This window comes from Anabas testudineus, chromosome 6 (genome assembly GCF_900324465.2).
Source record: "Anabas testudineus chromosome 6, fAnaTes1.2, whole genome shotgun sequence".
NCBI lineage: Eukaryota > Metazoa > Chordata > Actinopteri > Anabantiformes > Anabantidae > Anabas > Anabas testudineus.
Window position 1 is genome coordinate 16,964,309 of NC_046615.1, and position 219,891 is coordinate 17,184,199.

The following is a 219,891-nucleotide window of genomic DNA, read 5'->3' on the forward strand; positions in this document are numbered from 1 at the left end:
GGTTTTCCAGGATAACAAACCTGAAGTTCTCATGTGAACCAATGGCTGAGCGATCAAAGTCCTGACTGCATCATAAAGAGACCATTATCAAATGCACTGAAACGTCTGATTTTATTCTTGCAGATAAATATATGGTTACATATGAAGTGTTATCTCAGATTATGTTCAACAGAAACTGCACACATATTGTTTTCAACCCATACTGGATGATTTTGGTGAACATGCCTCAGTATTCACTTAGCTCCAAAGTTGAAATTTCACTTAAAGTAAGAATGTGTGCAGCACGAAAGGGGAGTGGTACTGTGAAATAGTAATAAAATAATAGAGGCAGGGTCAGGGTGAGAATTGTGTGGGAACTAACGCTGACTTACTGGCACAGACAGATTTGCAATGCACATGCCAAGTGCATAGTGACGCTGAATGTGACTCTACAACAAAAGCAGGAACAGTTGCTGTAACTAGAGTCAGGATTTATGACATAATAGGGTGGACCAATACAGAATGGGTACAACACATCCAAAAATAGATATTGAACTCTGATTTTATGCATGAAATAAGGGTGTTTCAATAGATGCCGAGTGTGTATGAGCTGGCTGCTTGGGACAGGAGGGTACAAATTCTTTGAAACTAGGGTGGGTGGGTGTGTTCTGTAAGTGTGAACGTGAAGTAGGTGCAGCGTGAAAAGGATGAAAAACGGACAGGAATACTGTTCTGTGTTGAGAGTGCAATTTAGTATGAATCAAAAGCAGCTTTCCTGGCTCCCATTCCATACGCTGCTGTCTGCCAGGAAATGGGATTTTTTTTCTTCATATTTTTTGCAGGTAAAGTTTTTGCAGAATGGAATCAAATGAGGTATTTTTTCCCTACAAAATGTTAAAGTGTTGGATGTTTAAGGCAGACACACTGGAAACAGAAGAAAGCTGAAATTTAGAGACAGCAGGGGGGTCTGCCATATATTTGTCCCAGTCCCAAGCCCCTTCTGGACCTCTTGTTGCATTGAATCATAACTGCTTTTAAAATATTGAGCCTTCTATTAAGTAATGTACCACCAACTGGTCTACAGCCTAGCCTGAAATGATTCTACTAATCATCACTACTCAGAAATAATTTAGGAGTTTTATTCATGAGGAGAAATAAAAGTTATTCTATCTCGTAAAACAGTGCAGTAGGTATAGTAACCATAGTAAATTATAGTTAAAATATGTTGCAGAATCACAGTACATTTTACCATCCATCCATTTTAACTTCAGTTTTATTCATGGAATAAAAAACTGTGAACATGTACTGGGTATTGTTCCAAATCAGTTTGTCCATATACCATTGCTGGGTTAAATTTAATTTCTTCATTATATTTGAATGACTTAAAGAAACTTTTTAGCCAAACTCAACAAAAGGTATGCAGGTAACCCATGGTAACAACCACGGTAGTAATCATAGCGGGCACAGGTAAACACAGCTCGTACCTCACAAGATGACGTGTCCTCCCACACGCAATACGACTTGATGCCATTTCACATTCTCTATTGAGCGAGGAACTGTTCAGATGAAACCGCCATTTAAGCCAGTGAAGCAAGTCACCGCAGCTCAACCTAAGCAGATACATTTACATTTAGGCAGACAATTTCATCCAAAGCAATTCACAAAGGAGGTACAATGGAAGCAACTAATATAATTTAGATACAAGGCTGATATAAGCCGCTAGGTATTTACTCTTTGCTTTTGTGTGTAGTAGCTAAAAGAAGCGTTATAACATAGCCCCATTAAAAAGTTGGGCTATGCCTGAATCCAATTGGACAGTTTTACCAAGAAGAAATTCCTCCAAAGAAGAATGGACAGCAAGAACTGAAAGAACATGGAGCCAGTGTGACCTTAACCTTTGACCATCAAAATCTAATTAGCTCATCATTATGTCCAAGTTGACAGTTGTGGGAAATTTGAAGAAATTCCCTGCAAGCATTCTTTAGATTCTGCATTTAGAAGAATTGGGCAGCTGTACGGATGGACGGACAACCCGAAAACATTATGCCTCCAGCTCATACAAACAATTGGTGCCTTTTTGTCTTCTTCTGTTTCTATTACCTACCGTACCTGTTTAGTTGGTAAAGTATAAATACCGTACTTTATTTTCATTAGGTCACAGTGTCAATTATAGTTCTTAGAAAGAAAAGGCCTGAATCAGCAGGTGAGATTATTAAATCTTTTTGATTTGGCCAAGAAAATTGTACTCCATAAAAAAACAACTACTCTGAAACATGTTAGTTGAAAATGGTTTCAGGTTTGACAGAGAGGACATTAGTAGTATGTACCAAGGCAGAATGTATATACAATATTTATATATGTTTATAAATGCATTTATATACATGCACTTACTCTATCAGCACAGGCTGTTGCATTGTTAAGTCTTACAACTTTATAGGTCATGACCCTGAAATAAATTGCGGGAACATTTCAGGAAAACTGAAAACTGAGAACACACTCAAAAATATTATTTTTTTAAAAGATTTTACATAATTACATTTTATGCTAATATAACTGAACAAACGCACATTTACACTGTAACTAACAGAATTGGTGGGAGTGGGATGGGATGATCAATCATTTTAGCCATGTGACATCAGCAAATGTTCGACCAATCAGTTGATTCACAATCTAATGCTAATCACAATGCCAATTTTTTCTTACATACAACGTATAGGGCTGCGTGAAATGCCTGAAATCATAATCATAATATCAACATATACAACAATATGCCAAATATGTGCCCAATCACAAATAAAGTCAAACAAGTAATTTGTAAAGCACTGGGCCATGCAGCTCTCTGTCAATGTGATAATAAAAATGCATGCATCTCCGACTACTGACTAAATGCACATATTTATTCAATTTTCAAATTCGAAACGTGGTTAGATGTTAGGTATTGGGTTTAATGCATAAACATACAGTACAGTTAACCTGAGACTGTTTACGGCTTCCTCAATGTAATGCTCTTCACTTTCCGTATTAGCTGAATATCAGAGATACCTCAGAGCCCACTGTAACCATTTGGTGGTCAGTTAGTTTGCTGAAGCAGAATGGAGGTGAACTGAATGGTCTGCAGTGAGAGGCTGTGGGTTGGGTTTCTCTGAGGTTATGGTCATTCTCCCCTGGGAAAGTGGTTAGGCCTGGCTGTTTACTTTGGAGCAACCCTGCCCCTCCCCTTATACTGAACACTCTCCGCTTGGTACCTCATGATTATTGGTGCACACCTGTTATTTCTGACCACTTTATATTGTTATTATTAGAAGATTTTACTTAGTTAACATATCTAAAATAAGTTGAAAGCGATTAAAATTTATTTCAAGCTCCTGGTTATTATACTCGTAATGTTAGTTTACATATTGCTTGGGCACCACCATCTTTTTACAGCAGGTGTGTCTGAACAGTTCAGGGGAGGGATAGAGGCAAGGGCTGGGAGGTTAGGGAGGGTGTTAGGACTGGACTTAATGGGTAGGGGCTAAGTTAGTGCCTGCATCTTCACCCAAAGAGAAGCTTGACTTTCTCTCTGTGCCTCACTCAGACGGACCCACACAGGCTCAGAGTGCTGGATTGAAAAACTCTCTCAGCTCTACTCTGGCTACCAGAGAAGATGCTTCGGCATTACATTTCATGAGATAACTGCGGGACTGTCTTTTAATTGGGACACTGGGGAGAAATAAATAGCTCAAGACACACTGTTGGAAGGCAAATGAATGGAGCAGACTCAGACTTGTTTCCCCAGGCTGCTTTTGCACCAATGGATCCGGACACAACTTTTTGAACTGGTTAAATTGGATTTAGCAGAAGAATTTTCTTACAATTTAGTGAATTAATCTTTTTTTGCAACAAATTCATCTCAAGAGCTTGCACTCACCTTTTTGGATTGTCACTGTAAAAACTCAACCCATGTAAGTTGAAGTTTATTTTTTACATTATTATTTTGTTTATTGGCACCAGGCACTTTCATTTTATCTTTTAAGACTCTTACTAACATTAACTAGTGAATAATAGATAAAACATTTAGTAAAAATTGATTTAACAAAGTTTTGCTAAATTAATTAAAGTGACTGATGTAATATTGCTTTTAGATCTTAGGTTTGAGGATGTGCTCTATAGTCATACTTCATCAATGGAGTCTGGCTGTGTTCTTGCTGTGCTCTCCAATGACTCTCGAAGGGAGACCAGTTGATGCACTTAGCAGCAGAACGTAAGTTATTTTTTACATTAATTTTAAAAAGTAAAAAATTATAATTAAATATTGTGCAATATGAAACTCAATAAATCAAAAATAATTAAAAGTCTGCTGTGTCCTGAATGTCAATGTAGAAATTCAAGTAGGGTTCAGGAGGTTTTCTCTGTGGCCTTTTTCAGGTCTTGAGCTCAGACTAGTGATAACTCTCAGAAACTTGTTTATGCTGCCACCTACTGTACTCAGCAGTCCAGGAGCCTGACCTTAAATTTCATCTACCGAATGTTCAAAAAGAGTTTCTAATTTTCAAATGATTTAAGAGAAATTACACAGATTTCTGTCAGCCCTGAGAAAGTTAAACCTTTTTGATGTACAATGCAGTTTTAGGATGTGAATACTTTCTGTTAGGTATTGGATTTAATGCATAAACATACATGCTGATCTGACTCTGTCCTTTGCTTTAAGGAGGAGGTCAGTGAGCCACGCTCAGCTGATGCATGACAAGGGTCGCTCATTGCAGGAGTTCAAGCGTCGTACGTGGCTGCAGGAGCTTCTGGAGGAGGTGCACACTGCTGATGAGCAAACACAATCTGTGCAGAGCAGAACCCAGAGTCAAACCTTCAGTGGGAATGCCCTGCACCAGAAGCCCCCAGGGGCCACCAAGAACCTCCCTGACAGGTACAGGTTGGACAGAGATGGCACTAACTTGCCTCAGGAGACCAACAAAGCTGTGGCCTATAAGGACCAGCCCCTAAAAGTGGCCACAAAGAGGAAAAAAAAGGTGAGGTTAGGTCGCCGCAGAGAGAATGACAAGAAGCGAAGGAGGACACGGTCAACAAAGGGGCCATGAAGGACTCTGGCTAAGAAACTCCTGAAAGCCCTTACATGGTACTGGCCTAAGACACTGACAAACGTTCAGCTAGACTGAGATCTGACAAACTCTTTTCATGGCTTATCCAGTCATTTTTTTGTCATATTTTCTGGAGTTTCATGAGAAAATCTTCTTAGGTCCATATTTATTTGGAAAATATTTGGTATCCCTGGTTTACTGCCACATGTTGTCATCTCTAATGGGTACAGAAGGAAATATTTATTGCCTGAATATGATGTAACATCTTGAAAATAGGATACTGAGAAGTCTACCTTTGTTTGGCATATGCGTTAACTATTGTGGAGTTACAGTTGCAAACTTCAACGAATACATCTGAACTTTTCCGGCATAATTTATTTCACACTGAAAGTGTATATTTATTTTGTGAACTGTGTGAATCACGGTGCTGCTGACTAAATTCCATAATGCACTTTAGTTATATCCTGTAAATGTTCTTTTGTGGTTGAGTTTTAATTTGATAGTTTTTTTTTTTTTTTTTGGTTGTTTTTTTTGATGGACCTGTTTTCCTTTCCCACCTCAGATCCCTCATGGACTTGTAACTTATTGGATGCTTCATCAAACCCACTCTCACCATTTTACATTATAGTTTATTTTTATAGAACAAGCCCAAGTCAGGGGTTATCAGACTCATTTAAAGTTCTTGACTTGCACTGAGCATACTGTAAATGTTCCCAGTTAATCACACATTAAAATGTAGCCATTAGAAACATTTCGATTCACCGTGTCTTTGTTTATCCTAAATTCCTTCTGATGATTGTTTGACAAAAACACCTCAAGTGGACGTAATCGTGTAATGGTCATCCCATTATTGCACACACTGGTGGTCCTTCAGCCTTCTGTGAGCAAAAAACAACTTGTTTTGTGGTGTTAACAGTTTCTCTGAAAGGCAGGAACCAGCAAAGATTTGGCATTTTTACTTAAACTGATTTAAATAATTATTACCAAGACACTTTAAGACGGTGCTTTTTCTGATGCTCAACTAATTATTGTAGCTTTATTAAAACATCATTAAAATTATATGCTACTATTGTTAGTCTGATTAATCAGCAACAATAGCCGATAGATAGACATGAACTTTAGCTTTGTTATAGGTGAGGTGGACTATTTTGCTCAGAGAAAATAAATAATGGGTCATAATTGGCTCTCAGTTTTCCTACAAGTGATGGGTCGAAAAAGAAAAACACGTTTTTGTGTTGTTTTTTTTTGTCATGGACAGAACACAATGAAGCTGTTAATGTCCCACTTAAGAATGTGGCATTTTTAAACAGTTGACACTGGTAATGGAGGGAATAGTAAACGCATCAACATCAGCTATATCCTGTGCTAAGAGCAGCAGTGTACACCATAGGCCATTAGCTGACACAGAGTCATAAATGTCGTGGAAAGCCTGATAAAGCTGCCGTCAGGAGCCAGCAGCTCATGCTGAAGAAATCAATCAAACAATGGAGAGATATATTAATATATCCAGAGAAGGGGAAGCACAAAGAACACAATCAATGGACTGGACTTTTTTTCCTTTGGACAGTGTGTGGTGATTAAGGGTTTCTGATTTATAAACATTATTACAGTAGGAACAAAATCCCAAATCTCCACAGTAAGGGGGGGTTTACACTGACTTCAACTGGTCAGGAAAGGTCAGTATAAGTTTCTAAAAACAGCAACAGAAAATAAAAATACAGACTAATAGATCAGATCACTAGCTCAACAAAAGGTCAAGTTGTTAAAAATGAACAACCTCAAGTCAAAGCGTTGTATGCAGCACAGACTGAAATTGTTAAGTACACACACAGACACGGAACATCACAGTTCTCAAGGCAGCTGGTTGGAGGCTGTTTCTCTTTAAAACTAGTCAACCAGAATCAATGTGATCTAGGTGATGTTTGTCTTTCTTCCCTCCATGTTCACCAATCATTTTGCAATAAGTCCTGAGAAGCGGCCACCTCTGTGTTCTTCAGTCCAGTTTAAAGACGATGGGCACCAGTAACAGAGAGTTCTCCGGTCTACATTATGAAAACAAGAGCTACAAAATACTACTTTGAAGAACAACGGTGAGTTTGTCAGAACGCTGGATGTGACACCATTTTAAAATGCTATAAGCCGCTACTGATGAAGTGAAAATATAGCTAAAAGAAGCCGCCAATTATATCTCAAAATATCAGTTAAGATTTATTCCTAGGTTGACAGGAATTTTTTTATTATTACATAAAATGTCATATATTTTAGTGACATTATATTTTAGATAAGTTTTGCTTATACAAACATAACTGTGTTCTTTACTAATGAGTCTATTATTTTATTAAATAACTGGTTATATTTATTTGTCTGAGCAAGAGTTTACAAAAGAAATGTATTAAGTTAACTACCATTTATGACAAGAAAAGCACCCAATTATCACATTTGAAAAGTTGAAAGTGGAAAAATCTGATCTGTAGTATCCAATAGATTATTAAATATTGCAGATTAATTTTCTGTTTCAGTTTTTCAAAATGTAAATGTTGAATCAACTGATTGATTGATGGGTGATTCTTTTATTTAGAAGGTGATGACGAATTGGTGATAATATGGCTGTTACCAATACCTACGGGCTGATCTTTGCCTGTACCTGTGGGGTGATCCTGGGCATCGGGCTCTGTGCCAACCTACTGGTCTTCTCTCTGTTTGCCAAATACAACACATTACGTAAAAACCGCCTTGACATTCTCCTGCTAAGCATGACTCTGGCTGACTTCCTCACCCTCCTGCTCATCCCCTTCACCGTGCACTCCGCTGTCAACCAAACCTGGCCTCTGGGAGACATTTCCTGCAAGGTCTATCAGTTTCTGTTGGCCTTTAGTCTGGCTGCCAGCACCTACTCGCTTTGCGCTGTGTCTGTGACCCGGGCCATGATTATCACAAACCCATACCAGCCGCCCACCATAGACCTGGTCATTTTCATGTTTGTCCTGGTCTGGGCCCTCAGCTTCTTTATCAGCCTGCCATTGCGAATGTTTGCTACAAAAGAAAGCATAGGCACAAGCCCGGCAAACACTTTATGCCTGCCAACTATCCATGAACACCACTATCAAGTGGTCCTAAGCCAGTTTGTACTTTATTACTTTGTTCCAATGATGGTCATTGCATTCAATTACGCTCGTCTGGCTGTTTTTCTCCACAAGAGCCCTGTAATGTCTGTGTCAAGTGCCAGGAACACCCGCAGAGCCTCTGTCATGGTGTTCTTGGCTGCTGCTACCTTTTCAGTGTGTTGGCTGCCTGGTTATGTTCTGGAGCTGTGTGTGTATCTGGGACTGTATCACCATGGACAGGCTTGGGAGTTGTTCTACTTTATCTGTACCGTGCTCCAGTACCTGCACCCCTGTGTCAACCCTGTGCTCTACGTGCTGTTGTCTAAGCGCTATCGCCACAGGAGGGCAGCCTGGCTCTTCAGCTGTAACAGGAACAGAGTGCAGCCACAGGTTATCAGCATCACCACCGACAGCTTTTAAATTCAAATAATTAATTTATGGATCAGGCAATATCTTTGACAGTCATGGACAACTTTCCTTCAAATACAAATCTGCCACGTTTTTCAACACTAAGATGGATTTAGTGGACATTACTTTCCCTTTTACAATCACAGTATAAATGTACAAATAAGATGAGAACTTTATTTTTCTTTCAAACACAACTACAATAAAACTTTCTCTTAGCTGAGGTCTCCTCAGTTATTGGAAGCATCCTTTTGTTTTGAAGCATTTTATGTGGTATATGTGTGGCTCTCTATATCCGTGTTGTCACAGGACCATTTCTTTATTTCCTACACTATCATTATAAAGTACTTTCTTGGAAAATATTTAAAATTTTAGATGATTGTAGCTTATTGTAGTATATTGTTTACTGAGGAACATCTATTGTTTTAATAAAATTATTAATTATAAAATAATTTAAAATAAATATCTAGATAGAATTTTTTTTTAAATGGACTAATGCAAGAAAACATTCTTGTTATAGAGAGATCTTTTTTGTTTTATTTATTTTCTTCACAATAGTGGGTATAAAATGCACTATTTTCCAAATGTTTGCCAATAGAGTGTGGAAGATACAGTAGCACTACTGGATTTAATACTAGATTCACTTCAAGTGTCACTGACACAAAACCCTGGACATTTACTTTAAAGGACAGGGTAGCAAGTCTATCTGATGGTGCAGTGTTAATTTGCTGTAATAAATAAATGTGCCTACTCCTGAGCAAGGCTGGTTAATTTCCTTCTCTTATTTCCTTTCCTTATTTTGTCACAGTATATTTGAAATATATTTATCTGCTAACACTACATAGAGCTGTGTTGCCTTGTTCTATCATACTTCAAAATCTAAACATGACAAACAGGGCAGTGGTTCTTCCAAGTAGCATCAAATCATTCAGTAAAGTTTTGAAACCTAGGTAGAGAATGGCTGTTGAATATGAGCTATATCATCCACTAGTATTACATGACTAATTAGTAATAAAAAACCCAGAGTGAGCTGCAACCTCTCATCTTTATGCAGTTAAACTGTGTGCTCCATTCATATCCCTTTCATTTATCCAGGAACACTAAAGTAGCCAAAATATGTCACTGGGCAGAATTAATTTAATGTCTGATCTCTGTTTCTGTGTATTATTGCAAGTTTGTTATATGATACTACAACCAAAAAGTGTGTCACATAAATATTCACATCCATTTCTTCCATGTGTCTTGTTGTACAGATTATAAAGCCCTCTGAGGTAAATTGGATTTGGTGAAAGTTTGGGTACAGTATATTGTTATTCCCTTAATTTGCACATATGCACAGTACTGTACTTTTGTAATTTGTTTTCTCATCTCTCTTGCAAAAACAAGATTTCCTGATTAAATAAAGCCTAACAATGTACTTGTTCTTTACTGTGCTTTTGTAAATGCAGGTGTTATTGCTTTCTTTTGTATATATTTTTTCTAACTGCAGTTAAAATTCTTTACAGCCAAATTTAATTTTTTTTTTTTTCTGCTATTACTAGACATTATTGCCAAACTGGTCTCAACCCCATCTGACCTAACAACATCCCGCCAGCTGCTGCAGTGAGTGTTAAGTATATGCTTGTTGCAAAACCAAGCATTCCCAACAGTAGATGTTTTACAGATGACGTATCCTTTAAAATTGAGTTGAATCACCCACGACCGGCTGGCTGCCTGCTGGATGGATCAACAGAAACACCACCAGCTTCATGCCATTCTTTTCTCACGCAAAGCACATAACACCAGATAATAGTGCACAAGTGTGTTCCCACTTTTTCAGACAGCTATAGTCTCTAATATGTCTGTAGATTTGGAGTGGGAGCAGAATTAGCAAAGCAGGTGTTGTAATTATAGAGAAAGCAAAGGGATTGCGAAAGGGAATAGAAAAGTCTGGCTGAAGTCTGGTGTGGGTTGCAGTAATAGGAGACAAGCTGCCCCTCCCTTGATCAGCTCGCCCCTTGACTTTTGGCCTTCTCTTTAGTGTACAGCAAGGGCAGCTGGCCAAACTCATACACACTGGTCATCTGCAGCCCATCAGCATGGCAGATATGGTGAAGCAATAAAGAACACATGCTCAGGCTCTCCTAAACTACTGAATGCACATCAGAATGTAGTGACTACTCTGCAACCTCTGAACAAGGGCAATGTTATCCATGAACAATGAAAGATGACAAAAATGATTAAGTTAATTTTTGTTTTGTTTTTCTTTATATATATCTTTATATAGATATATATATATATATATTTTTTTTTATACAATTTTTAGAAAATATTTATTTTATTTAAAACTACAACATGCACTATCATTAACTAACTAAGTTTAACAAATCAGCATCTGACTGAGTAGAGATTTATTACGTTCCAGAATATTTATGCTGGCGCTATAACTAGAACGTAATTCAATAAACCTGTCACTCAAAAGTCACTATGTATCTTCTACATGAAGCTGCATTACCTAGTAGTAGTAAACCATCAAACCACTCCAGTGATGAAAACATTGACCAACAAACAGTTGTTGTATATGTTAAAATAAATCACACGTGGCTCAAGATGTGAGAAGTAACTTCAAATTCCATATTTGCCCGGTTCTCTGCCAGGCCACATCTACCGTATAAATTGAGAGTATGTGGAAGGTAAGGCATTGGTGAAACTTCAGCTACTGATTGCAGGACCAACAGCTACTTGAGCAAAAGCAATACCTTTTATTTTATAATCACACATGCAAAATTAACATCATCAGTTGTCAATTCAGCCTTAGCAGTGCCGCTTATAGGTGTGTCCATTTTGCTATAGTACAGTATGTCCAATCAGGTTAATTCAATGTTAACCTGTAGATCCCTTATGGACTGGACTTTAACTATGTTTATGTTCAGTAAAGTTATGTGTATGTGTAGTCGCAATCCACATGATCATTTCAGATCTGACCTGCAAGCTGTACACCACCGAGACAACTGGGATCGGCTCCAGCTGTATGCATTATTCACTGTAGAACCTGTCACTCTAACTCTACTAAGTGGTTCATACAGTGTCTGTTCCTACTGAGCAAATACACTAATAAAAACTGAAGCCCGAATATGACTACAGTCACAATCAACAGCATCAACAGACGTAATCGCAGCTACTGCATGTCAAATAACAAAGTCTAATAACATAGTGTTGAGAGCTGGTTAGCTCCTTTAACTCACCGTATCCATGTCACTGACTTACAGCGGTGCTTGATGCTCAGCAGCCTCAGCTAAGGCCATGACCCTTAGGGGACTCTGCACAAAACAACAGAAATAAAAATAAAAGTTGGTAGTCAGCAGTTGCACAGTGATATTATGTTCATTTTAACCAGATACTATACAATCAGGAAAGTCTTGGATTGTGCAAAAGTGAAGGAGCTGGATTAGGTTTGTGTTGTTTGACTGACCTACTACAGTTTGGAGATGACCACAGGTAAGTTAAAACGTACAGCACCATCTGCTGTCACAGTGTTGTACCTGCAATTACCAATAATAAAACATGAATAAACCTTCTGTTAACACAACCCTGATCATCTCAGGGTGTTTAGACACCACGTTAACCACATTAACTTTCCCACTGACTTAAAGTTTCCTTACCGATGATTTTGACACTGTGGCAGTAATTTGGCCTTTTTCTTTTTTAAATCAGCCCCTTTCTGCACCAAGCTAGCATCATCGTTGCTAGCTTGACCTTGACGGTTAGCAACATTAAGCTAGTCCTAGACTTACAGACAGATGATGCTAAACTAAATGTTCCAAATGTTTCACTAAAAACAAGTTTAATTAATGTCAACCTGAAAAGTGAACCGTACCTTTTCGATATTTCTTCTTCCCAGCTTTGAATAAAACTGCTAATGTTAGCTAGCTAGCACGTTTTCAACAAAGTGAAGCTACTAGCTACCTCGTTAATGGATGCTAACCTCATCTGTCCTCCAGGTTGTAGACTTGAAATGACAAACACCTCTAAAGTATTGCTAAATTTCACATAAAACACTAGTCCATATATCGGTATACTTGAGTGTGTTTTTTCTTCAATGGCTTTTGTGTAATATTACTTTAAATGTTAGCCGGTGAGCTAGTTTAGCAATTAACGTTTTCTTGAAACAGGAAGTGCAACGTCCGGGATTCAGTGAGGAGCGTTATTTATACATATTATTTATAAGCGAATTGGTGCTAAATATTTTACATTTTAGGTTACTGTACTTAACAAGAGTAAATAATTACAACTCTGTAGGTTTCATATACAACTCTGGCTTCTTCTTTTTCAACATTTATTTAGTTATAACTTCTTTTTTTTGGTCCTTGGTTAAGTTCATTTAAGTTAAATACCTTAAAAGACAAGAAGTGGCTATGGACCCAAATATCTTCTGATGAGTTACAAAAAACCTCTATAGATAAATTATCTTTTTAAATACTTACTTAATGCTTATATTAAGTTATATTGTACTTGTACATTTATCTGCCACTTACATTTACCACAACCTAAAATAGGTGCTTTGCAAGTACAAATGTTAGTTTATGGATTTATTCTAAATATTTAGCATAGTCATAGGCTTTGAAAACATATGCATTAAACTGCATTATATATGCATAATCAATTAACCAGCAAAAAAAAAAAAAAAAAAGCAAAGTAAATGCATGTTAATTTGTTGTATAAGATGCATTTCCCTATTTCTCCTTCTTTAAGATCTCACCACCACTGCTGTAGCTTGAGTTATTGGTGCAGCAGTACTAATAACAGAACAGTAGCACCATCTTCACACCCTCACTGAGTCTAGGTACGTGTTCCCTTTACAGCAACACTATACATTAGCATTCATTAACAAATATATGTAAGGCCAACGCAGAGTACAGGCCGACTACATTTAGTGAATTCCTAAGAGACCACATTCTTGACACACTTCACAAGTTAAGCAACACACATAGCTGACAGAAAATAGTTGTGGCTACACACTGTAAGATCAGAGGGGTCTTGCCATGAGCTAATCATTCCATGTGCCATATAGGCAAGTGTTGAAGGAGTGCTGCCTGTTTATTTATAGGAGTCTCTAAGGTTCCACAGCAGAGGGTTGCTCTTTGAGCTGGATTCAATTACAGCTCTGGTGAAAGCTTAAGAAAAGCATATACTATATATGTATTTATATATAGATACAAACAGGATTGTAAAGTCTTAATATCGATGCATAGGCCAGTGAAATAGGGTTGTATTTACAGTGGTTGAAGCAAATGATGGAGCTGTTCCATCCAGAGAAATACAAGCTGCAAGTCCGATGTCAACACACATTTTAAATATTCTTATAAAGTAGGCTCCTTATTTATTTTCTTTTTATACTTGCTGAAATGTAAAGCACTTACAATACAATAGAAAATACAGTATCTGTTGCATGAAGAAATGTAATGTATGCATATTCTCCAACTCTAATGGTAACACAATCCTCCAAAATGAGTTCATCTCAGCATGTGCTGTCATCATCCCAAAAGTAGTTAACCCGTAGTTGCTTTAGGACCCCGCAGAGAGGGAAATCAGCCCCCCTTGAATTGACCTTGTTTGTAAACACAAGGAAGTAATTAAAGCTTAATTAAAAAGCAAGTGCAAGTCAGAGGATTTCAAGGAAGCTTTGAATTGAGCAATGCATTGATACACAAGGCAACAACTCACAGTCCAGATGGTCACTGGTCTCAGACTGACCTAATATCACAGTTACCACAGGTCTGTTTATATTGTAGACTCACTGTAACATGTAGAGACATGACAGGTGAGGTGACAAAAATAAATAAAAATGTTAATACTGAGTTAACAAGTGAGGTCTTGTAAATGATGGTGTAAATATGGTTCTTCTTATAATAAAATAAACAGAAAAAAATAAAATCTGCACTTACTTCAAATTATTTTTAATATTATTTTTACAGGCTGAATACTTTGTGATGATTTGGCTGTAGGAGCTTCAACATTTTGCTATGAATAGAAACCACTGAGGATGTAAGCATGTTCTATCAGCAGATCTATCAGCAAAACCAGAGCTACTGTGTGATAATACAGGTTAGCAGAAATCATAGTAATTAACCTCTGTAATTAACTTCTTCAGTTAAACTTATGCACAAAACTAGGTTGCTTTAGTATAGATTGGTTTGGTACAGATGGTTGCTGGTTAAAATTAAGGAACTGATTCCATGTACATGTAAAAATAACTGAGCCATGTACCAACACACAGAACAATACTTGATACAACAGCTGTAGATGAATTTGTAAGACCTCACTCGTGCTTAGACTGCTACCCTGTAGATTATGCTGAATCAATTGCAATAATTAATTCATCTACACCATGAACAGGCTATGTACTATGTGCAGGCTTTTAGGGTTGCTGTAGTCTAACCTCTACTCAAAAACGCCTACTCTGGACAGTCCCACTCAGGGTTCAGGAGACAGACACTCTCTCTACATTTAAGACTAAACTTAAAACTTTCCTTTTTTATAAAGCTTATAGATAGAGACCGATCAGGTGAATCTGGACCATCTCTTAGTTATACTGCTATAGATTAGTCTGCTGGGGGACTTCTACTGATACACTAAGATCCTCTTCTCTTCTCTCATATCCTGTCAATTGCATGGTATTAACTTTTCTCTCCCCCGTAGTTGTGCTTCTTTCTCTCTGTCTCCCTATCTCTGTATATTTCCACAGTGTAGTTACTGGCCCTACCAACCTGCCAAGTGTTTTTACTGCTTCTTGCTGTTGTTGTTTGTTACCTGGGGATCTTTTCTCTCTCCTCTTTCCACTCACCTCAACTGGTCGAGACAGATGGCCGCCAACCCCGACCCTCGTTCTGCTGGAGTTTTTTTGTGTTATACAAATACAATTTAATTGAATTGTTTTATGAACAGGTTTTTTTTTAGCCTGATAAGCAATCCAATTAGTGCATAGTTCATGTGATCACTGGTAATAACTACACTCCATGGTTTAGTCTTTAATATTTTAGCCTTACCAAATACTACCTTCAATACACTCTTTATGTTCACAGGCTAAACATCTTCACTTGGCCAAAGCCAAGTTACTATTGGCTGTTTTTCTGTTTACATAAATGATACAAAATGGAAAAGTAGAACTAAAACATTTCTGTAGCTATATTACTGAATTAACTAACTGGTTCAGCTCTGGTAGTGATGGTATAGACATACAGTATTAGTTTGTATTGTTATTGTTGTGTGAAGGTATTAAGGATGATTGAGAATAAGAACAGCTCACACACATAAACTGACACTAACAGAAGTCAACAGGAACCCAGTTAGCTCGGTGGAGGGCATGCAACCAGAGGCCAAGTGAGTAGAGTGTGAGAGTAGAATCACATAAACATAATGCTACCAATAAAAATTCAACTTTAAGGCCTTTGAAGTGATCCTTGATTAATATCCCATGTGTGGCTCTCCTGTGAGTTGATCCCTCTGCAGTTACCCCCAGCCCGGATTTTGGACGACACTCTCTACTAAAAAAGGGAAAGGCTTGATCAAGGAGTGAAATGATAATCCAGGGTAGGCGTGGAATGGGAGGTAATTCCAAGGAGCCCTGCCCTCCGGATCTGAAGTGTCCAGTTTCACATCTCACTCCATGCTCTGTTACCTATCAGCAAAAACATGAACTTCAACTTCAAATGACAGCAGCTAAAATTGGTGGCTATCAAAACCCCGGGACTGGCAAGGAGTGTGGCTGGGGTATCTGCTTTCTATAGTGGAAGCCCTGGGTTCAGAAACCTTGGAGTGAAGAGCCTGTGCTTGTAGAGTAGGTAATGAGAACAGCATAAACACAGCTTAGGCACTGCTAGGTAAAAACTTTCACACCATTAATTAGATGCAACTGCACACGCCTCTCGTATCTCAGCCATATAGTAGCTGAGATGCTGACTGTCTAATGAACTGAAATGTATGCTGCAGAAAGAAGAATCTATAAGTCTGGCTGAAGTTTGTTTTTACTCTACAGAAGCTGACATAATGTTCAATGTTAGCTTATTACAAATATTTTGATATCCTTAAATTTATTTATTTATTTAAGTGATGTCTGATTAGTAAGAAAATGCAGTACAGAAATAACCTTCAACAAACATATTTTCAAGCTAACACGATCTATGCTCCTTTAAAAAAACAAGAGGGCAAGGTTTTGTAAATTCAGTACAGGCCAGGATTTTGTGTTAAAATAACCATTGTTTTCTACATTTTATTTATAATACTTTAACATTAGGATCCACTATGCATTAAAACACGTAAACAGAACAGTATGTAACCTAGAACTAAAATCATCACAGGTATACTGATTAATTATTGATTGATTTATTGATGACAATTGATGACAAAAGATTAGCAACCAACATTGTGGAGGCTGATGTGGTTCCTAATAAATAAACAAATATTCCAGCCACTAGAAAGTGGTCAAATTTTGCTTGTTGGTAATTTTTTTTTGTCTATAGACTTAACGAAAAGTAGCTTAAATCAGCGGCTATGGTAACCTTACATCTAAAGACTCATTCCAGACTGTGAGACGCTGTCATCACCAGACCTACAGAACATACGTCAGAGTGGGTCAAACGCCCCCTATTTCATTTTGAGCAGAGTAGTTGGCACCAGAACGATGTGAACTGAAGGAGCTGTTGACTAGCACGGCTGACCTTCTAAAAACTCCTCTTTCAATTTATACCACGCTCTCACACACACAGACATGATATGCACATGTACAGTATTCATTCACCAATTGCACTAATAGCAATGGGGGGTACACACTTACAGAAATACACACACATGCGCACACACTTGGTAAATACTTGGCCTGGGGTTTGAGAGGAGGTGAAAGCCAAGGGGAGTCACAAGTTGTTACTGTGATTACCTCATGTCTGTAATGGCTCAGGAAGGAAATTCAGCTTGTCTATATTTAGAGAAATAACAAGCTGCTGTGGGTGAAGCGCAATTAATCAAAATGGTAATAAACATTGGCTGCTTCGAGAGAAATTCAGTTTTTGTGTTTCAGAATTTCAGATCAGTGTGAAAATTATTCACTATTAGAAAAATTTTATAATTAGCAAATATGTATACATAGATCTATATGAGATAGTTTATCTTTACATTTACCAGACTACTAGCATGATTAAATCTTGATCATTAATGTCAGTTGACATCACTGAGTTGCTAAAAGTGATTCTTCTGAAGACTGATGAGAAAGCACGTTGTCTTGGTCTGAGTGAATCCACAGTATCTTGTTACTGTACCAGTGGGGTCTCCTGCAGTCATAGGTCAAGCCATTAATAACAACGGGAGGTTCCTTGCTGCAGGTTTTATGGCATGTGTCTCCCAGGCTATGTAGTATACCGTACAGTCACTGGTAAATATGCACATACTATATATGCATATAGTATATCTACACACATCTCTAAATAATAGTGGAAACATGCACACACAACAGACTACATAACATTATATAAGTTAATAAGAATATTTTGCTCTAATGCTAGTGTGTATTGTTGCTGCTGTACGTCCTGACTGAAAATGACCAATATGTAAAAGTCTCAGTGTTCATTCCTCAGTGTGTTTGTTATTATTAGTCTCCTTGGATACAGTCAAGACAAGATGCTACGTGCTAACACATTAGCAGCAGCACTGACATTTGACACTGAAATCTAACTCTATGTCCAGTAACAGAAAGGACAAAAAAAAAAGACTGTCTAGGATGATTTCAGTAATGATTAACACCTCGGTTCTATTATTATTAGGCTGCCCTGTCTACAATTGCCGTGACTGATTGACACAGCCTTATGAAGGCAGTGAAAGTGGAAATAAACCCAGCTATAAATAGATCATAATGCTGCACATGTCACTTCACTCTGTATGCCAGGGAAGCCAAACTTTGTATTATTCAATCTCTCAGAGTAAAAAACTAATTCAACTGTGGTGTGTCCTTAAACACTGACTGTGGAGGATTAGCACAGTCTGATAAGGAACTAAGCAGAATGGACTTCAGTGACTCCCTGAGGCCAGATCACTTCTCTTCTGGGGGTCTCCCATGTTCCAACTTGTACAATTGAGCCTTTTAATTGCAATGAACGGTGAATGTTATGTTGGCTTCTTCCTCAAGCAGAATCTCTGGCTACTCAAATGTCAGTTAAGCCAGCAGTTTCCACTGGCTGCATCCAGAAGTGACCTGGTTATACGAGGCTCTGTGCTTCAAAGCATTCAGGCTATTTTGCCTTATTTATTTCAAGACACATTTAATATGTAACTGCAGGAAAAAAAAACACCCTAAGCACTATGTTTAACAAGCTCAATCTATTTGTCACATTCATCTGTACTACTCCCTTCTAAAACGGTGGGCTGTGACCCAAAGTAGACCTGGAGTGGGTGCTGGAGGTTCCCCTTGTAACAAGAACAGCCTCCAGGATAAATGAATGAGACACCTGCATGTTGAAATGCTCATAATGTAAGTTAATATTAGATCTGAAAGAATCACTGGACCCTAATGAAATAAGGCTGAATATTCTGATGTAGGATAAAAAACATGAACTTGAAATTGAAATGAAAAGAATTTACATTAGTGCAGTGCTACAGGAAAGCGATTGACTATGAAGAGGGGCAGCAACAAATGTCATCTACTCTTCCAGCTTGGGGAGGGCCCTTGAGTTTAAAATGGTGTGAATATGATATCCATCAGTATAGCTTATGCAAGTGGAGATCTGTCTGTAGCATTGAACGTTAACAGTCCAGAGGAACTAAATCGACTATTTTGGATATCAACACATAAAACATTTGGGACTTGGGAGCCAAAAAAAAAAAAAAACCTCTTTGCTTGAATCTCTCCTGGCTGCATGAGAAAGAGAACTAGGAGTACGTTCAGGCAAAAGGGCAAGAGGAAAGCACCGAGGAGGTGAGTGACGGATTTACCCTCGCAGGGGTAAAAAGATGACTGTGGTGTCGCAGGAGAACCACGACGAGACTGGAGCTGTTACTCCTTTGCTGCAAGATGCTGCTAACTTGGAACCAGCGGACCAGGAGTGCAGCGAGAGGGTGTTCATCAACATCTCAGGTCTGCGGTTTGAGACTCAGTTAAAGACGCTCTCCCGCTTCCCGACCACGCTTTTGGGAGATCCGCGTAAAAGGATGCGTTTCTTTGACCCACTGAGGAATGAGTACTTCTTTGACAGGAACAGGCCGAGCTTTGACGCCATCCTTTATTATTACCAGTCGGGTGGGCGGCTTAGGAGGCCCGTGAGTGTACCTGTGGATATTTTTATGGAAGAAATTAAATTTTATGAGCTTGAGGAAGAGGTTATAGAGCTTTTCAGAAACGATGAAGGCTTGACTAGAGAAGAGGACCGTCCGCTGCCTACTAACGACTTTCAGCGCCAGCTATGGCTCTTGTTTGAGTATCCAGAGAGTTCAGGACCCGCACGGATAATTGCCATCGTGTCCGTTATGGTCATTTTAATATCAATTGTTATATTCTGCTTGGAGACATTGCCCGAGTTCAGAGACGTCCCCGCAGTGCAGGACAACCACGTCAATGGAAGCGCGCACGGCAAAGAGCCCAACGCCTTCGCAGATCCGTTTTTCATGGTGGAGACACTTTGCATTGTTTGGTTCTCCTTTGAATTCTCCATGAGGTTTCTCTCGTGCCCCAGCAAAGCAGTTTTCTTCAAAAACATTATGAACTTGATCGATATTGTGGCCATAGCGCCCTATTTCATAACGCTGGGCCTTGATCTCGCAGAACATCAGGGCAGCAGTCAGCAGGCTGCCTCGCTGGCCATACTGAGGGTCATCCGTCTGGTCCGTGTTTTCAGGATTTTTAAACTCTCCAGACACTCCAAGGGTCTCCAGATTCTCGGCCAAACGCTTCACGCCAGCCTCAGAGAGTTGGGATTGCTCATATTCTTCCTGCTCATTGGAGTGGTTTTATTCTCCAGTTCGGTTTATTTTGCAGAAGCAGAAGATCCAGACTCTGTATTTTCTAGTATACCTGATGCCTTTTGGTGGGCTGTGGTGACAATGACCACAGTTGGTTATGGTGACATGTATCCTACCACAATTGGGGGAAAATTCGTTGGATCTTTGTGCGCCATAGCCGGAGTACTCACTATAGCGTTACCAGTTCCAGTGATCGTGTCCAACTTCAATTATTTCTACCACAGAGAGAACGAGGAGGAAGAAAATGTTACGTACGTACACGTGACTTGTGGGCAGCAGGAACAACCCTCCTTTGGTGAATGTGATGTAAACAAAAGCAACCAGTCGCTCTCCAAAACTGAGTCCTATCAGGAAAGCGACGACTTGGAAACACTGCCCGTTCCAAGCATAAACACACTGGAGACATACACAGGGAAACTAACAGATGTATGAAGAACACGGGGTTATTTGTGGTGAGTTGACTTCAGTGGACACGCAGTTTAGGTTTCTTCACACAGGATGCTGCTGCTGTTTTAAGCACACTGTCTACAGTATTATTATTGTAGGGGCATCACTACAATGAGTATTGGCACTAATTTCACTGTAATTAAATTTACACGAAGGAAGAAAGTAAAACACTAACTCCACTGGTAAAACTTCTATATTTTCCTAAATTTAAACCATTATTATATTAGTTAAAGTCAGTTTGCCATCACGTACAGCATTTGGGAACTTTTGCGGTTCGCCTAAACCGCCAGCATCTGGCAGCGTATCAATGATGACTTTTGTCATCAGCTGTAATTGAACCATGTCGTGACAAGACAAAAAATCTCAGTCGGGAAAAAACTGATATAGTCAAAGAAAATCTGACGATGTTTGCATTGTCTTTAATTTGTCATTTGTCCTTTAGGTAGTGTTTTACGCAACAAGCTCCAATTACGCACATGGCACAACTCGCGTTTTTTCTGTGACAAAAAAATTCTTCCAATTCTCTAATGTTGTAGCAATTAAGATGAGAAAACCTCTGATGGTCTTCCAGTGGTAATAATAAGTGTTCTCCCAGCGCCCCTCTGTGGATGAAAAATATTCCTGCACACGACGCATCTGTTCAGGAACATTTGCACTGTTGCAGTTGTATCGCAGGTGGCCTTGACTGATTTATTAACGCTCTTTACATCACGCTGTTTGACTCGGTATGTGCCTGTGAAGGTGAGCTATACACACCAGGTGCCTCTGCTTTCTCTCCCCTACTAATGTTAACATAGTGGATTTTGTTTTCTGCTTACTTGCAGGAGGCAGACGATTAAGTGCAGAGCTGCAACAAAATACAAGTGTGGCATTCTTTTCTTCTCCTAAACATTTTCTCACGGATTATTCTTGCATTGCCAGTGATGTAGCCTACAGAGACCTCAGGATGGAAACGCTTGGAAAAGGTTCAGTCAGCTGTAATGGACAGTGCGTGCATCATCAGTAGAAGGTTTTACAAATGACCACGCTTACTTTGTATAACACTGTGTATACACTGCATTTTTGTATATTTTCATTTTTTAATTCAGCTTTTATTGCAAATTTGGAATCTCACCTTACCTCTGTGTTTTTATAAACATTCAGATTGCTTTGCAGCTCCCTGTAAACAACATACCCAAAAGCAATGTCTGCATGACATTAAGTTATTGTGAAGTTTAAATGTAATAAAATATTTATTTTTCTAACTTACAACATAACTTGACGTTTTTATAAATAAATTGTGAAATAGGAAACACACCACTTGTGATTTTTCTTTCATTCTCAGCATAATACAGATTAAATTGGCAATGGATGGCAATTAGTTCAAAACATGTGACCAGTTTTGGTGCTGAATGATGTGAAAAAGGCACACCAGCAGACATTGGCTTGTCTTGCCATGGAACCAATTACCTTAATAAAATGCCACAGTGATAGAGGATGGGGGAGGGGGTTCTATGGCTGGAGGCAAATTTTAACAAATGAGATAAAAGTCTGATCAGCTGATTTTGTGTTGATTGTGTTTTTAGAGAGTCGGACGGCAGCTTTGACTCAGATCAGCTCTGCCCCTCCCTGTTTTAGGCCCTTATAACGAGTTGCACTTAAATACAGTTCAGCAATGCACCAATTCAGCTTCTTTCCTAATTATGACATTGCAACAACGACGAGTGGCCTCTCGTTGATTTTGGGATTTGTAGTTTTCTGCGCTGTCCAAGGTGCTGATGCTGAACCTCGGTCCTCTGCAGCGCGTCAGTGCGTTAAACACAAAGTTAGGCCAATTTTCGTGCCTCATATCTGCCTGTCTACTGGAACAAATATAGCAACTAATTGGCACCGAGGAGGTATTTAGTCAGTATAATCAAGTATCAAATCCTGAGAGTGGGACTTGCACAACCTGGTTCCAAGTGATGTCTATTTGAGGGCTGTGAACACCATCGTGTCGGTGTTAACCAGTTTATCTTTCTCGCTGCTCGTTAGTGAAATGATCCAAAGTTGGATTTGGTCCCAAGATGCTCCTTCATGTCAGCTTCAGTCGTGTGACCTCTAGATTCAGGAGTGACAAAATTAAAAACATATTTGAACCCTTTCACCAACCTATGATGTTTAGATTCTAAACGTAGTCTTTAAAGCGAGTATGTCGAGTCCAACACTTTGTGTGTTTGTTTTTTTTTTTTGTTACAAATTGTCCTTCTTTGCAGTTTAATTGCGCCAGTGCTGGCACACGACTGCTCTTGTTTTTGTGGTGTATGGAGAACTTCTGGCGGCGTGTTTTAGTGGAGCCCGTCTGCATTGCGTCGAAACCCTCCAACTCCTCCTCCTGCTGCTGCCCTCCCTCCCCTCTCCTCACCGATCCTCTCTTTTCCCCTCACCTCCCCTGCACTTCCATGTAAAATGCACAGTGAAACATGCTTGCTGGGAAAACATTTGGACGTCGCTGGTGCACTTGACTGTCCTACAACTCTCCGTTTGAATGTTTTCCTCTGCTCCCCGAGCCGCGCTGAAGCACGCCGTGCCCGTCATTTTGTCTACTCGCAAAAGGCAGCAGATTTCTGCTGATGCAGTGATGTCTGGAAATGTCAAGGGCTCGCTTATTGCCCCTTAATGTATCTCCCCCCCTGAATTGCAGCGCAAGATGTTCTCCTGCGGTATACTGTAAGCTGTTCACACCACCGTGCCGCCGGCCAAGCAACTCCTGACGCTGCAGCTTTGCAGTCTTCTCTTTTCGCTCCTTTTCCAGCCCAAGCTTTCTTCATCAGACCTGATTTCCAGCTCCTATCATTTCACCTGGCTTCACCGTTTAAAGGCGTTTAGACCTGATTGAGGACACTTTGATTGTGATGAGCACAGTAACGCTCTAGATTTTTTTTTTTTTCCTCAGTAGGTGCAATGTAAAGTTGCCACGACACCCACTGTTACCGCGCTGTTGGATGGTTTTACTCGAGGATAAGACGCATTCAAGACCTTTGAAGATCAACCCACGGTAAGCCTCGAAATTGCTGACTTATACAATAAATAACGATGAGGGTGTTTTTTTTTATATCAGCAGCTGCTGTTGATCTGAAGATATTACACTAGTATTGTATTATTTTGTCTCTTTAGAGGCATTTTACGGATTTTACCCTGCATTAGTCTACAGGATGTCTGCATGTAGAAACTTCAGTAGGTGTAATATCAGTATCAAATTTTATGCGTCACATCATAATTCAAGCTGGAAAGACTGACGTAGAATAAATCACTGCCATATTCCTTTAAGACACAGAAACACTGCAATTATATATGGCAGGAGTGTAACAGAAAAAAGGAAAAATAACTCTAGAAGTACTTTTAAGAGGCTGTAGAAAATTCAATGTAGTAATAAAATCATAAAACTCACTGCTTAGGACAAGAAAACGTTTATAAATACATATATTACAGAAATACTATATTATAAATTAGCGTTGTTCATTTGTACCTTTACTATCAAGTAACTACACTAATTACAGGCTGAGAGCAGTAAATAAATAAACCCCAGAATGTGCTGAGCCAGCAAATATCTTGGCTGTTTGATCCTATTATTTCCTCTCTCTCTCTCTCTCTCTCACTCTCTCTGGGAGACAGAGGCAGCAGTAACAACAGCAGCAGTTGCACTGAAGAGCAGCAATGGTCAAGTCAGCGAGAACCGCAGTGGAGCCGCACTGAGGCAAATCAGCCAGCCAGCCCCCTCATATCTGGGGACGTCTCCAACAATTTAAGGGGTGTGGGAAGCCGAGGAGTGGAAAATTTCCCCCGATCCTGAATGCCTGCTCAGTCAGACTAGCCAATATCCCAACACAACTCCTCCTTTGCCTACTCCCAAAATGACCGTAGTAGCAGGAGATAACATGGACGAGACCTCAGCTGTCCCAGGCCACCCTCAGGACACCTACCCCCCTGACCACAATGACCACGAATGTTGTGAGAGGGTAGTCATCAACATAGCTGGTCTCCGGTTTGAGACACAGTTGAAAACCCTCTCACAGTTTCCAGAGACATTACTTGGTAACCCCAAAAAGAGGATGCGTTACTTTGACCCTCTGAGAAACGAGTACTTCTTTGATAGAAACCGCCCCAGCTTTGATGCCATCCTTTATTACTACCAGTCTGGGGGTCGGCTGAGAAGACCAGTGAATGTCCCTTTGGATATGTTCTCGGAAGAAATCAAATTTTATGAGCTGGGAGTGGAAGCAATGGAAAAGTTTCGTGAGGATGAGGGTTTCATCAGGGAGGAAGAGCGACCTTTACCTGAGAAGGAGTTCCAGCGTCAGATTTGGCTTCTCTTCGAGCACCCAGAAAGCTCAGGCACCGCTAGAGGGATCGCCATAGTGTCTGTGATGGTGATTCTGATTTCAATAGTCATATTTTGTTTAGAGACTTTACCACAGCTGAAAGAGGATCCAATGGGTCGAATAGAGAGAGTGGGGAACATTACTACCTATTATAAGCCAAATATCCTCACTGACCCCTTCTTCCTCATTGAGACACTCTGCATAATCTGGTTCTCCTTTGAGTTGATAGTACGTTTTCTGGCGTGCCCAAGCAAACCGGCCTTCTTCAAGAACATGATGAACATGATCGACATAGTGGCTATCATCCCTTACTTCATTACACTCGGCACAGAGTTGGCTGAAGACCCAGAAAAGGGGGAGGGCGTGGGGGAGCAGGCAACATCTCTGGCCATACTCAGGGTAATCCGTCTGGTCAGGGTGTTTAGGATCTTCAAGCTGTCACGACACTCCAAAGGACTTCAGATTTTGGGGCAGACCCTCAAGGCCAGCATGCGAGAGCTAGGATTGCTGATCTTCTTTCTCTTCATTGGGGTTATCTTGTTCTCCAGCGCTGTCTACTTTGCTGAGGCAGAGGAGCAAGGATCCTACTTTGGTAGTATCCCGGATGCATTTTGGTGGGCTGTTGTGTCCATGACAACTGTGGGCTATGGGGACATGGTCCCTGTCACTATAGGAGGCAAGATTGTAGGATCTCTATGCGCCATCGCTGGAGTGTTGACAATTGCACTCCCAGTGCCTGTTATTGTGTCCAACTTCAACTACTTCTACCATAGGGAGACTGAGGGAGAAGAGCAGGCCCAGCTGCTCAATGTCAGCAATCCCAACATCCCTTCTGAAACCAACTCCAGCCGCCGTAGTTCATCCACTGTCAGCAAGTCAGAGTACATGGAGATTGACGGAGACATAAACAATAGCATCGACAACTTTAGGGAGGCAAACCTCAGAACTGGCAATTGCACTATAGCCAACCAAAACTGTGTAAATAAAAGCAAGCTGCTTACAGATGTTTAGACACTAGCTAGAAACTTTGGGATCTCTATGGGACTTTCATATGTGGAGTAGACCATCAGTTAGGAATGCTTAATTTATCTCCCCAAAGCACTCAATGGCATTAGGCCTACACATATGCTCAGCTACTTAGAAAGGAAACAGAAAAAACAAGGCTGTTAGAGTATATGACAGGTAGATAGAATAATTAATTCTTCTTATCCTACAAATCTATAGATATATCAAAAAGAAAACAGCGATTATTAGAACATTTACACGGCTCCCTGGAGGATGCAGAGCACACCCTGTCTAAACAATGGCGTGATAATTAAAATTGTATGCATGGAGTACCGATAACATTTCAGCAAGTTGCACAACACTCCAGAAAAGCCTGCAGAAACATGCAAGCATCTGCAGGCAAGTGGCAATCGCCAAGAAGTTAGGTGACCCCCCCCCCCTCCTCTCTCCTTTGTCCCTACAAACAATCTACTATTCAGCAAAGCACCTTAAAAGAGAAAAGACTGAGCTCTCGTGTGTGGATGTAATCAGATGGTGATCTACTCGCTTCATGGACATCCGCAATGCTGCTGTTTTCCAGCAGATGCTGTAATTGTGATATCACCAAGTGATTCATTGCCGTGCCCTTTAGATGCAACACAGCACAATGATAAAGTGAGCTTCACACGAGCATGATTAGAGACTGTCCATTTTGATATCGGCATGCATGAGACATATCGCACATAATGGAAAGGATGTTCTTTTGGATACCTGCCTCCATTCCCTCCTTCACATCTGTTTTCATACTGAGTGCACTGGATGAGTTTTTAATTTTAAATGCTGATCATTTAGAAGTATAGAAATTGAATGTTAAATTTAAGGAAACAGTACATAAAATGAGATCATAGCATGAAAAAAGTAATCTGCATTATGGTCTATTGACTAAGGTACTTTTTGTATCCTGGTATATTTAATGCATGACATGAGTATACAGCTTGTTGCAATTCAGGCACCTTACAGTGCCCTATTGTCAGGGAAACTAAGGAAATCAAATTCTGGATGTTTCTGAATTGTGATCAAATATATCCAAACCCACCTTGAGGATGCAGAGTTTCTCATTTAAAAGTAGACAAAGAAACTGAATAAATATTATCAAAATGCATATAATCATAATAAGCACCAAATACAGTATTACATCAATAGTGAAGTGCATGGACCTTCTTTGAACAAGAAAAGTTAACATATTATTAGTCATGCTTCCATCTCCATGTCAGATTTTAGTACATATTGGTTTGGAATCCCTTAAAAAGGATAGACACCCAATTTCACGTCATATTACAGAGGATTCTTCTGACATTAGTTGCTAGTGCCTTTATCTCTTTCACCAATAGGACCAGTGAAAGTGCCTCTGTGTACAATGGTATTTGTGAGGTTTAGCAGAGCTGGTTTACCTTCTGTTCTAGTGTCAATATAATGTTAGTTATGATGTTAACAATGCCAGATGATCACGGTTGAAATAGCAGGTGATTGTAGAAAAAAAAAAGAAGATGATCCACGGTTGTCATGCATAACCTAGTTTTCACACTGTCATGCACTTAATTATGCCCTTAAGCAGCAATGTAATGTACTCTGCATGTTTATCAATCCAATTCAAAAGGGAATATCCATCGTTTTTCAACATATATTATTTATATCTGTGATTTTGTTCTTGCTCCATGCTCTACCTCAGTGAGGTCATTGCAAACTTGCTGCAGAGCTGCAAGCTTCAATGCAGGGCTTCCTATACCATAATGCAAAATGGAATCTTAAGTGTAAACTGGAGTCATGCAATATTGAATGTGAGAGTTCCCAAAGCATAGCCTTTACACAAGCACTTAGGATACATAGAATACCACAACCCTGCTCCTTTTTTTCACTTAAAGCTTCGCACAATCAGAGCCTTCATTTGTAGAGAGTTTGTAGAGATTGCTTGACTCTCCTAAAAGAAAGAACTTGACTGTTTTATATGTTCGTTTCTAAAGTTACTGTTGTGTCACAGAAACCAACCTGAATGTGTTTCAGCACGTGTTTGTGTGTATGTGTGTGTTGATACGTCTGGCTAAAGTTTTTACTGCAGTCCTTGGGCATTATGATGCACACCAGAGTGCAGCCCGTGTTTTTGCACAATAATTTTGTTCTGTTGCTTGAGCCATTTTTGCTGTGCTTTCTCATAAGTAATGCAATTGTTTCACAGCATACTGTCCCAGACAGGCCAACTGCAGATAGACTGGGACAAATACTTGAAAATCTCCAGCTACTGTAAATCAATCTACACTCAGTATAGAGATGAATGCATCCACGTGATGGGAACATTTTGTACTGTATGCTTGTTTTTTTTTTTATTTAGCTGTCTTTTGACAAGCTCCTGCAAGAAGGCTACACTGCGGTGTTACTTGAATGTCATAGTTGTTTCTGTTGGTGCATTGGCTATCCTTTGTGGCGCTAGTACAGGGCTACTGTTGTTGTCTTGTTATCATCACATGTTATCTGATCCTGAAGCAAGCCTTCATAGTTATAATAGTAGTTTTACACAAGAGTTTTTCATCCCACAATTCTTGTTCTTAGCAGGTTTATCATCAGTGGCTGGTTGGTTAGTTAAGGGTACTGTTTGTTATTTTATTTGGAAAAGATCTTCGTACTGTACTACTGAAGAGCATCTGCCTCAGTTGAGGTAAACATTCAAGAGCCTTGCTAGATGTCAGTGACTTATCATGAGAGCAAAAAAGATTTTTAACTTGTATATGGTTTATCATAAAGAAAGACGCCAATAATACCCACTCCCACATATTTAATACAGTATGTAAAAATATTCCAAGGAAATTATTGTAATCTCATAAATGCAGCTGTCAGAAAATTGTTAGCTTTAAACACAAGTTTCTCAATTCACTAAAAGTAGTGAAAGTAGTCGTGTGTAACATGTTCTGCATGTAACAGTTCACATGAGGTGACAACAAAATACAAATATTACCCCTCACATTAGCAATTCTGTCGCCATTCTTGCTGTGAGGGCATGTGTGGATGGTGCTATGCATTCAGTTACCCAACAGAAACATGCATTCTTAACAGCAATAGAATAACAGATAACCAGTTTCTTATATGCTTTTTGTAACAACAACAACAAAAAATAAAAAAAAAGAAGAGAACAAATCTATTTTGAATGTCAGAAAAACTGCGATCATTTGACAGATGCTCACAACAGGGCTGTTTATGTACCAACCTCTTCTCATCTGTTCTGTGACTTTGTTAGGTCAGCGGGGTCAGATGTAGACACTGATGTTTTGTTGAGAAAAACCTGTGGAAAATTCAATTATAGGCTTAGTAGTGGCAGTCCCCACTAACCAAGAGAGGGTGGACTAGAGGAACAAAGGCTGCTACAGGGTTCAGTCAAATCTGTAACACAGCCTCAAAGGAACAACTTATAATACACAGAGTCAAGAAACTGATCAGCTGTGTGTGAGAAAGTCAGAGAAGGTGCCTAAATTGTTTTCACGCATTCATTTTTTTAACTGTGCGATGTAATGCTTCTGTAAACAAACATAGGTGAGAAGATCTAAAAATCGAAGACATTAATTTAATTAAAGAAAAAACATGAAATGTCAGGAGAACAAAATGCAGTTTAGATACAATAAGATAACAAGAATAATCACTATTTACTGGAGCTATGTATGAAAAACAATTCTAATGTGTGTTTTCTTTTTCTTTTTAGTAGCACTGTAACATGTTTTAGGAAGAACATGTCATATAGTGGAATATCAAAGACATTATATTCCCCTGGCAAGCCATGATAATAAAACCACTGTATTAAGGTCAGTTATTATACATTAAATGATATGGAGAAGAAGTGTACTATTACTTATATTATTATTATTATTATTATTATTATTAAAAACTAAACAACTTTGTCTTTTTGGTTTCAAGAGAAAAAAAACGACGATTAATTCAAACACCACGTTCACATTTTTCCACTCTCCACTGCTAAACCTGCTGCTATAATGTATCTCTCCAGAAAACTACTGATTGCAAAAAACTGCATGGTCGATGGAAGACTGCATGAGCTTTGCCTTTCAAACTGTGGATCAACTAAATAACAGTTGCATCAATTTTAAAAGAAGAAACCCTTGCTTTCATCTGCACTGAGACTTACTGTAAAAGGCCCTGTTCAGAAGTTGTTGTTGTGAAACGTGTCCTCTGCTGGATTTCTTCAAAGCACTTTAGCGCTAACCTCATCAACGTTAGTTATCTGAGCCAGCGTCTGTGCTTGATGTTCAGGTTGTACCTGCTAGGATCTGAATGTGAGCATGGACATTAAGGGCTAGTTTCTCAAACGTTATCCCTATTTAGTCTAGACTGTAGTGATACTGTGTTGGAAACATGCCTGCCATGCCCAAACAGGGCCTGTCCCGCACAGCCTCCTCTGCACCACACTGGTTTTGAGGCATTCATGTTTGTTAAAGCTCTTGATGCTGGACTGCTTTCCGCCTGCTGAGGAGGCACTGAACAGGAAACGTTAGGATAATTGTGTACCTCACTCTCCAAAGGTGACTGTCGATGCGAAAATCTTTTTTGTGTTAGACGTGTGATGGATATGAGTTTGTCTTTTCTGTCAAGAATGCACATTTAACTGCTAAAAGGGAAGTTTGGGAGCAAATCACAAAAAGGACTGTTGAACTGTTCTGCTCTTCTTTTCATCCACAAGCAAACCAAATTACTATTGTGTTAACTAATCCAGCTGTCATTGTCATGCTGTGTTTACCAAGAATTAATATACAATGTGTTCAGTTTGACAGAGGATAACAAAGGCATGGTCTGTGATCTATGCAAGGGTTATTTGTTTTTCTTTTACTTATATCATTATGATTTCATCTTACATTATCTTCAATAAATTTTTAAGGATCTGCTGGTGTATTCTCATTTCAGCCCGTGATGGGGAATTTAAACCACGTTGTACAATAAGTCGTCACAACTCTTTCTTCAGCAGGAGAATCTGCCGCAATGTGCAGTTTTACAGAACTGGATCTAAATGTTTCCTACTTCTGTACTACCCTCTCACTGAAGCCATTAGTAGTGATTCACGGGGCTAAAGTAATGGTTCTACACTAATCCTCATGTCCCAGGGGAGGCCTGCTTACCTCTGTCATTCCCCGTGAGCTGTTACGCTCCTCAGAGGCCTGAAGAGCTCTCATCACCTGTACTCACACGGCCACATGCGTAAAACCATGCGTGACTTTCATGTGAGTTATTAGGGTTGCAAATAATGATTATTTTGATCTATATAATGTCAGAAAATAATGAAACTTGCCCATTACCGTTTCTTAAAATCTTCAATTTATTTATTTTGTCCAAATGATCTAAAACCCAAACATACTGAGTTTATTATCATGTTTACAGAAAAAGTAAATAATTTTCTGTTGCTCAGCTAAAATCTCCTTTTCAGAGTAGGTTTGATATTCTGAATTTAATAGTTGCCATCTATTTACTTAATCTTTAATTAAACGTACGCTAAACCATCTTGTGCCTGAGTGTCACTTGTACACCATGTCAGATAAAACCTAATGAAGAGGACTTTTAATATTGAATCTCGCTGTCATGAGCATTAGTCTTAAATCAGCAAAAAACAAGCACATCCAATCATAGAGGAGTCAAAGGAAAACCAATTGGTGAGGCTGAAATAAGTGGGCACAGTTTTTGAAGTGTGAAAGTGATTCATTCCCACTTCTGTCCTCTACTGGTGTGAAGCTGAACATTGGACAGCAGAGGCACCGTCCTGAATGCTGCAGCTCGTCTCTCTCTCTCTTTATCCATCTGTCTCTCTGTGTCTCCGTCCCTTTCAGTTTCTATATCCACTGCAGGCTCTCTGTGTCTGCTGCACAGTGACCTTAACTGAAGTGAGCCTCTTTTTCCTTCCTCGTCCTCTGCATTGCCCTCAGGAAATGCAGCACTCCACACTCTGCAGGCAGCAGCAGTAAGGGTGGGGTGGGCTGGCGCCGGTCCCACTGTTCTGCACACGCACACTCAATCTCCGTCTGTCTTTGTCTCTCACTCTCTGCCTCTCCTGAGTGTTGTAAAGCCCCACTGGACCGTAAAAGCACAGAGCATCGCACAGGAGAGGAGCTCCATCATAGTAGAGGATGTCACACTTGCTTTTAGTAGTTTCGTCTTTGGTGTTGTTACTTATCTTTCCCTACATGTACATACAAGGAATCGAATATCCAACCATTGATAGCAGTTCATATGTTCATGTAGACTTTTCCTCCATGGTCACTTGTAGTAAGTGTTTGTCCCGATCACACTGGCACAGTTACACACATCCACAGCTGGAAGTTGCCCAGTTTAACTGCAGCCTTACCTGTGGCCTCTGAGCAGTTGGGATTAAGGGTCTTGCTCAAGGACACCCTGGTGCTGTTGATGAAGGAGGGATAAACCCTGCTTTTCACAGGTCCCAACCAGATTTAACCCTGCTGATTGTGTCACGTCACAAAGATGAAGCCACTGCTGACCCAGCACCATTTAAAAAGTATACAGCAAAATCTTTTACTTAACACAAGATCACCTGTGTGTTACTGCCAGGTTCTCCTATCTCTGCACTGGAATGATGTTCTGTTAAATTAACTGTTGGGTTCCTAAGGTTCTCTTTGTCCGGTCACTCACTTTACCAGAAGGCCAACTCTGAGAAGCGCTACAATGGTTTCAGTTCTAAACTTTCACAGTTTTCACCAGACCGTGTCACATTTCTTTCTGACATGTATTATGTCCACTTGATTCAATTTGGTGGACTCCAATCAGGTTCTAGACTTCTCCTACTTCTCAACAGGATACACCTGACCACAGCATTTATAGTGAGAGCCTAAATATTTTTATAAATGAGAAACTACAGTTTTTCATTTAAAGAAATAATTGAAACATCTTTTTCTCTTTTTTTTTCGGGCAACAGAACGTAGACTGAATGCAGAAGGAAATGATACTGAAATAAGCTCTGTCATCGCCACATAAACTGCAGAATTATGTAAACAGAGTTGTTGTTAAATACATTTTTTTTCACCATCTCAGTGAGTGACTTCCACATGCAAGTCACATACACACAGAAACATGTGATTGAAACTGTGGTTTAAGCCACGGTCCTGGTAATCCCTGATCTGCTTGCTGGACTAATCAAGGTGCTGTCGGTCAGTAGTCCAGTAGGCCTCCATCAATCTTAAAACCCCCCCGTCCTCCTCCTTCCCCTCCTCAGTCTATGTCACACATCCCCTGAAAATTGGAGAAGCATAGTTCTTATCAAGGAGTGAGATTCACACCCATGTCTGTGTGCGTGTGTATATTGTATTAAGACTGCACGTAGCTTTCTATCATTGGGTTACACACACACACACACACACACACACAGAGAGAGAGAGAGGTTAGCCAATTTGCCTGAGTCAGACTTCTGGCTCACTTGATATTCCCTGATCGATTTCTTTGAAGACACTCAACCCATATCGCTTGTAAAAAAAAAAAAGAAAAAAAAAAATCCTGTTGACGTCATCCAAAAAGTTTCTCAAGGGCCTTTTCATTGTGGCCCAATCAGCTGTGCACGCACAGTATCATATAAGTAATCTATATCAAATCACAAGTGTCCTCAGGTGTTGGTTTTATCACTGTGAAAAACCACATCACGGGAATGCCTGTGCATATTAGTCCACCTCTAAACAGCCTCGCGCTGATTCTGACTGTTAACAATGTGCAAAATAGCTTTGACAGCATTATTGGATCTCCCATGCTTGAGCCAAAGCCCTGGGGCCTAACAGCACCCCACCCCCAGGTCCAAGCCAAGCAGGTTCTCTCTTATCCCCCCCGAGTCCCAGAGGCTCTCTCTCTGGTCCACTTCCTCTTTGCATTACCTCCATCAGGCTGAGCTGCTGACACACTTGTTTAATAATTAAGGGCACATTCATAATTTTCTTGTCCTTGTGGAAGTCCACAAATGGTCTCCGTGAAACTCGGGCCCGTTAAATGTGCCTCTTTACCTCGGGCCACTGACAGCCGTTCGTCACTGTAGTGATACAGAGGAGATAATACAAACCAACAAAAGTGGTGGTGGCAGGATTGGAAGGAATGAGTTCATTCTGAATTACTCACTGGCCTTTTTATGTACCCGTTCATTCAATTTTCATTGATGTAGACACTCATCTTGTAGTGTAGTGTCTACCATTACACCCTATGCTAGGAATAATGCATGACAGAGTACATTGATCATAAGGAAACTATCAATACGTCTGATTGTCTGCCATCGCTCCACACACCCATAAAACAATCAGTCTATAAGACGATCGGTCCATCCGTGATAAGAAGAGCAGCAGAGTTATCTCACCTAAACATATGTTTAGTAATTATAAGATTTCTATACTGATGATCACTTGTTGATATAGACATTTTCCATTCCCTCCATTCATTGAAAGCTCTCTGTCTGAATATGTCCTTGTGATATGAGGTGATGTGGATCTCAGTTTACAGGCTCGTCCTGCCCACTGTGCAGCATCAGCGTGCCTGTCTGCAGGAGAAAATTCAAAACTTAACAATGAAAACTGGTGCTGTGACCTTCCCTCTTCAATTACTTGACCACGCAGCACTCGAGGAGGTTGGCAAAAACAAAACACAAAAGGTTGGTGCTGAGATACACATAACCTGAGCAGTGTTTGTGCACGCTGAATAGAGACTGAAACGCCATCAAAGGTCGCTGTGAAAATTCTGCAAAGGTGTTTAGTAGTTGATACCTGCAGGGAGGGAGAGTTTGACATTTGGAGAAATATGTCTTTTCACTTATTGATCAAGAGTTAGATGATTAAATTTAAACAGCTCATGTAGTTGCAGCTTGTTAGCTTAGCTTAGCACAAAGACTAGAAACAGAGGGAAACAGTTAGCCTAGCATACATTTACATTTGGACAGACAGACACTTTTGTCCAAAGCGACTTACAAGTTAGGAATGAGGCAAATACTATAATGAAAATTGTTTTTGTTGGGCCCCAATAGTAATTAAACTCAGATCCACCTTAACCAGCAGCATCAGATACTGTAAATGCTGCTTTTATATCGTGCATCATACATTATTCATAATAAATAATTATCTAATAGCATAATGTAGAAAGCATATTTCTACATCTGGTGACCTAGTTTGCTTTTACTTAAAGGATGTACAGTAAATACTTCCTCCACCACTGAAGGTTAATAGCCAGCAATTGAATTCATTATCAATACATCTCACCCCCATTTTCCTACCAATAATCAATCGATTGTTCAGCATTTAAAATGTAAAATAATTATTCCCTGAGCCCAGGTTTACGCATTCAATATTACGGAATAATTTAATGTCAAAGTTATCGGCACTAATCAACAAAACATTTCAGAGTACTGGTAGGTTTCTGGGGGCCAACAGCTATTTGACAAATTGGACATCTATTAACTGGACATCACTTCATAAATGTTTATGGGAAAACCTCTGATCTGATCTGATCTGATCTCAAACATATAGTTTAAGAAGTTTACTACTGAACATCTCTCATGAAAATAAAACATTCATGCGATGTGTGCGCTGACTTTGCACCAGAGGACACAGACACATGTTTTCCTGGTCAGGACACATTAACTCGACTGCTGGTGGAAATTACAGTAAAGGCTCGTGTTGGTCAGTTGAGAGTTGAGCACACTGCAAAAAATATCCATGTCATTCACAAATATGATACAAAACTATGTGTCAGTGAGGTGAAATCTTTTCTAAGCCTTTTTTCTTGTTTCGTAATGGTATCACACGTCTCAGGACAAAGAGCTGCGGAGAAGTGGACTCAGTCAACTTTCTGCAGTTTTCAGTGTTTTATCAGGATCGCAATTAACATTTCTTGATGAAAGATGCCCATCAGCCTTCAAATGTCTTGTTTCATCTAAAAAAAAAAAAAAAGATATAAAGATATTCAGTTATATGCAATATACTTTGGATAACTGTGGCAAATGATCACATTGTAAAAGCTTGAGTGCATTTCTAGCTTTTACCCTGCCAACCAACTAAATGATTAACTGACTAATCGCTCTAATAGCCTAATATGACAGTAAATAACTCAAATTTGTAATTTTTTGCAGTGTAGGCAGTTGCACTGATGAGAGAGCCTGTCAAAGGCTGACAAATGGAGAGAGTGCTTTCTGCTGAGAGCAGTCCCTGCAGCTTTTCCAAGCACAAGGGTCAGGAAATTACATACAGTACATTCACATGTACTGTATATATATCATTGACCATCATAATAATGTCTTATGTGAACCACATAGCCTCAAAATACAAGTTCAGAGTGTGCTCCTCAATCACAGTGTGCTAAACTAATAAATGTCTGTCATTACAGTATAGAGTATAGAGTAGATCTATCCTCTCAGTGTGGATACTGGACACAAGGTCCAGAACACAGGGCTAATGTTGGTCATTTGGTTGGTTTCATCAAGACAATCAAAAAATATCAACTATTGGAAGAATTGCAATGAAACTATCCAGCTAAAATATCTCAACATTTGCTGGATGAATTGATACAGATATTTATTGTTTCTGCAGGACGAACTCGGGTCATCGTCTCACTTCTCCTCTGGCAGCACAGTGAGGTTGACTTTTGTGGTTTAGAGATAAATGTCTTAACAACATGCACAGAGGCTCAGTTCCTGCCAAATGAATTAACTGATGAAATGAGAATGAGATCCATTCAGCTGCAGTTCAGTTTCTCTACAACCTGAAGGCTTCTTTTCATGCTGTAGTATGTTAGTATCACACAGTTTAGATTTGAAGCCAGCTTCTCTTCATTCTGAATTCTGGTTCACCTGCAAAATGTCTACAAACGAGGCAGTCTGGTGGACTTCCTGCTGTTACTGTGTTCTGTCTCATACTCGTCCATGCCTCGCAGGACAGGTAGCTTGCTGCAGCGATACTGTGCCCTCTCCACATGCCCTACTACTGTAGCTGCAGTCCTCGAGGAAAGCGAGATTTCAGCAGTTTAACAGACTGAACCCCTGCAGTGGTCCGCTCTGTGGAAGAGTGAAAAATAAGGGCTTTTTCTGCTTGTCCTGATATCACACCTGACCGTGGGCTGGGTTTTTCACTGAGTTTAGATATTTAGAGACTGTAACTCTTCTGCACTTTTAAATCAAATAAGACCCATTTATTCATCTCTATGATTTACTTGTAACCTCCTTGGCTTCATCATTCCCCCTCCTTGCCTAATCGTCCATCCCCTTTGTGATGATGAGCTTGAATTTGTAGTTTCAGCAAAGCAATAAACTAATAACAGAGCATTTAATAATTAGGTCCAAATCCTGCTGGTACATCGTGTCCACTACAGCAGAGTTTTCTATAGCAGCAGAACAGAAACAGATGCTATTCTTGAATGTGTCAGGCATGCATCATCACAAAGATACCTCCATTATGTTTCGTTGCAGTGTCTGCATGAGTGTGTGTTGGTCTGGGAAGGCTCTCAACAGCGCAACTCCCCCCTCCCATCATGTTGCTGCTGACTCACTGTTACACAGCCCCTGATTCTGCTGCCTGCCCGCATTATTCACACACTCACCTTCCTCTGTTGGCGCCTCCTCAGCACCTGAAGCCCGGAACGAGAGGAGGCAGCTCCAGACACCCCGGGGCTGAACCAGGAGGTGCTTGTTTCACCCACGTTTACAGATACACAGGGACTAGAGCTGTAAATATTATAAATGAATTGACTGATTAAAAAAATCATCATTAGAGGTACAGTGAACAGAGCATCATGATTTGAGGCTGCTTTGCTGCCTCTGAACCTGGACTGCCTCCCGATGTGATGGGTTTATCAAAGTATCCTATATGATATCGGGGGAGACACAAAATCTTCCTCTTGAGGAGGCCCAGTCAGAGCGCAGACCTCAGCCCCAGAGAAATCCTGTGTTATGACCTCAAGGGAGCCATTCACACAGAAATCCTCAGGATATGTCTGAGCTGAAGCAGTTCTGTAGAGAAGAAAGAAGAAAGTTCTCCCTGAACACTGTGCAGGTTTAATCCATAGCTACAGGAGACGCTTTGCTGCCAAAGGTGGTCCAACCTGTCACTCTGTATGTTTATTAAGTTTGTTCAATAAAGACTAGAAATGTTTGTGTTTTATCAGAAATTATTTTTCTTGCCTTCCTGTGTTTATTCTGTAAAGTTCTGAATCTGAAATGAAAACTGCGTCTTTTTGAGCTCTAACCAGGACCATGATATATTATTAATCACCTGTTACAGATGTTTAACTGTAGAAATAGTGAAGCCACTTTGAGTATTAATTGTGTTCCTTCCTGACACTGTCAGGACTCACATCACTAAAAAAAACTAAAACACACCCTCTCTGCTGCAGGTATCTACTGCTGCATTGGCCTAGAGAGTGCAGAGCTGCAAAGTGAAGGGCTGTGATACGCTCTACTCCTTTAGGACAACATCTAAAAACTGAGAATATATCACTATCTGTATCAATTCTGCATTTAATATCTATATGACATGTTGAATTCGTTCAGTTAGAGAAACAGTTTTATTCTGTGTAACCTTGTGTGCTCGACTGAAGTTTGACTGCAGAGCTTCATCACTGACAGAAAGTGATCTGCCTCCTAGTGGAAGACGCTGGAATAAGAGATGATTTAGTGACCTTCCTCTGATTTGAGTTATATACCGTATGGTGTTAAGTACTTTGCGTGCACATGTTTGAGGGGTGCTGAGACACAACAGCAGACAAAGACCATCTCTGAGTTTTCAGTTTTATTTAAGGTTCATTTTTTCAGACCTGCAGAGGGCAGTTCACTTCCTTTTAAGCGCCTCAATTTGCTTTTTTTTTCCTTGCAACATTATGTTAAAACCCATTGTATGACTCTGTGTTGGTTTCTCCTGGATGAGTTTGTTCATTTTTGTGAATACTGTTAAATAGGGAACAGCAGGAGGGGAAGAGGAGGGGTGGTAAGAGAGAGGGAAAGAGAGAGAGAGAGAGAGAGAGAGAGCGCGAACACAGATCAGAATTAAGACTTCAAAATGAAAAAAGGCGGTGGTCGGAGAGGTCGATCTCAAATCCTAAAGGACGAGTGCTCCTTAAATCACTACTACAGTACTTTGTGTTGTCTTGCAGCACCTTCATTTGTGACACACACACACTATTGCCGAAGTCCCATACAATATTGCAGAATTTTCAGCAATCATTGATGTTAAGACCCCCCTTTCCAATCACTCAAGCTCCTTTCTCTCATGTGTTCAGTTTAAGGCCTCAATTAAGCCCTCGTGGGTCAAACAAAGGGACCCGTTTACCCTTTTGCTACCCTCATTAGTATGTCTGACATTTCTTCATCCATCTAGTCATTGTCCCGTCTACTGTGGCTGTCCATGTTAGGGCTAGCTACTGTCGGTACCACACAGTGGCACTGTGAGTAAGAGTCTAACCCTAGTGCTCAGGATGTGTGCCACGATTTCCCAAAGCCCTGGCTCCCCGCGGTTAGGCAATGCTCTATCCTCTGATACAGAGGTTCAGCAAAATTTTCCCTCCAGCAGGACTGGGCCAATGGGAGCCCTCCACTAAAAGGGAATGGGGGCCAAGTGGCCTCTCAAGCAGGCCATTTGTGTCTCTACCTAACAGAGAGCCCACGCATAGCCTGTGCCCTCAAGTCCCCTGTGTCATCTGCATTCACTCTCTCCTATCCAAATCTCTGCTTCTTCTTTCCCCATTTTTTTAAAAACCACTCTGGAAAAAAAAGAAAAGCTTAGTGACACCCTTTCTCTCTCTCACCTCGTGCTATTCACAAATTAGCTGTGAGGGTTAACCGTTTCACAGTCTCCTGTTAAAGTGGGGAGGATCTGGGGCAAAGCTTGACGAGCAGATTCACAGCTTGCTTCATTCCATGAAAACTAATCGTGACTTCAACTTTCAAAAACACAAATGTTGTTCATGCTTTATCATTAGTTACTTTTTTAAAAAAGACCTCACTTCAGCTAATTTGTTTCTTTCACTGTTTGTGGAGCTAAGTCTTGTGTCACCACTGGGCGTTCGATGCTGTTCTGTTTCTTGTGCTCTCTGTTAACAGTAAGCTACACCATGAATCCCCCGTGTTACGCCGAGAAGTCAGTATAAGGAGTGGTGATGGTCGCAGACAAAGGGTACTGATAACTTGTGTGCCACAAACAAAAACAAAAACAAATAGGCCTTCAGAGTAGACGAAAACGAAGGAGGAAAGAGAAAAAGAAGAAAGCATGTTTGTTACTTTGTTAATAATTTTTCATACTCTGCAGATTGGTGTGTATTGCATTGGGGTGGGGGGGTGGGGTGGGGCAGCAGGATACAGGATGAGTGGGTATAATGTGGTAGTGGGGGGGGGATGGGTTTCTGCTGTAGTCTGTGTTCAGTGGCGGTCCACAGCGGCACTCTGTAGCAGCTCTGTAGCGGGCTGTCCTGGGGGTCTGAAGGCGGTCTGGAAACCTGGGGGAGGGGAGTGAAACTGGCTGGCGGGGTTGGCTGTGAGAGGGGGCAGGTAGGGAGCCCAGCCGCCGGCGGCTCTGTGGTGGAGGGGGAGATGGCCGTCGAGGAGGCTGCTGTGGAGGGGCTGGGGAGGGGGGACTGCTGAGCTGGCCGGACCGTCCATCTCTGTGAGCGTCTGCAAGGACTTGAGCCAGTGTGGTGGGTTGTCGTCCTGAAGACAGTCTAAACTGTTGCCTGCTGAGGCCGGGATGCCTGGGAGGGGAGGGCAACAGAACCGGTGAGTGATGAGAGAACACAGGGGGGAACCTTACAAGTGCTTTTGAACACAACAGCACTGCAGTAATTATAAATATTGTTATTGTTAATAAAACCTAAAAGATAAGTAGAGCTGAAACAACGATTCTGACAATTGATTAATTTGAGTCTTTTGGTCACGTTGCAGTATAATTCAGGTTGATGGTCAAACCAAAACTGTAAAATATTTTTTGACACTTTATAGACAAAGCAATTAACAAGAGAACATTTGGTGGATAGTTACTCACAGTCCAACATGACTTTGTACTTGTGACTGAAATTAGCTGCTGCTTGATTGAGATTTTTTGCAGTAACTGCAAAATTATGTAATACAGCAAGAGAGTCACAAATCATTTCAAGATGTTATTGATATTTTGTCCAGAACTGATAAAGCAGCCTCACTACCAGATTCATAATATCTTCATGAATAAATAACAAAAGGTTTATAAAGTAAATGATGCTGAAATTATATTAAATCAACTATATAAATAAAGTTTGTGAGGAAACAGTGGGGAAAAAAGACATAATCACAAATCTTTAACTTTATCTCTGAGTTAATTAACTGATAAATCTGACATATTGTTATATGATAACCTATTAAGTCAAAAGTGACAAACATTTCTTTTCCTCTTTGTCATATTATTACATTATAATTAATCATTGTACCTGTGATGATAGCAGGATCCATCCAGCTGGCTGTGCTGTCCCAGCTCAGGCTGTGTGAAATGCCTGCTGGCCCCGCCGGCCCACCGATGTGATTAACACTGTTGGAGGATGAGGAGGATGAAGAGGAAGAGGAGTTTGGGAGCCCCCCGAAATTAATATTGATGTTTGGCAGGAGAGCTCTCAGGCCATCCTGCCACTCTTTCACATTTAAGCCGTCTATAGAGCCACTGTTTTCTGCAGAAGAGAAGGAAACAGATCCTCAGGTTTTGATCACAGACTAGTGTTCACCTGCAGAACTGCATCCACAAGTGCTTTTGTTTCCTCTGTAAGACAATCAGTGCTACATGCTGAATAAATACATTACAACATTCAACAAAATTATAGGGTAACACGTCTGATCTCTGTTAACATGTACAGGTTACACAGGACAAGTGTGTGGTACCTGAGATGGGGATCCCTCCCAGCCCTGTGTTGTGCTGAGGGGGCAGATTCAGGTCCAGGAAATTACTGTGTGAGGCAGCACTGGCTGAGTGGTTCAAGTGTGTGAGGTTATTTCGTGTGGGGACGCCCATCCAGGGGTGTCTGGTGGCTGGCTGCTGCTGACTGGCCTGGCTGTTCTGACTGCCGGGGAAACTAAAGGAGCTGTAGATGGCTCTGTGGTGGAGCTGGGGGATGCGTGGCAGGCCACTGGGGAAGTGGTGAGAGGTGCTGGGGTTAGGGTTGAGGGGTGGCAGGTTGGGACCATGGCTGCTCCCCTGGGCTAGGGGCCCTGGGGATGAAGGGCTCTGATCCTGGACTGACAGCTCCTTCTCTATCAGGTCGGCCAAGGCTTTGCGAGTGACGTCGAAAGGATCGAAGCCCAGGTCGTCGTCCTGCTGTTTGGTAGACGAGCCGAAGCCGAAGGCCGCCTGCCAATCTGTGGAAGAAGACACTGGTATTGTGTCTATGAGGACAGAAGAAACACAAGTTACTCTTGCTGTAAAAATATGTTAATGGACATCCATCCATACGATTTCCTGGACTAACTGGTCCATTGATTGGCTGGAGTCAGATGGTCTTTTACAGGCTGCACACTGAACCACATTGCCCACTGAGACCAAACAGGCCACATTTGCGATGTCTCTTCAATTCCTCAAACTCTCTCCAAAATTCTGTCTAAGATAAATGCTGACACGCAGAAGCATCTTAAAAAAACTCAAGCTTATTAAAGACCAACACATACAGTATTTGTGACTGCAGGGAGAAAGACATGCGTCACACTGTAATGACTAATTGCTAATTTCCTATAAAAGACCATAAAAAATGATTCATTGACTAAACATTGATGAGGGCCCTAACAAACACTTGAGATAATTAGGGGGTGGAAGGACAGTCCTAATAATAGATTAGTCATTTACATTTTAGGAATTTTAGCTCATGTTATTATCCAGGGAAATTCTGCAACAGCAGAAGATACAAAAATAATAAAACCATGTTTACTGTTAATATAATGTTATGGCCACAGTATAATGAAAACAGAATCAAGCAACAAAATGGTGCTGTCAGTTTTTCCATTTAAAGCATAATAATCATTTAAATGTAACCCTCATAGTACCTGATGTGAAGAGGCTCTGTGGTTCAGGAGTCATAGGCCAGTCAGAGCTGCCGCGAGGAGAGCTGGGGAAAGGGGGGAGCCCAGCAGGGAGAGGGTTAGGATGTCTGAAGTTGCTGTTGTCTGAAAAGAGTGACTGCGACTCTGCTGCAGCACCCTCGAAAGGCGAACGTGCTGTAAGGTCTGACACGCTGATGGGCACCACCAAGCTGGGTTTAGTTAAACCCGGAGGAGGCGAAGGGGAGTCACTGGTGGGCATCTAAAAAAAGGAGAGAAACAAATTTATGATCTCAGATCGGATACACTGTGATTTAGATAGAACAGAACAGGCAGAAATAGGACCATTACCTGTTGTAAAGTCTCTCCATTCACCATACCGATCGACTCTGGAGGTTTGTCACTGGGACTAAAGACAAAAACAAATTTAGACACAAATACTAATATATATAAAACATACTAACAATAAAACTTAAAGCATATTCTTAAAAATGTGTTGCTGGTGATGAGAGGTCTGTAGTACCTGTTGCTGTCACAGTTGGAGGAGAATGGCGACAGGGCAGTGCGCTGGCCAGGATTCAGCTCTGTGTCTAGCCCATCTGAAGCAATAACTTCTTGGTCTAGATAGTCTAGCAGCGGAGGGGACTTACGATCCTCTGAAAGCCCATTGGCCAGTTTGTTATGCCCTGACAGTGCTGGCCACCCATCTTTACCATTGCTATTGTTGGTTCTATTACAGAACAGAAGACAATTTAGGCTTAGAACAATCGTCAACATTAGTAAGGGGAAAATGCTGAATAAAATAAAATAGAAAACAACCTCTGTGTGGAGTTGGATTTACTCTTTGACTTCTCTGTTCCACATGCTGGAGGTTGTAGAAAGCTAGGGTTAATTTTATAGAGGTCTTGGAGGAGTTTCTGCTCATACTCTTGATGTTTCCCCGCCTAAAAACAAACACAAAATGAGACGATAGAAGTTTATACAATCAACCTAAAGCAATGATTAATTCATGATGTACTAAGAAAAATAAAACTCTACCTGCATCTCCTCTTTAGTAAAGCTAGCTGCTTCATCCCCCAGCTCATGTAGATACATACATTCAGGTTTGGGACACTGCATACTTTTAAGGAAGTAACTGCAGTACTTTGTTGTGCCTAAAGAAGCCTGCACAAAAAAACAGAAAATAAAAGCTCTGAAGAAGGATACTAGAAAATGACACTACCCTTCATATAAGGATGCTCATTTCTTACAATTAGGAAGAGAAAATAAGATAAAGTGAAAAACTAATAAACAATGAACAAGAGTAACACTTGAAATATGAGTAAACCCGCTAGCTGTTAATATGGTTAATTTCTCACCTTGAGTGTTCTTCCATCAACAACCACATTGTTCACACACTGTATTGCTCTTAAAGCATCTTCAGAGCGGATGTAAGTGACATAGGCGCTGGCACTAGGCCCCTGAAAACCCAGAAAATTAAATTAAACATACAAGTCTAACAAATCCACTGTAGCTACACAGAATTCTCTATCTGGTTCCCTAGGCTACAATCAAGAAGAATTAATTACATGTTTAAAGGTGTGACTGTTTTGTAAATGAATTCATAAAAGCATTATTTATAAAGTACATAAAATACAAATATTAATAACTAAAAATAATATACACAAAAACATAGAAAATAATAAGCTTTCATTGCTGAAACCGATCAAACACAATGTTTTAAAGTCTTACTTAATGACTGATTCAACTCTGTTAATGCTTTAAAACATCAGCTGCAGAAACATCCTTTCAATTTGAGCCATGTCTCACCTGTGAACCTGCATAAGATGTGCTATTGTTGATGACCACTTTATGGATTTTTCCAAACCTCCCAAAATATTCTGGTCGTTTTAGGACCTGTGAGAATTAACAAAATTAAAAATTAACAACAGCACACGGTTATCACAAGGTTTTAGGTGCACTATTTACACCTTTATTGTGTCTATTGATGTTAAAGTTTAAAATCTGCCAGCTATAGTCTTCAATGTTTTACAGCCATGGTGTCACTCAGCATTTCCAACACTCCAGTGTCAAAAGTAAGTCAATAAGCTTGTTAGTAGCGACACTGTGCTCACCTCAGGGTCAGCGAGTCGCTGCGAAAGCCCCACCACAAAGACCAGATTTCTCTGGACCACTCTGACGCTCGCCAGATGCTTGCGATTTTCTGTCACCTTCTGCTTCTTCTCATTCTGTTTCTGCTTCTTTTCATTCTTTATCCTTTGGATCTCCTCTTGTGACAGAGGCTTGTACACAGCTGGGTCCTCTGGGTATGGCTATAAGAAAACCATAAACTAGAATTAGAATTTAGCTTCTAATGAGAAATTCATTGAAAAAAAGAACAAAAATAAAGATTCCAAAAGATAGAACTACTCTAAATTTCATGGATTCGCAGGAGGGAGGGAGAGCGGGTAACTGGGGCCTTTTGTTGTTGATGTGCAATAGGCATAACTAACCAAACTGCTGATGCTGTAGATTTAAACCGATGACGAACTGAGGCTTGAAAAGGTACTTCATTAAGCACCGGTGTATGCATTTGGAAAGTCAAAAACATTACTGCTTCCTTTCTAAACATATCACAATCACAGACAATTCACCTTTAAGTAGTAGTTTCTCTGCTATCACCCTTATCTCATAATTTCATCACCTTTCTGCAGGCGGGGCAGAGGCCGTTCTCATCTGTGCGGATACGATGCCAACAGAAGCGGCAGATCTGGTAGCCACAGGTGCAGGGGAAGAAGTTGACGTCATCAATCTCCAGCGGCTCCATGCACAGTGGGCACTCCATGGGGTCGTCCTTCATTTCAGGGCTGTGGGACATCCTATGGCACGGCGAAGGTGAGTGTTGAAGCTGATCACGCAGCACAGGGCTAAGAAAAGTATGAATCACATGACATGACTGAGAATAATGTTAACTGAACAAATTCTTTCTACTAACTGAATCTGGTGGTATGACCTTGGAAACTGAGTGTTTGACAGCCAAGTTTACAATATCTGACTGAGAAACAAATGTATTCATTTAAATGTCTTACAGAGTTTAACACTACAGTACAATCAGTTCAATAGGTACTTACAATTAAGACCACTGCAGTCTAATGCAAGAAATCATACTTTAATGACAGACACAGTTGATAATATTTTTAGAGAGGTGCTCATCTATTTTTCTTATGTAGTAATGGTGTAAATAGAAGAATGTTTCTTATATTTGATTAACATCCTTTATACCATAAAGTGTAGATTATATTAAAATTCTCAGTACATTCTGGAGCTCAAATGAATGTCAGAAAATCTGTGACTACTTATTTTCTGTATGAATAAATCTCCCAAGCCCTTTCACACTTAAAAACTTCCCATTTTCCAAGGTGATGTCTTACTTTGTTTGCTGCAAATTATCATAATTAACAAGTTAAAACTAGTGACTGTTTGGCAATTTATCTGTTTAAAAAAAGCACCACTAATGATTTGAGCTGCATCTGCAATTGATCAACTATTTTTAAAGATTGAAAAGTGTACACACTAGCTTTTTTAAATGTAAAAATGTGGTGGATTAGCAAGTCATCTGTAACTATATGCTAGCTCTTTGAGCTTTGGATTGCTGGTTTGACAACTAACTAAAGCAACGTGCAGCCCTCACCTTGGGCTTTGGGTAACTGTGATGATCACAAACTACAAAGATGACCAAGAAGTTGAATCAATGCCTCTAGAAGAGCTTCTACAAAATCGGAAATATAACCTACTGTACTGTATCATATAACCTCCATTGCAGTGCTGATGGGCTGTACTATCTCACAATTTGCTAAATGCACGTAATAAACTGGAAACTGAGTATTCATGTAAAAACAGCGGTCACCATGGTTAAGTTGGTTTCGTAGTTTGACATTAACTTACACCACGTCATCATGGGCGTTAAAAGGAAATACAACAAACTGCGTTTATTTACAAATGAATCGTCTATTATAAGCAGTTCAACGACAGCGTGGTGTCTGTGTGATAACACCGCTGCTACTAGGCGAAGTAAATGGCAAACGCTGACTGATTAAAGCCGACAGTGTAAAGTTGAATCACACGATAACAGGGAAATGCCAACATTTCTAATACTTAGCAGTATTGGGCTAGTAAATGGACACGCACAGGGGTATCACAGCATTTCTGCTATAACTCCCAGATATCAGCTGATTGGTAAAGTCCTGTTCGAAGCCACAATACCTTGTTAGCCTGGCTGGTAACTTTAGCTGGTCTGTCTTCTGGACCGTACATTATGACAGATGTTATTTAACTAACGTTTGGCTAAGCTAACACTAGCCGCGAATTGGCAAAAGAAGCCGGTCTGACTGTTAATGGATATGCATGAGGAATTGAAGGTTTGGGCACGAAGATGAAAATTAACTTGATGTTGACACTGGATGTTTCAAAAAACGTGTGACACAACCCTACGCTTTCTCCTACGTAATATCTGACAGCTTGTTTTATGCTAACCGCTAGCATAGGCGTAGCTAGCATGCTACATTATCATCAAAATGTACAGGGTTTTGGATCCAAGCTTACGACGCGGCCTAGTCAAGCTACCGCTGAACTGGAAGCAAGTTGTTGGCAGTATAAACAACTGACACTGCTCTCACGACATTAAGATTACCTGCACAATAGCCTAATCTGCTTGACAAAGCCCTTGGGTCAGTCCGTAAAATCCTAACAGGCACGAACGTTGTTTATTTAATGAGAGAAAACGGGAGCTAGCTAACCCAGCTAGCTGCTTGGCTATCGCTAACGTTACTTACCCTGTCCGTATTTAGCTTAGAATTCCACTCCAAGGGAGTCACACCAAATTGGGCGGGGACTGCAAGCCAATGTATCTGAAATGTCAAAATGTCTGTAAACGGCCTCTTAAAATAACCGTAGGTGTGTTGTTCTGTTGTAACTAAAAGGCTATAAAGATGTTTTGCGCCTTTCTTTTCTTGGTATTGTAGAGACAATTTACGCTCAAACCACCATCTTAGCTAGCATTAAAGTAGGGAGGAGGGAATGGGGGCAAGTATTATGTACCACTGAGCCTGCGCAGAAGGACAGACGCATTGTGGGAGATAGAGTTCTAGGTGGACATGAGTTATGACTATAGACGTATTGGCTCAGACGAGGGAAATATTTCCTATATACTTTTGGAATTTGGTCTTAAGTAATAAAAAAAAAAAATCTTTAGCATACTTTTAGAATTTCTGCAGGCTTAACTGAATTAAATTAAAGACATTTCCACAATGAAATTTGAATTGTAAATGCTATCAGGAAATGGAATTTAAATCTATATCATATCATTGACAAAAATGTAATGCTTTGTAATAGATTAAGCTACCTAACCAAATTAAAAATGGTTAAAATTAGTTTGATGCTGATAATGCTTCAGTATACTCTGGTCCAAAGGAATGTGTGAAATGCAAGACTTTTATTGTAAATCAGTTTTCCACTACAGTGAAATATTTTTTAAGAAATCTAAACATCAGACAAACTTATAATGTAGTATTTTACATCATGTATTTATATTGACTTATAATCATGAGCTCAAGTAAAGTTTAGATTACAAAGATAATTACAAAATGGTATTAAATATCAAATAGAACTATAGGACTGAAAGTCCTCAGTTACACTGGTTTCACAAAATGACAAATTATAAATCTTCTAGTTAAAAATTATAAAACACATTAATTATAAACAGAGTTCCCACACATCTATCTGTCAATATGTTCCACAAGTTTAAAATAGTTTTTATTCTATCCACATGAAGCTCGGTTTGGGCCAGTTCTGAGTCTGGACTTTGGTGGGATCCACAGACTCTATGGTGAGTGTTGGGGCAATGGGATGTGGTGAAGCCAGTGACAAGCGTGCAGCCAGGAGCCCCATTTGAACACAGCTGTCTGTGTCTCTCCCTTGGAGGATCCCAGCCATCATGGCACCGGCAAGACTGCAAATAGAGTGTGTTTGAATGTTTTTTCAACATTATTTTGCATGTCACAGAAAAGTGGCTATAACTGAAATATAAAAAAGGATTTTTTTTTGCACCTGTCTCCTGCCCCTGAGACATTCATTATCTCTTCTGCAGCCAAGGGCAGAGCTGGGTAATGTAGAGCACACAGCCGTCTTCTCTGCAAACATAAGTACAGCAAGAATGATCTTAGCTATCACTGTCACAGTGATTGTTTGCATTATTGGTTTTATTAAAGACACTCCTTACTCTTTTCTGTTTTCTTGGCTGCATGTTGATTGAGCCGGCATCATGCTCTCCACACACCAACACCCCATCAGCTCCCAGAGTCACCACCAGACAGTGGAGATGCTCCAGCAGGGGGCGGGAGAGAGTCACAGCTAGCCTTAACCGCTCCTCTAGTGAGCTCTGCAGTACTTCAACCCCGTAAGACAAAACCACATCCTCAGCAGCTATCACGTTATTTGCATTTTTCACAAGAAAACAACTGTAGCAACTGTGAGTGGTAAGATGTGAGCAAAGTTAATAAGACAAATGAGCCAACAGCTGAAAATTTTAAAGCTATTTTCTGCCTTTTGTTTATGTCTATTTACCTTCGGGTGTTGGGACACCCAGTGTTTTGTTCATGGTGCACAGCTCTGCCAGGTTCGGTGATGAATAGGACAGAGACTTCCAGGCGTCTGACAGGAAAGGTTTGCAGGCCTTATCTAAGTCCGTGGGCTCATACCACACTATGACACACATTTATTGACGTATTACATGAACATCTAAGAAGGGTACTGTTTCTAATCAATCTCTCTACTAATTGATCATAACTCTCTCCCACTTGCTCTCTGTACCATTGATATTGTGCTTTTTGGCAAGAGAACAAACGTAGTCGATGGTGGAGACAGGGATGTTTCCGTCGAGACACACTAGAGAGGCTGATGAAAGCTGCTTCTCAAACTGTGACACCTATAAAAGACATATTCAGAGACAGAGAGAAAACAATAATTTAGTGTATACAAATATTTCTGTAATTATTTAACCAGAGGTACTTTACAGGTGCACATCAAGAACAATATGAACTTCAGGGAATCAAATCAAAGACATCAGAACAAATTAAGGCTTCTTTAATGATTAGCTTCATTACTGCCTCATTATAATCTACCTGAAATAATTTTCACTATTTAAAGTAAAAATTTTAAATAACTTGGCTTATAAACCTTGTGCTAATCTAACTAAAAATGAACACCTTTGTCAGCTGAACTTACATAGTGCTGTGTAATTTGCTGATGAATGTCCATGTCACCCAATCCAAGACTCAGTTCTCCGCTCCCAGTTATAACAACACAGTATGTAGCCGTGCTCTGCTCCTCTATCCTCGCCACAGCACTTGTGTTCTTACAGAAATTGTTTTTTTTTTTGAAAAAGCTAAAATTTTGCATTTACACATTTTAGGGTAAAGTAAAATTGTTTTAGTAGATTCAGTTGTTGAGGGTTACATACTATATGTTTACAGTAGTTTAACACTGCGTCACTGTGTGAATCTGCTCCAGTAGCAGAGATGAGCAGGGGTTTGTGGCCTAGACGACTCAGAGAGTCTTGGAGGAAAACATGAAAGTATGAGACAGATACAGAGAACTGCTGATGAAAATATGTGCATGAACATGATCAGATAAAAACTCACCAGCAATATTCCGTCCCACACCACCAAATGACTGACAGACACTTCCTGGGTTAGTCTGCCCAAACTATGAGAAACAACGAGTCTTCTCATTATAACCATCAGCACATAACATGCTCTTACAGATTATTAATTAGTGTTCATAGATAGGTGTTGTAAATTAAACCTACTTGAAGTGTTTTCGTTTTTCCTTTAGCAATAAAATCCACATTTATTCCTCCTATGACAACCTGTAAAAGAACAGCTTTTAAAGAACAGAAGATTTGACTAAACACTGATGATGTATGATGTTTACTATAAAAGTTTATACTTACAATATCTGATTTGGAGTCTGATACAGGTTTTTTCTGATGCTGGGTTTTGCTTCTTAACTTTGTCTCACTCATCTGTTTTGACAGGGCGCAGGCTATCTGACTTCCAACTCTAGCATTGTTATGAATGAGAGCAATGTCTAAGAACATAACAGGTTAAAGAAAAGTCGTCAACAGGCCACTTTCAGGTACATTAAGTAAATCATGTACCCATTTTGTACCGACAGACAGACAGTTTGATGTAATAATATCTGTATAAGGGCTCAGTGATTCAGATTTTCTGAAGGATACTGGCCTGAAGGGACTTTCCTTTAGTCAGTTCATTAACCCTCTGAAGAATAAAGGGTGTCACATCTCTTCCTGTGATCCCTTTAGCACTGAGTGAATAAGAAAATGTCTGTTTCAATCATTTTGCCACAAAAATCCAGCACTAAACCACTGATCTATGATTATCGAGAGTGAACACCTCCCCAACATGCAAACCTACCTCGCCTCTGTTAATGCAGCCTGGATGGCGTCTTCTACCTGTTGGCCTGCTGCTGCGTGCTCCTCTGGGATAGGCACCGCTAACAGGACACCACTCTGAAGACCCAGCGACAGAGTACTTGCTGAAACACACAACACAAAAAAGATAAACCGTCAAATAATGACGAACCAAGTGTATAATAGATAGATAGATACTGATTCAAGGCATTAGGATATAAAATGTTGATATACCAATGAGGGTGGCAGCCTCATCAGGGTTGTCGACTTGATATGGGGAGGTGAAACCGCTTTCTGGAGAAAAGAAGGCTGGGAAATGTTTTGATGATCCATAAGTGGCTACACACACGCCCTGTGTCTCCTGGTTAAAGATACATAGCAGAAGATAAAATAAAATTGTTCTTACTTACTCTTCAACCATTACGATACAAAAAACATAAATAGCACATGTTTTTTATGGTTGGCTGAAACCCCTGCTATATTAAAATGTGAAACACAGCTTAAGTCTTTGATAATTATCTCAATATTCTTACAAGGAATTCAAGAGTGCGACCAATGTCCAGAATCGACTTGACCCCAGCGGAGACCACAGCGATGGGAGTCCTGCCCAGCTCCGTCAGATCTGCACTGATGTCCAGACCTGGAGGAATAATCATTTATGCTATGAATGTTAACCCTGTCAATAACTTTGAATAAAGTTTTTATTTTTCAGAAAGTGGTTTTCTTACACACAAAGACCTTGCGGAGTGAACCACCCCAACGCAGGATAGTCTGGTCTTATGTGTGACTCCATAAAGTATACATTATTATTATTATTATTATTATTATTATAATAACACTCTGTTCATGTTTGTCATCAGCTCCAGACTGACTAGCTGGTAAATATTTGTATATATAGTTTAAGGACATTAGTGTGTCTGAAGGGCAGATGTGCTGACTTACTATTCTCTCCATCTCTGTGAACGCCTCCAATGCCTCCTGTAACAAACACAGGGATTCCAGCTTGATGCGCTGCGATCATAGTGGCTGACACTGTTGTTCCTCCAGTGAGTGCCTGAGAAAATAAACGCTTACACTGAAGACAACCTAACCAACCTGACTAATGCCATTAAAGTAAATGTTTCCCTGCTATCACACCAGCCTTCATGTGTTTTAGACAGAGGTGATTTCAGATCAGCATCTCAAATGAGTGCAATTTGTTCTCACTTTGCTGATGACATATGGGAGATCACGGCGGGACACTTTCAGGGAGCTCTTGCTGCGGGCGAGGTGATCAAGCTCCTCTGAAGACAGACCAACATGGACTTTACCCTCAATCACTCCCACTGTGGCTGGAATGGCCCCTTCAGCACGTACAATACCCTCCACCTCCTTTGCTGTGCTGGATGAATACATTAATTAATGTCATCATCAGTGATTAAAACAAATATTAACCGTTAGAATCAGAGTTTGTTGACACTTGAGTGTTGTTCAGGGCACCTCAGGTTGTGTGGATAGGGCATGCCATGTGTGATAATAGTGCTCTCAAGCGCAACCACTGGTTTGTTTTCTACCAACGCCTGTGAGACAGATGGATGAACTCTGAAGAGGCTGTCTGTGAGAAAAAGTCAGGGTGAATTCATAAATCATCCCAGTTATTGTCATTATACAATGAGCTGCATATACAATACACTTTTCAATGAGAAGACACATTTACCCTTTTTCCACCATGTGCTCTGATATGTTCCTTTTCTCAGGATGAGTGTGGAGGCTCTCTTCAGTATCCTCATTCTGTTCAGATTCTGAGGGGAACCCTGAAAACATTTTAAATTTGTTGTTTGTTTGTGAAAAAGCACTGTCAGGTGACCTTCCTCTTCCTATCACCTTGAGTAAATCAACAATCTTTTACTGTTTCAGCCGAACACTGTGATTGATCTAGTGGGTATAGTTAGGGTTAGGGTTCATATTCATTCTTCTCATTCAAGCACTCATAGTTATTTGGATAAAAATATGACGTATAACGTCTAAAGAATAAGGCTAAAGGGGAGTAGAAATTCTGATGCATTTCCTTTCTGACTGTTTGAATAAGGTTTCACACTAAACAGAAAAAAAAACATCCTGAACATGGCAGTAAATAATTGTTGTAAAGTTGAATCACACGATAACAGGGAAATGCCAACATTTCTAATACTTAGCAGTATTGGGCTAGTAAATGGACACCCACAGGGGTATCACAGCATTTCTGCTATAACTCCCAGATATCAGCTGATTGGTAAAGTCCTGTTCGAAGCCACAATACCTTGTTAGCCTGGCTGGTAACTTTAGCTGGTCTGTCTTCTGGACCGTACATTATGACAGATGTTATTTAACTAACGTTTGGCTAAGCTAACACTAGCCGCGAATTGGCAAAAGAAGCCGGTCTGACTGTTGATGGATATGCATGAGGAATTGAAGGTTTGGGCACGAAGATGAAAATTAACTTGATGTTGACACTGGATGTTTCAAAAAACGTGTGACACAACCCTACGCTTTCTCCTACGTAATATCTGACAGCTTGTTTTATGCTAACCGCTAGCATAGGCGTAGCTAGCATGCTACATTATCATCAAAATGTACAGGGTTTTGGATCCAAGCTTACGACGCGGCCTAGTCAAGCTACCGCTGAACTGGAAGCAAGTTGTTGGCAGTATAAACAACTGACACTGCTCTCGCGACATTAAGATTACCTGCACAATAGCCTAATCTGCTTGACAAAGCCCTTGGGTCAGTCCGTAAAATCCTAACAGGCACGAACGTTGTTTATTTAATGAGAGAAAACGGGAGCTAGCTAACCCAGCTAGCTGCTTGGCTATCGCTAACGTTACTTACCCTGTCCGTATTTAGCTTAGAATTCCACTCCAAGGGAGTCACACCAAATTGGGCGGGGACTGCAAGCCAATGTATCTGAAATGTCAAAATGTCTGTAAACGGCCTCTTAAAATAACCGTAGGTGTGTTGTTCTGTTGTAACTAAAAGGCTGTAAAGATGTTTTGCGCCTTTCTTTTCTTGGTATTGTAGAGACAATTTACGCTCAAACCACCATCTTAGCTAGCATTAACCCTCGAGGCACCTTGGGGTACCAAACGTGTACATTCTGCTGATTTTGTTTTTTCATTTTTCAATATCTCAGTCAATTCAAAGGCTATCTGTATAAAATTTCCCCAGGATTTTTCTTTTATTCTAAATTTTAAAATTCCAATTCCCCTCTATTACAAGGTGTATAGAATAGGAGATATGCAAAATGCATACACTCTTTACCCTCGGGACCCGTTTTGGTCCCATTGACTTCCATTATAACGACATATTTTTGATATACTGTAATCCTGACCTATTATCATTCTTTTCCCATTAATACCAAATAAATCTAAGCCTCTACCTTCAAAATACAGGGAAAAAAGGTCTTACGGTTCATGACCCCCCCAAAACCACCAGGGTCAGTAGGGTTTTATCACATAAGGTTTCGATCGAGGACTGGTTCTCTTACGTTACCAAAATGCATGGCAATAAGAAATCTGAGCACCACAAAAATGGTCTTGGTGTGTAGGACTGATGTAAAAGAGTAGTGTGAATGTGGGTGAAAATGTATTTTTTATGTGTGTGAGTGTGTGTGAGTGTGTGTGTGAGAGAGAGTTAGTGTGTCCGCATGTGAAATTTCAGTCATCAAAGGCCCAATTGGCTCAGTTTATAAAACAGAGTGAAAGTGATTGAGAATACATTTTGTGTGTGTGTGTGTGTGTGTGTGTGTGTGTGTGTGTGTGTGTGTGTGTGTGTGTGTGTGTGAGTGTGTGTGTGTGTGTGTGTGAGTGTGTGTGTGTGTGTGTGTCATCAAAGGCCAATTGGGCTTATCAAGAGAGAGCCTCGTCTCTCCTTTTGGATGTGTAGTAAACACAGACATGCACCTGCATAAACATGCAGGGAGAATAGTTTGCAGCCTTGTCTGGCTGGTCATATGTCCTGAAGACAGCCATCAGGGGAAGAATGAAACTAGGCGAGGCCCCTGCTGCAGACTTGCAGTCCTCTGAGGAGAGTGAGGAGCAAGTTACCAGCAGTGAAAAGTCAACCGAGAGTCAGGTGGAACTCCTGCTAGGCAACTAGGGGACCTGCAACTCGGAGGAGGAGGAAGAGAAAGTGGTAATATCTCAATAGAGATCAAAAAATGGGGAAATCCTTTGGTCTGCCACACATGAAGAGCCCCTGACATTCTTTCCCCCTCCCATCTTGACCCCAGGATGGACTTATACTTTGCATTTGTCAGGATCAGCGGCCCTGAGACTGCATTTGAGAGTATGTGCCCTCCAAACCTGGAAATTATGGGTTGAAGAGGTTGTCTGAAGATATTATGGGCTGAAGATGTTGTCTGCCTGCATGCAGACCTCATATGCATGCAGGTTTCAAGTATATCTAGGAATATGACATGATGGACATGTCATGTTACAATGCCTATGTCCTGCTCACTTCTGTGGACCCACGCTGGAACAGCACGAAGTGCTGCAGCTGGCATCTCTTCTTAGAGTCGGTTGACAGAGCTCTCATTGCCCCAGCCATGGCAAAGAGGAGGCATTTGCACAGAGGACTGTCTGCAGACAGACTGGTCCGACAAGCCCAGGGCCAGGACCATGGTCATGTGGAGAAAGAAGAGGAGGAGGAGAAGCTACAGCCAGGGACCTCCAGAAAGCAGAAGCAGTGGGTGTTGTGCCCACAGTGTAGAAGGGTGTGGAACCAGTGCACCAAACGTGGAGTGCATGCATGCTAAATTCACCTCACAGGGATCTGTGGTTTATGCATCAACATGCATTGCAAACACACAGACACACATGACAAAACAAAACATCTTTTGACAGAAAATAACAAATTGGTAAATATTGCATAGGAGTTTTTCTCTCCTGTGCTTATGACAAAAAGGGGATAAAACACTAAAAAAACATATAAAACTGATAAAAACTTTATATATATGGATAGGTCTGAAGCTGTTGAAGAGATCTAATGTGGTAAAACTGAAAAAAAATATTTCTAAATAACACTTTTATTTCAGTTTTATGAGAGTGCCCATTTTGGACCCGGAGATAAAAGGTCTAAATTTTGTACATAAACTCTTACTGCTGCAAAAATAATAATACATCAAAATCAAAGTTGTTATCAAATATTGACATAGTCAAGGCTCTAGTACCCTCATCCTGAATATTTCACTTTGCATCTTATTTTTGGTAAATACTGCATGTTTTGTGTTTTTGCCTGTTGAAAAATCGGGGGTTCTCATGACAAAAAGGGCATAAAAACCTAAAAAACATATAAAAATAATAAAAAACCTTATATATATGGATAGGTCTGAAGCTGTTGAAGAGATCTGATGTGGTGAAAGTGAAAAAAAATATTGATATATCACATTTTTATTTCACTTTTATGAGAGGGCCCGTTTGGGGTCCCGAAGTTAAAAGGTGTAAGTTTTTTGAATAAACTCATATTGCTCCAAAAATAATAATGCATCAAAATCAAAGTTGTTATCAAATATTCACTTAGTCAAGGCTCTAATACCCTCATTTGGAATATTTCACTTTGTATCTTATTTTTGGTAAATACTGCATGTTTTGCGTTTTTGCCTGTTGAAAAATCGGGGGTTCTCATGACAAAAAGGGCATAAAAACCTAAAAAACATATAAAAATCATAAAAACTTTATATATATGGATAGGTCTGAAGTTGTTGAAGAGATCTGATGTGGTGAAAGTGAAAAAAAATATTGATATATCACATTTTTATTTCACTTTTATGAGAGGGCCCGTTTGGGGTCCCGAAGTTAAAAGGTGTAAGTTTTTTGAATAAACTCATATTGCTCCAAAAATAATAATGCATCAAAATCAAAGTTGTTATTAAATATTCACTTAGTCAAGGCTCTAATACCCTCATTTGGAATATTTCACTTTGTATCTTATTTTTGGTAAATACTGCATGTTTTGCGTTTTTGCCTGTTGAAAAATCGGGGGTTCTCATGATAAAAAGGGCATAAAAACCTAAAAAACATATAAAAATAATAAAAACCTTTATATATATGGATAGGTCTGAAGTTGTTGAAGAGATCTGATGTGGTGAAAGTGAAAAAAAATATTGATATATCACATTTTTATTTCACTTTTATGAGAGGGCCCGTTTGGGGTCCCGAAGTTAAAAGGTGTAAGTTTTTTGAATAAACTCATATTGCTCCAAAAATAATAATGCATCAAAATCAAAGTTGTTATTAAATATTCACTTAGTCAAGGCTCTAATACCCTCATTTGGAATATTTCACTTTGTATCTTATTTTTGGTAAATACTGCATGTTTTGCGTTTTTGCCTGTTGAAAAATCGGGGGTTCTCATGACAAAAAGGGCATAAAAACCTAAAAAACATATAAAAATAATAAAAACCTTTATATATATGGATAGGTCTGAAGCTGTTGAAGAGATCTGATGTGGTGAAAGTGAAAAAAAATATTGATATATCGCATTTTTATTTCACTTTTATGAGAGGGCCCGTTTGGGGTCCCGAAGGTAAAAAGTGTATGGTAATTTTAAAGGTGCCTCGAGGGTTAAAGTAGGGAGGAGGGAATGGGGGCAAGTATTATGTACCACTGAGCCTGCGCAGAAGGACAGACGCATTGTGGGAGATAGAGTTCTAGGTGGTCATGAGTTATGACTATAGACGTATTGGCTCAGACAAGGGAAATATTTCCTATATACTTTTGGAATTTGGTCTTAAGTAATAAAAAAAAAATCTTTAGCATACTTTTAGAATTTCTGCAGGCTATAAAACACATTAATTATAAACAGAGTTCCCCCACATCTCTCTGTCAATATGTTCCACAAGTTTAAAATAGTTTTTATTCTATCCACATGAAGCTCGGTTTGGGCCAGTTCTGAGTCTGGACTTTGGTGGGATCCACAGACTCTATGGTGAGTGTTGGGGCAATAGGATGTGGTGAAGCCAGTGACAAGCGTGCAGCCAGGAGCCCCATTTGAACACAGCTGTCTGTGTCTCTCCCTTGGAGGATCCCAGCCATCATGGCACCGGCAAGACTGCAAATAGAGTGTGTTTGAATGTTTTTTCAACATTATTTTGCATGTCACAGAAAAGTGGCTATAACTGAAATATAAAAAAAGGATTTTTTTGCACCTGTCTCCTGCCCCTGAGACATTCATTATCTCTTCTGCAGCCAAGGGCAGAGCTGGGTAATGTAGAGCACAAAGCCGTCTTCTCTGCAAACATTAGTACAGCAAGAATGATCTTAGCTATCACTGTCACAGTGATTGTTTCCATTAATGGTTTTATTAAAGACACTCCTTACTCTTTTCTGTTTTCTTGGCTGCATGTTGATTGAGCCGGCATCATGCTCTCCACACACCAACACCCCATCAGCTCCCAGAGTCACCACCAGACAGTGGAGATGCTCCAGCAGGGGGCGGGAGAGAGTCACAGCTACCCTTAACCGCTCCTCTAGTGAGCTCTGCAGTACTTCAACCCCGTAAGACAAAACCACATCCTCAGCAGCTATCACGTTATTTGCATTTTTCACAAGAAAACAACTGTAGCAACTGTGAGTGGAAAGATGTGAGCAAAGTTAATAAGACAAATGAGCCAACAGCTGAAAATTTTAAAGCTATTTTCTGCCTTTTGTTTATGTCTATTTACCTTCGGGTGTTGGGACACCCAGTGTTTTGTTCATGGTGCACAGCTCTGCCAGGTTCGGTGATGAATAGGACAGAGACTTCCAGGCGTCTGACAGGAAAGGTTTGCAGGCCTTATCTAAGTCCGTGGGCTCATACCACACTATGACACACATTTATTGACGTATTACATGAACATCTAAGAAGGGTACTATTTCTAATCAATCTCTCTACTAATTGATCATAACTCTCTCCCACTTGCTCTCTGTACCATTGATATTGTGCTTTTTGGCAAGAGAACAAACATAGTCGATGGTGGAGACAGGGATGTTTCCGTCGAGACACACTAGAGAGGCTGAGGAAAGCTGCTTCTCAAACTGTGACACCTATAAAAGACATATTCAGAGACAGAGAGAAAACAATAATTTAGTGTATACAAATATTTCTGTAATTATTTAACCAGAGGTACTTTACAGGTGCACATCAAGAACAATATGAACTTCAGGGAATCAAATCAAAGACATCAGAACAAATTAAGGCTTCTTTAATGATTAGCTTCATTACTGCCTCATTATAATCTACCTGAAATAATTTTCACTATTTAAAGTAAAAATTTTAAATAACTTGGCTTATAAACCTTGTGCTAATCTAACTAAAAATGAACACCTTTGTCAGCTGAACTTACATAGTGCTGTGTAATTTGCTGATGAATGTCCATGTCACCCAATCCAAGACTCAGTTCTCCGCTCCCAGTTATAACAACACAGTATGTAGCCGTGCTCTGCTCCTCTATCCTCGCCACAGCACTTGTGTTCTTACAGAAATTGTTTTTTTTTGAAAAAGCAAAAATTTTGCATTTACACATTTTAGGGTAAAGTAAAATTGTTTTAGTAGATTCAGTTGTTGAGGGTTACATACTATATGTTTACAGTAGTTTAACACTGCGTCACTGTGTGAATCTGCTCCAGTAGCAGAGATGAGCAGGGGTTTGTGGCCTAGACGACTCAGAGAGTCTTGGAGGAAAACATGAAAGTATGAGACAGATACAGAGAACTGCTGATGAAAATATGTGCATGAACATGATCAGATAAAAACTCACCAGCAATATTCCGTCCCACACCACCAAATGACTGACAGACACTTCCTGGGTTAGTCTGCCCAAACTATGAGAAACAATGAGTCTTCTCATTATAACCATCAGCACATAACATGCTCTTACAGATTATTAATTAGTGTTCATAGATAGGTGTTGTAAATTAAACCTACTTGAAGTGTTTTCGTTTTTCCTTTAGCAATAAAATCCACATTTATTCCTCCTATGACAACCTGTAAAAGAACAGCTTTTAAAGAACAGAAGATTTGACTAAACACTGATGATGTATGATGTTTACTATAAAAGTTTATACTTACAATATCTGATTTGGAGTCTGATACAGGTTTTTTCTGATGCTGGGTTTTGCTTCTTAACTTTGTCTCACTCATCTGTTTTGACAGGGCGCAGGCTATCTGACTTCCAACTCTAGCATTGTTATGAATGAGAGCAATGTCTAAGAACATAACAGGTTAAAGAAAAGTCGTCAACAGGCCACTTTCAGGTACATTAAGTAAATCATGTACCCATTTTGTACCGACAGACAGACAGTTTGATGTAATAATATCTGGGCTCAGTGATTCAGATTTTCTGAAGGATACTGGCCTGAAGGGACTTTCCTTTAGTCAGTTCATTAACCCTCTGAAGAATAAAGGGTGTCACATCTCTTCCTGTGATCCCTTTAGCACTGAGTGAATAAGAAAATGTCTGTTTCAATCATTTTGCCACAAAAATCCAGCACCAAACCACTGATCTATGATTATCGAGAGTGAACACCTCCCCAACATGCAAACCTACCTCGCCTCTGTTAATGCAGCCTGGATGGCGTCTTCTACCTGTTGGCCTGCTGCTGCGTGCTCCTCTGGGATAGGCACTGCTAACAGGACACCACTCTGAAGACCCAGCGACAGAGTACTTGCTGAAACACACAACACAAAAACATATAACTGTCAAATAATGACGAACCAAGTGTATAATAGATAGATAGATACTGATTCAAGGCATTAGGATATAAAATGTTGATATACCAATGAGGGTGGCAGCCTCATCAGGGTTGTCGACTTGATATGGGGAGGTGAAACCGCTTTCTGGAGAAAAGAAGGCTGGGAAATGTTTTGATGATCCATAAGTGGCTACACACACGCCCTGTGTCTCCTGGTTAAAGATACATAGCAGAAGATAAAAAAAAATTGTTCTTACTTACTCTTCAACCATTACGATACAAAAAACATAAATAGCACATGTTTTTTATGGTTGGCTGAAACCCCCGCTATATTAAAATGTGAAACACAGCTTAAGTCTTTGATAATTATCTCAATATTCTTACAAGGAATTCAAGAGTGCGACCAATGTCCAGAATCGACTTGACCCCAGCGGAGACCACAGCGATGGGAGTCCTGCCCAGCTCCGTCAGATCTGCACTGATGTCCAGACCTGGAGGAATAATAATTTATGCTATGAATGTTAACCCTGTCAATAACTTTGAATAAAGTTTTTATTTTTCAGAAAGTGGTTTTCTCACACACAAAGACCTTGCGGAGTGAACCACCCCAACGCAGGATAGTCTGGTCTTATGTGTGACTCCATAAAGTATACATTATTATTATTATTATTATTATTATTATAACACTCTGTTCATGTTTGTCATCAGCTCCAGACTGACTAGCTGGTAAATACTTGTATATATAGTTTAAGGACATTAGTGTGTCTGAAGGTCAGATGTGCTGACTTACTATTCTCTCCATCTCTGTGAACGCCTCCAATGCCTCCTGTAACAAACACAGGGATTCCAGCTTGATGCGCTGCGATCATAGTGGCTGACACTGTTGTTCCTCCAGTGAGTGCCTGAGAAAATAAACGCTTACACTGAAGACAACCTAACCAACCTGACTAATGCCATTAAAGTAAATGTTTCCCTGCTATCACACCAGCCTTCATGTGTTTTAGACAGAGGTGATTTCAGATCAGCATCTCAAATGAGTGCAATTTGTTCTCACTTTGCTGATGACATATGGGAGATCACGGCGGGACACTTTCAGGGAGCTCTTGCTGCGGGCGAGGTGATCAAGCTCCTCTGAAGACAGACCAACATGGACTTTACCCTCAATCACTCCCACTGTGGCTGGAATGGCCCCTTCAGCACGTACAATACCCTCCACCTCCTTTGCTGTGCTGGATGAATACATTAATTAATGTCATCATCAGTGATTAAAACAAATATTAACCGTTAGAATCAGAGTTTGTTGACACTTGAGTGTTGTTCAGGGCACCTCAGGTTGTGTGGATAGGGCATGCCATGTGTGATAATAGTGCTCTCAAGCGCAACCACTGGTTTGTTTTCTACCAACGCCTGTGAGACAGATGGATGAACTCTGAAGAGGCTGTCTGTGAGAAAAAGTCAGGGTGAATTCATAAATCATCCCAGTTATTGTCATTATACAATGAGCTGCATATACAATACACTTTTCAATGAGAAGACACATTTACCCTTTTTCCACCATGTGCTCTGATATGTTCCTTTTCTCAGGATGAGTGTGGAGGCTCTCTTCAGTATCCTCATTCTGTTCAGATTCTGAGGGGAACCCTGAAAACATTTTAAATTTGTTGTTTGTTTGTGAAAAAGCACTGTCAGGTGACCTTCCTCTTCCTATCACCTTGAGTAAATCAACAATCTTTTACTGTTTCAGCCGAACACTGTCATTGATCTAGTGGGTATAGTTAGGGTTAGGGTTCATATTCATTCTTCTCATTCAAGCACTCATAGTTATTTGGATAAAAATATGACGTATAACGTCTAAAGAATAAGGCTAAAGGGGAGTAGAAATTCTGATGCATTTCCTTTCTGACTGTTTGAATAAGGTTTCACACTAAACAGAAAAATAAACACTGAGCAGATAACAGCTTTCACTTCTGCAGTTTTTTTTTCCAACATAACAACACCACAGCACAAATTAAACAGTCACAATAACTGCAAACATTGGCTATGGGACTCGTGTTATCCTGCAGAATCCACACATTTGTTTGTTTGAAGATATGTGAAAAAAGTGTCCAACTACAGTGGTCGAACAGGATGTCAAAATCTAAACAACGAACAACATTACCTCAGCTTCTTGAAGGAACAATCAAATAGGCTCTACCAGTGGCATCACATCATAGAGTCTGTTTTCTGACACTGCAAAGTACTGTTCAGCCAGTATGAGGATTTTGTTTGCTCCATTTAGCTCACACCACCCTCCCCCTTTGGGCCCATTCTCAAAAACTGACACTCAATTTCCAGAGCTTGAATCTGTATTGGTAACTTTTCTGCTAATTCACTGCATATATGCATTAAATATTGCAAGCTGAAATATTAAACAGTTGCAAACAAAAACAAAAAAAAACAAAAGCTAAAATGTTTAATTAACAAATTTTTTCCACCAATGTTCTCAGTTGAATATCTCATCAGTGACACTGACAACATTAAAGACAAACATACACACAGTCGACATTGAAATCATAATCATGTCATATAAAAGAGAAAGAAATAACAGCGTTCAGTGCTTACCTTCTCCAGTGTCACTAAAATAGAAACTTTGCCCAGAAAGTTGAACTTTGACCTGAGCAATGTTTACACAGCCCAAAGGCATCAACCACAGATCTCACAAATCGCAAGCACATTGTGGTACACTATTTATAACTTATCAAAAGTTTCTAAAACAAATATTCTTTATAAAGGTTGTGATCTGTCTCCATTTGACGCAAAAAACGAATCTCCTGTTTTTACATTTTATGGTTAGTTCAGATGATGCAGATGTCATTTCCTATTATGTTAAATTGTGTCTCTGAATTAATCTTGTCAAACTAACAATCTCTTCATCAACATCTCATGACCCCAGTTGAATCAAGCCAAAGGGCTGAATTCCGCATAGGCTCTCATCCGTTGCTGCTCTGTGTCGAGTCCAGTATTGAAGTTTGCTGAAAATCCCTTTCTTGTGTCTTCACAATGCTGATGAGTAGAGTCAGGTGCAAAATACGTGATCAGGTTTGTGGTTGTTGTTGCATTCTCATAGATTTCCTCTGAGATCTCCTCAACCTCCAATTCTGCACCCTTCAGTAATTCATCTTCAAACCACTGTGGATGCTCCAGCTGGTATACCTGGAAAGCCTCTATAGCATCACGCAGGGCTCTACCAGAGGGGCACTGATGATAGTCGTCCGCTGAAAGCCCTTCGATGTGATTCACTCGCCCTGGTTGATGCTTTTCTGTATCCAGGATTCTGAAAAAGAGCTCCTCAAACTGTTTCATTATCTTGTACCTCACCGTGATGTTGAAAGGAGAAGGAACATCATCTTCAGAACAAACATCATCAAAATAAGCCACAATGTACTTATCAAAAGATGCTGATCGAATAAAATGAGGGACCATGAGGCTGAGGGCTGGAGTGAGCATGTCACCAACAGGTGAGCGGGCGTCCTCTCGCAGATAAACCTGTTTGTCGCCGCACATGGCTTTCCATTTGGCTTGTACCCCTGGTGAGCACAGGATCAGTATCTTATCTGAGGAGCTTTCTATTTGCTCTCGGTGCCAGTCCAGCCACTGGATACTTCCCAACACTCCCAGTCTAGTAGAATCCAGCAGATCCAGTACCACCTCTGTACCACATTTGGTCGCCAGGAAGGCGCAAAGCTTGAGGACAACAGTCCTGTATAAGGGGTGGTCAAGGGAGTAGATGATGAGGACTCGTTTTCTTTCCTGCAACTGAAAACCTTCGAACTGTTCTTTGTCAGCAGACAATGATGTGTTCACACGAGCTGTAAGAATGATGCAGTGCATTAGTTACCCCTGTTTCCTGGTTGTACTGTTCATTCAATTCGGTGTATTTATAAGAAAGAGAACCTTTATGAAGTGCTCTCCACAGTAAATAAACAAGAAAACCGAAGATGAGCAGTCCCACTGTTGCCTTTATAATTAAAGTCCTCTGTGGATAATCTAAAAACAACCATAAGAAATTTTACATAATTATTAAAACAAATGTTTACAAATATAAAAATTGAAATAAACTATATACTGTTAATTAAAGCTGTACTTACAATGGCAGTAATTTATTATTTTCTCTTTGCTCCAACAGTCATTTTGGCATCGTACAAAAAATGGCTGAATCTTTGACACAAACAGAGTGAGGTGATGTTGGTTGATGTTGAAGTACGGCTACATATCTATATATTACATATCTATATATTATAATGTTACAAATGAGACATTAAATTAAAGTTGAACTCACCATCAACAACAATTCACATTGTGAGAGTTCCCACAAACCAAACTCTAATGTCACATTCAGTGATGTTTTGTTTTCCTGTTATATAAAGAATGAACAGAATATATATCTAAAACATATCGTGCTAAACAAGCAGTAAAAAATTTCCCAGTATTGTTAATGACCTGTGAATATAACTACCTTTGAGACAATCTCTGAATGGTAGAAATTATGACTCTTGAGGGAAACTTGATATCTCTCTGAATACCTTGCTGTCTCAAAACCCACAACAAGAGCCAACATCCCATGTTTTCTATCAACAGACACATCAGTGCTTATGTGAGGGTCCCACAGACTACCTGAAATGACAAAACATGCAGAGTGCAGCATTTAGATTGTCTTAGATCTCTTTCAGTCCTCCATTAAAACTGTGAGGGAATTGTAAGATGTAAAGATGGGAACATTTACCGTTTTCCTGACACAGCTTGGCCATTCGGATTCTACTGTCACCACATCCTGAACATGGCAGTAAATAATTTCAAACAACTTAGTGCACAAATTAGTGAACACAACAGAATCAGTGCAAAGTATGATCATCTTTCAACAGCAAATATGGGAAATGTTAATTTATTAGTCAGTTGTCACCTGATTCATGTCAAAAGCTAACCATATTCTTTTTGCACTATGAAGGTCACTCACCTGGGATTGTAATCTGCTTTCTGATTCTGTCTGTATCTCCACTCTCAGGTTCTGGCAAATTAAAAACTGACACCACATATGTATGTCCAGGCTCCACCTCAACTTCGTCCAAGGTCAATGTCCACTAATGAAATATAATCGTGCATTAATGCTGGGTAAGAATATGTGGGTTTCCGTAACCGAATATTTAAATATGCTCACACCTTACCTTGCTTTGGTTTGGAGTCAGTTGTCGGTAGATACGGAACAAATACTGCACACATATACTTTGATTTGTACTTTCATCCACAATATTTATCTCTGATCCAGAAAGGCGAAATAAACTTGCTGTAAACCGAAGAGATTTGCTTATGTCTTATTTTGGGTTCACCTCCGATGAAAGACTTGCTGGTTGTCATCTTTTATTTAAAGCATTTTAAAAGTTGATCTTAAAACAAACTACACACTTTCAGCTTACAGTATAAAGTAAGGCAGATTTTAAAAGTACTTACCATCTGATTTAAGTTTCCATATCACATGCAAAACAGGAACGTGCCCATGTTTGTCCACTCCAACTTCCAAATGCTCATTCTCACCCCACTCTGGGCCGGTCGGAGAACAGTCATTCGGCACAACCATGCGTTTGTCTGAGCAGTTACCTGGAATTTAGTGAATGATGTGTATATCATGACATATTTATAATAGCACAGATGTGGATGTGAAGTAGTGGAAGGTACTTATTTTGGAGTGTTTTCATCTAATACTCCACAATGGTTTCAAGGGAGTTGTTGTGCATTTATCTGTATTATGCTTTCCTAGTTCCTAGTTACTTTGCTGCTTCCAATAATAATAGAAAATATAATTTAAAACTATTCTGATGTGCTACGTTTACTGCAGAAAGATCGAAGTATGTCTTCCACCAATGTTTATGTGCGTGGACAGGTAAATCATGCACAGCTTGCAGCATGCTGAGAATAACACCAAATCTCAAATAATATTCCGCAACAAAACACAATACAATACTGATCTTTTGCAGAAAATACTGCTGCTTTCAACATAGTGGTTAAATTCTTTTTTCTATATACAGTAAGTATTTAAACTTAATGACTTGATAAATAAGATACTCACTGATTTTGCAGTGGTCAAGACCCTGCATCTGAAAAATCACAATGGAAAACAAATACAGTAACTTCATGAAGCTAAGACCACACAACATATGAGTTAGTTTTTATAAACTTCCTTGTATATCAGTTAAGTCCAACAGATTAAATCCTCACCGGCTGACTGCAGTTCAGACGTCTGTTGAGAATCCTAAGAGAAGACGACATTACAAGTTCAGCAGTCAAACAAAAACAGAAAAAAGGAACATGACTCATTTTATAAACAGCTGGTGTTGCGCTACAGTAAAGACAAAAAACAATGTTAAAGAAGAAAGAAAGAAACAATCAACTCTATTTGAGAAGATTTTGTTTGAACAAACACAGATCACAAGTTCACTGTGATGCAATTCAACCAGTGTGAAATGCTCAAAAGTTGTCAGGCACTGACATCTGAAACACAGGAAGGATGTCTTTATCAAATGTGGTTTACTGTTTTTTACCATTAACTGAAACTAGTGCTTTGTTAACCTACACTTCTCTACACAATTATGTGAGATATACAAGTCTGTTTTCCCCTATTGCCATATGTGTGTAAAGAATCAGCTCATGTTGGCTGCAAACCAATTTGTCAAAGCATCAAATCATCACTAGGTGACAGCAGTGACCAAATGTAGCAGTGAACGTCCTGTTTAAACAGTTTAAATCACACTTTGGAAGCTGGAAACAGGTTTAAACATAAATGTATCAAAGAAACGTGTCACAATATAAAAAAAAAAGTTTACTTTAATTTACTGTCCTTATTGGAGAACAACGTTTGAACCTTTAGAAACTGGACAGGACTCGAGTGGAGACAGAGACAGCCAGCCAGTCCCCCACCATTGGAGGCGTGAGTCTGGGATCTTGTCTTTAATCTTCACAACCTCTTAAGCCACATTTTAACATTCAGCCTTACCTCATGTGACCCCAACGTCCACTATCAAACAACAGAACGTGAACAGGTCAGAGGATCAACAACAAAGCCCACAGACAGCCAACACTTTTGACCACTGAAACCCCAGCTATTCACTGCTCAGCTACCAGGATTAGGACAAAAACATGACAGTAGCTCTGTGTTACCTCCCGTTGCATTGTGCCAGTGTTACTGTGTCTCCTGGTGGACACTTAGATCAACTGTATCAGTTTACAGAACAGAGACAGACAGACAGACGTGGGTCTGATATCTGACTAGAATAGAGTGAAGGTAGTGTTTAAGTGGCGAATAGGTCAATGAGGAGTTGTGGTGAAAATTAGATTCAAACATAGAAATACACTTTTATTTAGTTATATGTGTTGTTTGAGGCAGTTTATGCACAGCTAATAACTATGTCTGAAATGTCTTAAGACTGAATTGACTCCTTTAAAGCTCTTTGAAGCATCCACATCTGGTGTACGTGCTTGAATCTGTCCATTCTGCAGTTGTTTCACTTGTTTTCTTTTTATTTTATGCTGCAAACTCTTATTTGTACTTTGACACTAACCTAAGATAGTGAGATTTGTAAACATTACAGCACCTGATTAACATGTTAACTTGATGATTTTAGGGTTTAGCTCAAAGCAACATAAGCTCTTACATGTTAAACTGTAATTATACATTCAGTTGTATAACATTATAAAACTATTTAAAGGCCTTAAACTGTTAAATTCATCTTAAGAAACTTTAAAACCGTTAAAACAAATGGCTGGTACCTTCTGCCAGTACCAACATTTCAAAAAAACATGCTCAGGGCACCTGATATCTGCAGAGAGGATAACTCCGCTGTCAGTTAAGTGTGGGACGTGTAAGATATGCCCCTGTGCAATGCAATCACATGAAATAAATGGGTCACGGGTTGAGGGCAGATCAAAAAGGCATTGTGCATTGTCATGTAGCATTTGTCAGGTGGACAAAAGGTGGACAGGGGGTGCATTTCAGTGAGCCATTCACATGAGCCTCTGACTGCATAAATCTTTCACTTTAAAGTGCTTTTTCTTTTCCTGACTCACCACTGTTGCTGCCCTCTCTGATTTCCTCATACATCCAAGGTAAGTTTCATACCAAACATTCAACTAATGATATTAATCTCAAAGTAAAATTCAAACAGATTGATTATAGGCATTGAAGGAGGCTCTCGAACTTGACATTTCAAAGTAAGAGATCTATTTAAGTACTTGTCTCTACTACTCTTTTTAAAGTATGGAGTAGTAAAGACTGCGTATGAGCACATAGATACTGCAGTTGGTATTCATGTGGAGGAATCCCTGCTATGCTGCTACTTTTGTCAAGGTCTTAGAGCAACTTTTTCGATTACGACTCTCCAGTTTTGACTTCGACAAGCTTTTTGATGATCTCTTGATCTTATAAGTGAGGAAATGTAACCTGAGGCTTAAACTGTCTGTCAAATGTTGGCTGGTAACAGCACACTTGACCCGTCACTGTGGCTGAAAAGCTGGTGTGATAAGTGATGATGTCTTGCTCGTATGGAGTGTCAGCCTCCTGAATAGAGGGCAAGGCTGCAGGCTTATTGAAATCGTCTGCTGCTTTGCTTGTTTGCCTTGACTTTCACACCCAGTCAGACTGGCTTACTTTAAATCAGATATATTACTGTGTTAGAAGTGTTTACATGCTTTTGTTCTGCTGTGACGCCTCCATCTGTTTATTAATGCCTCAGTTTAATTCTTAGCTAATGATACAAAAAGAAGGTCAGAGTAACAGAAACAGGAAAGGAGATACGGTGTCTGATTTAATGTAGCTAATTGACTCAAAGTCCTGTTGATGTATGAGACCAGGTAAATGCATTTACCAAGTTTTTAAGAATGAAAATGAACTTTTTTTTTTTTAACTCTCCCAGTTATCATAGGTTTGATGTTGTTGATCTGTTGGCTGCCAAACCTTTGTGCAGCTTGGCTTCCTCTCGCATCATCAAGGCCACAGCAGCTGCTAGGAAATGCCAAAGCATAGGGGCAATGTGTCCAAATATAGCTGTGCAGCGTGCTCCTCATCAGCCCTTTAGAACAATGTGAAGGATTATCTGGTCCTGGATGAATACTGCAATGTATCTGAAACCCCCTGGGGACAATTAGACTAAATAAATATCAATGTATAAAGTATCTGGATCCAACTGTCACAGAAATACTGCTAAAAACTACTGTGAGACTTTGATTAATGCTGATAGACCTTATGGTCATGCTCACTAAGTGTAGTGTGTAAAAGTCTGTGTTAAAAATTCATACAATAATCTTTGCTTCTGCTCCAAAGGTGCTATAAGCTGCAGCTATGTCTGAGGGGTGAGTGTTGGCCTCTGAGCAAACACAAATATGTACATTACAGAAAAAATAACCACCACATTCAGACTGTTGAGTAAATTTAACTTGACTTCCCCATTTAATAGATTAATTAATTTTAGTAGCAGTAGCAGTAGTACCAGTATTTATCATCACTGACCTGTTGTAAAAGACTTTTTTTAGTGTTCCAGTAGATTTCTAAATAATTAAAACTGTATTTTTTTGTTTTTTGTTTTTTTATGTCACATAATGATGATGTAATGAAGACCGGTGAGTCAAAATCATTAATTGTCATTCATCATTAATAATTAATCAGTATAGATTCAGAGCTTTTGTGCATGTCATACTTATAATGACATTTGAAACCTACAGTACATTAATAATTTATCTGATGAAGTTTCCTAAATCTTTGTCACAGAGAAAATCCAAAAAAGAAAAGCCAAAATATTCAGCAACACGTCGACTGCTATTGAAGGTCGGTCTTTTACACCTACAGGCCAAATGTGAACAGTATTTCTGCAACAGCATGCTGCTCAATCCTAAACTGTACTCAGTAATAAAGGCCTTGTTATTTTACAGTCCAAACTGCTGAAGAAGGCAGCTTCTATGCTGGTGGCTGAAAGCGAGGCAAAGAAACACGAGAAAGAAAGAGCTGTGAACGAGAGCTTCCCTCCACTGCAGCTCTCAGGTTTGTCAGTCCAGGAGCTCCAGGTACTGGCGCAGCGAATACAGTTGATTAAAACGTTATTTCACATATCTTGATGATTCTTTATTTTTTAAATTTGCAGGAGCTTTGTAAAGAACTGCATCGTAAGATTGATGTTGTAGATGAAGCTCGTTATGACATGGAGGTCAAGGTGGCAAAAAATGAGCAAGAGGTACGGTGAAATCAAATGAATAGAATTACTGACCTTTGGATGATGTACTTGGATGGTTTCTGGAACCTCTGTACCTGTGTCTGTTTTGTGCACAGATTCAGTCACTGAATCAGAAGATTGTTGAGCTAAAGGGGGTAAAGAGGCCCAATCTGAAGCGGGTGAAGAAAACAGCTGACGACATGTTGGGCGCATACACTGACACCTCCAAACTCATGAAGGCTGATTTCAAGGTCAATCTTAAGACAGTGAAGAAAGAGGAGGAAAAGGTAAAGATGTTGGCAGAGACTTTCATTTATTCTGTAGTGTATGAGAAACAGTTAACATAAAAAAGGAGTTTAAATCTACTTTATATTCATTTTACAGAGAGAAGAAGTGACTGACTGGCGTAAGAACGTGGAGGCCATGTCTGGTATGGAGGGCAGGAAGAAGCTTTTTGATGCTGGACAATAAGAAGACAGCAACACATCAAGTCATAAATCCCCTTTGTTAATTTTTATTTTAGAAACAATTAAGATGATAGAAAACTGTTCGTGTGAAGAGCAAAGGTTTATTAAAAATAATGGCGTTATATTTTATTAAAAAATAAGTTTTAATATTTGTTTTTATGCAAATAAATACTACTGCACGTATATCATATAATTCTAATAATATCAACTCTACAGAACACTGCATATTGGCATTGTGCTAAAAAAAAGGCTGATCAGCTTAATGAGTTTATCTTTTAAAATGCAGTACTCGTATTACGCAGACGATGGCGCTGTCTCTCTACCTGTAATATGTGTGATGTTGATTAAACAATCTTGACCACTGGTTGGTGTATTTGATTTTCTCACATATTCATATTTAATAACTTTCACTAACAGCTGAAAATAATGTAATAATAATAATTAAGGCTGCTGTAAATTCCTGCACTCAGTGCTGAGCAATGGCACCATACTATAGTGATAAACCCGGTGCTGGTAGAAGTATTGCATTATACAGGACACTGGCTGACAGGACAGGGGAGGCTATTTTAGTTGGCCACTCACAGAAGGCATCTGCAGCAATTAAATTTGTCTGCAGTTTTCTTCTTGTCATTTAAAGACAACGACCACTCACCTCAACTGGTTTTCTGCAGAGATAAAAAGCGGTACGTTGTTTTTCTGTAAGAATAATGACAGTAATGGTTAAGGATATTTTGTAGAAGTAGTGGCAGGTGCCTTATTAAAGACATGCAGGGCTACTAATGCAAACAACAATGCTCCTGACGTCTGCATTTGATTGACTTTAGTTTGCATAATTTTTTTCTTTACAGATCAAAGGCAGCCATGGCTGAGGCGTAAGTTTTTCTTATCATGTTAATCTGTATTTGTAATTCTTTCGATATTCATAATGTCAGCACTAAGTGTCTTATTTATTTTCCTCTTTCACGTCATAATGTTCACTACAGACCAGTAAGTTGTTTATATTGTTAGTGTAGCTTACGTAAAAATATCTTTATTTATAACTATAGAAAATAATTAATTAAACTTTCTGTTTACTCCTTGTTTGTAGAGAAAATCAAAGATCACTGCATCACGCAGGTTGGCTCTTAAGGTATCGGCCTGTTTCTCTTTGCTAAGTGTTAATAATTCACTGGTAATGAAACTTTACGATGCATTACAACAGTGAGCTGTGCCAGAAAATCTGTCATGTTTACTTCTAAGTTCTATCTGAGTTTAGACAAAGCTGCTGAAAACGGCAGGTATGATGCTGGAAAGGGAGAAGGAGGAAAAGAAGCTGGAGAGAGAAACTACTTTGAATAAGACACTTCCTCCGCTCCAGATGTCTGGTCTGTCCATGGAGGACCTTCAGGTATGTTCGGGTGACTTCATGTCTCCCCTCGCACTGCAATTAGACATGATTCAAATGCTCCACATACAAGCATCTGTCTGCAGATGTCAGCAGTTATTATTTAGAGCACGTCATGAATAAGTCAAACTATTAGAATAATTATTTATGTGTATATCAAATGCATGGAAAATAAAAACTAATATTGAGTGTAACCACACACACACACACACACACACACACAGTGGACTGCAGCTTTCTCACAATGTTATTCAGTCATTTTTTGATGTGATTTTCTTTGTGTCTACAGGCTCTGTGCAAAGAACTGCATCATAAAATCGATGTAGTAGATGAAGAGCGCTATGACCTAGAAGTCAAAGTGGTCAAAAATAACAAGGAGGTCTCTGTTCATTCATATTCACTCGCTTTAATTACGTCATTATCGATATGTATGTTGTTTTTATAGTGATTAACCAGTGTTAATCATTCCTGGCATTGTAGTCAATAGTTGCATTTCATCATTTTATTTATTTATTTATACACTTAGGGTTAAAAGCCTCACTGTGTGTCTTTCAATGCTTTTTGGAATGTAATGTCATTATGATCTGCTGGTATTAGTTTAATGCACCTGTTTCACTTATAATTACTTTCTGCAGATTGAAAATCTGTCTCAGAAGATCTTTGACCTGAAGGGTAAGATGAAGCGACCTGCGCTCAAGAGGGTAAAAATCTCAGCTGATGCCATGCTGAAAGCTCTGCTGGGCTCCAAGGTCAAAGAGTCCGTGGACTTCAAAGCCAACCTCAAGACTGTAAAGAAAGAGGAGGAGAAAGTAAGAGATGCTGATTAAATTAAATAGTGTTAATGACACATTTTAAAGACTTTGTCTCCTTGGTTTAAAAGTCATATTATGGCATGAAGTTGTGTGTTCATGCCATAAGTGTGAACTGTTCTGTGAAAATGACTAAACGCTATTTTCTTTTTCAAACAGAAAGAGGAGGTGACTGATTGGCGCAAGAACGTGGAGGCGATGGCTGGTATGGAGGGCAGGAAGAAGCTATTTGATGCCGGACAGTAGACCTGTATTTTTGGAGTTTTACAATAGAGAAAAGAAATATCACGGCCCAGCACACAATAAATAAACCCGTGTTTGTTCGAGTGTGAGTGACTGTAAAGACTTGATGTTTGCAGTGAAAAAAAGATTCTGGATGGATTTTTGTAAAAGCCTCTATATTTTTTGCACATAAAGGAGTTGAACTCTGTTATGGTTTTATGATGTGGCGCTTGGTAAACCTTGGTAAACTGTCTGTGATCAATAAAAGTGTGAAATGCTCAGGCAGGACTGGCTTATGTCATCAATAGAAGAAAGAGATGCTGCTGAGTCTTTAATCCTCAGACTGAAGAAACTACTTGGATGAGTAGTGAAGCGTTTCGACCTAACTAGAAGATGCCATCTTTCAAGTGGTTCTTCACAGACGATTGGGGTCATGAAATAAGCCGTATGGTTCAACAACTGAAAATGAAATTGTTGAGTCATCTTTGTTTTCATATTAAAAACCATGAACTTTCAACGATAGGGCTGTAATTAATCTCTAGGTGTATGAATGTGCAACACTAAATCGCACAAATACTCCAAGCAAATGAAAAATTGTACTTGTAAACTCAGCATTACCCGACTGTTCTTTTCAGTCTTTCGCTATATCTACCTTAACGTGAGGGCATGAGTCACAGCTCTGTGAGTGACTGAACATTTGTTTTCCTGTTACAAGAATGACGCAGATTGACTGGATCAGTTTACAAATCATCAAGTCCTGACCAGCACCTGTGCTTGTTCCTCTACACCCCCAAATAAAATCTGACTAGCCTTTGGCATTTACCTCCAAAGTGTTCCTGTAATGAATTATCAGGCTACAATAGTCAGTCATTACATGCACTTGAAGTAAAGCATATGCTGTATATGAGGTGGACATTTTAACATATTTTGTGATAACGTGGTGAGAGAAACACATGCAGTGCAGCTTATTTTGTATGGACGCAGTGAGATAAAACTAAAGGTGCAGAACTAGATCAAACAATGTAGAATTTACATTTTGAAGATTTACAGCTGAACTGAATTAAAAACATTGATATGGAAATGGTTATTAGCACAGCTTCAGTCTGTGGCAACACTTTTGAATGTCTATACATGGGTATCTTGAGATCCACCTGATTCATACTTAGACTGTGCTATTTGTTCTATAAATAAAGGTGCAAACAAGAGATTACAGTTAGATATCTTTCTTCTATTTGACTCCTTAGAAACTTGGCCAAACCCCCAACTTGTTGGTCTTGCTAGTCAAATGTGACTGCGTGACACTGACCCCAGCGCGAGTATGGTCGGCTCGTTAAATGCTCACAATCAGTTCCACCAACAGGTGCTGCTGAATTGACGCAAAATACACAAAGGTTTGAGCCCTTAAATATAAGATTTTATTGCCCCCTTTCCTGTCTTAATCTTATGGCGATGGTATGTGCAACAGTAGATGTTACTGTTGGTGCACAGACATTAGCAGGAGTCTATTTTAGTGAGCCATTCACATTTACAGCCTCTATAAATCAAAATTTTCTCCATCGTCTCTCAGAAAGTTGATCCCTCCTCCATCACACACACTTGTCTTCTGGTTTTAGCTACATCTCAAGGAACTGTCTTCTTTCAGTAAGGTACAGAATTACTAATATTCCAATACTAGATTGTAATAAATTCATGGATTAGTGGTAATTCAGAGTAGCGTCTTGTGGTTAGCATTAACAGCAAGGTGAACATTGTCATGTTACATGCTTATGGATTATCTGACCATTCACTTCTTTCTCACCTATGCAGAGACTTTCCTCAGTTATGTTTACACATTCAGTGACACAGCACACTGAAACTTTGCCTATGACACAGTACGCGTGTTTTTTTTAGTAAATCCAGCATTTAGTATTTTTATTAATAAGAAATATCTTGAAATGAAACTACACGGCTGTAATGCATGCAAAATAACATAAACGTCTTGACTTGTATTTTCATTTAGCACAGTTTCTGTGACAAGGTTTTTTGGAAAGGGCAATCACAGTGAATGTATAACTTTAAGGCTCCTCTACTCTGCACCAGTGGAGACTAAACTTTTTTAGTGAACAGCTCAGTCGAACTGGTGTTAAATGTGATTACAAAATTGCTATTGCTATTTTGTAATCATTGTACGATGTTTAATATTTCTAATGAGTCTGCCTCACACACTGTACTGATTTTCTTGGTCCACTGTGGCAAATGAAGACAAACAGTATCACCACTTTTGAATTATCTGTAATTGACCATAAGTCACGTAAACTGGATTTCTTTCTTGTTGGATGAGTAGTGATACTGTACGTTTTAACCTGCTAGTTAAAAAGTCCACTTGCCTTGACTTAAATTCCAGGTAACTTCACCTGGATGACTGAGAATCTTCACAGACACTGTTGAAATAGTTTTATTTACATACTGTAAAACTATGTATTGAAATTAATTACATCAAGAGAGTCTCTATTGCCTAGCTCCACAATATATCGTGTTCATTATTCATTACTGTGAAGTTTATTTATAAAAATACAAAATGTATAAATTAAATTAAAGATCTTTGAGTTTTTCTTTACTTGAGATGAATCCTTGAATGAATTCCATGAATACTTGCTAGGAAGAGATCAGTCAGTGTGGTAGATTTTGGGGGGTTGATTAAATTATGCTTATTCTGTAATTAAAGGTGAGATTCCTGTGTGAATAATTTTATTTATTTAAAATTAATTTAAGATTCTGCAAGTGGAGACAGCAGAAGTTGACAGAGAAGCTCTGCTCTCTTGTTTTCTCTTTGCAAGAGCTGTCCTTCAAAACAGAATATCTTTACTCTTACTAACCACAATTTTTTTGAGTTCATGAACATTGTGTATGTAATACACTAAGACCAGTAGAGGGGGTCCTTTACCTTTGTGTAGGATCTACTGTCTGCTGAGACCTGCACAGTGATTGATCTTGATCTTGTTTGTTAGAAACTGTAGGATCAAGGTGCGCAAAGATAACATGGCAGTGTCATAAAATGATGTATGTGGAAATATTTGCTTAAATGTACTGCTCCCAATTACTTTACTACACAAAGAAGGTCACAACATACAGTATATGAGATGTACAAACACAACCTTCAAGTGGCATCACAAACAGTCAGATGATAAACAGTTTACCCGAACATTTTGGAAATTCACAGTTCACAGCTGTGTTATACACAACAAACTGGACATTTAGAAGTAAATTATGGAAACTAATATACTGTATTATTACACTGATGGAATAAAACATAAAATATAAAACCCCAGACAATTATTGTACATTAGTGTTAGACCAATGATTTGTAAACTGGGAAAAAAATGGCTTTATATCAAGAATGTGTGTTGTGCAATGATTGTGGCTCACTGACTTTATAACAGATGTTCATTTGTAACCACAAGCAAATAAATGAAAAGTAGCAATTAAATTTGTTTCTCTGCATATTTTATTTACTTGTCTCTGTTAATTGGACCAGCTTAAATGAGTTTTACTTTTAGAGAAATTTGATTACTTCAATGCATGTGTACAGTTGTTACATACACATAATTAAAACAAACTACAGTGCACCATACACAGCTTAACTTAATGTCCGCTTACTAGAGCTTTTTCCAGAGCTTTGTGTCCTGTGTTATCTCTGTTATCATATAACAACAACAGCGCAATCCTTTCTTTCCCATGACCAGATTGAAAACATGAATCTAAGATCATAAGATTCAGAGCAGATCTCAGCTGAAATGACGCCGAGCATCTTGTTAAGCACAAGGAATTTCAAGGCCAAGCCCAAACCAAAAAAAGAAGGAAGAGGAAACAGTAAGTTGCTTTGGGGTTAATAATGTAAGTTATGTTGAGACAAATCATCTGTTTTTATCTTGGCTGTTTGTCTCACAGGAGGAGTGAGGTGACTGGCCTAGGTATACTGTATAGAAGCCATGTCTGCCATTGACTGAACAAAGCTGTTTGATGCCACTGGTAAAGAAACAATAGTTTTAAGTGATTTGAGTCCTAAGTACTCACTCCTTTAAGTGATTTATGAACATCGTATCATCATAGATTGTTCTGTGTGCAGAATACTGACTTCATTACACACCTCTTTAACAGTTTTTGTCATAGGATTTTGTTATTTATTGTCCATGTTATATCTGCAGCCTTGAGATGGCAGTATAACTCCTTCACAGTCTTTGGACCTACAGTAAAGTATGTTAACTCTGGTTAAATCTTGTTTGTGCTTCATAAATTAACAACTACTAGTGAGTTATCCATTGTGGTAAATTCCATCTGGTTTGTCAGACATTCAGTGTTATATTTCTAAATACTTCAGTGTAGCTGTAGATATCAGTGTTTGTCTTCATGTTCGGTTTTGCACTTGTACACAAAGTTGGAACAACCAGTGTCACTCTGGATTGTATGTGGGTTCAACCTTTTTCAAACACAGAACATTAGATTGAAACTAATTCAATCTTCCACTTCTTCTCCTCAGTAAGAAGACAGCAAAGGCACTTAAAAAGCATCACAGTTGGACAGTCCCAGTAAGAACTTTCACACCTCATACATATGATGCAGGAGACACAGAGCAAGAATGGTGAGGACAGAGGGTCTATTTTAGTGAGCCACTCACACGAGCACTAGAATCTATATATCTACCCTCTTTCTGCCCTTCTCATCTCAGAAAAAGAAGGCTGTGAGTATTTGTTGCCTACTGTATAAGGTAAGGATTTTTATTTTAAAATATTACAGAGCAACAGAGACTAAATCAATTAAAGGCTTTATTTTAACAAAAACTTTGCTAAAATGTTTTATAAAGGACATTGATTAATGACAGTTTTAAACTTTAAATACAACTGGGGTTCACTTTCTCACTGAATAAAAGACATCTCATCTTAAAAGGGTGTAGTGATTCAGAGAACATTTTAGTCAGATATGAGATCAGCTGATGTTCTCTGAGTTTAAATAACATATCATCGTGGGAATTTGATTTATGTGTTTTACTTTGGAACCCACTGCCATTGTGAATAATTCTGCTAATTTCAGTGTGATGATCTTGAAATAAATCTTTTTATTCTTCTTATAAAAATCTATGAAAATGGTTGATGAGTTCTGTCTTTGTGTATATTTTTACACTGGTCAGTTGTTGACCTTTAAGCAATGTCATACTGTACACTGTCAGTATGCCATGCTGTGGCTGTACAATCAATGATGTATGTGTTTCTAACTTACAACTGAAGGCTGAGCTGTCAGTTCTGACTTTATGTGTGCATCTGTGTGTATTCTTCTATAAAACAATGTTTGTTTGTTTTTTTACACTTTCAGACTGACAAGGGGAGGCACACAAAACTACAGTGATGTCTGAAGCGTACGTTCCTACATAATTTTAATAATGTTTTTACAACATAACTCACAGGTGGCAGGTGAGTTAAGGTGAAAATGATAATACCAACAATAATGAAATATTTTCTCTGTCTCTACATGAATTACGGACACACCCTTCTGAACCATTTCAGGCCTTCGGTGAGTTGATGTTATATTTATTTTGTAATTAATTAAATTACAGTACTTAAAGTCCTAAAACTGGACAAAGGAACCCCAATTAAACATTGAGACAAAACTTTACTCTTTAATTTATTGACTGTGGAAAATGATCCAATCTTATTTACGTATATCAAAATTGAGAATTTTTATGAGAACGTCAGAATCGAAGAGTAGTTTATGCTCGCCAGACTGGAAAGGGTTACAGAAGAATTTCTTAAAGAATTTGGAAGTTGACTATCAGGCTGATTGTCTACAAATGGAGAACCTTCAATTCCATCATTACCCTCCCCAGGAGTGGTTGACCAACAAGGGTCACAGGAAGAGGTGTGTAATCACAGGAGGTCATAGAGAACTCGGTAATGTCTTGAAAACTTTCTTGCAACATCACTGCTTGTCCCCAGTTTGTTCATGTGGGAAAGCCATATAGCTACTGGAAGAGGCTTCTGTGGACTGATGAGACCAAAGTAGAAGTTTCTAGGTTGAATTAGAAGTGTTTTGTTTGGCAACAACCAAAAACTTTATACTTCCAGTATAAGAACCTTATTCCATCTGTGAAATATAGTGGTGGCAGTATTATGGTATGGGCCTGCTTTGTTGCCTCTGGGCCAAGATGGCTTGCAATGATCAATGAGCTTTTGAAGTTATTGCTGCAAAATGGGGTCACACCAGTTACTTAAGATGTATTTTTGCCACAAACAAATTTTTAAGGACTTTAGGGACTTCTAAGGGGTTCACAAAACTTCAAATGCCATTATAAACAGTCAATCAGAACCAGGCTGACATACAACTTCATGCAGAAAAAAAAGCACTTACTGGAAGACACTGTGTATGGTTCTGCATTTTAAATAAATTATTTTTCCAGAAACTGAATAAGATGTATACATCTTTTTTCCAGAAACCAAAGCCAAAAATCTCTGCATCACGCAGACTGTTCTTGAAGGTATTTTCTTTGTATTAGTCTTTGACAGTAATGTCATAAACATTTTCTAAAAATTTACATTCTTTAAGAACTGTAAACCATACATTGTCTGGGGTGTAATTTTATATGTTCTCCACACCAGACTAAACTGCTAAAGAAAGCCATGGCCATGCTGGAGAGTGAAACGCAAGCCAGAAAAGATGAACGAGTGCGAACCCTTGCTGAGAAAGTCCCAGAACTCCAACTGTCAGGCCTGTCTGTACAAGACCTCCAGGTACATTTATCACTGAAGCATGCAAAGCTTCACATCAGGTGTTTTTTTTCTGGTTGTGGCTCCAAAGAAAGTCAAGCATTGAATCAAATAACTGTCTAAACGTAAGTTAAAGAGTCAGGTCACCCATTTCACTCCTGCCCTCCCACCCCCCATGATGCCTAGCCTCAGGTAATTAGTTTTAGTTTTATTCGCAGAGATTGTGAGAGATCTTCTGCCAAGACATTTGTAGCCACCCAACTATAACTCAAGTAATTCTCTTGTTTGAGGGGTTGCTACGTCCAAGATCCTAACAGCAATGCCTTTTGGACTAATTAGTGAGAATATTACACAGAACTAAAAGTCAATAGTTTTAATTGGGACCAATGGAAAGTAGTTGCTATAGAAACTCTGCACAGAGTTTATAGACTCAAGCTGCAGATCATCATCAGTTATACAAAACTCAGCCTGTGTTTTATGAACAAGTCTAGTCCCATTCACATCTCACTGTCTCTGTGCATTGTTCTTTACAGTGTCAACATTTCCATGAATTATCCTGATCAATTCTTTAAAACAAATTCCTTTACTTGGCACTTTAAATGTGACTAATACATTTAAGGTTTCTGTCCACAGAATCTTTGCAAAGAGCTGCATCAGAAAATTGATGTGGTTGATGAAGAGCGGTATGACATTTATGCTAAAGTGAAGATTAATGATGTCAAGGTAAGTAATGTAAAAGTAAAATTTCTGTCTTTTTACACATGAAAAAGAAACCATCACAGTTGGACAGTCCCAGTAAAAAGCTTTTTTCCATATTTAAGACAACATGTAACCAATATTCATCTGACTTTATGGTAATCTTGAGTCTGGTTTTCTCATTTGTGCTGATCACAGATACAGGATCTGTCTCAGAAGATCTTTGAGCTGAAGGGGAAGATGAAGAGACCAAACCTGAGGAGGGTCAGGGTGTCTGCTGACGCCATGCTGGGAGCTCTGCTGGGCTCTAAGGTCAAAGAGTCTGTGGACTTCAAGGCCAACCTCAAGACAGTCAAGAAGGAAGAGGAGAAGGTGAGGGCTGCTGGTTTTAATTATTGAAAAAATATGTGGTGCCAGTCCAGGTGATGTGATTCAAAGTCACTGACATGATTGCCTGGGAGTCTTGGTTGCAGCTATTTAGCACAGCACATGAATGGCAACACATATCCAAGATCAAATAATGATGTTTTCAGTAGGGAAATTCATGCCATAGTTGAAATCAGTGGTGTAGGTATCATTTTAACTTTAAGGGCCACATAGCGTGGATAAAATCAAATTGCTGACACTGTGAATCTGTGAACCCTGGATTTTAATGGTAATGCTAAATATCCACATGTGTGGATGGCAAATGTTGTGATGGCAAGCTCATAAAAAGCAGATTTAAATGATGCTATAAATTAAATCCTAAGCTAAAACCCAGACTGCTAAAATGCCTTCAAATAGGCTAAATTGTACTTACTGTAAACAACCTGAGAAGGGTGTCAATAGGTGTAAGGAAGTAAGCATGCTGTCCTACAGTATGTGCAGTAATAGAACAAGCACGTGTACTTATCTGACTTAACACGTGCATATTGATGGTTTACAAAGTGCTTACAAGTGACTAGGCTTGACTGAAATGAACTGATAATCATTTTACATTGTTATTCCACAGAAAGAGGAGGTGACTGATTGGCGTAAGAACGTGGATGCCATGTCTGGCATGGAGGGCAGAAAGAAGCTGTTTGATGCAGGACAATAAAATTGTCCTCTTCATAACAGGTGGAACCAGTAGTTGTCAGAGTTGTTCTCTCTTCATTATGACAGTGAAAATGAAAACCAGATTAGCAAGACGGTTCTGACACACGTCATGTAACAACATGTGAAAATGGTAATTATGAACTAGCTTAACTCGCATGCGTATAGTTTTTTGCATAATGTAAAATATAGCCTATTTCAAAAAAGTGTGTTTAATGCATTGGTATGTATTCTGATTCTGTAATGTTTACTTTCTGTATGAATTTAGGAGGAGAATACTACAGTTGACTATATCTAGTACAGTAAAAACATAACTGACATTGCCCAGAGAAGAGACCTTATTGGCCTATTTGATATTTAAATAAATATATTTATATTTGACTACTGTTAAATATGTTAGCTTGACATTTACCGTGTATTATTGTGGGCAAAAATAAAAAAAAAATTACAATTGCATGTTTTCTTTTCTTTTTGTAGAAACAATATACTGAAGCAGACATTGATGATTCTGCAAAAAGCACAACCAGACACATCTCAGCAATTGCCAGATGATTCAATGTATACATGCATAATTAAAACATCTACACACACACACACACACACGCAATATTCATATTTGATTAGCTAAAACCACAGCATGTTGACATAGTTTCTTTAAAAAATGTACTCTTATGGTTTGTCAGTTCCACTTGCATAAGTTTTGGGCAGGTACACAAGCTTACTGTGCATAAGCATCTCCACTCCCTCTCCCTGTAAACAACCTTCTTTTAAACTGATGTCCTTCTCCTAAAAACAACAGTGTAAATTACAAACCCCTTACTATAAAGCATCCTCACACTGTCAGCTGATGCAGCCCTCCATGACAGTCAGCTGTTACTCCCCTTCTTCTTCTTCCTCCTCCACGGTGACCGTGCCCCTCAGTTACTACAACTCCTAATATGGGCATATCATCTGCTGGAAGTACCGCCCACATGCCATATCTGCACATACGATTGGACGATCCGACTGTCAATCATCAACACGGACGCTGTTGGACGTGATCTGCTGTCAACACAAACGACTGGAGCAGCTGCATTTAGGCAGGATTTAAGACCCACACAGGGTAAGCCGACATTTTCACAATATTTTCATTTTGGGATGAGGTTGCCACATGCCTGTGCCTTGCTTTTTATACATTATTTCCTGTCTTTACCGCCGTCTTTGCGGCCATATTACAAATGCGGTGCTAACGGTAAATTTTCATACCAACACAACCATTTATCAAGCTAACTAGCTAAAAAGCTTTGCTGCAGCATGCAATAGAATAGTCCATGTAGTGTTTAGATGACGTTATTTCCTATTGCATTGCGTCCAGTATTTAATTCATGCTGTTTAATCAGGATGTAGCTATCAGCCTTTAGCCTGTAACCTTATTAAGATAACCTTTAACCTTTTGCCGGTGTTCCTAATCCTGCAGTCAGATCAGCTAGCTAACGCTGCACTACAGCTAGCTATGCACTGTAAACTGGAAGTGAATGGCATTGTATTTAAATTTGCATATTAAATGTTACTGCATTTACATATGCATATTGATGTTATTTTTATTTCTGAAATGACTAACTGCATAACTTGTTTATCCTGAATGTGTGCAGGTGTCTGCTACTGGTGCCTCATATGTCTAAGTACAAACTCTTTCTGCTGAGGCATGGCGAGGGCGCCTGGAACAAAGAGAACCGTTTCTGCAGCTGGGTTGACCAGAAGCTGAGCGAGGATGGGGTAAAGGAGGCCCAGGACTGTGGCAGGCTCTTGAGGGAGCAGGGCTACAAGTTCGACATAGTATTCACCTCCATACTTAGTCGCTCCATCCAGACAGCCTGGCTGGTGCTGGAGGCTATGGGCCAGGAGTGGGTTCCTGTTGTCAAGTCCTGGAGACTTAATGAGCGCCACTATGGCTCCCTGATTGGCTTGAACCGAGCAGAGATGGCTCTTCAACACGGAGAGGAAAAGGTGAAGTTGTGGAGAAGGAGCTATGACATGACACCGCCTCCAATTGATGAGTCGCACCCTTACTTTCTGGAAATTTACAATGACCGCAGATACACCACTTGTGATGTGCCAATAGAGAACCTTCCCCGAGCAGAGAGCCTAAAAGAGGTGTTGGACAGGCTGCTGCCATACTGGGACAGCACTGTGGTTCCAGAAATAAAAAAAGGCAGGACTGTGCTAATTTCTGCTCATGGAAACAGCTGCAGGGCCCTGCTGAAACATCTGGAAGGTATACTATTGAACTGCAACCTATGATGAACAGTGCTCTCTCAGCATTTGTTATTTTGTAGGGTGAATGCATTCAGTTGAATTCAACAATGCCTGAACTCCTGTTAAGGGTCTTACAAGCTGCTTTTTCACTGTAATTAGAGTCATTGAATTGAGAAGGACATATTTCAGGTCCAGAAATGGAAGGTTGAACTTCTAGAAAAAGGCCACAGAGTTAATATTACATTTGACTGCGGTCATGAAGTCCATGCTGACCTTTCATTACACTTGTAAGCTTTGGGTGCCATAGACCACCCACTAACCTAACACATATTGACTGAATGTAGCACAGGTTATATACCAACAGAATCTGCACTAGTATCATAAATTTGGCAGTAATCTAACATTACAGTCAGTACATTTCTTCCGGGAAATATTTTCATTGTAATACACTAATACAAAATGAAAAACTGCAAATTGCCATAAAATGTTTGTGAATTGTTTGTCTAGCATGATTTTTAATCATGACTGTCTTCATTTCAATAGGTATTTCGGACGAGGACATAGCCAGCGTGACGTTGCCTACAGGGATACCCGTGCTGCTTGAGCTGGATGAAAACCTCAGTCCTGTAAAGCCTCGGCAGCTGTTGGGAGATCAAGCAAAGATTCAGGCTGCCATCAAAAAGGTGGAGGATCAGGGAAAAGCCAAACCATCAATCTGAATGCACTAAACTGGCTATAAGACTTGAAATAGTTCAGTTTTTATTTTATTGTGCACTTTTAATTTAGCACAGGGAAAGCCAAACTCTCCAAAAGACTCAAATAACTTATAACAATAGACAGTAATAGTAACAATATTATTATATTATTAGCTTACTGTGTGTGTAATACTGGCCTGACCTGGGCACAGAATGCACATAGTCAGACTGGTGGAAAAAGTTCTGAGATGTACTGTACTGTTTTAGCACTGTTTTGAATTGTGTTTTGTGTGCATACTGGGGAAGTGTGTGTGTTTTGTTGCTAATATTTCACACAGTTGTGTCTTCTTAAGCCCTAAGATGGTTATTTATTTATTTATTTACTCACTGGCTCAACCTTACAGATTAGTAGTAATGTGGTGATGCAGAAAAGCAATAAAAAATGATATATTCAGAAAGAAGGAATTATTGCTCCTACTGTACCTAAAGAATGCTTTTCTGTTACATTTATAAGCTTTATCTTGGATTTTAAATGTGCCTTCCGTGTTAACATATTTTCAAATTCTCTTTTTGAAAGCTTATTTCAACCAGAATATTAAACCGATCTTGTAGTGATTTTTATTTGAGAAAAGAAGCACTTGTCTAACAAATCTTACCTCATTGAAATTGAAAGGCAAACTGTTCATTCCAGGAATGGGGTAATTGTGAGCTGCAGAAGTGCTGTAAATGTGCAAAACCACTGAAAACCTCTACTGATTTCTCAGTTTCAACACTGTGTCTAACAGCCATGGCTGTTTGATATGAAAACCTCGTTCATGCTTAACACTTTCGGTGGGATTTTATGCAGATTTGTGTGTCTATTTCTTATTTAACGCATCATGTAAGTGATAAATACCATTATTAAGAACAAGCACTTGGTTTTCATGAAAAATTCTAAATTATTATTAGACATGTGCCATTTGATGTTTGTTAACCGTTGATAACATGATTGAAAATGATGAAGCCACTCTTGAGTCTGCACATTATGTATTGTAACAGTCATATTTGTCATGTTATGTTATTACTAGGTGTGGCACAGGTTATGTCATTGTTTGTTGTATTGCTTTTTCAGGATAGATGTACAGTACTTTGCCTCACTTGTGTTTTGCTGTTTCCCACTTTGTGTGTTATGTTTCTTTACTGCTGTTATTTAGTACACTGGTTTTTTAGGTCAACAGGGGAGGAGGGAATTTAAATGCATGTGCAGCAAAAAGAATACAGTAATATATTTGTAATTCTATGTAAGATCATTTAATGTATTTTTTGCTGCTTTCTCTCCTCACAATATGTGCTGAAAGATGAAATATGAAATAAAACTGAATAACATTTTCCAAAGACATATTTTTATTGTTATTTCTGTGCTATGGTAAATTTTAAGCTTCATTTTATCCGAAAGTTCATCATTTCACAATAGGAAGGAGTTCCAGATGTCACAATGATATAAAGCTAACTGTAAATTTATTACTAAACTAATTAGAAAGCAAACAACAATGCTGTTTGGGAAGTACAAATATGTCTGCAATTTGGATCCTGGTTGCCTTGAGCCCACTGGAAACATAAACAACTGAGTCTGCTTGGCTACCACAGATGGATCTAGAGGAGTGTCTCGTCATTTCTCAACCATTTCTGTAATTTGGCCAAACCACTTGGGCTGAACGAGGAAGAAACCCTCTAATTGGAAAAGCTCTTAAATGAACATGATCATGATTTTGGTTCTGTGTGGTAGCAATGATACTGTGTATTTTGGTGGACTTCACACCGTATAGACCACAGCCTTCACATGTAGCCTACATCCCACCATGGTCATTTTCCATTTCTTCCTAAACCAGTAATGAAAAGAATGTAAGACTAATTTATTTATAAGCTATATTATTTGAGCTCAACAGATTTGATAACATACTGATCAGCAATGCAATGTGGAAAATCTTGTAGAAAAGAAAACCTCACACAAAGTAAACACAAAGTTTATCATATTCATTTGTATTATATATTGCTTGTTGTCTCTCTTAAAGACCATTTCATAATCAATATGACTAGGAGTTTTTATTTGAAAACTAAGGAAACAGTGGCAAATGCATGACAAAATTTAAACTGTACATGTACACAGGCACACATCAGCCCAGTTGCTCTCAGTTGCAGCTTGAGCAGGCGGGGCTGTTCATGCTGTGCTTATAAACCTCTGGTGACTCTCTCTCTCTGCTGATTTCCAACAGGAACATCACTTTGGTCTGCAGGCCTGGTAAGTTTTTATGATGTTAACTCAGAAAGTAGCTCATGTGAAAAATCTCCAGTTGTTTTTGTGTTCATTTTTCTATGCAGAGTGACTGAAGGATCATAGATTTAAGCAGAGAATTACAGACACTGATGAAGTTATGCGTATTCCCACATATTAACTTCATGGTTTAGATTAGGAACAACTGCTGTAAACTAAAAACTGTACCTTACTTAGATATAGATGCCTCACTTCTCTACTCCTTGGAAAAAATATTTTACAGCTGATTTAATTTTCATGTGTCAAAGCAGACCTATTTTAATTAAAAGTAAATCATTCATAAATGATTAATGAAAAGAAACTTAAGACCTTACTCAATGTGGAAATGTGTCTCACTAATTCAAATGTGTGGAACAGCTGGACAGCTGGAATTACATGTGTTGGAAAATGTTTTTTAGTCTCTGAACAAATGTTAAAGTATAAATACTAATGCAAAATGTACTCAAAGTACTGCCCATTTCAATTGTGGATCATCCAGTTCATTCCTTAAGAGACTTTTGTAAAGCTGAACATTTAAAGGTCATAGAGTTTAGCATATTTCTTTGGAAGACATCTTTTTATCTAAGACACATACATGAATGATATTGATAAGGCAGGATCTACATGTAGCTATAAAACAGAAAGACAGAGAAATGTTACATTTCTTATTTATATATATCATAAAATACTTACTAAACAGTGGGTTGGTTCAAACTCCCGCATTCCTGTTTATTTTCTTTTGCTTGAGGCATTGTATCTGCTCTGTCCAATTTAGACTAGACGTGAATACTATTATTTGACTTTAGTTTCTGTTACTCATACATTGAGCAGACATCTGGCCGTGCAAAAGCTGTTTGCTGTGGTGGACATGCCAAGAAAGACTCCTATTCCTTAGATGGTATTGAAGATAAAGGCTACGACCACATGGGGCTGGAGTGTGTGAGTTTATGACCACAGGCTCATCTCCCCAGGGACTGGAAATGTGTTTGGATTTACAGACCATCTTGCTTCTCTGTAAGAGAAATCAGAATAATTTTGCGACACAAGAGTCAAAACAGCTGTGTATTCACATTAAAACGTTTGTGCACACTGTGGATTAATTGCAAAAATGAGTTATGAGACATTTGATTTCAGACTCATTAATTTTCAGCAAGCGTGAATGCATACTCACAGTTTTATAACAAAAAGACAGACAAAGAGGACTCAACAACGAGGAAGAGTTCACAAATGTGTATTTAATGACATATGGATGACGTATGTTCCCCATAAAACAAACATCATCAATTAAGATTACAAGGCCCAAATGGCGAGTCAGAGTTTAAAAGTTGTCATTAAAAAGAAATTGTGAATTTGCCAAATGATGATTTGGTACAGACTAATGTTTTAATCTGAGCACAAATGAGTCTTTGTTGCTATAAAGAAAAAAACAGGGCTGTCTACTGGGTGATTGTACAGGTGGGAGGAAATGGTTTTCCACAGGAGCAAATTACAGGAGGGCTAGAGGTGAGCGTTGGTGTCTCAGACATTAAGTCATCAGCCACCAGTCTCCCATCCAGTCTGCTTACTGTACATGCAAGGAAAAATAGCTTTCCTTACATCACAACGTGAATGATTTAGAAGTTGGATTTGTTTAAGTGTCCAGCTGTTCCTACTCCACGGTTTGAGACTTCCATTATTATGAAGTATTTTTATCAACAGTAACGATGACAAACAGCCTTTCAGTTATGTTTCCTAGCTCCCAGCAGAATTATGGAAAGTTGATTCACAGCATTCACAATGGAAATTGGTTATTCTTGGATTGCCACTTCGTATAGCAGCAGGTATTTCCTAGAGTAAACCACGCTCTCTGTTCACGGCCGTGCACCTTGCCAAAGCGGGGACACTACAACTAACACAGCCTGTGTACTTCCTTAAAAGGAGGCTGCAGTCTCCACCATCCCAGCAGATGGGATGCGGAACAGGGAGTGTACATAGCTGCATCGATTTCCACTGAGCCCTTGGTGAGGAGGGAACTTTAACTCAGCTTTGAATGTAAATTAATAAAGAATCTTGCATCGCATCACATTTCTTGTTGCAGCTTCTCTTGTCACTTAGTAAAAGTAAAGATTCAGATTTGTATCAGCAAGCGGAGAACCTTTTCCCCTTTGTTAGGGTTAACCTGTCGCCTGATGATGGGCTCTGCGTGTCCTCTTGCTAATTAAAACTAAGATGAGCTGCAGAACACTGTGTGAAACGCTGAAAAGCTTGAATGAATGTCCTGTTGACCTCATTACTCTGTGTATACAAGCTAGGTTCACAAAACAACACACACTCCATGCCGTGCACATTTCAGTGAGCTGCAGTAAAGGTCAACACGACAGTATTTTGTGGCTTGTAAATTGTGTGGAATTTGTGTCCTGGTCAGGGACATTTTCATATGTGACCATGTTTGGTCATGTGGACTATGCAGCTGTGGCTTCTTGATTGATTGTAAACGCCTCGCAGGCAATTGTTTATCTATTTGCGTGTTGAAAGACTTTTTTATATTTTGACAAGAAATCCTGTATGATTCAAATGATGTAAGCACCTTCAGTGCATGTGCTACATGTTGTATATTTAGCTGATTGTATTACAAAGAACAATGACAGCAACAAAATGGCCTCATTAAATCCCTCATTCATCAACCTTACTGTACCACCAGCTAGAATACTGTAATGACAAATGTGAAAGGATTTACAGCATTAGATGAAACAGTACCTCTGCCCTTACCGTATATGTAAGTGCGCAGCTATGCAACAAGCTAAACACATTCCAGTGAAGGTTGAGGACAGCAGAGTCCTCACTGGATTCATGGTATGATCATGATCTCCTTTAGGGTTTTTGAAACCTAAAAATATTTTTATAGTTTTAATAGTTTTAATTTTCACTTTTTGCTTAAACCCATAAATTCTACTGAGAGCTGTACAGTTACTCCAGCTGCCTGCATGTCTTTCCTGTTTGAAGACGTGAGGTCTACTACAACTTGCCAAACCAAATGTAAATCAGCCATTAGAAACAGTGTTTAACAGAACATGCCTGCCTCCGCCTCCTTTTGATGTCTGATTAATACACTGGGACACGCTCTAGACGCCATCATTACAAAATCATACACAAACAGCACGTGGTGTGTACACAATGTTAAGATAAATAGAAGCACTAAGGAAGTTATACAAACAATGTTAGTGAAGGGCTTTTACATTTTGTATTGCATGCCATGTCTTATAAGACTTATTTTAATCTTCCGTGGACCACTTGAGGATTTTTTTTTAGAAATCAACTAATTACAATTAATCGCAATATGTCACAAGTTAGTAACCAACATTAGTACAATTCAAAAATCAGTGCTTCCCATATTAGTCATTCCTTAACTATTTAATTATTTTAAATGATTGAGATCACATCGTCATATTATTGTATTACCAAATCACATATTCACTTATTTGCTGCAGCGTCTCTCTAAATGTGCCACAAACCTGTGCAGTTTTAGTTGATTCACTTTTTTCCTCCTGCTGTGCACTAGATTTTGCTTTTGCAGTCTGAATGCAAAGTGAAAAAATACTAATTGAAATGACAATAGTTTGTAAACCACACACAGGAGACACATGTCAGATTTAGAAAATGTGTTTCTCTAAGCCTAAGTGATTGTTTTCTGTATTGAACAACGGGGGTACAACGTGTTACTAATAAGTCTATTTATTAAGGCAGTGGAAGGCTTTATGTTTTCTCCTGCTTCCAGACTTGCTAAGCTAGGTTAATAGCTAGGTTAATTGTCTCCTAGTGCTAGCTTATATGCTCATTATATTCTTATTTATACACTACTTATAGACGTGAGAGTTGTCTTGGTTTTCTCATCTGACTCAGAAAGACAGGTGACAAAATGTTGCAGTATTCCTTTAAAAGCTGTTCGTGTACTTGTGCATCTAAAATCTGTAAGTTACTAAGTTCTTTAATGTAAAAGTTGTGTATTTTGTGTTTTTGACAGATGCATCAGATTATTTTTTGCCAGTCTAAAGTAAAGTCATGGCAGACAATTGCATTTAGAGACTGTCGTTAGGAAACCTACCATGTCTGAACTTTCTTTGTCTTCTTCAGACCGGAACTAACTCAGAATAGGATCCTTGTCATTGCTGTTTTCCTCAATTGACTGGTTGCAAACATTTGAATAAATATTCATGAGCAGTGTCTGGAGAGTGTTAGCGGCAGAAGCCAGCCAATAACAAGGTGCCGTTTGCATAAAAGCAGACAGACCAAGATCAGAGGAAGATGTCCTGCACCAGCTTGTGATCTGAGTCAGTGTAGGCCACAGGGCCACAGAAGGGAAAGGATGTCCAGATGAGACAAATGAGTTGCAGATGTACCAGTTAGAAACTGTCATGGCCACCCGTCATGTGGGAATGATTTATGGACCTGATTCCACCTCATGACAGAAAACGGTTAAACCCTGGAAGCCTACAACCTGCTGACCGTGTATAACTGAGGGGATCACAAGAATCTCTGACAGTTTATGTGTACGATGTGTTTGAGAGGCTGTTTCCATGTCAGGGTTAGGTCCAGGTAGACATTTCTGTCTAGATTAAAACGTCATTTGAACAATGCTTGTTTCTGAGGAGGAGCTGCTGCATTTCAGAGCAGGAATAATCAGTTTCTGTAACATGTCTCTGCTCAGACAAATCACTTGTCTGGTGACGGATGGGACAGCTGTTATGGGAACTCTCAAAGTGAGTATCTTTAATCAGAGTCTATGTCTCATTTGTGTGCAAAGTGGGGGGTAGAAGGCAATCAACTCTCGCTACCTAAGTGGTGAGTTTTTAAACTTTAGAAATGCACAGCTCAGACAGCTTTGCTGGACTCGGGCCAACACAAACAGAGTTCACTCATGATTGTGTCTGAGCTGTTACCCTGCAGGTCAGTCAGTCTTTGACTGCTGTTCCATGGAGTCTACAGTGCTCCAGCTCCTGGCTGTGAAACACAGAGCAGCCTTTGTCAGCACCAGACCTCAACTGTGAGGGAGTGATGGACAGGGAGAGGAACTGTGTCAGCAAAGCTTTGAGATGATGCACCGCTGTAGATTATGAATGCAGAACTTGTGAGAGAATGATCAGAAATGTAGATGATGACGAACAAATAAGAAGAGACTGATGCCAAAAAATAACAAAAGACCAGCAAAATCAACTGTTGTGGTCATTATGATTACATACACATGTGTTTTTTATGTAAACACAAGGAGACACAAAGAGCTCTTGACATGATAGTTGACAGATGTTGGCTCACTGTTGCACATGCAGTACTGTACAGCACACCACAGATCACACAGCTGGAATACATCCTATGACAGTGACGTGCAGAGGAGGGATGAGGGTTATCTTGGGTGCTTGGATCTGGCAGTGATGATGCAGATAATCGGATCACTTTTAATTCAGGAACTCCTATCTGCTATATGTTACACAGAAAGTTGTTATATTCTGGTTATTGATAGAAGAGTCCTGCACAGATAATTAACAAACAGCATCAATTTGATTTTAGTAAGTCTTTAAAACTGTATACATCACTTGACATGCATTATTTCCTACTGCTTTTCTTAGCAACAATCATGTCTCCAAACATCATCACAGTTTGTCCGAAATTAAAATATGTGTGTCACATTAAATCACTCTTTTTTTCTGGGAAGGTAAAGTGTCAGTCCTTCACAAGAACTATCTGTGAGTGTGTTAGAAAAAGCCCGCTTTTGGCCCAATGTGTTTATAAGCCTTTGTGACTGTATATGGTAAGAGCCATTGTGAAAACTAAACAGTTAGATGCTTGTGTCCCGTTATGGCCCACTACTCACTGTTGGTGGGCTTCAGATCTGAAGATAGACATACAAAAATGAAAGGATGAAAATGAAGTATAAGCTTATATGACAGAGGAAGACATTAAGCATGTATGTTAAAGGTAAGTTTCATGGGTTCTTTGCTAATGATTAAAATTTGCAACTTTAAACAGTAAATGACAAAAATATTGATTAGTTAGACCAACTATTTATCTCTGCCAATGTAATAGTAACTTTATGTTTTGTTAGCTACAATCCAAACTGATATAAAATCTCAAACTCTAGTCATTTCTGGTGTTCAATCTTAAACAGGAACTCGTGAATGTAGAAAATGAATACTTTTGATTTATTCTCATCAGATCTACTGGACTACAATGTCTGGAAGTTATTGTTGGTTTAGTTTCCTGCCTCCTGTGACTGGGAAACCTGTCTGAAGTTCCTCTGTACTTTCACGCTGCAGTGTACTGTATCTGTTGGCGCAGGTTGCTGGCAGACCCTCTTACTGACAAAAACAAGGTGGTTTATGGCAGCTGCTGTGTAGCTGGTCACCGTTTCAAGCAAGTAGAAAAAGATCATTTGATAAAAGGTTTTTACTGGCAGTGGTTTGAAAAGGACAAAAGCTGTTGGGCCATTATAAATAAATTAACTTCCTTATTCGTCAACCCAATAAATATCTTTGGCATCAAAGTCTATACACCCAACTTTTTCATGGATTAGATCTCTGAGACACTTAAAGTTGTGCATGTAACTTCTAACTTGGCAGACAGAGAGTGTTTTGCTGTTGGTGACTGGCACAAGATGTGATGGTCTTACTGTGTTATGTACGTAACTTAAGGAAAGTCCCCTTAGCCCAGTATACATATTTATTATTATCTCATTAGAGGCTCTTTATTATTTTTAGCTGGCCTAAAACAGACATGAGTGGAGGATGTTTGTTGCTTCCCTACGTGCCACTGGCGTAATGGACAATAACTAACTAACTCCTTAGAGGCTTTGGCTACTGGATTAATTGCTCTAAATAGAAACTCGATTGGAGATTATATATCATGGCACATTTACTTCACGATAGTTTAATCCAATGTACAGAATCTATTAAGAAGCATTGATCAATATGATAAATGAGAGGTGCTTCACTCAGAGATATCATGTCTGTCTGATCTATACCACTCACATTAGGATGTCTTGTATTTTGGGTTGCCCAGTGGGTTTGCATCATGGGGCTCCATTTGTATTTAAAAAATAATTTTCAGTGGTTTGTTGATTCCTATTGCTTCAATAGACTGTTCTGTCTATTCTGTAAATCCAGAAGAGCTACATGGGAAGAATACGACTACTGTCATGTCTGTACAGTAAAAATGAGGCTGCAAACATCAGGCACTACAGATGTTTAATGGGTGTGTCCACTAAGTAAAGGCTGCGTGTTGACAGGCTGCTTCAATGGTTTATCAGCTGATTTAAGAGATGGTTTTCTCAGCTCGATGACTGTACTGTACATCAGCTCTGTAAACAAAGTGGCCTTAAAGGGAACCACTACTGTGGTAGTTTTAGAGGTGTGGGTAACTATGGAGGAGAGAAAACTTTAATAAATCAGAACGTGTAAACAAAGCAGGATGAGACAAACCAAGAGAAATCATTTGAGAGAGTCTGAAGTCAGAAATCAGGGAGGGGAAAGTGAAGCACTTGGAGAGAGCAGGAGTCAGGCTGAGGAGGAGGAGGGAGGCTGAGAGAGAAAGAGAGGGGAGCAGAGAGGCAGGCTTTGCCTTTTCTGGTAGTTAAAGTTGCTGAAAGAACAAGAAGGAATTCTTTGTGCTGCAGAAGGGCTGAGATATAAACCAGACTGTAGAAGCTGATACATGCAGAGAAGGGAATCACTGCTGCTCATGGACTAAACTTCAGCCACTGTTAAGGTATCGTAAACCAGCAGGCACTGTAATATATTATTAATTTTTACTCTTGTCATAAAGCTGCCCCAGGTGGTCCCCTGACATGTTTCAGCTCATTTGGATTTATTTTATGAGCTGCTTCTCACTAAATGTACACGTTCCCAGGAACACACTACTGGTACTTATTACTGTTACCGTTCAACATCCCAAAGGTGTGCAGTTGTCACGATGATGAAATGGGATTCATGCAGTGAATGGGTGAACTGATAATGGATTATATTTTGGATGCCTGATCTGTTACCACATTTGTGTCTTGCAGTGAGAAAGCAAGAAGAAACTTTTGGGCATCATGGATGATGACTTTGACCGCCGCATGGAGCTGAGGAGGCAGAGGAGAGAGCAGATGCGTCTCGAGGCTGATAAGTGAGTGAATGAGGACACTGTTTGAGGTGTGAAATACAGGACATTCATTACAACAACAACCTAAATTATGGTAGTAATTTTATCTGTGGTTGATTTTCTGACTCACCATTCACGGAACAAACCTGATCAACTCTAACTAACCTATAATAAATTAATAAATCACATGTTCAGGTGCCAAACCTATTAACCACTGTCTACAGTAGGGCACTTTACTCAGTTTGAGCCATACAGATTTTAGAGATGTTCAGTTCAACTACTGAAAATGCTTTAATTTTTCTTTTGATTCATTTTATCTTCTAATTACCCATTAAACAGGTAAAGTCTTGATGTTCAGTGATCAAGGCCAACTGTGTGTATTTTTGTATGAGGGAGTTGTAAATGTTTCAGGGACAGAATTTGAATGGTTTACAGCGATGGCTTAAAGGACACACTCCCTCTTTCTTTGTGATCAAATATATATTTACAGTGCTGTCATAAAGGGAAAGGTGCATTTTTAAATCTTTGGATAACTTACAGTGATATAAATTCAATGGGAGCAGAAGAAAACTACCAAAAACTCAAATGTCTGAAAATTTCTACACGAGAAGTACAAGCACAGGCAGTGTAGGAGCCAAGACCTGGGAAACAATCTGAACCTAACAAACCAAACTCTACAGTACTGTGAATCCAGTGGACCTCATGTGATGTCCTGACCCCTGATAATGTAAAAACAAGTATGGAGTAATTGGTGCAGATGTTGACACTGTTAGCAAAACCTGTAGATAAGTTTGAAATTTAAGTCTGAAGCTTTAATAAGATTCAGAACCTGGCAGCTGTCATGACTCTGTGACTTCAGCAAAAACAAAACAAAACAAAAACAAAATTAAAAATACACAGTTTAAATATGCTGATACTGTACAAAAGATTGGGCTTAGTGATTTGTGACATGTCAGTGAGCTGAGAACAACCAACAGACTTTTTGAGAGGACTGACAGGATTCACTTAAAACAAAGAATATCATCATATTTATCAATAAAGGAGTCATTTTTGGCCATGTCGTCAATAGATGACATGCTCAGCACATAACTTTCTTCTAGTTCACATCAGATGTCCTTTTGTAGTCTCTGTGAAAAAGACGTTCCACACAATTTTCTCACAGTTTTGCAGCCATGCCCGTCTTCTCTCTGCAGCCTGAGGAAATGCTGCAGACGCTGGAATGTTTTCACTGCCATTTTTTATTTCAGCACAATGCAGTTTTCTCTGAATGCTTCAGACTCTGACAGTTTGAGCAGAGCTTTTTTTTGTCTCTTTACATTGCCTCACTTTATTGCCAAGTACCTTTCAACACACTTCCTCTGACTTGCTTTGGTTCATGACCCTCAGGTTGCTTGTCTTGAAATGTAGCTGCAACATTTTGACAGCTCACGGCACGTCTCTAGCTTTGATTGGAGTAATATCTAACTGAATTACTTCCTCAATCATTTTTTGGGGCAATCAGCCCCATTTGGAGGAATCTATGCCTCAGGATTTGTTAGATTTCCGCCTTGTTTGGGTGTTTGTGTCTGTGTTAAAGACAGAAGAGATTCCTGCGGTTCCCATCCACCTCTCACAACATCTGTAAATCATTGTGCTGTGGATTCAGGAAGAGCAGAGGGAAATAATACCAGTATGCTATCAATGGGCCATTTCAAGCTCTCTCCCTGCCTCATAAAGCCTGGTAACACTTGGAAAGATACAGCCTGGCATGCTCAAACATCTAACTGTGCATGTACTCACAGCTGGATGGTCAGTGACAGGATGTGAGAGGGATGTGGAAGCAAAGACTGGAGGGTTTTTTTCTCTGGCATATTGTACTGTTTGTAGTTATTTCCTATTTCTCATTCTCTTTTTTAAACCCCTTAATTGAAATAAGTCTCAAATGGGTCAGTCTTTTGGAAGACTCTGAATGTCTTCATTATGAAACTCAGACACATGTATAAAACGTGTTTCGTATTATTTCTCAGCCTGCTTCCCCTCTGTTGTGGCCAGCTTGAGAGGGGTTGCTTTTATCCATGGTTCACAACCTGGGGGTCAGGATTCCTCCAGGGGGGTCCCAACATAAATTTGATAAATCATCACAAAACAAAAAAGCACTGGATGTTTGTGTCTTTTATTTGTTTTGTTGCCCTACAAATGCTTCAAATAAAACAATTGTTCAACATTTAATCAGCACACTGTACCTACCCTGTAATTTGTTGTAATAAGAAGACTTTATTTTAAGAGGCCACAAGCTGAAAGGGTTAAGACCAATTTGAAACAGGATATTGGAATGCAGCCCTGGCTATTCATGTGAAGACATCGAAAAGGTAGCACCGGTTTAAAAATAGGTGGGTGTAATTAAAATGTCTTATGAATCAATTACTACAAAGCTCCTTTTGCTTCATATAATTCAGAAAAAAACATTCCTCAAATTCCTTAATCAATATTAAATAAAATAATAAAGAAATGCTGCCACTAACCTTTATACATTCTGTACATTACAATTTGAATCTGAGATAGGCAGATATAAAGATATAATATTTCTATAACTAACACATTGAAATATATCATAATGGTGCATTTATCTTCTCCGTGTTATGTTTGAGGCCGGGTTACTCCAACGATGATGAGGAGGAAGAAGCACGCGAGCGAAGGAGGCGTGCAAGGGAGGAGAGGAAGAAGATGAGGGAAGTTGAGGAGTCTGGTACCACGGATGGGATCAACGCTAACAGGTACAGCATAGTCGAAGTCCATTGGTAAAAAGAAAATCAGTCTGTTGCAGTTAACTTAGGCTTCACCAGGCCCCCAACTTCCTGATTTGAGTTTATTGAAACAGTCATGATGAGTAACCTAACTTGCACAAATGCACAATAGTGAAGACAGTTAAACATCTGGGGAAATAAAAGCTTTTGTTTTTAAATCTAATTTAATCAAACACATTTTGGAGTTCATTCACAGAGAGATACCTCAAAAAAACATCATTCACAAAAACACAAGAACCCATTCTTAAACTCTTGGTATTTATAATCACCTCCAGCCTCAACATTTGGAGCTGCTTCCAGTGATTGTGTGGTTCTTTGACAGATATTTCCTCTGGTTAGCCACAGTTGAGCAATCCAGTCAAAGACTCAGATGTGGGTTTATCACACTGTAATGCTCAAGTGATCTAATTGTAATTGAGATTTGAAGATTTGACCTTATTAGATTTGAATTGCACAATGTAAACAAGCTGATTTTGTTGTATTTCAGCATGATGGAGACCACGTCCTCCGAAATCACCGGAGGAGCTGATGATGACCAGGCTCTGCTGGAGCGCCTGGCCAAGAGGGAGGAGCGCAGGCAGAAGAGAATGAAGGAGGCCATGGAGAGACAGAAGGAGTTAGACCCTACTATTGGCACCACCAACGGCACAGACAGCTCGCTGGAGCAGCAGTCCTTCAGCAGCAGCAGACAGCAAAATACAGAGGAGATAGAAGAGGGGGACAAGAAGGAGGAGAAACATGCCGAGGAGGAGGTTGCAGAGACTGATACAAACTCCTGGATGAAAGGGGAAGAAGACAAGAAGGAAGAAGAGCAGGTAAAGATAAGTTTTTAACTTTTTCTCAAACACATGTACATAAGAGACACAAATGGTTTTATATTCTGGACGTTTTTACTCTTGGTAGGAATCTGTTGAGGAATCAAGAACACAAATGGCAACAAATGAGGTTTGGTTCCTCCTCACTCTCTTTTGTTGATATACACAGAAAATTATAGAAGATGAATCTTATTAATCTTATTTCCTATCTTACAGGAGGAGGTTGAGGCTGCAGCAATACAAGTGACAGAAGCAGAGGTAGACCTAGGGAAGAAGGAAGCTGATGAGGACGCTGCTCCAGGTGTAGATGAGGATGAAGAAGATAGAAAGAGGAAAGAGGAAGAGGAAAGACAGCAAAAAGAAATGGAAGAAAAGCTGAGGATAGAAGAAGAGCTGAAGCTAAAAAGAGAAATGGAGGAAAAACTGCAGAAGGAGGAAGAAGAAAGGCAGGAGGAGGAAAAGAAGAGGAGAGAAGAAGAGGAAAAACAACAAGCGGAAAGGGAAGAGAGGCTGAGAAAGGAGGAAGAAGAAAAAGAAAGACAGAAAATAGAAATGGAGGAGAAACAGAAGAAAGAGGAGGAGGAGAAAAGACAAAAGGAAATGGAGGAGCAGCTGAAAAGAGAGGAGGAGGAAAAACGCATAAAGGAGGCAGAGGTAAAGAAGAAGAGAGAAGAGGAAGAGAAACGCAAGAAAGAAATGGAAGAGAAGAAGAAAAAGGAGGAGGAAGAGAAGCAAAAGAAGAAAGAGCTGGAGGAGAAGAAGAAGAAAGACGAGGAGGAGAGGCGGAAAAAGGAGATGGAGGAGAAGAAGAAGAAAGAAGAGGAGGACAAGCGGAAAAAAGAGGTGGAAGAGAAGAAGAAAAAGGAGGAAGAGGAGAAGCGTAAGAAGAGAGAGATAGAAGAAAAGAAGAAGAAAGAGGAGGTAATTAGAACGACTAAAACTAAAAATAAAAGTCTCTGTATTAATGCCCCCCCATTGGTAAAGTAACAGAATACATACATTTCGATATGGACGCCACAACCAAACCACATTAGATTCATCCAGGCTCTGTTCTCACTTTGCAGATATTTGCTGTATGATACAGTTTTGTGGTGAAGTCACAGATCACACAGAGCAGTCACAGTGTTATGTTTGGATAAAAGAGGTGGTGGTGGTACAATACTGAGGCTCCTCTTCACATCTGTCTTGCATTCGCCGCCAGGCTTTTAATATTTAATGTTTTTCTTGTGGGTTTTTTGACATTGTGTGTTTCCACTGAGCCTGCTGTTTTCATTATTTCATTAATCTTGTTTCTTTTGTCTTTTATGTAAAGGAGGAGAAGCCGAAGAGATTTGGCTTTAAGGAGAAGGTAACTGTCACTCAGGTTTACCCAGTACATTCTTCTTTAATTTGAAACAAGAGACACAGTTTTGATGTCTACTTTTTTCCTACTTTTTTCAAGAATGAACCAGCCAAACAGAACGGTGCTTTCACTGAGAATAAACTTAAGAAAACAGAGAAGACATCAAGGTACAGTAAATTATTTTTTCAAAAAAAGAAAATACATAGATATGTGTAAGAGAAGGAAGAGAAAAATGGAAATGGAGATGGTAAAGTAAAAAAAATCAAATCAATCAAGCCAGATAAAAGCATAATAACGTACAGAATGAGGAACTGAAAAGATGAATAGCAGAGACCTTCTATACACTTGCATTGTTCATTAAGTAACAGTGTGTTCTGTTTTGTTTTTTTTGTTTGTTTTTTGAACAGGGACAACCCTCCCTCCACTAAAGCAGACGATGTAGAGCGGCAGGAAGCAGAGCGTAAGCTGCAGGAGCTGAAGCGTCGACGAAACAATGCAGAAAGCGAAGAGTTTGAGAAGATAAAGCAGAAGCAGCAGGGCGCCGAGGCCGAGCTCGAGGAGCTGAAGAGGAAGAGAGAGGAGAGGAAGAAGATCCTGGAGGAGGAGGAGAGACAGAGGAAACAGGAGATAGAGGACAAGAAGGCCAAAGAACAGGTGAGGATGGACTTAGCAGTCAGGAACGTTATCCATCACATACTGCAGCTTAATTTGATTTAATTATGTTGATTTATCATGGAACACAAACCAATGACAAAGGTGTGACATCAAATTGTGGCTTCTGGGAACAGGAGGAGAGGAAGAGGATGAGGGAGGAGATAGAAAAGAGGAGAGCAGAGGCTGCAGAGAAGAAGAAACAGAAGGAGGAAGAGTCCACAAAACCTTCTTTTACCATCAGTCCCAAAGGCTCCTCAAAGGTGAGTTTAGACGTCTTGAAGACATTTTAAAGAGCAACTAAACTTCACTCGTTATTTTAATAACATGAAAGACTTAAATGGCCTCAATCTAACAGTGGATAGACTTATTCTGTACGCCCCTGGTTCTGTACAATAATGCATTTTTTAAATGATTGTCACAGAATAGAAAGCGACATGTTGGATTTGTCGGGTATTTGTAAAGTATAGTACAAATGTTTTAAAAGCAATAGTTGGACATTTTGGAAAATAAAGGTTGATACTACTTGTAGAACTGAAGGGTAGAAATAAAATCTGAAAATGGGAGAAACATCTTCCCTAGCTTTGACCTTCAATAACTAAAATCCTTCATGTAAACAAAACTCAGCAAACAGATTGGTCATCGCTTCCTATGTACTTTACAGATCTTATTCCCTCAATGGTCAAACATATTTTGTTGCCTTATGTGTTCATTTCTGTTTCTTTTTCTATTTCTGTTTCCAATTCCTTTGATATCAGCCATATATTGTTAGTTGACGCAAATAAAACAAAAAGAAAAAAAGGCTGCTCTGGCATCTGAGCTGTTCTCAAATAAGGCTGCAGTTGAACAAGACCATGACTGGGTAATTTTCTTGCTGGAGTATTTTTGGAGGAATGTTGAGAATAGTGTGTGTGTGTGTGTGTGTGTGTGTATTAAACTTTGTGCGTACATGGAAAGTACAATTCATTTTAAACAGCATTTCTCAGACCAGGCTATGTGTGTGTGTTTGTGTGTGTGTTTGAGCTGTGTGTACGTGTGTGTATGTGTGTATCCTGGCTCGCTGACAACCAAACTCTCCAGTTCAATCGCTCAGGCACCAACCAACACAAGTACAGAGAGACCTTCCCAGGGACGCATTGGCCTGCCTCTCAGTGAGGTCATTTTAGAGACACGAGAGAAGCCAGGGCAGCTCGACCATGTCTGAATTTTTTTGTGCATGTCGATGACAGACTGGTTTATAACGTTAAACATGCTGTTTTATACAGATTGGGGAAAAAGCTGAATTCCTGAGCAAGTCAGCCCAGAAAAGGTGAGCCATAAAAGGTATTTTTACAGGATAATACAAATAAATGAATAAACCATATCGTCTTACAGTATGTTCATGAGCCACACTTAATGTGTTTCCCACGTGTTGTTCGTCCTTACAGCACTGCAGCCAGAGTGACACACACTCCAATTGTCTCCAAAATAGGCAACAGAATGGAACAATACACTTCTGCCATCCAGGTCAGACTGAAAAACAGTATCCATCCTGATATAGAAGAGCGCTGTTGTACCCCCCTGTCTCTGTAAAGTTCTGCCCTTTGCAGTCCATGTCTCTATGTCAAAGTGAAAACAGGTTTCTACAAAGTAATGGCAATTAAATAAAAATATGTAAGGTGAAATTAGTGTTTGCATTGATATTCAATCCCTTCAGTATTTAGTAGATGCACCCTTAGCTACAATCACAGCATGGAGTCTTTGCGGATAGGTCTCAATAAGACTTGCACATCTATACACTAGAATTTTATGCCATTTTTCTTTGCAAAACTGCTCAAACTCTGTCAGGTTGCGTGGGTATCGGGTGTGAACAGCCCTTTTCAAGTCCAGGTCTGCGCTTTGACTCGGCCAGTCCAGAGTCTTCCTGGAAAACAAATCTGCTCAAAGGCCAAAGTTGTCTTGCTGACTGAATAAGATTGTTCTCCAGGGTTGTCCTATATTTTGCCACATTCATCCTACCCTCTGCCATAACAAGCCTTCCTGGGCTGACTACTAAGAAGCATCCCCACAGCATGATGCTGCCACCACCGTGTTTCACAGTGGGGATGGTGTGTTTGTGGTGATGTGCAGTGTTAAGTGTGTGCGTTTTGTCTGATGGACAAAAAGCCCCATGTTGGTCTCATCACACCAAAGAACCCTTTTCCACTGGACCATGGAGTCTTTCACATGCCTATTGATGAACTCAAGTCATGATTTAACATGAGTTTTCTTCAACAGTGGTTTTCCACTTGCCACTCTCCCATAAAGCTTTGGCTGATGAAGAAACTGGGCAAAAGTTGTTGTATGTACAGTCTCTTCTATCTCAGTTAGTCATCGATGTGTTAGTGACTCTCTCCTCTTGCACTTTCACTCAGTTTGTGCAGTGGACCTGTTCTAGGCAGATTTAGACATGTGCCATATTCCTCTCATTTCTTGATGATGGATTTTACTGAACTCCGGGGGATATTCAGTGCCTTGGAGATTTTTTGCATCCATCCCCTGACTTATGCTTTTCAATGACCTGTTCTCTGAGTTGCTGTTATTTTGTCTTCGTGGTGTAATGGTAGCCAGGAATACTGAATAACCAGTCACTCAAGTGTCTTAAGACAGATTCACTACACTCAGGTGATCCCCATTTCACTGATTGTGACTACTAGCACCAAACATCTTGACTTTTGTTGGATTATTCATTTTAAAGGGGGTGAATATTAATGCAGTTAATGTAATGTCAGTAATTGACATCACTTTGTAGAAACTATAGACATTATATACTTATTATAGGCACTGTAGTTGTACATTAAACCACTAGTGATCTACCTTCTCCCTCAGTCTAATTCTTTTCTAGATCCTTTACAGAACAGCAACATGTACTGATAGCTTTAGAAAAAACGTTAAACTCCAGATGTGAATAGAATGAATAATCTTGGTTGAGTTTGTAGTTTGAGAAGTTTAGAGTCACTTTCAGGTAGTTTGTGTAGGTGTTATTCTGTTTACGTTAAGCTAATTTCCATTTTCACACTTGAATAGCACAAATATCTAAATCCATTTTCTGTCTTTACAGGGAAACAAAGAATCCCCCAAAACTCCAAAGTCTCCAGTGGCAGATATTCCCACAGGAGGCACGCGCAGCATCAAAAGCATGTGGGAGAAAGGCAACGTCGGCAGCTCCCCTGAGAGCCCAGCCCCTGCCAACAAGGTGAAGAGAGACAGAGAAAGAGAACTGTAGACATCCCTACTGACATGTGATTGAGCATTTGAGATATCTCTTTTCTCAGGACGTGGTTAGTATCAAAGGAGGTGTGGCCGGACGTGTTAACAGCTGGATGGCAAAACCTGCAGAGGCTGAAAAGACAACACCTGCACCTGCAGCAGCTGCTGCAGCATCACCAGCAGCTGCTGCAAAGCCAGCAGTAAGGCCTGATAAATCCTTGTCTTGATAACACACACACTATTGTAAATGAGACACCAGTGTTACTTCAACAGAGTAATCCTTTGCTATTCTGTACACGCTAATGTGCTCATTTGCACATCAGCATGCCAGGCTTTTGTTGGCTGCAGCCTTTGTATCTGTCTGACAATGTCGCTGTCTGGAGTGTAGTGACACCACATGGACGGTTTAGTCAACAGCATCTCCTGATGAAGCGCCCCAAAAGCTTCTGTGTGGTATTTTTTGCAGTACATGAAATATGCAAACACAGTATTGATGCATAAATGAGTGGGAAATCATTCTATAGAAAGGAAATTTTATTTTTTACTGTTGCTTACAAAGCTCTAAGCTGCAGCTTTCTAGGTTACTGAGTGCCAACGTGGCTGCATGAGTAGCCGTTCTTCCTCTGATGCAAAATAATATCTAGTAGTCAATATTTGACTAACTATACTAACTATATCTTATAGTCTTGCTGTGATTCATTCTGACAATGTAAAAATGAAAAATACCTAACTCTCTACTTGTGTAACGCACAGAAACATTCTTATCCTATCTTTACCTCTCTGAACAAAACTATCAATAAGTACCCAGATTTAGTTTCTCTATTATAATATGGAGCAGTTCAGTGAAAAGGGATCACTTTTCGCTGTGGACTTGGTGGACACTGTGTCCTTTTCTTAAAGTAGGACTGTAGGTGCTAATCCTACCAGGTCTTCTGGAGACATTACACCATGTCCACATGCAGTGGTATTGCTGGATGACGTGTGACATTGTTCTAACGTGAAATTTACGAGCGAGATATCTTTAGTGTCAAACGTCTTGGCAAGAGGAGTCCTTATAACCTTGTCCTTACTTTTGTGTCAACACTTCCCCCTGAAGGGACGAGGCTGTACAACAGTCGAGTGTAGAATTCTCCTCTGTATGTTTAGCTCAGAGCACTTGTTTTCTTCTTCTGGTCTTTACCTGGCTTTCATCACGCTACACTACCAGTACCACTTTGCAAACGTTTCACCATTACTACAAATAATAACCTGAAAATGTACCAACTTTGCATGAAAATCACTACAAATCCAACCAGTGGTGAAAAGCAGCCTTTTAAAAGTTGTCCTTTATGCTATATAACTGAGACCCAAAGAAGTTAAATGATTTGATATTTCACATTAAGAACATAGTATTTAGTACCATACTCATAGAACAACTGGAGTGAAACACCTATGCAGTATACTATAGAAAGCAATTAAAACCAGTAACGTGACAGAAACCATTTAAATGTAGAACGTTCATTTGTACTGAAACATTTTAATTCAATTAGAGAATCTGAATTTGTCGTTCCACTACTGTGTAAGACTTTAAAAAATCATGGCTGGTCTTATTTGTGGCAGGATGTGAAACCAGGTGACGTTGGTAACAAGCGTGGTTTGTGGGAAGCGAAGAAGAGCTCTACACCTGCCAAGGTAACACACACACACCTCATAACTCTAATAATGTCAGCATGTCAAAGGTTTGAAAGTGACATAATCTTGTTTCTTTGTGTCATTCAGTCTACCTGATAAGTGAAAGAGGTAATTGAGGATCTGTTAAAACAACGGCGCCTGTTGGGTGGCAGCCGGTTACAGCAGCTCCTTGTCTTATCTATCACTCAGTGCACGTTTCACCAGGCATGATGGGATGGGTTTTGTTGTGTTTAACACTATTTTGAGTTTTGTATCTCTCAGTTCAGTCGATTAAAAACATAAAATACACACGATTTTTCAGGGACTGTGTGCAAATTGTTGGGGTAGCTGAATTTTAAGCCTCTGTGTGGCTGAAACAGAGGACTTTTTTCTCATCCCAGATTTATGAGATTTAATATTAAAAATATAAAAAAAAAAGTTTCCCATAGGACTAATGACCTCTGCTATGTCCCCATTGAGTTGTACATGCAGGATGACATATGTGCATTCAGCATCCAAAACAAGTTCATATGTTCATTCTCCCACCAGGTTATTATGACCCCACGCATATTTTTAGGTCTAATTTCCTGCATTTGTGAGAGCTTCTAAAACATGTATGCACTTTGTATTGGATCTAAAAAAATACCAAAATCTATGTTGGGAGAAGATTGGGATGGATGAATGCTGTGGTATTTTTATCCATGGCCATAATCTCAGCCCACACCCTAATAATTTCATACGGCCCCTACTCATAAATCTGTATACAGTGAACATTTTTACTAAATGTTTAATGTCCTGCTGAGTTGCCTGAACTGAAGTAGACAGACTGATTTGTGATCTGATGTGATGTGAAAATATTTGCTCTCTGTGTTCCTCTCACACTATACTGTACTATTTACTGCGTACAGTATATGCTGTCATTCCCAGACGTTGAGGATTTTTAGGATTTAAACCGTTCCCCTTGACTCCTGATGTGGTTGTTAATTTTATAACTTGGATTAGTTTCATACTTATGTGTGATCTATAAGCTGTTACAGGATGTTTTGGCTGCTCTGTGCATAGCTTCATTGAAAGTGGTTGTTTCATTGCAGTGTTGATCTTAAGTTTACGTGCATGTGGTTATGTTTGAATGCTTGTATGAGTATGACTATTTTAAAAGGAACTTTTTGATGTAGGATTTCACTCCTTTTTTTAATGTGAGAGACATGAAAAAAATTAGATTTCTCTGGGACTGTAGAATACTGTACATAATATTAGATTATGAGAACATTTTCTTGGCCTGTTGTATATAATATAGTTTACTTTTATTTCTACACCTATTTTGATTTAATTTACTTCAATACAAAAGCAATAAGCATTGTTGAAGCAGAAACTATTTTAGGGAGCACACCCTAAAGTCAAATAATTATCCTTGAAGAAGATAAGAAATATTCCAAAACATTTTTTTTGTATTTCACTGAGCAACACAAAAAATGGTGGTTTACATGTTTTTCCCAGATTTTGTGATTTTAATTCTTCCTTATTGTTTCTCCCCCTTTTTCTTGATCCTTTCATGTTTCCAGGTGCCACTTGGCGGCAAGAGCAAGTTCGTCACAAATGGTAAGTTTCTGAAGTTTCTAGTTTGTGTTTCTTGACACTTCTACGTAACTTTATATTTATGGTATTTATCTGACAGCTACAGTTATTTTGCAGATTGATGAGCTTATTAAATAGTATTGTTATACGTTGCCCCTATGAAAAATAATGTATCTAGCTGAAATACTTCCATAAAACGGTCGGACACTGCAAGTTTTTACATACTACACGTTAAACAGTGTTTGTCTTGATTAGTCCTTGGGGAAGCAGAGTTTAGTTGAGTCGTCTCTGTCCTTCAGCCATTTTCTGGATGAGGAGCACATGCTCCCACTGATTTGTGCCAGAGTAGCTGCTCACTGTAAATCAAATCTCCTGCTGGAGATTTTTGGGCAGGGGCTCAGCTTTGTGGCGCTGTGGTCTATATTTAAAAAGAAACCTCACCCTGACCTTCCAGGCTCCTGGGATGGCTGTCGAGTCTTTGCGGTTCACTCTTCACCCAGTGCAACCTGGGCAGCCCAGTGTCGGCGAGCTGTCAGGCATACCACAGTGCAGCTGCTTGATTGTCACATTACAACTGGCTGCTGGGGAGGATTACTAACCGTTTAAGAAGAAAATCTGGCTCAATCGCAGGGCTTATTCACTCAGTGCTAATGATAAAGACCTAACATATATCCCCACAGCCTGGAAGAACAGTAACTCTGCACTAACTGTGAAAAAACAACATTTAACATTACTGAATGTTGCCTCATTGAAACTTTATTTCTTCAATTATGTTGAAAAGTCACATTTTCTCCGACACCGAGGCTGCAGTGCTTTGGCCAGAGTGTGAACAATAGGAGTGGAGAAGTGTTTGTCGAGTGTCAGCTTCAACCCTGAATAGTGCTACTCCCCGCTTCTTCATCAGAAATAGATCACTGGGGAATGAAGTAAAGGGCAAATGACAAAGTAACAGCTGTCAATCAGATAAAGAAGTGTTGTGGCTTCCATGTGTCTGCAGCAGAAGCACCGTGTGTGAAGCACAGACACATAAACACAGATTCACAGTGACAGAGATTAATCCCTAGATCCTATATGCCTTTAATGTCTTTTTTCTTTTGTTAGCAGGCGTAAGACCATAACCACTGACATCCCAATTTGAACCAAGACTCACCCGACCAAACACATGGCTCTGCTGCTGTACCTGCATCCATTTCCATTCAAAGTACCTGTATTTTTCAAGAGGCTCACATCAAGGCTGAGGAAAAGTTGAGGGACTGCGACAAGTGACATTAAAGGATTCCAGATTCAAGGTCTCCCAGCTACATTTCTCTGAGTAACTTTTGCACTGTCCACATGTTACATGCTTAACAGTTGATGGGTTGTGTTGTATCTGTCTTCTAAAACAATGGTAGTCTTTAATATAGTGCTGTGTAGTGTAAAGCTTTAGATTTCAGAGGGCTGTCAAGCCACACTGGGCTTTGGTATTATTGTTTTATAGTTCACATAGGGATTAGTGCTTTATTGTCATGCACACTCACTGCTTTTTGGGTTGGCCTTAATCATTTTAACTTTATAAAAAAGTTGGATGTTTCGGAGAATAGAATATATATGTTTCATCAGTTTCATCAGCTGGTTCTACTTTCTAACAAGGGACTCTTTAAAGACACTTTATGAAAAGCAAGTGATGACTGTAGTGTCGCTTTGAACAAATTACTACTGATTTAGAGATTAGGATGAATTGTGAAGATTTCAGTGATCCCCTGACTTTTCATCTAGCGCCACCAGCAGGTTGTTTGATCACTTACTTCCTCTACAGGAAACTAATTCAGTTCATGAACACATAAACATCAGCGTTATCATTGTGATTATGTTCACATTAGCATTTAGCTCAAAGCATCGCTACAGCTTCACAGAGAAACCATGGTCTCTACACACGTTAGCTCTTTAATTTTGCAGACTACATGGATTAAATTATGTTAAAGTGAGAGCGATGACCAGTTATTACCAACATTTAGAAATGCTAGTGACTCTGTGAAAGGGACTAAAAACAGCCAACATTTCAGTCTTTCTGGGTTTGTAATCTTTATGACATACGGCAGTTAAAATCACACTGTTGTTTAACAAACTGTAGACACAGACAAACTTAACATGTGTGTAAGCAAGTATCCACTATAGCAACTATTCAGTGACCAAATGCAGTATTCTTTAACAAGCAGGGTTAGGGTTAGATGTTATATCTGTTATACCATCAGTTTACATGACACATTTTTGCATTGCGACAGTGAAGGGATGTTTTGCAAGACAAATGCAGTATACACAATGTTTTAAAAATGCCTGTAATTAACATTAAATGTAGCCTGTTCTGTCAGTCAGCAGTGCACGTTCAGTTGAATCCTGCCAAAATGCATCGAGTCTTACATGATTGTTGTGGATTGCATTGTTTGAATGTTTTATTGTTTGTACTCGCTTCTGCAATTAAAAATGTAAAAAAAAATAGTTATAGTATGGTTGCTTTATTTTTACACATTGGGAGGAAATGTTGCTTCACCTCCTTCTTAACCATGTGTGAAATAATGTGTCGAAATTTGAGAGGCTGGTGAAAGCTTGACTGGAGATATGAATGCACCTGCAGAGACTGTGTGTGTGTGTGTGTGTGTGTGTGTGTGTGTGTGAGTGTGTGAGACAGAGAGAGAGACAGAGAGAGAGACAGAGCTTTCTAACAATAGACTGACCAACCACAGGGTACTGCAGTCACATGCATAACAAGGGTTGGACTATGAATCGTTGATGCTCAACCTGTTTGTGAAGTTTATCGCTCGCCTCTGAGCTCCCTGTGTCTGGCTCACAGGTAAGAACGCTCTCGTGTGAACCGTTACTTCTTAAGGCTAGTTTAGTCATAAATCTATGAAATGAATAAACTATTTCCTCGTTCCTGATTTGGAAATTCTACATTGTTTAATTGTTCACTAACTTTTCAAAGCCACGTTCAACATGCAACAGAAACTTCTTCATGTGTCTGTTTATGATCCTTCTTCTGAAGTGAGCTGAGAAACTTGGATGAATACCAACTCTTATTATTATAATCTCTGTGCATGGTGCCATCTCATGCTCTGCTATGTTGTTTAATGATCAGACATGTTTGCCAGTTTAAAAATAGTCTAATGTGGATCCATTTTGCAGAGCTCATCTATAACAAAATGTCTGACACAGAAGATGTTGTGGAGTACGTAACAATTTTTATATTTATATACTTTATATATTTGTTCACTATATATTTTATGATGGAAAATATGAATTCACTGATAATATTGTTTGTAGCATTGATAAAATTAATTAAATTATTTTTCCTTTCTCAATACTGCTTTCTTCTGAAGGGAGGGAGAAGGTAAGTAAGTTGCCTCTGCTCATGTTTTTATATATTTGATTTGATTTTGAAACACTTATATAATAATTTTACTAAGTAATTTACTTTATTCTGATACTTGTACAATTATTCATAGTGAATACTATTTTCTTTTCCTTAAACTAGATGAATCAAAGCCCAAACCCAAGTAAGTTTCTCAGCTCTTTAGGCAGTTAAAACACCACATAGCACAGATTATACAATAATAAACTGTTTACATTTGCAGGTTTATGACAAATATTACTGCCCCAAAGATTCCTGAAGGAGAAAAAGTGGACTTTGATGTAAGTTCGTCTTAGCAAGTGTTTCCTTCTTGATGGAAAAACAAGTATTTGGATCAAGTTTGACACATTTTTAATGACGTCTGATCCTGATTTGATGACAGGACATCCACAGGAAGCGTCAGGAGAAAGATCTGTCTGAGTTGCAATCTCTGATTGAAGCTCACTTCGTCCAGAGGAAGAAAGAGGAAGAGGAGCTCATCGCCCTCGTGAACAGAATTGTGAGTGTGTCTGTGAAAGTGGAGTCACTGTGTTTCTGTTTTGTTCAAAACCACCATGGCTGCATGCATTTCTGTCACAGGAGAAGCGTCGAGCTGAGAGAGCAGAGCAGCACAGGATCCGAGCAGAGAGAGAGAAGGAGAGGCAGGCCAGGCTGGCGGTACGATCCCAGGGTTCTGACTCATATCCTCACCGTACAGTTAATCATACAATAAATTTACAAACTATAACTGTAACGATTCTGATGAACAGGAGGAGAAGGAGCGTAAGGAGCAGGAAGAGCAGCGTAAGAAGCAGGATGAGGACGCCAAGAAGAAGAAGGCTCTCTCAAACATGAGCCATCAGTACAGTGCTGGGCAAAAGGTCAATCAAATTCTTAAGGTTTATAGTATTTAACTGTGAAACATAATGTCCGAGGTTGATAAAAATAGTCACACATCCCACTCACGTAAAGGAATCAATGCTTGACTAAGTAAATGCTGTTTACTTCTATGGCGATTTCATCAATTTATTAGCAAACAATGATATAAAGTAACTATTACATTTACTGATCACGTCCTGTATGCTATTTAAGTACCGTTTTGAGGAGGATTACCTAATATAACCTAAATATTTCCATTTTCTACTACTTCACACCTTGACCTCACCACATTTCAGAGGAAAATGTTACTTTACAGTCTTTTTTTTTTTGTCTCTTTCATTTTACAGTAATTTGCATCTATCTTTGGTTGTTTTTGGCCTTTTTTGTCTCTTTGGGCTAATTTTCTCTATTTTTGGTCATTAAATGTCTCTTCCCCCGACCTCTCAGGTCCCTGGGGGTATGTCCACTAAGCCTGTCTGGTAATCCATTTGGGTTTTTAAAGGATCTAAATGCTTCCTCAACCACTCTATTTTCAGAGGTTCCACTACTTTCATTGAATTTATTTGATGTAGAATTGTAAGAAGCTGTTTCTACTTTATTGTTGCATTTAGGTTCACCTCTGTATTTTATTATTTTAACAACACAGAGTGACACCAGAAAAGGTAAGAAACAAACCGAGAGGGAGAAGAAGAAGAAGATTCTGGCTGAACGCAGGAAGCCTCTGAACGTTGATCATCTGAGTGAGGATAAACTCAAGTAAGAAAACAACTGTACAAACTTTCAAATATATCTAAACATTGTCTCAAGGCTGGTTTGGGTTCATAGAGATAAAAAATGTTTTGCTCTGTGTTTAGGGAGAAGGCCAAAGAACTGTGGCAGTCTCTCATGAGCCTGGAGTCAGAGAAGTTTGATTTCAGTGAGAAACTGAAAAGACAGAAGTATGATGTAAGTTGATGGACGCACAGCTAGGACTTAACTTTTGAATCAACTCTATATAATATATAATAATGAGAAGCTTAGTGACAAGACAAGAGGAAGTTCTCACTCTTATCCAACAGAGCACTAGGAAGACACTACTAAGGAGATATTCTAGAGACAATAGTCTTCTACAATTAGGGTCCCTTATTCCTGATTGTTATGTAGTTTGTCTCATGTAAGTGAACTGTATAATACTTTATAACATATATCAACATTAGAAATAAAGTCAAAATTAAGTGCAAGTTACTGAAAAAGCTGCATTTTCTGTGGCTTTCCCAGTTTCCAACCTAGCATTAGCAACCTCTGCTGCACACGTCCCATCTGTTTTAAACATGCTTAGCCAGACTTATGTGTCCTTGCAGATAAACCAGCTTCTTGCCAGAGTCCAGGATCACCAGAAGTAAGTCCAGAAACCCCTGATTAACATTACTAGACTGGATGCTGTCTCTATTTTGATTTCTTTCTTACTTCATTCTGATCTTCTCTATTCTGAATAGCAAATTCTACTTCTTTTGCACATGCTCTACTTCACATTTGAATATTGTTGCAGCTATATAATAATAAAATCATTTGATTATATAGTTTGGTAGCTGAAACACAGATGTTAATCATGTAGAGTAGCCATAACCCTGTCAGTAGTTCTCCACATGAACTTGTAATTAAAAGAAGCAGCTCCAGGCAAATTGCAGATTTATTGATGATGTATTTAAAGTGAGAGAAAAATGCCTTTTATTTGTAATGAAATTCTGAGTAAATCTCTGTACCATAATGTCAAAGGCAGCCCAAGATTTTCCCAGTGAGATCTTAGCAGTTCAAATCTTAACCTGCAGAAACAGTTTTCTTATTTCCACATATTAACAGACTAACATACAAATAGACTTCATTTAAATGCTGCAACTGAATGACCATCACTTGTCCTGAACTCACAGTTGTCTGTGCTTTTCCTGCACCCTTTCAGTGCTAAAGGTCGTGGCAAAGGCAAGATGGGCGGTCGGCTGAGGTAAAGGGGCTACCAGACAGCAGCAAGATAGCAGTGACACCAGTGATTAGCGCATGTGTCTGTTGTGTTGGGATTACAAGTCAATTGTCATGATATGAAAACAATAAAACATTATTACACACTCTCTGCTGCGCCTCTCCAAACTATGTAGACTTCTGTTGCTGTGTAATTCGGTCTCTCATATTGTACAATAACACAATCATACAAAATCGTTTGACAGCTCAATGAAGGAACTGGAATCAACACAAACGCCTAGATCACCTCTATGTGGAACAAATACTGGTTTGATGTAGTTGTCTACATAAAAATAATACTGTCTTTTACCAGAAACACAGCAATATGTAAAATTGTAGGGACATTTTTACATTTAAATATCTAATATATAGTAAGTGCATTTCTTTTGCAAAATTATGAGCAGACATTATCTAATGAAAGAACTGACCTGATGAAGAAAGCATCCACATGTTGTAGCATTGGTTTCTCATTTCTAGCTTTAATTCAAATCTATATTAAGAGCAGACATTCCTCAGCAAGACTCCACATAGTGGTGATGCAGTGCATAACATTATCTATACGTTACATGAATCTATATTATTTTAATTACAAGAAAAACATAATAATCCAGGGCAGGAGTAGCTGATGGTGACTGATAGACACTGCCCATCATTAAATCCAAGTCTTTACTGTACATTAAAACTATGTTTCCATATACACATATCCACACCAGTGCATTTGGAGGTGGTTTGTCTCTGCAGTTTGAGATGCTGGGAGACTCAGCAGGGGGTTGGATGGCCTATGACGATGAGGGCAGGGGATGAACAGAGCTTGCTGAAGAGAGGCCGTCCTCACCACATGTGGGTTTCTCTGATCTCTGCTATCACCTGGCTAGCTTTCTGCAACGCCTACACACAGGAATGAAAAAAGTAGCAAAATGCTTAAATTAAAAACAACTTATTTTTACACCTTAAACACGGTTATGTGCAGAATGTTTACACTTCCAACCAATTTTCACATACACACTGGCTCCATGGTAAAATCTGTTACCTTGAGCATGTCAGCAGCCTCGTTGCGCCTCTGAGCCATGTCCTCGGACTCTGTCAGCAGGTCGCTGAGCAAAGCTGTCTTGTATAACTGACCCACCAGCTCACTCTGCAGGCTTTCCTTCACATGGTTCACCAGGAAGTGCATCACTGCCTTTGGTACACTGAGGGAAGATAAAGGACAGAACATAAGAGTGGACCAATTACGGCAATATTTCAAAAACTGTAAAAGTGTGGAAGACAAAAATAAACAAGGCTAGTAACATGTTTACCTGTCTTGGATGTTTTTCCGTACGATAAGAAAGTAGGACTTGATGAGTCTCTCGATGACCTCACAGTCCCTCTGTTCCCGAGAGGACAACTTCCTGGACACGGGAACAGGCTGTCAATGAAAATTGGCTTGTTAGTGCACCAAGTGGGATGTAATGGTGAAGTCTAACCATAAACACTGGTAGGATAATGGCTCTGTAGCCTGTAGGCAACAGCATAGGCTCAAATTAAATTCTATTTTGAGTGAGTTTGTTACCTACCACATCTAGCAGGTTGACAGCATGGCCCTTCTGTGGACTTGCAGTAAGTGGATTCTGGGGCACGGCCCTGTCACTGACTGCACTCTCCTCCCCCTTCTTCAACATGCCTCTCCAGGTTCCCGTCCCACTGTCCATCTGTTCGCTGACAGGGCCGCTCTGAGAGCCGCCAGCTGCTGCCTACAGGGAAGGAGAGACAGAGGAGTGAGGATGTGTGAGGTATGATGCTTACAGATACAAGCTAAGAGAATAAATGACATGCATTTAAAGTCAGGAAATAGGTTAAATCAACAAGATTTAAAAAAGTTAATAGAGACAAAAAGTGCAACACTTTCCATTAGTAGCACACCACAGGCCTTATTTGAATTCACCCCAAATAAGTTCATCCTTAAAAAATTCAGTAGTATTGTTGGACAGGCACTACGCATGACAATATCAGGTGGAATTCATTGTGCTGTATTAAACAGATCCTGAATGTGATATGTGATGGTATTACCTTTATCAGATCAAACAAAAACAGACATCACCTTTTAATATTTCAAACTGTGGTGAAAAAACATTGATTGAAAAAATAATCAATGTTTTTTTTTTTATTTATCACAATTTGCAATATCAAAGGGGTATTAAAAGGTTGTCACTATCACTGACTCCTTCCAAGGCATTAAAACTTTTATTAGTTTCATTATTTTTCAATAACATAGTTAAAGCCATTCGAGCCTGGAGTCATCATGTTTCTTCTGTCAGGACCACTAGCATGTAGGAGAGAAAGGATTAAATGTACAATACACAGTCAAAGATCAGACACCTGTATACCCATACAATATAAATGCAACAGGAGACGGGTGAATGTAGAGTCTTACAGGACTTTCAAATGGAAGATCAGACTGGCTTAACTTGAGAAACACAGTAAGGGTTTAGGGGTGAGCAAAGGTCAGAAGTGCACAGGCAGGCAGTGAAGGAGACACACCTTAGCAACCTCGCCCTGGAGGGCAGGAGGCTCAGTGGGAGAGGGAGACTGCCCACCTGGGCCTTTAAGGGACTAAAGAAAGACAACGTCAGGAAGAAAAGAGTGGACCGGAAACTGACAGGAGCTACAAGCAGAGTATGCAGAACTTTCCCCTGTTAGAATAATTGTGTTAGATTCAATATAGAAGAAGCCCATGGTATGGTATGATAGTTCATTCTTCAGTGAGAGCAGACTGAATGCATTTACTGTGTGCACCATATGAGTGGCACAGAGTCTGTGTTTAGCCTTTTACAAAAAAACCTGATGGATCCTAGCAAATACCTTGTCTCTGGGGACAGCAGAGGGCAGGTCTCGCATTCTGTTGCGTCTCTGCTCCTGAAAAAATAATAAAGGCAAATCTATCAAAGTTTGAAAGAAGATATATCAACGTTTCAACAATCAACTTCATTACTTTTAACTTATGATTCTTCTGAGGATAGAATGTGCTGAGATTAGAAAAAGTGGCAAGAAAAAGTATGTGAACCTTTCTGTACACATACTTTCCTTGCTACTGTGTGCTGTATCTTTACAATTAACATAAAAGTATGACAATAATGATATTTACATACATGTATTTTAAAGTATAACATCTCTCAGATTAGAAGCATTTCTCTTACCTCAATATTATTGTTCATGAGGCCACAGGCATCAGCAAAGTCAGGGTGCTTTGTGTTGATATAGGCTAGCTCAATGGCAACCAGGTTATGAACCTGAAAAAAGGGAACATCAAAAAATCAGACTGTGAATAAACTTCTATTAAAATAGACTGTTGTAATAGTGGTGAGCAGATCCTGACCATGTCATTGGTGACAGGGAGTCTCTTTCTGAGCAATGAAGTGACCACTTCTACTATGGCATCATGAAGCTTTGGAAACCTCAACAACTCCTGCAGAGATAAATAATCGGCTGCATTAGCATTATGGATTGCAGTTTAGTGTATCTGCAGCATACAACTGTGCTTTAGCTTTAGTGGCATGTAGGAGTGTGCTTCTCACCTGTGTGCTGTAGTTGCTGCAGTGTTGGATGATCCTCTGCATCTCCTCATGAACCAGCTCCACGCAGCGCAGACTGGGTTCCTCCAGTCGCTTGACCTGTCGTTTCACTAGCAACTCAAACGAAACCTCAGGCACAAATAAAGCAGGCCTCGGGCCCTGTCAAAGCCAACAATTTATAAGTCATGAAAAAGTCTTAAAAACAAAGGTGAAAAAGTGAAGGAGCTAGCATAAACTAACCGTTGCGTTTCTGATGGCTGTGAGCACATCGATGGTCGTCAGGCCACCCAGAGGGTCTACTGACTCCAATGTGCGACCAAACGTCTCATGAAATATATAACAGATTCTTGCTCCACCACACCTGAAAAAATGAAAGAAGAAACAAGTAGGGTATAAGCAGAATTTGTTTTCAGGTGATTATTTAGTGAGTGCTGATACTAGCACCACTTTGTGGTGTATGAAGGTACATGCAGTTCACAGAGTGTAACTCACAGTTCAGCTGTTTCTATGTACTTGGCCGTGCCCTCTATGGTGTTGCAGTACTCTGTAGCAAACTTGGTAATGAGCTGCAGCAACGTGGAGCTCTTGTCCTCGACAGGTTCACCATAACTGCTGAGTAAAGACTGGTACTGCGCTGCGAGGACATTAATCCTCGTCTTCAGCTCAGGAAGACAGTCTCTAATATGGTGCATTAATAACCTATGGCAAGATTCAAAAATGTACACATTACACTTTGACTGGAAAAGTAGAGGAGTACATGATACAGAAGACAACATGTTCTCTAGGATTTAGTGTTTCTGCCGGGTCCCACAACAGCTCAGCAACAAGAAGAAGACAAATCTTTGGCTACTTCCTATGCACTTAAAAGAAACAACAACAACAAAATTCTTTCTCCATTATCTGGCCCTTGTGTCTCATGAAAGATTTTCTTCTCAAAGCAACTTATTTTAAAATTCCTCTTCCTGATTCACATTTGTTGTTTGCTTTGTAGCTCACATGTAAGATGAGCTGTCATGAATACCATGTTCAATGCAGCTTGAGAATAGAATAAACCATTTATTTCCCATAAAAACAAAACAAAAAAAAGAAATCATAATCAGATTATTTTGAGCTCACTAAGCCTTACACTTACTCTCCTCACTCTTCTGTTGTGTGGAAGAAAGATTAGTTTGTCCACATTCTCTGGCAAAAACAAACTTCTCGTCTTGTTCACAATGCTGTCTGACTGATGACAATGGTATTTTATGTTCACTGTGGTGAGTGGGAGGGATGTCAGGCGCCCAAGCTGAGATACAACCATGTATTCCCACATTTTAATAGTGCAATTAAAATGAAAGTGAATCAGTGTTTAAACAGTAAATAAGTACATATTTTTTCAAAAGGTCAAATCAGTGCATGAGTTCATACCTGTTTAGTGTTTTGGCCAAGTATTTGGTTCCATTTCTGTTGGCGAGGGAGGGGTACCTCTTTTGTAGGAAGGCACATTCATCACGAATAGAATCTGCCACCAACTTCTTCTGATTGATATCGAGCTGACTCCTAAGAACAAACAAAAAAAAGGCCTTTTGTTACCGTTCTGTAACTGCGTGCGAGGATGTGTGCGAGGATGTGTGCTGGCACAATGGCGCAGTGCTACCTGTTGACTACTCCAATAATGCCCAGTTTAACAGGAATGACTCTGCCCATCAACACGTCCATGGCGTCTGTACCAGCATCCATCAGATCCAGCTTGGTCACCACCGCTAGCGTCCTCCTACCTAAATACAGACATATTCCGTTTTAGTCCCATTTATAAAATTAAACAAAACCTTTTCATGGAAATGACCATAACCATTTATTTGCTTCCAAAAGAACAAAAAAAACCTCCACTAAGCTAAGATATTTCACTGATACTGATACAGGGCCACTCCAGGACCTTGACTTTAGTGTCTTTTTAATGTTTACGACCGACTAGGAACTTATTGTCTTGCTGGAAGACCCAGAAGCAGCCTAAAGCTAAACTGGCTGAAGATTTCTTTGGATTAACCTTCAAAATGTCCACATAATATCTTCTTGCGCGCATACATCCGAACAAGGTTCCATGTGCTTGAAACAGCAATGGAGTGAGTAATCGAGTTTTTAGGACTAGTCCCTTTCAATAAAGTGTTCAAGTGCCAGTAGTCCTGTTCGGTGTTCAATAATTTTGTTTTTGACTGTACATTAAGCTACAAAAACACTGATGTGGTAAGGAAGGCAAAGAATACCTAAATACTATAAATAATAATAAAATATACAAATAGAAAACATTTAAAAAGCACTAAAATCCCAAACTAAAAAAAGAACAAATGATGAAGCCATTTACCATCTGGATCAACCTCACGGGCCACTTTAAGGGACTCTGATGTTGCCATGTCTGTGTTGGCAGCGGTCACAGCCAGGATGATGGAGTTGGGGTTTGAGATGTATTTCAGGATTAGTTCTCTGATCTGGATCTCTATGTCTCTGGGCTGGTCTCCCACAGGTACCTGTTTTACAAAATATACACTGACTTCAGACCATTACAGTTTCTGTAGAGTTAAATCAATAAAGACGATCTGGACCAGGTGGATTAACCAGTAACATTCTGAGATAATGGGCTTCCGAGATACAAATAATACATAACAACCTAGCATAAAATAATTAGACAGCCTACTCCTACGTGCACTGTTGCACAGGGTTCAATAGAAGTTTATAGGCCAGTTGTAAAACTTAGAAACAGTGCTATTCAGCCTATTGAAGGGTAGAAATAAATATTACAGTTCATGGTTCAACACAGGTTTGGACACAGGTAAGCAACAAAATCTTACCTTTGTAATGCCAGGAAGATCCACCAGGGTGAGGTTCACAACATGTGGCGAGAAGATTTTCAGGTGAATAGGTTCATCACTAATACCCTAGAAAGAAAAATCCATTACTTTTACAAACTGGAAATTTAAGATGATCCACTTTCCCCTTTAATATGATTTTTTTGTTAAGTAACTTTTGACACTGCCTCTTAATTGGCGCAATTAGCATACCTTATTATTGCCCGACATTCTTTCGGTTTCTGCTTCAATTTCTTGCCTGATCTCTTCAAAGTCTGTGTAGATCTGAAAAGGAAAATAACCAACAAAGATAACGACTCCTATATGGGAACAAGTTGCAGTTTTTAATATTCTAACAATAATAATAATAATAATTATAATAGGGCATGACTGTAATAATGTAGAGAAGAAGCAAGAAACAGTTCATGAGAAATCATAGAAGCGACTTTGTTCGGTGGAGAACTACATGCAGCTTCAGACACACTTTTACCGTTTACCCTAAAGCCATAAGGTTCTTTTAGCTGCTGAGAGCGTGTGTGCCTGATCTTATTACAGATGACAGACATTGATGTTGAAAACATCCACCAAACAACTGTATCAAAGTTACAAATGTCAGTGAATCAATAGAGGATTTATAATCAACCCCAGTTATCAAATATTCAGATGTTTCTATATACGGCACAGCTCTGTTGGAAGACTCCACAGAAAGCATTTTTTCTGGCTCTACCTTGTTTTTGGTGTGCAGGAATTTTCCCCATTCTTCTCCATCGATGCCTGCAGAAATACAAAGTTGAGGAAAGATGTTTGAGTAACTGATGTGATAGATGTGGAAGATCAGTTTTACTATTTTTGCTGGGGGGGTGATTTCTCTAGTGGCATAGATGGAATGGAAAAACTCTCTGGTCTAAGCACCAGAGAGTGCAAAGCTTTTAAACGAAAATAAATGAAGTAACAGTAGAACAACGGTTGTTTCATAGAAGAAGCAAATTATAGCTTAAAGCAAAAAGGGCGTTTTGGGAAAGCAGACACCTAGGGGTGTAAAAGTATTTCAAAAACAAAAAATGCAATAATAAATGATAAAAGCAAGGAAACAAACTGACATGGATGGAGTCTGTTAGTTACAGAGGAAGCAGGAATCCGTGAACTAATGACTTTAAACTGATAAGAAAAAATCTAAATTTCCTTTGTCTAACTTCAACTGACAGAGACCAGCCTATATGGAGAGAAGGGCATGAGCTGAATAAAGTGAAGCCATGTGGTTTGGCAGCTTTGGAAAAAGCTAAACAAAAACACACTTTGATTGGGTAAACCGGGCAAAAGAAAAGAGGGGAGGGGTCGTGTCATATACAACACATTAAGAAATAGAACAAGGAAAAGGAGACCTCTGTAAAGGCGTCCGTTTTTCTTGGATTCTGTGGTTAAAAAAGAGACAACAGGAGACAATAGGGTTAATCTCCCTATCTGCACAATGCAGTCACGCTGAGGCCATTCCAAGAGGACAGCATTCACTAAACGCTGGATCCTGCCATATTATAGTCTCCTGCTCTTTTCACTAAGAAGTGAACAATATCAGCTCTGATTTTGAGTTACAGTAAAATGATATTTCTTTCATAAAAGAACAGCATTCCACAGTTTATTATTACAGCAATGAAAAAAAAACTGATAAGTCTCCTAAGTAAAGCAAACCGTGGTGGAAGGAAAATTAGGACTGTACTGAAATACTGTGACAGTTTTAAGATCTTATACTTCAGTTATTACTTCATATTTGTATTCTTGTACATTTGAGAGACAAATATGATATATATCTTACTCCATTACATTTATATTATACGACATACATGTATTAGGGTGACTGGCGATATTTAAAGTACATAGGTAAAAAATCAGCTCCACCTTCACCAGTTGCATTGTTTAAGTCAAGCTTGCACATGAATGTGTCTGTAATTACAATTAATGTAATATAAAGACATTGATCATTTGACGTAATAATACTAACACTGCTCAGTACCTTTACATTTGGTACTATTTTTATATTGCTTAATTTGATAAAATTACTTTTAATACATGACTTCAGATCTACAGATCTTCTTTAGATTTAGATTTTGATCCTTCATACTGGATCATGCTCTAACATCTACATGCATTCATTCCCTTTACTAGAGTTGTTGTAGATGTTACATGTTAGGGCCCCACTGAAAACACCTGGCAATGCAATAAGTATTTTAAAATGCATGTACAGCACTACATACTTCTAAACTGACTGTCACATTGCTTAGTTTGTTGGAGAAGTTAGTACAAGACAACTGTGACAAAGAAGAAGGTAGAGAAGATTTAGAGGTCAAAGGGATGTTACCATTCTCTTCATTGGTTTTCCTCCGATCCTCTTGATCAATGTGGACTAGCTGCAGGATGAGGGGCCGGCGAGTGACGATGCCAGTGCCACGTGGCAGGATGTCTCTGCCAACCAGGCTCTCTAAGACAGAACTCTTCCCACTGCTCTGTGGACAATAACAACAACACCGTAAACAAAATCAAAACAAAAAATAGAAATATGCATGACTGACTGAGCGACGAGGTGGCGACACAGTGAAACCACACGGTAATTACTGTACATGTATTTAATAGTTTCTGGGGCGTTATGTTGTTTATGGTGCCTCAGGAACTGTTTAATAGACTCAGGAACTTATTAAACTGGAGGAACTAGAAATTCAAATTTAGTTCTTCAGTATTTGTTCTAGGTCTAATAAACTTCACAGATAAGGCAGTAGTACTTTTGGATGACCCAAACATTCTGGCTACTACAACTAGTTTACGGTCTTCATTTATACAAGCATATAAATGAAGACCGTATTAGTACTGGGTGTCATGAGATCTGGTGAACTAAAAAACAACACCTAATTTTCTGAAATAGCTTCAAGGGAATGATCCCTTTTTCATCAGTAGCAGATGAGGGCTAAAAAGGATTACTTCCTATGTATATGTAAATCTAATGGTATTGTGTTGAATTCTAGACTTGCGGGTCTTTGTAGAGCCACAGCAAGAACAAACATGAACAGATCAGGCATAAAAACATCCTTTGGCTTGCCTTGTCTTTAACGTCTGTAATGCCCTTAGATGCCTGCCAAAAGGTCTGAGACGCACACATCCTATTAGTCGGCCAGTGAAAGTAAACATATAAGACAAACCCTGACACTTTAAATCAATCAGGTTCTAATGCGTGAACTAGGCAGTTAGATGTCCAGGGTAAAACTTGATTCAAAAAGAGAGGTGTTGATTCAACTTTATGTTAGTATTTTGTGTTAGACGAAAGATTTCAAGATTCAAATCACTTTTCTAATTACAGAGGGAAATTGTTTAATGCTACCAATATATTAAAACTTTAATCCTGAATATTACAGGGCTTTTAAGTTATTTTACGTAGATATATGGCTACAGCTAATAGTTTGTCTCATCATGACTCGTCTGATTATGTTCTGAATAAATAAGTATAAATTTTTATATAAAGAATATGAGAAACCTGAGAAAACCTCACACAGCCTAAATATCAGTCAACAACACTAAAATATAGATTTTTCTTTTACTTTATTAACATAATAAGAAAAGCAGCAAATTTGGCTGTTAAAGAAATACTTTTATTTTTAAAATGTAAAATATATTAGCTAGGTTCATATGCACTTCTCTTCCCCATCTGCCAACCAAAACGTTGCTACAGTGGGTTTGTGAGTGAGCTCACATGTAACTTAGCTAATGCTAACTTTGCTGCTAAGTTAGTTAACGTAGATGCGTATAAAACAAACTAAACTTGATTTAAAGTCACTCCACACATATATAGCTACTGCACCTGCAAAAAACAGAAAGCAAAACTGAGAAACGAAAAACAGAAGTAGACAAAACAATAAGTTGACGCAGGCTAACTTGCTAGTCTTCAAGCAGAGTGACGTTTCTCACCTGAGTTCCCACAACAACTATCTGCGGCAGTTGAATTATGTCTGCGCCGACTGTGTTGAATACATCCTGCAGTTTATTAATGACAGGTATTAGGGCCTCCATTAGCTCCGATACTAATCCCGACCTGTCAGATGTTAGACAGCTTTCTTTATTCTGCCGCACACGGGTACAAAATCATTCAATGTCCTTCGGCTAAGCTACTGGCGTCTCTTTGGATCTGGCAACAACTGCGCACGGGCTTGCTCACAGTTGCATCATGGGTGTGTGAGTCCACTAAAGTCTCGTTCAACTGCCAATTGTTCGCCCTTTGACTTTTCCAAACTACATTTCCTATGTGTGACGTCAAACTGGCGATGCACCAATGAAAGGAAAGAAAACTATTTTCCTCTACGCAGCGGTAACCATAGTGAGTGACCAAATATTTATGTGGGACACTCATAAATACACTTAAAAATAAATTTAAAAAAATTATATAAATTATATAAATTATCTACTTTAGACTGTATTATGACTTCCTTGCTCAAGTGTTTTATAGTTTAGTTAAACAAAACAAAACAAAAATATTCACCCTCTCATGTCGAAGCAGAGGAGAGAGTGGAAATTTAATGTCTGATGAGGTGTATGTGACACACTCAGGAATGCTATTGGGAAATGGGAAATTAAAATGCAGCTGTAATAATCATTATGCAGCTATTTAAGAGTTAAAGGCTCTGACACTTAAAAGTTACAACCAAGAATTCAGGTGGAGCAGAGTGTGAAAAAATGCAAGCACTCCTGAAATACTGAATGAGTAATGTAATATTACTGGTGATGGTTATGTGGCTATGTGCACGTATACAAGTATGTGTACACACAGCCTGCTTGTATTTGGCAAATGATGGATGATATATACATCATTACAAAATGTATTATTATATACTTTATAGAGGATTCATTAGTGTTACTGTTCTTGGTCTCTTCCACTTGACACATAAATAATGAAACAAAAGGCACATTAGTTTTATCTCTACATTTTATTTTTCTAAACACAGTATTTAAAACAAACCCATATCTGGAAAAGTATACAAATTTAAAGTGCTATTAGGAAATAAATATTGCACAGCACAATGTAAAGGAATTGTAACTAGTTTATAGGAATGAGGTAACAGATGATATGTTATGAAGAATGTCTTATCTTCTACAGTATGTACTGAGGTTTCATTAACAACACAACAGTAGGTAGCCACCAAAGAATCACACAACTAGTGTAGGGACCAAAGTGTACATAGAGTTATTATTCAGCTTTGTCAAGTCAGGGTGGTTTGTAGTGAAAACAGTCTGGAAATAAACATTTTGGTGGGAACTTTTAAGAATAAAACAAGACAACAAAGCTTTAGGCCAAATTATAGATGATAAACCTGTCAGAAAGTTCTTTGAAAATAATGAGTTAATGTGTTGAACAATGACGCAGTTTAACATAGTCCCATAATAATAGTGCTGCAATATTTGCATTGCACTGGCTGTTTTTAGAAACTGTGTTTGTGTGTCATATTTTAAGGTATGCTTTATATTTTGTGAATATAATCCAGTTCAACAACAAAGTGTGGCCTTTAAAGTCTACATTTCAGATTAATTAAAGAACTCTCTGAAACCAATTTAGCAAAATAGAACTTTATAAGGTGTTTACAGGTATAACTAGGCCATTTCCAATAAAACCTGTTATAAATTTCTTATTATTATTTTTTAACATTTAAGGGTATTTACAATTTTTGTATAATTACTGCTGGTTAAAATTTAACCACAATCATTACAATAAATGTTGAAATTTTTAACTGGAAGTGTAGAGGACAATGTAGTACCCAAAAACACGTTAAACACTGCAACATATGCAGGGTCCTGGGATTTTGTTGACTTTGCTCCCCATTTCACAACCATAAGCAAAACTCCTCTGGCAGCCATAGTTTCTGGCTTTAGTTGTGAATTGAGACTTACAATGGCAAAAACCAAACAAAAGAAGCTTAAAAGCTGGACAAAAAGTGACAGGTTATCTACTAGTAAACCTAGATGGACATAAAAGGAGTTTTATTTTTCACAACAGCAAAATGAACCATGTTTTCAAATTAGACTTTGAAATGAAGGTGCCTCAAAAATACTGAGAAATACTACTACAATCACTTACAAATCCATGAGCTGACAGGAAACTGTCTACCAACTGGCTTCCTGACACCTACTCAACACAACAGTATTTTATCCCCTTAAGGCAATTTTAGGTGAGGAGATATTTTAATTTGCATCCTAAGATGCAATGCAGTCTGTGTATGTGGTTACCATATTTCCTCTGCGCTGGGTCACCGTTCTACAGTGTTGTTTTGACGCACCGTGAAACCCGTTTTCAGTTTGTTTGGTGTGTCTGTCAAATGTAGTCATTCTCTCTATGTCGCCAAACACGTCATCAAAGATGCCTGCTCCAAAACCTCCTTGAAAGTGTCTTTTATGTCTGCTATGGGACTCCTTGTGGGATCTAGAGTGTTCCTCAAAGTGTCTTCTGTGACGGGCATGTCTGTTCTGGCTGTAGATGTCAAAGTCCTTGAATATGTCATCTATGTTGAAGTTGAAAGGTTGCTGGTCATATTCTCTCCTTCTGGTGTCATCTGATAAAGTTTCATAAGCTGAACATGACAAAGACAGACATAATTCAGTATTAAAAGGTATAGCTAGAGACAGTTCTATTCTGTCTAAGGCATGGTAAGAGTAACAAATAGTGAAATGTAACCTCATATATGTACATGCCTAAATGATGCTATGTCTCAACAGTGAAATACATGTGATTGAATGTAACCTTTCTGTTTGCTTTGAATGGGAAAACCCTTTTGATTCAACATAATGATAGTTACACACACAGTCACAAGTAATCAACCATACCTTCAGCAATTTCCCTGAATCTCACTTCAGAATCTGGGCTCTTGTTCTTATCAGGGTGATATTTCATTGCAAGCTTGTGAAAAGCCTTTTTTATCTGTCGCTCAGTGGCATCTTTTGGCACTCCTAGTATATCATAGTAGTCCTTCTTGGCAAGTATCAGCTCTGTTATCATGAAGATGCACACTGCAAACGTTACAGCAGACAGAGCAGTCGCCATAACTGTGTTCTGCCCTGTTTTCAAAATAGAAAATGATCAGTTTGTTAGAGAATAAAAATTTAAAGCATGCCTAAAAAACAAAACAGTGTTAATTAGTATTAATATATATGGAGAACAATAAGGCATGGTTAGAAAACGGCTGGAGGAAATTACATATATTCATCAGCCTATACTGGACAGGACTGATATACACTTAAGCATTACTATTTTTATGTTTTTATAAATATAACAAAGGTTTCACAAAACTGACATTGTACTAATGTTAAAAAGAATCTTACAAAATCTGAGACTTTGTTTTAAACCATCTGTAGCTTCTTAGTCCAAATTTCACAAGTCTGTGTAAAGTGGATATTGATCCAGCTAGCTTTCACAAATCTGATAATGACTTTAGAGTTCAGGCTTCACCCTTTTACAACCTTTCAAGTGGATCGAAACATTTGAATAACTGCTTATCATCCTTTAAGCTTAATCTACATTTAATAAATAAATAAACAGATAAACTATTTAGGAAGGCTGGTTCTGTCCTGGGTGTGTAGCTGGACCCTCTACATGTTGTAGCTGAGAGGAAGATGCTGTTCAAACTCCTCTCAATCCTGAAATAGTATTAGTATCACAATTCTAAGCTAATGCTAACTTTGTTAAGTAAAGCTACGAGATGTGGCCGAGCATGTGTAACCGAACATGGAGAGGAGAACCTGTGGACATGCTTCACTGTCTGTCCCGTTAACCGCTAATTTTGACTGAACGGAAGAAATTACACTGATTACACGACCAACATAATTAATATTTTTGGTAAACCACGCTAAGCAGGGCTATCTAAAAGGTTATATTAAACTCTTAAATATATATAAACCACTGGATCATCACTGACGTCAACCGTTACTTGTCATGGTTAACGTTAGCTCCTAGCGTTAGCTGACGGTGGCTAACACAGCTCCATACATTCTCATATCTTTTAGGCGCACATCACCTACCTTTTTGGCGGATACGAGTGCGGGTTGTGTTGCACACGCAGTACTTAACAAGTATTCAGCTAACACTAAACATGACAGTGTTGAATTATCATCACTGTCAAGTAACAGTTATTAGCCACAGCATCGTTTGCAGTTCTTCTTCTTCTTCGGTTTTATCGGCGGTTGACAAACCAGCTCGGAGACTCATTGTTGACACCTACTGGACTAAAGAGTCAGTTTATAAGACAATTAAACTTAGCGTTAGTTTTCAAAGGAAAAACGGAAAAGAGACATATTTTGTTGCTGTTTGCTGTTGTTATTGGTAAAAAAAAAAAGGGTTACATCAGAACAAGCTGAAAAGGTTTTGGTTTCTGTGGATAAAAGTGCAGAAGAATGTGTATTTTCTCAATCTGCAGCAAAGCCGTTTGCAGCAGTGGGCAAAAGTAAGTGGCTTTTATCAGGCAGCTGCTTTTATGAGGTATGTGGGATTCTGGTGACAAGAACAAAATCAGGACCCTCTTCAACTGTGATAATGAGTGGACCAAGAAAATTATGTGTATAAATTAGTGTAATAGAAACACATAAAACATCAAAACTTTCCCTGGCCTTGTTAATCACATCATTTTGATTTTCTTTAGAATTGAATTAAGATTAGCTGGGATGTTAAGTTATGCAGGGTTCTTGGTGTCAACCCAAACAAAAGTAGTGACTGGCATTAATCTATTGTTTAGAAGAGTAGAATGTAGAAGAAGCGTGTGGCAGCATGGAAGTATGAGAAATAGAAGATATTATCTTTCTCTTCTAAATTTTTTTTCTATTTTGCTTTAGGAATACTTTGATACACTGTACATACAACATGCATGTATAAATAAAAATGAAACACTATTGAATGAGTGAATGTTTTCATCCTGTGGGGGGCAGCAACACGTTCCCAAAAGGCTACAGGTGGTAAAACCATAAAAGAAGAAAAAGAAGAAGCCAATCACAGAGCACAGAGAGGGCCATGTGACCATTGTTTTCCTTTGGACTGACGTCATTTTGGATATAAAGTAGCAGGTTGACCCTGTTATTTTCATACAATCGTTTGCTTTTAATGTAACTTTGAGGAGGGATGACGACTCAAAGAGGGGATTAATTGTGTCTTGGTTTTAATGTTACGACGCCATAAAAGGACAGGTATGGTTTATTTGGTTTTGCTTGTCCTATATTAAAGCTAGCAAGTTAGCTGGTTAGTTGTACTATTCTATATGAGCGGAGCTAGTTTAGCTGACGGTGAGTAACGTTAGCAGTTAGCTAGTCAGTTTCTTTCCTTTTGCTTTGGATGTTTTACCAATTGCAGTTTTTCTTGTGAGGGAAATATAACAACGCTGTGTATTTTTACATTTCACATTTTCATCTTTCTGTTTTCCTTCGTTTATGCAAACATCACCTTTTTGTTATTCATCACCAGGTTATAGACCAAATATTTATTTGGATGGCATGAACTCGTGTGACCTGAAGGAATGAGTAATAGATGGGCCTCAAATATCTGGGTGAAGCTAAGAGCAATTATTTTGTGGCAAACGCATGTTCGCAAGTCAGCAGCTTCACCTGCACTGTCTGGTACCTCTCACTGTAGGTTTCATGTTCAACAGCCTGTTTGCTCCACCGTTGCCTGTCTCAGCTGGAAGCACATCCACCACACGAGGATCAGAGGTCGTAAAGGGTGGCTATTTAAAGCCAATCAGGTTAGACAAAGACTTGGACTCCACACCAGCACTATTTATTTGAAAACCTCAGCTTCACGTTGGTCTGCTGGTCTGAGCCAACACATGTCACGCGTCAGAAACACTTTAGACACAGTTTCTAAAGCTGTGAGTGGGACACACACAGAACTTCTCTCCAAAATCGCCAGACTCAAACCTAATGCTTTAAAAGGTGGAAAAAGTGCTGAGCATGTGGTTGAGTCTAAGCCAGAAGCTGTGGAGAGTACAGTCACCAGTAATGCTGTGCCTGCTTCAACATCAACTCTGTCCAACACATCTGCTGCTAGTCCTGCGATTCCTACTTCTAGTGCTACATGCGATACAAGTGCCACAACCCACACTCGTCCACAGAGTGCTAACCAAGCGACTGTCACGACTACAGTTCTAACTGTGTGTGAACCTAAGGATAAAAAGCAGAGGAGTGTTGTTCCTGCTGTCAAAGCCAGTTGTGCCAAGAAGCAAGAGGAGTTTAAATCTCCACTGAGTGATACTGAGGACAGGAGCATATCATCTGTACAACCCACAGCACTTTTCCATCCCAGCACCTTTTCTGTCAACCTGGACGAAACATACAACAATTTATCCAAACACATAAACTCTTACTTTGGCACCAGTGCAACAACTCAGGATAAAAAAGTGGACAATGTTGACAGATTATCTTCTTCCTCTCAGGGTCAACAAACTAGTGACCTTGTGTCAGTGTCTGGGAAAACAGACTCCGCTGCTACAGTTAACCCACCTGCCTCCAAAAAGGGTTTAGGACACTACCTATCCTACTCTGCTCCAACTGTACAGGCTTTTGTGGGAAACTACATTGCTCCCCTTGTTCCCAAATTCAGGACAGGAGACTCCAAAAGTGCTACTGCACAGGAGAAGAAGTCTGAGGATGTATCAATAAAACCAGTAGAGACCACAGTTAATAAAGAGCAGAAGGCTGCAGAGGAAAAAGCCAAGAAGCTTCTACTTCAAAGGGAAAAGGTATGTGTAAAAACAGCGATTCATGTGTAACTTTGACTGTACAGTGTAAGAAAATCAGTTTTGCTAGTAACTATGTAATAGAGTAGTCTTTGTACTGTGAACTTATAACTGTTATCTTACTAAAGGTTCTCTTTCATGTTAGGGTTTTTTGGGTGCTACTTTCTACAGTATTATAATAATTTCCCATTACTCTTAGCATAACTTTAATGAAACAATTTCCCTCTGTGGATTAATAAAGTTTATCTTCTCTTGTCTTGTTTAGATGCTAAATATTGGCAACCTTGGTGCGTGCTCTGCACATATTGGAGCATTACCATTAGACATTCTATATGTCTAATGGTAATATAGTCTACTGACATACTGCCTAATTTTAGCGTATCAGTTTTTAAAAATAACCTACATGTGAAGTTGAGGGCAACAGGAGGTGTATGGTATATAGGTCAAAGTAGTTGTTTATGTTGCGGAGAAATACATGTACACATCAGTTTACAGCAAGTCTGGACTGAACTAATAATGTGTCTGTCAGCAAATGGCAGAAATACTGCATGACCTATGGCCTTTCATCAATGACATATAGTAGTCCGTGGCGTAGGGGGGTTATAGTCCAGTTTTGTTGTTACATTTAGTCAAAAGGGACAGGAAATGTGGGCAATCAAACAAAACAATAACTTAAAGGCACTGAAAATGTATATTGCTGCTGACAATATTTAGGTCACAAGCGCAAATGATTAACCAGTAATGACAACATTTACTTGTCATTTTGTTTATGGAAATTACTTTTTGAGACATATACCATGTCAGATTTTAACTAGGCAGTCAGTTAACATTTAACAGTAAGCTCTAACTGGATTGCATGTTATTTTCGCATCACAGATCATTGCCAGGGTTAGTGTGGACAATCGAACTCGGGCTCTCGTCCAGGCTCTCCATAGGGCATCAGATGTAAGGGTCTACATCAACAGAGTGGAAGACCTCAGCTACCATCTGCTGGAATTTCCTGAGACTCGTGGTGTTGCAGTAAAGGTGAGAAGTCTAAACAGGCTAAAAAGTCTGTGAAGTACATGTAGACTGTGACTTACTGTGTGTCTCAGGCTCATCTGTATTGACAGATCATTCATTGCTACTCTATTTACTCTATTTTAACCAAGGCCAGCTTTACTATTGAGAATACAGTTTATCTATGAAAAATGTACTTTCTGATACCACGTTTAAAAGTGTTTGCAGACTGAAAACATCCTACATACTATTTTCATCCAGAACCCCCCAAAATGTAGCATTTTACTTGTCAACTTGAGGTAAACCAGAGTTGGACAGCTGAGAGCTAGTTTGCATCATTTTATTTGCCACCTTCCTGCATTACATAAGTAAAATATGCCAGACTGCACCATGGGGGTCTGACAGTGTTTATCATTTCACATCTAACTGACATGTTTATGTGATCTTCAGGAGAAAGTTATTCCTTGCCTACTGCGCCTGAAGCAGGCCAGTGATCCAGCCCTGAGGGCAGCAGTTAGAGAAGCCCTGGCTCTGGTGGGATACCATAAACCTGTTAAAGGCCAGGGCATACGGATCCTTTCTATAGACGGAGGAGGCTTGAGGTACACGTTCAGTTCTTTCTTTGTTTCCTTCACTATAAGAAAACAGTAAAGGGTGGAAACAAATGGCATCTATAGCCGAGGAAATGTCAGAATATTTTGAGAAGCAATTCTGCTTCTAATAAATGTTTCAAGAACCATTCAGTTAAATAAATATTTATTTCCTCTGTCTTTTGTTCTAGATTAAAAAAAATAAAAAATCTGTCAGTCTTTGTAACCACTATATGAGTTATAGTTGTCATGTTATTAATTTGTATCTATTTGTCTATGCATATTTCTGAATTTTTGCTTTCAGGGGACTTCTTGCACTTCAGACATTACAGAGGCTTGAAACCCTGACTGGCACACCCATTTACAAGCTGTTTGACTATATTTGTGGTGTAAGCACAGGTAGGTTGTCCTCTTGCCCTATTTCTGTGTGTTCATTTGTTATTAGAGTAGACTGGCAGCACTAGATCACACACTGACCTATTTGTTGCTCTGCTCTTCTTTTGACCTAAATTTTACCCATCATTACCACTCTAATGCCAGTCCCCTACTGCTAAGCTGTTTAAAAAAACATTTAAATTCGTGGCACATTGTTCAACTCTTAGATAATTTATAAAATTGCAATATTATAAGTCATCATATTTAGTTTCAGTAACCATCGGTAGATAGTTTAGTTTATTTTCCATCTATGCCAAATTTCCACAAGAGGGAGCTGTGGCCTGTTCAACTGTCTTCATCTGTCAGTTTGCTGTAAAAACAGTTTTGTTTGACAAGGACACTGGAGTTCAATCAGAAGTGTCTGTTTGTCACTAGTCTCTATCTGTGCCCTCAGTCTTAATCTCCACCAGTTGGGGGTACTTCATTTTCAGATTTAGTGAATGTTTTCAAATTATGATGCAATCACCCTGCTAGATCAAGCAATGTTCACACATTTAAAACCCACATTGTTCAGGTACATCCCATGTCTGCCTTCACCACTCTATTGTGCAGTGTTAATCCTGTTGGCCACTTTTAATCAAAAGAAAGTTGTTTAGAAGAATTTGTCTTGAGTGTATTAATCATGTTGATTCAATAACTTGCTTAAATGGATCATTCAGGGGTAATGTTCTACTCCCAACTGATAATCCAATTAGCCTCATATCACCTCTATGCCTTGAGAGCAAGCTGTACATCCCCTGTTTACTTGTTCATTACCATGATTACCTCTTTGAATCTATGTGTGTGTGTTTTTCAGGTGCTATTCTAGGGTTCATGCTAGGGGTATTCCAGACCCCTTTGAAAGAATGTGACGATCTTTACCGGAAACTGGGCTCCGATGTTTTCAAGCAGAATGTCATTGTTGGCACTGTGAAGATGGGCTGGAGTCATGCTTTCTATGACAGTGCAGCTTGGGAGAACATCCTCAAGTTAGTTCCACAGTTTTTGTTAATAAATCTGGCATAGATCAAGATCAGTACTGTATAACGTTAAAATGCTGTAATATGTGATAGATTTTTTTATGCCCCTGTGATTTTTTTTTTTTTTTTTTTACAAACAGCATAGTTGATGAAAATGTAAAAGATATTTTGTGACATGAATGAAGTGAGTGGAAAGTAATGGTAGGAGCAATATTGCAGAAAACAAAAAACACCACTGCATGCTGAGAGAAAGGTCACTGGTTAAATGAGGTTTACATTCGTTGTTGTGAGGGGGGGGGAGCACAAACAGTGGCTTTGTAAAATTAGTGCTGATGGCAAAACAATTTCCATTAACTCAAATGCAGAATGACTCCTGAAGCTTGCAGAAAGATTTCTATATTAAGTTGCAATGTTATCCAAAATTCACTAAGCCAAAAAATAGCATCATCCTTTTTTCTTTTCTTTTTCCCTCCGCAGAGAGAAAATGGGCTCTCACCTTCTGGTGGAGACTTCAAGAAACCGTGAATGCCCCAAGGTAAGCTTTAGTAGACTATTTCTTCCTTCTGGGAAGAAAGAAAAAGTCCTTAATAGAGATATTACAAACACAGCTCCTTTCTATATCTCAGTCTTGCATTTTTCTACAAGACATGTAGTATGAAAATATACTCTAAAGCCCTATAAGACAGTGTGGATAAAGAAATACACACGATTTCATATGTGAGCAGCCTCCTCTGAGGCTCAGAGAACAGACATTATATTCAGTTCATCTGTCTGAATGTTGGTTCAGATATTATCTTCCTGATGTCAGATTTGATTGCTGTTTCTCAGCTCGTCTATTCATAAACCTACAAAACCTGTGTTTCGAATTTAATTTCCATCTCATACAAAATCAGAGCATTACACGCGCCGTCATTTCTCTTACCTATAGGTGGCAGCTGTGAGCACTGTTGTGAACCGTGGCACCCCTCTGAAGGCCTATGTATTCAGGAACTACAACCTGCTGCCTGGCATGCGCTCACACTACCTGGGGGGCTGCCAGCATCAGCTCTGGGAGGCCATCCGAGCCACATCAGCAGCCCCTGGGTATTTCCAGGAGTTCATCCTGGGGAATGATGTCCACCAGGTCAGTCCCACTCACAGAAGTAACAGGGTACCGATTGTTGTGTTGTATGTTCCTCGCGTTGGAACTTCTCAGAACTGAAGGTTTTTTGTTTTTTTTTCTGAATAAAAAACAGATATCACATTATAAAATGTCAGTTTAAGAAACAATCAAAAAACACAACAAAAACCTATTCATTGCTACATAATTTCCAATTTAACTCTTTTATGGCTCTTTGATGTTTCAGGAAGCTTATGTTTTTTCCAAACAAAGCTTCATTTTTTTAATGTTGAGTGAACATGTACATTTGTATTTTTAGACACCTCTGGCCTTCATTTCATATTTTGTCAAATACACATTATTTTGCTTCTTCTTACAAAGTTGATGCCTAAGTTGATGTTTTTATTCAAAGCAAGGTAATATGGCAGGGTAAGCGTAAGGAGGTCTTGCCTAAATATTCTATACTTTAATTAGTTAAACTAGGTTAAGTGAAGTATCTTCGTTTCCGTGAAAAACACATTTCTTCTCTTCTGTTCTTGTCATCACCCTGCAATGTATAGTAACATTTCAATAAATGAAATTGTGAGGTTACTTTGCACAAAAGTCCAGATAAGTCCTCTGTCTAGCCCTGTGTGTGCAGTGTTTGAAAACCTTTGCTTGGTCACTGAAATTCCAACCTGATATTTCATTTTTATCTATCCTTTTGAAGGGTTATTTTCACTCATTCTCACTTTCGTAAAATATACTTACACACCCTGTCACAGTTTAACTGCAGCTGCAGTCCTCTGCTACACTAATATGAGGCTTGTTATCAGTGTGCTGGATTTGAAAGCTGTGCGGTCGGAGCTGACTGTGGAGAGTTTGAAATATTTTGAGAAGCCTAATGAGAAAAATCGTCTGCACAGCAAGCAGGAAGGATGAATTCCATTTCCTTCCTGTCAGTGTTTATTTCCAGTCAGTTACATTTTGACAGGAGACTGAGGGCTAGAGTCGCAGTGAGACACACTTAAATCCATCTTCACTAAACAGGTATGCATTAGCCATCAGTAACATAACACACTGACAGTCCACTCTACCTTTTTACTGATCAATATGCATAGCTACTCAGTTTGCCTCATCTTTTAAGTAAGGGCTTAGACAGAAAGCAGATAAGAAATTACAAAACCACAACAGTAAGAGACACTGTTGAATCTTAAAACATTTTTTACAACTATATATATTTACAGTAGCTGCAGTGTTCTTTTAAAAAAAGAAATGAAGTGCACAGAATAACTTGAATGCAAACACAACAAGTCATTATGTTCTCCTACTGTTTGTGAATTCAGCTGATGTAGCCTGTCACCTGCAACATCTACAGTGGCAAGGAAAAGTATTTGAAATTATTTCATAGTTTTCCACATTAATTTCACATAAAATGTGATCTGATCTTCATCCAAGTCCAATCCAGAGGTTTGCATACTTGCCACTGTATATGTCAACGGCTCTTTGAATTACAACAACAAACATAGACATAAAATACAGGATAGACCCAGCATGGCACACACATGCACGTGAATAAGCATGTGTTTGCATCAAAGGAAATATCCCATGTCGGCGCTCTCCCACACTCTTAATTGGAAACTATGTTTGTTGTGTAGGTGAATGGGGATGTGCAGGAGGACAGAATGAAAGAGACTGGTTGATGAAAACCCATCTGTGTTGGGAGATTTGCCCAGCCTGACGTCTAGCACATCTCACCCTACTACGAGATGAATAAATTAGCCCATCGCAGCTCTTTCCTCAGTCTCACACAACTGTGTAACCGCTACATCTGCCTTGTTAGAAGGAAAAGACAGACAGTCTAATTATGGAGGTGCTGTTCCAAACGCTGTTAGTTAGCTGCCGGCAGGAAACCTCATAGTGTGAGAAGATGTGGCACCATCACAGTTTCATATATTTATTAGATTTGACATGAAGTCGGTTACAAGTGTTTTATTTTCATTACATACCCATCAAAAGAAATTCTGCTTGTTTTCCTTTCAGGAAATCTTATAGGTTGTGTTTTAGCATTGATTTGCAATTAATGTGTAACATGAGCATTTGAAACTTTTTACCTTTATACCTTTATTTACCACGTCTGATGGTTTACTGCCATCACTAAATGACTAACTGTTGAAGCAGAAGGCTATAAGCACTTTAAGTTTGCTGTTTCAAGGATTTGAATACCACAAAAGGTCTCACACACTCAGGAGACGGGAGCACCTTAGTTGTGTTTCCTCTGTATAAGTCGAGAGCTGGTTTAATGATGTCTCTGGCATTTGTTTCTGCCAGATGTAACTTAAAAATACTCAAAGAGTTCATGATTTAAGACGTTCTTCAGATCAATGGGATACTATATAAATGTTAATGTAATTCAAGAGTTGAGTCAGCTTCAACAAACATATTCTCTTAAACTAGGAGGAAAACGCTTAAGCTAAATTCATTGGGTAATGTTTTCTAAGATAAGGTCAAAGAACAGCTTTTATAATGAATGCCTTTTTAATATAACTTTATAAAAAGCCTTTAAGCTCTGGCCACATTTAGAATCCACCCAGACTGGTGACTTTATGTACTAACCACTTGAAACTGGTCGTGAGCATAAAATGCCATCTGTGTGATGTAAGGATTCTCTAGAGAGAGTCATCTTGCTGTTTTCCACAAACGCCCACAGAGTTTTCCACTTAACTGAAGCCTCACACAATCGCCCTTTTGTATAGTGAGCGCAAGAGAGTAGCCATGCCATGTGCTGAACGAATGCTGGAATTCTCGAGCAGTGCTTCAAGAAAGTTGTGATTGTCCATTGATGTTTCTGTGATTCTGCTGGAACAGAAATCTGACGGAGCCAGAAGTTTAGAGTCAGACTGGTTACGTTGGGGAAATTGTAACTTGGAGCAAGACCTTTGAAGGAGAGCAGCCATGGTATTATCAAAGCCTCACACTTGCTACCGTAGCCTTGGAGAAAGGATGCCTTAGTAAGGGGGAACAAAAGAGAAATGGTGGGAAAAAAAAATAGAGGAGATGAAGGGAGGAAGGAGGCGCATGTTCCCCATTAAAGCTCCCTCAGTTATCTCTGCTTTAAAGTATACAGAAGTTGAGGACTTCAGATGTTTCACAATGAATGTCAGGGCCTGTGTGGAATGGTGAAGAGGGCCCAGGTTTTTTTTTTTTTTTTTTTTTCCAGTTTAGTTGCTGTGGCGATGGGGAGGAATGGGAGCATGTTTTGTGCCAGTCTCTGCCACTATTTGATGGGAGTCATGGGATCACTGGGCCACCACCCACAGTGCAAGCTCTTCAGGGCTCCAAGAGGGCACCGCTCTTCACACAGCCAGAAGGAGTAGGTCACATGTGCATTGCCATATGTTTTGTCACTAATGAATGGCAGTCATATATGAGACTAGGAAGTCGTTAAATGTGGCAGCTTTGATTAACACTGTTTGATTATGTGTGGGAGAGCAAGACGCAGGGTCTCGTTTAATTATTGTGTCATTCCAAAAGTGCTGTTGAGGAAATTGTGACTTTTCAGGTCATCCTTTTCTCTGTACTTTTATATCATAAAGGCAAGTAGAGGTTAAGTTGCTGGTCATAAATTACACACTCATCACTGCAACAGAGAGGAGAGAGATGGGAAATAGGGGAAGCAATAGACAGAATAAATCTGAGCTTTTAGCCACTTTCTGTGTTAAGCCCTGGGAGCTCAGCCCAGGGGCTGTCAGAGGATGGAGCCCTGCTGCAGACAGCTTCCTCTTCCTAGCCAGACTCAGGATCTTTCTCCCTTGAGTATAAACACACACAAACACAAGGATTCTCTCATTGTCACATTTTCTGTTTCCTCAATTGACTACTCTTTTTGTTCTGGTGGACACATTTTCACACATGCACAAACACTTGATTGCACTGGCACACTTGTTTGGGGATTAGGTCGGTCCACTGATTATGTTGACTGACTGCTGTGCGAAAGCTTTCGCAGATCTCCTTCTATCTCTAACCGCTTTGCCTTGTCATAGTGCACCACACTTAGCAGGCTTCACATTGCCCTGGCACCAGAAGGGATTTCTTGGACTAAATCACATCTCTACACCTTGAATTACTGTGTTTTGGTATGCAAGTGCATGTTCGGTCGTCTCTCCTGCTGCACAGCAGGGAAATTAACTTTAAATTGTCCAGCAGATGAGTTTATTGTGATGGATAGGAAAATTATGCTTTCTAATATGAAGTTGTCAAATATCTACATAAAGCCTCAAGGGAGTGTGTAGACCAAGTAAATATGAATGAGGGGTTTCTGTGCTCGTTTATATAACTGTGCGCATTGTCACAGTGTAATCTGACTGGCTACAGCTGGCAGGGATGATTCATTATTTCAATACTATGTGTAGATGTGTGGTCATGTATTCACCAAATGTGTGGGAAAAGGTAACTGTGTGCGGTAGATCTCAATTGCTTTGCCTGCCTGGGGCAAAGTTGGCACCCCCACAGATGGGTCCCTCCTCTATTGACAGTCTGGGAAGATGACTTGAACCTCAATGTGACCTTTGGGGCTTATAAATCAAAAAAAGGCGAAGTGGAGAACAAGTCTGCGTAATAACATAAAATGGCATGAAGACCTCTGCCTTGACCTGGTTGCCACTTAAGAGTGACACTCACTGCAGTAAGATCATTGTCCTTCTCATCCTCGCTGATGAGAACGGTGGCATTTATATTGATTGCATGCTATTTAGGCAGTTCCTTTTTCTAAATAAGTTATTTTTCTAATTACATAGCCAGTTTTATGTGCAAACTGCATGATTTAATTTAGATTTTTACAGTGTTAAGTGTTTTTTTATTATTATCCATTTAACCAATTAAACAACTATATTAGGAAAACAGACTGGTTATTGTGACAGGCAAAATCAAATGTCTGTATCTTGTGTAACGCTTCCCTGATTAATCGGAGAGGAGGATGGAAGCATCATAATAAATCATGGCAGAGTTTAGTGCCTCTCTGTCCAGACTTGTCAAAGAAGAGATCTTAATGACGACAGCTGCTCATTAGTACTGTGATGTGAATGCCAAATCCTCACCTTATATAAGCAAGCACCCTGTTCTTTGCTGTGTTGCAGCCAATCATAGTGACCCTCACACAGGTCTTCCCTTGGGTTAGAGAATGAGAGACACACAGAGGCACACAGACTGAATGAAGAGGATGAAGTTTGCTATCCCAGCTAATGTGAGGTGACATACACTCGAGCGTGAAATGACTTTTACTGATCCTGAAGATAGCACCTCTTTCCTATTCAAATCAACACTCCCCCTCTGAGACGGCTTCAACTGGCACAACGAAGATAGGCTCCCAAAAGTTAATGACAGTTGAGACAATGCAAGGAAGCTATAATTTGCGCATGTCTTAATTTTGTTTATGACGGTATCCTTTAAGAACAGTTTGATTTTAAAGCCACATTTCAGTTTAATTGGCTGAAGAAGTGAAACATGTTCCCATAAGTGTTTGGAGACCTAATTAGTTGAAATCCTGCTTTTTTTCACATGTAGGCAAACAAGGCCGATTTGTGACTCAGACCCTGAAGGGCAAAAGCGAGGCCAGACGAGCTGTGATCCTCTAGAGTATCAACAAGCTGGCTCTATTAGAATCAAAGAAGGCTGTCTAAGGAAATCATTAAGACTTTCAGGAAGCCAGTCCTCAAACATGGCATTTCAAAATTCAGTTTCCTCTCACTCTCTGGGGTTAGACAATCCAGTAGATGGTCAAGATTGACCAGGGGTATACCCTCTGAGGACATTTATTTGTTGGCACATGGCATGTTTTTCACTCTTAGATTGAGTCATTGTAATTACAGGCAGCATTACAGCTTGAAATCCTTACAAATAGAAGTGACCTTTGCCTTGAATCATGCTGTTTGTTTGACAGACAGCTTTGGTTTGACTGTTTTTGTATGAAAAGCTCATTTGTAATTTGTCCTGAGTAGATCATTGTTTCTAACTTAACTCCTCATCCAGAATACGCCAGCCCTAGGACACCTTTGTTTGAGAATGTGGCTTTGGGCCAAGAATGGCTATCTCACTGAGCGGTTTTAGAGAATCCAGGCTTGACTATTCCTGCTTCAGCATCTGCCAAAGTGTCTTCGCTGTAGTTTGAGCTTGATACTTTCTCCATCAAGGATGACTCTTTGGTTTTGACAGCTGTGGATGAAGATGCCAAGTGCAAATGAACCTATAAATAATTTATTCTTTGGGTATTTCTGAACACTGTGCACAAGAAGCTGCTAGTATTCCTGTGGCACCACAAATCTTCTCCACTGCCAAATACCAGGCTTTCCTTAAAGGCCTCGACTATGTCCACCAGCTCTGAATTGCTCAAGCAGGTGCACTGAAACGGAGACAAGTTATAGCATTCAACTCTCAGCTCACAGGAGCATTGTGCAGTTGGCTTCTAATGTTACATGCCTTGGCTCTATGTGCAAGGCTGGCCACTGTGCCTGAGAAACTTGCCTCCAGCTATCAGCACAAAGAACCCATAACTGGACCCAGACTGTTGCCGCAATTGCCACTGAGTTCAGAAAATGGAGCCTCTAACAGTGGCGTGAGTGATAAGAAAACTGCTTAGTTGTTTTGTTTCCAGCTGGGTTCGTGTGGTGCTCACTGCAGGGCAAGTCTCCTCTAAGTCTCCATTAGGAGCAGCTCCAATCCAGGCATTATCTTCCTCTTCTGTGATTCATTTCTTGGTCTGCCAGACACCTTACTGGTGCATAATGACATGCTTTGGACAAATGACTACCTCAGCAGTTCTTACATGCTGAGTGAAACCCATTTTTTGACTCTCCCATCTCACCCAGTGAGATGGGCGCTCCAAGAGGCTCCAGCTCTCACAGGAGATTCTTTTAATAACTAACCTTAGAGTAAGGTTTTAAATTATTCATCCAGTGCATTATTGTAACATATTACTTCTTACAAATCAAAGAACATTCAGTTTGTCTCAGAGGAGACATTTGCTTTTGTAGTTTTTCATTTTTCATTTTTCACTTTCACTTCATTTTTAGTTATTCTAAAAATTAGTCATGGATTGTCCGGTCTGTCAGCTGATTTACTACCCGAGCCCAGACTGAAATATCACAACTACTAGTCAGCCTGCTGTGAACTTTTATGCAGACATTCATTCAGACGACTTTAGTGATCATCTGCCCTTTTGAAAGAGGTTCTCATTAATTGAGATTTTTACTACATCACATCATTTAGTACAGTCTTGTCCCTCTCAGGATCAGTTGTAGCAACTTTTCTGATGTTTCTTTAAGTTTTCATTTAGTTGTGGCATAATCAGGTCAACATTTGAATGTGTCCAATAGCAGCAACTTTTTTTTATCGGTTCATTCGTCATCATTTTCGCAATTGATTTTGGATTTTGAGATAAAATATAAGAATTTAAATTATTCATACAGTAATAACTGTGTCCAGTATAAGGTTTTAAATTATTAATTGTATGGTTACAGTACTTGGCTATTGTTGAAGCTTTCTGTCAGCCACAGTGTCTTGTGTTGAATGTTAACAGACTAGATGTTGTTAGATGTTCAACATGATACCTGCTAAACATAAGCATGTTAATGTGCTGACTATAACATTTAGCCTAAACCACTATGCCAGAGTCAGTCCTAACAGCACTGCAAGCGTTTTTGTTGATATTGATTACTTAATTTCCTCTATTATAACAATGGCATAGCTAACTACTTAAGAACTGCTATCTTACAAGTCACAGCGCCTGCTGTCATTGATATATAATATGTTATTATTTGATGCAGTGCCCCCAGTCTAACTACAATAGCCGACTGCCTTTGTAATTTGACTTTCCTGTTCTTTGGATTGATGATATAATTTCTCAGTCCAGCTCCCCAGATGATTAGCACACCTTGGCCTTTTGTAGGCAGCTCTCATATTCTCCATCACACTGTGTGCTGTCACAGTTTAGTACAGAATTGCTATTAGGCTGCTAGACTGCACTGGAAATAAGGGATGTCCCCTCCCCTCTCTTACTCAGATGTGTTTTGTGTAGCAATGTGACATATGCTTTCAAAAACATGTACCCACATAGGCATGAGCTTTCAATCAAACATGCACATACAAATAGTCAGATAAACAAGCACTCTTCCCCTTTGAGTGTCCCTAGACACTTTGGACCCTGCGGCTCCCACCCACCAGCCTGGCCTCTTTAATGAGGACTGGCCCCGGTGTGTTTGATCCTGCTGCCAGCCTGCGGCCCCTCAGCCTCATGCCTATTCAACAGTCCCCACAGCCTCTCCAGTTACTTCCCCCTTGCTTTGGGTAGAAGAAGCACTCCTGGGCAGTTGTTCAATATCAAAGGAAATCTGACTGATACTGTGAGGGAAGGAAGAAAGAAACAGCAATTTAGGTCTTTGCTTTGCAGCCGTGGAACTGCACATTGATCTGTTCTCTGCTTCAGTGTTCAGAAAAATTCATCCATTGACTGTTAAAATCCGTGAAAGGTTTTTAAGTTCCAAATGCCAATTAACTGTTTTCACTGACTGTGGTCTTGACATTCACAGCTTCCAATTGAAGTCTTTATAACATGGCACTTGTTCTGTTCTTCACAGGATGGAGGCCTGCTGATTAACAACCCCACAGCACTGGCTATCCATGAGTCGAAGTGTTTGTGGCCTAACACGCCCTTGGAGTGTGTGGTCTCACTCGGTACCGGCCGCTTTGAAAGCCCGGGCAAGAGTAGCACCACCTACACAAGTCTCAAAACGAAACTCACAAATGTAATCAGCAGCGCTACAGACACTGAGGGTAAGTGAGATTCACTGCAAAATCCCAATGATGTATTATATAATTTAATGAGGTTGAGTTTAATTGTCCACCTGTGTTACAAAATCATGTTTTGGAGTTTAAACAGCTGTTGGTTGACTCCTCTTCCTTATTAAAAGTGAGGATATCTCAACTCTTCTGCTTCAATTGTGACCGCTTCATTTACAGTCTGGCTGATTTGATTACCTATATGAGATGGAGGGATGGTATATAAAATGGCTTAATGTGACCTAACATGACCAGTGTTTAGTGTGAATTTAGCTATATTTATAGAATATTATAAGTTACATTAGTACACACATAATGTAAATGGAGTTGGATTTGTTTTCCTTCACGTTTCTTTATCAGTCTGTAAAATTCCGCACTGCAGGCTGACTTTGTGCTGGATATGCCCCGTTGTGGCCCTCTGTAGTGGCAAAATCTTTCGTCTCCTTATCACCTCTGGACATGGGCACCTCTGCTGTGCCTAAATTTGGCTCGCTCCCATCCCTGTTGCTGGTGCTCTGGTGCAGTGTGTGACCTAGATGCTTCTCTGCACTTGTTCGTCCTGTATTTGGGATTAAACACTCCCCAGCTCTCCAATGGGCTTTGTCATTTAGAAACAGCAGATTAGCAAGTGTTTATCACAGATTTTCTCTTTCCCAAAAGCTTCCATCCTGTTCTCATGTCGCCTGCTTTGTCTTAGCTGTATCAGTAGAGCTTATTTATTATTATTTTTTAATATTACTATCTAATGGAGTTTTAGATGTAAACAATATCATATGGAACTAGCTTGTAACTCCATCACAAGTGTAGGCAATATTTCATGATAAATTATTCAAATGTCAGAATTATTTCTAAAAATGGCTCAGAGCTGATTTGTAACCAGCAGGGTAATTCACTGTACATTGAAGAGCAACTTAACAGTACATTAAATTCTTTTTTTTTGCCAACTTCCAGTGATTTAATTTTGAAAAAAGTTGCTGCTTTTACGTGCAGGTGTACTCCAGGTCCCTCTGATGCCACTATTGTTTGTGGTTACGGGTGTAACTGAAGACACTTTAGAGGTGAAACCAGAAACTTTTTACCAGAACAGACAGTGAAATATTATCTGGTGATAAGTTACTCTGTCAAAGTCCTACTTTGAAGATCTAATCCTGGTTCATAAGTGATCCAGTCGCATCTCAATTGAACTCCAGTGAAACAGCCATACATTCCCAACCTCTTATAAAGTCAGCGTTTTATTTTAGAAGCACCCTTGGATGCTAAGAGTGTTGAGTAACAGAATAAATGCTGTGCTGTTGCCCGAGTTCATTTCCATCTGTATCCATCCATGCCTGTATTGCTGCAGCTAAGACATTTGGGAGAGATTAATACACATTGCAAATTCAGCTCTGTGTGATACAATAATTTGCCCTGAACCACATTAATTCCCGAAAATGATCACGTTTTATTTGGTACCTTAAAGGCAGCTAGTTTTAATATAATCTGCATTCTGACTCCTGAACTGCTGAAATACTGTGGGAACATAATCGCTGTCAACTTTTTGGCTCCTTCAGGCATATTTACTCTGTTATTTTTACCCTCTGCTTGTTTGTATGTTTTCATATGCTGTTGACTCTCAGCCTCTCAGACAGAGCAGTTGTAAACCTGATATTTTCACTTTGTATTACACGGAGAACTTACTTGCTAACACGTGTAATACTGTCACAGGGTTGACAGACAGGCCTTGACTTTTGCATGCCCTTTCTCACTCTTATCACTGTATTTCAGTGCACATCTCGGGACTATTACAAAGTTAATAATGTGTTTATAATTGGACTTAATGTAAAATGTCATGTTTGTTTTTTTAAACTCTCTCACCTCTTTCTCACTGCAGAGGTTCACACCATGCTGGACGCCTTTCTGCCTTCCGACACATATTATCGTTTTAACCCCTACATTAGTGAGGATATTTCCATGGATGACAACCGACAAGAGAAGCTCAACATGCTGCAGACTGAGGGTGTGCGTTACCTGGAGAAGAACGAGGAGAAGCTGAAGAAGGTCGCCCGCATCCTCACCCGAGAGAAAGGCTCCGTCCAGAGGATGGCAGAGTGGCTCAGGTTTAAGGCTGACATGTATAATGGACTGTCTCTTTACTCTTCCAAGTTCTAGATCCAACATTTACCTCTAATGCAAACTTTTCCCTTATTTTAAATTAACTGGTTTGATTAGCATGTCATACCTGTTGACTTATTGACCTGTAGCTTTAAAGAATATTGTGTAAAAGTAAAAATGCCAAACACTACGTTCCTCCTCAGTCATACGCCAGACTTGCTAGTGATTTTAGTGTTAATGTGTTACAGTTTAGGCAGTGAAATTATATTTTCCATTGGTTGGTTACCTTGACTTGTACTCACTTGTTTCTAATGCTATATGGTTTTGGGAACTTCCTCATGTGGGATGCACTGCTGCCTTTGACAGCAAATGTAAAGAATAAGTTGAACATTTTAGGAAATTGGCCTTTTCGCAAAAAGAGTATCAACTGCAGGCTCGTTTGTATGCAGCTACAGCCCGCAACCTGCTATCTTATCTTAGCATCGACACTGGAAACAGCAGCTAACAGTTGGTTTGGTTAAGTCTAAAGGTAACAAACTCTGCCAAGAAGTGTGTCCTCACATCCAGTTTTTATTCTAAGCTAACATAACTAACTGCTTGCTCTAGCTACATATTCAATTATGTGCCACTTTTGTTATATAACCTGTAACAAGACAACAAAAAGAGCATATTTTCTAAAATGTTGACCTGTTCCTTTTAAAAGGTCAAATACTGCAGTGTTTAACAGTTGTAGCTGATCGTTCATCCGGAATGTTTTTTTACCAAGAGAGCACTTTTAAAACATTTTGTCCTTTTACAGAGCAATTGCTGTGTCAACCAGTATGTCCTCACAAACCTGCGTTTGTACTTTAACAGAAAAATGTTTCATGGACCTGTTTAGCTAGGCTGCCGACATGTAACACTGTGAAACAGGACTGCAAAGAAATGACTGAACAAAAAAAAAAATGGCATTGCATGTTTGTAAATAGTCTAAGATAATTCTAAAATTTGCACATTTAACAAAGCAGCTACTGGTCAAGTGTGGATATATGTGCTGTGCTGTGTAATTGTACATTGATTATAGTACCATTATTACATGAGGGCCCACTTCAAGCATTACAGTATGTATTAAGTAAATTAGTGCTATATATAAGACTTTACACACGAACTACTCTAGAAAGAAACCTGCTCTATAAGAAGTACAAGTTGAAAGCTTTACTCCAATATTCAGCTCTACTATACCTATAATGAATAATAATGATTCACTATCAATAGCATATATATAATTCTCCAAATGGAGCCTCAGTGTCATAATGATATAACTTATGTATTATTTTAGCCTCAGACTACTATTGTTTGTTTGGCGCTTTTATCGTTGTGTGCATGATTGTTTGTTTGGTTTTATGGATTCCCCACAGGCTATGCACATTTTCTTCTCTGTCTTCAATGTGCCCTCTTTCCCTTTGATGCCTCTTCTCCAGAACCTCTTTCACTGTCACTACTGCGTTTCAGTCCCTCTCAGCATTTCTCTAACCTTTATTGAAGTGATGCAGGTTTGAACTGCAGCACCAACGTAAAACGGATGGTGCTCATTGATTTGTCATGGCTGAAAATGATCCTGTGTTGCTTTGTCTTTGGCACTGTAAACATTTATTTCTACGCCTAACCTGGTCAAGAACTGTATAGCTCATGCAACAATGTGTTGTTCACACCCAGCGGACCTGTGGTAAAAGGACACAGATATTAGGTAGATTAATATGATTCCACTGTTCTCTAGTTGGTCCTGTGTAAAGACTGTTTGACTGTGTGCGTGTAATTAAAACCCACCACTGAACCTGGCTGCATCTTGTCTCCTAATTATATGAACATTGGCTGATTATGATCGGAGGAAAGCTGCTGTGGATCATCTCAGGAACAGGGGAACGTGCGGATATTAAGTTGGTAATTTGTACTCACAACAGCTTAATTATTCCAACAGAGATCTGGACTGATACACAGCCTCATCACATTTTCCAAGGTGCTTGGCTTGATTAGCACCCAATTCAGATTTATGAAAGTAAGACTACAGGCACATCCAGAACTGTTAGTAGAGGTTTTTTCTTCTAAGTCAAATATACTTTATATTTTTCAAGGGAAGGTAATGTAAAAGCCCTGTGTCCCTGAGCTCCCTGTCATAAAAGAGCGGAAGGTGAGATGAGATGACTGTGCAAGGCTGGCTCAGACACCTGGGTAACGGCCCTGGCCAGTGATGGCTCACATTTCCCTCCAGCATAAACACCACGCACTGACACAGCTATCGACCAACTGCTTACACGCATGAAAACACAGCGATGGCAGCAGAAGGCAGAGGACACAACAAACAACATCAGTAGTCAAGAAGGACATAGTACAGCATGTATGCTGTTCACATATTTTCTTTTATCTATGTTCTTTAATTTAACAGCATCACAGGGGAAGTGAAAGAACTAAGTTTGCACTGACTAAAGAGTAAAAAGGGCTTTTTAATTATGTGTCAATATGCACAGAAACATTTGGTAGATGCAAGTACTGAACTTTGCAGAGAACAGTTTGTTTAAATGAAGAGATCTTGGCTCTTTCAGATATTTGGATTTACTGCGAGGACAACCAGATAACTGAGAATAACACTGACCCGAACCTTGATCTTAACTTAAACCAGATTACTAAGATCAAGTCCTTTGAGAAGATGCCAAGCAAAAATTATGAAACATACAGTACTCTGAAAAGAGATGCTCCTGTTCATCAGTAAACTCTTACGCAAGTTTAAAATAAGACATCAAATTACAAATGAATTTGAGTACTATACTAATTAGATCAGATCCAGAGTCATTACTGGTGCAGTTGTTGGTTGTTGAGTAGAGAGTAGAATAAAATAGAAGTACATCTGTAATTGTACGGTACTTAGTTACTTTCTTCCACTGCTGCTAACTTATGTGACCATTAATCAGTTCTGTCTTATATAGGTAGAAAATGTGACACGAGATTTCAAGATCGCTGTGCAGACTCACATTATTTCTGTCCAGTTGGCAAAAATGTGTAAATCTTCACCTAGTTCCCTGGAGTCTGGTCTGTGGGGAGACCTGCAGCTCTCCTGCTCGCCCGCAGTGTAGAGTCACATTAATCTAAATGAGTTAAGAGAAGGACTGTCTTGAGGAAAAAGAGGATTGCACATATTCAAGAGGACTGTACCTTATTGCTCCTGAACCTCCTTAGTTTTTAATGACATGCAGCTTCTCCTATAGCTATTTACACTTTCTCTGACAATATAAATGAGAAGACCTGTTTGTACATATACAGCCTGTCACACATTATCAAGGAGTCACTCTTTTTAAAACTTTATTAACTCTAACTCATAAGACAGGTTTTCTTAAATCCTTAAACAATCCTTTACACTAAGGATACCATGCACCTGACTTTCTTTTTCAGCAGTAGCCATTAAAACAGGCCTTAGATGTCTTCTCTTCAATAATTTGGTCCAGTAGTTTCTTGCACAGCAAATTCACTTCTCTGAGACAGAAGTGAGGATTAATTAAATCCTAAGAAGTGGTTATGAAGAATAATTCAAAGGGTTAAAAAGGCATCTGTGACTTATTAAAAATTAACTGCAAATATACTTAATATTGTAGAAAACGAAATGCATCTGTAAATATCTTGCTGTAGCTGGAAAAGATATACACAAAACATGATTTATAAAATGTTTACATAGGATTCACATAAATCTCTGTATATACATCGTTCAGCTGTTTGAAACAGGTGATGTATTTGCTGTCACTGTGGTATATTCAGTGGATTCATGTCATGCTTCTGCCCCCTGCACGTTAATGCAGTTAGGCCGCCAGTAAAGGGTGCTCCCACTCAATATACAGAAGTCGTAATGTAATAATACAGCAGGCTGAGAGAGGAGATGCATCCTCCCCTGATGGAAACAGATCTGACTCGTGAACTTGTCCCTCGGCAGTAATCACATCAGTAATTTCATTTATTTTGTACCTTTGGCCAAACCTCTACACTCTGAATATAAACAGCAACCTTCCAGTCTATGCTGGGAATAAATCCTGGGGAGGTTTTGATAGTGTTCTCTGATGTTTGCCGTTATGTGGTGTGTGTTTATTCTCAGGGTGGCTGCTACTCAATTACACCTCACATTTAGCTGCAGCAAATAAACCCAGCTCATTAGCACTTAATTAGTTTTGGAGCAGCCGGGTGATATCGAGATAAGATATGAAGTATATGAGTTTAATTCAAAAATGGGATTTTTTTTTTTCATTTAAAAACGATGACAGAAACACAGGAAACAGATTTAATTGATAAATAATATGACTTCCTTTCCTCAAAGTCAGTTACATTAACTTTCACATAACAGTTAAATAACATAAATACTGAGCTCTTTTGTTTGTTTCGTCATAATTAACACACTGTCACAACCCTCTGGCTCATTTATAATATGGCACCATTCGAACGTACCATGGCTGTGATGTTGTTTTCAACTGCTGTGTTTTGATGTAAGTTCTGACTGGGAGCCTGCTGATCTGTGTTGAATCTGTGTTAGTTAATCATCACCTCTAAGGGGAGCTAGGTCATTTCATGGTTGGGTTGCTGCTGCTGCATCTGTTAACCAGTTTGTTCTGACAAATAAAAAGAAATAACACTGAATCAGTGGGAAAAGAAAATAAACAGGCCAAGAGATGAGTCTGTTTCTCCTTCACAATAACCATGGCATGTGTGAAGTTTTGCATCTCAGTGAGCAGAGGACTTCAAGGATTCACTGCAGGAATATGCACGATAATTGGAGTTACCAGAAAGGCAGAAAAAGTTTTCTCTGTGGGTTCTTGCATTTCAACACAAAGATTCCTGACAAGATTCACTTTGCAACTTGCAGCAGGCTGCTACACTTTGTCTCTGTGGTGCTGTATCCTTGAACTTATGAAGATCCCTCGGAGTATTTCACAGATAATATGCATGGGGGAAATTAAGAGAATATTTTAATGAGATTCAAGAGGTATGGAGACATAACTGGAGGCGGTTTGAAATGAGAAGCAAGGACAATTACAATACGTCTCAGTGTTTCACTATAGGCAGATATGGGTGAGAATTCTCTGGTGGTCCCTCCAGTCATTGATAAGAGAAAGTGCTGCTATTGACACTGGAGGATTACGTCCAACAAATGACCTTGGATGCATGTCAGCTCCACTTTCTCTCAAGTTTCAGTCAATTTTTAAAACATACTGTTTAGTTGAGCAAAGATATAAAGAAACACAAGGCACTAAATAATGTGAAACTGTTGGGGGATTTGTGGGTATTACCTTTTTAAAAGCGTAGTTCTATGCATTTCTTGTGATAAACTGCACTTTTTGACCATAAAACAGATTTTCATCTTGCTTCAGATCTGTGCCACAGTCTAATTTTAGCTAATCTCTGTTGAACAGATTCTGGATAGCAACTCAAACCAGAAACTCTATAATTCCTGCCAAACCAGGCTTATGTTAGCAAAAACAGCATCACTCGCTCTCAGTGTTGGTTGGTGTATGGATGCAGACGGCTACTACTGCTAAGCCCGAGATAATGCATGTGTATAACATGCACTGAGAGTGGAGAGCATGGCTGGCTGGCAGCTGATTGAACTAAAAGGAAAATGTGGCTTCAAAGTCACAGGATCCCGGCAGAGCTTTGGCTGATATCAGTGCATTTCTGCTCTCAGGTCAAAATTGGACAGTGGGTTTTATCAGGACATGCAAATGTAGCATTCAAAAGCTTTAAGGTTGTGAACAGCTGCAGTGAAGTCTAAAAGATGAACAGAGTCAATTATGACTAATTGCTGTCTGTGGATTTCATGTTTTCAGTTTTGTTTTCATTTCGCTTTTCATTTTCATTTCACTTTTTTAATTGTGAGTGATTAATGAAAATGTACAGGATTATGAAGCCTTTAAGGCTTTGGGATTTTCTCAGTGTTGAACATTATTAGTGCTTTTAGCGTTTTCATGATGATTTAATGTAACAATAATAATACTGCAGAAATGTTTGAAAGCTGCTCCCTGCTGTTAAATATCAGAAAAGGACATTGCGGCGCTTTAAAGGGCAACTTTTGGCTTGTTTTAGCCTAAACTCGTCCAGCTGTTGCCCATCTGGGGTTTGGGGCCTGCAGGGAGCTAAAGCACTATTAGCGTGTCTTTTCGGATAACAATTTGCTAGAATGGTTCAGTGCCTGGAGGCCACCATCCAACAGGAGCGGCGCTGCAGTGCGCGCAATAGGCGTGCGCACGCCCTGGAGTGCCGCTGCGCGCCCCCGCCTGTGTGTGTGCGTAACAGCGAACTGGTGCGAGACGAGAGGACCAGTGACTGTGAGGCAGCGGAGGCAAGTGCAAGAGGCTCGGGGCTCCACGGGACTCCACGTAAATAAACACAGCAGACGGGATCGCTGTGTCGCGCCGGACTGGAGACACAGAGCAGGCTTCGCGTTCCGCACGTCCGACGGAGGCGAAAAGGTGAGTGAAATTATTACTATTCACGATAAACACGTGTCGTGCAGCTTGCGTCTCACTGTGAGGAGTTTGTGGGGTCAGAAGCAGCCTGTCACCCTGAGTTGGATGCTGTAAAATCACTGTCCTGCTTCCAGCCTTTTCCTCAATAACGCCAAAACGCGAGGGTTTGTTTCCAAAGCTGGATCTCTAATAACACTCCAACTAACGTGTTAGCCTATGGCAGCTGGCATCAGAGAGAGCAAGTGCATGTGTGCATGTTCGGTGCACGACTGTTTACCCAAGGTTTGACACAGAGTGTGCTGCTTAAATCATACTGAGAACAGTCACTGTCACTTATCCTCCAAACGGAACCTTTCATAATATCTCCGTGTTGCTGCTTTGATGCTCACGCTCCTGCCTGTAAAAGGTAGATAGATAGATAGATAGATGGATTGATTGATATGTGGATCCTGTGTTTGACAGTTGTTTTTTGTCCTGCGTTGATGAATTTTATGCCCTTGTACACAAAATCCCTCTTGTCCTAAGCTGATTTGCTCCCCACATGCTTAATTCCTGTCATATTCATATCACAACTGTGTTGTTTTCATTGACCACTGACTTTGTTTTCGTCTCATCAGACTCAGTCTGATTATTATAGACCCAGTGAGATTCACCAGTTTACATCTCAAGCCATTTTATTCAGAAAACCCAGCAATAATTTTACTGGAAATAAAAAAAAACAACACATTCCCACCCAATCCCTTCTCTACTTCCCTCCTCCTCTGCGTCCCTCTGTCTCCTTTTGGTCAAAGCTTCTGTAAAGGGGGAACTCACCATCACGCAACAACAAGCCCCCCCCCTCTCTTCTTCTGCTCATCCCCAGACCCTCTTCCACCCAGACACACATGCCTTCGCTGCACACTTTCTCTGCCTGCTCCCATAGCTAAATTAATACAATGCTAATGACCCCTGCTCTCTGAAAGGGCTGACACACTTTCTAGTAATGTTTATTCACTCCAGGCAGACTATTGTTAATCTGTTTAAGAAGATAACAATATCCCTCTATCTCCACCTTATGTCTAGTTTGCATTAATTCAGAAACAGGCGGCAAAATGTGTGATACCACTTTATGTATGAATGTCCCTTAATGTCCGTCTTTTGGTAGTCCATCCAGTCGTACTTTGACCATGATAAAAAAGGATGTTGCTTAAGCCCAGAAAACCACTCCTCTGCTACAGCTGGACCTCTTCCGACAGGACATTTCAGGCTCATTTTACCAGAGTGAAGAAATCAGGACAAGATAGTGACCTATATTATGCTGCTGTCTTTACTTTTACCGTCAGAACGAACGACACTAGGCGGAGAGATTTGCATAACTAAGAGATTATCATGACACGTTGGCTGGAGTTATTGTGAGACCACCAGCCAGTCACACTGATGACCTAAAACCGGTGGCGGGCAACTCGGGTCCGGGGGCTATGGGAAAAGCTTGGGTGTTGTAGGGAAAATGTCACTAATTTCACTCTGTGGGCTGGAGAACCATGAAGACTATTCTGTGTTATGTGATCAACGCTTCTACTGTGAGCGACCGTCTGTGGCATTGTGAACTCCGCCAACCACAGGACAGGACAAAGTGTCTCTTAAACAGAAAGAGTTGTTCTATGTCACTTGTGGTAATAATGATGACATCATTTTTTTTTTTTTTTTAGAGGAACTGATGTGAACTTGAGAGGCTTTTACTTGGTGATTCACTTCACCAAGGAGGAAGTTCCTTTATGTAGGAGAAATGACTCTTTCATTTATGGTATTGGATGGAATAAGTAGCAGTGGCAGTCAGCAGGAGACCTTTAAACTCTGTAGTCTGTTGTGTAATGGACATTTAAAAAGAAGAAACTCGGTGTCCTCTCCATTGCGTGGCACTGAAAGACCCAGCATTCTGTTGAATTTGAACTCAGGTCTTACCTTTTAGTTTTGACCATCAACTTGCTGTATCACAGCTTTACCAAAGCCGTTGATCTAAGAATGGTGACAAGTCAAACAAGGCCAGAAATGAGGCATCGAACTAGAGCTGAACTGATCAGGTGATTGACATAAAATAAATATGCCATTGTTGTCATTAAGTAACATGTGGCAATAATTCTGTTTTTATGTAAAATGCACAGGCATATTTCTAGAATATGCCATCGCAGGTCACTCCGGCAGACTGACTGAATGATTGAGGTACCCTGGAGACACACGTACTTGTGCCCTTAGTGGCAGCCGTTGTGAATAAAAGTGGTGTGCTGCTCAGCTGTGATGAGGCTAAATCTCTGGGGACTGATAGAGGCCCTTGCCTATCCATTAGTGTCATCATGCTCTGGATGTTTCTTCCCAGTGGGCCAGTCACACACAGTAGCACAGCACACTGACATTGCGTGGACCTCTTGTCACAAGCATGTTTGACTTATCCTGGGACTGATGAGCACCTCATTAGAGGATCACCAAGGGATTGGGACCCCTCGCTTTACGGCTGCTTGAACACTTGCGTTGGTTGTAATTTGGACAAACTCATGCAGACGTGGTTTGAGTACATGCAGAGAAGGACATACATGTTTGTTACGCACACACACACACGTTTCACGTTGTCCCTCTCTGCGAGTGGAGCATGTATGGTCGCAAGCTGGTGGGTGCAATTAGAGTTTCACACTCAGTTAGGCAGCAGCTGTAATGGGGATTGACACGTTCCTGCGATTCCACTCCACACAGCTGCAACTGTTGATGTTTACATCCTAGACCAGTTTTGCATTATCACGAAAGGATGGTGACAAATGACTGAGAAAAAGATATTTAATGATTTATGTGTTGCTTTAAGCAAGACCGGGCATGCTGCCTGAGTTATTAGATACATAGATGTGCAGTTGCTTTTTTGCTATTTTGTCTTTAATGACAACATTTCTGTGATTTATGCTGAGTCTGAGGGGATTGGTTGTGTTGTAGGTTGGTTTTGAAACATCACCTTGGGATTTTGGGCAGGTGATGGACAATTTTCACTTCTTTTGAAGTTTGAAACACTGATTGATTAATTAACTATTATTCATTTTCTGTGATAGTAAATTGAAAACAAGCAATGTGAATCTGTCAAAAGAATAATCAATGAAATAATCAGCAGATCAGCCATTAATGCAAGTGGTTTGTTACTGCCTTAATCCCTCAATGTATTGATCACAGATGCTGTCTTCTAAGAAATAGGGTCCTGTACTGTTACATGAGGTTGTGTTTTATGACCAGACGTGGTTGTGTAGTGGTCAGTGAGGATGTCCCTGGACAGCTCATTGTCACCAGACATTTGCACCATGGCAGTCGTCAAGCCCAATCACTCTTGGTTTCCCGGGGAGCATTATTATCACAATTATCAGCCATGTCAGATTATTACACCCCTTAGTGAGAACAAAGAAAATAGTGATGCTCTTTTCTGTGCAAACCAACTGTCAGGGAGTGACGGCAATAGAGAGCCCTTTTGAAGTGGGATAATGGTATGTAATGTTTGTGGGTTTTATGTTTCCTCGCTACCCCCAGTAAAGTGCCTGACTTGTTAACTAGCTCCGCACAACATTGGATCTGACTCCCAGTGAACTTTGAGTTCAGTGACTTGAAATGAACAAATCAATGTGAGACTTGAGATGTGAACTAAGAGTATATCTTCTGAAATCTCTTAAGATGCTCAGCTTCGTTGCCTCCCACTAGAAGAAAGGAAAAGTGGGAGTGTTTTGAAGCTTTCAGGGTCGCAGGAGGGAGGAGGGGTGGATCATGTACCTCAGTTGATGCTTGGAAGGGGCAGGCAAAACAAAGGGGATCTGTTTTCTCTGTCTGTACTGGCGGGACGGCTGCTCTAGTTGCTTTCTTGCAGGGTAAGGGGGGCGATGCAGGGTTATGCCCAAGGACATCCACAATAGGATCTTGGGTGTTGGAGCTACTGTTTGAACTGACGTTCCTGCGGAAGAAGACTGGAAAGGCATTTCTTGCTACTGAAAGCCTCGGGCCTCTTGAAGCTCTGGCCAACTTTGAATGGGCAGCAGATGTTGGAGTGGTAGTTGGTGGCTCAGTGGTAGCCTGTAACAAGGACCAGTACTTCCCTTTCCTGTCCTGTCCTGAAAACAACAGGAGGTGGGCATGGCACCACCGGCAGGGTGTGCATTCGCCAAAATTACAGAGAATTCAGGAAGAGTGTTTACTTGAACGCTTTCTGTTCTCAAGCCTCCATCTTCCTCCTATTTGCATAGAGCTTAAGAAAAACTCGGCAGCACATCCCACTCTCTGTTGGCACAGTGATGCAGCCCACTTGTGTTGTCTAATAGCTCAGCAAATACACAACCACAGCTCTTACTCTGCTTATAATGTTGGAGATTTAAAGAAAGAATCCTGCCAAGAAATCCTACATGAACATCCATATTCTTACCAGCCTGTTCTTGAACATTTCATCTTATAAACTTGGAGATTTGGGGGGCTGAAGTGGTAAGCAGAGCGAAGGTGTAGATTTTCTTTTTTGCCCTAGCACATGATGCAACAGTGATTGAATCAGCAGGACAGAAGCAGACACTTAGCTGTCAGCTCATGAATAAAGTTGACATGGAAACACAAAATGGCTTTGCTATGGTTCAGGAGGATCGCTGACCTCAAGGTCTTACTTAGACCAGACCTTCTCGTGCTCTTACCCCCTGCTCCACCCTCTACCCCCTCCCACACCCTTGCTGAGGGTAAGACACCATGTTAGCAGCTCAGCAGCCACCAGTGAAGGGTCCTTAATCCAAGTGGGATGACAGCTTGGCTCTGGATGCTGTTTCTGTGGCGCTGAGACCAATGGGCCTTTCTTTCCCTCTTTTTCATCCTTTAAATCCCCAAAACACTGCCATAGGAATCCTGGGAAAAAAAATCTCCAGAGGGAGACAAAGGAATGGGATGGTAAACAAATCCAAGTGTAGATCTGTGATTCCTCCATTCAGGAGAAGATAAATGCACGTCCTTTTCAGATATCAAACACATAAAGCACAATGCACACTGGCTGCTTTGTTTTTGTTATTTCCTTCTTATTTGTCCTCGTGCCATGAGTTGTATGTAAAACATAATCTATACACAGATAATCTTTGTCCACGCATCAAACTGACTGAGAAAGATTGAGGTCAGAAAACCATTAGAATCATAAAATGTTGGATTGCTGTCAAACCAAATCCCTTTTCCTTCCTTTTCACCAATGAGCTGAACCACCCTGAAATTAAATGTGTGAAGAGGTTCAGACATCTAGTAGTTAACAACTACACAATAGTATGCATCAGACATGTTTGCTACTCGACTCAGTCTCTCTGCCAAGAAGCTATGGCAAATTTTTCATTTTCAGTGTGTTGCCATTTCTGATGGGTACTGATTCGTGAATATATGTGCTGTGTTAAATTGATGTTTCTTACCCTACGATTACAGGACAGAGAATGTTTTGCATTCCCTTTATGTTAGAGACATACATTTTCAACCACCATGAGAGGAAGATTGTCTTTAAATTAGATTTATTAACAAAAGCCCAAGGACATCCGGCATGGAGCTGACTGTGCTTAGGCCTTTTGCCAAAGCAATTTAAGATCAAATGTGAGTGATGAAGTAGCAATCAGTATAATCTCCTTGTGGTCAGTCATTTCTGGTTTCTCAGAACTGGGCATGGAGGAATGTATTTGTCACTAAGATAATTCCTTGCTGTGGGCGAACTGGTGAAGATGAACAAATGGCAACTTTATTTTTTAAGGATCTCCTCTGAGATTGGCCAGCCAATCAGATGTCTAGTGTGGCTGAGAGCTGTCTGGGCCAACACTGGGCTTTTTTTCAGCCTTGAGTTTGTTTGTCAGTCTATGTGGGAGATATCAGTGAGTCTTTGTTGGGCGACCATGGTTTATAGCCAAAGCCATGTGGTGTTAATGCAGAGTCTCTCAAGGAGACAATGACATTAATCATCTTTAGGTGTATGGGCATTTGCAGCAGTAGAAGTCGTCTTTTCCATGTGCTCCATTTTCTCAATATTTTAACACACAGTTCCACCATTGTGTATATGGATATTGGCGTTGAATGACTTTCCTTATATTGGTTTTAGTTGGTATTGTGCTGGCAGAGGTTGAAAAGACTTTGGTCTGAAGCAGGCCTAATGCTGGGGTCTTCAAGGTTGGCTGGTTTCGGGCCTCTCAGGGCTCAAGGCACAATGACCACATCTCTCCATGAGCAGAGCTTTGGTGGATATGTTACTCAGAGGGGTTACTGCATGACAGAGGGCACACCTCCACACATCCTGTGAGAGAAAAATAGGACACTTTCACTCATTGGTCATTTGTAATGTGTCACTGAGGTGGAATTCATATAGTTCCTGGTTTTGAAGTCAGTATCTTGATGGTATTTGACATTTCTGAGTAAGTAGAGGACTTGGCTTAGTGTCAAGGGGCACTCTTTAGATGTTCAGCACTACTTTTCACTGCATGTGCTTGGTGTGGAACAATAGAGATAATTGTTAACGAGAGGCTGGATGTGATGCTCTGCTTACTGCTGGTTGGCGTGACTTGTCTGAGCTATATAAACTGTATGTAGAAAAGATTTAATTTCCCTGCTTGACTGATAAAGACTAAAAGTGGAGTTTCATTTCCAAAGCTATGCTTTCATATCACGATATCTGCTGCACTTGGAATTATTAAAAGCTATTTTTTAATCTCAGCTTGTAGCCATGTGATTTAAATAAAGAGCAGCCGCTAGCCGGAGAGCAGATTGTGCACTGATTCCTCTCACTGTCTGTCTCTTACTCCATCTCTGTGTTCATGTGATTATTTCCATTTTCATTCACTCTCTGATTATATGTCATATCTACATCTGTTACCGTGTTTATGAAAAGTCAAACTTCTCAGTAACTTTTCATTCTGGTGATTTAAAATAACTACAATAAACAACAATTAAATCCAGCTAGTCAAGTATTCAGTTCTGGAAAAATCTGTAGCTTTGCCCAAAAAAATCCATTAACTGTATAAACAGTACATGTCTGTAGCATTAAGAGCTGTAGCATAAAAAAGTGTATTTCTTAGAAACTTTTAATGAGAAGTAATTATTATCATTATTAAAAAATTATTACAAGTACAATAAGTACATATTGCCAAACATATATAACACACCCATTTTAATGTACAAATACTTGAATTAAAGCGCACATTTCTTTTGACTGTTTTTGTAACGGCCATTTAAGTTGAAGACTCAATGTATTCTGACTCATTCATTAGTTTCCCTTGAGGTTACTCTAAAAGTCTCCCTAATGCCTACTATCATCTGGATGTATGTTGAGATGGTATCATTTTATGAGCTTACATGTTTACACTGCCATAACCAGGGGTAACGCTAAAGGCAAATATTCTTTATAACCTTGCAGAGTTGATGTTTCTAATGTAGGCGTTGTTCACTGCTATTGAGCCTAATCAGGCCAGAATAGGGGAACTACATGGAGGTCGGACTGATTGGATTCTCCACAGTCACCAGCAGTGGAAAAAAAATCTAATTAAGCCTTAGGCGACCCAAGTCAAACTCCCAAGGATTACCCTGGCCTTACACCCAAAACCCAACCCTGGGAGAGAGTGATAACTAGACTCCCATAATCTGAAGCTGGGGCTGACTGGAGGGGGGTTGATGATGAAATCTGTGCAAACTGAATCAATCAACCCAGCAGCAGTGATTACTGACATCACCGCAGGTTCAGTAGTATGTCAGTCATATCATCCTGGGAGAAGCGAAACATATCAGGCAAATTAAGTTTGAGTCAAACCTCAAAGCTTGCAACTTTCTCAAAGTCAGTCTGTGTTAATGTTTAACACCACAGCACGAAATAGTGCATATAGCTACAGTGTTGTCAGTGTGTTTTGGAGAGATAATCATAGAAAAACTGATTTCATGCAGAGTTTCATCCGTATCATTCACAATCCCCCACGCTTTGAAGTCAAATTAGAAGTGTATCTGTATGGGTGGAAACGACAGACAGATTAGAGAACAGAAAACATGCTTTGAAAGAGCATTTAACTCCCCTCCCCCTCATCCTTAAATCTGCCTTTGGAGACAAAATAAAACCCTGCAAAGTGTCTTCCCTTTTGTCCCAATTTAAGGATGTGGGATGGATGTATGCTCTGAATTTTAGGGTTTGCTTTACACTTGCTCTTTTGTTTGAGTGAAAGTACAAGTTTACTGTGGTCATTGCTTTTCAATAGTTCTTCAAACAGTTAGCCCGTGAGGAGAATAACTCACAATGGGAGACCGCCATTGATCAGGTGTTTGCCTATAAGAGTTTAGGAAGAAGTGAGGAGGGCGAGGGGTCAGGCTGGAGTGAGAGACATGGAAGAGACAGTGACCAGGACTTGCTCTCCTTCTCACCAGGATGCAGCCAAGTCTGAAATATGGCTCTCTTGTTTTGATCCTGGGAACAATGCACCTGCTGGAAGCCTAGTGAAAACCTCCTCTCACCATGTGTCCTTTCCTGTGTCTCTGAGGTATCACTGACTTGTACCCATGTGAATACAGCCTCTGATATTGTTGTATCATTATATGATATAACTTTCATTGGACAATAGCTTCTTTTGTGCTTCCCCAGTTAAAAGATGGCAAGAGCTTGTCATCTCTTCTTGCCTTATCACAGGATTATATTATTTGTGAGTTGTATCTTCCAGTCTAGCATCAAAAATGCAGCTAAAAACGCTCTTTTGGCCTCAAAACAAAAGCCTCAGAGTTTGTTTCACTCAGCCTGTTTATCTAAGCTGTGAGTCAGCTGAAATGGGACTTTGGATATGAATTTCGAATGGAAACAGTGTTGGCAGCAGTGGCAGGGCCGCGTCCTTGACAGCCCTGTTGAATTAATTCCTTCCAAATGACTGGTTTAAAGAATGAAAAGAGGAGTGTGAATAAAACCTACTATTCTGTGCTTTGACGGAGGTCCATTTTTAAACATAATGTCTTGTGCATCCATCCTTTTTTATCCCTGTGACTCATATTGTGTTGAATTGAAGCATAATGGAATAGGTGGCCACAGAGAAACCACCGGGGCCAGCTCATCATAGCACTTCAGTTTGATTGACACCCCGCTTCTTTTTTCACATCAGACATGGTAAAAAGGTATAAAAGTGGCTTTTTTACATAACATTGGACAATTGCATGCCTAACCTCCTTCATTCACCACTGGGCCTCTGTGAATTCAAACTGGAGCAACCTCAACATATCTGTGTTTTGTAATGCTAAAATTAGCAGAATCTGAGGCATGTGCTTGATATGGTAATGGGGCAGGAAAATTGTGTTTGAGTTAATTTTCTGTTTTACCATGGGTATTTGCCAGAATCGACTTTTTAAATTTGACTAAAAATGTGTTAAATTCGGTTTGACATTTAGTATGAGAAATAAAAGTGAGCAATACTTATTTTATGTCATGTAGATATTGTGATATAGTACACTTTTTGTATATAAAAATTAGAAAGAAAATAAATCATACATCAGGGTCCACTCACTTTAAGTGACATTTTCCGACCTTGATCAAATGGAGTTTGCTCATGTGTAATCTAGATTATTTAGTTGTTGCCATGTAATGACACTTTCTTTACCATATAAGACCATCTGCCATCGTGTGACTGAAACTCCACCCTGACAGACCAGCAGCAATATCTGTTTGTGGCTAATCCAGTATATTAAACACCTCACAAAACACATTGATCACTATGATGAGCCTAACCACTCTGACATAGATATAGCAGTGCAAAGACTAACTATAGCACAAGAGACACCTTATTCATCCCCATGGGCTAATTATTCCCTCTGGCTTCTTTTACCTCATCTCCTAGTTTTTCTCTGAGCTTTCTTAGAGAAACAGAAAACACTGCAGCACTATTTCAGAATAGTGTATTGTGCAGGATGATTTATGATAGTGTTGGTAGATGTGGCATAAATGAACACTGTGTGACACTGAGAGATTTTCCTTCATGGACTCACACAGTAGCAGCTCTCAGCAGTGTGCTCAGTGCAGGAGTGTGTTGCACTAAATGTTTAATGGAGAGTTAAGGGATAAGGGGCATCTTCTGTCTCTGCCTGCATAGTGTCTCATTCCCACCTGGCCAAGCTCCAGTGCTCACTGCAGCGTTCTGACCCACTACACTGCTGCATTGAGACCAGATACAAAGCCTCATCAGAGACTTTGTAGTTCAGCTATTATAGTTATCAGCATACTGTATTGACTAGTTTGTGTAGCACAGGCCTCTGTTCTCAAATTTGGCCAGACTATAAAGTTCCTCAGTCACTTGACTCTTGTTCACCTATATTTCATTTACTTGGTTGACTTTCTACCACGTCAGTTTGGAGTAGTATGTAGGTCGTTTGACCACCACCCATCAGCCTGTGTCACGGTCAAAGCCTCAGCATTTCAGTGAAGCCCTGGCTGTCCTTCAATGGCTCTTTCACTGCCGCTTGGTGACAATGCATTTTTTCCATGCCATAAAGCAGATGCTGTATTATAGCAGCACAATACTGGGCCCATCTGAAACTGTTTACCATCTGAAAGGCGCACCAGGATCAGGATGCCTACCACTGAGTGGGGCTTTTTGACTTGACACTCTATAATGAGTACACACTGGAAGGAAAAGGAGCGGACAGCTTTAACTGGCATTGTGATCCCTGCATAGAGAGAGGAAATGCAGTATAAAGTGCCGATTCAGCCTATTCTTCTGATCTTTTATACTTACTAGAATACAGAGATTACTATGGTATCAAATGAGCTTGTCAGGAGTTACAGCTACTGCAAATACATATACAGGAAACTTGCAGCTTAAATATTCATCCACCTAAAAAACGATTTAATGCTATAAATATAATTTTGCTGATTTGTCGTGACAGCTGTCTTTTACTGAAAGTCAACAAATCAAGAAGTAAGGACAGAAGTGAGAACGGTTTGAGTTTAGAAAGTGAACTGGTGCAACTAAAAAGCCCTGCAGGTAAATAATTACCTTCCTCTGTGTGGCTCGAACCTGTCTTTTCTTGCTGTTTGTTTTCAGTTATTTGAAGAGGTTCGCCTTGTTCTGAGTTGTCTGCCCTCAAGGCTTGTTGTATGATGTAGTCCTCAACCTACCCATTATATAAAACAGCTAAAACAGTGTTGAACCAGCACTGCTGATGGAAAGGAGCCCTGTCAGCAAGGCTGTTAGTCACTAATTGAGCACTCAAGCAGAGTGGGACCTTGAAAGGCCAGAGGTACCCAACGAGACAGGCTGGTTGGTCAGTCACACTTCACAGTCAAAATCTTCCACACCCCAGGCTTGAGAAAGGACTTCTGGAGACAGGCACCACTCAGACCTTCTCTTGAAGCTGAGCTGTCCTTGCCCCCCCTCTGCTCCACTCAGAGGGCTTACCATCTCTGACAAGAACTATCCGAGGTCTCCAGCTGGTCATTAGTCATGCCGAGGACACACATCTATCACGTCAAGAGCTTGGACAAATAACAGCCGCACCACACACAAGAAAGCCCAGACAGGGACACATTTAAGTACATTAACCCAACTCTAGTTCCACTTCAGAAGAAGGATGTCACTACGGGAATAAGGAAGTAACTGTGGGTGTATAAACCAATTATATAACTTGATTCCTGCCTGTGTAGTAGGTTGAGAGCACTGCACTTGGAGAAATGTGTAACTGAGAAAACAGTGATCCTGGTTCTAGTTAATGTTGGAGTCAGGAGTTTGTTTCAGTTTGTTTATTGCAGTTTTTTTGATATAACTGCATATTGCTTTAGAAGTCTGTGTATGTGTTCATAAGCGAGTCATTCATGGCCACCATCAGGTCAAGGTTTGACTGAGTGTGTAATGTCTCAACATCCACTTAGTGTTCAGTAACAGTTGTACACAGTGCGATATCTTTCAAGTGACTGGCAGGAAGACTTGTGGGAATATAACTTTATTTTATTTTTTCCTTTTTTCTCTTTTATGCAGTATTTAAATTATTTTACAGCACAAACAGGGCACATCACAACACATCTCCACAACATTTGATTGCCTTCCAATTTGCTATTTTTCTCTCCTGTCTGTCTATAAAAACACCTGATTTTGATAAGTAAGAAGGGAAACACATTTAAGTGTGCTGTCAATACATTCAGGTTTCATCTAATCCTCCCCACAGCCATCTGCAAATTGAATTAAAAATAACAGTGATCTGTTCACCTTTAAAACACTCAGTCACTTTTCTTATTATGCTGCTGCCTATGCTGTCACTTATTTTAGCAGTGTGCATCTGTCCCATTTTGTCATATCATTTCCCTGAAGAGTACAAGGTGTTGTGTCATAACTGCAGCAGTGTTAGTTTTGCTTATCAAGACACAGACAGACCACAGAGACTAACACATACAGTGGAAGCTGTGTGGAATCCCTCTAGGATCTGAACAACTGAGCACAGACGCATATCGTCTATCTCTGAGAAAACTTAGGCCTGAATGGCTGTAAATGACAAGGCTATTGTCTCCAGTAAATCAAGAGAAGGTCTTTTCCTGCAGCTTCTTCTTATGCTCTGAGCCAGTTTCTCTGACATCGTGCATTCAGGCAGAACTTGTCTGTCAGCTTCGTTTTGTCACTAATTTATTCATTTAAGCAGTGGCAGCCACATTCAAAGACAATGGCGCACAAGCTCCGAGTTGAATTAACCTTAATAATTATGCAGATTTGAGGAAAGAAAAGCCCAATTGTTACACACTCCTCAAAATTCCTGCCCCCTCCTGTGCATGACATCCAAGTGAATAAATTACTAGGCACAAGAAAATACTCACTTTCCTCCTAAGAACCCACTTGTAACAACAGTATTTTACTTTATTTGAGTGAGAATGTTTAGACTGTGCCTTCTGAGGTCAAACCGTTGTTGTTTATGTTTACATTAGTGATGGACATAGTCCATAGCATAATGGACGCATGCATCCACTGGAAGTGCATTATCCAGTAGAGCAGGGATCCATTTTCTCAAAACATTTTAAAGGAATCGACTTTAAATGCTTCCAATAAATGCCTGGTTTAAAGTGCTAATGGGCTGTTTGATCAATAGATGAGCTTTTCCACTGTAAATACCAAAGGTAGTTGAACACAGTTATACAGAGAGCATTTGAATCCATTAAGTGTTCCCTTGAATCCAGGGGTCAGTTTGATGTTTTTGAGCCTGTGTGATATCACAGCATTCCTATAGTTAGTTTAAATTATGGGGGATGTAAAAACATTTCTCTGTAAAGGATAAAAAAAAATAACAAGATATGTTCCAGTAACACATATACAAAACCAAAAGTAAAACATCTATGTGTGAAACTTTAAGTAAACCCGCCAGTCAACTGAATATTAAGTAGCAGATATTTTGCTAATTGATGCCAAATATTTGCTTGTTCCACCTCTGTAAATGTTACAGTTCCTCTTTCTATATACTTTTGTTGTTTGGTTAACAATATGAGTCATAAAAATCATGGCCCTGAGGCCGGAGAATTTTCATAGTCCTTAGTTGTGCCTTAATATTCAAAGAGAACGCATCAAAACTTACTTTAAATGCAGCACAGATGCTTAGGACTGACATCTGGCCACTAATCACACAGTTGAGAAATAATAAGGTATTGGCTGACTCTGGGAAAACAACAATAACAGAAGCCCATTTGCATCCTGTACTCAGCTGCTAAAAACAAGGGCATCTGATATTCTGCCTAATGTACAACACAGTGGAGGAGATGAAAGCCTGTCTCCGACAGTGCGGCTGATACTCAGCCGGCTCCAAATGAAGTGGAATGACTGATCTAGAGGAATGGAAGCCCAGGTTTACTCAGGTGTTTCTAAGAATAGAATGGCTTGATTGCTAAAAAGTCTCCTGATTGTCTGTGTTTACAGAGCTCATGATTGGTTTAATAACTGAGGTCATTTATGTTGTAATGAGGCAGGATGAGCCGGGGTGGGACACGTGTTTCTGCAGTTTGTGGCCGCCGTGTCCCAGAAATGCATTCGGTCACTCAAAGGCAGCCTGTGCCGTTTGTTTGGGGATGTATGTGAGGGTGAATTATTGATGCAGCGTAAATCCAATCTGGCTCCTGGCAGGTGCGCCGCGTGGTGTTTGCTGTGTGCATGCGAATGTGTGTGTGTGTGTGTGTGGTGTTGTATGTGTGTGAGACACTGTCAGAGAGGAAGAAGGAGCAGTTCTGTAATTAAAAGGCAGCACAGTCTGCAGTCCTGCCCACACAGATGCAGCTATAGGCACACAGGCTATAGGCTCAGTGTTCAGTTCTTTGCATAACCACACGACCACCAGAGTTCACATACACTGTTGCTACATAGAAAACGTCTTTCTTCTCCTCTCTAGCTTTCCTCCCTTCTTCTTCCTTCTCAATATCCATCTGTTAAGCAGTACACTTTCTTTTTCCGTCCCACTGTCATCCACTTTTTCTCACCCTCTTCCTCCTTGTTTTCTTCTCTCTGTCTCTCTCACACAAATTTCACAATGTGCCACACTCGAGCTGCAGCACTCTGTTATTGTGCAGTATGCAGACAAGCTGCTTGGAGCCCACCAGTGATATCATCCCATTGTCCCTGTGCTGTCACCTGCACCAGAGAACATGGAGTCCGGGAAGAGTAACTCACTCACTAACTACACTTGTGATTGGTTCTGATTTGCTTTGAAACTACAACACTACATATACTGTCAATTCTTTGTGTGTTTGTGGCAGATATTCACATTCACATTTTTTTCCAGAATTTACAGAACACACACTCTCAGTCGGTTTGTGTTTTTGTGAAGTGCTCCGACGGCACACAGACAGGCAACCTCACACTTGCACACATACAAAAACAAACATTTACAGATTCATGTTGCAGGAGTGTACACACTCTTCTCTTTTCCCACAAACATTCACACACTATATAAATATGTATACTGTCCGGTACACACACACACACACACTCACACACACACACACACACACACAGCAACTAACCAGCCGACGTCTCTGCACCGTCATTGTTCTTTACACTTCTGCTTCTCTCATTTGCTCTTGCCTTTGGCATATCTTCCTTCTCTCCTATACTTCACATCACATCACTCTGTCTCCCTCCTTCTGCATTTTATCTCAGTGCTTGCAGCAACCTGATGTGTTTCTGTGTGTGTGTGTGTGTGTGTGTGCATCAGGCTGCTGTAGACAGGCTGATTAAACCCTTAAGCGCTGTCTCCTTCACCACTGGCTCAGGCGTACCTCAACATAATGCCACATCACTGACACTCAGCCCTTCTGTCTGTGGCCTGTTGACTTGTATCAAAGTTTTGTCTTTTTCTTTTTTCTTTTGTATAGGGATATCTGTTGTTTGAATATCTATTGTTTGTTTGTTTGGTTTTGGTGTTGACTTGTTGAGCACAATATGGATTTTACATCAAAGGAGGAGAAGGAGGGGAAAAATCTAATTGTCAGCTTTTGAACTCAGTAGAAAGCCCATATTGTCATATCTGTGCTTGGATTTGCTGTGATGGAGGTGGTTCAAGGTGTTCTGTGCACAACCATTCAGTAGAGGCACATAGCTGTGTGTTTAATCTACAATGTTTTTATGACCTTTCTCTATTCATTAAGGACACTGCAGGTTGGTGTATTGATTAAAAGCAAGGCCGCGAGAGCTGCATATTCAAAAACGTGTGTGCATACTATTTGTGCATGTATGCTCTTGGGAGGTTTAGGTTGTGTTAGGGAGACAGGTGGTGTGTGTGAGCTGGGCGCACAGCATGGGAGAGGATGAAGACGAAGAAGAAGGAGGGAAGAAGAAAAATCTCATTCCCCTCCTGCTGCCACAAACATGCACTTCAAAGATGGCGTCTGGAGGCACCCGGCTCCCTCAGCTGTTGTTGTGCTAATGAAACTAATGAAATCAGGAGCAACAGTCAAGGAGCAAACTCAAATTCAGATTGCGCAGTAGCTGCTCGTAAAGTAACGGGATAATGCTTTTGCTAAGTGTTAAACTGTTGTCCATCCGTCCATCCGGAGTGGGTGTGTAACGTGTCAGTGGGGCAGGTTGTTTGTGCTTATGGCTGCAGTGTTGCCAACAGTAATGAACAGCCTGGATGACTTGCCCTGTGCAGCATCGATCGCACGCTCTCACACAGACGACTGATGGAAATTGGTCCTGGTGGGGGAAGCGAAGGAGGTGCACACATGCCTGCACCTTCTGTGGACACATATGGACACAGAGATCAGCACACATGTACATACTGAGAGAGCGAGAGAGCGTATGTCTCTTCTCTCTCTGCATGTGTGTGTGTGTGTGTGTGTGTGTGTGTGTGTGTGTGTGTGTGTGTGTGTGTGTGTGTGTGTGTGTGTGTGTGTGTGTGTGTGTGGGTGGGTGGCAGTATGTGTCTATTGATGCCCATGGGTGCTCACTGCTCACTGGACCGAGGATGATCTTCTCATTGGTGACAGTATGGAGCATATAGATGAGGCGACCTGCTCAGTGGGCTTTTCTTTTTCCCGTGCTGCGGAAAACTCTTGGATCTTTTCCACCTCCCCTCATGTACTCAGCTTGTGCTCTCTGCAGTTGGAGGGAGGCCTCATACACACACTGTATGAAACCAGGCTGTTGTGCTCCCTCTCACTACTTCAATATCACGCAAATGATTGCCATATTTCAATATACTGTATGGCTATGACAGTTGGCAAGTCATTCAAAGCCATTGGTCTGTGCATGGTGAGCTAACAATAGCCAGGAAAGGAGGCTGCTTCACTTCTTGGATATTGTTAAATCAACATTTTAGTTCATTACAACCTCAGCTCTGTTTTTGTAGTTTGCAACATTATCACACTGCACTTACCAAACTAGGCGCTGAAACATGGCAAGAAAAAGCAATGATCAGACAGGTTTTCAATAGGCTAAACATTCAACTAGATAGTATAAAGCACTTGATGCTTAAAACTGAAAAGTGTTTTAAACCATACAGGAGGAACCTGTTTTATGGCTTCTTTATTTCTGCTTCTAGCACTGTGCTCACCAAAGTAATTACTGAGATCTGGAAGCATAACAACAGTGCTACAAATTGGGACAACAGGGCAACCAATGCAAGCATTCAGACAGTCATACAAGTTGTTAACAGACCAGGTTTATTAGGAAGAGAACATAAAGAAGGGCAGTAAATGTATCACCCAAACTGACTTACAAACACACTATTAACCTAAAGTACTTGCTGTTGTGAGCACTGGGTTTTCTTTAACATTTAGTTAAAATGGTGTAGAAAAAGTAATCACGTATTATCACTTATCTGAGTGTTAGAGATCCTACTGGATGTTTTTTGAGTGATTCCAGCATGTTTCATGTTCTGGTGCGTACAGTGCGGGTATAACCGATAGAATTGATTAGCCCAGTTTCAGACCCCTGAATCACATCCCACACAATGAGGCCACCACAACCGACCAGTCAGACCACAGTAAATTAGGTCTGAGGAAATTATACAACCTATAACGTATGTATTTGATCAATAAACAATACATTGACCATCAACTTTAAGTTTAACATGTCTGTCTCACTACTCAAACAAACAAACAAACTAAAGCTCAATGAATAAAGAGAAACTACTACTGATTTGTTGTCTCTTTCAAATATCATAATACTGGCTAACCTAAGGTTTGATTTATAACTTCTATAATTATAACTGTTAGCTTTTTGTGATGCATTTGCAGATTTAAGCACTTAACTTCGAGGCCGCAGTTACTGTTAATAATAGGAATTATGGCTCAAACTACAAAAAGAATAAGACCCAAATTGAAATAATACAGAATTATCCCTTAATAATATACTTCACAGTTCAGAGTAGATGCTGTAAACAGTGGGTGGAGGAACAAAGAAGAGACTAGTGCTGCTCTGGCTTCTGTTAAGTTGTGTGTGCGTGTTGAATTGTGTCAGAGTGTTTGAGCTACAAAGAAATACGATACACGCCACCACAGGTCCTTAACCTCAGAGATGGTCTGCTGCCTGTGTGTGGTAAATATCTCCTATTCTACACTCCTATTGTTTTTTTACTGCGCTCTCTGTGCCTCTTTCTCTCCCTCTGTCCTTTTCTTTTTTTTCTCCATCATCCTCTCTCTTGTCTGTGAGCATGTTAACACTCCAGCCCTGTCAGTGAGCCTCATGGCACCATGGAAACCAGTCACACCATTCTCCATCAGAGTGTCTTTGTGTGTGTGTTTGTAGCGGGGACTGCCTGTGTGTGTGTGTGTGTGTGTGTGTGTTGATGGGCGGGATTGGGATCTTGTTTAGTTCCAAAAAGCTGAAGAGAGGTCATGGCCGTGCCTATGGGCCTCTTGCTGTAATTCATGTAAATTCCCTTAAGACCTCGGCAGCTTTGTTTTCCTCACTGTCCCCTGAGCTGAATCTGATGCCCGCGTCATCGATGCTTGATGCAAAATGAGCATTTCTTTTTCTTGAAATGTTAAATTCCTTCACTTAGCTCCTTTGATAGTCAACTGGATACCTCATGGTATCGTTAAAGGCTTATTATGTGGTACCTCTGACATCAGACTCCTCTCTGTTATTGTGTTGTAATGAGTTCAGCCAGAGCTAACAAGGATAAAATTGATGCTGACATGGATGAAGACAAAGTGAAGTGATTGTCAAAGTACAGTGAGGTTATGTCTTCAAAAATCTCATTGTCACGGTTTGTTAGTCAATAGATAATCACATTTAAACAACTAGTAATTTGGTGTGAGCTGCAAATTTGACATAGAACAATACTGTTAGGAGGATCCCAACAAACAACTGTGGAAAATTACTTGCAAGAATGTGTCAGAAGCAAACTTAAGAGGTCTAAATCCTCCATCCATGTCCTTTCATTCTCTTGCTGACAGCAGTAAAGTATTTCACAAGTGTCCCCCCACCCTGGCTCGATAGCCTTGTGAACCCAGTGCATTATTCTCTGTTCGAGCCAATCATATTTCACTCCTATTCACATTTCTGAAAAGGAAACTCAAAAGGAGTCCTTGCCATGAACACCCACTGACAGGCAAATGCATGCACATACTCGCGCGCGCACACACACACACACACACACACACACATATACTCATGCAGACAGTGTGCAGTTCTAGTTTGGAGGGCTTGGTCTAGTTTGCAGCAGGAACTTTGTTCTGTTAAAAGTTGCTATTGAAATATTGTTCTTCTATTGGTGTCGTGACAAAGAGCAGGGAGGGCGCCGGCCCTCTCTCAGTGTGAGTCTGAGCGAGCAATGGGCCCGGCCGGGATCGCCCAGTGTCTCTGCTCAACAGAGTCAGTGTGCAGAAATAATGCCCATTAGACTTGGTCAATCACGCCCCTCGCCCAATGAAATATGGCCGTCTCACTCATTTCATACCATAATCCATACACCTCCCTGCTATCCATCATCTTTCTGAAAGACGTCTGCCACCATGAATGCTTTTATTTATGATGCATTTTTTAAATTAATGGCTTCTCATGGGGTGACGTTGCATGCTGAGAAAGCTTAGCGTGCTGAGTTATGTTTGCATAGAAAACAACCGAAGCTGTTCATTAGTGAATTAAGGTGGAATTCCAGTGCAGAGGTTTCATATCTCTTGACCACCAATGAAGCTCTGACGTCTATATGATGATGGTCTCATTGTTGTATGTGGATGGAAATCAAACACTCGCAGTAGCCTGCAACAATGGCCATGTTGTGAAGCCATTGAGCATGTCCCAGCGGTGCAGACAGAATTCATGTGGCTTTGTAGGATTCTTAAGTGGTTATTCCCCAAACAACAAGCTAAACCAGTGGAAATAATTAAGCTGTGATGAAAGAAGTGCAGATGTTATATGTAAATAAAGTAAAAGCTAAAACCTTTTTGTATAATTCTCTTATTTTCGCTTTTTTTTTATTTGGGGGAAATGTCTCTTTGGTGTAAATACTTAATCTAGACATCCCAAACATGACAGAGAGCCCAAATTACACACTGTAGCAAGAGGTCACCAGCCACGCAGGTTAAGAATTACTGCTTTAGTTGTTAACATTTCCTAATCTGAAAAATAAGCTGTAGCTTTATCTTTAAAATAAATGAACATTATTTCTAAATGTAACACACTGGAAGTATTTGTTATTTAAAATGGAAAAACTCAAGTGAACTGTCTCAAGTAAATACTACTACTTGAATTCCACCACTGCAATTGAGAAGAAAAAGTGTAAAATAGTGTGTTTTGTTTTTGTTTTTGTTTAGTTTTTTCGGATAATGGAGGTTTAATCATTGTTGAGTAGAATGGACAATGTTCTTTGAGATATATTGTGTTACATTTTCTGTGCTTTTGTAGTGAGCCGAGCATTATTTAGGACCGGGCTTGAGAATAGTGACTCTTTCAAAGGGACAGCTCCTACCATTGTTGCCCTCTGCAACCATAGCTAAAGGACACCAAAAGACCTTTTTTTCACATGTATTCTTTTAAAACGGGTCGCAATAATACCAGAGAAGAGTCGGCAATAAATAAGGCTTTCCCTCTCTGAGTCAAATAGATTAGATTGCATGGGGACATCTGCTGAGTGTAGGTGAGCACTTTCTCTGGCCTCTCACTTTATGGGAAAGGAAGTATTTAGGATGTGCCTTGAGGCTTTTTTCTTTTTATTTACATCATTGTGCTTCCTATACTCCACCTCCACCTTCTATTGAAGTTCCTGAGAACTGCGTTGACTCAACCACAATCACTGCAGCTCGTGGTTATTTTAGTGTACACTGGGTGCTGTTTGATTCACCATGTAATTACTTTGTGAATTTAGCTTTGCAAGATGTTACACTCTTGTCATCTCTCCGTCCCGCTGTCAGCGGCATCTGACACCAAACGGCTAACTTTGAATATTTAATGCTCTTGTACAAATGTGTCTAAAAAGCCACCCGGTAACTTTATGGATTGTGGTGGCTGTTCATGTGATACCAGGAAATGTTTAACCCCTATTGTAGAGAGACAAAAGGTTGTTTTAATCCCACTGTGAGACGGGAAGGGGGGGGGGAGAGGAGGAACGTGAGAGGAGGGGTTGTGGGTGTGTTAAAGCTGGGTGGTGGGTGATTTTGTGAGGGAATCAGCTCTTCTCTCTTTACTGTCAGTCAGTCACAGCAGCCACATCGAGGAATACGCAGCCACTGGGATTATGACATCTGAGCTTTGCTCTAAAGCAACGGATGCACACGCTGAGGGGATTTGTCCTTATTGACACATAGAGACACAAAGGTGATGTATTCTCTCTTTTCTTGTGAGTAGTGATCTTAGACCATATAAATCACCTGTTGTGAAAGAAAGAAATAAAGAAAAACCTGTGATATGAGCAACAGGTGATGCTTCTAGTCAGCTGAACGTTTGATGATTTGGCTGCAGAATGAGTTTTAATAACAGTTGTTATAAGTTAAAAGTTATTAGTGTGAAGATTTGTGAGAGTTTCCTTTTTTTATGTAATTGTAAATTAAATATGTTTGTTTTTGCACTGTAAACAGACACAGAAGTTACTTATTTTTGAAGATGTTCTGCTTTTCTTTGCCTTGTTAAATTATATCTTACACCTTTATAGGCTTGTAGTGGCCTAGTTGGTTGACCTAAAATTGTTAAGTAGGTTTTTCAGTTTTATTTTTTTATACGCCAAAAATAAACAACTTGAGAAAACAGCTTGCACATTAATAGCTAAACAATGTAAGGTATTACATTAGTTGTTTTTACAAGCTTTATCCTGTAAAGCATAGACAGGTGATGGTCTTAGGATGCTTCTTACAGTGTGCTGAAATTTCTAGAGCTGACTTTTTCAGCAGTGAGATGTCCATAAGAGTTTGTTTCAGCTGTGCTGTTAACATTTTCACGGGTAGTTTGCATTTTTTTAGCACACTCATCAGCTTTATTCTGTTGTTGATTCTGCTGAATCTCAGTTTGCCTTCAGTGTAATGGCAATAAAAGCATCCCTGTCTCTGCGAGCTGTGTCCCCTAATGTAAAAATTATCATAGGAAAAGAAAGTATGTTCCGGCTCTAATTATTTCTCCCCTCTTTGGCAGTAATGATGCTTCATTGGGAGAGTGGTATAGTCTGCAGCCACACTCTCCCTCATTAAGAAAGAGTCTAAACTAAAACCCACAGGCTGCTGCAGCCGGTGCTGTACCCTCTTCCCATGTCTGAGAACACAGACACACAAACACACATACCTACTGTAAACAACACAGTCTGGAGAAAACAAACAGATTCTCATTAAATGAACATGTGAAACCTCACTACCTGACATTGTCTGCACTAAACCATGCTGGATAAAATTCAGAACATTAGTTAGAATATGTCTATTAATTAATACTAAATACTAATATAAAGGTTTATGTTTTTACAGCTAAAATATAGAGAAGCTTTGTAGTGTAGCTGTATTTCTATATATTTGACCACTTGGAGGTGACACAGGTATCTGTAAACACAGCACTGACAAATGTCCTATGAAGTTAATATATCTAACGTGTTAGCAAACAGTGCACCATTTACACTGTGCAGACATCTATTTGAAAGAGGTTTAGTCTACTTAACAAGTTATGTTCAACACTGGCTGCTAACTGCTGTTTGGTGACTGTGATGTACTGTAGTTTTTTATTAATGAAAGTAATGACAGTGAACCAAAATGGTGACGTTGTGAGCTGTTAAAACAAATCAATGAGCTGAAATATGCTAACAGACTGTAGAAGTGAGGAAACAGAATCAGGGGATAGTTTATCTGTCATTTCATCCACTGGTAAAATGGAAAACATTGATTGGAGGAGCTTCAAGGATCAGGATGATTACGACACATTTTCTGTATTTGTTTGCTTTTACTTGCATTTACATTTAGTCATTTTGGCCGACGAAATGTTTTTGTACTTTTTATATCCGTTAAAGATTCAGCTGTCTGCACTCATGGCACGAGAGCACTCCCTGAGGTTTTGAAGGCAACATTGGTTTCTTGCTGTGAGATGTTTTGTAGTTCTGCTTACTGCCCACTGTCACCATCCCATCTCCGTCTATTTACAGTCTCAGCCCTCCGTCCCTCTGCTTATCACCATGGTAGCAGAGCTGGACTGAACTCATCCTGACTCTGTGGTTTCTAAGGGCAGAGGTGGGGTGGCGGGATGGCTGGCTCGATGTCTTGGTGGGAGGCTGCTTTTGATGGGATCAGCCTTCGGCTCATTCAAACAGGATGTGGAAAGGTCATTTACTTGTTGTATTTTATTCATAGATCTCAGCTGTTATCATCTGTTTTACTGCTATCTAGCAGCTGCAGAGTGAGGCAGAAATTAAAAGCTTGGTCCTGTAAAGTTGAACTGCGCGAGCTGAACAAGATGATAAGTGAACGGCAGGTCTGTGCTCAGGTATGGTGTCAGCAATAATACTGTGAGGGAATAGCATGCATGTCAGTGTTTTTTAAAATCTGGGTCAAGATCCTTTCAAATTCAGTCCTGTGGGAAGATCAGATTTTCTGGTGTGATACTTTGTAAGATGTAATATGTTATTAACAGTGTTCTGTGGTCTGTAAATTGTACAAAAGGTTGAAATAAATGTCGTAGATTTTCTAGGAACACTCCAAATGCTTTTAGGCTCATAGTATAGAGAACCTTGTAGAACCACATATTGGGTATTAAAACAAAATAGTGATCTTGGGAGAAAACAGCTGAAGAAAAAACATCTGTGACTGTGAGAGAGAATTAATGTAAACCTATGGAGAAGCGGTGCAGAAAGCAGTGTTCGTATTTACCCGAGTGGAAACGGCGGCGGCTCTCAATGGGGCTCCCAGACTTTTATTTAGAGCGGCAGACTGGCGTCGATAAGCCTTTGCTAGAAGTAAATTGGATTGACTTCTTCCATCATTTTGCTTATTGATTCTGGTTGGTGTGTCTCTGTTCACTGTGACAATGTTTGAGGAAAAGAGGGGGGAGGACAGAAAGGGGTGGAATAATACAGGTAGCAAAGAAAATAAAGTAAGGATATTGTTAGAGCCAGAAGAGAGAAGCAATGGACAGAGGACAGGGAAGGTTAAGACAGGACAGCTGACCCTTTTTTTGGCCTGTGACCAAATGGTAAGGTTCCACATTTTTGCTTCAAGCAGCTGTCAAGTCATGATATGTCATATAAAAAATGCTTTTTCATTTTAAAAAAACATTTGTTATGGAGAAACATAACTCATAAATAATTCAAAATATGTCCAGACACATGTTCCTCACCTACAAGGGTCTGAATGGGGGCTCCTGACAGTAAAGCCGAGGCTCAGTGAGTATGAAAGACATGACAGTGAGGCAGAAGGCAGGAGCTGGAGGAGAAAAGGTGAGGGGAGGATGTGATTTCAGAGTAAGAGGTAACATGAAAATTGTAGGATAGACCTGATCTGGACATCTGGACTATGACCCCACGGTTATGTCCCAAACTCTTGTCCCTCAAGTTCTCAAGTGAGAAAACTTTTATTTTCTATGTTTTTTTGCAGAAACCAAAACTTAGCTCTAAAAAAATCTTGGAAAAATGTAAAAAAAGACAAACATCTGTATATCTGTAACATCAGTCTCTGTAACATCAGTCTCTCAAACGTTCCGTATCTTTCAGCACATTTTACGGGTCTATGTGAGGTCCCGACCTAAAGGATGTTAAACTGCTGAGGCAGAAACAAGGAGGGGATGAAATGAGAGAAGAGGAGAAAAGAAAATTGGTTATGGCAGTTTAGAAAGCAGGAGATAACAGTATTGAACAGAGCAGAAAAGAAGACGAGATGATAAGAAAGGGGACATGAGTGAGGGTGACATTAGGTAGTAGTATAGAGAGAGTAGCATAGAGAATAAAGACAGAAGAGGGTAAGATAAGAGAAGGAAAGATCAAGAAAATGAGACAAGACAAGAGGAGAGGAGGAGATGTGTGTCTCCCCCAGCTCTCAGCCACAGGGTTTTGTGTCTATCAGTTTGGATTACACACTCCAGCCTCTGAAAATCCATGTCCACACTCTGGTTTACACAGCTTGGATGTTTGCTTTGCTTCTTCCACCACGAAAACCTGTCACAGTTGGAAGTGTTTTAAGTGTATTTCCAAAGAGTCAACACACTGAGCGATGATCATGATGAGAGGGAGAGATTTCATGCCGTAGCATCCTGATGTGTAATCTGTGGTGCGAGTGTGATAGGGCAAGAGACTTCCAATATGAAAAGGATTTAGCAGATTATAATAAAACCAAACACAGAGTACTAGGCCCCTTGTGAAGTCAAATTCATGACTGGTTGTCGATAAGACTGGATTTTCCTATCTGGTAGAAATCAAACTTATATGTCTGCATTTTTTATTTTGCTCAACCAGATTAAAGAAAACCACAGAGGAAGAAGAAGAAGAAGAAGACAAATCACCGGAGAGGAGGAGGAGTGAGGGGATTTGAGTTTCTCTGGTAAGTTGGAAACATTTGACTTCAGCTCTTCTCCACCAGCATCATCATTTTCCAAAACAGTATGAATGTCCGGTCTTTTAGGATCAAACATTCTTGTTTCTCTCAAAGCTATTTCCCCCTCTCGAAGGATGTGAGCACTCACAAATGTCAGCCTGTTTGCCATGCCTGGCAAATGTCTCTGGACCGAATATCTGCATCTATGATTCTGCCAATGTGTGAATGTATTAATATCCACACTCTCTGTACAGCTCACGAGCCCCTAACAACTACTCAACCTTTCCATGGCTACAACTCTTTCTCTTCCGCTCTCTGTTTTGATGTCTTTTGATTTTGAGGCCACCACTTGCTTGACTTGCATTTTTCCACTGGCAAAGTGTGTTTTTTTGTGTGTTGGCATCCATTTTTGGCAGGGAAAGAAAACAAAACACTGTTTTTTTTATGTCCGACTCTGTTCGGTGCATATGGTTGTCAAGGTAACACACCCTCTCATCCTCGCCCACTGCTTGGACAGTAGACTTCGATACACAAAATAGCTCTAAGAGCCTAAATTGTGCTTAGTGCCTCTCACATAATGTGTCATTATGGAGCGTGCAGAGGTAGAAAAGTTCCCTAATGGTTAATGTACAATAGAGAACTGAAGAGCTCTCTGAAGCACAAGGTCTCAGTGCATTAGCGCCCAGAGAGTTGACCGTCAGCTTCCACAGGGTTTGTGAAAGTGACCCACAATAACCTTTAGCTCATCCCCTTATTCTGCGGTGTTGAGAGTGTGTCTGTGATTCAGCGGGGAGTTGATCTAATGCACTTTGAGTTGATGTGACACAGCGTGATCTGTGTCCACCGCCCAGTGGAGTGTGAAGCAAGGATCCCACCACGGCCTTGCTGCATGCCGAGACAGGCAGGGAGGCAGCACACACAGCTGAGTGGAGAGTTAAGGGACTCTGACGGCTTGGAGCTCATCTGCCTCTGCCGCTGGTGCTACGCTTATTTTATTTTTGGCAACAGGGGTGTCCTCTCCCTCTCGCTCTCTCTCTCTCTCTCTCTCTCTCTCTCTCTCTCTCTCTCTCTCTGAGTTCATCCATTGTGTGCTTATTCCACTCTTTTGCATTGCCTCGGCCTATGTGTCAGTCTGTTTGTCTCTGAATCTCTCATTCTTTCTGTTTCTCTCTTGTCATTGCGCTGTGACAGTTGGTTGTTGTTGTGAATGTGTGCAGCAGGCCAGAGAGGCTGAGTCCACACTTTTCAATGGTAGAGTCATAGAGGGACACACTTAGGAGCTGCAGACTGAATTTGCAGTTTGAAACACACTCAGGCATGAAACGTCCATTGTGAACAGCTGCATTGAGGCCCACGGCTCTTCAATAGAAAGCCGCAGAGGTTTCTGTTTACCTTCATACTGTTGTCTTTCACTGGTTTCTGTCATGTGGCATTTAAGGAGTTTGGTATTGTTGTTTGTGTCTGTGTGTTTTGATGCCAAGTGGGGGAAGGATTGAAAACTTATCATGCGGTATTTTCCATTTATAGCAACACACTGGCTTTGAAATGGAAATGTGACTATGATAGTATACAGGTCAGACTTTTGGTTTTAAGGACATCATGTTCGCCCCACTATAGAGATACACATTGCAGGAACAGTAGGATGCTAAGCCATTTATAGAGCCCCAGTTTTAGCAGAGTGCAGAAAGACAACAAAGTCACCTGACTTCAGTCCAACGGATCATGAGTTTCATGTGCTGAAAACCAGATTGAAGGTGGCTGAAGCCCCTGAAACATGCAAGAAGTACAGATGGCTGCGGCACAGGCCTGGCAGAGCAGCAACTGTGAAGATGCCAACCATCCACTGATGTCTGTGTGTTGTAGGTTTTACCCAGCCACTGACGGCAAGGAATTTTTAACCAAATATTTGGTGTGTTTGGTTTTAAAAATGTAATGGCACCAGCCATGAACCCCAGTATTTCTGGATTAAAGTCCAACTTTCGATATTTAATACATGTGTATATATAAAAATACTTCAGTAAAATACTAATTAAAGTAAAAGTTTAAGCTGTTGATAATATTCTAATCAAAAAAATAAGTGCTGAGGTTTGGAATCGTGCTGTTATTGATAAAAGTTCAGTGTCTGTGTGACATCTTTTTTTACAACGATTCCATTTTACAAGGTTTAATTTAAATTCTTAGTACAATGTTTTGTGTACCTCTATAGGCTGTAGTTGGTTTTATATACCTGAGTTACCATGTCAAAACACTGCAAACTGGAGTGTGAGCCACACATTCCCACACAAAGTGCCTGATTTCATTTAATGTCAGTGCACCTGAACAGTGTCAGCATGTGGCTGGAAAGCAAGTAGTGATATTACGCAGCAGCAGTTCTGATATCAGACGTGCAGATGAGTAGCGGGGTTCTTACACACATAGAGGAGCCCTGGGCTGCTTCCAGCGCACGTCATTTCAGATGAATGCGCCAAGATATTTCTTGTGTGCCTCTTTGATACAAGCCCGACGATTCTCTGACGGCTCTCTGTGTCAACACTCCTGTCTGAGCATGTTATGTTTAAGAGCAAGTGAATGTGAGAAAGAGGCCACGGGTGGATGTGATAGAGTGGCTCTGTGTGTTTTTTAGAAAACTCTGTGGTTGTATGACAAGCAGAGACAGGGTGGTGCTGGGAGACGAGGCTAAAGTGTCAGACAGAGGGACATGAATAAACAAATAGATGAATAGATGGATACAAAGACAGTGAGGAAGTAAAAGAGGTTGGCGAGACTCCTCCTGAGGGATTGCTGCTCTCCTTCTCCATCTACTAGGGCTTCATGCACAACTGACTCACCAACTGTTCAGCAGACAGCCCGGAGAGTCTGAGGAGAAACTACTCTATATCTGGTGCTAAATCTTCATCTTTTTCCTGCTCATTTCTCCTTCTTTCACCTGCACAACCTTCCTCTAGGCCTCGCTCTACCTTCACTACTCGTCCTCTACAATTATCTGGTTCAGCCTTGTAGCCTACATTTTTTTCTCATTCACACTGCTGGATGCAGTTTTTCACCGCTTCATCTCTCTGTTGTCCATTTCCACAAGTCAGTTAATTGAATATCCTCTTAAAGTCTTACACTTATTTTTCATGGACAGGTCTATGCCAGCTGTAGCTTCATGTTTAGTGTACAGTTATCAAACTGGTATCTTCTCTACTGTCTACAGAGACCAGGTTTAGTGGACTATCCATGTAATGAACCTAAAGAATAATGTTCTGTTTTTCCAGCATGCCTTTATTGTCAATACCAAATGATCTTACTGAATGTATGTCGTTGCATTTCCTTCGTTTAACACTGTGGGTGTGTAGACAAGGTCTATTTTCTCTGAATCTCAGTATCAATGTGCCTTCAGGGCAGAGACGATTGTCCTCAAACAGTCATGAGCTGGTGGGATCTGTCTGTTTGATATGGCCTCTAAGAAACCAAATGATTTATGTGGCTGTTAGCTTTGGGTCCTGGTCCAAGGCCAAGTCTATCTGCTCATCAATATAAACAGCCTGCTGCCCGGGTGCTGTGGTGGAATACAAATGGCTGAATTTAGATGTAACCCCTGACTCGCCTGCATCTAAGCCAATTCTAATGAGAAATCTCTCTGTGTACCTGTTGAGAAAGGGAGGGAGAGTAAAGGAATGAGTAAATATGAAATGCGTGAGCTCACTGAAATAGTAGGCTATATACAGACTGTTGTCTGGGGATTTCTGCAGCCTGGTAAATTACAGGGAACCTCTTCTATTTCCAATGGCTTTTTTCTGTTCCGAGGTTTCATTTCCACGGATGCTGAATTTCAACACGATTGAAATGATGCATCTTTGTGCTTTTGTGATTACAGTTTGATTGCATTTTATAAAATGTCAGTCATGAATAAAATCCACATTTGATTAACACATTGAGAAGCTTGAGAAGATATAGCTTACTAACAACAGTCTCTACCCTCGTTACATAACCTTTGTGCACCTCCACAGATGTTTTCACTTATTGAGACCTTTTCTCAGAAATGAGTGGGTGTGTACCGACAGTACTTGGCTGAAATCTTCTTCACTTCTCTGTTACTATTGTAACCTTTATCGTTCTTAAATACTTTTATCACAAGACATGTCATAGCAAGAAAAACACATAAGACGTGGTTTACACTTTATTACTGTAACAGTTTCACATCCATTTTGCACCTCATGTCATTTGGAGTGATATAATATAAAAATAAACATATATACCTCATGTAAGCCAAAACTAATGAAGGTAATTAAACGTAAATCTAATTAAAGTGCTTGTAGTGTCAATGCACAGACCTGTTGACTGTCACGAGGCCAACTCTGCCACTATACAACCTTCTCTAGTTGATGTGAGATGAGTGTAAAACCTGCTGACTTCCTGTTTTGCCAACCAAGTCAAATACATTACAATATTCATACAAATGTGAAAAATGCAGTTTGGGCTACTGTTTGAGCAAATTGTAGTAATGTGCTTTGGCCAATAGAACAGTATTGATTCACAGCCTCAATGTGCTGATGGGTATCAGCTCTAATATCAGTGAAATTCAAACAATACCCACAAATAGAAACACCGTTTAATGTTTATGCCAAATGTAGGTGACCCTAAAATTCATTTATTCATTCTTCATGTGTAGATAAAGGAGGGTAAGGTGGTCCCTGTAGAGATACTGTACCATTATCTGTTATAGCCCTAATTTGTTCTTTTGTCATATTCGACCCCAGGGGCACAAACAAACTGAAGCCCTCTGTGTCCTTCCCCGGAAGCAAGTCATGCACACCTTGTCCAGTCGGGCTGCTTCGACCTCCCTGTCCTGACATTTACTGTACCTGCACCTGAGAGACACAGGCAGAGAAAAATCCATCACCTCCACCACATTAGCCAACACTCAGCAGACACTTCTCCTGCATTAGTGACCAGCCTCATCCCGTCAAACGTAGACACAGGACAGGGGCTGTTAGCGGGAGCTGGGCCGATTGTTAGTGTTAAATGGGAGCAATGTTTCCTCCGGAATCGCCGTCTGACAAATGAGGGCTGATGGAGCAGTTCTTGTCAGAGCCATTATTTCTGATGGGGCCAGACGATCTGTGGGGATGGAGCACTTTTACTGAGCTGTGACGCCCGCTGGGCAAAACACCAGACCCAGTGGAAACACACTCAAACGCTAAAAGTAACAGGAAAATCTCTAAACTTTAACACCACTAAACATTTTAGCTTTTTTTTTCTCTCTGTCTCTGGAGTGTTTTCACGTCACGTCTCCAGCTTAAGTTTCAAAGAGTTTTACAGCACATAAAGAGACTTCCTTTATGAGAAAGCTACGTCCTTTATTAGTGTCATTAATACTCATTAGCTAACATTTCATTCATCCAGACCCATGAGACAGATAGAAACATGTTCACACTAAGCCTTAGCGAAGTGCCAGCAGTCACCATCAGTCTGTCAGCACCATGGGCTTTCCGTTATGTTCTTTAATCTTCCAAATTTTCTGTGTTCGTCTCAAAAAACAGTGCTTCAAATAAAATGGGGTCACCCAATTACTCCCTAACAAAAATACTTCCTTTCACTTAAGGGAGGTTTTATCTCTTTCCCTGTCATTTCATTTTTGGTAAAATATCACAAGTTTCTCAGCGTCAGAATTTAATTAGATCAAATTCCATTAGAAGACTTTGGATGGGAAAGATTTGAAATGAAAATTCACGCTGCCATTCTTCGATTCAAATACAGTGAAAGGTATTTACTCAGGGCTATCTTTGATGAATTGTTCACTTTCCCCGAGTTGTTTGTTCAGTTTACCATATGAAAACCTGACTCATGAAATAGAGTGGCCATAGCTCAAGCCAGAGTAATCAAACCTCATTCAGACTTGGTTGAAAGAGTGTTTGGAAGAGTGCAGCTGGCACACACATTCATTTTATATTAAGCAACATTTCTGCAAGTGTTGTAGTGGATTTTGGTGGATTGTGCCTCTTAATTTAATTATGTTGTGTATGATTTAATTTTCATATGCTAAAAGGCAAAGAAATGTTTAATAGTGACATCAACTGTTTCTGCATGTATAAAGTGGATTGACAAGTGATGTTACTAAACCCAAACAAAAAGTGCAACTTGAAAGTAGTCTGAAATAATTGGTTAATAAATTGATTGTCAAATTATCTAATTATCAAGTAATGAAAATATCAACCTGCTACTTCCAACATGTGTTACTAAAATCCTTGTTTTTTGGTATCTTTTCACTTTAGTCAGGTTTTAAAAATGATGACGTGTCCAGTTTAAATTGATGGAAATATGCCATCTCTCCTATGTGTTTAATTTTTTGTTAAATTTGCGATGCAAAACTATAATTAAAACTATACTAAGAAAAACAACAACAAGCTAATAAAAAGTGATCCCTGAGAACAAAAAGTATTACAACATGCACAAGTTTTCATCAAGTAAAAACAAAATTAGGATAAACAAGTAGATCTATGAATTCATTACTGTTACATGTTTCTCCGCTTGACCTGTTGCACTGATACACGATTCAATAATGTTATCACTCACTTAATTAATAAAAAAAGAATATATAATGTAAATAATTTTTTTTAAAGCAGTGCATGTATAAACTCATAGATCTCAGTCTTCATGAGGGGAAAAATCAATTTTAAACCATTTTTCTGAACTGGTTTAGCATTTTGTAAGGTTTAACTTCTGATTGTGTCTTGTGTCATTAAAAAAGCACATGATTTGATTTTCTCACACTTTGAAAGGACTATTGTTTGTGTCCTTTATGTCTGAAATTGGATGGTGAGTCCTTTTGGGGAGCAGCGGAGGGGAAATGATTTGTATTCACCTGCCGTATCTGAATAGGAGTGAGGAGGGGCTGTGAGAGTGCAACTACATAGTGCTTCCTTTATGTGATAATGGATTGCTCTGACGGTCACACACATTGTGGTGCGGTGTGTCTATCAGTCAATACTCACTAACTCGTCGGGTGAAATTTTAAACAGATGCCATTAAATGACACAACAGGTGACACTAATGTATGATGTGTCACTTCTATGTCAAACCACCAAGGTGCTGCATCATTACATGCACCATACAGTAAGTGCCTTGTTGTCTTCCACTCTTGCAAATTAATCTCTTTTCTTATTTTGTTTCTTGCTTTTTTTTCTTCCTTTCCTTTTTTATATAACTGCACTCTCCTTTATAGGCCCACCTAGGCAACTGGATTCTTCTGTCAGCAGCACAAAAGAGACAAAGTGGAACTGGGGACGGGCAGTAATGAGCAACTCCTCTTACAGTGTTACATATAGACCGGCTGTGGTTTGGGGAAGCCTCCTGGAGACAATGGAGGGTTTTAGAGGTCTGAAGCCCTCTGAAGCCCCCCTTTGATTGGGTTTCCTGGCACTCAGCTCCAGTGCTGGGGCTGATTGTGGAGAGGGAGCCGTGGGTTCGGGAAGGGGGTGAGGACCCTCCTCTGTGTTGACCTTTCACAGACACAGGTGGGGTGGATTGGAAGGGGCTGGAGGAGGAGGCCTATTGTAGCGCTCTGTGAATATAGAGGTGGTACTTAATAACTCTAGACCTCACTGCCTCTGTCCACCTGCTGGGGATTTTCTCACCACTATTTTCTCAGTGACAAATTACATGTTCTAGTAACACAGTGGTTACAGATTGCTCTGGCTCAACGTCAGATGAACAACTATTGGACATAGTGGTCCCCTGACTTTTCCTGGGTCACTAATATGTCTGAATGTTCATGAAACTTGCTGAACACCTCCATGGCTTTTTGGGATGAATTTTAATCACTTTAATAGTCCTCTGACATCACCTGGTCGAATTTAAAATTGGAAAACCCACTGCACTGGTTCATGAACAAAATACACAACACATTCTCAGCAGTTTGAGCTGTACTGGGTGAATGTTACCACATCAGCATGCTAAACCAGCCTACCAAGTGTGGTATAAACATTTTATCTGCTAAACATCAGCATCTTGCAGACGTTAGCACTTCTTTCAAAGCTCAAAGCTCTCATCATTTGTCACACTGCAGATGACTTTGACAGAGCTGTTTAGTCTCATTATGAGTACCGACATAGCCGTAGGGAGGCACAGGATGGAGATTAGCCTCAAAATGACAAGACCTCGGTGCATCTATCCACCTGCTACTTTCTCACTGGCAAATTACATGTTCGGGTGGCACGCAGTGGTAACAGATTGTTCGACTGCACAGTCAGTGTTCACGCTTTGTTATCTGATGTTGTCGGCAGATTTTGCTAGACTGAATGCTACCATGCAAAGTGCACACACCCCTAAATGACCCCCCGCCTCCCTGCTTGCCTGTACTGTATCAGCACAATTCAAATTCAACCAGAAAAGTGTTTATTACACAGTAGCACTTTTCTAGAAAGGCCTAGCTGCATTAACTGTTGACTCGGAGCACACTGGTTCTCCATGTTTGCCCGGCTGACATGGCCCACAGGAATTCATTTGGTACAAAGCTTCACAGCTGCCAGTTTTTGTGTCCGTTGTGAACATTTCCTGCACTGACTGTCTCGCACAGACTCTTTTTGTTGCACCCTAAGCTTAAAGTAAACTCCACATATTGGCCCCATCTTGAGAGACCCTTCACATGTGTAGTAAGCCATCCGGTGCAGACATTGTAGCAAACTGAGATCCTAATCATACCTCTTTTGTTGAACTCTGAGGAGGTTGAGATGTGTTTTAAGGCCGAGCAGATGTTAAGCGTATAGTTTCTCGGCAAGGTTACTTATGAGATGACAAATGGGTCTGGACCTCTTTTTTTTGTCATATGTCTGTGTTTGATGAGAGGGTTGACATCTTTTTGTCGGCATGGAGATCTGAGAGCACCAGGGATTGCCATGGATACAGAGTGCCCTTTTAGAGTACGTTTTTGAGTGGCTTCGCGCTGCAGAAAAGCACATGGAGAGTCCCTATATTTAACTGTAAAACATTATGCTGCATTTTCTAAACTACCGGGGTGTATGGATTAAATTGTAGAACTATTGTAACTGTGTTTGTCTGTGACAGCATGTATGTATGTATGGATGATTCTCCCTGCTTTGTCAAAGCACTCTCTTGTCTTTCAACAGCAGATTGGTTTTATGTTGATTACATTCTCAAAGCTGTTGTGTTGTTGTAACTAAAGCATGTTTTTGAGAGAGCAGGATTTTGAGAGTCCTTTTAGCTGATTTGAAAGCTAGTCGGCATGCATTCCTCCCACTCTTCTGCATTTGCTGATGATAATGAACCTCTGCTCAGCATATGAATGGCCTCACCCATAACACACTCATGAAGCAGGGCAAGCGCACTCAAGCTCAGTGCTCAGTGTCTGACGTCCTACACTCACCTATCAACTCTGTGAACACACAAACAAGGAGGATGCATATGCAAATTGATTTAAGTGAGTATTAATTTACGCACATGCCTAAGCTGGACTGTTTGGGAATAGTGAAGCAGTAATTACAGTGTGAGCATCAGCTATTAAATGAAGGTCAAGTTCACATTCACAGTTGCTCCTTGAGCCTTGTGCTGCTTCCCCTTCTGATCTCATTTTAATGAATGCTTTTCAAAAGTGTCTCAGCTCACTTAATTCTCCAGTAATGAGCTACTGTACAAGTCAGGTGTTAGACAAGTGTACTAATGTACTTTGGGGACTCAATTTTTCTTAGCCTTGGTGCCATTCCTATTTTACTAACTAATGATCTATAGCTTTTGCTGGAGTGTGAGGCAGTGAAAAGATTGTGAAACCCATAAGTTTCCAACAGCAATTATCTTAAAGAGAGGATTTCATGTACCAGTTATGAGTAGCCTCTCAATGGGAGTGCTGGCATAATATAAGGACGTGACTCACCAACAATATGTTATATTTAGCCAGTCTGCGATGATAAGACAAAAACATAACAGTTCCATTTAGGTTGTCTAGGCAGGGTTTTCTCCTTAACACCACCTTTCTATCTCGCGGTGCTGCTTCTATCTGCATGCTAAAGAGGAAGCCCCTCTCAGAAGAGTAGGCGCCAGCAGTGACTAGCATTTGGACGAAGGGGACAGAGAGTGAGTCCCAGAGTGTCTTCGGCATGTAAGGGGATGAATGCCAGTGTGCGGTGCTCTGTGAAAAGAGGAGGTCCAAAGCAATTGCCAGACACGTTGCATTAGTCACAGATGCCCATTAGCATTAATAGTTGTTGTAGATTGATAGCTGGAGGCAAAATATTGGAAACAGAGCACATCTTTAAAGGGCTCCTCCAGAGATTTAATATTGCACTCCATAAAATCAGGAACTGGCCTGCAACAAATCTAAGAAACAGTGCTTAAAATTGACCCAGCAGTTGCTGAAATATTCTCACTCTCTCTCAAAGTCTCTTCACTAGAGTCTACATTTCCCACAAGCAGATCTGTCCCTAATGTTTTTGTGAGACCTTGCATGGTAAATGCTAATGTTTTTAAAACGTCACACTGCCATTTTAACACAGCCTTTCTCACTGACTTTGTCTCCAAGCCTGAACCAAAAAGCTTAGGTTGAATTGTCCCTTTAAATTGTCATAAATTAGGGTTGATTTTTAGTAAGATTATAAAGACAAATACTTATATATAATGTGACTCTGATCCAGTTTTAGTTTTAGTTTGGATCCAGAAGGATATAAACAACAACTTTACAGTGGAGGACACTTATATTGTCTAGTATTATACAGTGCAGATGAAAGGGTCACGCCATGTTTTTGAGCTGTTGGGTCTCCCCCAAATAACAGGACCCCAATTCATATGTTAAACACCCCAATTATTTGCATACGGTCCCCAATTATAAAGCTAATGAGAAGATTATGGGAAACACACGCTGAAGCCGCCCCATGGAATTTCCATTGTGCTGGCCTATGCGAGGTGTTAGTCAAAGACAGAAAATGTTGAACCTCCTATATCTTGGCTCTAATTTATATCACTGCTACGAACTGTCTACAACATTAGCTGTGAGTCCTTGAAGCGATTAAGAACATCTTTTGTTTAAAATGTCCTCACAGATTACTATTTACCTTTTTTAGTTGATTTTTTTTTTTAATAATTTACATTGACGTCCAGTTTGACTGTGACTTTTCAGTTTGGTTACCAAATGGAGGACTGTCTCATTATCTCCGACGGTCTTTGAAGCGACCTCCCACTCCCCCATAGATGTTTAATGGCACAGAGAAATGGGAATGCAGCCCTGGGCATGAATAGCATGCAGTGACATCCTGAGCTGCAGCGGGAGCAGCCAGCAGCCTCGGAAAAATAAACTCTTCCAACCGTATCCGTTTTCTCATCACCACCTTCCTGAGTGCAGAGCCATTCTCATCATTATATCCCTACATTCAGCATTCTGCAGGGGATCCCTGCTGCTCCATTAAGGCCATACCGAGGCTCACAAACTCCTGATTGCATGAGCCATCAATAGCACTGATTATGGGAGTTAATTACGGAGCTTGGCATGAGAAAAAGGCTTGTCTTTCATCAGAGGTGTTAAAACCATACAGTACTGATGCAACAGCAGTGGTACTGTCAGAGTTGCAGTATTGCATCACTACTGTATTGTTTGGCACAGACAATAGCAATATCTTTGGTAATAGTTAGCATAAAGCATATGCTTTAGTTTTATCTGTTGCTTTAAGGGAAATACATTGGAGCCCTTTTCAATGCGGTTTATTCATTTACACTGGTGTGTTTCAGCACCCACCCGTCCCGCCTGTGTGCTCACACATATTCTGACCCTCACGTTCTGCAGCCAGCAATTGTGATTGTGTCTTTACCTATGTGTGTGTCCATTGCTAAATGTTCTACATCTCTGATGTGCATAAAACCAATTAGTTTTGGGATGTTGAAGTAGCTTGCCATGGGAAAATGACCATAGAGTAATTGAAGAGGCTGGCTGAATGAGAGTCCTGACAACTCAATGCAGCTTTTACACAAGAGCTAAGTGTTTTTGCCACGGACAAAATGAACAGAAAGAAAAGCAAGCCCCGATTAAAAGTGGTTGTAGATAGTAATTAACATTACAGCTTTTCGCTCTGGTGACATAAATTTTTGCTGTAAAAACACGACTAGTTAAGTAGTAGTGGCATTTAAAAGACGTAACAGTAGTTTATCATGTTTTAGCCCATTTACCGCAAATCAATATATTAACATTCTGAAAATTATGCTGCTGGGTTTCAGGTTTGGATGTGTTTTTCCAGCCAATCACTTTGATGCATTAATATCTGAACAGTATAAAAAGTATAGAAATGCTCTTGTAAAAATAAAAACTTGTAACATGTATTTCAGTCTCTGGCCACAAATGCAGTGGACGTCATGTGGTGATGAACCCACAGAGAATTATCATCTGACTTTGCCTATGGAACATTTCAGCATCTTTCAGCTCATTGATTTGGTTAATGTGGTTTAACTACCGACATCTTAACCATCGCGGTTTAACTCATTTTCAGTGTTGTTATTCTGCAGGTAGAGATAATGTATTTCTTTTGGGACTTTGTAAAGACCAAAATAAATAAATACACTGCAGGTTGTCATTACCCAGTGCCTCAGAAGTGTCCTGTTGTGGCTCTTTATAAGAGACCATTTCCTGTTTGATTTTATCAGTTCTCTGACAGCTTTTGGCACAGCACTGGAAACAGTACTGTGGTTTTATCTCTGCCTCAGCAGTCTGATGTGAGCTTTATTGACTTTGGCTTCTCCGGTTCTGTCAGCACAAGATGCATAGCGAGGTTCAACAGTAGTGATGGGTATTTATACATTTAAAGAATAGAATTTTGAAATGTGGAATAAGCTAGTTTGTTTCATGAGCAATTTAAGCTTAATATGCCTCATATACGCTTTTACCACATACCACATGAGCACAATAGTCTATTAACAAGTAATGGTTTTAGAAATAGGAACACAGATATTGCACTACTTCACTTGAAGAGTGTAAAGTCGGACTATTTTTACATAATTTTCTGACTGAATGTGAGTAGTATCAAATCATGGTGGTAAGTTTGTCATCTTAAGAGCCCCACTCGAGTTTCCACAGTCCATCTTCTGTGGAGCGGACTGTGTGAGGGGTTGGCCCAGTATCACTGCAGGTCACAGGGATAATTACAGCACACACACAGGAAAATATTCCAGGCACAAATATACAACATGCACACAAACTGCACGCACACTAAGTGGCTGGAGTTGAGCTTCCACACTTCATTAAATAGGGAAATGACTCCTGGATAAAGCCCTGACTCCTTTCCAGATAAGAACCAGCCTTTTGGGTATTCACCGTAAAATTTATAATTAACACATTTATTCTCTTGCTGTCACGGGCTCCCCCCTCTTTTTTTACATGAAACCTGTGACTGTGCTTTGCCAAGTTCAGTCTGCATTTTATTTTATTTACATACCTCTTGGCATTAATAAGTGTTTGCATTTGTTAACTTGAATTTACAAAGTGAAATTATTACAATACCCTACTAATCATAAATGTTTCTGTATTTATTACATCTTATTTATAATTACATCTGATTATACATTTCCAGTTAGTTGCAAATAAATATGAAAGACAATAGTCCGATGCAGGTTTTCTGCTCAGTACAGGTGGCAGCCTGCAAATGGGCTTGAGGAAAATGCCCTCTCATTGGATCTTTGTATGTCCCAAGCTGAAGCTGCATGATGGTGCAGACAGCAGTGTGATTGGCTGCCCCAGGCCAATAATACACACCTCCCCTTGAGAAGTGTAGTGGTAGCTGGGGGCAGCAGACGTTGGCCTCGGTCCCTTCCCATGCTACCAGACACCAGCTCTGGGGCTGGTTCTGAATCATGACTGGAGGGCAGCACTAACAAATACATCAGTTCCCCAAGGAGGATCAGTCTGACTGCCTGGCTTTCTAGCCGCTGGTCCTAGACGCAGCTTCCACCACCTCATCTGCAGCTCTGACCTGCCCCACACCCAAAGGCAGGAGAGCAATACGCATATCTTCACCTTTAATGAGCTCTTTTTGATTCTTTCAAATAGTAACCAGCATTAATATCCCAAATTTGATAGTGTGCTTTTGTGATAACACCGCAAATTAGACTGCCTGAGCTCTAAATTAAGCCGTGACATTTTAATACTGTGCCGGTGGATGCCTTGGGTAAGACAGGCAGGAGAGCAAGATAAAAACAGGTCAGGCTGCAGTTATTAAAAGATAGAAAATGACTCTTCCCCAGCTCTGTTTCCTCTTTCTTTTTATCCATCATTTTCAAGCTGTGCTCACAGTCATATATAAATAATCAATTATACTGATCATTCTGTGGTGACAGTGCTGAATTATTCAGAGGAATCTGAGTAAAAACAGAATTAAATTTAGTTATTTTCACTCAGTGGTTATTATAATTCTCTGATGCTTGGTTCACATTCAGGTTTTAATGACCTTGACACTGATTATTTCAACACTGGCGTTTTGCTATAATGCTTGTTTAGCTTTGTTTATAAAAATAATTGCCTCTGGATGGAGGAAGTTGTGATACAGTAATACTGAGCTGCCAGCTCGCAAGAGAAATTCTGCTATGTTTAAGACATACTTCAATGCTTTGGTTTCCTATCCTATTCACAGTGCATCCACCATGCATCATTACTGCTATAATGGCAGGATAATTCGATCTTGTGCAACAAAAGAAAATTCTCACTTAATTAACACTTAGTCAGTGTCCAGTTAGCCTTTTACCAAATTGCTCAGCGCTGCAAACAAGTCACCTCACTTGAACTTGAACCCCCTGTTGAACTTTTACCAACTAGACACATCGAGCGGCGTCTACTAAGATGTCAGATTTAAGATCTGCTCACTCACACTTGACATTTCCCACTACAACAATTTCATAAAAGAATGATGGTTCCAAGTCTGAACTGTGTCCTCATTGCATATCAGTTTGCTGCAGGCTCAGCCAGTCAGTCAGTCAGCGAGTCAATCAAACAGATAAAGCTGGAGTGAAATGGAACGTAAAGTGAGCGTCCCCTTGTCTTGTCCCTTGGCTTGTCATCCGTCGGCTGATGTGATCGATATGGCAGAGAAGCTTAATGGCATCATGGCCACAGCAGTGATTAGCCGAGCAAAATGAGCCCATGTGGCCCACATCGGTCCCTATTGGAGTGCACTAGAGCAAAAGGATAGCTTCCAGCAAACTGCACCACATGGCAACTAACATCGATCTGTGGCTAGAGTTATATGTGCCGGTCTCGCTCATTCTCTCTTTCTCTCTCTCTCTCACCAGCTGTTGAACACAAACTAGAACAAACTCAGTATTATGATTGATAGCCTCAGTTACTGGATGTGCTATTCAACCCAGTAATCTCTGCTCCTATTTTATCCTCTTATCTCTGACGCGCTCTCGTTCTCTCCCTGTAGCTTTGAGTGCTCACGTGACCTACAGACAGTGTGACTGAACAGAGAGGCGGGGCATCACTGTGTTTGGGGGCAGACCTTCGCGTCACACACCGATGATGGAGAGGAGGAGGATGGATGCAGCATTGCTGGTGGTGTTTCTGGGACACCTCGCCACTGCGCTGGAGGTCCCACTAGACCGTAAGGCAACAAATCACACACACCACACAGTTCATTCAAAGACAGTGTAGATAGACTTTGCTGTTTTTCTTTGTCATACATGAAAAACTCAGTATGTTCAGTTTTTAGACTTTGATATGGACAGTTTGGCTGCAAACAGAGAATATTGTGTCATGTCTGTATGTGCAGCTGTTCAAGAAGTAGTCATGAACAGACACAACTTTAAAACTTATAATATAATAAAATAATAATAATTAGAAATAACTAATATTTAAGAGGTTGTGGTAAACATAGGTTGTTAGTCATAGACAATGGTGGGCTAAGTGTATCCAGTGTTTAAGCTAAGCTATCAGACTTCTTTGTTTTACGGTGCAGCAGATGTGATAGATAACTAAGTACTGTGTCGACTGTACACTTTTGAAGCACTTTTACTTTACTGAAATATTTGCATTTGATGTTACTTTCACTCCACTTTAATTCAGATGATTAATATTATCTTTAGCGACTACAAATGTTTTGCAGATGTTGGATAAAAAAATAATCTAACTAATAAAAATGTTTATGGTTTATTATTAAGGGAAGATTATGACCTCAAATTAAATACTGTTCTAAATACATTGTTTTCTTAGTGGAGTACTTGTACTTTTGTATTTTAACATTTTCGAGTATATTGAGGAAAGAAATCAAAGTGCTACTTCAACTTGTAGGTAAAGTGTATTTTTAGTTGTTGAGTTTGTTCTCTTAATACCGTAATCCTCTCATCCAACTCTTGGCAAGGAAGTAAATAAGTGTATTTTCCCAAATATTGAGGCATTTATTATGAATTAATCAATTACAATAGAAAGGAATCTGACTAATTTGTAATAGGAATTCACTGTGTGATGAACTATAATCTATCTATAATCAAAAAGAAACATACTTACTATCATATATGAAAAATTAAAGCACCAAACTGTTATATTTAAGAAGCTAGAAATTCCAAATTGGTCATTTATGTTGAAAAAAAATAAAAGAAATAATTTTTTAATTCTTTAATTGTTTTAATAATTCGATAATCTACTTTGTAGATAGGTCAGACTCTTGTTTTACTGTTTGTGTTTTATTCTTGGAGGTTACTGTTGTATTTGCTTTATTTTTATAAGGCAAATAGACAAAGTGTTCTGTGATTGATGTGGAAAAGAAAATAGTTTACCAGACTGACTTCCAGCCATGCAAGTCTTCCAGTGGCACTACTGTAGACCTTTTACACAGTGTTTGGTTGGAGCTGTTGACCACTGGAGGCTGGTATTCCTCATCTGGGGACTGGCCTTGTCCAAACATTGTTCTGAAGCATAAATAATGCAGGAAGAACGTTACTACTGCTAATGTCTGGTTCTCTTTACTGTCACAATTCTCCTTTCTTGTTTGCTGGTTCTTGGGGAAAACACAAAAGTTCTGGAAAAATGTAAGTCTCCCAGTAGCGTGAATTCTGCAGAGGATTGTTCCAGTTGAATGTTGTGTATTGAGGTTTATATTTGAAGATTTGTACTGTATTTTTGTATTTTATTTTATCTTTCCTTTGTTAGAAGATGCTGAGTTTGATTTGGAGTGGCCTTTAGTGTACTGCATGCATTGATTTCTTTGTGTTTGCTGTTTTTGTTCTCTGTGTCTCTGCAGTGATAAAGCCTTTCCCATAGAGTAATATTGCAAACAGCATGAGTTCTTGTATCATTTGTTTTGTCACAGCCCATTAGTTATCTCCCCAGTACTGAGAGGAATACATTAGGCACCGGATCATTACAATAAAGTGAAATGTACCTGAGCATTCTGCATGCCTTTTTGCTATTGCACACGTTATGAGAGCTTTTTGTCAGCAAACAGCCATCTGGTGTGGTAAGTCTGCATGCCTTTGGTAACGACTGCTTGTGTGGTCAAAACAGAAACAGAAAAAGGCTTAAATATGCAGTAAAGGTCGTGATTAAATAACGCCTTCTTTCCAATCATCTCCAGTGCCGCAGCCACCAACCATAACTAACCAATCCCCCCGGGATTACATCATCGACCCACGAGAGAATATTATAATCCACTGTGAGGCGAAGGGGAATCCTCATCCCAGGTAAGAATCTGTGATGTGTGAAAAAGCAAAGGAGAAAAGTCACTGTGCATGAGTGTGGATTCAATCTCAGTTAAAAAAAAACATCAGTTGATAACAAGTCTCCAGAAATTTTGACTGAAGTATAAAATTAAAGCTATATATTTTATTCTGCACAGACTACTGTTGCCAGAGGCAAGTTTTAACAAATCTCTTTGAATAGTTTGTTTCGAATTATACCGTCCTCCTTCCTCTGTTTATTTAAGTGTACCACCTAATTAATGTGCTGGCACCAACACTGAGTGCACTTCCATTTGCAGTCGTCTTCACTGTCAAAAGAAGTTTCTTAGCTCCTAACTTTCCCTGTACTCTAACATAAACATAACCATCAAACCAAGTCTAATGTAATTCTCAAATACGCTTTTGAAGAACTGAACCGTGCCAGGGGCAAAAGAGTTTGTGTACACAAATCTTTTGAAATGGTTGTTTAAAGCTCTTGAAACCATGGATTTCAATCTTAACCTCAACTCTTAAAGATTAAAATTAAAAAGAGTTTAAATGTTAAAGTAGAGGAAAAACATTGTTAGGTATTATTTGTTTGAAGTCATCAAGTGTGTGATCAGATTCCTTATTCTGCCACCACTACAATCAGATTATAATCTGATTAAAGGATATTAGCTACGCTTTTACAATTTTGTTCTGTTTTTGGATTAGCTTCTCTTGGACGAGAAATGGGACCCACTTTGACATTGATGAGGACTCCAACGTGAACATGAGGCCCCACTCTGGGACCCTGGTGGTGGACATCAGCAGAGAGAAGGCTGAACATTATGAGGGGTTGTACCAGTGCACAGCGAGAAACAAACATGGAACCGCGGTTTCCAACAACATATTCGTGCGACAGTCCAGTAAGCGCCGTGGTGTTTTTGGATTTTTTTCCATTGTCTTAATATCTAGTGTATCTCACATCCTACAAAACCAATGACTTTTTTCTTTTTCTAACAATTAAGTTGCGTTTTCCATGTTAAGAGAACTCCTGACAGGTAAAGGTTGCATGCATAAAGCAGCATGTTTGATTTTGGAGGGTTTAATAGTGGATAGAGCCGAACATCCCTTTGAAACTTTCCTCTAGCATATTATTATTCATCATCCCTCTCATCTTCTCCTCTCACCTGTGATATCATGTCAGCAACAGTTGATTAAAATGTATTTTTTATTTTAAATTATGAGACTCTTCATCCACTTGTGCACGTCCTTCTCCAGGATCCCCTTTGTGGTCAAAGGAGAAAATCAAGCCAATCGTTGTTCAGGAGGGCGTGTCCTTGGTGCTGCCATGTCGACCCCCTGTTGGCTTGCCCCCTCCCATCATATTCTGGATGGACAATAGTGAGTACAACAATGTTTTAACTGCACATCTAAACGTATTAAAAGACACAAATACCACACTGACAATCATCAAATTCAAATAGAGTAAATAGTAGTTTTTGTGGTAACGTTTCAAGAATAGCAGTTAAAGCTGCTACAGGATTTGTTTTGTTTATTTTAATCTGCTTTCTACAAATGATTTAAACATTTGTATTTATTTGTATACAGTAGGAATTTATTAGTTTGATTTCCATATGTTAAATTCATGTTCAAGTTTTATGAAAACTACTATGAAGTGCATTTGTACTGTAGAGTTTGTCTACATTTGTATTACAATGCCATGAGTTTATAATACTTAACTTACTATATAAATTTGAAAAATGTCTTCAATAATATGGAGAATTTAAGTTAGGAAGCCAGCATGTGCAAACATAAAGGTATTATGGTATTTTAAGGGCTGATATGTGGTATTTTACCATAAGCAAAGCAATGTCACCAATCTTTGGAAATCACTTTCGTACACATTAGTGGGATAGAGCTAGAGTTTATATGGAGGAGGTCACTAAAATGTAGAAACACTAATTCTGTGCCCATGCAAACATGGTAAAAGCTCCAGAACTCAATAGCAGTTCTCATCTGAAAATGTAGATGCTCAGTCATTTTTGTTTTTATAAGCAGTTTAAAGACTCTTCTACACTCTTTTGGTGTAGAAGAGTCTCTTAATCTCGAGATGAGATCTTAATCTCGAGAATATGAGCTCATTCTTTATCTCAAGTAAAAAGTAAAAGATTAACTGGTGCTTTAAAAAAGAAGAACATCACTTCAACTAACTTGTATTCAAATTTGATGCACGTTTCAGACTTCCAGAGGCTGCCTCAGAGCAGCAGGGTGTCCCAGTCCCTGAACGGAGACCTTTACTTCTCTAATGTACTCCGAGAGGATTCCAGGAATGACTACATCTGCTACGCTCGCTTCCCCCACACACAAACCATCCAGCAGAAACAGCCCATCACCGTCAAGGTCATCAACCGTAAGTCTGCCTCTGCGTTAGCAGGAGAAAGCGCTGCAGTGCACTGAGATGAGTAGCTTGTGACATGGTTTTTGTGTAATGTGTGTGCATGAGAGGCCGATCATTTCCAGTATTATGTGCTAGCATGGCTGTGTAGGAGGGAAACTGCATTTTCTATGTCTGATCCCATCCTCAGAGACGCCAGTGGTTGTCGTGCTACAAAAGACATATTGTCAGGGCCCTCGTGGCACCTTGCCCTGTCTGCCAGGCAGGCGTTTGTTTTATTACTTCTGTGAGACATTCTGCATATGCACTCTCCAACAACAGCTAAGACTGCTCCTATTTATTCTAACATGCAGTTGACTTGACAGCAGACTGTTCCCAACAGATGCTCATGTTGATTCTTACAATGATCGTTCTCCATTAAATAATTTCAGATTTCGTTCTGTCAGTTTTAATTTTTAAACCCATGTGTTTGTTTTTTGTTGCTTTTTCTTTTTGATGATTTGATGAACTTGTGGTGTGTTTGATTTTTCTGTTGTGTTGCAGTGGATGCGCTCAATGACACAATGGCAGCTTTTTACAATGACACAGATTTATTTAGTGGTGAGTTTCGGCACCCCCTACTGATCCCCCTCTTACCTAGAGCTCGAAACTCTAGCCTTTACCCACTAACACTAAACCCTTCACCCTGACAACCTCAAGGCTTTTTGCAATCACACGGTATGTTCCAGAGGTAAGATCTGGCACCCCCTAGTGTTAACTCTGAACACAGAACTTTAAACTTCACCTGTTATCCACTAACAGAAACCCTAAACCTAAGAATCCTGTTTAATTTTCTACCCCTCCTCCACTCCTGTTCTATCCAACCCAAGAAATTGTGAAAACCATTCACTTCCTCCTATTAATTGCTTAAATTAGCACTAGCACTAGTGTTGTTTAATACTAATTTAATTAGTATGATCTACTACTCTGATAAACCAAAAACAATGAATGCCATACATAAATCGTAACAGGCTGATAAATTATAGATGTGTTTTCTTTGTCTTGCCTCTGTCAAACAGCAAGCTTTATTCTCTCCTTACCCCTAAAATCACTCTTTACCTGCTGCCCTGCCTAATTTTAGTGCACACCTCAAGTTTTTTAATCTTTCTGTCGCAAATTATTTTCATCACTCATCATTTCTCATTTCTTATAATTGTTTGCCTCATTGTATAAAAACCTTACACCCTAGCTGGCCCAAAACATGCAAGCAGTTTAATTTTCATAAAATCCCACACATGTCATGTTTGTGTTTATCATCACTGCCATCATTGGTGACATTTACTTTTACTATTAGCAAATTAGTTATTTGCCAGCTGAGTAGGAGAAAGCATAGCTTCATTTGTCTTCCTTTCAATCTTATATGAGGACTTGATTATATACTGTGACACATTAATCTAAAGCTCTAGAGGGTAATTAATTGGCAGTAAACCCCCAAAGAAAACACACCAATAAAATGTGACATGGCAGTAAAATTTACATCTAGTCATAAAATACCAAAATGCTCTCTGCTGCAGAACCAAGATTAGTGAAGGGCCTGGTTTGTGCCTGTATCCTCACTAAGGTATAGACTGATGCAGAAGAGATGGTAATAGTCTGTGTGTGTGTATTTGTGTCTGTAAAACTACAGAAGACCCATTGGAAGAGAGAAAGCCAGCTTTCCTCATCCCATCTGGCCCCTCCAGCTCCAAGATGGTGTTGAGAGGACAGGTGCTGGAGATGGAGTGTATTGCAGATGGACTGTAAGTGAAAGAATCCTCCATTATTTCTGTCCTGAAAGCCTCAAGTGGCCACCTGCTCGAGTGTCATCGTCACAGTTTTCCCTCTCTCTTTTCCTCCTTAAATCCAGGCCCACCCCGGAAATCTCCTGGACTAAAGTGAGTCGTGATTTCCCTGCCAAGCGCACATCCTTCCTGCACTACCAGAAGACGCTGCGTATTGTGAATGTGTCAGAATCAGACGCAGGAGATTACCGCTGCACCGCCAGGAACCGGCTCGGTTCAGTGCACCACACCATCCACGTCTCTGTCAAAGGTTTGTCTGTGATGAAGTACAAAGTATCAGGCCAATCCTCCGTGTAACGGCACAGTCACTCCTTCTTTCTGTCACTTCATTTTCCCCTCTCCCTCCATCTCATAATTGATTTATGCACAGATGCCAACAGGGCAGTTCAGTGATGAATTCTCCAGCCTTCTGCTGCATTATGTTCTATTTTCAGCTGCTCCATATTGGCTCAGCGGTCCCCCGAGAAACCTTGTCCTCGCTCCAGGAGAAAACGGGGTGCTGACCTGCAGGGCCAGTGGCACTCCCAAGCCAACCATCACCTGGGCTATGAATGGCATCCCTATAGAGAGTGAGTGCAATCTGTTCTATTGACTGTAACTCTCTCTGCTACTTTTGTCACATTTTATATAAGCTGAGATTTGGATATACCATGCTACCCTGCAGCATTTTCTCCTCTTTTGGGTAGAGAGTGATTCGAATCCACACTACCTGTTATTTTATATATCTCAGTACCTCAGAATGAGGAGTAGAAAGTTGGTTTTCTATATAACTCCTTTTTTTTACTTTAGTAAGTTATTACAATCTTAATATTATCTATGAACAGATTCCCCAAAGGACCTGAGCAGAAAGGTGGAGGACGACACCATCATATTCACTGATGTGCAGACTGGTTCCAGCGCTGTCTACCAATGTAATGTCTCCAATGACTATGGTTACCTCCTGGCCAACGCCTTTGTCAATGTTCTCTGTAAGTGCATTAAACAACATCCATTTGTATTTGCTTTGCTTACATTGATGGCTGGAAAGTAATAACATGGCAATAATTGCTACTGCTTCACTCCAGCGGAGTCTCCCAGAGTGCTGACACCAGCCAACAAAGTCTACCAGGTCGTCAAAAACCACCAGGCCCTGATGGACTGTGCTTCTTTTGGGTCACCCATGCCTAGAATTACATGGTGAGTTAATGAACGTAACCGAGCAAAGCAAGCTGTTTCTTCAAAAGCTCAAAGTCTCAGGGTCAAACTTCTCTGCCTCAGGTTCAAAGAGAGTCGGTCCAGCACACTGGATGGAGACCCTTACATCCTGCACGACAACGGGACTTTAGAGATTCATGTCGCTCAGGGCCGACATAGTGGCAAATACACCTGTGTGGCCCAAAACTTCCTTGGTAACTATGAGAATCACATCTACCTGGAGGTCAAAGGTAAGTCTTTCTCAATAAATATCCTATAATAACTTAAGTGCTTATTATGTTTTTACTACAAAAATACTGATCCATCAACAATTAATAGAAAATTAAAACACAGCAATGTTGGTGCCAAATATTTCTTATTATAATGTATGTTCACAAAGATGCTGTAAAATAAAATGGAAGAAAAAGAAATAGTACTTTTGACATTATCTTTAATATTGTATCAGCTAAATGATGAATCGATTAATAAAAACTGAAATTGTCTTTATCAGTGAAAATAGTCTTAGCAGCACGGCTATTAACATTTAAAGTCGAGACGGATTCCAGACACATGGTGGTGTATACAGATTTTTGTGCACAGTGAGTCTGATCTTCATCCCCTCTCATCAGAGCCAACACGAATCCTGAAGCAGCCGGAGTACAAAGTGGTCCAGAGGGGCAGGTCTGTGGTGTTTGAGTGTAAGGTGAAACACGACCCATCACTCACCCCCATTATGACCTGGCTCAAAGACGATGGAGAGCTACCTGATGACGAAAGGTCAGACCTTTTGCTCACTATTGGAGACTTGTCTCTTTCTTGATCTTTAACCACGTGTTTACTATCAGATGTAAATGATCTAGTGACTATTTGTCTAGGCCCCTCACCTCGAATTTAATTTTACTATTATAAATTTGTGTATATTTAATCTTGTACTTTTATACTAATCTTTAGCTTGTTGGTCTTTGAAACAAGTTAAATAACTAATATGACTAAAATTTGATGCAGTCTGTCTGGTTGAATTGCTTTGTTTGCAGATTCATTGTGGACTTAGACAGCCTCACCATCACAGATGTGACAGAGAACGACGTGGGCGTGTACACCTGCATCATGAACACCACTCTGGACCATGATTCAGCTAGTGCTGAGCTCACTGTTGTCGGTATGTGTCACTATGCAGAAGCTCAATTTCACTGACTCATAAAACAAACTCAAACATTATCAAAAGGTATTGTCTCTCCAGATCTTCCCAGATTAGTGAATCTGGCCAATAATGTACAACAGATGGCTTTTTCAGAACTTCAAGGATATTTGACTTTAATAGAGTCAGAGTGGACTTAGTCAGCTATCATTTATATTTGATTGTCACCTTCTTAGCAGACCAGAAAATCTTCTTTGTTTTCTTATGGTTGACTGACGACTAAACTCCCTATTTCACTCCTGCCCTCGTACCTGGCAGAGGCCACACCAACACCAGCTGTTGTCTACGGTAAACCTGCAGAGCACATGAGCACTCGGATGTGCTCTGCTGAAATGGGCTTGTATTGTTGGATGTCTTCTGTTAAGTGAAGCATGTGGTTATTGCCTGAAGATACAGTTTGTTTTTTTTACAATCATAAAGCATTTAATTTGTCTTTCACTTTTTTCCTTTCATCACTTTGATCAGATTTGTTTGTCTTTGGTTTCTCTTTCATAATCTTTTAAAACTAATGTTACATTTGTTTCCGTATAAATGCATTAAACCACTGATGCTGATGCAAACATCTGAGGCAATTTCTACTCACACTTGAATGCAAAGATAATTTGTAAAGCATATTTTTAAATGCTCTGTTTCTTCATCACTCATTTATTTAAAGCATGCTTTCCACTGTATCATTACAATTCCAAAAAATGAGCATAAATTTAGTCTCTCTAGTGAGATGGGACTGGATTTCATGCAGAGTGATTATGGGAGATGCTCAACTTCAGCCTCAGTTATTTCAGATCTGTAATGCAGCTTCTGCATGTGTCTCACAGGACATATAACACTGTCAAATAGCTAATCTAAAAAACAAAGGCGTTACTAAAAGGAGTCATTTTATTTTATTATTATTGCATTACAAAAGCAAATTTGATGTAATCAGATATGTTATATGTTGTTTTTGTTTCATCTTCTCATGGCATGAACCATCATATTCTGTAAGTGGAACATAAAGTCATCACAGAATGATGTGTTGATGTTTCTCCGTGTGCTGTATCACCCGCAGAGAAACCAGACCCTCCGACTGACCTAGAGCTGACAGACCAGAAAAAGAGGAGCGTTCAGCTCACTTGGACCCCTGGGGATGAACACTACAGTCCTATTCATAGTAAGTCTTAAGTGTATGTGCGTGTGAGCGTGTGAGTTTTGACTGTTTTTCCATTTGAGGTTTATGCACACAGCCTGCTCATGTTGTTGTAAGCGAGTGTAAGCAATATGAGTAAATATAGGTCTCCATTTTTTTTTTTTTTTTGATTATACTAGGGAGTTCATGTTCAGCTGTCTCAACCTTCATTTGATTCATAGACAGTAAAATGCTTTTTGAGATCAACACTAAATAAATCATCCTTAATATTGATTTTTTTTTTTTTTTTTACACAGAATTTCTGATTCAGTATGAAGACTCCCTGCACCATCGAGGTCACTGGCATAATCTTACTGAGGTCCCTGGAACCAAGACGACAGCTCACCTCAAACTGTCTCCTTATGTCCACTACACCTTCCGAGTTCTGGCTGTCAACGCTGTAGGGTTCAGCCACCCGAGCTCATCTTCCAGGATATACAAGACAGAACCTGCAGGTAAGAGTTTCTGGTTGCCTCATGTGGACTTTGACATGTAAATTAATCTCTATACAATCAATTTACCTAATATTACCTAAATATAAATGATTCCATCTTAAAATACAAAGCTGTTTTGTAAAAAAAAGTGTGAGTTTGCATCAGCTTTTGTTGAATGGCTAATTTCAGAAGCAAATCATCATGTTGATCTGAGCCTCAGGGAAAGGTTTTGCTACAGATAATGGTTAATTTTCCCTCTCTTAATATATTTATTTCAGCTCCAGATGAGAACCCAACAGGTGTAAAGGGATTTGGAACACAGCATGACAATCTTGTAATATCGTGGAAGGTAATAAAGTTGTGAAAGGCTAGCTATTTAATGTTGTCCATGAAACATCTAAGTGTCCTTGTACAGTGATGTGAAAATACAATTTAGTTTATTGCCTGGTCTTTTTTTTTTTGTTGTTATTATTATCAGCCATCAAAACCATATATTGTACAGTGTGCAATCATTCATTTTCCACAAACTTGTTAAAAATAAGTTCAATTTTAACTTATTTAACTTTCTCCTCTGCAGCCACTGTCAGACCTCCAGTCTAACGGCCCGGGGCTTCATTATAGAGTAATGTGGAGGCAGCAGGGAGTGGACAGTGAGTGGACCACAGTGACCGTGGCCAACAACTCCCAGTTTGTTGTGTCTGGAACTCCCACGTTTGTTCCATATGAAATTAAAGTTCAGGCTGTGAATGACCATGGAGATGGACCTGAGCCTGCTATTGCTCATGGCTACTCTGGAGAGGACTGTGAGTTGCACTGACCCTTCAGAGCCTGGAGAGATGCACTTGACCATGTAGACTATCACACTCACTCAGTGTGTTTTCTTTTGTATTTAGCTGTTCTTCTGTTGTGTTCCTTGTTTATTGTGCAGTGCCATTAGCAGCTCCACGTAACGTTCAGGCTATGGTGCGGAACAGCACTCTGGCAGAGGTGCACTGGGATCCTGTCCTTCCTAAACATACACGGGGACATCTCAAAGGATATAAGGTATGGTTTAATTAATTAACCCCATGCAGCACAACATGCACACCCAGCTCACCAACCAAACATACAGATCCCTAACACCTACCGTATATTAACTGTACTTTGTAGGTTTACTACCGGAGAGAGTACAGCATTCACAAACACAACCCCCATCATGTTGAGGAGCAGATCCTGACCTTCAGTGGGAACCACAGCCACGGCATGCTGCCTGGTCTTCACCCTTTCAGTCGCTACTCATTCAATGTCAGAGCTTATAATGGCAAAGGAGAGGGTCCCCCTAGCCTCACACAACATTTTGAGACACCGGAGGGAGGTAGGAGAATCAATACAAAATGCAATTTTATTTTGTAATCCTATTTAGCTTTACTTTGATCAGCTCACACAAGGTTTCATGATTTATGTGTTTTCCACAGTGCCCGGGGCTCCTACTTCCCTGATAGTGACCAACCCAAATCTGGACTCTTTAACCCTCGAATGGAGTCCTCCGCATGACCGTAATGGACACATTACCGGATACACACTCAAATATCAGCCAGGTGAGGCTTTTGTTCTAAGTTAAAGATAACAACCAAAGTGAATATAATATAGCTTAACTGAGCTTTAAAACTTTGGCCAGTTTAATGTCACCTTCTGTCATGTAGTTTTTAGTTTTGTCATTCCTTCTCATGTCTTGTGCTGTCGTCCTGTTAAGACTCAGGTTAAGATGGGAACGAGTAAAGTCTAAGAGCATTTCAAACATGCTCCTACTATTATGCTATTCTGGCTGAGTTACAACAGCACAAATTAACAAATCAACTTTTGTCACTCCCGTCTTCTGTTCCTAAACCCTACTCCTAATGTTATCCACCTTTCTCATCATTGATGCTCCAACCTCATCTATGACCCCATTCTCCCAAACATACTTCTACCCAACTTGACTCAATACTTTCCAACTTCCACCCACTTTCATCCCCTTATTCTTGTCACTCATCCTCCACCCCTGTAGTTAATAACTCCAATGAGGTGGGCCCAGTGGAGGAGCTGGCTCTGCTCGCCAATGAGACCTCAGTCACTTTATTCAACCTCAAGTACAGCACACGCTACAAGTTTTATTTGAATGCGAAAACAGTCAGGGGAGCAGGCCCTGCGATTTCTCAGGAAGTTGTCCCCATCATCAATGAAGGTAAGTCTGAAAATATAGATGACTCTAAGAAAATTTCTTCAAAAGGAAAACTAAATGAGAATCTAATATGATTAATATCAGTTTTCTGTAATTTAGGTAAGAAGATCAAAATGTGGTATTAATCAATAGGTCACATGTTTGTCCTACATTTAATTTAACTATTAAATTAAAACACAGCAACAACTCTTCAGTACCATACTTTATTCACCAAATACTGTTTTAATATTCTGTGTTTTGTTTCCATAGCTGTTTGTATTTCTACTTTAAACTATCTATTAGCAGTACATTTGACATTTTTAAGAATTATACAAAGATTGGGGTGATTTTGTTTTGTAGTCTTTGGTAGTTGAGTGAGCTTTGAGTGACATACATCAGTGAAATGTACTGTGTAAGAAAAAAAAGAAACACACTCAGACTCCACCCGATTCACATCATTTAGTGAATAAAGCATGATGTACTAGAGAAGAACTGTGTAACCTGTTTAAATTTGTTGTATTCTCTAAGTTAGAAATTATTCGTTTTCAATGAAAAACATTCCTCCTAACACTGAAAATTGGTTTAGTGTCACACCGCAGGAAAATAATGTTGGGCCCTATTTTAACATGCTTTAAATGATTAATTGAAATTGTGAAAAAGTGAATAGCAGCTCCTTTTTAGCAGTCGTCCTTTGAGTCAGATTGTTATTTGATGTGTGTATGTTCAGTGTACAGTATAGTACACATTTTGCATACTGTACATAGCATGCTGTGTACTGTACATGTCCATGTTCAGCGGAAAATGATCCAGTTGTACTGTTACAAAAGGTGGCACACGCTGTTATGAAACCATCTTACATTTAATTCACTTTCATATTTCACAGCATGACCACCTGAATGTCTCACTGTGATTTATAGTCCAGTGATATGTGTGGAGCGGGGGGGTGTCCTACAGTGACCCCTGTCCTGTTGATTCTCTGTCCTGTTTCTTTTACAAGCTCTGATATCACAGCTTGATGTCGATGTGGGCACAGGTACCCGCGGTATCTCGACTGGTACATGTTTAACAGATACAGCCATGGCTGCAAAACCCCACAGCAAGCATGCACTCCTCCTCTTTAAGCACTTTCCTCTCGCCTCTTTCAAATTTTGCAGCCCACCAAAATGCCCTGCTGAGTTCAAAGCTAGGGAAAGTAGTTCAAAGCAACATAGATAAAGATGCTATGTGGCGCATGCCTTCTTAACGTCTTCTGATAAAACTAGACAAGTTTTTTTTAAAACACCAAGATACCGTTTTTTAAATTTATTTATTTTTTGGCTGTGCCTGTGGTGACTCTGACCGCTTCTCACTCCTTCCACGGTGGCTGCTGGTGATGCATTCCCACTGCATGCCAAGGTTTTGCTTTGCATGTCAATGAACTGTATGCAATGTGCATAATAACTTCAATGTCTGTGGTGTCTATGCCTGTGGAAACCGTTTGTGTCTCTATGTCTGTCTCATGTGTGGCGCGGCCCTTCTCCGTGTTGTTTACAGGAAACACCCAAACCTCTCATCCCATTGCACCGTCTGCTCCACGTCATCCGTCCCACAAGGGTACAGATACTGCTACGATCTTAGTACACAACATGTCTGATTTGTTATATGATCCACTTTGAGTGGTCTTTTATTTGATGGTTTAGTGTTCTGATTTGAAATTGCTACTGAGTAAGGCTATGGGGTCTGTAGATTCAATGATGCTAAGAGCTTTTAATGAGACTGTAATTAAATCAAAGCAAAGTAATTGCCCATTATTGGATTGTCCTTTAACCAACAGCCCAATCTTGATGGTTGTCTTTTCTCTTGTGTGCTCAGTGCGACCTGTGAGTCCTTTTGGGAACGTTAGCTCCTCAGTTGGAGAGGAAGGGACCCTGATCAGTTGGGAATACTGGGGCCCGGAGAAAAACATTTATGTAGAATACATAGTAGAAAACAGTAAGCAAACACCTTTATTTGTGTAACTTCTACACGTAGGTGGCAAGAGACCCCTACTTCATTATTGGCTTGTGCAGGTGAATAGAAAAATTGGCAGTCACACTGACGCTGGCTTCTGCCAACACCCAAATGTCATAAACAAGGCTGTCTGTGATTGGACTGCTAATTACTCAGTGCTGTTATTGACTAGAGTTGCGTGCATTTCCCATGACAATCTCACTGGAACCTGTGTAGACAAACATAAACATAAAAAGCAGCATAAACATTTTTGTTATGCCAATTGAATTTGACTGAAAAAAAATCTCCGTTGTTTTAATCCACATCCAGTGAAAGTGAAAATCACTCTGTGATACCATGTGATCTGTGGTATGGCTCTCTTGCACCTACAGTTGAATCAATTAAATCAGTAAAAATCATAATCCTAGATCCCAGTACTTATAAAAGTATTATCTTGTGATCATCAGTCAAAAACACTTCATACTTAGCCCATTGCACACTGTATATGTACAGATGCCCTGAGAGCTCAGCGCCCTGCGACTTAAGAAAACACATGCAAATAGAATCACCGATCTGCCGACATGTGTAAAGCATTTAGAAAGCACGAGCATACAGTCACAATAAAAGCTCTGTAACTGGTTGTTGGTGTTTTTCCTAAATGCTACACATGTTGCTAAGTAGATGATATAGTTTTCTAAACTAGTTTGAGTTCTAAGTTGAAGTCCATTGAGCTTTCAGGGCCACAGCAATAATTTATTGCAAAATTCATAATGGATCTTTAGAACTGCATAATTCACTCATATGAACTGCTAAATCTAATATAGATAGTCATTTCATTATGATAATCACCTCGTATAATCACATAGTAGATTTTTTTCCAACCGATTAGTTCCCATGTTGTTATAACCTCCATAGCTCATTCAACGTTCACTTCCACAAATATACCTCTCTTCATCAACGTCCCTCCTGCAGGTGAAGGTGAAGAGGAGTGGCAGAAAGAGCTTGTGAACGGCTCACAGAACATTATGCTGAAGGGCTTAAAGGGGGGCCTTTCCTATAGGGTGCGTTTGGTGGCCAAAGGTCATCACGACCAGCCGCTCCACCACTCCGAGGAGCTATTGGTCACGGTCCCAGGTGAGGCGCTTCGTGGGCGGTTGCCTCAGCCTTGGCCTGGCCTGTCCTTTAGTGTGCGATGTATAGAATGTGTAGTTTGTGCCGTTGTGTGACTACCCAGTCAAGCATGGGTTTAACAGATGTGTTGTGGTCACTCTGTATGCTAAACATGTGCTGTAGTGAACGTCTTCAGCAGCCTGCATGATTTTATGGTTCAGTTTCAGCATAACTAAGTCAGTTGTGTAGACTTGGTAATTAGAAAAGTGGACATTGTTCTAATATAGAAGTTCGGTATATGTTTGGTGTTTTAATATTCCACCTAATATCAGCCAGAGATACAATAAACCCACATGTACGTATCTGTGTTTGTGTGTGTAATTGTGATCGTCTCTGTGTGTCTCTGTGCATCTGTGGTTATCTTTTTGGAGCACTTTGCACATTTCCTACACTTAGTAGTAATTTGGTTTCGATAATATGCCACAAGGTGCTTAATCTAGTTCATTTCTAACTCATGTAACGTCGAAGTTGTCTTCTAATGTAACAATACTTAAAGCAATCATGGTCCACTTTCTAACTAATAGCTAAAATATAGATGCTAAAAGAATGACGCCTTACTCAATGTTTATATTAGATTACTGATTCTCTTTCCCCTTCCCACAAATAAATATTTTATTCCTCTTCTCCTCTGGCCAGCTGTGGCAAGCAGACAGGTGGACATTGCCACTCAGGGATGGTTCATTGGCCTCATGTGCGCCATCGCTCTTCTCATCTTGATCCTCCTCATTATCTGCTTCATCCAGAGGAATAAAGGAGGGAAATACCCTGGTGAGTTTTTTCTTGGTGGCAGCAATAAAACAACTTCAAGCATGTACAGGAAAATAACAACTTTATACACAGTTCTATAAAATACACAACATTAGTTCCCCGCTTCCTTGTCTCTTCCTCTGCTTCACAAACTGGTTTGTCTAAATTGCATCGTCTTGTCTCACCAGTCAAAGAAAAGGAGGATGCACACACAGACCCAGAGTTTCAGCCCATGAAAGAAGATGACTGTACTTTTGGGGAATACAGGTGAGAGAAAGTGATGCAGCCTCAGGAGCACCCAGAGCCCATTTTACCCATCAGCCTTTGCCCCGTCCCTGCTTTGTGCACAGATCTGCTCCCTTTGACTGGGCTGGAGCTCTGCACACCCTCCCTCCTCTCAAGCTGCCCAAAAAATGACCCAGGATCACCAGTTACAGAAATTCCAAAAAAGAAGAACATGTGAACCATGTGAACTTGTACAACCACGAAGCACAAGATCTTATGGGTTTCTGGAACGTCCTGGGTGCTACTTGTGTTGGACTGTATTGTGTGCGTGCTCGATCTGACGTTGTGTTGTTGTTTGAGAAGCAGGATTCTTCAGGTTCAAGGGATTTAAGGGTTTGGGTGTTTTACAACTTTAAATAAGACCATCAGGAAAAATAATAAGCTAGATTCATTTGCAACACATCCCAAATTTAACCCAAACATCAAATGCAAGCTCAACTAATAAGCTACTCATACATTGTGTGTACAGTATATATAATATTAACACTTTGCCTAGTGTATTGCTACTTACATACATGATCCTGATAGTACTGAAAATCACTCGGCTATCATTCCTGCTAACTTACAGCAGTTATCCAGCTGTGCTTTTTAGCATCTTCTTTGTAGCCTGCTTCTCCAATCGCACACAGAATAAAGAAGAATGACGCACTTTACTTATGTATAGCTAGCATTTTTGAATATTGTTTTTATAAGTAAATTTATAAAATGGTCTTGCTTTTATATTTTATATTCCTTTTGTATTATGTATACAGAAATCTGTTCTATGGATTTTATGCTGTGATAGATACATATTGATATATATGATATGCATGGTGTGAAGATCTGACATATAAATTTCCCCTAGGCAATAATGTAATGAATGGAATTATTGTTTATATAGAGCTATATAGTATATAGATGCATATGGATCCTATATGAAATTATCAGCATGTTCGGAGAAGCAGTCATCAATGAGAGCACCAGGGCTGGTTAATGCTGTGTATAGGAGGCTGGTAAACATTCTTTAATAGTAATCATGTTTAAAGGCTGAGGCTGGTGATGTTTACTTTTTTATTAGTGTCAACAAATTCCATGAAAAAGACGCATCAACGCTTTAGTCCATCTCTCAGTACTTCTCAACTTCGTCAGCTCGTCTGTAGCTCCCTGCTTTAAGGGCTTATTCCCAGAGAATACTTTCAAAAGCTAAATGACTTCCTAAAAAAAGCTTGGCACTGTAGGTTTTAGATTTGTTACACACGTGAGTATTTACAGCAGCGGGACAATAATGGAGCTCTGTAACCCAGGGGAATAATCTAGTGAGTGATAGACTTTGGAATCAAGGTCGACGCTTACTCGTAAGGATAATTCATTTTTATGGGATTTGTTGACCAAAAAGTAGAATATAACCATACTTACATTTAAAAACTTATGGTTTGTGGTGAGACAACAAAGCAAGGAACCCTCTCCAATTGACATCAAATCAGCGAACATACAGTAGAGAACAAATCACAAGGCAAAGTGTACAAATATAGTGCCTTTGTGAGGGTGTAATTTGTATCCATGCTGTTTGATTAAGCTCAGCTGGAACGTTACAGTATGTCAATAAAGGCATAATCTAACTCAACTGAGCTTCTCTTGTTTGACGCAGGTGCATATTTTAAGATACGTATAAAAATGTGTCAAGTGTGTATGCATAGTGCAATCATGTCTAGGAACGACTGTTCTGTTGTGTGGGATCTCAGCTGGATCTCCTCAGCCGATCGCAAGGGTGTAGGTCTCAGGAAAGGTAAGGGTGCTGATGTTGTGTTGGGGGTGGGGGGGTGGGGTTGACGGTCATCTTTCTGCAAGTCTAGCATGTGAGGAGGGTCAGTGGATAGTTGAGTCACTGTGGGGAGAAAAAGTGCTCGCTCACTGTATCTGCATCCCAGGTTTTCACAGCTGTCATCCAGTTTAATATGTGGTCGTAAAGCCGTCATCATGTACAGTACAGAGCGCTGACAAATTTATATTTAAGCCACTATTGTGGCAGTTTTTATGGTTTTACTGTCCCGGAAAATCCAAAACAGCATACTGATTATATTTCAATTTAAGCATTATGAGGGCTTTGCGACTGTATCTCATTGATGTTTAACTCATATACGTGGAATGTCTTCAACTATCTGATATCCAAAGAAAATGTTCTTTGCAGTTTTTCCATGCGTTTTGCCAATTTGTGATAATTATCACGCTTGCTTTGAGGGATGTTTGGCTGAAATCTTGCTTTATTCATAACATTGCTTGGGTTTTTCTGTTCTTCATCACAACCTCAGTCTTGGGGGAGGGGGGGGGGTGCTTTTGTCAGAAAAAAACACATTTACCACTTCATATTTGGTTTCAGGGGGAATTTGAACGGGGTACGATTGCTTGAGCTTTATTCCCCTGGTGCTTGATGGAAACCAACTAATCATTCATAGCTTCATAGTGTTTTTTTAGACCTGGAGCAAACCAAATTCAGATGTGCTTCTTGTCCAGTGGGCAGAAATTCTCACTGTTGCATATTAATGAAAGCTGCCAAGTTAAGATTTTCAAGCAAAGATGTAAATAAGCCAAGATGTGCTTTTTCAATCTGGAAAAATACTCTACCATTACCTACCACACTCACAGTGGGTTGTGGTAAAAGTGACCATTGGCAGTTCAGTGCTCCATCTAAAAAAAGTTGTCACTAATCTCCTTGTTGCGTCTGTCACATCATCTCCCTTGTAACACCTGCATGTTATTTTCTCCTTCAGTGACAATGAAGACCATAAACCATTAAAAGGGAGCCGCACGCCGTCTAATGGGACAGTTAAGAGAGACGACAGTGACGACAGTTTAGTTGACTACGGGGAAGGAGGAGATGGACAATTCAACGAGGATGGCTCATTTATCGGGCAGTATAGTGGAAAGACTGCCAGCAGGGACACTGGTGAGGGCCACGAGAGCTCTGAGGCCCCCTCCCCTATTAATGCCATGAACTCCTTGAACTCCTTTGTGTAGCCAGCCAGTCAGTCCTCACAGACCAGTAATCCTGCACTGACTTCTCGGTCCCCACATCTCTTTTACAGGGCTGTCCCAACACCGCATGGCTTTATGATCTCACATCCATCCCCAGTGCCACACAGTGACACATGAAAAACAGGCAACTCATCAATGACATATGTTTTCGCCTTTATGGAGAGGCGTGGACACCATAGCTCATTATATCTTAACCAGTTATTTGATTTTAACAGTGCATGAAGTACCAGATATTATCTAAATCCATTTAATAACACTATGATATTAACAAGTGGTTCATTCTTACTGTACCAGGAAACTCGGATGGACTACGCAGTGCTTGTTGGAACTATATTTGTTTTAGTTATTAGTTATTATGTTATCTACTATGTTCAAATAGTAATCAGTGTCTACAGTAAATTGCTCCATGTATTTTTCCAAGACTTGTACAGGAATCCTTTACCACTTCATATTTTATAATGAAATACATTCATATAATTAAATCATGCATTTATAGTACACAAGACAGATCATGTATAGTGTGTATATGTATATACACTGCCCGTCCAAAAAAAAAAAGGCTGCATGGATGATGCAGCTGTCATACCCTGGTTATTTAACCCTAACTGATGCTTCTTAAGTAGCTTCTTATTTCTTAAACATCTATGTCAGAAGACACATCCTGTGGCCGTGGAAAAGATGTGAATCTGTTTCAGAAGGGTCAAATTATTGGCATCAAGCAAAGAAAACAAATGAGGAGATTGATGAAACTTCCTTAAGAAGGTCATGTGGTCTGATGAGTCCACATTTACCCTGTTCCAGAGTGATGGGTTCATCAGGGCATGAAGAGAAGTGGGTGAAGGGATGCACCCATCATGCCTAGTGCCTACCGTACAAGCCTGTGGGGGCAGTGCTATGATCTGGGGTCGCTGCAGTTTGTCAAGTCTAGGTTCAGCAACATTATGTGTCCAAAGAATGAGGTCAGCTGACTGCCTGACCAGGTTATTCCATCAATGGATTTTTTTCTTCGCTGATGACACAGGCATATTCCAAGATGTCTCCAAACCGACTCTCCCATCATCATCTTGGTGAAAAATTAATGCAACTCTGGACGTGAATAAATGTTGAGACGTTGCAGAAGAACGATGCCACAGTGAATGTGTGCTGTAAAAAAAGCTAAAGGCAGTCCAATTAAATATTAGAGTGTGACTTTTCTTTGGCTGGGCAGTGTATATACAAAGTGAATTATCTGTAAACTGAATACTGGGAGCAGTGCACACAGCACGAGAGTTGAAATTGCTGCATTCATACATCCTCATCTGTGACCTCTCTGTTGAATGATCCAACTGCACCTGTGAAGGAATAAGCTGAAAAGCTGCCTTGCATGTCAGCTGACCTCATGTTCTATGTCCTGCATGTAACCTCCTCTCATTCAGCTTGATCTGAAGATCAACGAGAAACGCTGAGTGTATGACAGCTTGCCTCATTTCCTGCAGCGCTCCTTCAGCAGGTAGTGCCTTTTTCTTCAAAACATTGATTCAACAATTCTGTTCTTTTTCCACTCTTCAGCGATTAGAGCAGAGACAGTAGTAGGAAAGCAAAAGTCACATCCAAGGCTGGATAAGAGACTTGAAAAGAGGACTGTGTAGTGGGAGGAATAATTCATACACTGTTATCTTTAATTTTTGTTTCCTTTTTTGAGAAACCTCCCCAATGCCTTGAAATACAGCACTGGGTTTGATTCATCCAAAATTTTAAGCACACCCGCATTGGATCGGACAGAAATATTGTTTAAACCATTTACTGTGCAAGTCTGCAGGTATTATGTGGAGAACCTGATTGTATTTCTGCAGTGGTGCAGTGTATGAATGCATGGAGATCTGTGAGTTTATATAGTAGGTGTGTGTGCAGATACAGTACATTATTCACATCATATTAGGCAAAACAATTGTTCACGTGTACTAACTACACTTGAGGGCCTTTGGATGGGATCAAGATTTATTTTCTCTTAACTTGCATCAAGTTTTTTTTAAAGACATGTAGAATATTTGTTCAATTTGTAAATACGTTCATTGATTGTACAGGGACAAGCAAGCTTGTATGGCAGCCTAGGAGGCATTATTGTGCATGGTGTGGTTTACCTTGTTTATAGGACTGTGTTAAATATAGTCTGTACTTGTAGAGTATATATGAAGTATATATATTCTTTTTTTTTCTTGCTGTGCCCAGTGTACATTGTCCTGTAACAAACTGGACAGAAACGTTCATGTAAATTTGAATTTTGATTGTTTTCTGATTTGCTTGTCAGAGAGTAACATACCTTTGGTAACAATCTATAGGGTTAATCGATGCACACAATTATTCTATTTTGATTTGTATTGGTTCTGCTCTGCCCCATATACTGCCAAAATGATGCTCTTTCCTGACAGTATTGCAAATGGTTTTGTATTTATGAAACAGAGTTGTACTAACAGATACTTTTTTTTTTGTCTCTATTTAAATTTCTTCCTTTAGTGCAAGTATGAAATTCAAGCTACTGGAATTATAATGAATGAATAAATAATTATCTGCTTTAATTTCAGTGTCAGACTCTTCACAAAGAATGTAATTTCCCCCTCGAAATGAGTGATACTCTAAACCAAATAAGGTTCAATGACTCGTAAAAACTCACAATTTCAGTCCTGGCATTTTTACTACAAATGTAAATGAGACACTACATAACACAAATGATATCACATAGCAGAGGATGGTATGCTATTTCATAATTCATATATTATTATAGGATTATACATTGTTAGGGTACCTGTAAATATAGGGGAGAGAAAAAAGGAACACAGATTCTTAAAAATTGTAAATATACTTTAAATATACAGAGTAAATATATTCTGTTGTCTTTACACCAATGTGTGTATGTGTGTGTCCTGCGTGTATTGGATCAGTATCAGTGTAAGTATGAATATTATCTGGGTTATGGTTGGAGCTATATGGACTTAAATGAGACAAACAACAAATTTAGCCCTAGACTCTTTAAAAAGAAATAAAATCAGTGTACAAATGTACAGTTAGCAATACCATCACCATTATATGTAAGCTGGGGGCCGTCTAATTACTGCATGGATGCCTACACCTGTTTGGCCTCTCTAGTGTGAAGCAGCTGTATGAAGACTTTATGAAACACAACAGTTGGGTTTCATCTTTTTGGCGTCACTTGTGGCTCTTCTACTTCTATTATAGTCATATTGTCAGTAATAGCAAGAGAGCAGCCGACCATCTGCTGCATTATCACACAGCAGTGGTGTCAGGAAGCTGGTGTCTCTTTTCTTAGAAATGCTCCACTGGTAAGATTTCTTATTTAGGTAAACACATTTCTTTTCCCAGGTAAAGTTGTTCAAACATATTCCCCAGAATTGTTTGCAGTTAATAACAACAGTGATTAGAAGTGGTTTGCTGATCTGCATTTTGATGACACTTTTTTCCTCTTTTCCAGATAAATTGATTAGTTTTAAGAAGCAAGATGATATTATTTCAACTAAAATAAATGACCCTCATCGTCAGCAAAAAATAACTCAAAGGCCTGAGGACTCTGAACCACTGAATGATGATTCATCCATTTGCTTGTTTTTTTAACATATTTTCTCTTTTGACTTTACTGCCACCTAGTGAAATGAGTCAAATTACACTAATGGCTGAAACAAGCAACAGGCTTGAAGCGGTGAATAGAAAATGTCACATATACATGACTTGAACTGTCAGTGAAATTGGTTTATGATCATTTTACTGTTATAACATTTCAGAAGGAGGCAGTGAACTATCTATAAAGACCAGAGTTGGACTATGTTATAAAAAAAATATGCATTCAACTCATTAAATTACATTTTAGCTGACAGTGTGTAAGCCTGTGAATCTGTTTGTCCCTCTGTTGACATCCCCAGACCTCAATTACAAAGGCGTCCTGTAAGAGGCTTATTTATTTTCATGGCAACAGAATCACATTATTTGGCCTTTGATTTGTGATCATTGCCACCAAACAAGCAGCTGCCCCATTACCCTTCTGAACTCCACCCACCCCCCTTTCATGCTGCTCCTCTTTGACCCCTCCCTTCATTCTCTCATTCCTCATCCAATCCTCAGTGGACTCCTCCAGTGTGGGCTGTCTGTCTGCCATCGCATCCATTATCCGTTCTCACTCCTTGATTTACTGCTGGGCAGAACGCCTGGTTTGAACTGATCTACAGCTGATTTCATGTCTACATCAAGTCTGCATTCGATGTGGAAAAAGATCGTTACATGATCTGGGTTTGATGTTCAGTTCCAAGCCTTAGAGCACATCATTTACATCCCATATACTCAAGTCAAAGATTTTTCAGCCTCTCAGAATAACGGCTATCAAAGACAGGTATATTAGAACTGTGCTGTCATTTAGTTTCTGGTATTTTTAGTGTGTACAGAGCTTCAGGGTGTGTGTGCGCTTTATATGTAAGTGGAGGAGCCTTTGTGCCCTTATGTAAATTTGCCCTTTTCTGACGCCCAGAGAGCTGAGGAGTATAATTGTTTATGATTACTCTGTGACATTTCCATATGGCTGATGAATGAATGAACAGCCAACACACACACACACACACACACACACACACAGGTCTGTTGAAAGCCGGGCTGACTGGACCTCAACAGTAGGTTTGAGAGAGAAATGACCCCTTCCACTTAAAGCATATCGTACGAACCCAAGCTGTGTCCCCAAATGGACTCGATGTGCTGATGTGGAGGCAGATATCATTGCACTCATGTTGGATGAATGCTGCATATAGTGAAAGTACTTTATTGTATCGATCTGACACTCTTTATCAGACCCCCTCCCCCCACTTTACCATCACATCACCAGGATTATAACCCTCTCCACACCTCAATTCCTATTCCCCAAACACCCTCCTCCTACCATGTGTCATGTGTATTTTAGCTGGGTGGGGTTACCTTTTACATGAACCCCCCATGGAGATCATTGGGGCTAAATCACATTTACCCGTCCTCCCCCCTGCACCTCCATCCTCCTCTGCTAGGCAGATAGATGACAGCCACCTATTCTTTCTTTCAGACTGCAGGGTGTTTGCTGTTCCTCTTATCCCCCCCTGAGACTGGCCTTGTAACAGTGTTATTCACCAGCAGGATCTGTCTCTGTTTGCACTGCCATGTTATAAGAGGGACAAAAGTGTTTGTCTGCGGCTTGAATACACCCAGATCTTGGATAACCTGGTCACAAAATAATATCCTTTTGAGCCCTGTTCCATTCAGCTCTATTTGTATGTCATGAATTTCCTCAGTTCCACTGAATCCCTTCAGTTTGGCTATTTTCCCTGGAGTGGATTTTTCTGTTGCATGCCTGTGGACCTGTTGTGTTTAAAAAACAAAATACATTTTTGATGAAAAGCGTGAATATTAACAACAGCCTTGGGAAACAAGCGACGCTGCTTTAAATCTAATCCCAGGGGATTGTGATGGTCTCATGTTTGGACTGACACACGGGTAAGACATTGTAATTAGTAGTGGTGTCCTTTTGATATCTGCCTGATGCAAAACAGGCACACAGGAGGCAGCCGCACTCATTTCTCATTTACTTCTACTAGTTTCCAGTAATGGAGATCGATCTGTGGCTGAAACTTTCACTGGCACTGAAAAACAAAGAATGGAAAATAATTGCTTCTCCAGAAGAGATGTCAGTCTGGATAATTCACTTTTGACAGAGATCATTTTTCTTCGAAAGTCTTTTTCTATATTCTGCTGGTCATATATCACTTGTGTAAACTTATATAAATTATCCTTAAATACTGTTTAGGTAATATGTGTGTGGAGTGAATCGGGTTGTGCCTGTTAAATAAATCATTGACATTCCTTAAATTTACTTTTGTGAAATTAATTATGACTTTTTAATTATGACAAAACAGTCAGTCAGTGTGTTACACATAATATAAAACCTGGAACTAATCTGGCAAAATGATGATAGCTTGGTAGGAAGCAGGGTAAATTGAAGCTAAAGCCTAATGGGAATCAGGTGTTTTGGGAGGTGAGGACACTGAGGACAACC

General features: G+C 39.8%; 18 protein-coding genes across 46 annotated transcripts; 12 read left to right on the forward strand and 6 right to left on the reverse strand.

The window, feature by feature from the left end:
* Positions 1-3,524: 3,524 nt before the first annotated feature.
* On the forward strand, positions 3,525-5,805 carry LOC113166006 (parathyroid hormone-related protein-like). Its single transcript, XM_026365894.2, has 3 exons — positions 3,525-3,923; positions 4,104-4,222; positions 4,670-5,805. The coding sequence occupies exons 2-3, from the start codon at positions 4,119-4,121 to the stop codon at positions 5,052-5,054; spliced, it is 489 nt and encodes a 162-aa protein (XP_026221679.1). The 5' UTR covers positions 3,525-3,923; positions 4,104-4,118; the 3' UTR covers positions 5,055-5,805.
* Positions 5,806-7,657: 1,852 nt separating this feature from the next.
* LOC113165703 (galanin receptor type 2) lies at positions 7,658-8,578 on the forward strand. The gene has a single exon (XM_026365398.1). The coding sequence runs from the start codon at positions 7,658-7,660 to the stop codon at positions 8,576-8,578; it is 921 nt and encodes a 306-aa protein (XP_026221183.1).
* Positions 8,579-19,484: 10,906 nt separating this feature from the next.
* LOC113166007 (shaker-related potassium channel tsha2-like) lies at positions 19,485-21,858 on the forward strand. The gene is made up of 2 exons (XM_026365895.1): positions 19,485-20,994; positions 21,814-21,858. The coding sequence occupies exon 1, from the start codon at positions 19,538-19,540 to the stop codon at positions 20,972-20,974; it is 1,437 nt and encodes a 478-aa protein (XP_026221680.1). The 5' UTR covers positions 19,485-19,537; the 3' UTR covers positions 20,975-20,994; positions 21,814-21,858.
* Positions 21,859-24,861: 3,003 nt separating this feature from the next.
* LOC113166010 (potassium voltage-gated channel subfamily A member 1-like) lies at positions 24,862-26,340 on the forward strand. Its single transcript, XM_026365900.1, has one exon. It carries the CDS (start codon positions 24,862-24,864, stop codon positions 26,338-26,340), a length of 1,479 nt encoding a protein of 492 aa, XP_026221685.1.
* Positions 26,341-39,092: 12,752 nt separating this feature from the next.
* cnot4a (CCR4-NOT transcription complex, subunit 4a) lies at positions 39,093-48,470 on the reverse strand. Of its 2 annotated transcripts, none has more exons than XM_026365756.1 (13): positions 48,166-48,470; positions 46,038-46,260; positions 45,469-45,666; positions 45,164-45,250; positions 44,713-44,814; positions 44,393-44,518; positions 44,174-44,298; positions 43,878-44,084; positions 43,706-43,763; positions 43,361-43,616; positions 42,209-42,709; positions 41,767-42,000; positions 39,093-41,058 (listed from the first exon to the last, which is right to left on the reverse strand). In XM_026365756.1, exons 2-13 carry the CDS (start codon positions 46,209-46,211, stop codon positions 40,730-40,732), a joined length of 2,397 nt encoding a protein of 798 aa, XP_026221541.1. In that variant the 5' UTR covers positions 46,212-46,260; positions 48,166-48,470; the 3' UTR covers positions 39,093-40,729. The 2 variants fall into 2 exon arrangements, with proteins under 2 accessions (XP_026221541.1, XP_026221543.1); XM_026365758.1 differs by lacking the exon at positions 48,166-48,470 and adding an exon at positions 47,128-47,303.
* Positions 48,471-48,817: 347 nt separating this feature from the next.
* Positions 48,818-54,881, reverse strand: zgc:136858 (Indigoidine_A and YeiC_kinase_like domain-containing protein). 3 transcript variants are annotated; one of them, XM_026366495.1, is made up of 19 exons: positions 54,669-54,881; positions 53,518-53,614; positions 53,301-53,415; positions 53,028-53,202; positions 52,764-52,875; positions 52,355-52,461; positions 52,056-52,182; positions 51,826-51,946; positions 51,630-51,715; positions 51,342-51,478; positions 51,198-51,257; positions 51,031-51,094; positions 50,850-50,944; positions 50,615-50,743; positions 50,201-50,315; positions 49,955-50,092; positions 49,611-49,777; positions 49,439-49,521; positions 48,818-49,340 (listed from the first exon to the last, which is right to left on the reverse strand). In XM_026366495.1, the coding sequence occupies exons 2-19, from the start codon at positions 53,588-53,590 to the stop codon at positions 49,145-49,147; spliced, it is 2,100 nt and encodes a 699-aa protein (XP_026222280.1). In that variant the 5' UTR covers positions 53,591-53,614; positions 54,669-54,881; the 3' UTR covers positions 48,818-49,144. The 3 variants fall into 3 exon arrangements, with proteins under 3 accessions (XP_026222280.1, XP_026222279.1, XP_026222281.1); XM_026366494.1 differs by lacking the exon at positions 54,669-54,881 and adding an exon at positions 54,527-54,661; XM_026366496.1 differs by lacking the exons at positions 48,818-49,340; positions 49,439-49,521 and having other exon boundaries at positions 49,635-49,857; positions 54,669-54,798.
* Positions 54,882-58,290: 3,409 nt separating this feature from the next.
* LOC113166265 (pseudouridine-5'-phosphate glycosidase-like) lies at positions 58,291-64,195 on the reverse strand. Of its 3 annotated transcripts, XM_026366309.1 has the most exons (19): positions 64,109-64,195; positions 63,052-63,148; positions 62,835-62,949; positions 62,562-62,736; positions 62,298-62,409; positions 61,892-61,998; positions 61,593-61,719; positions 61,363-61,483; positions 61,167-61,252; positions 60,885-61,021; positions 60,741-60,800; positions 60,574-60,637; positions 60,393-60,487; positions 60,160-60,288; positions 59,746-59,860; positions 59,500-59,637; positions 59,156-59,322; positions 58,984-59,066; positions 58,292-58,886 (listed from the first exon to the last, which is right to left on the reverse strand). In XM_026366309.1, exons 2-19 carry the CDS (start codon positions 63,122-63,124, stop codon positions 58,691-58,693), a joined length of 2,100 nt encoding a protein of 699 aa, XP_026222094.1. In that variant the 5' UTR covers positions 63,125-63,148; positions 64,109-64,195; the 3' UTR covers positions 58,292-58,690. The 3 variants fall into 3 exon arrangements, with proteins under 3 accessions (XP_026222095.1, XP_026222094.1, XP_026222096.1); XM_026366310.1 differs by lacking the exons at positions 63,052-63,148; positions 64,109-64,195 and having other exon boundaries at positions 58,291-58,886; positions 62,562-62,731; positions 62,835-62,926; XM_026366311.1 differs by lacking the exons at positions 58,292-58,886; positions 58,984-59,066; positions 64,109-64,195 and having other exon boundaries at positions 59,315-59,402; positions 63,052-63,187.
* A 235-nt stretch (positions 64,196-64,430) lies between these two features.
* LOC113166266 (interleukin-17 receptor A) lies at positions 64,431-68,574 on the reverse strand. 2 transcript variants are annotated; one of them, XM_026366313.1, is made up of 12 exons: positions 68,532-68,574; positions 67,757-67,790; positions 67,608-67,635; positions 66,992-67,138; positions 66,709-66,827; positions 66,501-66,624; positions 66,270-66,317; positions 66,003-66,160; positions 65,826-65,900; positions 65,635-65,704; positions 65,441-65,533; positions 64,431-65,355 (listed from the first exon to the last, which is right to left on the reverse strand). In XM_026366313.1, the coding sequence occupies exons 1-12, from the start codon at positions 68,534-68,536 to the stop codon at positions 64,445-64,447; spliced, it is 1,812 nt and encodes a 603-aa protein (XP_026222098.1). In that variant the 5' UTR covers positions 68,537-68,574; the 3' UTR covers positions 64,431-64,444. The 2 variants fall into 2 exon arrangements, with proteins under 2 accessions (XP_026222098.1, XP_026222097.1); XM_026366312.1 differs by lacking the exon at positions 68,532-68,574 and having other exon boundaries at positions 67,757-68,009.
* Positions 68,575-69,508: 934 nt separating this feature from the next.
* LOC113165945 (troponin I, slow skeletal muscle-like) lies at positions 69,509-72,556 on the forward strand. The gene is made up of 8 exons (XM_026365760.1): positions 69,509-69,640; positions 70,854-70,882; positions 71,146-71,149; positions 71,298-71,354; positions 71,459-71,590; positions 71,668-71,757; positions 71,853-72,023; positions 72,121-72,556. The coding sequence occupies exons 2-8, from the start codon at positions 70,872-70,874 to the stop codon at positions 72,205-72,207; spliced, it is 552 nt and encodes a 183-aa protein (XP_026221545.1). The 5' UTR covers positions 69,509-69,640; positions 70,854-70,871; the 3' UTR covers positions 72,208-72,556.
* A 263-nt stretch (positions 72,557-72,819) lies between these two features.
* Positions 72,820-74,915, forward strand: LOC113165233 (troponin I, slow skeletal muscle-like). Its single transcript, XM_026364614.1, has 8 exons — positions 72,820-72,886; positions 73,052-73,075; positions 73,187-73,190; positions 73,291-73,332; positions 73,459-73,590; positions 73,877-73,966; positions 74,223-74,396; positions 74,556-74,915. The coding sequence occupies exons 2-8, from the start codon at positions 73,065-73,067 to the stop codon at positions 74,640-74,642; spliced, it is 540 nt and encodes a 179-aa protein (XP_026220399.1). The 5' UTR covers positions 72,820-72,886; positions 73,052-73,064; the 3' UTR covers positions 74,643-74,915.
* A 4,424-nt stretch (positions 74,916-79,339) lies between these two features.
* LOC113165232 (troponin I, slow skeletal muscle-like) lies at positions 79,340-83,449 on the forward strand. Of its 2 annotated transcripts, XM_026364613.1 has the most exons (8): positions 79,340-79,362; positions 79,965-80,007; positions 80,156-80,162; positions 81,079-81,123; positions 81,245-81,376; positions 81,986-82,075; positions 82,247-82,420; positions 83,040-83,449. In XM_026364613.1, the coding sequence occupies exons 2-8, from the start codon at positions 79,997-79,999 to the stop codon at positions 83,124-83,126; spliced, it is 546 nt and encodes a 181-aa protein (XP_026220398.1). In that variant the 5' UTR covers positions 79,340-79,362; positions 79,965-79,996; the 3' UTR covers positions 83,127-83,449. The 2 variants fall into 2 exon arrangements, with proteins under 2 accessions (XP_026220398.1, XP_026220397.1); XM_026364612.1 differs by lacking the exons at positions 79,340-79,362; positions 79,965-80,007; positions 80,156-80,162 and having other exon boundaries at positions 81,058-81,123.
* A 672-nt stretch (positions 83,450-84,121) lies between these two features.
* bpgm (2,3-bisphosphoglycerate mutase) lies at positions 84,122-87,430 on the forward strand. Its single transcript, XM_026364642.1, has 3 exons — positions 84,122-84,224; positions 84,754-85,376; positions 85,901-87,430. The coding sequence occupies exons 2-3, from the start codon at positions 84,776-84,778 to the stop codon at positions 86,074-86,076; spliced, it is 777 nt and encodes a 258-aa protein (XP_026220427.1). The 5' UTR covers positions 84,122-84,224; positions 84,754-84,775; the 3' UTR covers positions 86,077-87,430.
* An 8,486-nt stretch (positions 87,431-95,916) lies between these two features.
* LOC113165705 (caldesmon) lies at positions 95,917-110,936 on the forward strand. Its single transcript, XM_026365401.1, has 18 exons — positions 95,917-96,076; positions 96,372-96,475; positions 99,079-99,204; positions 99,722-100,049; positions 100,138-100,179; positions 100,266-100,514; positions 100,938-100,970; positions 101,362-101,397; positions 101,491-101,558; positions 101,799-102,045; positions 102,180-102,305; positions 103,308-103,351; positions 103,470-103,548; positions 105,122-105,256; positions 105,336-105,470; positions 106,870-106,941; positions 108,483-108,519; positions 109,597-110,936. Exons 2-18 carry the CDS (start codon positions 96,402-96,404, stop codon positions 109,611-109,613), a joined length of 1,848 nt encoding a protein of 615 aa, XP_026221186.1. The 5' UTR covers positions 95,917-96,076; positions 96,372-96,401; the 3' UTR covers positions 109,614-110,936.
* Positions 110,937-111,241: 305 nt separating this feature from the next.
* On the forward strand, positions 111,242-114,840 carry LOC113165514 (troponin T, cardiac muscle isoforms-like). Its single transcript, XM_026365101.1, has 12 exons — positions 111,242-111,322; positions 111,655-111,697; positions 111,849-111,859; positions 112,004-112,025; positions 112,104-112,161; positions 112,263-112,379; positions 112,460-112,537; positions 112,630-112,740; positions 113,385-113,494; positions 113,593-113,683; positions 114,079-114,116; positions 114,675-114,840. Exons 2-12 carry the CDS (start codon positions 111,672-111,674, stop codon positions 114,718-114,720), a joined length of 708 nt encoding a protein of 235 aa, XP_026220886.1. The 5' UTR covers positions 111,242-111,322; positions 111,655-111,671; the 3' UTR covers positions 114,721-114,840.
* On the reverse strand, positions 114,390-125,302 carry dnm1l (dynamin 1-like). 4 transcript variants are annotated; one of them, XM_026365099.1, is made up of 20 exons: positions 125,052-125,302; positions 123,457-123,601; positions 122,486-122,515; positions 121,831-121,877; positions 121,317-121,388; positions 121,107-121,193; positions 120,623-120,785; positions 119,918-120,038; positions 119,689-119,820; positions 118,774-118,980; positions 118,522-118,642; positions 118,285-118,440; positions 118,086-118,175; positions 117,907-117,999; positions 117,572-117,625; positions 117,251-117,322; positions 116,287-116,463; positions 116,029-116,138; positions 115,761-115,920; positions 114,390-115,618 (listed from the first exon to the last, which is right to left on the reverse strand). In XM_026365099.1, exons 1-20 carry the CDS (start codon positions 125,151-125,153, stop codon positions 115,562-115,564), a joined length of 2,196 nt encoding a protein of 731 aa, XP_026220884.1. In that variant the 5' UTR covers positions 125,154-125,302; the 3' UTR covers positions 114,390-115,561. The 4 variants fall into 4 exon arrangements, with proteins under 4 accessions (XP_026220884.1, XP_026220885.1, XP_026220881.1 ...); XM_026365100.1 differs by lacking the exon at positions 122,486-122,515 and having other exon boundaries at positions 117,257-117,322; positions 125,052-125,301; XM_026365096.1 differs by lacking the exon at positions 117,251-117,322 and having other exon boundaries at positions 125,052-125,301.
* A 747-nt stretch (positions 125,303-126,049) lies between these two features.
* Positions 126,050-129,287, reverse strand: dnajb9a (DnaJ heat shock protein family (Hsp40) member B9a). The gene is made up of 3 exons (XM_026364661.2): positions 129,144-129,287; positions 127,953-128,183; positions 126,050-127,699 (listed from the first exon to the last, which is right to left on the reverse strand). Exons 2-3 carry the CDS (start codon positions 128,167-128,169, stop codon positions 127,326-127,328), a joined length of 591 nt encoding a protein of 196 aa, XP_026220446.1. The 5' UTR covers positions 128,170-128,183; positions 129,144-129,287; the 3' UTR covers positions 126,050-127,325.
* Positions 129,288-130,160: 873 nt separating this feature from the next.
* Positions 130,161-147,843, forward strand: LOC113165998 (calcium-independent phospholipase A2-gamma-like). 3 transcript variants are annotated; one of them, XM_026365863.1, is made up of 11 exons: positions 130,161-130,298; positions 130,573-131,845; positions 132,719-132,868; positions 133,292-133,443; positions 133,736-133,830; positions 134,663-134,834; positions 135,303-135,360; positions 135,754-135,948; positions 139,124-139,276; positions 144,534-144,729; positions 146,606-147,843. In XM_026365863.1, the coding sequence occupies exons 2-11, from the start codon at positions 130,625-130,627 to the stop codon at positions 146,881-146,883; spliced, it is 2,670 nt and encodes an 889-aa protein (XP_026221648.1). In that variant the 5' UTR covers positions 130,161-130,298; positions 130,573-130,624; the 3' UTR covers positions 146,884-147,843. The 3 variants fall into 3 exon arrangements, with proteins under 3 accessions (XP_026221648.1, XP_026221649.1, XP_026221650.1); XM_026365864.1 differs by lacking the exon at positions 139,124-139,276; XM_026365865.1 differs by lacking the exons at positions 144,534-144,729; positions 146,606-147,843 and adding an exon at positions 141,039-141,145.
* A 5,318-nt stretch (positions 147,844-153,161) lies between these two features.
* Positions 153,162-214,517, forward strand: LOC113166004 (neuronal cell adhesion molecule-like). Of its 17 annotated transcripts, none has more exons than XM_026365879.1 (33): positions 153,162-153,305; positions 178,614-178,698; positions 194,082-194,258; positions 195,670-195,681; positions 196,227-196,332; positions 197,023-197,216; positions 197,572-197,694; positions 198,533-198,703; positions 199,232-199,288; positions 200,355-200,466; positions 200,574-200,758; positions 200,943-201,077; positions 201,333-201,476; positions 201,573-201,684; positions 201,766-201,932; positions 202,311-202,458; positions 202,716-202,840; positions 203,138-203,167; positions 203,925-204,026; positions 204,299-204,496; positions 204,754-204,824; positions 205,053-205,278; positions 205,404-205,519; positions 205,625-205,829; positions 205,930-206,052; positions 206,502-206,678; positions 207,652-207,708; positions 208,188-208,247; positions 208,506-208,625; positions 209,595-209,756; positions 210,429-210,560; positions 210,728-210,806; positions 213,572-214,517. In XM_026365879.1, the coding sequence occupies exons 3-33, from the start codon at positions 194,174-194,176 to the stop codon at positions 213,816-213,818; spliced, it is 3,981 nt and encodes a 1,326-aa protein (XP_026221664.1). In that variant the 5' UTR covers positions 153,162-153,305; positions 178,614-178,698; positions 194,082-194,173; the 3' UTR covers positions 213,819-214,517. The 17 variants fall into 17 exon arrangements, with proteins under 17 accessions (XP_026221664.1, XP_026221666.1, XP_026221670.1 ...); XM_026365881.1 differs by having other exon boundaries at positions 207,652-207,687; XM_026365885.1 differs by lacking the exon at positions 207,652-207,708.
* Positions 214,518-219,891: the final 5,374 nt, after the last annotated feature.

Excerpts from the sequence above, each read along its gene's own strand:
- zgc:136858 (XM_026366495.1), bottom strand. The coding sequence starts at position 53,590 with ATGAGGATACTGAAGAGAGCCTCCACACTCATCCTGAGAAAAGGAACA. Across the intron at positions 50,093-50,200 it reads CAAAAAGCACAATATCAATG|TGTGGTATGAGCCCACGGAC; the intron begins GTACAGAGAGCA and ends TGTGTGTCATAG. Across the intron at positions 49,522-49,610 it reads AGCCAAGAAAACAGAAAAGA|AGAAGACGGCTGTGTGCTCT; the intron begins GTAAGGAGTGTC and ends TTATGTTTGCAG.
- bpgm (XM_026364642.1), top strand. The coding sequence starts at position 84,776 with ATGTCTAAGTACAAACTCTTTCTGCTGAGGCATGGCGAGGGCGCCTGG. Across the intron at positions 85,377-85,900 it reads CCTGCTGAAACATCTGGAAG|GTATTTCGGACGAGGACATA; the intron begins GTATACTATTGA and ends TCATTTCAATAG.
- LOC113166010 (XM_026365900.1), top strand. The coding sequence starts at position 24,862 with ATGACCGTAGTAGCAGGAGATAACATGGACGAGACCTCAGCTGTCCCA.
- LOC113165514 (XM_026365101.1), top strand. The coding sequence starts at position 111,672 with ATGTCTGACACAGAAGATGTTGTGGA. Across the intron at positions 112,162-112,262 it reads GAGAAAAAGTGGACTTTGAT|GACATCCACAGGAAGCGTCA; the intron begins GTAAGTTCGTCT and ends ATTTGATGACAG. Across the intron at positions 112,538-112,629 it reads AGAGGCAGGCCAGGCTGGCG|GAGGAGAAGGAGCGTAAGGA; the intron begins GTACGATCCCAG and ends TCTGATGAACAG.
- LOC113166265 (XM_026366309.1), bottom strand. The coding sequence starts at position 63,124 with ATGAGGATACTGAAGAGAGCCTCCACACTCATCCTGAGAAAAGGAACA. Across the intron at positions 62,950-63,051 it reads GAGCACATGGTGGAAAAAGG|ACAGCCTCTTCAGAGTTCAT; the intron begins GTAAATGTGTCT and ends TTTTTCTCACAG. Across the intron at positions 61,720-61,891 it reads GTCGCACTCTTGAATTCCTT|GAGACACAGGGCGTGTGTGT; the intron begins GTAAGAATATTG and ends ATCTTTAACCAG.
- dnajb9a (XM_026364661.2), bottom strand. The coding sequence starts at position 128,169 with ATGGCGACTGCTCTGTCTGCTGTAACGTTTGCAGTGTGCATCTTCATG. Across the intron at positions 127,700-127,952 it reads ATTCAGGGAAATTGCTGAAG|CTTATGAAACTTTATCAGAT; the intron begins GTATGGTTGATT and ends TGTCATGTTCAG.
- LOC113166007 (XM_026365895.1), top strand. The coding sequence starts at position 19,538 with ATGACTGTGGTGTCGCAGGAGAACCACGACGAGACTGGAGCTGTTACT.
- LOC113165232 (XM_026364612.1), top strand. The coding sequence starts at position 81,058 with ATGTATACATCTTTTTTCCAGAAACCAAAGCCAAAAATCTCTGCATCA. Across the intron at positions 81,124-81,244 it reads CACGCAGACTGTTCTTGAAG|ACTAAACTGCTAAAGAAAGC; the intron begins GTATTTTCTTTG and ends TCTCCACACCAG. Across the intron at positions 82,076-82,246 it reads TGAAGATTAATGATGTCAAG|ATACAGGATCTGTCTCAGAA; the intron begins GTAAGTAATGTA and ends TGCTGATCACAG.
- LOC113166004 (XM_026365879.1), top strand. The coding sequence starts at position 194,174 with ATGATGGAGAGGAGGAGGATGGATGCAGCATTGCTGGTGGTGTTTCTG. Across the intron at positions 200,467-200,573 it reads GAGTGTATTGCAGATGGACT|GCCCACCCCGGAAATCTCCT; the intron begins GTAAGTGAAAGA and ends CCTTAAATCCAG. Across the intron at positions 201,933-202,310 it reads CATCTACCTGGAGGTCAAAG|AGCCAACACGAATCCTGAAG; the intron begins GTAAGTCTTTCT and ends CCCTCTCATCAG.
- LOC113165705 (XM_026365401.1), top strand. The coding sequence starts at position 96,402 with ATGGATGATGACTTTGACCGCCGCATGGAGCTGAGGAGGCAGAGGAGA. Across the intron at positions 102,306-103,307 it reads GTCCCAAAGGCTCCTCAAAG|ATTGGGGAAAAAGCTGAATT; the intron begins GTGAGTTTAGAC and ends TGTTTTATACAG. Across the intron at positions 105,257-105,335 it reads GCCCAGCCCCTGCCAACAAG|GACGTGGTTAGTATCAAAGG; the intron begins GTGAAGAGAGAC and ends CTCTTTTCTCAG.
- LOC113166266 (XM_026366312.1), bottom strand. The coding sequence starts at position 67,855 with ATGAGTCATGTTCCTTTTTTCTGTTTTTGTTTGACTGCTGAACTTGTA. Across the intron at positions 67,139-67,607 it reads TCTTGACCACTGCAAAATCA|GTAACTGCTCAGACAAACGC; the intron begins GTGAGTATCTTA and ends ACTAAATTCCAG. Across the intron at positions 66,318-66,500 it reads AAAGCAGATTACAATCCCAG|GATGTGGTGACAGTAGAATC; the intron begins GTGAGTGACCTT and ends TGCCATGTTCAG.
- LOC113165945 (XM_026365760.1), top strand. Across the intron at positions 71,758-71,852 it reads TGGCAAAAAATGAGCAAGAG|ATTCAGTCACTGAATCAGAA; the intron begins GTACGGTGAAAT and ends TTTTGTGCACAG. Across the intron at positions 72,024-72,120 it reads TGAAGAAAGAGGAGGAAAAG|AGAGAAGAAGTGACTGACTG; the intron begins GTAAAGATGTTG and ends TTCATTTTACAG.
- cnot4a (XM_026365756.1), bottom strand. The coding sequence starts at position 46,211 with ATGTCCCACAGCCCTGAAATGAAGGACGACCCCATGGAGTGCCCACTG. Across the intron at positions 45,667-46,037 it reads TCTGCCCCGCCTGCAGAAAG|CCATACCCAGAGGACCCAGC; the intron begins GTGATGAAATTA and ends GTTTTCTTATAG. Across the intron at positions 43,617-43,705 it reads ATGGAGAGACTTTACAACAG|ATGCCCACCAGTGACTCCCC; the intron begins GTAATGGTCCTA and ends TCCTTTTTTTAG.
- LOC113165998 (XM_026365863.1), top strand. The coding sequence starts at position 130,625 with ATGAGTAATAGATGGGCCTCAAATATCTGGGTGAAGCTAAGAGCAATT. Across the intron at positions 134,835-135,302 it reads GCTTGGGAGAACATCCTCAA|AGAGAAAATGGGCTCTCACC; the intron begins GTTAGTTCCACA and ends TTCCCTCCGCAG. Across the intron at positions 135,949-139,123 it reads TGGGGAATGATGTCCACCAG|TTTAGTTGCTGTGGCGATGG; the intron begins GTCAGTCCCACT and ends TTTTTTTTCCAG.
- LOC113166006 (XM_026365894.2), top strand. The coding sequence starts at position 4,119 with ATGTGCTCTATAGTCATACTTCATCAATGGAGTCTGGCTGTGTTCTTG. Across the intron at positions 4,223-4,669 it reads GATGCACTTAGCAGCAGAAC|GAGGAGGTCAGTGAGCCACG; the intron begins GTAAGTTATTTT and ends CTTTGCTTTAAG.
- LOC113165233 (XM_026364614.1), top strand. Across the intron at positions 73,333-73,458 it reads CACGCAGGTTGGCTCTTAAG|ACAAAGCTGCTGAAAACGGC; the intron begins GTATCGGCCTGT and ends ATCTGAGTTTAG. Across the intron at positions 73,591-73,876 it reads TGTCCATGGAGGACCTTCAG|GCTCTGTGCAAAGAACTGCA; the intron begins GTATGTTCGGGT and ends TTGTGTCTACAG.
- dnm1l (XM_026365099.1), bottom strand. The coding sequence starts at position 125,153 with ATGGAGGCCCTAATACCTGTCATTAATAAACTGCAGGATGTATTCAAC. Across the intron at positions 121,389-121,830 it reads TCCTGCACACCAAAAACAAG|ATCTACACAGACTTTGAAGA; the intron begins GTAGAGCCAGAA and ends TTTCCTTTTCAG. Across the intron at positions 118,981-119,688 it reads TTGGCCAAAACACTAAACAG|GTTATTAATGCACCATATTA; the intron begins GTATGAACTCAT and ends ATCTTGCCATAG.
- LOC113165703 (XM_026365398.1), top strand. The coding sequence starts at position 7,658 with ATGGCTGTTACCAATACCTACGGGCTGATCTTTGCCTGTACCTGTGGG.